The sequence below is a fragment of the Emydura macquarii genome, unplaced genomic scaffold (assembly GCF_026122565.2).
Source record: "Emydura macquarii macquarii isolate MOO-44397 ecotype Brisbane River unplaced genomic scaffold, CSIRO-AGI_Emac_v2 contig_2897, whole genome shotgun sequence".
Lineage (NCBI taxonomy): Eukaryota > Metazoa > Chordata > Testudines > Chelidae > Emydura > Emydura macquarii.
The window spans coordinates 51,916,100-52,204,457 of NW_027133034.1; the positions used below are offsets into that span (position 1 = coordinate 51,916,100).

At 42.4% G+C, this 288,358-nt stretch overlaps 5 protein-coding genes and 1 long non-coding RNA gene across 7 annotated transcripts; 1 reads left to right on the top strand and 5 right to left on the bottom strand.

Moving 5' to 3' along the window:
• Positions 1 to 27,433: 27,433 nt before the first annotated feature.
• CDK7 (cyclin dependent kinase 7) lies at positions 27,434 to 60,722 on the bottom strand. Of its 2 annotated transcripts, XM_067569180.1 has the most exons (12): positions 60,575 to 60,713; positions 55,201 to 55,260; positions 53,904 to 53,937; positions 46,404 to 46,471; positions 45,648 to 45,716; positions 43,480 to 43,590; positions 42,242 to 42,360; positions 40,678 to 40,777; positions 39,032 to 39,118; positions 37,451 to 37,600; positions 29,849 to 29,996; positions 27,434 to 27,673 (listed from the first exon to the last, which is right to left on the bottom strand). In XM_067569180.1, exons 1-12 carry the CDS (start codon positions 60,632 to 60,634, stop codon positions 27,648 to 27,650), a joined length of 1,032 nt encoding a protein of 343 aa, XP_067425281.1. In that variant the 5' UTR covers positions 60,635 to 60,713; the 3' UTR covers positions 27,434 to 27,647. The 2 variants fall into 2 exon arrangements, with proteins under 2 accessions (XP_067425281.1, XP_067425282.1); XM_067569181.1 differs by lacking the exon at positions 27,434 to 27,673 and having other exon boundaries at positions 29,888 to 30,019; positions 60,575 to 60,722.
• A 376-nt stretch (positions 60,723 to 61,098) lies between these two features.
• LOC137167167 (uncharacterized) lies at positions 61,099 to 70,794 on the top strand. The gene is made up of 3 exons (XR_010924033.1): positions 61,099 to 61,238; positions 65,283 to 65,353; positions 69,984 to 70,794. It is a non-coding gene; the product is annotated as an uncharacterized lncRNA (long non-coding RNA).
• Positions 63,621 to 71,287, bottom strand: KGD4 (alpha-ketoglutarate dehydrogenase subunit 4). The gene is made up of 4 exons (XM_067569183.1): positions 71,202 to 71,287; positions 69,368 to 69,431; positions 64,880 to 65,082; positions 63,621 to 63,774 (listed from the first exon to the last, which is right to left on the bottom strand). The coding sequence occupies exons 1-4, from the start codon at positions 71,238 to 71,240 to the stop codon at positions 63,757 to 63,759; spliced, it is 324 nt and encodes a 107-aa protein (XP_067425284.1). The 5' UTR covers positions 71,241 to 71,287; the 3' UTR covers positions 63,621 to 63,756.
• A 1,065-nt stretch (positions 71,288 to 72,352) lies between these two features.
• Positions 72,353 to 90,673, bottom strand: CENPH (centromere protein H). Its single transcript, XM_067569182.1, has 9 exons — positions 90,357 to 90,673; positions 88,939 to 88,994; positions 88,343 to 88,391; positions 86,153 to 86,227; positions 85,030 to 85,086; positions 84,377 to 84,440; positions 82,261 to 82,312; positions 81,467 to 81,630; positions 72,353 to 73,201 (listed from the first exon to the last, which is right to left on the bottom strand). The coding sequence occupies exons 1-9, from the start codon at positions 90,506 to 90,508 to the stop codon at positions 73,106 to 73,108; spliced, it is 765 nt and encodes a 254-aa protein (XP_067425283.1). The 5' UTR covers positions 90,509 to 90,673; the 3' UTR covers positions 72,353 to 73,105.
• A 2,253-nt stretch (positions 90,674 to 92,926) lies between these two features.
• Positions 92,927 to 98,611, bottom strand: CCNB1 (cyclin B1). Its single transcript, XM_067568458.1, has 9 exons — positions 98,419 to 98,611; positions 97,856 to 98,011; positions 97,634 to 97,747; positions 96,141 to 96,323; positions 95,318 to 95,476; positions 94,529 to 94,765; positions 93,962 to 94,102; positions 93,523 to 93,633; positions 92,927 to 93,170 (listed from the first exon to the last, which is right to left on the bottom strand). Exons 1-9 carry the CDS (start codon positions 98,437 to 98,439, stop codon positions 93,060 to 93,062), a joined length of 1,233 nt encoding a protein of 410 aa, XP_067424559.1. The 5' UTR covers positions 98,440 to 98,611; the 3' UTR covers positions 92,927 to 93,059.
• A 4,636-nt stretch (positions 98,612 to 103,247) lies between these two features.
• SLC30A5 (solute carrier family 30 member 5) lies at positions 103,248 to 133,623 on the bottom strand. The gene is made up of 16 exons (XM_067568624.1): positions 133,284 to 133,623; positions 132,849 to 132,971; positions 131,138 to 131,204; positions 129,238 to 129,323; positions 127,866 to 127,953; positions 126,328 to 126,415; positions 123,238 to 123,314; positions 121,993 to 122,163; positions 121,002 to 121,290; positions 119,645 to 119,853; positions 115,582 to 115,739; positions 114,593 to 114,722; positions 111,970 to 112,207; positions 109,723 to 109,949; positions 107,963 to 108,091; positions 103,248 to 104,210 (listed from the first exon to the last, which is right to left on the bottom strand). Exons 1-16 carry the CDS (start codon positions 133,355 to 133,357, stop codon positions 104,040 to 104,042), a joined length of 2,325 nt encoding a protein of 774 aa, XP_067424725.1. The 5' UTR covers positions 133,358 to 133,623; the 3' UTR covers positions 103,248 to 104,039.
• Positions 133,624 to 288,358: the final 154,735 nt, after the last annotated feature.

The following is a 288,358-nucleotide window of genomic DNA, read 5'->3' on the forward strand; positions in this document are numbered from 1 at the left end:
CATTTACAGATAGGCAAAAGTAAGAAAAATGCTTCTTGATTAAGGATATTTACTTTGCATGCTGTATTTTGATATATGATACTGACGATTTGTATTTTAACGGTTATAAAGTTTGTATTTTTTTGAATCTCAACATCTACTGTCATTAAATAGTTATTGGCAGACCCTCCCTTTTGTCTGCCACCCCCATCTCTCTCTCTCTCTCACACACACACACAATTTCCTGCAAAATTTAAATTTCTGTGAAAATTTAAATGGATACAATTAGAAAAAAAATATTTAAAATAAATATGGATATTATCTGTCAAAATTATTTTAAAAATAAAAATCAAATTCTGCCAAGCCTAACTATATTTCCACAATAGGTGGCATGTACGTGATTTGCATAAAGTCTCATAGTGTTGATAGCTTTTCACACCCTTCTGAAGAAAATATGGCATGCTTCATGAAAACACAGGCACCTTTTAAACAATCCAAATAAAGAAAATAATAAACACGTAAATTGAGGTCAGAGTGGGCCAGAGCTCATGCTACTCACATCAGTAGCAATCACGTGAGGCTGAAGGTAACTTCTTGTGTGAGGAAGGACTGATCGTCTGAACAAGTTTTGCAGTAATCAAGCCAGTGTGAGCAATACCTGGGGCAACATGTTAAAGATAACTTGTCTTGGGGCAGAGCCAGAGAGTCACTGAGCAGTGTAAGGCTTGAACTTGTTTTCAGCTAACAAGTTGTGGGTCGAAACTCATGCAGATGGCTAACGAGCATGCCTAATCCTCAAGGACAATGGCTAGTGCAAATAACTGATAACTTGGAAGGCCAGATGCCCAATTAGTGATCTGCCTCACAATGAGAACAGCATATTCCTTACACACACATACACAAACCCTGTGATGTACCCTCCTATCTGTAAGGAGTATACCACTCCACCCATTGCCCCTCCCCCCATTACCCCTCCCCTCCCCCGCCCAGTGTAGTCAAAGATCGTTTGATGTAATTAAAGTGTCTCTGCATGTATGCTAAGTGATTAAAAAAAAAATGTTACTTACCAGTAACTGCTGTTCTTCAAGATGTGTAGCTCATGTCCATTACAATATAGGTGAGTGCACGCCACCGTGCATGGTTCCTGGAACTTTTTTCCCCTTAGCAGACCCTGTAGGGCCAGCTGTGGTGCCCCTTGGAGTCCCACACGCATGCCGTGGTATATGAGGCACTGCCCGCCCTACGCCCCCTCAGTCCCTTCTTTCTGCTAACTCTGACAGCAGGGACGGAGAGTGGGTTGGACATGAGCAACACATCTCGAAGAACAACAGTTACTGGTAAGTAACCTTGTTTTCTCCTTCGAGTGTTTGCTCATGTCCATTCCAATATAGGGATTAAAAAGCAATACCTCGGAGGTGGGTAGGAGTTACCGGTGAGCTGCCCCCAGCACGGCTTTGACGAAACCCGCGTCCTCTCTCATCTGCTGAACGATGGCGTAGTGGGACGTGAAGGTGTGCACCTACAACCAGGTAGCGGCTTTGCAGACATCCTGCTGGGGCACTCCCTCCAGGAAGGCCACAGAGGAGGCCTCAGCTCTGGTTGAGTGTGCTGTGATGACACCCGAAAGCAGCACACTTGCCTGCTCATAGCAGCACTTGATGCAGGATGTAATCCATTCGGAGATGCGCTGGGTGGAGACAGGTGATCCTTTCATCCGGTCCGCCACTGCGACGAAGAGCTGAATAGATTTCTGGAGCGGCTTTGTACACTCGATGTAGATGGCCAGGGCTTGTCTCATGTCCAGCAAATGCCATCACCTCTCCTCTTACAAACCATGTGGTTTGGGAAAAACACGGGGAGAAAATTATCTTGGTTACAATGAAATTGGGTAGGGTTCCTATGGGTAGGGGACTTGGAGCTAGGATTAGGGTTCCTGTGGGTAGGAGACTTGGAGCTAGGGTTAGGGTTCCTGTGGGTAGGGGTCCCCGCCCTAGGGTTAGGGTTCCTGTGGGTAGGAGACTTGGAGCTAGGGTTAGGGTTCCTGTGGGTAGGGGTCCCCGCCCTAGGGTTAGGGTTCCTGTGGGTAGGGGACTTGGGGCTATGGGTTACCCTTCCTGTGGGTCCAAGGGATTTATCCATAGGAGTTAGGGTTCCTATGGGTGGGGGACTTGGAACTATGGGAACCCTAACGCTAGCTCCAAGCCCCCTACCTATAGGAACCTTAAGCCTAGGGCGGCGACCCCTACCCATAGGGAACCTAACCCTAGCTCCAAGTCCCGTAGCCAGAGACTCACCCGAAATACAGGTGCATCAAATATGTCCATAACTTCCATTACAGATATAACACAGGAACATAAGTATTGTCATCTGACTTAGCACGTTCTAACCTCTCTAACTGTACCTGATATGGCATATTTTCTTGAATTATTATGATTTTGACACACTGATGTTAACCAATATGACAAATGTCCTATCCCCCCTCTCCCCCCAATCTAACCGGTGTGACACCGCCAACGCAAGACTGGTGTAGAAGGGAGCAATCGGAGCTCCTGAATACACCTCAAGGGCCCCCCTCATTCAAACAGCATGACAGTAAGAAGTGTCAATTTAACCTCTTATAGAAAGCACAGACAATGTAGAACATATTTTGGCAGGCAGTGATTTGGGGATTCTGTCATAGATTTGGGGGAAGGGAATCAATAAGGTAGTGTAGAGGTCATTCTACAAATATTTAGGATTTGGGTCAAATCATGGTCCCATTGAAGTTCTCCCCATAAAAATCTGCAATACCACCCGAGCCACTAGACCTGTGGTGGTGTGCACAGCCTCAGTCCTGGGTGCTGTCTGGTGCTGGGGACCGTCCTCTCGACGCCTCCGACCTGGAGGTGGACGAGGACCACCTCCGTCGCCGTGAACGGTGCTGGCGAGTAGGTCTCGGCACCGATGACTTGCAGTGTCGCTTACCCTTTGGTGATCGAGACTGGTGCCACTCCGAACTCTGCCGTGCCGAGCCTGACTCTGGTGACCTGGTTCTGCGTCGGGAACTGCGTGGTGTGGGGTCTTTATATGGCGACCGGGTTCTGCGCTGCCTCGGTTCAGGCAAACTCCTCAGTGCCAGGAATCTGGAACAGGTGTCTGAGCGCCAACCAGCGGACCTCAACCAGTGCCGCCTCTTGGCTGCGCTGCCTCCGGTGCCAGGGACCGACGTCAGTGCCGAGATGGAGACTCCGCATCCTGATTCGAAGCAGGTCGGCTCAACGCCGCCGACCTGGAGCGACTGCTGGGGGAGCGTCCTCGCTCTACCCCCGGTGGCCGTCTGGCAGGAGATCTTCCTCCCCATACCGGGGATCTCCCCCGCCCTTTGGGAGGACCCAATGCAGGCTTGCTCTGGGACACCGGCCCCTTTTCCCTTGGTGGAGGTGGCGTAGGCAAGGCCAACAAGGCTCTTGCTGCCTGAAAAGCCTCCGGTGTCGACAGCGTCGGCAGGGACGCTCTCCCACTTCCAGGAGTCGGGGGAGGCTTCCTGCTCGGAGATGCAGGCACCGGAGAACACTCAACGGGCCGTGGCTGGTGCATCTCCGCACTCTACCCTGCCCGTACCAACGGCGCAGGGGAGTGTCCGCGCTCCGTGTGCTGTTGTTTCTTCTTCAGCACCAGGGATGTTGCTCGCTGCTGAGTCGAGCCCGGTGCTGGCGGTGCACTCTGCACCAAGGTGACCCTCGGTGCTGAGGTGGAGCAGGACGGCTCAGACGCCGGGCGGAGCGCTGCCTCCATACGCAGGGCTTTTAACCGGATCTCTCGGTCCTTCTGAGTCCGCAGTTCCAGGTGGCCGGGGCATGGCTCAGCCGCTCTAAGTCCTTCAAGGACTCCTTATCTAACTACACGTAACACTACTGAACAACTACTTAAAACTAACTAAGCTACTTAGAATAACAACAGTTCAAACAAGGGGAATAGTACTTGCAGAGAGCAAGGCTAGTTCCAGCAACTGGCACGGGCAGAAAGAAGGAACTGAGTAGGGCCGGCAGTGCCTCATATACCGCGGCATGTGCACAGGACTCCAGGGGGCACCAGGGCCGGCCCTATGGGATCTGCTAAGGGGAAAATGGTTCCGGGAACCATGCACAGTGGCATGCACTCACCTATATTGGAATGGACATGAGCAATCACTTGAAGGAGAACCGTATATAAGTAACCTTTGCAACACCATGAATTTGAAGCTGATTTATCAGACTTCCCAGTATCGCGAATAAACCCTTCAGTATTGTCTGTGCTGCCTGATTCTTGGAGAAAGAATCCTTTGTGCTTTACAGCAGTAAGCTAAGAGGTAGCTGAAAGCACTTTGAACTCAGATTAACTTTTCAGAAGGGTACTTAAGGCTGAAAAACTTGCCTAAGTGCCTGATGGCAATGCCTGCCTGGAGCAGGGAAGAGACGCCAATAATAGATGCTTTTATACAGTTTTCTGGTGGTGGTATCTAAGACCTGGTTTCCACACAGTTTTTGTACCAATTCATTGTGATTAGGGGAGCAGTTCTCCAGAAAATTGACTAGTGTCAGGCTATACTGGTCTAAGGCTTTAGACTGTTATAACTGAGTCATACTAGGGGTTGTACTCATGTAACTATTTCAAGATAAAAATCACACCCCTAATCTAAATAGTTAAATCCATACAAAAACTGTGCATAGACACCCCCAAAACTTACAACGGATTGTCTAACAAGCCTACACTGCATGTCAGTCAGTCATGCACAGCTATTATCCTTCACGAGGGGTAAAAGTGAAAGGTCACATGTTTTTGCATGTTATACATCATATTAGTTCCTCTTTTAAAAATAATTTAATATTTGTTAAGTTAGCAAGGGGGCAAGGACAAGTCAGTGCTGAAGGGTTAAAGCTGTTTCATCCAGCATGAAATGCATGAAACTCTCAGGTGTTCTTTCATCCAGGGCTTTTTTGTTTAAGTTCAGTTTGTTCTCTCATCTGATTCTTCTCCCCTCTCCCAGTTCAACTGTGGGTTTCCCTCCTTCACTGAAGAGATCGTAAGATCCATGGGCTGGGGAAGCTATGGTTCTTTCCCATTCTGCACTCCACCAGATCCTTCCCTCCCGAGGAGACAATTGTGAGGAAATTCAGTGATGTTCAATTTGCCCTGGGTGCACCTACCATAGGAGAGGAGAATCTAGCCTAGCTGATTGTATTTTATGTTCAGCTATGACACTAAGAGATTGCCCCTGCCTTACTAACACTTCCTAAACTCCCAGTAGAATCAATTTAGAATCATGTTCTCAATGTCTTATGATATAATGATGTTTCAATAACCAGGGGAGGGTGTTTCTGTTTTGGACAAACTGCCTGTCACCCTTTGTGGAGTGGCTCATGAGCGAGAATACCAATCTCAGGGCAGACTGGTAGCAGCACAGCACAATCCCCAAACTGGTTGTGAGTTCTATACTTAGATTTCACCAACCAAGTAACATGGGTAAACTCCTCAGGCACTATGAAACCTTAACATGGAGTCAGTCAGTCCCTTTGGGCATTCTGGTCTATCTTGCCCACCAGGCAAGCTTAACTCAGTGATAGATGGTCACTTTACACCAAAGATCACAAAATAGTCAGGTTACTCCCCGTCCAAAAGACAAGTCACTTACCCTAGAACAATTTGCATCTCGGATCTCACACCAAAGACAATGTTTGTAGCCGATTCTGTAACAAACTAAGTAAAGGTTTATTAACTAGGAAAAATAGTTATTTGCAAGGTTAAAACAGATAAACATGCACACACAAATGAGTTACAGTCTTGGGTTTCAGATTGTGATAGAGTTGCTGAAAAACAAGGTTACTTACCAGTAACTGATGTTCTTCGAGATGTGTTGCTCATGGGTTGATGGGATTTAAAAAAAAAATGAAAACTGACACTCTCACCAAATATCTCAGATTCTTGCATGTATTTGGTTGCTAATTATGCAAATTACCTTCTAGCCTGTCGGGGGAGCAGCTATCACAGATCAGAGAACAAACAAATGGATGAAGTGGGCATCCCAAACAACACAAGGGCTCCCGAGCAAGCAAGAAGCAGCCAGTGATTATTGTACTTAACAATTATATTATATTGCTTAACAACCCAGAGCTAGCTGTTATTGACTCTGCCTGCTGTTCGTTTACATTGGATCTTTACCAGCCACGAAAAGCAGAAATGTAACATTTGAAAAATAAAAGCTTAGCACCTGCAGAACATAGTGCATTCACTGCATGCACTTCTGTTGTTCCTTTTTGGCCCAGTCTGCCTTAGAAAAGATTAAATATGTTATGAGCAGGATTATAGGACACTGTTAATACTGACAGCTCAACTACAGTAGAGCTCCCTGTGTTGTTAACAGCAGGTTACAAACAACTGTGAGCAATAGTGAATGTTTCTAGAAAATGCCCCTATTGTAGCTAGAGCCTACATCTGCTTGGCTGAAACTCCTGAGGTCTTGCTTTATTAATAAGTGAAAAGATATCAAGCCATTTGCTATGGAAAAATATATGAAGTTCTTAATTAGGCACAGAGGAAAAAAGATACAATTGGAAGTGTCCACAGACAAATGAGGAAGGCAAACCTAATTAGAGAGTCTGAACTAGAACATTCAGGTGGTTTCGGAAGATTAAATATAAACAAATCTGGTAATGTAGTTTGACTCTTTTCAGAGTGTGGAACAAAATGGAGGAGAGTAGGCAAAAATATTAACCAGAGAGTGTCCTCATGTGATCTGACAGGGTTACAGAAAATGATCCAGAGTGGTTATGGAGCAATGGAAGTTGCAGCTCTCTGCACCAGCAAAGTGCCTTCCCACCCCACAGGGACTGTTGAGAAAAGACCAATGGTATTTTTGCCATCACACTGCCTTGGGTTTTCTGCCAGTGACTGGAGGGGAGGGTTTAATTCTCAGGGGCTCTACTGTGGGAAGCAGTGAATCAGGGAATCCCCTGGTAGTGCCTGGTACTCCAGTCTGTACCAAAGCAATCTGCTCTTTTTACAGACTTTCTACTGTCAGTTAAACCCTGTACTAAATCCACTGTTTTAACCTCTAAAGCCAGCTCTTCAAGCCTTTCCTTGTTCCTTTTTATCAGAGTGAGTCAGGAATAACAAGCTACTTCAGTGAGGGAGATGATACAGAGGCAAATGAAATACAAAGTTGAAGCAAGAGGATTCAAATAAATCACATCAGTCACTTTGTTCTTTGCTTAAAGGGTGTGTGCCTTTGGGTGTGGTGTTTTTGTTCCTGGTGTTTTCCATTTCATTCTCTGTAATGGAAACCTGCAATTGACTGGGAGGAAAAAGATGTACTTATTATGCAAGAGATAATAATGCATATAAATGACTCAAATTCAAGTGGTGATAAGAATCAATTATCTCAAGCTGGAGCCATTAAGTTTGCAAAGAAAGGGGTGTTGGCCTCCAAGCAGAGAGGCAAAACTGCTTTCAAATGTAATTTATCTACACAAGCTACACAAAACAAAGGGAGGAATCCACTCTATTAAACTGATACTGGATCTCACATAAAATAATCATTTCTTCTACATGATAATTGTTGTCCATCAAAGTCCTGGTTTATGACAAGTTCTTTCTCTTCAGAGCCCCACTATAATTAATGTGGACTAAAGCTCACAAAATAACCGGGTCAAAGATTCTAAGGCCAGAAGGGACCACTGTGATCATCTAGTCTGACCCCTTATATAGCACAGGCTACAGAACCTCCCAAAAATAATTCCTAGAGCATATCTGACATCTGGCATTTTTATAGGTTTTAGATGGATGACCACATTTAATGACAGGTTAAGCTACAACCCCTCAAAGGCATGGGTATTCCTTTCACAGTATAAAAACAGCAGCCATGAGTCAGACATCCAGCCACTCCCAAAATCATGAGATTTTTTTTTCCAAGATTCAGTTGTGCTTTTGGTCCTGTCTTCTGATGTTACTGCCTCTGCCCTTCCCTGGTGTATGTGTGTAAGAGAGAGAGAGGGAGAGAGAATTTGTGCTGTTGCCAGCTCATCCAGATTTGTTATAAGGCAATTTTGGCCCAGGCTGCTGCAGGCAATCTTACTAGAGGATCCACCTGAGATCAGGGCTCCCCTGTGTCAAGCACTATAAGAAACACAGAATAAGGGTTGGTTTACACTAGAGAGTTTTGTTGACAAAACAGAGAAGGTGTACACCTCCTCCCACTGATGTAACTCCCCTGTTATGCAGACATAATTAAACCATCTCAATAAGGCCTGGTCTACACTTACATAGAAACTCGGCGGCAGTCGATGGGAGTTACGCAAGTTACACAGAGAAGCTTGTGTAACTCCCATCGACTTTGTAACTCCTCTTCTACGCGGCGTCTTCACTGTGCTGGGCCGACGGGAAATGCACTCCCATCGACGCAGCGCTATGCCACTTGGGGTGGTTTTAACGCGTCGACTTTCGGATCGATTGAGCAGGTCTTCACTGACTGCTCAATCAATCCAGATAGATCAATTTGACGGTGGCGAATTTGCCGCCATCAGTGAAGATGTACCCTTAGAGATGTAAGTTAGGGCTCATGTCAGCTTAGTTAGGGAGATTTACATTGCCTGTGGGGCTGTCATTCTTGTCAATTTCACCGCTAAAGCCTCCCTGAGAGCTGAGCAGCTGAACCCCACTCCTGGCTGCAAGCGGGGCGAGAAGCCTAGGCACTTCTCCACTCACTTCCTGCAGGGAGCCGGGGCAGCTGTGCAACACAAAGTCAAGCCAACAATTAGTTCAAAGTCCTTTCATTCACTTTTATGCTCAGCTGTATATACTTGCACTCCCACATGGATCAGCAGCAGGGTTTGAACCATTCACATCTATAGCTTTCGCACTAGCTACTGGAGTAATTGGTAGTGGGAAAAGCAGGTTATGTGGACAAGGCCACACAGAGAAACAACACACTCATTGCCAGTGGATTAGACAAGTACCTGTGGGACAGCAGCAGAATGCTAGGTCTCAGTTCTTGTTTTCCTGCCGCCATGGATAGATTTCAGAATCACCAAAGGTAAGTCCTTCCTCTTGAGATCTGAACCTGAGACCTCTGGCTGTAAAAGTGCAATTCCGTACCCTTTAGCTAAAATTCCAAATCTCTAAACACAGCAATAGTAGTGCTCAGACGTCTCTATAGGTTGAGATGCTATAGGGTGACACCAGCCACTCTGTGTTAGCATAGGTTAGAGAAGCACAATATTTGAAATATTCCTTCTGAAAGACACTGGCAAAGTAGATGGATCACTTGATGATTACCTGTTCCATTCATCCCTTCTGAAGCATTTGACATTGGCCACTGCTTCAGAGGGAATGAATAGAACAGGTAATCCAGTAAGACTGTTCTTATGTAGATGAGACTTGGCTCTATTATATTAATGATTTTGTTTCTGTTCCTAGTTCTATTTGAAGTAACATTGTGCAAGCTCTGTTAGCTTCTCTGTGAAAGTGGTGAATCATAGTTGCCTCCAAGGTATGAAACCTTAGCTTATTATAAGGGTTTTAAAAGGAGCAAAAATATCATCAGAGAAGAGGAGCTAGGACTACAACTCATATTTTCTAGGCTTGCAGTTCAGAACACTTTCCACTATGCTACCATATATGTGTATGGAAGCTCGTGTTTCTCCACACCCCTTTTTCAATATCATATGCATGGTGCAGGTTTTCTATGAAGCCTTGTCTACACTACAGAGTTTTGTCGACACAAGTTTCACTGAATCAAAAAGCGCCATCATTACATCACTTTTGCATGTTCACACAACAATCCTGCTGTTGGCAGAGTGCATCCACAGTTGGTACTCTAGCAGCAACAGTGAGAGCAGTGCATTGTGGCTAGCTATCCCATTGTGTAACTCACCATCTTCTGCAGCTAGGAGTTGTGGGAAGGCCGAGTGGATCCCAGTGCATAATGGGTGCAAGCTCAATGACCATGATGCAGTTTTTTCCGACCCAGCATTCCATGTTTCCAACTGCATTTCGTGGCATTTTTGAACAGCCCTGTTTACTGTGTGCTCACGATCTCTGTCTGAAAGGATGGATGCTGCATTGCTTTCCACTGTTGTGGTCACTGTTATGAACACATCGTAGATGGTCATGCAGTACATCATGTGCTCCCAATCTGTACAGGAATCAGAGGTGCCTGACCTGCTGTATGCCATGAAAAGAACCACCACCAGATTACTTTTGGTATTCACGGAGCAACTGCACACAGTGGACTGTCGCTTTTGGGCACAGGGAAACAAGCCCTGAGTGGTAGGATAGCATCGTTATGCAGGTCTCAAATGATGAGCTACAGAACTTTCAGATGCGGAAAGCGACCTTTCTGGAACTGTGTGTGGAGCTCACCCAAGCACTGCAGCGCAAAGACACCAAATGAGAGCTGGCCCTTTGGTGGTGAAGTGCATGGCGATCACTGTGTAGAAGCTGGCAACTCCAGACTGCCAGCAGTTAGTCATAAATCAGTTTGTCGGGAAGTTCACCGTTGGGGCTGTGTTCACAAAAGTGTGCAGGGCCATTAATTGCATTCTGCTACCAAGGATTGTGACTCTTGGAAATGTGTGTGAAATAGTGGATGGCTTTGCGGCAATGGGATTCCCTGACTATGATGGGGTGATAGATGGCATGCATATACCAGTTTTGGACCTGGACCATCTTGCAACGCAGTACATCAATAGAAAGGGGTACTTCTCTATGGTATAGCAGGCACTTGTGGATCACTTGTAGGCGTTTCACTGACATTAATGCGAGGTGGTCAGGCAAGGTGCATGACGCATATGTCTTCAGGAACACTGGCCTGTACAGGAAGCTGCAAGCAGGGACTTTCTTTCCAGACCCGAAGATTCCAATAAGGGATATTGAAATGCTCATAGTGATCCTGGAAGACCTAGCCTACCCCTTAATCTCATAGCCATGAAGCCTTATAAGGGAACCTGGACAGCAGAAGAAGTGCTTCAACAACAGGCTGAGCAGGTGCAGAATTACCTTAGAAAAGGGGTTTTCAAACTTTTTTTTCTAGGACCCCCTTTGAAAATATTTCAGGCTGTGACAATCCCTCCCATGCCATGCCACCCTTATTTCTGCGCTGCTGCTGCTGGGGGAGGTGCTGCTGCCTTCAGAGCACCCAGCCAGCAGTTGCTGCTCTCCAGTCCCACAGCTCTGAAGGGCTCTGGCTGTCAGCCATGCATGGGGGCTGACAGCTCACAAACCCCCCAAAATAACCTCGCAACCCCTTGAGGGGTCCCAACCCCCAGTTTGAGAACCCCTGCCATAGAACGTGCATTTGGCAGAGTAAAAGCACACTGGCGCTATATTTATGGCAGGTTAGACCTAAATGAGGAACATATTCTCACGGTCATAGAAGCCTGCTCTGCACTCCATAAGATTGGGGCGGAGTGCAGAGGTGGATCACATGGTGATTTTGAGCAGCCAGATACCAGGGCTATTAGAGGGGCACAATGGAGGGCTAGTCAAATCAGGGATTCGAGGCACCATTTTGATAATGAGCACCAGTAATGTGTCTTTCTATACAGTACTCTATCATGCTCTATAACTTGCTACCTTGCATGAAAATTTTTATTCCTGACCATGATTTATAGTCTGCAAATGATCCAATTGCCACTATGTATTAATTTGAGCAGCAACCACCATGTGTAGGAGACAAATAAAGATTGATGATCTTTCAGAGAGTATGTTTTTATTAAATACCAATTAACACCACACAGAAAACACTTGGTGGGAAGGGGAACAACAGTAAAGGGTAGGGCAGGCTTTCATAGCTATCATTTTGGAAGCTGTCCGAAGGGTGAAGTGAATGGGGTACCAAGACGTGTTGGGAGATTGCAAGGAATATGTGGGAAGAGTTTGAGGAAGGCATGGCAAGCAGTTCTATATCAGCTGCAGGGGGGGCCGAGCATGCATGGATTCTGCCTTCAACATCTCCATTTGGTCCTCCACCACTTTTACCATCCACTCCTGGCCCATTAAAATTCACTCCTGGCTCTCATTTTTGTTGTGCCTGTCTATTTTATAATTTTCATTTAAAGTCTCTCTCCATGCCCTGCATTCTTGTTCTAGGCGGTATTTTAAGGGGATCATTGCTGGTGACTAGGGACAAATTTGTAAATTCTGCCACCATTTTCCACTGGCAGAGGTCGTTGTAGCCGACATCTCACTCCTGAGGGGATGCAAGGGTGCACCTCCTGCATGCGTGCAGCTTCAGAGGGGGTCTCTATGCTGCTCACCTGTGTGCTGCTTTGGTTCCTGCATAAGTGATTGCCGATTGACACAGGAAAGTTTCCTACAACAGGGGAAGGAACAAAGCAGCTCTGCCAAGGAACCTTCAGCAGAGGATTGGTGAGTGTCTCCAGGAAAGTTTCCTAGAGATCCCTCTGGAGGATTCCCGTGGAATCTCAGTGTGCATTAACAGTGCTCTGTCACAGTGCTTAGCTGCACTGCGGAATGTGAAGTACATGCAAACACAGCTAGCCTTCTGCATTTCTATCCCTTCTCCCACTTCTAGCCTATAACAAAGCAGAGAGAGCTCTGCCTCATATAAGCAAGCAAAATCAACTAAAAAAAGATTACTGACTAGAGCTCCCCTCTCCTGCATCACGCACACCAGAGACAGTACTGGGACTGGCTCAAACGCTCTGGGGTAGAGAAGAGGTCCTAGCTCTCCTGTCCCATCTCATCCTCCAACTCAAACCTCCTCATCCCTGACTTCATCTTTGGGGTTGAGTGTATTGTCTGCTGTCTCCAGCCCCACCAAAGTATCCATGGGGCTCTTGGTGGCAGAGGTGGGGATGCCCTCAAGGATGGTGTCCAGCTCCATATAGAAGCAGCAGGTCCTCAGCACAACTCCAGAGTAACAGTTGGACTCCCTTGCCTTCTGGAACGCCTGCCTCGGCTCCCTTATTTTTGCATGGCACTGATGTGTGTCCCCTTCCTAGCCCTTCTCCAACATACCATGAGAAATCTGACCATAGGTATCAAAGTTCCTATGGCTAGAGCAGACTAGGACTGCACAGCCTCCTCTCCCCATATACTCAGCACATCCAGCAGCTCCGGTGTGCGTCAAACAGGGGAGTGTTTGCTGCGTGGAGGTGCCCTGATCAGTTGGGAAGATGTGATGTGAGCTCTCCACACTGAGCAAACAGGAAGCAGAATTTCAAAAAATTCTCAGGCCTTTTAAAGGGGGAGGCGCAGATGCCTGTGTAGCTGGGTGCAGAGCAGCAGAGTTTGAACTGCTGACCAGAGCAGTCATGATGGGCATCGTGGGACACCTCCTGGAAGCCATTTACAGCGACATAACCACGTGCAGTGTCTACACCGACACTTTGTTGATAAAACTTTGCTTAAAAAAAAAGCTCTATGCCTCTCATCAAGGCGGTTTTACTTTGTCAGCCAAGCAGGAGAGTTTTGTCAATGGAAGGAGCAGTGTAGTATATACACCTCCACTGTTTCATTGACAAAAGCTGACTTTTGTCAACAAAACTCTATAGCGTAGACAAAGCCTGAGACACTTCACAGGCTGGGCCAAAATCACAGTATGTGCATGAATTAATAACACTGTCTCATTTCAATATCTCACATCAGCAATAGGATACCTTTTTTCCAGTGGAATACCTCTAAATGGCAAGAAAGAGACCCAATGTAAGTGAGAGAGGTGCAAGTATAGGAATGAATATCTTTTTAGGAATACCTGTTGAGATTTTTCAGAATTTCACACCAATTTTTATTAGGCAGCAGAATCACGGACTTTGTTCAGCCATAACAAGAAACTGAGACACAAGTCACGATACTAGTCTTCAAAACAGACAGGCTCAAAGTCATAGCAATGCAGCAACCACGCGCACACACCCACACACACACACAGATTTTCAAACTTTAGCACCTTGCAGAGCAGCTCCATTCACTGAATTTTATGGGATCTGCAGAGTCACTCAACTTAAATAAATAAATAAATAAATAAATCAGGCTCTGTGTGGGAACAAGTACAAAGAGGACGAAAAGGGAGGTAACTATGTTATTTATGATAATTTGATGCCTACCACTGCAACAGAGAAGTCAGTTTATTCATCAATTATTTACTGAGTGTTTCCATGAAGTTATTTTGTATTGCAGTACAGGTTTAAATAGTCATGCTCTCATTCATTCAAACCTTCCATTTCAAATTACCTTATTTAGAAACACTGTTTTATTGCCATGCATTTAATCCTTCTCTCTGCATCTGTTCAATTACTTTGTCTTCCCATTTCCACCAAGCTGGCACTTTGAGGGATCTCATTTCCCTAACCCATAAGCTGACGCTCCTAATGATGAGGGCAAACTTCCAGAGTGGGAACTGAACCTTCAGGCTGTCTGGTGGTAAGCCTACACTCTAGGGGCTTGGACACAATGTGAGAGATCAGTCTGCCTCTACAGGATGAATGGTGATACTGCATTCTGCACTCAGGTAGATTTCAGCTCTGAACTACTAAAACCAGCAGCTGTTATTTGGATCCTTGCACAGTGGAGTCGAGGATGTTCCAGCATGAATGGGAAATGTCCTTCTGAACATGAAGGATTTGTCTGCTCTAGAACCTTGTCCACACTAGAAAAAAACTTTTGTAATGAGTTTTAAAATCTTACAGTAGACTGTGCAGGTGGTCAGGTGCAACCCAGCAAGGAACTTAGGATTCTCCTCAACCAGTTAAATTGTTATAGCTACACAAGGCCACAACAGAGTTCCCAACCTTGCCTTTTAGTTTTTACTGACACAAAGATCTGGATTTTTTTTTTTTTTTTTTAAACTGACACGGTAAACTTTTTACTGATATCACTAAAAATATCAAACAATACAATAATGCCACAAAAGTGTGTACTCACTCACGATACACTGTCCACAGGAATTTGGAATTATGCAATTGTTTTAGCTGCAGTTAATTGATCAATCGGGTTCTTTTGGTGTGTGCAATAATAGAAAACAGGAAATTGATAAAGTCATGATCAGTGTAGTTTTATGATACAAGAAGTGAGTCTGAATGACGACAATCTATGTCAAAATACAATATGTTTTATTTCTACCCAATTTTACAGACATTTTCATTTATTTACAGATTTACAGACAGTGTCAAAATTGTACATTTTTTGACTGTAAATTTACGGACAGTTGGCAACCCCCACATCAGCACTATGGTTAAACATGTTAGCCATGTGAAGATATACTCAAAGGAGAAAGAGAAGTGATGGAGATCCTATTCCACTCATCTACAAACTCAGGGAACCTCCCATGGTGACAGCTCATAAGCCCCTCTGACACTCCTGTCAAAGCAGGCATTGCCTATCCCAGCAGAAGGAATAGAAGACTCCTCCAAGTGCCCTTACCCAGGAATCCCACTACCCTGATTTATGTTCAAAGATTCTTTCTAGCAGGCAGTTACCCTTCTTGCCAAACTTCCTAGGGAATGAAAAGGTTCATGCTCCCCCCAAAAAACCTGGAGAAGATGCTGCATATGCCAGCATTACTCTTCTCCCACTGCTACATGCACACTGACTCAAACTCACTGGTGCCCATGTGAAACCCCAACATGCTTTAGCTAAGTAAGGTTGTTACCAACATTCTGCACCTTAATAACTGACAGGGCCCCATTTAATCAATCCTTTTCCAAACAATGAGTGTTGAGAGTGTCTTTCACCAGAGAATGTTTCCTCTTGGGAAACTGACATGGCAATGTCTTCTGGCTCATGTGCACCTGCAGCAATTCCTCCTAGTTTCCCCTCATCATGCAGTGCAAAATAATCTGGCAGTGGAATCTGTATAACGCTTAGCACTTCTAGTGCTCTACAAACAGTATTTACTACACCCAAGAGCTAGGTATTATCCTTATTTTGCAGCCTACTTGAGGCTAGAGGTTTAAATTTGAGAACAGTATGTGGGCTCTGAAATCCAGCAGGGAGCAGTAACTACCCCAAGGACACGGAATCCAAAATGATTTTATAATGAGTTCCACTATATATGGAAAACAGGGTTACTTACCAGTAACTGTTGTTCTTCGAGATGTGTTGCTCACATCCATTCCAATATAGGTGAGTGTGTGCCACCATACATTGGTTCCCGGAACATTTTTCCCCCTAGCAAGCCCCGCAGGGCCAGCCCAGGCGCCCCCTGGAGTGCTGCGCCCATGCCGCGGTATATGAGGCACCGCCGGCCCCACGGGCCCTCAGTCCCTTCTTTCTGCCGACTCCAACAGCGGGGACGGAGGGTGGGTGTGGAATGGATATGAGCAACACATCTCGAAAAACAACAGTTACTGGTAAGTAACCCTGTTTTCCACTTCGAGTGATTGCTCATATCCATTCCAATATAGGTGATTAAATAGCCATACCTTGGAGGTGGGTAGGAATCATCGGCAAGCTGCTCTCATCAGTATGGCCCTGCCGAAGCCCGCGTCCTCTCTCACCTGCTGCACGATGGCGTAGTGGGACGTGAAGGTGTGGACCGACGACCAGGTCGCTGCCTTGAAGATGTCCTGCAGGGGCACTCTTTCCAGGAAGGCCGCCGATGAGGTCTGGGCTCTGGTTGAGTGCGCTGTCACAGCTCCTGGAAGTGGCACCTTCGCCTGCTCGTAGCAGGTCCTGATACAGGCGGTGATCCAGGCGGAAATGCGCTGGGTGGAGACAGGTGAGCCCTTTATCCAGTCCACCACCGCCATGAACAGCTGCGTCGACTTCCGGAACGGCCACGTCCGCTCGATGTAGTAGGCCAGGGCTCGTCTCACATCCAGCAAGTGCCATCTGCGCTCCTCCTCTGAACCGTGTGGTTTAGGAAAGAACATGGGGAGGAAGCTATCCTGGTTATAATGAAACTTCCTTAGGCAGGAAGGCCGGGTAGAGTCTCAGCCATACCTTGTCCTTATAAAAGACGGTGCAGGGAGGCTCCGAGGTGAAAGCTCTTATCTTGGAGACCTTCCTAGCCGATGTAATGGCCACCAGGAAGGCTACCTTCCATGACAGAACGAGCAGCGGGCATGTAGCCATGGGCTCGAAGGGGGGTCCCATCAGTGTGGCGAGGACCAGGTTCAAGTCCCAGGGAGGCCCCGGGTCACAGACCTGCAGGTATAGCCTCTCCACCCCTTTAAGGAACCTGACTGACATGGGGTGGGAAAATAATGATCTCCCTTCCATCGACTGGTGGAAGGCCGAGATGGCCGCCAGGTGCACCTTCAGGGAGGCCAGCGCTAAACCCTGGAGCTTCAGATGGAGCAGGTACTCCAAAATCACCTGTATGGGCGAGCAGGTCGGTGGGATACCTCAGGATTCAGTCCAACAGGTAAATCGCTTCCACTTGGCCCGGTACACCACCTGAGTGGAAGGTTTTCTGCTGCCCAGCAGAACCTGTTAGACCTGTGCCAAGCAGGCTCTCTCCTCCTCTGTCAGCCATAGAGTCTCCATGCCGTCAGGTGGAGAGAGTCCAGGTTCGGGTGCAGCAGGCGACCCTGGTCCTGGGAGAGCAGGTTGTAACGCCTCGGGAGTGGCAACGGCGGGGCGGACAGGTCCAGCATCATGCTGAACCAGTGCTGTCTCGGCCATGCTGGGGCGATCAATATGATGTCCGCTTTGTCCCTCTTGATCTTCAAGAGGACTTTGGGCAGCAGCGGAATGGGGGGAAACGCATACATCAGGGTCCACGTCCATTCTATAAGGAACGCGTAGGACATGGAGCCCGGCTCGTGACCCTGGAGCAAGCAGAACCTCGGGCACTTCCTGTTCCAGGACGACGCGAACAGGTCCAGTTGGGGAACACCCCCACTTGCGGAAGATAAAACTTATCACCTCCGGGTGTAGCAACCAGTCGTATCGGGGTAGAACGACTTGCTGAGGTGGACCGCCTCATCGTTCCTGACCCCAGGGAGGTGAGAGGAAGATATATGGAAGTTGTGCCTCACCGTGAAGTCCCAAAATCGAATAGCCTCCTGGCAAAGGGCCAAGAAGTGTGCTCCCCCCTGCCTGTTCATATAGAACATGGCCGCTATGTTGTCTGTGAGGACCTGCACCACCCTGCCCCTCAGGAATCTGAGGAACACCCCGCAGGCCAGGTGGACTGCCCTGAGCTCCCGGACGTTGATGTGGAGACTCCTTTCGTCTGCCGACCAGAGCCCCTGGGTGCTCAGGTCACTGCTGATATGGGCCCCCCCATCCCACATCCAAGGCGTCCGTGATGATGGGACCGATGGGGCCAAGTCTCGGAATGGGACTCCCCTCAGAACTTCCCCGGGAGTCCTCCACCAGTTCAGGGAGGTCAGGACCTGTGCAGGAACCGTGACCACCCTGTTCAAGGAGTGCCTGGCTGGAGCGTATACTGAAGCTAGCCACGCCTAGACAGGCCTGAGTTTGAGGCGAGCCAGCCTCACCACGTATGTACAGGTCACCATATGTCTCAACAGCTGCAGGCAGTGCCTGGCTGTCGTTGTGGGGGACCTGTGGAGCTGGTCGATAATGGCGGCCATCGTCTCGAAGCGAGGCTGTGGGAGGAAGGCTCTGGCCTGGGTGGCATCCAGGGTGGCCCCGATAAAGTCTATGCGCTGCACCAGGGTGAGAGTGGACTTCTGCTTGTTGATGAGCAGCCCCAGTCTGGTGCATGTCATACAGGTGAGAGCCAGGCTGTTCCTCACATGGGCCCTGGACCTGCCCCAGATCAGCAAATCGTCCAGGTAGGGAAAGATCTGGACCCCTCTGCGGCGGAGGTGGGGTGGAGGTGCCACCACTGACATACACTTTGTGAAAACCCTGGGGGCAGATGAGAGGCCAAAGGGTAGGGCTGAAAACTGGTAGTGGCAGCCAGCTACCATAAATCGGAGGAAGCGTCTGTGTCTGGGAAGGATGAAAATGTGAAAATACGCATCCTTTAGGTTGAGGGCAGTGTGCCAGTCCCCTGGATCCGGTGCGGGAATGATGGAGGCTAGGGAAACCATATGGAAGCTGAGACGTCTGATGAATTTGTTCAGACAGCAGAGATCTAATATGGGTCTCAGGCCCCCCTTTGCCTTGGGAATAAGAAAATACCTTGAGTAGAAACCCCTCCCTATTTCCTGCGGAGGGACTGTTTCCACAGCTCCGAGGAGGAGGAGGGAATTCACCTCCTGCAGCAGGAGTTGCTTGTGAGAGTCCCTGAAGAGGGACGGGGTAGGGGGGGAATTCTGGGTGGGAAGCTGTAAGTTGAAGGGCGTAGCCCTTGAGAACTACACCGAGGACCCAATGGTCTGAAGTGATCTTTCGCCACTCGGTGTAGTATGGCCTGAGCCTCTCTGAAAATGGCAGGGGTGGATCCAGGTGAACGGCATGGGTGCCACCCTCAGGCGCACCATCAAAATTGTCTTTTGCTGTTGTTGGGCCCCTTCACTGGGCCCTGTTGAGAGGCTGCAGATGACCCCGATCAGTCACGGCGGTTCAAGCCCCTGTATCTATCACAGCCCCTCCTGGGTTGAGCGGGCCTGGCCGGCGGCCGAGGGGCCAGCTGAGTCTGGTGCTGGGGTTGAGGCCGAGACTGATGCCTCGAGGCCTGCGGTGTGTATAGCCCCAGGGATTTGAGGGTGGCCCTAGAATCCTTCAGGGCGTGCAGTTTTTCATCCGTTTTATCCGAAAATAAACCTGTCCCATCAAAGAGCAGGTCCTGGATAGACTGTTGGGCCTCCTGCGTTAACCCTGAGGACTGCAGCCATGAACACCTCCGCATGGCAATAGCCGAGGCCATGGCTCTGCTGGTTGTGTCCACAGCATCGCTGGCAGTTTGTAGGGCCGCCCCTGCAACAGCGGCGCCCTCTTCTAGGACCGTTGCAAAGTCTGCTGCCTGGTCCGGGGACAGCCCCTCTGCAAATCTCCACATGGGGGTCGAGAGGTTTAAGTTGTAGCGGCCGAGGAGTGCCTGGTGGTTGGCGATCCTTAGCTGCAGGGCCACTGTCGAATAGACCTTGCAACCGAATAGGTCCAGTTTTTTATTATCCTTATTTTTGGGCGTATTGCCCTGGTCGCCCTGCCTGTCCCATTGGTTGGCCGCATCAACCACAAGGGTCCCAGGAGCAGGGTGGGTATAAAGAAACTCGAACCCCTCCGAGGGTACATAGTACTTTTTCTCAGCGCCCTTGGATGTGGGGGCAACCAAGGAAAGGGTTTGCCAGAGAGCCTTGGCCAGCTTCAAGACTCTCTCATGGACCAGCAAGGCCACTCTGGATGGCCCTGCTGACCCAGCAACCCCAAAGAAGGGGTCCTCCTCCTCAGAGAGTTCCTTGAACTCCAGGTTAAGGTTACTGGTCACCCTCTTGAGGAGCTCCTGGTGGGCCTCAAAGTCTGGCAGGGGTGCCCTATGGTCCCTGGCGGCTGCGTCATCAGGGGAGGATTGCGGGAGGGGCCCCGTGGAGGGACTCTCCTCAGGGTCCGATTCCTCCTCCAAGGAATGGCCCTTGTCTGGTTGGCTCAGTGCGAGGGTGCCAGTTGGGCCACTGATGACTGTACCGAGACAGTGCCCTGGCCCATCTGCGCCCCCCATGACCCCCAGTATGGCCACTGCCACGGTCCCTGTGGCCATGCTGGTGCCAGCATCGATGCTGACTGCGGCTCTTCCTGGCAATGGGTGCGAGACCCCAAGCCGCTGGAGCAGTGTCGGCAGTGCTTGTGGCTCCTGCCTTCGTCAATTATCTGCTCCGCGAAGACGTTGACGAAGACAAGGAGCGCCGGGGCCGTCACATGCAGTGCCGGCGGGGAGGTGAGTGGTTGGAGGAGCTGGAATATGACCTCCGTCTTGGTGCCGAGGTCTTACGTCGGCACTTCCCCCTTAGGGACCAGGAGCGGTGCTGGCCGTGCCTCCTCAGTGCCGATTCCGACCCCGATGAACGAGAGCAGTGGCGTGGTGCCAAAGATCTATGGTCCGGGGATTGGGACCGGTGCCGTGCCTGATTCCGTGTCATCTCCTCCGGCACCGGGATCCACGCTGGGCTGTGTGCCGGGGATCGAGACCGGTGTCACGTTGATGGACTTGGTGCCAGGGTGCAGGAGCTGCCCCCCTTGCACGAGGCGGAACTGTACTGACGTCGCCTCGAGTGCAAACCTCTGGCCTGCCCGCGGTGCGGAGGAGCTCTACAACCCGGAGTCGGAGCTATGAGGGGAGCCCACACTCTCTACCCTCTGTGACCGTCTGAGGGGAGACTTAGACTGCTGCCTCGACCACCCACCAGGGCCACCCTGTGTGGGTTTACCCCAAGACACCGGTCCCTGCACCCTCGGCCGAGGGGGGGACGGAGACGTGGGCATGGCCACGAGGGTGCATGCTGCAGCGAACGCCTCCGGCGTCGACGGCCCTTGCAAGGGTGCTCCCCCACCGCCAGGAGTCGGGGGAGGCTCCCTGTGAGGAGATGCAGGTGCCGGAGTAATCTCGATGGCCCGCGGCTGGTGCATCTCCTGACTCCCCCCAGGCTGGGCAGGTGGTGTGGGGGAGTCCTGGCGCTCGGTGCCTTGGTGCTTGTTCCTCTTCGGCACTGGGGCCTGGCGATGGGTCGACACCGGTGCCGGTGGAGCGCTCTGCACCGAGGAGACACTCGGTGCCGCAGGGGAACACGCCGGTTCAGAGTCCGGCCAGAGCGCGGACTCCATCAGGATAGCCCTCAAGCATGCATCTATTTCTTTCTGCGTACGCAGCCTGAAGGCCTTGCAGATCCTGCATTTGTCTTTTCCATGCTGCTCTCCCAGGCAGTGGAGGCAGCGGTCGTGAGGGTCACTCACGGGGAAGGCTTTGCCGCAAGCGGCACAGGATTTAAATCCGGTTGTGCCAGGCATAGCCCAACCTTAAGCCCCTGAGGGCTGTCTTATCTTAATCTAACTAATTACTATACTTAACACTAACACCTAAGCTTAACTTAACAACTATGCTTTAACAGCTACTTAGCTAACAACAACTAGAGAAAGTTCAATGGGGAGGCTACTTGCTAGAGTAGCAAGAGGCAGACGTTCCAGCAACCGTCATGGGCGGAAAGAAGGAATTGAGGGCCCGCGGGGCTGGTGGCGCCTCATATACTGCGGCATAGGCGCACCACTCCAGGGGGCACCTGGGCCGGCCCTGCGGGGCTTGCTGGGGGGAAAAAAGTTCCGGGAACCAGTGCACGGGATGCGCGCTCACCTATATTGGAATGGATATGAGCAATCACTCGAAGTAGAACCTCCCTTCCCATACAATGTGTGATCTCAGATAAGTGCATTTTTGAGTTTCTGCCTGCCATAAGTGAGGGTGCACACCCATTTGTTCCATCAGAGTGCTGAACCTGTAACTGTTTAGTTATTACATGTGTATGAGTTCTGTCCACTAAAGTAACTTCTGAACAATTTGTTAATCTCAAACCAAATGTTATTAAATATGGTTTCTGTCTACATATGGAGTTCATTAAGTCTTGATTTAAAGCTAATTTTAGATTACTAGTGATTATTACACAGTAATACAGGAAATACAATGATTATTCCCACTAGTGTTTTCTTGGGATGACTAAATACTGTACTCAGTTACATAACCATTATATTGTCCAAATAGGAGTCATACGCAGCCATCATATAAAGGTCTGCCATGTTATTCTTCAGACATCCCTCCATTCCTTTTAAAAAACAAGGTTACTTACCAGTAACTGCTGTTCTTCGAGATGTGATGCTCATGTCCATTCCATTATAGGTGTGTGCACGCCTCCATGCACGGTTATCCGGAACTTTTTTCCCCTTAGCAGATCCCGTAGGGCCAGCTCCGGCACCCCCTGGAGCCCCGCGCACATGCCGTGGTATATGAGGCGCTGCCAGCCTTATGTCCCCTCAGACCCGTCTTTCTGCCAACTCCAGTGGTGGGGACGGGAACTGGATTGTGGAATGGACATGAGCAACAGATCTCGAAGAGCATCAGTTACTGATAAGTAACCTTGTTTTCTTGTTCGAGTGCTTGCTCATGTCCATTCCACTATAGATGACTAACAAGCAATAGCTTGAAGGTGGGTCAGAGTTACTGATGAGCTGCCCTCAGCACCACTCTGCCAAATACCACGTCCTCTCTCGCCTGCTGGACGATGGCGTAGTGGGACGTGAAGGTATGCACCGATGACCAGGTGGCGGCTTTGCAGATGTCCTGCACGGGCACTATCTCCAGGAAGGCTGTAGATGAGGCTTGAGCTCTGGTTGAGTGTGCTGTGATGATTCTTGGGAGCGCCACCCTCGCCTGCTCGTAGCAGAACTTGATGCATGATGTAATCTACGAGGAGATGCGCTGTGTGGAGACAGGTGAGCCTTTCATCCGATTGGCCACTGCGACGAAGAGCTGCGTCGATTTCCGGAATGGCTTTGTACGCTCAATGTAGAAGGCCAGGGTCCATCTCACATCGAGCAAGTGCCACGTCCTCTCCTCCTCCGAACCGTGCGGTTTGGGAAAAAATACAGGGAGAAAAATATTTTGATTACAATGAAATTGGGAAACCACTTTGGGCAGAAAGGCCGGATGCTGCCTCAACTGAACCTTGTCTTTATAGAACACTATATAAGGGGGCTCCGAGGTCAGGGACCTAAACTCGGAGACCCTCTTAGCTGAGGTAACGGCCACCAGGAAGGCTACCCTCCATGAAAGCATGAGCAGAGGGCATGAAGCCATGGGTTTGAAAGGGGGCCCCATGAGTCTCCAGAGGACCAGGTTGAGATCCCAGGGAGGCACCAGGTCATGGACCTGCGGATAAAGCCTCTCCACCCCCTTGAGGAACCTGACTGACACGGGATGGGAGAACAGTGATCTCCTCTCTAGCGGCTGATGGAAGGCCGAAATAGCCGCTAGGTGAACCTTCAGCGAGGCCAGAACCAGATCCTGGAGCTTTAGCTGGAGCAGGCACTCCAGGATCGCCTGTATAGGCAAGAGGCTGGGCGGGATACCCCAGGACTCCACCCAACAGGTAAACTGTCTCCACTTAGACAGATACATGACCTGCATAGAAGGCTTCCTGCTGCCAAGCAGGATTTGCTGGACCTCCACCGAGCAGGCTCTCTTGCCTTCTGTGAGCCACAGAGCTTCCACGCCATGAGGTGCAGGGAGTCTAGGTCCGGGTGCAACAGGTGACCATGCACCTGGGACAGAAGGTCGTGCTGTCTCAGGAGCTCCAGGGGTGGGGCGCTCAAAAGATCCATCAACATGCTGAACCAGTGTAGGTGCCTCTCCTCTCTCGAACAGATCCCGCGAATGCCTAGGTTGGCACTGATGTGGGTCCCCCATCCTATGTCCGAAGCATTAGAAATTAGTGTGACCGATGGGACCAGTTCCTCGCACGGAGCGCCCTTCAGCACTGCCTGGGGAAGTCCTCCACCAGTCTAGGGAGGCTAGGACGGGTGGGGGAACTGTGACCACCTGGTCCAGTGGGTGTCTCCTTGGGACATATATCGAGGCTAGCCACGCCTGAAGCGGTCTGAGTTTCAGACAAGTGAGTCTTACCATATAAGTGCAAGTTGCCATGTGACCTAACAGCTGCAGGCAGTGCCTGGCTGTTGTCGTAGGGCATCGGTGCAGCTGGGAGATGATGGAGACCATCGCCTCGAAGCGCGGCTGGGGGAGGAAGGCTCTAGCCTGGGAAGCACCCAGGGTAGCCCCAATGAACTCTATGTGTTGCACTGGGGTTAAGGTGGACTTCTGTTCGTTTATGACTAGACCCAGCCTGTGGCACATAGAGCAAGTGAAGGACATGCTGTTCTGCACGTGGGACCTGGACCTGCCTCTGATAAGCTAATAGTCCAGGTAGGGAAAAATTTGCCCACTTTTTTGTCTCAGGTGGGCAGCCACTATCGCCATGCACTTGGTAAACACCCTTGGAGCCAAAGATAGCTCTGCCCTTTGGCCTGTGAACTGGTAGTGGGAGCCAGTCACCATGAAGCAAAGGAAGCGCCTGTGGCTGGGGAGGATAAATATATGAAAATATGCATCCTTGAGATCAAGGGCAGCATACCAGTCTCCTGGATCCAGGAAAGGGATTACGGAAACTAGGGAGACCATGCAAAAATTGAGTCTTTTGATCTATTTGTTTAAATGATGTGGGTTTAATATGGCTCTTAGACCCCCCTTCGCCTTGGGGATGAGGAAGTACCTCGAAGAGAACCCTTTCCCCTTTCTGCCCTGAGGGACCGTTTACACCGCTCCCAGGCTGAGGAGAATGTCCACCTCCTGTAAGAGGAGTTGCTCGTGAAAGCGGCCTTTGACATCAGAGCGACCGAGGAAGGGGTTTGCCACAGGGCCTTTACAATTTTAAGGACCCCCTTCATGGACTGGGAGGGCCACTCGATCTGGGGCAGCCACCGCCAGCACATTAAAGAGGCTATCTGTGGCCTCTTTTAGTTCCTCTACCTCCAGGCCCAAGTTGGAGGCAACCCTCTTGAGCAGCTCTTGGTGCGCCCTGAAGTCATCCAGGGGTGCAGAGTGGTCCTGGGAGACTGCTTTGTCAGGTGAAGAGGCGAAGAATTGCAGGGGTGCAGCCTGCAGGTATGCCCCCTCCTGGTGAAAAGTGGTGCCCGCTGAGGTTCCCTCATGCGGGTCTGACTCCTCATCCGAGGAGTGACGCTGATGGGCCTTCTCTGGTACGGGAAGCACGGACTGCACCCCCAAAGATTTGATTGATTGGGGTCCCGGTCCCACCTGGAGACCCCATGGGGCCCAATAAAGCCATTGGGGTGGCCACTGTCCTTAGGGCCATCTGGGGGCTAACTGTGCCGGGGGCTCTGGCACCTTATGGGAACGTTGGGTTGCCCAATGACTACCTCTGCTGGAAGATCCCGAAGCAGCATCAGAGTCCGAGGCTCTGTCCTTGCGGTGCCATGCTGGGGGGAGCAGTGTGCCAGGTCACGGGTGCTCCATCTTACTGGGGAGTGCCCCCTTGATGCCGCCAACCTGGAGGATGACGAGAAATGCCTTCAGTGCCGTGATCGGTGCCGATGAGCAGGGCTGTGTTCTGAAGAGCTTGAGGTATCAAAACGACGTCTCAGTACCAACGACTTCCTGAGCTGCTTGCCCCGCGGCTCCATGGTGGCTTTCGGTGACCTGGGTGCGGGCGAACCCTCTGGCACCGAGCCAGACTGACGACTGGGTTCTGCACCACCTCTGTGTGGGAGAACTCTTTGGTGCTGGTGAGCAGAAACGGGAGCTGTCCAAGGAGCGTTGCCCAGAGGGGGACCTTCACCCATGCCGTCCCGACTTGGGTTGCTCCCAGTGCTGGGGATCGACCTCAGTGCTGGGAGGGAGACTCCACGTCCCGTGTCGATGCAAGTCGGCTCGACGATGCTGACCTGGAGTGACTACTAGGGGAGCAGCTCTGCTCTACCCTTGGAGACTGTCCGGCGGGAGATCTTCCTCCCCATACCGGGGATTTCCACTGCCATTCAATGCGGGTTTTCCCCGTGACACCGGCCCCTTCTCCCTTGGCAGAGGGCCGGGCGGAGGCAAGGCCAACAAGCTCTTACCACCTGAAAAGCCTCCGGCGTCGACAGCATCAGCGGGGACAAAGGGGCTCTCCCACTCCCAGGAGTTGGGGCAGGCTCCCTAACTGGAGATGCAGGTACCAGAGAAAGGGTCTCTATGGGCCAAGCTCTGTGCATCTCGGTATTCAACCCCACCCGTACTGACGGCGCACGGGAGTGTCTGCGTTCCACACATTGCTGCTTCTTCCTCTTTGGTACCGGTGAAGCTGCACGGTGCCGAGTCGTGGACAGTGCTGACGGCGCACTCTGTACCAACTGCACGCTCGGTACCGAGACGGAGTGGGTTGGCTCAGAAGCCGGGCGAAGCACTGCCTCCATAAGCAAGGCTTTCAAACCGATTTCTCTGTCCTTTTGAGTCCTCGGTTTGAAAGCTCTGCAGATCTTACATTTGTCCTTGGGGTGGGCTTCCCCCAAACACTTAAGGCAGCTGTCGTGGGAAGGCCTTCCCACAGGAGACGCACAGCTTGAAGCCCAGTGACCAGGGCATGCCCCAGTCGCTTTAAGTCCCAGCCAGGACTACCTTATCTCTAACTACACTATTTAACAAATTGAGTGTATCTCCTTGTATTTCACAACTCGGCATGGACACACCTTGAAGACTTTTCAAGTACATGTCTGCTACTAGAACATGTGCTCACCCATTTGTTATTGCATTGGCAGATTTAACTGGAATAAAGTTAAAGCACTTTGGCCTCCCCTTATGTCTAGTACAGGTGGCTGGAAAAAAATGTACATGGGCTGGCATTCATTCATGTGCACACAGGATCCTCACCTGGGACTTTCCCCTACAGTAGGGTTTGCACCAACATAGCACTTCATTCAGCAAAACCTGCATTTCAAATTACACTGTGGTGATGGAGACTTCCTATAATTATTAGACAAGCACATTCCAAAGTAATTATACAGCAATCCATTTAAAAGAATCCTGCTCTTTTTAAAAATACACTTTTATTCAAAAAGGAATAGGTTTAATAAAACACTCCACATGGTTTCAGCATTGAAATATTAAGTTTCACGTTTTACACATGTAAATATATTACAAATTCACTTTTAATCAAAGTTCAGTTAATGTTGCAGCATTTTCCCATTGTCTTGGTCTTTCAGGCCATTTAATGATCATCATCATCCACAGTCCATGGAAATCAAAAAATCAACTTTTTTGGTAGTCCTGAAAAGTGTAAATTAATGTTAGTGCAAGTAATTTAATTTGTATCAGTACTGATAAATGAGATAAGGTTCCAATCCCCCACTCAAGGTTTTACTAGCTATCTAGAGGACATCTGCATAGCCAGAACTGTGAACAGGATAGCTTATCAGAGCTAGCTTGAGTCCAGCTAGTACAGGTAACAGTAGCAGTGATGACACTGCAGTGCAGTCATCAGTGTGGACTCAAACTGAGTATGCACTTGTGATGCTGTCTGGACTAGGAGTGACCATTTATAATATTATTGATATCAATATTGCAAAACTACAATAATTCATACAAGATATGCCATGTCAGGTACCATTGGAAAGGTTATAATTCACTAAGATTAATAAACATGTTTTTATATATATATATATATATATATATATATATATATATATATATATATATGTCAATTTTGTATTACAAGTTCTAAATATGTATGGTATATTTGCATTTCAACTTGTGCGGTTTCTGCCAGACAGGATGGCAGCAGCACTAAGCTTAATGGCCCATCAAGGGAACTCAAAAGGTACTACGCATCCAGTGAAAGAATAACTTATGAGTCATCAGTACATGTAAGAACAGGAACAAGAAGACTCTCGGGTTCTTCCATGCCATGTACTGTGTGGCTGTGTTTGGGGCAAGCCACATGGCAAAGGGACATAAAAGGCAACGGCATCATTCCCATCTTGTCTTCATTCCTGCTTCCTACCTCTGGATCAACTCATCTACAACTGAAGGTGTGAAACAAAAGGACTGAGACCCATCAAGGTACTGGATGTACACCAGATGAACTATACACAAGCCTGCAAACTCCACAATTCTGCTAAGAATCTGATATATATGAACTTTGAAGTCATTTTGTATATATGATTGCTGTGACCATTTAACACCTCTTTTCTCATTTGTTTCTATCCTTTATAATAAACCTTTAGTTTTAGCTACTAAAGGATTGGCTGGCAGCATGGTATTTTGGGTAAAATCCAAACTTATGAGATTTGGTAATGTGGCTGACCCTTTGGGGATAAGGATAACATTTTTGGTAAAGAGAACAGAGTTTTAATAACTTATCTCTTTACTGGACCTAGTGCTAATTGGGGGCCAGAGACTGAAATGCAATAAAGGGGGCAGTGTTGCTCCTTGATAACCAGTGTCAGGGATCAGAAGCACTATTTGTAACTGATTGGTGAATCTAACTGTAGTGTTAGCCACCAGTTTGGGAGACTCTACTCTCCTTTTGCAGCCTGCCCTGACCTTGGCATTTTCAGGGGAGCTACCTTAGGCACAGATGGGTCACAGTACCCAGCATCTTTACCCAGCTCATGAGCCCACAATTATGCTTGTGCTGCACTGTCTTCACTCCCCCCCAGACCCCAAATGTTCTAGACACACGGACAAGATCCACAGGCTCTCAGCCAGGAAAAGGAAGGAAATGGCATGCAGGAGGCCACATCACTCTTTAGGGTCTGGCTCCAAACATCTGGTACCATAAGGCATGGCTTGTGCAGCCCCAGAGGACACTGCTATCCAGAAGGTTCTCAAAGCTCAGGTACATTCTACACATGAAAATATGTAAATATATAGGGGCCACAAAGAACAACTTAGTAGTGGGATGAAAATTACTGGGAACAAAGTTTAGCTATAAAATTAAGAATGTGTAGACCAGAGAAGTAAATATTTAATGTACATCACAAAGTCTTAAAACGCTCAGAATTTCCAATGAATTAAATCAAATGTCTCACGAGCTAAAATATAAGTCATTCCCTTTATGTAAGGCTCCAAAACAACTTCTCAATCAGGTAATAGTTATAGGATAAAATGTTTTAAATAATGTAATATAGTTTTGGATATTGACAAAACTTCTGATACACAAGTTTTTCTACACCTTAGAATCTACATGGAACACAAGATATTCCTTTTAACAGTGAACATCTCTTGCAAAAGGAACACTACAAAAACAAGTCACCAAGGGGTTTAGGTTGGTGTTATAGACTCAGATTTGGCCCGTTTAGAGAGCAATATTTTGTTTGATAATATAAGGTCTATATATAGTTCTCTATTTCCTTAAACACTGGGACAGGATCTTATACTTACCATGCATCTTCAGTTTAAAATTAAAAATATAAAAATGTAAAGATTTAGAAGAAAAATTACCTTGATCTATTCCTTCTGTTCTCTTCCTTTTTAAACTTAAAAATGAATTTTGTTGTTCCTTTAAGGCTTCTGCAGGACAATTTGGTCTTGGCAATTGACTTCCTGGAGTTGGTCCTGGTCGATTACTAAAATACTTCTGTTTCAAAGCCTTAAAGGTAAGAAGAGAGAAAGCTAGTCAGGTTATTAGTGTGCACAAAACTGATTTGAAGCTATATTCTTTCCTTTGCTTAACCACCTAGCTTATAACTTGTAATGACATCTATAATATTTTTTTAAGACTAGTTGTAGCTACGAAATCCAAGGTTTCAGATTCTCTCAGTGACTTCCATGTAATTTTCTCAGTGTACAAGTCCAGATAATTTGTCTATCATCATCATCTGTATTACTGTAGTGCCTAGAGTCCCCAACCAAGATCCAGATCCCATTGTGGCAGATGCTGTACATGCACACGGTATGACAGTTCCAGCTCTGAAGAGCTTACAATCTAAATACCAAGATAGAAAACAAAACAGGGGCACAGAGATTAAGTGACTTTTCCAAGGTCCCCAGTGAAACCCTCTGGCAGAGCCAGGAATTGAACCACGTTTCTCAAACACCATCCTTTTGTTGATTTACAAATATGTTGGATTCTGTTCTACTCTACCCTAATTGCTCTGGGTTTCTGCAATGCGGAAAGAAAGTGTGTTAGTGAGTATGCAGAAGACCAGAACATACAGGAAGTGGATACAATTTGATACAAAGTGTCAATTTTACATAAGTTAAATTATACCCACCCCACTTTAAAACAGATTTCTGTTCCACAGCTTCTATAAATCATCGTTCAGAAAAAAGCAGCTGGAACTGCCAAGAAATGCTCTTGTTTATGCTAATGATAGTGTTCAGTCTCTGATGTAAGTCAAGCCACATCTGGAAGAACTCAAGTGTTTAGAAATTGCAATTTTTCTGCTTTAAAATGTGTTATAAATGGTCCTCCTGCTACAGCATTTTATTTTATATTTTGCAGCTTGGTCCTTGAATATCAGCCTAAGAAAAAGATCTTCATAAATAGGCTGTAGTATAGCATTCTATTTTGCTAGAAACTGTCTGAAAGCATACTGATTGGACACAGCTGTTCCTTGCATGTCAGAGGAACACTGCTGCAACAGTGGGAGAGGGAGAAGAAATACATATACAAACAATAAACCAAAAACATAGTGAATTGCTGTCACCCTAAAAAATACTCAGACCTGAAGCCGACTGACAAATAGAAAGAGTTTTCTTGCGAAAGTATCAAAAAAGTATGAGGAAATTTGTCTCACTTATCTGGACATTTTCACTGTGGATAAGGGGATAGGTCCATAAATTCAGTAGTGATGTGTTCTTCAGTCTCCATAGTATAGGAGACAGAATCAGATGTTTTAACTGGCTGGGATGACCCTCCAGGTAACTCCACCCACTGTAGCACCCCTCCAGTGAGTTGCTTCCAAAGCTATCACATCTGAATAAAATACATATTAACAATCGCAGAAAATCTGCCCAACAACTAAGAACAACTGTCCAACCTGGGGAGGGGGGAGGGCAAAAAAAAAAAAAAAAAAAAAAAAAAACCAACGGGGATAACCCTGAGTTATCTAGTTAATTTATTAACTCCATCAGCTCTTCCCTACAAAGGGATCAAGCAACACAACTGAGCAAGGAGGAGATAAAGTACAGGGTGGGATGAATTTATGGACCCATCTCCCCCTTTCCAGAATGAAAATTTCCAGATAAGTGAGACAAATTCTCTCTCTCTCCTTTCAGGAGATGGATCCATTAATTTAGTAGTGCTGGGATTTTTATAGCAGTAGCCCTGCCCTCCTATCAATTGTTGGGTGGGCTAAGGGTGAGCTACAGCTTGCAGAATTCTTCTGTCAAAGTCTGCTTCACCTGACTAAAGTCTATCAGTCTTCCAGAAATTATTAAACATGTGCAGGGACCCATGGGTCCATAAGGCTGCCTTATCTGCTTTAATCTTGAATGGGGGAGATTACCTCTTAGCTTTACGTGCCTTGGAAAAATCTTCCCCCATCACTTTCAAAATTATATATAGATTATAGATAGATAGATTAGATAGATAGATTAGATATTGATAGCTGAGGAGGATCTGGAAGCTTTTTATCTCCTGTGGTGTATTAGAATGAACAAAGCAGAGGTTTTATTGAGAGAGTTTGTTCTCTTAAATAGATGCTGATCCTGCTGTGCTTCTCAACATGCACCAGGAATCAAATCTTCTCTGTATTACTGTATGCCAAGAATCAGTTGAAAACTCTCTGGACTTCAGTAGGATTGAAAACACATCACTGGAATATACAAGTTTGGCGGAAGGGAGAGGATTTTTAAGTGACCTCTCAATAGGCTGCCAGATTCAGAGATGCTGCACTGTGGTGGAGTAGATGTTCCTATAGTAGATCCTGGGTGGATTGTAACATTGGTGGAGGGATCACAGACATCTCCATAATGTCTGAAAACCAGGGATGTTTGGGCCGGTGCAGTGCAATCAGAATTACTGTATCTCTGTATCTGTTAGATGGTGCATGTTATGGGAAAAAAAGAGGGAATGCATACAGCAGAGCTCTTTGCCATACCTGGGAGAACCCATCGATTCCCCTGGCCCGACGATATCACCTCCAGGCATACGAGTTGTTCTTCTTGGCACTGGAGCTTGATGCATAGAGCTTCCATGTTAGTTTCCCAAAGGTCTGGGCTATGGGGTCAAACACCTCTGGTGGAAACACCATTCCCCATGCTCCATGCTTTTGTAGCTGAGCAAATCTGTCGTGGCATTCAGCTCCCCTTTGATATGCACAGCTCGAACTGACAATATTTCTCTTAGCCCACCCAAAGAAGGCTGTGGCTTCTGCTTGTAAGAAGCTCAACCACATGCCCCCATGTGTTTACATATAGTATGGCAGTCATGCTGACTATGAATACAAATATGTGTTCAGAGTTTAAGGTGGGGAAGAATGCCTGAAGGTCTAGGTGAATCACCCACAATTCCAAACAGTTTATGGTGTAGTGATATTTCATCAGTGACCCTGACTCTGTACCATGTGTTGATGGTCAGCTCCCTATCCTTCCAAGCTGGCATCCATTGTTATGGTGTCTCTGTGGTTCTGCCAAGCGGATAGTCTGTGAATCTTGTTGGATGTAACCACCATCTGAGGGAAGTTTTACAGTGCGAGTTGAAACTGTGAACATGAGCAGTGAAGCTCAGTAAGTAGAACTGCAGGCACCTGAGATGGAATTTTGCCCATGACAATAGATATATGCACAAAATGGACATGCCTAGAAGATCTTCAAGCAGTAGTGTGGACCGTGAAGGATCTTGTATGTTTGCTCCAGAATCTGTGCTTGCCTGTTTCTAGGGAGAAAAGTCCTGTGAAGTATGATGTTCAGCTAAACTCCCAGGTGTTCCATTGTCTGGGTAGGGGCAAGCTAGCTTTTCACCAGACTGATTATAAATCCATGTTGTTGCAGGGTGTGTACTGGTCATTTGGGCGTCCTTGACCGACTTCTATAGAAGGAGGCTCTTATTAGAATGCCATCAAGAAAAAGATGTATACCCAGAGATGCCACTAGTATCCGTGACTATCCTGGGGGCAGTGGCAGTGTCAAAAATGGGCTTTGTACCACATGTGCAGAGTACTGTATGCTAACCTCAGTTACCATCTGTGTAAGGATGGAAATGTAAAGATCTGTCTCCTTGAGGTCAATAAAGATTAGGAAATCCCCACTGTGGTAGCTTCCATGATAGAGCTGAGCCATGTCCATTTTGAACTTGTAGAAGTGGATCAGCTTGTTGAATCTTTAAATGCAGGACAGCCCTGTCCTCCATGATTTCTTCACAACCAGGAATAGTATGGATTATAAGCCCCAATCTGTCTAGGACAGGCTCAATCACCCCAGTATGGTGAAAGTTGTTGATTTGCCCGAGCATAGCCTTCCTCTTGGATGTGGGGAGAAAGTGGGGGGAGGTAGGGGTGGGTGGGGTGGTGTTTCTTTTAGAATTCTGTGGCATAACACTTGGAAATGATATGTCTCAATCATTTGTCCATGGTGGGGGTGGCAGTAAACCAGAGAGGAACAAAAAAACCCATAGTCTTCTCTCCCCAACCCCAAACAAGGAATATTGGAGGGAGGAAGGTAGTCACTGATTGCTCTTAGAGACAGAAACATTCCTGGAGAATGAGTCACCTCTGCATTTAATGGGCCTGATATTCTTCCTTCTATTCTTAGAGAATCTGCCATCACTCCTACCATTATTTATATGAAGTTCCACAACCCAAAAAAGGGCTGCAGAGAGTGGAAAAATGGTTAAAATTTCTATTGAGTTTATCATTAACAGAAAGATTTTGTTTGTTTGTTTGTTTGTTTTTGTCCTGTGCTTTGGATGTGCCTTTTTATATTGGTTCCCCCCAAACATTTCTCTCCCAAGTATTGGTTTGCTACGAAAAACTTGTCTTGAGGAAATATCCATCTTCCAAGCCTACAGTCATAGAAGCCTTCTTGCCACCACGCTGGAGTCCTCTACCTGGTGGACGACCTGAAAGCATTGGGTTAGGTATTTGAAAGTAGAGCAGATGTTAGGGATATTTTCTTTAAGGATGATTCCAACACACTAGCCCTTTTCACCTTTTTGGGAATGTCAGAGGGTGGACTCGGAATAACTAAGTACTGATCTGGCATCTCCATGGTTTGCTGAGAATTCTTTGTAGTCTCCTTAGAGAGCAGATTCCACCATTTCTGTCAGTCAAAACTTGGGGGAGGATTTTTCTTCCCCCCTTCCCATCAGATGCTTTGTCTTCACTAGATTTACCATTCCATCTTCAGCAGGGTGGCTGGGATGGGGTTGCAAGGAGTAGCTTTAGAGCCTGTTGGAAAATATTTTCAGATATTTACAGTCTTTAACTGCCTCCTCATCCCTGGCCCCTTTTTAATCCTCCTTGACTGAATGCTCAAGGGAGACATCCAATAACAGCAGCAGCCATATTCAGAATAGACTTGAAAAACAGTGCAGGGAATAATAATTCCTCGGGATCCTCTAGGATTGCTTTGCTTTATTTCTGCATTTGTGATCCTTACTCTTCTTAGAGGGAGAAAGGGCCAACGACTCAGAGTCATAAGAGCATGGAGATGAAAGCTTATGCTTTTCTGCTGACAAGACTAAGATAACTGCTGAAAAGGTAGGCCAAGGAGCCTATTCTCAAACAGCTGCCTGTGGCACATAAGCTCCTGACTCTAAAATGGCTACCATGATCTGCTATGAAGAGAAGAGCCAGCAATGACAGGAAACTGGTTTCTCCTTGCTGCATTGGTTCTCAGGACCTATGAGGAAGGGAGGGGTTGTTTGGACTGCAGCACGCCCACTGATGGGGAGGGAGAGGGATGAGGGGGTGGAGGGAGGAAGATGACTGGGGCCCCATGTTTTAACATGCACCTGTTCTGCTGACTGGTGCTCTTTGGGCCTCTGCAGTTCGCCTTCCTGGCATAGGACACCTGGCCACGGAGGGTGGTCCATGTCAATGGCTACAGATTGGGTCCCGGTATCCTAGGCACTTTCTTCAGTACCTTGCCCCTCATTTGCCTGTGGCCCCTGCTGCTCCTGGTGAAAGGAGTTATCAAAACATCCAACTCTGCCTCCTGTAGCACGGAGGCTGAAGAACCCATCAGTACTGAATATATGGATCCATTCCCCAAAGTGACAAAGAAAAATGGTCACATATAGGCTTTCAGCAACAGATTTCATACGAAAATTCTGGGACAAGGCTCCCACTGTAAAAACCAAGGAGGGTCAAGAGTTAATAAGAAACAGAGAAGAAAGAAATATTCATATGAATTTATGATTTAAACATTTATAAAATAAGGGATGAAAGGTCCTGTATTAAGACATGCAAAGCTCAAAGTTCACCAGATAGGCTGAGGAATCAGTACACTGTTCAGCAATCATGCGGAACAGTACTGTTTCATGGTTTCCTTGTACTCCCTCATCTGTCTGTATGTAGGCTCAAAAAAGATTGCTGGAATCCAAAAGGCAAAGGCATTAGGGGCCTTTGTCTGTAACATCCTAAGATACCTTGTTTGTTAAATCATGTTTGAAACATCCTGCTTGTAACACCTCAGAGATTTCGCTTATTGAGCCCTGTTTATACTCGGTTTACATTTATTTGGAAACATCCTGAGAGGCCTTTTGTTGAATGTAAATTGCCTAGTTAAGATCAAAAAGTGTTTGTTGTTAGTACACTGTGATAATTGAGGTAAGTGGAATCCATATTGATGTGAAACTCCATCATAGTATTCTCTTTTTCCTTTAAGAATGAATTTTCTTTTTGAATTGTGTTTCAAGTTTGTATAACCTTTTTTTCCCCTTTGAAGTAAAAGTTAGTTGAAGAATGAATGTGGTATGTATGTGTGATAAAGGAGTGAAAAGGTGGTAGCCCTAAATTTTTACTGCAACAAAAGAAAGTAAAAATACTTTGTTTTAACGACGTTTTACAGCCCATATGGCAGAAGAATACAAATAAGGATAACTACAAAGAATGGGGGGGGGGGGGGAGGGAATTAACTCCAAAGGACAGGAACTAGACGGAGTCTGAAACAGGAACAAGACAAAGTGTAAAAGATAACATGGAAGCAGTCATGCTTGCAACACAATGGGTGATTAACAACCACACCAGGTGTGAAAGCAGCATGACAGCAGAATCCGTAGATCCAAATGGGGACTGACCACTATAAAGATGGGGTGAAAAGATGAGGACTTTGGATTCATTCTGCAAACATCTATGAGCATTGGATTGCGACTGACAGAGGCCTGGCTCCTCTCTCGTGTTCAATATACCTAGCCAGTAAAGTGATGCGAGCAACACATAGGCTGGTAATTATATTCCGCCTTCAGAATATTTGTGTGAGTGAGTGAGTGAGTGAGTGAGTGACAGACAGACAGAGTGTGTGTATAGGCAATTGCTTTTTGAAAATTCTGCATTCACAATAAACGTGGCGTGTTGCCTTGTCCTCCTGAATAAAATCCTGCTCGTCTTTTTTTTAAGAAGTATAACATGTATCCATCTATTGTCTCATCTTATATTGTGCATTTGGGGCAGGGGCCATCTTTTTGTTCTATGTACAGTGTCTAGCACAATGGGGTCTTAGCCCATGACTAGGGGTCCTAGGAGCTATGGTAGTGGTAACACAAATAGTGTTGCAAATGTATTTAAAGGATGTAATTAAAGTGTCAAAAAAGCCTATGAGCCACATATCTTTCATCCTCATAACTTCAACCTAGATCGCATGGGGAGATTTTCAAAGACAAGTGGCAGATAAACATCTAACTTCTAACAGCCATTCATGCCTTGGAAAGTCTCCTCTGTAGTATGAGAATGTTTACAGTAGTTACATATTCAGAGCAAGATGGGGTTCTGGTTCATGGCAGGGGCTCCTATGTGTTACAATACAAATAATAAATAAGATGACATTTAATCTCAAACCTGAACTATCACTCCTTATATCCAAGAGACATTTAACTGATGTTAACAGGAGATGTTAGTATTTGCACAACCTAGAACATAAAATAAAAACAGTCTACCATACCTGTGTAGCTGTGACCCTAGTACAAGGATTAAAGATGAATAGACCTTGGAGAAGATCTAGCAAGTCATCACCAGCTGCACTGAAGATATGTTGAAGTGGCAATCCAGGGAAACTTTTAAATGTTACATAATCTGGAAGACTAGACATGCCCTATGAAAACAAAATTGGAAACAGATTTTAAATTAACAAATAAAGAAAAGCTTAGATCCAACTCAAGGAATTCCCAAAGTGCAGCCTATGGATCAGAAGCAACAGTCAACTTTAAAAGCACACTGTCAATTTGAAATTGCATTAGTTTAATAAAACCAATTTCATTAGTTTCAGATAAACTTCTCAATTTTGTGGTTTTAAAATCATGCTTCCCTTTCTAAAGGATTTTTACTACTACTACAGTGTAAAGACCTCCACAAACCAAGAGGGAAAGTAAATGACTATGAAAGAGAAACAGCAAAAATGACCATCTCCTAAGATGGGCAAATGCACAAACAAAACTGAAAAGAGATTTTTCCTTCTAGTCTTTCATTATTGTAATCCTAGGCGTTATTTGCAGTAAAAGCACATATAAGATTTTCAGACAAAAGCAATTTTTAAGTTGGCCTCTCTTAACATGGAGGTCATTGGCATCAACAACGGGGTAGAGTATGTTCTGCATAAGCAATACTCTGCAACTTTTTCTGGAATGGGAAACTGAAGAACTTTTGAAAAAGAATTGAGCCAACCGGCCAAACAGATTAACACCTGTTCAAGTTGCATTATTGCATATCTTACAAATACATAGCTTTCATCCAGTTGCAAGCCACCTCTCTTCTTCCCCCAATATTATATCATATGTTACATTGATAAACTTAAAATAGCCAAATAAATGATGCTAAACATTTCAAGCATCATTTATACTGAATTAAATTTTAACCAAGCACATTACAGCATGATAAAGAGGCAGTAAACATGATGAGTAAATTAATTACATCTCTCCTGTATAGTCTACAGGAAGTGGGGGAATTAAGATTCTTAACTGTGAAGATCTACAAGATTTGTGAATCAATTTCAGAATACATTCTCTGTTTTGGCCAAGTATCCTACAAACCAGAATTTCTCCAAGGCTATAATTTTCATTAAGCACCAAGAACATAAGATATTGCAAGAATCTTTAAACACTTCCTTTTGAACTGAAGTATGACAAGCATAACTGTTTTTAATCAGAATGCTTTTGCAAATGTGTTTGCAAATGCATTCTACAGGCTACCTGGCTATATCAAATGAGATGAAATGAAAAAGCATTAAATTATCACGATGCCATATTATCCCGTGGCTTTCAACATATGATGAAAACCTATAAGGAGAAATTCTAGTTTCACTCTTAAATTGCCACATACTATTATATTAGCAGGTATCTGATCCAAATAGCAGCTTTGGAAACCCTGATATTCTATCTGTCATCTGCACTTTATTTTGTAAATTCAGCTAATAGTCTTTATGAAGTGTTTTCAAATATTCTGGTAAAACTTTAAATTTAATCCAAACAGTTGACAGTAATATAAAAACAGAATGTTGAAATAGAGACTTGTTAACTAAAGAACTTACAGGCCACTGTTCTTCTGTTGGAGTTCCCAGTGTTTCAAATATTTTTGTCAGCTGATCAAGATCAGAGTCTCCCGGCAAAAAAGGAACCTATAAGAAGGCAAATGCAACAGCCATTCTGATTTAATGACTTAATCAACTTTTGAATTTGGACTCCCAGGGAATAACTTTGATAATCCCTTGGTGAAAGTATTCTTCTACTATAGCAACATGGCTTTGGATACCAACTGTCTGTAGATGGGCACTGATGCAATGCTTGGGCTTCACAGTAATGTCTAAATAGGTTTTTAATGCCATTTACACTAAGCCATGACATTGTTAACCTCATCACTAGATTTTCCATTATGAAGCTAAACAGTCATTATGTAAATGAGATAGGATGGAAAGAGGCATACCTTTCTACTACTAGGGATTTTAAACATACCATGTTAAGTAACCTAAGTCTGTATTGTTGCATATTTTAAATTCATCCTCAATCCCTTTACGATCCTTCTAGTGTCCACAACTAGTGAAGAAAGAGGAAGACTGATACTGGAGACCAACTAGGTTTTGTATTCAGAACATTAGAATGCATTCTGTGATGACAATATTATGAGTTAGATGGTTTCCACTTATGCAAAAATAATGAGGTACTGACTCACTGGGTTAGAAATTGCCTAAACATTGTCTTGTCAAGCTTAAACTACATTGGAAGTAGAGAGGAGGAAATTTGCCTAATTCAATCTGCCATGTACTTACAATGCATAAAGGCAGAAGATAGAGTTCTGGAACAGAAGTTGAAGAATAAGGCAACTATTAATGTGCTAAACATAAAGAACTAGAAACAATATTAACAGAAAACAGTGAGGGTAACTAATCAAAACTGAAAACAAGTATAACTAAGACATTCATAAAAAATCAAGGCAAAGGGGACACTCAATGTTTTTGTGAAACTTAACATTGAAAGAAAATATAAACTATCTATCTGTCTGTCTAAGAGAGACAAAGGCATTTGGGATAAAAGTTTCTTAAAATTATCTAAAATTAGACAAAGTAATAGCAAGTGTGCTATAGTGCAGTATCTTGCATTGTGAGATTGGAGGAGATTATCCAATAGGACTCTATCATCTCTGTGTATTCTACCATTTCCCTCATTAACCCTCTTCACTATTAACATCATTTTCATCAAGCTTCTCTTCCTTGTTGCAAGCGTCCCACTTAAATGAGTTAGCCACTAGTAAAAATAAGTGCAAGAAAGACCTACGTCACCCACAAGTGATCCATGCACAAAATCTGAGACCCACCACATTAAAGCCTAGACAAATATTGACATTAAACCTTTTTCTAATGGTTCATGGTTAGTAGGGCAAGGACAACAACAAATGGAAAGTTAGTACATAGTTTTCACATTCTAACATTGCTAGATATTGTTCTTCAGTGCATATGGAATGAATATCACTACTGATATACTGTATGATTTTGGTAATAAAAAGTGATGTGACATGAGATGAGATGTCAGATTTCTGTTATTATGATTAATTAAAACAGATAGTATGAGCTTATAAATGTAAATGTAAAAATATAAAAGTAAGATGGAAGTACAAAAGAACGTATGAATAGGAGCTACCGTGTATTATAGATTAACAGAAATATTTTTGTTCAAAGCTTACCCTAAGAAGCAGTTCTGCTAATATACAGCCAACAGCCCACATATCAACACCTACACCATACATTCTAGCACCAAACAGTAGCTCAGGTGCCCGATACCATCTGAAAAGCAAGCAGGAACACTTTCAAGCAAGGATAATTTAATTATTTGCATTGCTGTGTTTTCTAAAGTACTTTTAATGAGCAGAAGTGCTACAGAATGTGTATTGCTCACTCCTTGTATATTGGTCATCAATTTAATGTCTGAAAAGATCGGTGCTCTTTTCAAGGAAGATGCATTTTTTCCTTTAAGGATGTGATCAACATCCTGATACTGTACATCCCTCCCCAAAAAGAAGTCTAATCCAAGTGAAATTGCAGGTCATATTTGCACTTCTGCCTTTCAAATTTGCGATCCAGTTGATTGCGAAGATATAACTGGCAGTTCTGAGTAAACTAAAAACCATCAAAGGTTATTTGTCAGGAAACAAAAAATAAGTAGGCATCAGAATTCCTTCCAACATTCACCCAAAAGTGACAGTGAAAGCCACTAAAGACTTAGGTGCTGAGATTCTTGGGTAGAATGAATCCTAGCAGTTACTACTAATGCAAAGTAGCTAGTATCACTGCCTAAAAACAATTCAGTTTATCTTACACATGAAGATATGACACCTTAATTAGATTCCACTTGCAGTGATGAATACACTAGCATTTCAGAACAGCTGAATAGATGGCATAATAGCCGAACTTTGGAACCATCATCTCATTTCTTCCATTAATCAAACTTTTATAAAAAAAATCCCAATTCATTTCTTCCATTAGAAAAAAAAAGACATTTAAAATAAATCCCAACTATTCATATTAGTATAGACAAATGAAAAAAATATTTTGGCAGTTCAGTTGTGCCTTGCATCCCCACTCTGTTTGAGAAGGGTGTACTGAATATTTTAAAAGATACCAGTTCTATCTGATGTCAATTAAGACCATTTAGTTACCCAAAGAGACATAAGTGAGTGGTTAGAAATACTACATTCAGGGCAAATAATTTGGTTAATATATTAGAAATAGAGAACCTAAGCCTCATTGTTTCAGAAATTAACTACAACCAGACTTCCTTGTGCTTCAGGAGAAAAGACCACACCTAAAGTTACAGTAGATCTTGCATAGACATGTATTCTACAATCCTTTTTACAGAAACAGTGGGTGAGATAATATCATTTATTGGGCCAAATTCTGTTGGAGAGAGCAAGACAAGCTTTCAAACTTACATAGGTGACCTGAAGATGAGCTCTGTGTAAGATTGAAACTTGTTTCTGTCACCAAGAAAATTTAGTCCAATTAAAGATCACCCACCTTGTCTCTCTAATAATCCTGGGACTGACACAGCTACAACAATCCTTTCTACAGGTAGTTTTCAAAAATATTTAGATAACCTTGCAAAGCACAGAGGTCAGCTTTTGCAGCAGTTATTCAGGTTCCTATTTCCACATTCATATCAAGTTAGCTCTTGGGCTTGTGCCTAGAGCTGATTTTACAAGATACTGTACCCATCTATCTAACAGTCAAGCAGAGTGCTTTATTTCTTACCTTGTTACTACCTGGTGTGTATACACTCTATTTGGGCTTCCGAAAGATTTTGCCAAGCCAAAGTCAGCCAATTTTAGAACTCCATTTTCATCTAGTAATAAATTGTTTGGTTTGAGATCCTATCAAGAATGGGACAAAAAGACAGTAAAATTGACTATCAATAAAAATCTGACAAATAACAAGCTCCCCAGCACTTCTGTATTAAAATTATTCTAGGAGACAGACTTCTATCTTTATAGAAAGCCCCTATTGCAAAAATAAACTATATCATAGAATCATAGAGTTGGAAGGGACCTCAGGAGGTCATTTAGTCCAACCCCCTGCTCAAAGCAGGACTAACCTCAGCTAAATAATCCCAGCGAGGGTTTTGTCAAGCTGCAGCTTAAAAACCTCTAAAGATGGAGACTCCACCACCTCTCTAGGTAACCCTAAGTGTCACACTTAGTGTGATACCCTAATCACACCTAAGTGTCATTGGCTGTAGAATTTTTGCTACTTGAGCTGCAGATTTTCCAAACATTTTAAAAAAACTGATTTAAGTGTGGCCATATCTTTGCTGCCAAAGAGCAGCAGTTGAGTTTTGTGGTATTACTCTGACAGCCAAAACAGAAGTCTTAGAGATGCATTTGCTCCCTGAAGTTCAGTACACTAGTTATAATTAAACCGATTTAAAAAACCCCAACATTAACTACAGAGTGTTATGCAATTTAGGAGCCTTCTACTAAACACTTGTATAAATTTAAGGACATTAGCTCTGGCTCTAGGAAACCAGCCCTTTTTAATAAACTCCATTTGATAATTTATTTCATCACAATAAGCTGGTACTTCCCAGTTCAGAACAGCCAAGATAAGAGTTACAAGCTAAAGATTTAAAGTACCATTGTATAGATTAATATTATTCCACGGTACTCTATTGCAATATGGAAATGGAAGGCTTTCATAAGTAAATAGGAACATGGTCTTACCTTACAGTGGATTTGGCATTTTAGGGTTGATCAGCTGTGGGGATGCAGGCATTGGAATTGTGTCTCCATAATAAAAAACACTGAAGACTTTTCCTTCTCCACTCAGTCCCCTCTCTTTTATAAAACTATGATACATGAACTTTAGAGATAGATGAACTTTTGGACCTACTAAGCTACACCAAAGTGTCATCATTTTCTTACAGGGTGTAGAGTTTCCTTCACCCACTCTTTTACTGAAAGGGACTTTGTTCCTTTTAGAGTATTCTTACGTACCCTGTGTAGAATCCAGTGTTGATGTAAATATTCCAACCCTTGAAGTGTCATCAGCATATATGCTTTGATGTGAGACGGAGTCAGCACAAGACTACTATCCTTTATTATAACCTGTGAAACAGCATGTTAGTTAGATTTTTTTGGTAAACAGTTTCATATGTTAAATTCTCTGTGCTCAACGTTATTTTCCTTTAAGCAATGTTGAACATTATATGATGCAATTGCTAATAAGATTCAATGCCACTGTCTTGTGTAAAAAGTAGTAAAAATTCTTAATTTCTCCAGAAAAAATTATAGCTATTTACACTGGAGAATGGAAATTGAAATGGAGACAGCACAGATATTCCAATTACCGTATTTGTGTTAAGTTTATACTGACTCCTTGTTTTCTCTACCTGTATGACCACATAAACTTGTTGTTTTGTTTCAACTTTTCCCAGATAGTTATTTCAAGAGCTAAAGGGCCTCTCTTGGGCAAGAGGAATATGCTTATCTACAACTTTACCACCTCAACAAAACATACCATATATGTTATTGCGGCAAGCCTATCTCCACAGATATCCTCATTTATACTTCCGTGTGCTCTTGTCTGAACTATTTTACCTTCTTTCAATATAGCCTCCATGATATTAACCTTTGCAGAATAGCCCTCCAGACACACATGGAGGTATGACTTCTTTATTGCCATTTTGACAAATCACTTGTTTCAGAATCCAAGTAAAAATTACCTCCACTTTTTTTGTATAGCTCTTTCATGAACTTGTTCCATTCTATATTTTTTAACATTACCTCTGCCTCTACACACTGCTCCCTCCACTCTTTCCAGCTAATAATGCTTTGCATTCCTACAGTAGCTTCCATCTCCCAACACACTTAAAAATTCAAGTTGAGATTTGTGAAGTATTAGCTATTTTAGATTGCATTAAGTTATTTCTATATATTGTACAATGTTAATCTCTACAGATCCTGACCCCAGCTGGGGCTTCTGCATGATATCACAATACAAATGAATGCTTTGCCTTGTCCTAGTTTTTCATGGCATCCTAGGTGACAAAAATAATAGATCTTTTTATTGTTCTGAATTGCATAGATATAAATAAAGTTAACGTTTTAGGAAAATACATAGTCAAGACTAAAGTTGATACTTTACAGGTCTCAAACAACTTGATGGTGCACTCCTAATACTCTTAAGAATTCATCATCAAGGAGAGGGTAAACAGTTGCTATCAGCAAAAAACTCACTTGGTTTAGTAATCTATTAACTTTGTTTTGATCTTGTGTGCCTCTAGTTTAAGCACCTCTTCCTTTATGATAAACATTACATAAATTATTTATATGCAGTGTTAATGTTCGTATATGCTATTATGGCTGCTCAGTGCATTATATACTTACAGATAGTACTGCCATTAATTAAACTTTTTCCTTACAAAGCATCGATAGTCTTTGCACATGTGGAACCATCATTGACCTGATATGCACTCTTGTCTACAACAGTCTTTATTGTGAAGAATGCACCAAATGCACCAAAATATGTGATATCAAGCCCCTTTGAAGATTTACTCATTTTAGATCCCAGCAGGGATGAAACTTAAGCAAAACAGAAAGCTACCAGTGGCTAATGTGTCATCTATATTTCTTGGAATGCACTCAATTCACAGAACTGATTCAAACAGGATTGCATGCCTATTACTACTGATCACAAAATATAATAAGTGTTAGTACATTATCTAGCACAATGAAGTCTTGGTCTATGATTGAGATCTCAAAATGCTACTACTACACAAATATGAGATTAATAAACTATTTCTTGACAAAAGCATGCTGACACTTCAGCAGTAGCATTAAAAAGTAAAAACATTATATCCTAATTAAGAATGCATGAATGTTAATATACTATAAAACAAATTTTAAAGATATAACGTCAGTTCAGATAATATTTGTATAATTCATGTTACAGAGTCTCATCTCTTAGAAACAAATCATTGTTATTTCTCTTGATAAACATTTTCAGAATGCATTTACTTTGAGATACCATCTGGATATCAATATATTCTTTTGTTTCATATTATTGCACTCTCCAGTATTTCTGTGATTTTGTATGTAATATTGAACAATTAAAAACAACCAAGTACTGACTCAAAAGAAGGCAACAGCAAAAGCAGTCTTACCTCTAGATCTGTTTCCATAAAATCAAAGACCAGACTAATATTGGATTTGTGTCCAAATGCGTCGAGAAGCTGGAAAACCAAAATACAACATGGAAAGTATATTTGACTGCACAGTACTTTTAATTTTATCATTTGAATGCTGTCAATTCAGTATGTGTTCTGAGGGTTTTCTGGATGGGGGAGCAGGGCTGCATATACTGGGAAGAGAACATATTCTAGTGATTACAGGACAGTATGGGGAAATCAGACTTCAGAATTTCAACCTGGCTCTGCCTCTTTCTTGCTATGTGCCCACAGGAAAATGACAACCCATGCCTCAGTTTCCCCACCTGTAAAGTAGGAATGAACATTATGTGTCAGTTTCACTTTGCTATTATTTGGGGAAAGCTGAGCAGCAGCAGAGGCCACAGCACATGTCAAAAATAAAAAAAATTATGAAAAAAAAAGCCACACTGCGTTGATTCACAATCCATTTTATTTTTAAAATTTTCAGAATTAGAGGACACTTTTCCCCCATTTAACCAGAAAAAGTTTCCAACTAACCCTTGGCAAAAGTGCAAGTGGATTTTGAGACCTGTCTTTTAATTAAAAAGTCAATATTTTATCACTGTTCGCCAACTTGCAAGATGGTCTTTATAAAAATTAAGATAAAAATTTCCATGATCACAGAGGCAATTTTTGGTGGCAGGCTACATCTACAGTATTCAGGGACTGGCATTCAGCAGATTCCGTAACGAGTATTCATTTCATACTTACACCAATAATATTTGGATGGCTTAGCTCCTGTAACAATTTTATCTCTCTGAGGGCTGTTCTGTTGATTCCTGGATTGAAAGAAATATCATATTAAAGGCAAGAGCAGCAAATCAAAACTTCAATTTAGCTACCTATAAGAATTTCTAATTCAGCTTGTTTTGGATATGTATATATACACCTCCTATGTGATTTCTATTCCTTACATCTGACAAAGTAGGTTACAGCCACGAAAGCTTATGCCTGCAGAAATTAAATTTGTTAGCCTTTAAACTGCTACAGGACCCCCTTTGTTTTTGCTTGTTTTGTATGTTACTGGCCATTTAAGATTGAGAAGTTAAGAACTAGACTATAAAGTGAGAAAAATACATTCAGTTTGCAGAATGGCAATTAAGTACATCACCATAAATCGAAGTTGGGGACATGCCATTGTCACAGCAGACAACAATAAATTCTTCACAACTGTAATTTGGTGGAAATTCTCACACCATAGGATGTGATTGTTTCTATAGTAGTGTATGCCCCCTTTTGGCAAAATAGAGACGTTCCAGCATAGACTTAGAAGAGTACATCAAATCTTTACCCGTCAAACCATTTTAAGGCTTTTTAAAAAATGGTTACTTACCCAGCAGTAACAGTGGATCTCATTGTAGTTGGACATTTGCATCATCCACAAGAGAGGAGATTCTTCTGAATAGTAATGTCCATCAGGGCAGCACACACACCCTGTGCCTCCTTGTGCTCCCATGTGAGGGACAGATGAAGGATGGACTGTGGGATCCACACTGACAAGATCTCAAAGAACCAGAGTTATTGTAGTGTACATACGGTTCTTCCTTCAAGTACTTGTTGGTGTAGATCCCACTGTAGGTGATGGTCAAGCAGTATTTTCTTCAGGATGGTGGGAATAGGTCACAGCTATATCAGTTGAACAGTGATTGAAATACTGCTTTCCCAAACATGGCAGATAACCTAGTAGCTAAGTCCAAGGCATAGTGTTTGACAAAGGTCAGCAGGTTACTCCATTGCTGCCTTACAGATTTCTAGTGTTGACACATTCCTGAAGCACGTGGAGGATGTTGCTTGTGCTCTGGAAGAGCAAGCCATGATGTTTGATAGGAGATACACACCAGCCAACAAGTAACACAACAAGATACATTGTGTTATCCATTTCAATATTCTTTGTGAAGGTTGACCTTTAGACCTAGAAAAATGTGGCAACAGTGAGGTCCTGTCAATACAGTAAAGCCAAGTCCTGGATGCATGCAGTGTGTGAAGTTTCTTTTCTCCCAGTGCTGAGTGTGTCTTTAGGAATAAGTAGATAAAATTCTGAGACACTCCTAGGAATGAACTTCAGGTGAAGTTGCAACACCACTTTATCCCTATGGAATGTGGTACAGGGAGCTTTGGACACAAGTGCCTGAAGCTCACTCAACATCCTGGCTGAATCACTAGAAAGAGCATCTTCAGAATAAGGTAGTGTAAGGGGCATTCTGAGAGAGATTGGAGTGAGGCTTCCATGAGCCTCAAGAGGACCAAACTGAGGTCTCAGGCAGGATTCTGTTCTCTGAACAGTGAGTAAGTGTGCAGCAACCTTTTGAAAAACTTAGAAACTGAGAAAAGACTGCATCACTGAATAGGTGGATGGCACAATGAGATTGTTGTGAGGTGAACCCTATCAGATTGATGAAATGCCAGCTTGTTTTAAATGCAAAAAGTAATAGAGAATCTTCAGTATTGAGGCCTGGACCAGGTACAGACCATGCTGAGCTGCTCATATTGAGAACCTCTTCCAATTAGATGAATATTGTCTAGTAAATGTTTTCCTGGTATGTAGCAGGATTTCCTGGATCTGTAGAAAGCATTTTCTATCTATGGTACTTAGCTAGCCAACAGCCACACAATATATGCAGGGACTTCAGGTCTGGATGGAGTATCTTGCCATGGTGTTGAGAGATCAGGTCTGGGTGCCCTAAGAGCAGGATGGGCAGTTGTAGCAGGTCTGTCAACAAAAACTACTTCAGCCAGCATGTAGCTATAAGAATAATTGTGGTTTGTCCTTTTTTGATTCTGGAAGTCACATTGAGGGTCAGGGAGATTGATGGAAAGGCATAAAAGAGACCTTGGGACCACTGCAGAAGGAAGGCATCTGGTGGCAACCCCAATCTCATGCCTGCTCTGGAACAAAAGTTCCAGTACTTGGCATACTGGTAACTGATTGTCTGCTTAGGAAGTCTGATAGGTTGATACCAACACCATGGAGGTGAAGAGGCTTTGGTGTTATCCTGTATTGGGGGCACCATGTCCAGAGCTTGATAGCTTCCACACAGAGATGAGAGGAGTGTATGTATCTCCCTGTTTATGTAGCATATTTCAGGTGTGTTGTCTAACAGGAAATGCACTGTGGAATTGTGAACAGGTAGAAAGTTCTTACAAGCTAGCCTGATGGCTTGGCATGGAGCCCCATGTCTTCTGAGGACAAAATCTTGTGAATTTTTAGATGGTCCAGGTGGGCTTCCCAATCTGTACTTGACACATCCATGATTAAAGTCTTTGTCCTGGAGGGGGCAGAGTACAGTACCAATCCATGAATGTTTCTGGGCTCCTTCCACCAACTCAGCTCTGCAACAGGAGGTGGCACCACAATTGTCTTGATATCTGGTGTGGGAGGACAGTCCCCAGTAAGACTAACATGACCAAAGTGGGACATTGCATGGGTATTGGCCTTGTTGGCTAACCCAGTGTTATTTCTATGCCATTTGGTGCAGTGTTCAGCGCTCTGAATGGGGGCTTCCTTATGCTCTCTTTAGGATCATTCTCCACCGGCAAAGGCAAAGGATCTCTGCTCAATGACGACAAGAAAGAAAATATATATAGGCAATGGCGAGGTGTGCATATCCCCCTTGAAGGGCACTGCCAAGGTGCCAGAGTCCAGGTCCAGTCCACCTCTTCAGTACCAGGAAGATTTGCAGACAGCATATGGGTGCCTCTAAAGAAAGTGTTCTGTCCTTGCAAAGCCCCAACACAGGTAACTGTAATAGGATCAGTATCAGGTCTCTTGCTCTGCACAACTGCTCAGGGACTTTGTTCTTGGAGGACTGACATTTCATGTGCTTCATCAGGGACTTCTCTTTGGTCTCAGGGCAACGCTCATGCTCAGTACAAATGTGTGACTTGGAGTCCCATTTACGAGCAGACATAGGTGCTATTTTATTGTCTGAGGCATCAAGGTAGCTTGCACAAGAACCAAAGTCATCAGTGCCAGCTCTGTCAGTGCTGAGGTCTCATACACTGGGAACTTCACCAATGCTAACAAGGTCACCATCATCAGTATCAACATTGCTTTCTTCACCTTCTTTCCACTGCCTGACTCCAGGATGTGAGGAGTGCTCAAGGGAGTGCTGACCAATGTCGCTTTATCCAGCCTGACCAATAGTTGTAATCATCATCTCAGACTGAAGTAACCTGTATGGACTGGTCAGGCAGATGCAGCTTGAGCCAAGAGTCCTTGTACTGGCTCTGGCACAGAAAGACTTGCACAGAGAGCACCTTTCTGGGATGTGGCTGCTCCTTAGGTAGAAGAGGCATCATCTGTGTCTGTTGCAGGATGGCCAGAGTTTAAACCTTGAGTATTTGGATTCTATCATCAAAGTGTGGTTGACACAAAGTGTACAATGGGGTCAGGTAATTTCATCTCACTTTTTGGGAACATCCTTTGAATGAAAGTGTGAAGATAAATTTCTTCCCAAAAATTTGAAAAAACCTGTTTAGGGTCTTTGAAGAGAGTAGTGGATTGGACACTTCCTGGGTTCCATTTTGCTACCACAGATAATAAGAGTGATCTTCAGGAGGGTTGTGACGGTCCTATCCTTTATGCCCTCGCAGGAGTGCACAAGGTGGCATAGGGTGCATGATAGGCCCTGCTGAACACAAACTACTCAAAAAAATCTGATCTTGCGTGCATGAGGCACATATGCACCTATAGTGAAACTCACACTGACACATACTTGAAGAATAATTCTTCCTACAATCATCTTCTTTCTGCTAACTATGATTGAGATTCTTGAATGGTACTAAATGGGGAGACATTAGGGACACCAGTGTGAAAAGAAATAAAAAAGGACTAGCTTCTTACTGATCTAGTGTGCCATGCACATCCCCAGCACTATGATAAAACATACAACAGAAATGTGAGCAGAAAATCAAAGGAAAAAAGTTAAAGACACAATAAACTCAATATTGTAAACAAATGTAACTATGTGACTAGCCAAAGAGAATTTAAAAACTTTTCAGTTATTAATCAAATGTATTTATAACTATTTATATTTCATTTACATCTACTTCTCATCTTAGATAATGAAAATCAATTGATTTGACATTCTAGGGGTATGTCTTCACTGACAGCGGCAAATTCGTTGCCGTCAGATCAATCTAACTGGATCGATTGAGCAGCCAGTGAAGACCCTGGGTCAATCGATCCTGGATTACGCTTAGAAGCAAGAACAATAAGGGTGATATCGTGGTGGGTGTCTGTTACAGACCACCAGACCAGGAGGACAAGGTGGATGAGGCTTTCTTCAGTCAACTAGGGAAAGTTTCCAGTTCACAGGACCTGATGCTCATGGGAGACTTCAATCACCCTGACATCTGCTGGAAGAGCAATACAGTAGAGCAAATCAATCCAGGAAGTTTTTGGATAGTATTGCAGACAACTTCCTGGTGCAAGTGCTGGAGCAACCAACTAGGGGCTGTGCTTCTCTTGACCTGCTGCTCACAAACAGGGAAGATTTGGTAGGGGAAGTAGAAGTGGGTAGCAACCTAGGCAGCAGTGACCATGAGATGGTCGAGTTCAGGATCCTGACAAAAGGAAGAAAGGAGAACAGCAGGATATGGACCATGGACTTCAGAAAAGCAGACTGACTCCCTTAAGGAGCTGATGGGCAGGATCCCCTGGGAGGCTAATATGAGGGGGAAAGGAATCCAAGAGAGCTAGCTGTATTTTAAAGAAACCTTATTGAGGGCGAGAACAAACCAAGTGCAGAAAGAATAGCAAATATGGTAGGCGAACTTAACAAAGAAGTCTTTGGTGAACTTAAACACAAAAAAGAAGCTTACAAGAAGTGGAAGTTTGGTCAGATGACTAGGGAGGAGTATAAAAATGCTGCTCGAACATGCAGGAATGAAATCAGGAAGGCCAAAGCACAACTGGAGTTGCAGCTAGCAAGGGACGTGAAGAGGAACAAGAAGGTTTCTACAGGTATGTTACCAACAAGAGGAAGATTAGGGAAAGTGTAGGCCCCTTACAGAATGGGTGAGGCAACCTAGTGACAGAGAATGTGGAGAAAGCGGAGGTACTCAATGCCTTTTTTGCTTCTGTCTTCACAGAGAAGGTCAGCTCCCAGACTACTGCACTGAGTAGCACAGAATGGGAAGGAGGTGAACATCCCGCAGTGCTGAAGGAACAGGTCCAAGACTATTTAGAAAGACTGGACACACACAAGTCCATGGGGCCAGATGCAATGCACCCAAGGGTGCTGAGGGAGTTGGCTGATGTGATTTCAGAGCCATTGGCTATTATCTTTGAAAGCTCATGGCAACTGGGGGAGGTCCCTGATGACTGGAAAAAAGCAAATATAGTGCCCATCTTCAAGAAAGTGAGGAAAGAGGATCCAGGGAACTACAGACCAGTCAGCCTCACTTCAGTCCCTGGAAAAACCATGGAGCAGGTCCTCAAGGATTCCATTTTAAGGCACTTGGAAGAGAGGAAGGTGATCAGGAACAGTCAACATGGATTCACCAAGGGAAAGTCATGCCTGACCAACCTGATTGCTTTCTATGAAGAGGTGACTGCATCTGTGGGGAAAGCGGTGAACATGATATACCTTGACTTTAGCAAAGCTTTTGATATGGTCTCTCACAGTATTCTTATTAGCAAGTTGAAGAAGCATGGGTTGGATGAATGGACTATAAAATGGAGAGAGAACTGGCTAGAGCATCGGGCTCATCGGGCTAGATCAATGGCTCCATGTCTAGCTGGCAGCCGGTCACAAGCGGAGTGCCCCAGGGGTCGGTGCTGGGGCCGATTTTGTTCAACATCTTCATTAATGATCTAGAGGATGGGGTAGATTGAACCCTCAGCAAGTTTGCAGATGACACTAAGCTAGGGGGAGTGGTAGATACCCTGGAAGGTAGGGATAGAATACAGAAGGACCTAAACAAATTGGAGGATTGGGTCAAAAGAAATCTGAGGAGGTTCAACAAGGACAAGTGCAGAATCCTGCACTTAGGACGGAAGAATCCCACGCACAGCTACAGACTGGGGACCGACGAGCTAGGCAGCAGTTCTGTAGAAAAGGACCTGGGGGTTACAGTGGATAAGAAGATGGATATGAGTCATCAGTGTGTCCTGGTTGCCAAGAAGGCTAATAGCATATTGCGCTGCATTAGTAGGAGCATTGCCAGCAGATCGTGGGAAGTGATTATTCCCCTCTATTCGGCATTGGTGAGGCCGCATTTGGAGTATTGTGTCCAGTTTTGGGCCCCCCACTACAAAAAGGATGTGGAGAAGTTGGAGAGAGTCCAGCGACAAAAATGGGCAACAAAAATGATTAGGGGGCTGGAGCACAAGACTTATGAGGAGAGGCTGAGGGAACTAGGCTTGTTTAGTCTGCAGAAGAGAAGAATGAGGGGAGATTTGATAGCAGCCTTTAACTACCTGAAAGGGGGTTCTAGGGATGATGGAGCTAGGCTGTTCTCCGTGGTGGCAGATGACAGAACAAGAAGCAACGGTCTCAAATTGCAGTGGGGGAGATGGACATCAGGAAAAAGTTTTTCACTAGGAGGGTGGTGAAGCACTGGAATGTGTTACCTAGAGAGGTGGTGGAATCTCCATCTTTAGAGGTTTTTAAGATGCAGCTTGACAAAGCCCTGGCTGGGATTATTTAGCTGAAGTTAGTCCTGCTTTGAGCATGGGGTTAGACTAGATGACCTCCTGAGGTCCCTTCCAACTCTATGATTCTATGATCCGGAAGTCGACGCATTAAAACAACCCCCTCACGTGGAGTAGTGCTGCGTCGACAGGAACTCATTTCCCAGTGGCGCAGTGCAGTGAAGACGCTGCGTAGAAGAGGAGTTACGCAAGCTAAACAGAGTAGCAGTTGACTTTGTAACTCCCCTTAACTGCTGCCGAATTTCAAGGTAAGTGTAGACCTGGCCTAGGATTTTTATCTCATGTTCAGCAGTGCAAAGTATATGAAGTTTTCTATTTGTTTCTCTTTCCATTCCCAGCAGCAAGAAAATGCATGTGGTCTAGGGGTATTGTTATTGTAGGAAAACAATATCAAAGAAGAGGGATTAAGTTAACCAATATAGCTATCAACTTTTCCAGATAGGATAAGTGAAATAACTAATTCACTGCTCTACAGCAACAGTAGGAAGTTCAGTTACATACTAAAGGCAAGACGACAGAACAAGTTATGGGGTATAAATGTTTTAAGTACTTACCATCTTTAGCTTCTGATCTATGTCCAAGTTTAATCTAAAGAAAGAATAAGTGCTGTATTATCTGTAATTAGAACCACATTCCTCAACACCTGAAGATGACCTGAATAAGTTTCTCAAAGATAAATTGAGTTTTCCTGCTAACAGAATCTTAAATAGCTAAGTAGTTTATATTTAGAAGTGAATTTGTTGCTTTGGTATTTAAGAAAGCAACACGTGTTCATGTTTCTCTAAGCCAGACATAATGCAATCTTAGCAAAGAATTTTGTAAAAGCAACCCCAATCTGGACTTGCAAAGCCATATCACACCAGTAATGGGCTTCTCCCAATAGGGAGAATCATGCCAAGTACTAATTTTTGTTATTAAGACTGGCATTCACATGTTGATTACAAGCCACCACAAATTTAAGGCTATTCTGATTTTACCACATTGATCCCAGATCAAATGTTTTTCTCTCCTAAAGTTATTTTTAAACCAACAAACCCTCATGTGATTACAACAATTATTCAGTGCAAATGAGTTTGTCCTCCATGGCAATTTTAAGCAGTGACAACCTTATGGGAACAGTTGTAAGTAGTACGATATGAATACTGAACATCTTGGCCGCATTATTGAAATTGGTCAACTTTGCTTATTAAGCAAAGCTGAGGGGTACTTGCATCTTTATTATGGTAATTCCATTGTAGTAAGATTCCCTCAAAAAATATCTAAAACACATATATTCAATATTACAATTTACTGTAACCTCATCAGGTTATCATGTGTTATTTCAAGTCAGAAGAGAGCAATCACAGTAAATAATTTTATTCCAAAGGCTAAATTACAGAAATTTAATATTGTCAAAAGCAAGATTTCCCCAACACCACCAGCACCAATGGCCAGGCCATATAAAAGTGTTATCTGGAAATAACTTTCTCTAAGGGGGACTAAAGCATTTGACACTCAACATCTTTTGAAGAAGACACTCAAGCGTGTGGAAGACCCAAAGTTTAACACATACTAACATTATGTTTGGAAAGAGTTTTTTAATACATTTAAAAAAAAACCTAGCAGTCCTCCAAAATATTGGCTGCAATATTTAGAATTCCAGCTTGTGAGCTGGGTGACAAATTATAAATGCAGAAATTTAATGGTGTTGAAGCCACTGATTTATATTATGAAAGAAACACTAGAACTTTTGAGGTGGCTGATTTGGAATCACAGCCTCCCTTTAAATTGATATAGCCATTGAATAGTTTCAAGAGCAACTAGATACCTGATTTTGGAGTATGTACATAAAACAGCACACAGATCACTCACCTTTTTAATAGCAACAATTTGATTGGTGTTCTTATCCCTTGCTTTATAAACAGTGGCAAACTAAGACAAGAAAAAAACAATAATCCTGATTTATAGTAATATTAATAACCATGTAAAAGATACGGCAATAGTTGAGTGTTCTTCAGACACAGAAATTGCCATATTGGATCAAACCTATAGTTCATATAGTCCAGTATCCCATCTTCAGCAGTAGCCAACACAAAAAAACCCCTAGCCCTCATGACTATGCTCTAACTGCTGTTAGAGATCGGCTTATGCACAGAAGCATGACATTTTATATCCCTTTGAAAACTCTTTAGCAGTAGTTATAACCATTTTTCATATTATCTAATCCGGGATATCCAATATATGGCCAGCTTTTACCTAGAGATGCGTCTTGTGTGGCAATTTCTTGCTAGTTCTAATCCAAGCAGTATATTCAAGTTTCCTGAGGCATAACAAAGGGGAACACATTATTCCAGATGAGAGGAAATCACTGATTAATACAAACAATGTTACAAGGATATTTTATAATTCTCCATCCCATTCCTCATGCATCGTAACATTGTTTACTTCTTTGGCCACAAGTACACACTGAGCAGAGGTATTCACCGACCTGCTCATAGAGACCATTCCTCCCCAGAGTTCTGCATCCAGTTCTGGATCCAGGTGCTGATCCTTATCTTTAGAGTCCGCAGTGAGTTAGACCTTTTCCACCTCAAACTACTTCTGCCTCGGTGCCCTGCCATGATAGTTATCACCACCTAGGATGTAGTGCTGAATAGTCTCCCACGTGAAGCTTGAAGATGGGGGGGGGGGGTGTATTCTGGGTGAAGGGCCCTTAGCTCTGGAAAATCCAATGAGTATCAGAATGGATCTTGCCATACTTGAGACAAACATGGCATAGCTCTTTCCTCTGCAGAAACCCTTCTCCCAATAATGGAGTAAAAGCAGGAACCAATGTTCTGATAGAGACCAGCTACAATAAATGGATGGTTGGGCAATTCCAATGTGACTCTCTATACAGCGATGCCACAGATATCAGTGGGTTGCCTCAAGGTGCTATTTAATATATTTGTTAGTGAACTGAAAAAGGAGGTGAACAGTATAGTGACAAAGTTTACCCATGACAAGCTTATTTAGGTTAGTCAAGACTAGAGAACACTGGAGAACAACAAACCTAACAAACTAACAGACCTAAGTGAATAGGCATCATAAGAATGAATGGAATTCACTGCTGAGGAAGGCAAGGCTAGTCACATTGGAAAGAGTAACATTCACAAAGCTGAGTTCTAAATTAACTGTAATTGCTCAAGAAAAGTCACAGGTGTCATTGTAGCCAGGTCAATGCGCAGCAGTGGTCAGAAAACAAAATGGTAGGGGTCTAAAGAATAGGATAGAATATCCCAAAAATATTTTAATATGTTATTACACAAACCAACGGAATGCCTTCTCTTGTAACACTGTTCTGTTCAAGCCGCCTGATATTAAGAAATCTATGAGAAGGGGTTCAGAAATGGGCAATGAAAGTGATTAGATGCCTGGAGAGACTCCCACAAATTAGAGAGAACACCAATAAGAACAGGTTTAACAAGATACTGGATGGGATCAAGAAGGGAAGTCAGGGGTTCCAATTTATGCTCATGATACAAAAGGGGACATTCAATAAAACTGAAAGACAACATATTTAAATCATTTTTTAAAAGGTTCCTTTCATCAGTGTGTAATTAATATGTAGAACTCAGTGACATAAGAGATTTCAGGCCAAACACTGAACAGGATTAAAAACAGAATTAATATATTTACATGGATAATGGAAACATCAAAAGATATTTATCCTGATATAAAAGGGATAAGAACTCTTAAAGTTTAGTGCAAAATCCGCTATCTGATGCGAGACAAAAGCTTTCCCTATTGGCTGGTTATTCTGTATTTGTCCACTACAGAGTTTCTTGTACCTTCCTTTGAAGCATCTGATATTGGCCTATGTCAAACTGGATAATGGACTAGATGGACAAGGGCATGCCAGTGCTTATATTCCTAGATGAACACACCAGAAATTAGAAAAGAGCCTCCAAACCAGAGGAAAAGGATAAAACTCCAAGTATGATATTCATGCCCTGTCTCAAGCTATCCAAAAGAAATGCCACTCCACTCTTAGGGCACACACTGACCCCATACTCCAGCTACAGCTACCAACAGAAGTGATGGTAGCCCCTCAATTCAATTAAACTTATTGGCATGCCAAGTGTTACCAAGATGGGAGAAAATACATACTTCAGGTCTCTCTCACAGGTCCACATGAGCCACCTAGGATAGGATTACACGCTGAGAAGGCGATCTAATCCCCTCTGTCTATTTGTCATTACTTCCCTTCCTGATCTAGTGGCAGGGTATTACATAGTGCAATGCTATCTCTTATCAGCATCCTGCTCCTCAATTCCATTCTGGGACAGGAGCTAACCAGAATATAGACCTTAAGCTGCCACCATCCCCACTCTACCACCCAGTGCCTCCCTGTTGCATAGGCTAGTCCAGGGTTCCACCCCCTGTATTGTATATTGCCCTGTATTAGAGGGGTGGCCTGGGCAACATGGTTTAATTTGGATGACAGTTTTGTCATGAGGCGGCCACAGGGGATCTGAGGACAGCACGGGGGGGTTAATAGTCTCTTTTGAAACCAAATCAAAATAATTAAAGTGACTTGCTAGGACACTACAATGGGGAATACAGAGGTACAGGGTATCTGCTGTACATCTCGGGTATTTTAAATATGCACAGTCTTCCCTAGATGACCATGAGCGATATCAGTCTCCTGAAGGTAACGCACAAGGAAAGGGAAGATTTGCTGCATGCAGCGGGGTACTGGCCTGGCCCTTATGCCTCTATGCTGTGTTCCGCCATGATGCCGGCTCCCATGATTGCAGCGTGGCATAGCAAAGTATCCTACTGGGGAGGAAGGAAGAAGGCTGCCCTCCCGCGAAATCTTGTGCAAAGGATAACAGATTACCTACATGAAAGTTTCCTTGAGATATCAACTGATGATTCTCAGAGCATATCTCTGCACACAAATAATCTGTTCCGGGGGTAACCCCCCAGTAAAGTCCACTAAACGCCTGAAATCCCCTTCCTGTCCCTCCCCTCCATTTAAAAGGACAGAACTGCTAAGAAGAAAAAAACCTCACCAGATGTGCCTTCCCCGGGATCATTATTGCTGTTCTGTGTGCTGCTGGACTGCTCTGGGGTCAGGAATAGGTCCTGACTGTCTGGGAGAAGGGACACCCCACTCTCCTGTATCCTGCTCTCCTTAGCCTCCTCCTCCTCATCCACAGAGTCCTCATCATTGTCCATGGACTGTGATCTAGCGGAGGTATCGATGCTGTGGGGCGGCACCATGGTGGGGTCACCGCCGAGAACTGCATGCAGCTCCTCGTAGAAGTGGCATGTTTTGGCGAGGAGCCAGAACGGCTGTTAGCTTCCCTGGCTTTCTGATATGACTGCCGCAGCTCCTTGATCGTCACGCCGCACTGCTGCGCGTCCCTGTTGTGTCCCTTCTCCAGCGTGCCCTGGGATATCTTCCTGTAAATGTTCAAATTCCTTTTGGTGGCTCTGAGCTGAGCCATAATGGACTCCTCGCCCCACAGACCAATGAGATCTAAGACCTCTGGTCAACTCCATGCTGGAGCATGTTTGGGCCTTGCAGTAGCCATGAAGAGTCCAGTGACAAAGCTCTCTCCACGCTGGCTGTACAGGAAATGAAAATTCAAATTTTCCCCAGGGCATGAGAGGAGGGGCCATTTCCAGGTAGCGTGACCACATAACACCAGAGCGCGAATGTCCAAAGCAGTCACAAAGGGGCATTGTGGGATACCTCCCGGAGGCCATTAATGTCTAATTACGTTATGCTCTGTCTACACAGATGCAAAATCAACCCAATAAAATCTAATTAGGCGCTATGCCACCTGTGGTTTTATTACGTCGACTTTTGCCACGGTTTAAGTCAATGGAACTGCCGTGCCAGTGTAGACGCAGGCTTTTGGAGATTGACATAAGTGATGTTACATCGACTTCCGTCACCAGTGTAGACCGGCCTGAAAGATGTTCAAAATACTAGTCCAACACCTCAAACACATCAATGAAGGACAAACAAACAGCAATAAAAGTGGACAGCTGTAAAATGATCCCTGCATGGAACTTCCCACTTGCAGATCATTTTACTACAATGAAATGTGCACACCCAAGGCAGATTCTCCTCAAATCAGTGACCACAAACTAGAAGTGCAAAGGCACTCTAAACCCAAAAAGAATCAACTTTGCATTCAACATGACAGAGGAGAAACTGAATCAGAGAAATAATTTCCCACTGAAATCTCTGGTACTAAGCAGTGAGATGAAGATGTTTCCTCAAGTCATTAAGAACAATAAAAGAGAATACATCAAACAGCCAAATTGCCCCTGACCCTGAGAAAAAGGAGGAGAAAGAGCAGAAATGATATTGTGCTATATAGCAACTTTCCATCACAGTCAGAAAGGAGAGTATCTAACAAATGAATGCAGGAGAATGAACCCCTAAGAGCATATCCCAGGGGGTTCAGACCTTCCCCTCAGATTTTACTGATTTTTCCTTAAACCATTTGAAACACTAGCCCAGCATATGAGACACACAAAGCAGGTGAGAGAATATCTTCTATTAAGACCAACTTGTGTTAGTGGAAGAAAGAGTCAAGCTTACACAAAGCTCTTCTTCAGGTGACCAAGGGGGACATTCAATATAACTGAAAGGCAACATATTTAAATCTGATAAAAGGATTTTTTTTTAAAAACAATGTGTAATTAATAGGTGCAACAGGTGATCTGGTCTTAGCCACCTTCTTGCTCTCATATCCTGGCAGCAACAAGGCAACACTCACTGCAACCTACATGATATGTCAATAGCCTCATTCAACCTAATCAATTAAAGAAAGCAAACCCAGGGCCTGTCTGCTCCTACTCACTCACTCTCAACTCCCTGGCCTCTCATTTTAGCTATGCTGGTCCTCAGCTAAGATGCTCCCCGCCCCGCCCCGCATATAGCGCATCCCGGCATAGCCGCCTGGCCCAGCCTCTCTTTCCCCAGCCGAGACCCCCCTCTGACCACACAGCACAGGCCGGCCCAGCCCCCCGACCCCCAGTACAGATTCCCCCCCGCAACCAATACTCTCCCCGCCCTCACCTCACAGTACATGCCAGCCCAGCCCGCAACCAACCCCCCCCCCACACACACACACACACAGCACAGGCCGGCCCGGCTTGGCCCCACTGCCCCCAGCGCGACCCCGCCGAGACCCCTCACCCCACAGCACAGGCCGGCCCAGCCCCACACTGCACATCTCACCTGCCCCTCGCCCAGGAAGTCGAGCTTCTCGTAGCGCTTAGCTCGCGACCGCGCGTCCATCACCAGCCGGGGAAAGGAGGCGGCGCCGGGCCGGGGGGATTTTAAAACCGTCACCTCACTGCGCGGCGCCTGCCCACCGCTTCCAGCCCCGGCCGGCGCACACGGAACCCCGCCCCTCTGCGCGTGCGCGTCCTGAGCCTCCCCACGACAGCGCCGCCCAGCTACTCTCGCGGCAGTCACCGCGCGGCCTACAGTCGCGTCTCGCGCCCCTGCTGCCCCGCAGCAGCACGGGAGGCCCCGCGAGGAGCACGGCTCCGGGTTCCTAGGGGCGCTAGAGCGGGGTCGGCTTTGCTACGGGGGAGCGCAGGGGATGGGTACATAGTCTGACCACAGCAGGCAGGCAGCAAGGGACTGGGCCCGTATCCCTGACTGAGAGGCAGGGAGGGACACCAAAGTTTGGGACGCTGTGAGCAAGCCTGAATGAGAGAGACAGCACCTTAAACTCCCCCTGCAACCCAACCGACACCAGCTCACACAGAACTGCTGCCAGGTTACACTGAGACACGGCTGCAGTCCGCTGCACCACTTTAATATCGAGAGAGGCGTGAGCCCCTTGAAAAGTGCATTGCAGCTGGAGGGGACTGGTATGGATCCCAGTAACAAGGTCTGCATCTGAAACAGTGACAATCTCTTGCTCAAGCCTGGATGGAGATGATAAGCATTCCTGAACAGCATTGGTAGGAGTATCCAACAGCCGTGGAGGATAGAGGGATAAAATCAACTTTGAATATTCAAAGTGATTTTTGGTTTTTGCTTTTATTTTCAGAACTTTGGAGGAAGATGGTGTTTTGGAAGATTGTCCACCTATTTTTTTTTTTTTTAATAGTCACTTCATTGTGTGCTTCTAGGCTCTCATTGTCTGTAAGAACAGAACCTGGTGGTTAATATTTCAGCTCTCAAGTGGCATTTTTAGGAAAATTTGGACAGATTATATAGTATATTCCTTAGACTCAGACCTACTTACATCTACACGTCACATTATAGACATGACTTCCCACCGGTGCTAGGACTAGTGGAGTGAGAATACTGTGCAACTGATTTAACAAGTCAGTTTATTAGACCCATAACATTCAAAGCTATCTTTTGTCAGAAAATGCCCTTTTTGTTGCCTCCTCCCTCTGCATTTTAACATGGTATCCTTTCTATGCAACATATTCCATTGATATCAAATTATTCTTTGGTGCCACTTGCTCAATTATACTGGAAATTACAGCTAGCCTGCAGTTAGAACAACTGTTCATACTGAAATTAAATAACTAAGGGCTTGTCTACACTTGAAAATTATTTCAGATTAAAGAATGAATTTAAATGATAGCAGCTAATCCAAAATAGCTCAATGTGTGGACACACTTATTCTGGAGCAACTGTTGATGTGGGGAAGCTATTCAAGTTAATTCCCCAGGTAGACAAGCCTTAAGAATTGAATTAAGCTCTCTTTGTCCATGTGCATGTAATACATAATAATATGAACAAACTTCTCTCATCTTTGTCTACTGTTCTCTATGTTCTGGCACCTCCATTTTGTAATTTGGGAAAAGGAGGATGGTCTGTGACCAAAGCTCATGACTAGAAATCAGGAGATCTGGCTTCTATATTCTTTGTTCTAATACAAGATTCACATGACCTTGAGCAAATCAGTCAACCTTTGTGTGCCTCAACTCCCCCCTTCTATATGTCACAGCAATATTACCATATCACTGTGACTGAAAAATATTGTACAGTGTATGCAATTCACCAATACATTTAAAATTCTCTGAGATACTTGGAGAGATGGTTCTCTAGGAGGACTTGAAGTTGCATTAAGGCCTGGCTGTAACTGAATATTTTATTTCCTGAACAATGTTGTCAGTGACAGTATAAGTAATAAGACACACTAGTAGTGTTTTGGCGGGTTTTTTTGCTAGCCAAAGGGAACCGATACAGCATTGTCCATCCCTATCTCTAGATATGGAATATTATTTTAAAATGGGTCTTATCAGCAACTACACTTCAAGGCTTTAGTGTTTAAATTTATTGTGAATCATACAGAACCAGTTAATCTGATAGAGCACTCACTGCTCTAGTTGGCAACTGAAGCTGAAAACTATAGTCAGATACAATCTTAACAAGATAGGAGGAAAGATCTTTCCCCAGTATGAGCCTACAACTTTGGAACTCTGCTGCTCACAGCCTTTTATATCCTCTAAGAAAGAACTGAAGTTCATTTTTAATCAGGTTAAAAGGTATAATGCAAAAGCCTGATTTCTGCACTAGCAGGCATCAAGTGACAGACAGGAAGTTCTCCACATTACTTGGCTAGCAGTGTAGTTTCATCTATTAAAATTGGTCAAGGCACAAGGAGTACTTAACAGATGTGGTATTCAATTTTTTTAAGTCTCTCCTTTATCTAGATTATGGTTAATTTGTTGAGCAAACCTGAACAGAAATAAAAGCTACCTGTAATCCTCTTTTTGAGGCCAAACCCATCAGCTCCATGATGTATCTGACCTCTAAAGCTTGGAAAAGCAAGAATCAGTTCTGCATGAAGGTTTTCTCTAAAACAAATGAGTTTAAGATCTGTTCCAAACACAGTTTTAATTAATATAGTTAGTCCAAAAACAAGCTGATCACCTCTATCTTAATGCTGTTCGCACCCAGGAAGTGTTTACTGTCATGGAAAGCAGCCACTATGCAGCTGGATGCCAGAATCAAAGCTTGTTTTTATATAATATCTGTCTGGCAGTTAAAGTAAGAACAGTAAGATTGTAAAGTTCTAATAATAATAATAGCAATGCTCATCTTATGGGCCTGAGAGATTTTGTACTAGATCTGGATGGACCTTTGTGGATCAACAACAGCTACAAAAACAGTTATTCTTGACAATTTTATTGCTTAAATTACATTTGAATAGTGTAGGTTTATAAAGTAGATTCACACAATTGCCTTAATTAGCCTTTAACAGAAAAGTTGGCCAGAAACATAAATTAGAAGACAAGTGTCTGAACTGTCAAGTTTCTCACCACTTTATAAAGGCTCTTTATTAAAGTTATTACCAAGTTGTTTATAACATTCATAGAGTGAGGAAGGCCTTAATTGTGAATACAATAATTCATTCAATGGTGGTGAACAAGTATCTTCTGTACTTATTCTGGACCTCCACGCTGTAAAAGAAAAGCAGACAATTACATGTCTTCTACTAAAGGAAAGGAAAGGGAAGCTGACATGTTTTGCAATTTGTTACTGAGTAGAGAAGTACTATTTTCAATACAGGATTATTATATATTTAATAAATTCTACCTTTTATTTATTACTTTGATGAAGGGACACAAAATTTGTACTTGTCTTAGCTTTTGTAAAAAATCCTCAATCTGAGTAACGTTTCTGTAACTTTTATAGCTTAATACCTCTCATTGCTGGGAAACCTTTAGGCTGAACGTCAGAAAATTTTACACCTTCTTTAATTCCATTACTCCTAGTTATATCCTCTTTCCACCTTATATAAAAATTCCTCTCCTTCACTGGCGTTCACATCCTTCGAATACTTGTGGACTTAATTATCACCTAACCAACCTATGCAGATTTACTTCTTTTAGTCTTGCCTCAAACCCATCCCTCCAGCTCTTGAATATTTTTTATATTCTTCTCTAACCTCCCAATTGGTCATCATCTGGAGATGAAGTGCTTAAAACAATATTACAGGCACAGTGCCATTTTATAGTCAATTAAATTTTCTGTCTCTCATGCACTTACATAATGCTGCAATATTAGGTTGCAAACACTATAGGGGAGCATTTAAACTCAATTTGTTTTCATGGAAATAATGAGTATTTTTTCTGTAATTTTTTATTCTTAAACACAACCTGTATTCTGGGCATAAACTACCTGTTTAGCCTCTTCAGTCTACGAATAAACTCAATCAAAAGGATCACCACTTTGTACATTGTGTTTCTATTAAAATTAGTATATTAATATTTATTACACATTCTACAATTGTGAATACAATAGGCAATGACACTGAAACAACATGGTTTAATGGATTACAGGTGGACTAGGACTTCAAAACAAATTCTAATCCTGATTTTGTCACTGGCGTTTTGTGTGATCTTGGGCAAGTCACAGCCTCTCTGTGCATCAGGATCCCAAACTGCCAAATAGGGATACCTTATCTACCCAACTTGTATGTTATCTAGAAGTTGTTTTGCAAAGTTTTCAAGATAATGAATAACTACAGAGGACATATGTGGTAACAAATATAACAAAACTTACTTGAATGTATTCCATCTCCTCATCTGATATCAGTTTTCTCCTGTACTTTTGAGGTAATGTTTTTACTAGTTCTGTCGTGTCCGGTATGCCTTGTACTCTACTTATGGATGAAATGTTTTGAAGAGCTGGTGATCTGTCTCCTACAGACAGCTGTGCTGCTGAACCATGGAGTGGTGGTACCCTTGCTTGTAGAGATTCCTGCACTGAAACCCAGATTTCAAAACCATGTATAGAAAGTACAGAAAATATTTTAATACCTTTATGGGCTTGAGTATAGTTATTCAACAGTGCAGTCAGTAAAAGTTAGCAGTTACTGGTCGTTTCAGTTGAATTTTTCATTATAAAGTTACTGGCATGAATTAAGATCCCTTCCTTCTGACCATGTACTTTCATTTTATTTTAGGAACTAATACAGCAATGAGAACACTGATACAATCAAATACTGAGAGTAGGAGAAAGCACAGCTTGAAGGAGGTAGGTACTGATGTTGCAATGGTAACTAAATTTTCAAATACTTACATTAGGAAGCTGTACTTGCAGATTAAGGACATACAATACCTCACAGTGTATTTGTATTTACACAATGCTATAGGTGTGTAAGATTCTTTAAGAATTGGTCATTGTATTTGTATTCAAGTAGTTTACAATCCACATACAGTAGTTGTCTATAGACAAAGGGACAGGTCTATAGGAGGATGAAGATTGCAATTGTGAAATATTACAAGATTTGGTTTGTGTTATACCTACTTTTAATGCTTTGTATTTTTCATTAATTAATATACTATAGTTTGTGGGTACAATCCAAAATGAAGGCCATAGGATGGAGGTCAGTTGCTGAATACTGAGCAAAATTGATGAGTTTTGAGGAATTTGAGATGCACAGGATCAAGAAAGATGTTCCAGGCACAGGAGAGAGAAAGCTTGAAATAACTTGCAGAAAAGGACAAAAGCAGCTTCAGATCTGAGTAAGAGCTTGGATCATGAGCTGGGGAGCAGGAAACTAGATGTCAGAAGAGCCTTGAAGCTGCAAGGATGGAAGATTTTGAATGTGATAAGTCAGCATTGGAAGGCAATGCAGGGACTTGATGATGGGGGTTGTATGGTCAAAACAGCCAATAATGAATTATTCTGTAGACAATGTGTTTATATTTATAAAGCATTCATTCCTTTGGACAAAAAATTGAACTATACACATATATGATTTAGATTTGACAATAGAGTAGACTACACAATTATAATATCCTGTGGCAGTAAAGATTCCTAATTGAAATCCCAAGTCCCATGGGAGCAACATTTCCCATCCAAGTATCCCCTTCCCCCCCCAACCTCACTTTGTAGAGTAGAGTGAATGTAATACAAGAGTTAAAGAAGCCAGAGATAAGGCACCCCAGGTGAGAAATTATCAAACTTAAGACCAAAATTTAAGCAGCAGGGATAAGACAGTTACAAAACAAGTAACAACAGGGTTTAGCAATCCTGAATGAGTCAAAGCAGAGTACAAGGAGTCAAATGTGATGCTATGGTTGCCAACCCAAGTGAACAGATGGATGATGAAGTTGCTGATAAAGTCAGAAAAAGAAGCAGACAAAGATGAGTTTTTCAATTTTAGCCATGTGGAGTTTCATCTGATGCAAGAATATTGAGGAAGAGATTCGAATGGTTCCAGAAATGGGAATGAACAGTGTGGGTGACTCCAGGGGTGCCTAAGCCGATCCTACGGGGCTTGCTAAGGGAAAAAAGTTCCGGGAATCTGTGCACGGGGCATGCACACACCTATATTGGAATGGATATGAGCAATCACTCGAACAGAGAAGTATAGAACCAACCACAAAAGCATCAAGGAGTGAGTGATGGACTAGGTTAAAAGTAGCATATGGAAAATGAAGAAAGACAAGGCAGTTCCACAGCCTTCTGATAAGGCACAGTTAATTTATAAGATTGGTACTATTAGTTATTGGAATGTTAGATATTTGTGCTTTTCTCCCAGAGAAAATATTTTAGCTTTTCTCTTGGATTCTCATATGGATTCTCCTACCCATTGCCATTTGCTCCTTGTTTTTAAAGATGGAGCAACAATTTCTTACATATGAGTTTATTTTTTTGTTTTATGTATTACAAATAAATGCTTAGAGCTTTGTATGAGGTGCTGCTTTATTGTGCACTTTAATATATCTCAAATCCAATTTAACCGAACCACCAACTTCTCTTTTAAGCAAATGGGTCTCTAGTTCCTGGTGGCCTCACTGCAGTAGTATGACACAGGGACATGGTTTCATTTAGGCAGGTCCCAAGCCATTTACAGCTTTACAGGTGAAAAAACATACCTTAAACTCCACCTGGAAATCAACAGGTAACTAATACAGATCATAGGGCACCAATATGATATCATGGTAAAATACAGGCTGCCTGCCATATTCTACATTACTACAAAATGAATGGATTGAAAGTGCACAGAGCAGTTTTGAAGTGACAAAGGCATGGATCAAGGTAGGAAAGTCAATATATATATATATATATATATCTGAAACAAACAATCACAACTAAAGCTAGTCCAAAATTTTCCAAAGAAGCTGAAGAGTCGAGCTGGACCAGAGACCCTTTATGTCCCAGCAGGGGCTCAATGAAACACATTCGGTGAATAGCATTCTGATTAGCTTCACATATTCCGTTCCACAAACACCATGTTTCCAAAAATGAAATTCTGGATTTGTTGAGAGATTTTAGCAAATTTGGTTTTGTTATGATGAGAACAAATCCAACTTCTGAAAAGCCGAAATTTCTCATGAACCAAAAATTGCAAGTTTCAGCCAGCTCTAATCAAAACTTGCACATCAGATTTAGAAGAACAAGAGAGAAGATATAAGTTGTTTATTTGGTCACTGAAAAAGATATTCAATAGAGTGGAGGGTGTTGGAACTGGAGACAAATTAGACAGTGTGGGTAACATTGACCAAGACACTGCACACAATATTGTCAAAACACTTCATTTTTAACAAAAATATTCAAATGGGAATTCAAACTCAGGTCAAAACCACCTATCAAGCCAAATTGTAGATAATTAGTGGCATTAACAGGAAAACTAAACTCACTATTTTCACCTGTAATTTAACTGGAATTTGAATGCAAGAGAAAGGCTAGCTTATTAGCAAATACGTAGTACAATTACTCAAGTAAAAAATGCAAATCAGATCAAAATCATAAGGGTGACAAAAATGCAACTGCATAATTAAAGTGGCTTCCAACATTAGTTTGCAGGAAGGTCATCAATTGAAGATAAATCTCTCATACAGTCACCAGGTTTTTTATAAAAAGATTTTTATAGACTGCTTCCAACACCTGGGTTGAATGCATTAAATTCCAGAAATTAAAGTTCTCAAATTTGATAACACTATAATGTTCACTTTATCTCCCCCTACTATCACCAGTGAAAAACTTTAAAATGAGCAGGTGAACTCTGGGGACATCTACCTGAAGAGAACCTTTAATTTTAGGTGTGCTGAACAGGCTTGATTCCAATATTTAAGAAGGTCTCACAGGTACTGAATTAAAAGACGAATGAACCAGGAATTATCACAGCCTCCAAATAAAAAGTGAAGTATTATGCCAGAATTTCATAAAAACATCTATTTTTGTTTCAAATACTTTATTGAGTCAAGAGACATGTTAGTCATAATGATACAAAACTCTCATTTTAATGGAACAACATGACAACTTTAGATGGTGACTGGAATCCTATAAACCTGTATGTAGCAAAACCATGTTCTCTGAAGTGTCCCTAGTCACTTTTTGCCAGAAGCTGGGGATGGGTGACAGGAGATGGATAACTTGATGATTACCTGTTCTGTTCATTCCCTCTGAAGCACCTGGCATTAGCCATTGTCAGAAGACAGGATACTGGGTTAGATGGACCATTGATCTGACCCAATATGGCCGTGCTTATGTTCTAGTACTATACAGATATACAGGTAGTGTCACAAATTGAGTAGTGGTTTTTTAAAAGTAACAGAACTTTTTTTCCCCCTTATGCATTGTGGGAGTAAACTGCCCTCTCAGATATTGTCAGGATTTTAAATACTGTAGACATAGTGGTTTTACCCAGGGGAGGAAAGCGAGGGAAAAAAACTACTGTCTTTTTACTGCAAACTTCATTGAATACCCGTGCTGCTTAAAAGTGAGTTTGGCATAGCCTCTCTTAAATGGAGATCAGTGTTTGCAAAATGAGACTTCATGGTATAAGACTAAAGTCAGAGGATAAAAATGGAGATCCACAGAATTATGCTTGCGCCATGGAGTTAATAAAATAATCTGGGTTTTACGCATTAAGTATGGTCAGTGCAAACTCAGGCAGTGGCCTCCAAACTAGGTCATTGATCACAAATAACTGAGTCATATAAGCCAAAAAGAAACAATGTGTCATGGTCCCTATGTAAACATTAAGGCAAATAAGTATGATATGGTATAAGTTTTATTTACAAATAAGATACTTACTTTTAGGTTTGGGACTATTTTTTCTGTCCGGGAACTTGATTAAGGGTGTATGTGGCTTGACTACCTAAAACAAGACAGGGCAGTGGAAGGAGGCAGGGAAAGGGGAAAAAAACATAAACCCAGGTAAATAAAATGTAAAACTTCAAGAGATTTTCATGGCAAGTATGCTACACACTAGGCAATTATTTCTGCACTGTTGCTTGTGCACTTTCATTAACACAAGATTTGGAAGGTTTATAATAATTTCAATTTTATTTTTAAACAAGGTTTAGAGACTGTCAAAGTGACATTTCAGATTCAAAGTTGTACTAGACTGTAGAGCAGAGGCAGTGCTTTATTATAGTTTATAAAGGAGTGACTATAACAGCAATATAAATGTGACTCTAGTCTAAGGTATTCATTCTATGATCATGGGACCCTTTGGTTCCTTTCTGCCTTTTCATGTTAGCTCAGCTGGAGAGAGAGAGTTAACTATTCCTAGAAGTAAACAATTATATTAGTAGGTGTGAAGTTTAATCCCTCCATCTGCATTAAGATATTTTCTTCACTGACTTTAAAAAAAAAAAAAAGTATTTAAAAAAAAAAACAACTAACAGTTTTCCCTCATTCCCAACAGCAGCAATTTATGGGTGGCAAATACGCATCTCTGGGAAGGTGTCATTTTGAGGATAGATAATCTCCTTCCCATGAGGGCTACTGCAAGATGTGCTGTTTGCTGGCATCCATATACCAATAGGGACACCACAAGAGAACCTGGACACTGAGACCAACCAACCAGCTGACTGGAAGAAAGGAATGTGAGGACATCAAGGCATTTGGAGAGCCCCAACTTGCTTGGTCCAAGAAGCAGAAAAGCAACATTCACTACACACACAATGCTGTCAAAGGCACAAAGGAAAGAAGACCAAAAAAAAAAAATCTCAAATCCTTTTCATGTATCTTAACGTTACTTGTACCAATAGCAGGTACGTGTGATTTGACAGCTGGTGTCCCAGGTTAAGCGGAAACTGAAGACAATCGGAGCAGGCTGCTGCGGCTAGAGCAGCATGTAAAGAACTGGAACAGAGGCTCTCGAAGAAAGATCAGCGAAGATTTCGTCCCTTCCTCGGTTCTGAGCCGCTCTCTTTTGGAAGCGCTCCCAGGTTGGTCAGCGCCGCCAGCATCCATGTAGCGCACGGGTACGGGGCGAGCCCCAGCGCGAGCTCTCCGGGGGCTGCCATCTGAGCACGGCGTGCTCCCGTGCACTGCCCGCGCACCAACACCGAGGACTAAACGGCTCGTGCGAACGCAGAGCCAAGCATGGGGACAGGACAAGACCGGCCCGGCACGACGTGCGGGGCGGCGGCAGCAACTCCGAGGGGGCGTGGCCGCATCCACTGCACATGTCAAAGTGGGTGTCGCCGACTCGCCCGCGGACTCCAGGAGGAGCCCGAGACGGCCCGCGGACGCTGGGCTGTCCTCCTCCCTTCCCCTCTCGCCGCCGCGCGGTAGCGTCCCACGGGCAGGTGGGGCCCCCGTTGCTGTCACTGACGCCCAGCCTGGGCCCCGCCTCACTCGTGCGCTCGGCGCAGTGCGCCCCCCGCAATCCCGCCCGTAGCGCGGACTCGCTCGCCCCTTCTCTGAACTCGGGCCCGAAAACACCCCGTTGCCCAGAGGCCGCATCAGCGCCCCGGCTCCCTAGCGGCACCTCCGGGTTAAGGGCATCAGCCCCGGCCGCTCTCGTTCTGCGGCAGCTACGGCGTTTCCAGCCGCCGGCTCAGGCGGGCAGAGCCCACTAGCCTCCCCTGGGCGGCAGAGCGCCAGGCCCGCCTCGCGGGGAAACAACTCTCGTTACCTGAACGACCCTGCTGGCGGCCGCCATCTTGCTGCCCATGTTGGTGACGTCTGTGACCCCCGCCCCCAGCAGCGTAGTGCTGCCGCGAGGGGAGGGGACACGGCAGGGGGGCGGAGCTCTCTGCTTGCAGCCACGGGGGCCGGAAAGGGGAGGCGGGGCTTTTTAGCGGAATCCCGCCAATTTCTTTACTAAACAGCTGACCGACCACATGTAGTCTATGGCTCTTTGAATCTTTAAAATGATCTCATTTGGCACTAGGGTTAAGATGTGGCTTATTTGTAATAAGTGTTATTGGGAAGGAAAAATAATTTACCTTGTCTTTTAGCTCAAAGCCATAGCCTTTGCTAAAGGATGTGTATACATTTCTGGAGGGGTGATTTTTTTTTAAATTAATCCTGTTTTTGTTGGTGGACGGTACAAGCTTTCGAGCTATATGAACTCTTCAGCTCTGGTCCCTTTCACCAGAAGATAGTGGTTCACTAAACGATATTTCCTTACTTACCTTGTCTCTCATATCCTGGGTCCAACACAGCTATAACAATGGAAGATATTGAATTTTCGTACAAACTAACATTCCTACCTGAATCAGCAGAAGCAAGGAGACAGAAGGAAGTCAGTAAGCTCTAAATTAGCATCCTGTCACCCATATATATTACTTCACATTTGAACATTCAAAAATACCACCAATTATGAAGAACTATAAGATTCAGAAGACAAAAGGAAGCAGTCAGCATGACATTTTATTGAGGTTATTACTAAGAAATAGATTGAAAGCTACAGAATAGAGTTTTAATCTATTTGTGCATTTTGAAGCTTTACAAAAACAGAAGTAACATTTTCATTTTAAGAGTTTTGTCACCAAATTCAGACCACCTCTCTGAATTCACCTGCATTTTTAATTAACTAAATGCATTTCCTTGTCCAAAATATTATATTTTACTTCAAGTGTGGAATGAAGTACAAATACAAATCTCAAACTGTAAAGAATGAAGTTACTCTATTAGTTCTAAGTTCAATTGTACAGCAATTCAGGCATTGGCATATATAAAAATTCTACATGTCTTCTCTACAACCCCCATTTTCTCTATGTTGATTCTTGTGATAAGGACAGAATTTTTATTGAAGCTGGTGTAAAAGAGCTACAGTAGCAGACTAACTGATTTTGAAAATCATTTGGCGTCATTTTGAAGTCATACAAAATAAAATGAACACAACTTTTAAAAAAGTTTAAAATCATACACAACACTTTTGGCCAAAATGCTACGTTGGTTATCAATGATAGCATTTACAAATGCTGACTACACAAGCTTTGTATGATTAGTATTTTCACAATGTTCAGAATGGGGACATGTCCTTAGGAAAACATTCATGGGAATAAGGGGCGTGAGATGCCCCATTATAGTCCTGCACAGGCTATTCTATAGTAAGAGACACTTCACGGAGGAACAGCACCAGGGCAACTGCTACTCCCAGGCAGGAAGTGGGGGAAGAGTAGAGTCTGGGTTCCAGTCATCAGTGTACCAACCAGTAGCAGATCACTCTGCTCCTTGGAGTGGGGGTATGGAAGGGACAGACAGGACTGAGACAGCTGCAGTTCTCTCCCTGGGGTTGAGCAGCTGCGAACTGCCCCTTAGTCAGGTCAAACTCTAATGTTACAATCTAGGTCATTAAAATAACGATTCTGTTTTGCACCAAGAATTAAACGCCCCCCTTAAAGAACTGTGTAATTGCACATCTGAATCACCAAAGCATAGGAAAAAGCACTGGTAGAAAGGTCCTGTTTTCAAAGTCTCTTGCATTGTCTTGCTTTTGTTACTGTTACTTGTGTCAGTCTAGTTGAACTCCGGTTTACTGGTGCACATTATATAAAAACTATAGCTTTTTTTAAAAAAAAGTCTGGTGTCTTATTCAGATACAGTTACATTTTTCTCAAGCTGTAGAACAATTGCCTTTAAAACTGGATCCTCTGCCCAGTTGACTTTACTTCCAATAATGATGCTCTGTAATGAGACAGTTATAATTAGTTTAAATTCCATAGGAAAACCAGATTAAAAAGAAACCTAAAATGTTAAAGCACTATTTTAATTGTCACTTATTAAAAAGATGTCAAGTTGACTTTTTTTTTTTAAGTTTGAGTCAGAGTATATAAAGTACATGAACTGATAAATCTCAAGTTTTAATAACTCAAAACACAATTCCCCCTACCCCCCCAGCATCACTGATGTACTGAGGGGCAAGGCTATACTGTGGGCTGAGCTCCCTCACCACCTCAGTTCTTTCCACCACAAAGCCAGACACACAGAACAAAAATAGGACTCTGACAGAGAGGGTAAGGTGGGTGGGAAGTTTGAACATGCATAGCCATCTCAAACTCTGGTTACAAGTAAAAAATGGTTACTAACCTTTCCGTCACTTGTTCTTCAAGAGGGGTTCATATGTCTATTCCACTGTAGGTGTTTGTGCGCTCCAATGCACACTTGTAGAGTTTTTACCCTTAGCAGTACCAGATGGAGAGGTCTGAGCACCCTCTGCTATCTCACGCATGCTGTGCAGGCATAAAGGGCTGAGCTACCCCAACCCCAGTCAGATCCTTCTGACCAAAACAGCTCCAATAGACGGGAAGGAGGGTGTCGTGGGATGGACAGGTGCAACACAGCTCAAAGAACAAATTACAGAAAGGTTAGTAACAGTTTTTTCTTCTTCAAGTGATTGCCCATGTCCATTCCACTGGGTGACTCACAAGCAGTCCCAAGAAGGGGCAGGATCTCTAACAGAGGGATACAAGTTTCATAAATCTTTTAACCAAACAATGAACAAACAATCTACCATCAACTAGAGTGTAATACATGGAGATAGCTGCCAAATTAACTTTTTATGATGAGTTAGATAACCTGATTTTTTCAGTAAAACTGTCCTATGGTAGAAAAAGAACCCCCTTCCATGAAGTCCAATATAGCACCTATAAAGGGAATTCTTTGTAAAAGGCAGAGGACTGACTTTGGGCAACTGAGAAAGAGCCTAAGGTCTGAAAAGAGATTGGTCATGAAGATGATAGGATTTACAGATCCTCGCGCACAGAGAACTTCAGTAGCCACTCATCTCAACAGAGTAAACAAAAGTACCTTCACTCCTCAGACGAGCTGCCACCATAGAGAGACATTTTGTAAAAACTCAGGGGGCTGTAAAAAAACCAAATGGGAGCACCTTGTACTGGAAGTACACCACAATTGGCCACCACAAATCAAAGATACTGGCAATGATTCTGACAAACTGAAGTATGAAAATATGCATCCTTTAGATTGAGAATTGTGAACCAATCCATGACCAACTGCAAAGGGACTATGGTGGCCAGAGTCAACATATAGAACCAAAACTTCTGAATGTACATGTTCAAGTTCTGTCAATCTTGTACCAGTCAAAACCTTCCATCCTCCTCCTGCGCCAGAAAATAGTGGGAATGAAAACCCTGACCTCTCAGGTATTTGGAGCAGTCAGGGATGTTCCCTATCAGAAGGAATTTTTCCACTTCTGCAATAAGAATCACCTTGTGAGAGGGATTCCTGACGAGGGAAGGGTAGGGGAAATTGAGGGGAGGCAACCTTTGGATTGTTTGGCATAGCCCCTTTCAATAATCTCTAGAATCTATTGGTCCGAGGTAATTTGCCTCCATATGTTGATGAAGTAGGCTAGTCTATTTCCAAATTAAAGGGTAGGTCGGTCTTGGTTGACTGGTTCTTGACTCTTTTATGCCTTGTCAAAACTGGGGCTTGAGGCTTTGTGACAAGAATGCTGCTGATACAATGGATTGTTGAGGTTTAAATCTTGGTTTGAAAGGCCTTTTCTTGTACTGACTCTGAGAAATTGCCTGCTGCTGTTATTGCTGATGTCTCCAATCTGTTAAAAAAATAGGACGATGAAGACTATGGGCAGGATTGCCTCTGGTACCAGAAAGAGGGAGTGGAGGATTTCCTTTTAGCCGAGTGAATTAGATCCAGACAATGAGCCATCAATCTCGTGTCCTTCAGTTTTTACAATAATTCATCTGTCTTTTCACTAACAGACCTTCCCCTTCAAAGGGGAAGTTCTCTAATTTAAGTCTATTGCCCAAAATTAAGGATGAGAAATGGAGCCATGCATGCCTCCTAAAGGTCACAGAAGATGCCAGTGTGCTTGCAGCAGTCTAAAGCATCAAAGGCAGGTCAAAGGAAATGTTTAACTACATTTTGATCCTCTACTAAGAGGATATAGGCGCGTCGCCCAACCCAGCAGGGGGGGTTGCAGCTGTTCCTCGGGCCCAGGCTCTGCGGAAGGCCATAGCACCTTGCTACAGAGGGCATTAGCCAACCTTCTGTCATCCGGAGGTCTTGTAAAATTAAAGTCTTTTTTTCCCCATAAATGCAATTGATAAAAAATGGTTACTTATCTTCCCACTTCTACCGTGTGCAACACCCATCTGTCTGATGTTATTCGGGCCCAGGCACGGTAGAAATGGGATAATCTGTCACGGGAGAGGGGGGGCAGGATCCGTAACTGTCCTGGAGTGTCACCCTCCGGTGCACCCTCAAAAGTTTTGTTTTGGCTCTGGTGGCTGCTCCCCTGTACCTTTGCCAGGGTTGGGCGGCTGGGGCATCCTGCGCCTATTGCTCCTGCCTTCTGGAGAAGTCCTGTCAAGGATGTGGAGGATAAAACCTTTGCCCAGACTGGGGCTTAAAGTGCTTCCTCTGTGTGGATGGCTTATGTAGTCCCAATGATTTCAGGGTTGCCCTAGAGTCCTTGAGGCTGTGGAGCTTGGAGTCCGTTTGCTCTGAAAATAGCCCCGCTCCTTCAAAGGGAAGGTCTTGGATGGTGGACCAGACCTCAGGAGGGAGGCCTGACACCTGCAGCCAAGAACTTCTTCTCATGGTCAGTCCTGAAGTCAGTCCTTGGCTCCAGAGTCAGCAGCATCTAGCGCAGTTTGTAATGATGTCCTGGCTATGGCTTTTCCCTCCTCCACCATGGCTCCAAACTCCATTTTGGACTCGGCCAGAAGGTGGTCTTTAAACTTCGCCATCGTGTCCCACGAGTTGAGGTTATATCTGCTGAGGATCGCCTGCTGGTTGGCAATTCTCAGCTGCAGGCTCCCAGTGGAGTAGACCTTCCTCCTGAACAGGTCAAGTCTTTTAGGCTCCTTTGCCTTTGGTGTTGGGCCCTGCCGCCCCTGCCACTCCTTTTCATTCACCGCAGACACAACGAGCGAACCAGGCTGAGGGTGCGTGAAGAGATACTCATATCCCTTGGAAGGGGCAAAATATTTCCTTTCTATCTCTTTTGCTGTAGGTAGGATAGAGGCCGGCATCTGCCACAGTGTCTTCATCGTGTACTGCACGTTTTTTAATCAGTGGCAGGGCTACTCTCGAGAGCCTTCCGGAGTCAAAATGTCCACCATAAGGTTTATGGAGTCTCGAACCTCCTCCACCTGTAGACCCAGGTTTTGGGCCACCCTTTTAAAGAGCTCCTGGTGAGCTCTATTGTCCATGGGAAGCACGGTGGTTGATGTCTCTGTGACCGCTTTGTCAGGAGAGGAAGACAACAAGGCCCTGGGTCCTCCTTCTGCCTCAGGAATGTCCTGACCCAATGAGTCTTCCATACCCAGGACTTCCCTACCGGCATCGGGTTCCACCTCGGTACCAGGATCCACCTCCTCTACGGCACCGCGTGCCGCACAAACTGTCCTCGACAGCACCGCCTCCCTACACCAACTGGCTTCACTGCTACACAGCATAGAGCTGCATTTTGGGGTACCAGCTGCATGGCTCTCTTAGGCGATCAAATAAGGTCCCTTGGGCTTGGTGGTACACCCACGGGGTCCAAAAGGGCCATTGCTGAGGCTCCTGCCACTGCATAGGCCAAGATCCAGCGGGAGGTGCTTGCTGTCTGCCCACCTTATAATATTGTCCCTTCGATCTGTGTCTCTTCGAGGCACCAGAGTCCACCTCTGAGTCCGATGACCTGGACTCTGATCACGGGGACCACAGTGGTGCTGAAGGAACTGCAGCCTTTGAGTGGTGCCGCAGTGCCAGCGATCAGGGCTGAGAGGGCGATCAGTGCCTAGATGCAGCTGACCGGCGCAGGAAGGCTAATCGGTGCCACGGAAGAGATAAATGGAGACGCGGGGCTGACCGGCGCCGGAGATCGGTGCCTAGGGGATGGTGACTGATGCCTGGGCAAAGGCGACCTGCACTGCATCTTGGGAGGTTTGTCTCTATACAGCGCCTTTGATCTGGCACCTTCGCTCCGGAGAGGAGAGACTGCTGTTCTGTCCTGGCAATCAGGTCCCACGATGCTTCAAACGTATCCGGCGTGGAGGGGAGGTCCAAGCTCTTCCACCTCGCTCTCCTTCACCGGGGAGCCCACGCTCACTGGGCTCAGAGGCCCTCGCTACAGAGCCACCGTCAACAGTCCCGGGGACCCTTGCACCGAAGACTCCTGTGGGGCACAATGTCCCAGGGCCGCACTGAAGGCGAGTACCCCTTGTCCACCCTGTGCTTTTTATTGGGCACCGGTGAATGGGATTGGTGCCGCACAGTCTTTGCCACCAGCGAGTGTCAGTGCTGTGGCTCCCTCTGCGCCAAGGACTTCTTCAGTGCCAGGCCTCTTACTGACGCCAGGGCACTGTGCACCAGTGCACCCGGTGCCGGGTCCAGGGGTTGCAGTCGAAGAGCTGCCTCCATGAGGATCTGCTTTAGGTGTGCACTCCTCCCCTTACAGCTCCTCGGGCGAAACCCTTTACAGATCTTGCAACAATTGTTTGATTCAACTCTCCCAAACACTTCATGCAAGAGTCGTGCAAGTCGCCTTTCGGCATAGACTTGTGGCAGGATCCGAAGAGTCTGAAGCGTTGGGTCCGAGGCATACCCCGGGGCCCCGGGTAGAGGAGTCCCAGAAACAATGTTAAGTCACTTAACACTTATCTATGGCTACAACAACAGACTAACTTTCTAGCTATTTACAGGAACCGGTAAGGACAACGGGGAGAACTTGCAGAAGCAAGAAGACCGAAGCTCCAACGACTGTCACGGGAAGTAAGAATGAACTGGAGAGGCGGCTGGCACCTATATACAGCTCCATGGAGGCACTACTCCAGAGGGCGGCTGCACCAACCCGATGGGTACCGCTGGGGGAAAGACCTTCCGATGACTGTGCACACAGCACATGCACACCTACTTGGAATCGACATGAGCAAGCACTCGAAAAAAAACAGGCCATGATTGCCTGATAATTTGCCACCCTAATACCAAGAGACAAGGAAGAAAACACCTTTCTCCCCAACGGGTTGATCTTTTTGCCCTCTTTATCAGCTGATATGCAGTGTGTGTCTGCCCAGTTCTTGTTCTATTGCTGGCAGCAGCCACCGTAGATAAGTATTAAGTGACTTAACACCATTTCTGGGACTCCTCTACCGGGGCCCCAGGGTATGCCTCAGGCCCAAGGCTTCATAGGGTATCTGGTACAATTTATCTGGCTTTGTGGAGAGAGGTTGACAATGCAGCAGTGGACCAGAAGGATCTGGCTGGCTGTAGCAGTCCATCCATGATGGGCAGGGATATCCTACTCTTAGCTGTAGCATCCTGGATATTGAATACCACGCAGGAAGTCTCTTCCAAAGGTATTACAGGTAGATTCAAGGTGGATCATGGAACTGCATAGCATCCTCAGATGGAGAGGAAGCTAAAGCCATCCCCAAATGTTCGTCGGGTGATAGATCTGGTTCATAATCCATGTCCATTTGCTTCTGCTAAAAGAGGGGAGCTACCTCCTCCTCCTCCTCTTCTTCTCCTCCCTTAGACAAAACTTCAGGAATCACTGCCTGTAACATCAGTGGATCCAGAAGAGTTGGATCAGAGTATCTCTGGGCTGTCGAATCCTTAGCAGATGAGATTTTACCTCTCCATCCATGTAGAGAATTGCTGAGAAATTCCTGAGGTGGCTCCCAGTACAACCATAGGCCAGGGCTGCCAGTCTCCCCAGCAACTAGAGTGTGGGAATATGCCAGCCAGGGGAGGACGAAACACAGGTCTGAATCGCACTGTCTCCCTCTCTCTCTCTCAGTAAAAATCTGGGTCTGGATCAGAGACAGAGTGAACTAGGGACAACAACAGAGCCAGCAGGAGATATGGGGAATTGGCTCTTTGTTAAGACACTGTAGTGGTCCTTGGAAGAGGGAGAATAGGAGAATCTGTGAAATGGTTCCCTCCCATGCCTTCTATTATCTTCTTCCTGATGGGGAATGTGGAAGAGGATCTCAAAGTTGGGGAAATGGGACTCCTCTTAGAACGTAAGCCCCTTGCATTTATGCTGGGATCTGACATGCACAGTGGTGTCAAAAGGTGAACCTGGGCTCCCACAGTGATAGAATTTTCTGGAACTGACACAGGAACAGACTGCAGATCCAAAGATTGACCATATCAGATCTGGTGCTATACCCAAGTCCATCTCTCATGCTACTGACCATGAGGGCATAACCCGTTTGCATTTTGGGGCTGTAGCACTCCTGTATGAATCGGACAGATCCAATAGCTCTGATGCATGAACCAGTACTGCTAACAGTAGTCACTTTGTCCTTAGTCCTCCTTTTTTTCAGTGCCACAATGGTCAGCACTAAAGGTGCTGAGGATCCTTGGTTCTGATGCATCAATGAAGTCTGTCTTCCTAGATCTGGAAGTGGATGTCAAAGTTGATCCTGGTCCTGTAGTTGCAGGAGTTCTGCCAGGATTGGAAAGCTGTAAGGTATGGCACTCATGAGGGTGGCCTAACTGTCTCTTGACCTCTGCTCTGGAACCAGGGCAGTAAAGTTCAGCCATGTGGCCCTCTGTTCAGCCATGTGTAGCCTCAGAGGCTTAACTGAGGGAGTCACAGGGAACAGATCCAGTCCTGACTGGGGATGCAACCTCTTAGAACCCTTCGGTCCTTTTGCTGCTGTGGGAGCCACAGGGGCCAAAACTGGCCTTTTTTGAGGCCTGTTGGATCAGTGGACTGTTTGGATCCAGAGGGTCTGACCTCAAGGCATTCCTTCAGAAGGAGCTGAATGCGAGTCTCCCTATCCTTACAGCCTCTGGGAGTAAAGGTCCGGCAGATTAAACATCCAGACGACCAATGACCTAGGCAGTTCAGACATGGTTGTTGGATGCTGGAAAGATGGCTGGGCAGGAAGAGCACCCCTTAAATCCCAGCTTCTTCTCTTTCTTTAATTCTGCCATAGTATGGAACCAAAAAAGAATCACTGACTAAACTAACAGCTCACTCTAACTATTAAGAAAAGAAGTTCCGGAGGTTCACATCAGTTTGTGGCACGTGGTTGGAAAGAACTGAGGTGGGGAGGGTGTTGTACCTCTATATAGCCTCACCCTCAGTACATAAGTGATGCTGAGAGGTGGGACAAGAAACACAAGAATGCTCTGACACTGCTAGTAGATACTACTGCAAGGCCTCACAAGGTGACAGCATCCCAAGTGGGAATACACAGAGCCATTCAAAGAAGAACAGAAAATAGGTATTTAGGGCCTGATCCAAAGCCTACTGAAGACAATGGCAATCTCTCTGTTGACTTCAGTGGGTTCTAGATCAGGCCCTTAGAATGGAAATACCTTCTGACACTTAACTATGGAGTTACTAATGCAATACTAACATCCAAACCAACCTCTGGTAAACAATAAGATCACTCAACATAGAAATGTATGGGGCTCCCTTTGAAATTTTCCCCAATGCCACTCATCTTTACAGAAGGTCATGATACTGCCATCAGCCTCTCTCCTCTTAATAACCAAACCCTTCAAAACATGCTCCCCTGCTTCTTCCATTTTAGGCCTTTAATCCCATGTTCATTCCTAACTGGGATTTAATAGACATTCAACTGGAAGACCCATCGTATCATTTAAGTACCTTACAAGGCACACCAAATGGATACAAATCTGGTAAACACCATTTCTACAATTAAATAATAGCTATTTCAAAGTATAATTTAAGACAGTTTCAGATTCTCAGTCTTTGAAGTACCAAAATCATGATATTTATATGCAGGCTAGTTTTCAGTTATTAATTTTAAATTTTAAAAGAGTAAATTAATTAGACATTTTTAGAGATTCTAGAGTGTATTTCTCTCAAGTAAATATCCATTGTCAAAGAATCCTCAAATGCCTACTAAAAGTTCATAAGTTCTGTTTGGTTGAGATACAAGCAACATGAGACTTACAAATTTGTCCTATTTTCAAAGCAACGTATTAAGTTACCTGGAAGATATTTTGAATTAATGTAGTCATCTGTGTTTCTTTTTGCAAGTTTCTACATATCCTCTTTAACATTTCACCCACTTTCATGCCCTCCAGTTCTTCTTTTTGTTTTTTCTTCAGGGTGTGTATCTGTAGCAGTTTGTGTTCTCCAGCATGCTTTAGTGCTATTCAATTAACAAAAAATGAAAGATAAGAACTAGACTGGATAAAATCCTAGAAAACATATTGTAGGAACAATTCCTGGATTGGCAGAATGAAGTCCCATCTTACCCAATATATTTCCCTCTGTCTCTAATTTAAAACCAAACCTCTGACGTAAGCATGTTACAACCTTCCCTTGCCCCCACTCAAAAAAAAAAAAAAAACCCCTACCAACCCCTATTATTCTTTATAAAACTCTTTGTAAATCAGACTTTTTCTATTCTGCCAAAACATTACTCAAAGGTATAGTATGATAAAATGGTATGTGAAGAGGTACTAAAGCACTCTAAATGAGGTTTAAAAAGCAATAATGGAAATAGGTTGCATACTTTCAAAGTTGTCCAGTCTCCTTGTTCTAACACCATAGTACCTGTCTTATTTGCATGTAGACATTCAACATACCAGCTCATTTTCACTTACACATCAGACTTAATTTTTAGCAAGTTTTACATATAGACCCAGTTTCACAGTTATACACGATTTTACACGTAGTTATCAGTAGACACTTTTTAAAGCCTCTCACAAAAGTTTGAGTTTACAATCTGAAAGATACAGAAGGTAGCAAGACAATATATGCAGTCATATACACTTACAGAATCTTTTCTTTTTAATCTCATTTAGTTTTTCTTCCAACTCACGTGCTTGCTGTGTTAAAGAAAAAAAGTTTGACATATTGATATTAATATATTGTCAATCTGTAGTAATATGTTTAATAGGCACTAATCTTATATTACCTATTACACATAGCAGGAATAGGAATTAAGTAGAACAGAATGAGGTAAAGTGCAAATGTATGTAAAAAGGGACTTTATGGAGCAGACTTTTTGTGTATTCAGTCAAGTCTGTATTTTAGTGAAAAAATATTTTTTATATTACTTTACTACTGTCAATGCAAACTAGGTTCTTTTTTGGTTTATGTATCATTAAGTTCCAAATGCAGGACAGCTTGTGCATTCCCATTGTTTTCAAATTCTGTCCTTAGTTACACCTGTACAACATCATTGAGAACAACAGAGCTGTACAGTTGTAACAGAGGGCATAATTTGGCTTGCAGAATATTTGTTAAAGGTGATGATGCATGAACCAGGAAAAATCCAGCTTGACTTTCAGATCTCAGTATCAGTTCTGCATTTGACTTACAATACTCTGATTTAAAAATATAGCAAAGTACAAAGTCAGTAAGGCACATATTAGATAGACTAAAGGTGGACGGATCTCAAAAATGTAATTCTTGATGATTCTCCATTCACGAGTGGTTCCTAGTGAGGTTCTGGAGGTTTCTTGGCCCAATGCTCTTCAGTATTTGAGTAATGATCGGGAAGAATATATAAGATCACTGCTTTGCAGATGACCCAAAGATTGGTGGAGTGATGAATAATGTAAAGGACAGATGATTTACAGAGAGCAATCTGGATCACTTGATAGGCTGGGTGCAGTCAAACAATGTGCATTTTAATACAGCCAATTGCAAAGTTATATATTTAGAAACAAGGAATGCTTGTCACTGTTGCAGAACAAAGAATTATGCTGGAAAGCAGCAACTATGAAAAAGAATAAAGGGTCATGATAGAAAGTCAATTGAACTCCCAAGGTAAATCTGTAGGTAGAAGGGCTAGCCTGATTCTTGGCTGTATAACCATGGAAATGTCAAGTAAAAGTAGGCATGCAGCATTAGCTCTACAAAGGGCACTGATGAAGCCACTACTGGAATATAGCATCCAGCTTTGGTGTCCACACACTAAGAAAGATGTTTTAAAATTTGAGGGTTCAGAAAAGAGCTCCATGAATGACCTGTCTGGAAAACATGCCTTACAATGAGAAATTCAGCTCAATCTATTTATCTGATCCCAAGAGAAAGTTAAGAGATAACTTGATCATAGTCTTTAAGTATTTGCACAGGAAGAAGATATTTGATTCTAGAGGGTTCTTTATTCTAGCAAAAGTATAATAAAATTGAATGTCTAGAAGCTGAAGCTAGACAGATTCAAACTGGAAATAAGAATTTTTAATAGTCAAGGAAGCTAACCACTGGAGCATCTCATTAGAGGATGTGATGGATTCTTCATCGCTTGCGGTCATTAAATCATGACTGAATGTCTTTCTAAATGACATGCCCTAGTTCAATCACAAGTTATTGGGGCTAATGCAGGAATTACTGGGAATCTATGGAAGTCTATGATCTGCATTATGCAGGTTAGACTAGATAGAGCAGAGTTATCCACTCTGGCCTTAAAAGTCTATGAATCTAGAACTAGCAGTCTGAAAAACATCTTTTTAATTGTAGACTAAATTTGATATACTCTACATCAAAACAGTAAATGTGGAACACGCAATGCCTCGAAAATCAACAACAAATTCCCTTTCTAGGGTAGATTTTAATGCATCATGTTTCAGGCTCCTTCCAGTAGTTATATCCCACTGGTTAATGTCCCTTCCACTCTACAGCTCAGGTTGCCAATCCCCACTTGAATTGTAGATTAATTTCCAGCAGACTGGCAGTCCCAAACACAAATCTTCAGCTATTATCCCCACCATAATAGGTTCATGATCTCAAATCTAAGATGTCTACAGTCTAGACATGTTCGGGTTTTCTCCTAAAAGAATCAAGCCATCTTTCAGAACCATGCTTGTTGTTTAAAAAAAAGTTATTTTGGCAACCTACTAAAGTCTGAAAATGATTTAATAATTAGCAATACTGAGGATACTTGCCTGCTGAGATTCAAGTATTGCAGTACTAAGCATTATTATGTGTTTTATAGTTTCCAAGATCAACCTAATGAGGGAACAGATAATTAATTATCAAACCATAAACAAAAACTATGAACATTTTAACCATAATGACTTGAATTAGGGAAAGACTGTTCCTTTAGCATCATTAAAAGCATAGTGTGCTTTTAACACTTTTTATTCCCTAGGTATATGATGCTAAATAAAGTTCAATAAATCAATTCAATATTCTCTTTGCACCCCACATCAGATTATAATGAGTTAATGTTCAACACTTCTAGCACTGTGCAAAGAAGGTACACAACTTTCTAGGCATCAAGGTGACAGTGGCAGCACCATGCAAGAAAATCTAGGTTAAGAAATGACCTAGAACTCTTGCCTTCAGGCTAGCAGTGAAGGCATCATGGAGGTGGAGCATTTTTATTTCCTAGAATGGGAAGGAAAGGTGTCCAAGTCAACTGTGTCCCTTAGTACCACTTTCTAGCTTCCCAAAAGAACTGTGCTATACTGTAGCCACAAAAACAAAGGAAAAAGCTTATTAAAAGTGATTGATGTAGTTTGGCAGTCTTCCCTACTCTGGAGTGGCAGATTTCCCCCCCCCCCACCACACACACACACACACAAAAGCACCTTACTTTGAGTCACCATCATTTTGTCTCAGTTTGGTTCTGAGGGCATCCATAAGCTGGATCCTACATATGGAAAAATTCTGGTTAATGAGAAAGCTAAAGAAAAAACAAAACCTTAGACTAAACTGAAAGAAAAGCTGAGTTCTGAGCACCTGTTCCGCCTCTCATATATTTGATGCATATGTAAAATACATGATGTTATCCAAAAGGTATTGTATGAGGATTCTCTCATAAATTATTAAAAAATTTAAAAAAAACCAAAACCCAACAACTTAATATGCTCCCTCCAGGTTCTGAGAGTGTTAAATTATTTCAATTACCTGAGTAATCCTTAATCCAAGACACTGAAGGGGATGCATGTGGGCAGGGACATACATCTCTATGAGGAATCAAACAGTAATGCAGGAGAGCCACCACTCATTTATCAATGACACTTTTGCTGCATTTTAAAATGAAGCAGTGCACAGTTGTTAATTATTTGTATTATGGTAGCACCTAGGGACCTCAACTAATAGGGGTCCCATTGTGTGAGACCCTCTACATAGAATAATGGTCTCTAACCCAGAAGAGTTTACAGTCTAAATAGGCAAGATAGACAAAGGTTTTGGGGGAAGAATCTAAGATACAAGCAGAGTGAACAATTTGACAGTGTGTGATGGCATGACCCCAATGCATCCCTTTAGTCAGGCATGGCACCACAGGTGAGCCCTGCCTCACTTCCATTCCCCAGGCTATAAACAAGAGTGTCCCTCCGCCCACCTTCAAGGGTCTCATTTATTAATGACAGCCATAACAGGTAGTATCTCACTCAGATACACCCAACTTCAGCCCATCTAACAGTTTCTGGCTCCTTCCTTTTGGAGACTTTTCTTTTCTGTGCCTAAAAACCATCTGTGGGCCAGGAATGCTTCCTGATTCCTTTGAGGGTTACCTCTTTTCAGTACTTCCTTAAGCAGGAAACCCCAGCTCTTCTCTTTGGGAACTGGGCTGTATTAATTAGTTCCACACTTTCTCCTTACTCAGGAGAAAATTCCCTGGAGCTTTTAATTCAAAATAAACAGAACCCAGATCCAGGTTCTGTTACATAAATAGTTATTATTTCAGAATAAAATTTTAGAAAGAGATTTACCTTTGTAACGCCAGTGTTTTGTTTTGAAAGGAGACTTTCACTTGTTCCATTTCTCTTTCCTGATCTTCTGTGGAACTAAAAAACAAATGCAACAGCAAAAAACTTAAGAATTCTACTGACAACAAGCAAAAACTACACACATTAACTAAAACATGGTTACGCTGCCTTATTTTGGAGTAAGACACTCTTCCAGTATACTATTGAGGAACTTTCACTTAAAAAGCAGAGGGTGACTGATTATGGTAGCATTGATAGTACTACTACTATCACAATGCGTGTGTTTTGCTATGCTTTGATATCAGCTTGGTTTCCAGCACCATGGCAGAAGGAATATTTGTATAACGATTTGGAAGAACAAAGTTAAAAAGAACCACTAAAACCCATCCCAACTCACTAACCATAGGGGAGCTGGTAGCAACCCCTTCTTGCCTAACTCTCTATTATGCAGCACTTTTCTGTGATCTTTTCTTTAAAAACCATCATCACCTCCGTTGTCTGCAGCAGACCTTTAATATTAATCAGGAAGAAATATTCGTCTATAGAAGTGCCTTTTTCTTTGTCCTATGAAATTCCATTCAGATTCAACTGCATTGTAAAGTGTAAAACAATCACCATTTCCCTCCTCTTCTTTGGGCTTCTCAGGAAGATGTTGGTAGCCTGCCAAACTCAATGAACATTCTAAAGAGCCTAGTCCTGTCACCACCAAAACAGTACCAGCAGCCTATCTACTAGGAATGCCTAGAATTTGTAGCAGAGCAAGGGGGAGAGGAGGGAGAAAGAACTACTCTCCTGACACTAGCAATTTGCCAAAGCTCCTCATCCCTACTCTGGGTGCATCAGATGGGACAGAAGCTCCCTCAACTCCCAAGGTGGTGAAGAGAATGAGCCTGACCAAGGTCCCCTCACCCACCTCCTGGATCTAGCACATGGTGTCAGCCCCTCACTATCAGAGAGTTAGTCCTAGAGCTCAAGCTGTAGAAGTTGGTGCTCCATTACTGAAAGATTAGGGTTCAAATTCAAATCCTCCTGATGAGACAGCTGTACCAAACCACCATTGTGTAATAGTTTTGTCCAGGAAATTACACATGAAAAAAAAATCCAGACCAAAAAATCCAGTTAAAAAAATTTTAGTCTGCAAAAATCAAACACTTGAACGTTAGATGTGCCAGATTTATAGTCGTCCATGCAATCCCCAGGAGTATATGCATTATGATCTTTAATTACATGATCATAATCTGTATTTTCCATAGGATCTGTCTTATTCCATGCACAAGTTGGATGCACGAAGGGGCTGAATTAAGATTGCATGGACAACCAGGAATCTGGCAATTCCTAACTTTAAGTGCTCAGCCTAAATAATAATATTCTGACTTTTTCCTATGTAATATTTACATTGCAGAACTAATTAGCACTATCAAATGAATGTATTAACTTTTTTCCTCTAGGCCATAATACTAGTGGCTCTTGATGTCCCACAAGTAATGTAAAGCAGCACTCAGAACTAGTGCCAAAAGCTGCTATCATGGTGCTCCTCTGATTATGGTTGCTTCTAAAATATCTAACAACAAAAATCCTATTATGAGCAGATTTGGGGGATGAAGAAAAATAGGAAGGGGAATGCTTCACTTTTCTATTCATAATTATATTTTAAAGACCAGAAAGAAAAGTGAGAACACATTAGAGAATTCTGTATTTCCCACCATTTGAATCATTAAGAATATTTGTTTGAAAACAGCAGCTGTATTTGAGTTTCTGTTCCTGTTGCTTATCTGAACTCCACTACATCCAGTTACAAGAGTTCATTCCCTTTTTAAAAGCATCTTCATTATAAAAGCATAATTAATAAAAGAGGAACCAGTAACCTGAAAGTCCAACATAGTTTTGGATGCTAAATGCAACTTGCTATCTGAAATTAGCTTAACTACAAATATCCAAGTGCTACAGTGCTAAATCCCAGCCAACACTCTGAAGACTGTGGGTATGAGAGAATAGAGTCCACATCATATGAAAAAATATTTGGGGTGTGAAGTAAAATTTCTCTCCTTCCCCCTGCACACTCCACAAGTAAAATTAAAGCTCTGATAATTAATCCAACATTCTTATTAAAAAGAGACCAGTAAGAATGAAACCAATGACAGCTTTCTTCTCACCCCTATTTTAAAAGTTAAAAATAGTTATCAGAAGACATACGCCTCTATTAGCTTTTCTTCTACGGCTTGGTCAGGAATGCTTTCTTCACCTGCAAATCAATAGTATTTTTAAGTTAACGAGACTGAAAAAAAATCTGTTTACACAGAATAAGTGAGATGTCAGTTGAACAGATTTCTGAAAGCCTTTATTATAGTTTTAATTTTGTGATATTGAAAAGAGTCTAATTTGAAATTCCAAAACTGCACCATTTTCACAGGATTATAACTTTGCACCCAAAAATATTGGATGTTCAGTGCGAGAACAAGGTATTTTATAAAAATCTGAACAAGAACCTTGCTTGTAAAATAAAAAAAACTTTAAAACATTTACATGTATTATTGGTTTTTCATCTTTTATTACTTTACTACTGCAATATCAGTCAAATTAAGATAGAATATGCGAGTGTATTATTTTCTGTAATGACGTACACACATTTGCATTGAATAGACACTGTGAAGAATGACAGAGAACAAAAAAGTTTAATGACAAATGAAGCCGTGAAAGTGATAAAAAACAACATGATGGAAGACTTCATTTGGCTCTATCATTGCTGCAGAGCTAATGGACGGGAACCAAAGAAAGACAAAGATACTTACCTGCATGAAGTATTGTATTATATTCCATGAGCTGTTGTTTTATTTGTTCTCTTAGTCTACAAGAGGAAAGAAGAGACAAATAAAATAAAAAGTGTTTATCATTTTATTTATTTAGATTTAAAACAATAAAAAGACACCTCTCCAAGGCCCTAGACGCCCTACTATCATAAATACAACAAACAAATTCCCAGCCACTTCAAAAGGAAGTCAGACACCTAAAGAAACTCCTTTCCATCCATTTGTTGTTGTGGGAAACATACTCTCTGCCCCGCTCCAAAAACTTATCAAAAGTGTCTTCTGAAGCATGCCAGACAAAATATTTTCAAGTTCTGGGGGTTTCTTTGGTTTGTTTTTTTAATGGCATCTATTATTTTTAAGTTCCAGAGGGGTAGCCGTGTTAGTCTGCATACAGCAAAAACGAGAGTCCTGTAGCACCTTAAAGACTAATAAATTTCTGCGGGCATAAGCTTTCGTGGGCTGCAACCCACTTCGTCAGATGCATCTGAAGTGGGTTGCAGCCCACGAAAGCTTATGCCCACAGAAATTTATTAGTCTTAAAGGTGCTACAGGACTCTCATTGTTTTATTATTTTAAAGGCATCCCAAAACCAGTAGTGAATTACAATGGCACATTCACTGTGATGATAAAGACCTTTATGGACTCAGGCTACATCTTCACTGGGGGGGAAAAAAAGTGTGCATGTTTTCATCATTCAGCATAGATACCGTAATGTAAAATCCTAGTGGTGAATTAGCCCAGATAATTTTCATCTTGATGTAAGTGGTAGTGTCAACTACTTATGCAGAGGTAAGAACTACAGTGCCTGGCCTCCCCTAGGATCTCTCTGTGTAAAAAACACACTTTTTTCTTCCATGCAGACATAACCTCAGTTACACAGACCTTCATATTATAATGTCATGGTGAAGTTTTACTGAGCAAAGAAATGAAGGACTCTGGGCTTAGCCCTTCGTCTTTCGGAAGGGGACCAGAGAGGGTTACTTTCTCCTACCGGAGCCATCGGCGATCCGGAGCGGTTTAGACCTGGACGGGTTGTATGCATCCCCCTACGTCACGCAGGGGCATGGGATCGGGGCTAGGCACGCTTGCGGCTCCCTTCCCGTACACCCCACAGCAGCGGGGTCCGGGCCGGGCCGGAGAGACCCAGGGCAGCGGGGTCCGGGCCGGGCCGGCTCCAGGAAGCCAGGTGTCACGGGAAGAGCAGGGCTAAGCCCGGCCCAGGGCTCGTTTCAATCCAGGCGACACCGGCCGACCCAGCGGGTTCGGCTCCGAGCGAGAGGCCCAGGGGTCGGGGCCGGGGCCAAGGCCGCAGGCCGCGCCCCGCGGGGAGACTCCGGAGTCCGACTCCCCCAGCACAGGCGCGGCCACCTCCTGCCCCGGGGCCGGGCCGCGGCACTGACCGGAGCAGCGGCACCAGGTCCAGCTTCTCGCCAGCCGCAGCCCCCAGCCCCGGCTCCGAGTCCGCCCCGGCCTCCACGGATTCGCCAGCGCTGGAAGCCGCCAGCTTCCCCAGGGCTTTGGCCGCATCCCTCAATCGCTGCAGCGGCTCCATCCGGGCGGCAGAACCAGCAGCGCCCGACACACGCAGCTCAACCGCCGGCCCGCGCCTTCAAACCGCCCGCCGCCAGCGCAGCCAGCCAGCGACCAGCGCACGTCACGAACGCCATCGATGAGCGCGGCCAGCGGCTACTCTTGGCTGGGCAGCCGAAATCCCCCAGGCCGCTACCTCCGCTCATAGTGCGGCACTCGCCTCTCAGGCCTGATGAGAGGATCGTCCCTGTGGGAAGGAGGAGCGAGAGGGGGCAGCCGGGTGGAGATTGGATGAGACGCTGGGTGGGCGGGGCTCCAGCACATAGCGGCAGTGACTGACAGAGGAGGGAAGGGAACAGGCACTAGGGTATGATGGGTTCAGTCCACACAACCGGGGGAAGTTGCCCGCTAGCATGGAGTTGTCGGACAACGCTACTCCCCAGGACTAGGCAGCTCTCTGGGGGTGTGCTCTGGAGACCACAGTCCGGTCCCACCCCACTCCACCGCTAATCCGAACAATGCAACCTGTGCTTTACCTGCCAGTGGTTTTGCTATCAGCCCAAACTGGCACGGACCAGCTGTGTGGCCTGGCCCACTTCCACGCTCCCATGTCCTGTATCAACTTTCATAGCCAGCTCATTTCACAGTTCAGCCCTGTCCTGACATTTTACTGTACTAGCCCAGCAAATTCTATCATAAATACTCCTTGGCCTGCATTTTCCTACTACTAAAGTTTAGCAAGGCTTCATGCTTGTGCCTGGTGTTTAGGTGCATTTACAATATCACAGCTAAATGTAGTGCTGTGGAAGATACCATGCACACACAATCCCCTTCTCTTGGAATCTTGTGCAAGACCAGCCTGATGTCTAAGAGTGATGCTTTTACATGTGCAGATCTTTAAGGCAGCAATACATGTAAGTAATTCTCCTCCTGCCTACTTTTTAAGATCTCATTGAACAGATTTTTATTAAACATCTTTAAAATAATTTATATATATATAAATAATTTCAACATTACCACCTCATACAGGTCCAATTTACACCCAGTTTATTAGCCTTTAGGGCACACAGTAAAAAGCTTCTTTTAAAGCAAGCCTTATGGAAGGGTTGGATTCCCTGGGGAATTTGAGGTGGGGAGAGTTTGATTTGGGCCCTAATCCTGCAGACTCATGCATACAGGTAGTTTCATAAAAATTATAGCATGTATTCACACACATCTCCCTTTAGCATAAGGTCTTACATCTCTCTCAATCTGCTTATAAATTTGGGTGTGCAAACATGACAGGACAGTTGAGAACTAGAGGATTGTGAAGGAATATACCCTATAGTAACTGGAGTTTGGGAGGGAGCCATAGAATAGGAAGAGCAGCATTGAAAGTGCATATATTAAATAGTGAACACTTACCCCATATCTTGTACAACAAATTGACATTACATGTCCTTCAGATAAAGTAGTTTACTAGTAAATGATCTGTCACAGGTATGTCCATGTAATCATGAGACCACTTAATATTCCAAGATTGGAGTAGCAGGTACCATGTCATCTCTTTGAAAGTAGCACTAGTTAGATTGAGACAGGTACCTGCCAATACTGTATCTTCTGTGGAAAGATTAAACATTTATACTGCATTGCATCTCCCAACTGGCATTGGGGGAATATCTATGGTTGGTTCACCTACCCAGCTCATTTCTACGGCTGAGGCTACCCCACTGCACTTTAGTCATTAAGAGTTAGTTATGGGTATTTTTTTTAGTAAAAGTCATGGACTGTTCACAGGCAATAAACAAAAATTTACAAGCTGTGACCTGTCCATGACTTACCCCTTAAATACCCCTGACTAAATCTTAGCTGCTCCCAAGGCACCATTGCTCTGGGGGGGTGACTGCCCCCAGCCACATGCTGATCCAAAGCCCCTGGGGACCACTCTGGCTGCTTCTAGGGTTGTCCTGAGGTCAGTTGCAACTCAGGCTCAAGTCTCACTATCTGTAACTAACTTGCAGTTTTAGTCATTATTTCCACTCTAACCTAGAGTAGCTGGACTCTTGTAGCAAGATGCCCTGCTAAATTATACTCTGCCAGTGGTCCTATAGATGAACCTAGAGCTGGAGGTTAGGATGATGGTGCAGCTTTGACAATGGAATGTAGCATTGCTGCAGCTTTGATGGGAGAGCTGCCTGTGCTCTGGCATATACAGTTGGTAGATTTTTGTAGTGGTATGTGGGGGTATGATCTGTTTTGCTGTTAAAACTTCCTCTAGTATTGATCCTTTATTCTAGGAATAAAGAGCAGAATCATTCTTTTAGATGAGAAAGCATCCCTGTCCCTGTGACCACCTAAGATAAGTTCTTGGGTATCTTGTAGCTCTTCTATAAGAAAGTAGTTTAACATTTGTCATGACAAAGTGTAAGCATAACTACTTTTCAATGATAGGAAACAGGAATAGAGTAAGAAGCATAAAATGCTTTATTAAACATGTTAGGACAAGGACAAGATAATATTCATTATATACACACACAAAATGGCACATAGTGCCAATTTTAGTCTAATTCTGTTAGAGTTTATACATAAAAAAGTTATAACACTTTTGATATAGGCTTAGCCAGATCCTGTATGACTGCAGAGTTTAGCTGTGGAAGAGTGCTAATCTTAGCATTTTTGCTGCTGGCATATTTGTTCTTGACTGTCTGAAATGAGAAGAAAATGAGGTTAAGTATTGCATATTGTAATTCTAGGTGTTTTCTGGAGGAATGTCAGTCTCAAAACTAGAGCGGAATCTGCTCAGCTTGTGCCATGACAGGCCTATGAAAGCTAATAGGCAAAACCCACATTTAAGGAAGCTTTTCTGTGAGCTCATATCAGTGACTGTCTACACTAGGCAAGTAGACCAGAGGATCTTGTATTTATCCATTAACTTGGCTGCCAATAACATTTTAACAGTGAGCAGTTTATTGGGTTAAGAGTTGTGCTGCACTAAGAGTTCAGCATTACTTTGTTCACTCTGCCACCACCACACCCTTCCTATAGAAAATTCCTTACCATGTGCTTTGTAAGGCCCTGGTTCACTAGGATCACATTCTTTGCCATATGTTGCATGACCGGTTGAAGAGAACTCTCAGGGTAACACATGTAGTGTTGTAAAGTTAGTGTCTAAGACAAGGAAACCAGAGTTATTCAGTAGTTTATAGGATTGATTTAATATAGAAACCAAGTAGGATTTACAGCAGTGTTCCCCTTTCCAAAGTGGGAAAGAGATCATGCTTTCCCCAACCCCTTCCCATTTGGGATGAGCTTGCTTGGTACTACCCACACCCCAGTTCCCATTTTGGGAAAACAGAACCATGCACCCTAGCCACTAATGTAGGCTGGGTTTAGTGTACTTAATTTGCTGCAGAATTCAGTTGCATACTCCTTGTATATCAACTGTACTCACTTGATTACAGTTTAGTCTCAAACTAAAGCACCAAGCTTGACTTACCCACTCTCCACCATCAAGAACCTTTAGAGCCAAGCAAAAAGCAGCTGCAGCAATCTGGGATGGAGGGTAGTGTACCATTTCATAATCCACCAAGGACAATTCCATCAGATATTTAGCTAGAGTGTGCTGTTCTAAGTCCACCTAGAATGAGAATCAAACAGTTGACTACATTCTATTGCTATCAGGGCTTACTGAGGACATCTCCTCCTATTTCAGAGGGTGTAGAAAAGGATGGTCCCCAACCCCACATTTATCTTGTTGCATAACTTGTGTAAGTCTTGTCCCATTATTGGTGCACCTGTTTCTACTGTTTGTGGGTTCTCTAGCCTGTACTAGCAGTGGCTTAGTAAGGTCTGAGCAACTCCATTCTCCTGAATATCAGCTGGTGTTTGGGCATAGCTCAAAGATAGCAGCCAGCTACTAGTCAAGATGAGATTTGTATTTTAAAGAATGCTAGCACAAATGGAATGTTGTCCATTTATGACTACCTTTAGGTCTCCTTGCAGAAATGCTATACTGATGAAGCCTCTAATAAAAAAGGCATCTTAAGTGCCTCATGAATTTTACCTCTCCAATCTTTGATGCCCTCCTTAGGAAGTGCAGTGGCAGAGGGCGGCCCAGGGCAAAGTCTAGAGCTTTTAAAATCTTCATTTCCATTTGCTTGATCTGGTACTTTGTGTAAGTGTGATCTGTTACAAAGGCAAAGTCCCCAATTTCAGGAGGATACATTTCCTCATACTTGCTGGCAATAAACATGGCTGTGACACCGACCAGCTGCAACATCTTCTTGGGCACATTGTTGTCCTATAGGAGGAAACAGTATTTAAGACTTGCTTATTAGTTTGTGTAATTCCTATTTGTCACACAACAGCTGGCTACCATGCTGATTAAGTCAGGTTTAACACAACTCTTTGTTTATGCTACATTTTGTATACTACTAGTCACTGTCACGACCACACTGAAGTTCCTGGCCAGGTAGAAGGCTGTGTTAAGTTTTATTGCTCTACAGTTAGACAGCAAGTTGTGAAGGGGTTACAGGAAGACCATTAAGACACTTCTAGATTAAAAGAAAGAATCATGGCTTTCATGTGAAGTACAAAGTTAGGTCCAGAAATATCATGCTCAAGACATACTTGTACTCTGTAGTCCAGTTAGTAATGTTTAATGGAGTCCTAAAGTCTGAATTTTAATTTTTTAAAGATTATGAAAAGCCATTAGCCTTTGCTATAGTAACTGCACAGCGACATTAAGTAATTTTTAGTTTGTGCTGGGTTCAAATCTGTCACTCTTATTTGCTGTATGCTAGACAGCAATGTTCTTTTGCCATGATTCCAAGGTGCCATGTCAAGCCCTTACCTGCAGAAAACGATCAATGATGGCAGCAGTCATGTACATAGTCTCTTGAAGTAGTCTGAATTTCATCTGAACCTGCACAAGCCAGTCAATTAGTATAGCCCGCATGTTTCCAGTAACTTCCTGGCCTGCCAGATATTTTGGTCTAATAGCTTGTTGTTTCTGCATGGAAGAAGGAGTATGTTACTACAGAAGTTTCTGCATGTGAGAAGCATTGGCACTACCACAGACCCTTTAGGAGACTGGAAGCGGTAATATGCTAGTCTTGACCAGTAGCAATGCAGCATCTGGTCTCTTTGGCCAAGAGATATTTGAAGGCAACAGTACATGGCAATTGTCAGCTATGTTACTTTAGTAGCTTAATGCCAGTGCTGGTACTAGTTTTTAGCAGGCTAGTTCTGAAATTGCTAATTAGAGTCTGTTAGAACCACCCCCCACACACACACACACACACACTAGTTGTAGCCATGTTGGTCATAGGATATTAGAGAGATAAATGGGTGAGGTAATCTTTCATTGGACCAACTTCTGTTGGAGAGAGTCAAGTTTTGAGAGACTGCGTGGGTCAAATGCTGTCTCTCACCAACAGAAGTTGGTCGAATGAAAGGTATTCCTCATCCACCTTGTCTCTCTAGAACTTTGTTAGATTAAGAGAAATGCTTGCCTCAAGGTGTTGAGACTTCTGCACCTTAGAAGTACTAGAAGGCAAGCCTAGGAATAAATGTCTAGTTTCCCAGATAGCCACTACACCAAAGATAGGGAGACATACTAGAATCAGGGTAAAGTAGAATGGCAGCAGATATGGTTCTTTGTTGTTCATACCAACCTCAAGGTCCCTCAGATAGCTGTAGATGTCCTTTACATATTCACTGCAGAGGTTTGGGTCAGCACCATCATCTGCATCTACATCTTTCACTTCAAGCAAGACATCAGAAAAAGCCTGGCACAGCACCTCCTCTGCTGGCACACATCCAGAGGTCTCCATTGGGCTTGGGGATGGAGACATCAACTGGGAAGAAAGTTTAAGATTGAGAACCTGTAGCTTCTACTGAAGACAACTCTTTAAGAGACCTCACTTTTCTGCAGTTAGACCATTAGTGTTTGCAGACCAGGTCTATAGCAATATTAGTTGTGAGAATACTACATGTAGTGCCAACATTAGGGAAGCCATCACAAGGCACATCCTACCTCCAGAAACAGGCTTACCCCATCACAGTGATACAAGTGTGAAATTGTATAACAGTACAGAAACTTAGTAAGTTGTTCATTAAGTCTGTAAGCTAGTTATCTCTAGCCTGTGATAGAGTGGTAGGGGTTCATGCCACTGGGCTGTCACAGGTGGGCAAGGGTCGCCGGGCTTAGACATCCCCAGTGGCTGCACCAACCCCAGCTCAGACCCGCTGGGCGGCCTGGGAGCATCTGTCCTTGTCACTCTTACTCCCTGCCATACCCACCAGGGAGCGAGTGTGTGTGTGTGTGTGTGTGTGTGTGTGAGAGAGAGAGAGAACAGGCCCACCCCACAGGGCATTGTCGCCACTGCAGAGGGAATACAAATACAAGTATTGACTCCTGGGCACTGGAGACCCTCGGTGCACTACTGAGGTGGATTGCCTACACCAATGGGAGAACCCTTCACATAGATAGTGTCTACACCAGGGATGTCAAACACCCAGCCCATGGGCCGTATACAGCCCGCCAACAGTTTAGGTTCAGCCCCTGGCGGCAGCACGCACTGCCAAGACATCTGTACTCTCCGGTGGCAGCATACGCCGCAAGATGTCATGGCAGCACGTGCTGCCCCGAGATCTGTGTACTCTGGCAGCAGTGCATGGAGTGCTGTGTGCACAAGACAGCACTCCAAAAGCTCCTAGTATTTCGATTTATGGTATGTATGGCCCACTTGGAAGTGCATTTAATTCAAATCTGGCCCGCCATAGCAGATGAGTTTGACACCCCTGGTCTACACTGAAGGATAGCATTTCAAGTGTAGACAAGCCCTCAGATACTGCACTAATGAGGGCTGCATAAATAGCTTAGATATATACACTACTGTTGGGTTGGCTAAATAATCCACTCACACATTGCTCTTGAATTCACCACTGCTTTTACCCTTTCCCAGGGAAGGAAACAGAGCTTGTAGGTGACCAGAGAAGCAGGCTCAACAGGGTGAGGCTCCAAGCCATGCAGGGGTCAGGGAGGTCATGGTAGGTTTGGAACCTGAAGCAGCATGTTCCGCCTCCAAGCTCACCACCAGCCCTGCCGGTTGGGGCTAGCTCAGAGCATGGGCTGGGTGCCCAAGAGTTGGCACCACACCGATACCTTGGCAGGCTCAGGGATTGGCTTCTGCTCCTTAGCCGGCTCGATCACTTTCTCTGCGGCTCTGGTGGCTTTCCTGGCGAGCGGCTTCACCACAGCAGTGGGGGGCTTCGCATCCTAAGGTAGAGAAGAGGGGGCCGTCAGCGGGCCACGCTCGGGTTGCGCCGGGCTCTGGCGGGGAGGCCGGGGGGGGAGGGGGGGGGGAGAAGCCGCTCGGGGCCTTACCTTTTTGGGAGGCACTTTGGGCTGCTGATCGCCCACTTTGTTGCCGATGTCGCCCAGGGCGGCTCTCGGCCTGAGGCCGGGCTTGGCAGCAGCCGCTCCCCGCTTGGCGGCGGCCACATTGCTCTTCACTTGGTTCTCAGCGTTCACTCTAGTGTTCTGCGGAAAGAAGGAGGCGGTCAGCGCAACGACAGCCATGCTCGGGGAGGGGGCTCGGCAGCGGCGCCTGCCCTGCTAGGGCACAGCGCAGCACGGCCCCCCGTCTTCCATGGGCATGGCTCGGCTCGGCCCAGGGCGGGCGCCCGTGCGCCATGACAGCCGAGCTTACCCGAGCCTGCTTTAGCGACCCGCAGCCAGGCGAGCAAACCGGGGGAGGGGGGTCCCTCTACCAGGCCAGGGGAGGAGGAGGAGAAGGAGGAGCAGCAGCCGCACTCCTAGCGGACGCGCACGGGTCCCAGATAATACAACTCCCCCCCGCCGCCCCACAGAGAAGGAAGCCGTCGCACCCCCAACCCCCATGGGGAAGCCCGGCAGGACCCATAGGATGACTCGCTCCCCCCACCTACCCTGCTGATCCGCAGCGCCATGGCCCCCCACCCGCGCCACAAAGCCCCGAACCCCGGCTCCTCCGCTGCGGCTTGGGCTGCCCGGCCTGGTGCAAGACGAGCAGCGGATCCCAGACCCAGACGGCTCCGTCCAGACAACCGATCACCACTATGCCTTCGCCACTAGCCAGCGAGTGCAACTACGTGGCGTGCGCAATCCCAAGACCAACTAGCTTGCCACCAGCGCCGCAGGTTTAAACCACGCACCGAGCTCCGCTCATTGGTTGCCCTCTCGTCTTCCCTCGCTCGTCATTGGCTGATCCTCGTTCCACCCCGAATGCGTTTCCGTGGAGACTGGGCGCTGATTCCTCTAGACGTTCGAAAAGGGGGCGGGGCGATTGTGGGGACGGAGAGGCTGTTTGTACCACGTGAAGTCTTGCTGCATTTAGGATTTCACTTCCCCTCTGCTAGCGCTTGGCTGGGGCTGGGGCTGGGGCTGGGGCTGGGTGAATGGGTAGTTACTAGGAGCCTGGGGCTAGCAGGAAGAGAGGAGCTTGGCTTGTACTACAGTCTTTCAATGGTTGTGTACTGTGTCCATTCTCATTCACTAACCTGGGCATTCCTGAAAGCAAGCTTTGCCTTGGGGAAGCATTAATTTAATATTCTGCATGGTGCCTGTAGAACTGTTTCTTTCTTGTGCTGACTCTGAGCTTTAGTCACTATTATTGGAAATTCAAACACAATCTGTTCTTAGGGTGACCAGCTATCAAGTGAAAAATCAGGACAGGGAGTGGTGTGTGTGTGGGGTGGGGGAAGAGGGTAATAGGCACCTATATAAGACAAAGCGTCAAATATCAGGACTGTCTGTCCCTATAAAATCTGGACATCTGGTCACCCTATCTGTACTTTGGGTTCAGAAGGCACTGTTAGTCTAAATAAGGAATTAAAAAGTACAATATTTACCTCTTTGTTCCTGAACTAATTTTTTTAAAAGATGGAACTCACTATTATTGAGATGCTGGGTGAAGCAGATAAACTGGAGAAAAGGTGTATGGAGGAGAGTCTTGGGCATGTCTCCTGGAGCAGAAATCCAGGATTGATGGGTGCAAGGATTATGTGGAGTGAAAGTAGGGGGGAGAGTGTGACATTCCTACGTTCACCCATTTAGTAGGACTATGATAAATCTTGTACAAAGTATGCCTTGTGAAGTATCGTTTGAAAACTCATAACTTGCTGATTATTACTGTCCTGGTAAAATATGTGTGGCAAAACTGTATGTAAAGTTATAAGAGTCACTTGTATGATGTTACTAAGACATATTCCAAATCTGGGGAGCAGTCACAAACTGGTTTTCCAGAGACAAAAGCAGGGTTTAAATTTAGCTAGAGCCATCTAGAGCAGAGCTCTGGTAAATATTTTTAAGCCCACAGGAGTCCCAGCACCTGCCACAGGTCAAAAGCCCAGAGCCTTGATGGGGCTGAAACCCTGTGCCCTGGCCACCACCCTGCAGGTGGGCCGTATATCATTTGGTCTGGCCCTGGCGGCGGGGGGAATTTGGCGGCGGGGGGGATTTCGGCGGCAGCCCGGTTTCACGGCGGCAGCGGGGTTCCGTGGGGGGGGGGGGGGGTGGGCAGTGCCCGCCACTGAAACCCTGCCGCTGTTTGCCCCTTTTCGGCGGCGGAGGGACTTCAGCGGCGGGCACTCCCCCCTCCTTTCCCCCCCCCCAGAACCCCGCCGCCGCTGTGAAACCGCGCCGCCGCCAAATTCTCCCCCGCTGCCAGGGCCACCATCAGGCCCTTGACAGAAAAAAGGTTCCCCACCCCTGATTTAGGGCGTTGAGAACACTTGAAGAACAAAGGAAGAATCATTGGACTAGGGGGAGATCCTGCTGAAAGAGATTCATCCTGTAAGGCCTTGTCTACACTAGTACTTATGCCTGCAAAATATTGTCACTGAGGGGTGTGAAAAAACACCCCCCTGAGCGACATAAGTTTTGCCAGCATAAGCACTTATGTGGACAGTGCTGTGTTGCAGGAGACACTCTCCTGCCGACATAGCTACCGCTGCTTGTTTAGATGGTTTTGTTATGTTGGCAGGAGAGCTCTCTCCCATAGATGTAATGAAACTACACAAGGTAGGGTACTTCCGTTGGTTGGAGCAAGGCTGTAGTGTAGACACTGACATGATTAGGTTGACGTAGACAGCAAAGCAGTGTAAAAGGCACCCTGGTTGGAAAATAGAGGGGATGGCGGTTCATCAGTCCAGATTACATCCTAGTTAATGTCACAGGGAGTTGCAGCACCAGGTGGAGTCAATGTAATGTGTGTGAGCTGTAGGGCGAGGGGAGGGAACATGGAGGGTGGCCCAAGGGAAGGTCAAAGGAAACTGCAGTTAGGAAATTGAGGGTGGGTTGGGTGGAGAAGGAAGCATGGGTAAACTGGAGCAGCTCTGGAAGTTTAATTGGACTTGAGGGAGTCAGGTGGAGCATGAGCCTTGGAGTAAGAGTGAAGCAGCAGCACAGGAGAGGTGAGCCAGATGAGAGAGAGATGAAATGCCACCAGGCTGCAGATAGATACCTGAGGGTCAGAATTGGTATAAGTGCTGGAAAGCAAACTGAGTGGTAGACCCCGGGTGAAGTCTAAGAAATGGCAGTGGGTTGGGTGGGCCACCAAGAAAGCAGTTGCCTAGAACAGTGGTTCACAACCTTTTTGGGCTCAGGACTTATATGTAAATGTTTATGGCCTGTTGCAACTCAGTAAATAGTTGGAAGTGGAGGATCTGAGACAGAGCTGTAACTAAACATTTTAATGCCCAGGGTGAGCAAGCATATTTGCGGCCCCTACCACAAGTGATGCAAGGTGGTAGGGCATATGGGGTCATGTGTGCACCCCCCGCTCAGATATTTTGGTTGTGCCCTCCAACCCAGACAGGCTGGGTGGCCCACTGAGGTAAGTCAGGGGGTGAAGGTGGTGCTCCCTCCTTGAGCTCTACCACACGGCTGGCCCCATCAAGGGGCTGGCCTCACTAAGTCCTGCTGTGCGGGGCTGGCCCAAGACACCTGGTGTCACCAGCCCAAGCTGCACTTGAGGCTTTGCACCCTGGGTGGTTGCCCTACTCGTCCCACCCTGGTTACAGCCCTACCCTGGGGTGGTTTTGGTCAGAGCCTGGCCCCTGGAAGGGTTGGGTCCTGCGCTGCACTCTCTTCACACCGTGGTGGCTCCTGTGCGGTGGGGTTGTCTGGGCTTGGTTCTCCACTCCAACTGTTGCAATCTCTAGGGTTTCAGTGCTGCTCAGGTTTGGCCCTGCCTCCCGTGACTGGACCAAATTTGTGAGAGTGAAGTTCTGGCCTGGCTCATGGGTTGCAGAGCACTCAAAAATGGACTCCTGTCATCATGACTGTGCCAAACCTAAGTGGCACTGGGATCCCACTACAGTGCCTAGAGCACGAAGGCGAGCCCAGCCAGCCATGTGAGACAGGAGCTGCCATGCGACCCTTTGAAACATGTTGGTGTCCCAGTTTTGAGTCCCAACACACAGGTTGAAAAGCACCAGCCTAGAGGACCCTTGAATCCCTTGCTCTCATCAGCCCAGTAGCTGTAGCAATTATTCTAATTCAGCACTACTGGAAGAGAAGGGAATGGTATGGAACTTCCTTGTTTTAACACACACATACTGGAAATTAATACAGAAAGCAAGAAAAATGTAATGATACAGTAGTTCCTATTTCATTGTATGCTAGCTCAAGTCTTTCATAATTAAGATGAACATGTAAGAATTCAGGTACTTTACCCAAACTGTATGAACAGGACAAGCTTTGTGCCACAATAAAAATACTGAACATGAGCAAATACGTGGACTAAATGATGAAAACTACTCAGTTACATTAAGCTAACCATTAAATTAAGTGATTGATGATTTTGAAGAACACATTTAAGTATTTTAATAAAGAAAGCAGCAAAGTATGAGTGTGGCACAGGGAATAAATTAATAGGTTTAAGGAAGTCTGTCTCCAACAACACATTAAGAAATAGGTGCCCACTTAGCTACTGTAGATTATTTTATTACCAGGCGCCTGCTAACAGAATAGGGATGTAGCTTTTCTTCTGCTATGTATATATGTACTTAAATTGATATTTTTCACCTAAATTTACACATTGCTTTAGTATCTTGCAAAGCCCCAGAATGTTAACATGGATTACAGGGACATCTTTCTTAGTACTGTACTGTACAATGGTATAGTGTATGTAAGTAAATTTATTATTACAAGAGACATATCAGACTGAATTTAAACACTTAGGCTTTGTCTACTCAACCACCTGCAGTCATGTAGACAAGGCCTAAGTTTTTTTTAACTAGATGACCGATTTAATTTTAGGATAGGCACCATTATCTAGCCACAATAGAAAACCCTTGTTTTTCATCTACACGTGGTACTTTTTAAGTTGATGGAAAGATGCTGTTCAGCTACTCCTGAACAACATTGTGAGCTTCTTCACACCTAATCCAAAGAGTGATAAACATGGAAGTGAAGAATTCTCTATCAGCTCATTCAGATGCTTCTCCCAAGCATGAATTATCCTCCCTTCTTATGAATTAACTTCACTTGACTATGAAATAGCTCTTGGCACAATACTGAGGTGTTCCACAACTTTCTGTTCAATGCCACAGAAATTTACATATATCAAATGCTTGAAATTCCACAATCAGTTACCCTGTCAAGGAGGAAATCTAATCATCTACAATAACTGGATTATACTGTTGTAAGAGAAAAAGCATGGTTAGAGGAGAGAGAGTTCTGGATGTGCAGTGATGAAGTACTTCAAACAATAATATTTCACTTGCAATTATCATGAAGTATAAAATGTTTATTTTAAATAGTGGTTCAATTTGATTTTCAGCCTCCCCAGTAAACAAGAACACAAAATAGTGCAAGGGCAAAACTTGTAATTCTGTTCTTCCCTGCATCCACACAGCTAGCATGAGTACCGGTTGATTTTTTCTTACAAAAAATTAGTTTTGATATAAATTTTAAACGGTAGCATCTATTTGCCTTGATGTAGTAAAATTATGTTTAGAAATCAGTTTTATATACAGAGTGAATAAATATAAAACTTTACATTCCTATTTGTATCTAACAAACTCTGCAAAAAACCTTGACTTCATATGCAGTTAAAGTTGTACTCTTCATAATAAATGTGTAAATACACACACAGACAGATTCTTCAAAATCATTTTACGGAAAGAAAAGTCTTTTTGGAGGCAATTTTGTTTCTACTGCAAAGCGATTTCCTTTCCCCTTAGTTTTGACATGAACATGATTCTTGATTTGATGTTCTATACTTTAGGGAAGCTATAGAATACATTTGTGCTCATCCACACACACGTAGCAAGATTTCTATTTAATAAACACCAATTACAGTATTTCAGATTTACATTATTTCCACATATACAGCAAATGTTCTAGTCCATCTTATTTCCTTTATAAAAGCACCCTGGATTCAGTCTCAACATACTAAGCTTTTTAAAAAAATTCAAATATATAGTATATTTGTTTCTGTACATTTATGTGCAAGTTTTCCTGACAAAATAATACAAATATTGAATACTACATCTTATATCCCATTGGTGAATGTCACTTCTCATCACATGATGTAAGTGCCATCTTTGTAGTATTTCATGGATTCCATTTGTTGTGTCATAGCCATGACTTCATGGAATCCTGTGCTGAGGCCAGACATATGTTGAAAATAGGCTTCTTTCTCCACCTGAACAGTTAAATTGTTCACTCCAGCATCTTTCAGAATGGCTGTTACCTGAACATAAAGGAAATTCAATATTAAATGTCTTGTAATTATAACTGGTGATTATACTTAGACACTAGAACAATAGTTACAGACAAGAACAAGAAGTCACATCAATTTCTAGACTATTTTTAATAGAGTATACCATAAATGGCCTTGGAAATTTTCTGGCTAGTGAGTCAGGCTTAGGTTCAGATGACATGGCCTTGTGCTATCAGAATAAAGCATATTTCAGCATATCATTGGTAGTTCTCAAGGTGCTTTACTTAAGTGAGTGAGCATTATGCCCACATTATAGATGGGGAATCATGTGTAGAGGTGAAGTGACTTGCCTAAGATCACACAGCAAACCAGTGGCAAAGCCAGGACTAGAACACCCAGGTTTCCTTTTTTCCAATCTAGTGCTCTACTTGCAGTGGTATGCTTTCTGCTTACTGTTTCTCTTCTCTCAGGGCATGTCACAACATTTATTATGGCTCTGAGAAAGGCCAGTCAGAAAACTAAACTGATTCAATTTTTAGCTAGAATTTCTGGAAAAAAGTCCAACACTCAAAAGTTAGGAAATGCACAGGCAACCTTAATACTTAATTGAGGGGGCTGAATTATTATATCGTCTAATACAACTACATATTTATTCCCTCAGGAATTCTGCCTCATTTAGTGTAAGGATGGACAGTGTTCACTGAATGAGTAGCTATTCAATTTTGTTTTATCCTCGATCCATCTGTGACTCCAAGCCTTATTTACTGCACACTATTCAAACTCTGCTCTGAATATGAATTATTCATTTCCTCATAGGCTTTTCTATGGTAGTCATCACTGTAGTATCTGAGTGCTTCACAAACAATCTTTACAACACCCCTATTTTACAGATGGGGATCAAAGGCACAGAGATTAAGGTAAAAAGTATCCTCTAATTTCAGGTGCCCAGTTTAAGATGTTTAGGATCTGATTTTTTTTCACAGCACTTAGCATTGTATAGACAGGACTTCATATGTTCAAAGCACAACTCCCATTGACTTCAGCTGCACTTGTGAATGCTCAGCACTTCTGCGAATCAGACTCCAGGGTCTCAAGGCGAGTGGTACCCAGAAAATGAGGAACACACAATTAATAGTGAGTGACTATGAAAATTTGGTTTAAGTCAGTGGTTTTTCAACCTTTTTTCATTTGCGGACCCATAAAAAATTTCAATTGGAGATGCAGACCTCTTTGGAAATTTTAGGAAGTCTGCAGACCACAGGTTGAAAACCACTGTTCTATGGTAATGACAACTTTTCACAGACCCCTTACACAGTCTGTGGTCCCCAGGGATCTTTGGATCACAGGTTGAGAACTATTGGTCTAAGTGAATTGCTTATCACCCCAGAAACACTGCAGCAGAGATAAGGATAGAATCCATTTCTCCACGGAATCATGAGACCATCTTTTCTCTTCCTGCAATACCCTGCTTCATTCACTACATACCTTCTAACTAGTGCAACAAATGAAGCGGGGTGCTACAGACAACAGCCTCCTTTCTCTACAGAACACTGATTCATCTCCAGAGCATGGTTCATCCTGTGCACTGAATGAAGCAGAGGTCACTTGGAAAAAATATGTGATCAGATAATTAAAGCTTGTAACATAATACCAAAGCACAGAGGGCTTTAAAGTTGCACGGACAGCCTTAATTCTGACATTTCCTAAATTCTGAGTGCTTGACTTTGCAACTTTTATTATTCTTATGTAGACTTTTTAAAATATAATTTCCTAAGTTTTTAAAAAAAGCAAATTGAAAAGACAAATTCCATTACATGGCATCACACTGACACCCACATGGGCCATTAGCAGGATTAGAGCCATTAGATTCACCAGACAGACTTCTGCCACTTGAGCTAATGGAATAATACCTAGAAGTAGTAAGTTGTCATCCTCTACGCACAGCAGTCACTAGAGGGGGATGAGACATTGCCAGTAGGTTTCTCAGGTATTTGCTGACAGCAAAAAGAATGTTGAAACTCAGGAATCTTGGGTTCTATTCCAACTTTTGATGGAAGTATTCTCTAGTGTGCACAGACCCTTCTGTCCCTGGCCCCTCCAACTCATTCCTATCCAGTCTCGTTCTATCTTCCTCCCCCCAATTCCTGGCTCCTTATCCCAGTCTCCCACTCCAAGCTTCTCTTTCAAGTTCTAGTCTTCCTCCTACCCAGCTTGAAGTCCCATTTTTCAAACCCAAATCTCCTTGCCTCAGCTTCGGTTGCCCTCCCAGTTCCTGCTCAATTTCAGTCTTGCTCCCAGGTCCTCCCCACCCCAATTTTCTTCCTGGCTGCCAGGCTCCTTGCACAGTCTTTCTCCCTGTCCCCCACTCTACTCCTAGTCCTAATCTACTCTTTCTATCACCCTCACTGCCCTTCCAGGTCCAGCTCTTGTCCCTCCTGAATTAGGCTGCTCCCCTCTCCATGCTACCTGTGTGCCAGAAAGAAACGCCTGCTCTCAGTTCCTAAACCTAGTGAAACAGCAATGCCTGGCAGCTAGCAATTGCAGGGAAAGTACAGGGAAGATGATGGAGCATGTACAGTACAGACAGAATCTTTGGAGAATTTACTTGCCAAATTAACAAGTCTACTTAGCATGTGTGAACTAGATTTTATTTCCCAAAAGCTTACAAATTGGGTATTTTTTCACAGCAATAATAAAAAGCACATTCATGGTACAAAGGCCACATCCCTGCCAAAACTAAAGCCTTTGCTTTAAACTTGGCATGCTAGAACTTCTCAATAAAACAGAGGTACAATTTTTTTTAAAACAAGGTCAAACCATGTTGAACCATTTTTGCTGAAACTTAAAAAAAATTAAGTCTGAGGAAAACATCCAGCATGGAAAGTTTCAGCCCAAATCCAAACCAAACTGAACTTTAAAGTTTGGTAAAGTTATAAGTGATTAAAAACGGGGTCTTTATAATGAAAAGTGTTTAACAACCTCAATTACAGGCAGAGCTGGTAGCAATGACTATCACATAAACAAGATGGGACAGTAAAGATTTTTTTTTTTTTTAAACATTATGAATTCAGGTCTCATCTAACTTGGGACTGTTTACAATAAGAAGGAAACCGATGAAATTGTATTTACAAGAGTAAAACTGAGCTATTAAAGTGGTAAGGGATTTTTATTCAGACCGTTTAAAACTTTAAAAATAAGTACCATCTTTAAGATAGTATCTATTTAACTGCACCGGTTAATGAACATTTTGGAGAAAGAATGTTGTAAAAACTCATCTCTCTTGCTCCTTCATTTAAGGTAAGAGCTCCTAAAACAAATCTCAGACCCCTAGGAAATCCTTCAGCAAAATAAAGGAAAAATAGGCCTAACATTTCTGATATTTCTAAGATTAAAAACAAGCAGAAAATAGCCCCACCACCCATTTTTTTGAGGAATTCTTTCAGGCTTTTGTTACATCATGGAAAAAATGGTACAAAACCAATTCCCCCTCCTATCCCCCAAATCCTTTTACAGGTCACCTTTAAAGCAAGATAAAAGAAACTGGCTGATCAGTTTTCAAATGTCAAAAGCTTACCACCAAACAAACTTTTTATCAGACAACAGCAGGAGAAGGAACAGAACAATATTGACATGCTCCATCCTGGAACTTCAGCTAGTAGCTATAGAAATAATTGCAACAACAGCTTCACACTTAAGCCTATGATTGAAATATTCAGGGTTAATCAATAGAGGGTAAAATATGAAGAGCCAACAGATGATTTCTGAAAGTGTTATATGGTTACCTGCTGTATAATTCTCTGTTCCATCACATCTGACATCACCTGTACATGGATAGTACCTGCCACAACATTAGCAGAATGACACCAGAAATGAGGATCTCTGTAGGATATTAAACCATCTATTTTCTGGATCTGTAAAAAAATTGCATTAACAGTAAGAATTACTTTTGCAATATTCTACTTTATGCCTTTTCCTGCACATTTAGATAGCTACTGGTGGCAATTATTTCATGCAGTAGACAAAATACTATTATACAGTAAAATAAACTGCCACCATTTTAAGTTATATGCAGAAATTTTGTTATATAAAGAAATTTGTTGAATTGGGACAGTGTTCCATCACTGATCAAAATAGAAGGCAAAATAAAAAATGAGTGGATAGTGGTTAAGGGACAAAGACACTGAAGTGGAGTCCCCAACTGATGGCCAGACTACAGTAGCATCAATGAAGAGACTAGCAGAGAGGCCAGATTTCGGCATCTAAGCATATCTAAGGCACCTGTCCCCATGATATCCAAGATAAACAGGTACTTTGATATCCTAGTTGGACTTAATATGTGCACATCTCCTCTCTCTCCTTGTCCGCTTGAGGTTTTTTAAAAAAAAATTAATAAAATTATTAGGTTATTTATTGTAATATTTACTAAGTTTCATACTGGTTAATTTTTTCTCCTCACCCTCAGCATTTTGATTATTTTCTGGTTTTGTTCCTTATTTTCTCTTATCCCACCCCAAGGTCACTCACACTTCAATTCCCTCTTCTGCATCTCCCAGTCTCCTTTCACTAAATCACATACATCAACAATCCTCATCTTCCTCTTCATGGGTCTCTTTCACCCAATTTAATTCCATCATCTCATTCCCTGGTGATTAGAATCCATTATCCCCATTCCCTGGTGACAGGCACTGCTGAATATCCCTTGCTGGACCTCCCTCCTACTGTTGTTGATAGAATCCTGGAAGTTCCCACACCAGTTTCCTGATTTAGAAGTATCTGGTAAGCACTCCATGTACTTTGGGGCTATGCCCATGAGGGTTCTGGACAGAGCATTCAGAACAGCTAACGCTGGGAGCAACAATTAGTGGATAAGAGTTAACAATGGGAGTGGAGTGTTACCACAGACTGCAGGCCCTGACTGATTTAGTAGGAGCAGAACACAGTCTGGACTGAAGGGGAAGGAAAAAACAGCAACAGAGGAGAGGAGAGGAGAGAACTTCAGTTTTGCAGCCCCATTCACTGCAAGCCAACCTGTCCAGCAGTAGACTGGAAAACTGGCCAAACTGCAACTGTATGTCCAGAAAAAAAATACTGGAGTCAAATGAAATCTTGTCATGCTAGAGTAAAAAAAATGGCTTGTTCAGCTTTTGTGAAAATTTACAATTAAGTATTAAATAGTACTCCCTCATTCTATCGGATAGCAGAGTTACCAAGTTAGTCTAGAGTTATGAGCTGTCTATAAAACCAAAAGCAACATATGGCTGCCATTGTTATTTAAACAGTGTATTTTGCAAAACCATGGATTTTTTTAAAATTGCAAATGTTGAACTAATAAAACAAAAAATTCTCATGTACCTCTATAAAACTGATGCACTCAGACAAGCAATTTGGGATGCCCAAGAATCTCAGACAAAGATAACTGGCACAATGAAGGATGACTGCATGTAAGAGTTAATAAATGCAGTTCTCAGAAATTCATTATAAATCTAGATTGTTTATATACAAACAAATTAAAGGAAAACAAAATACAAGTTAATGTTCTTACCTTTTCTAGTGCAATGTGCAGATCTTTCTCATATTCCAGTGGTAGCCTCAGCAAAAGTACCTGACAGGCATCTTTTATCAGTGGAATAACACTGAGAAAAATTAATGTAGCAATAAAAAGAGAGCACAGGGGATCCGCTATCAGCCATCCAAACTGCTGAATAAATATCGTGGATACGATCACACCAACACTACCAAGGGTGTCTGCCAACACATGTAAAAACACACCTGAAACAAAATAAGACTTTGAGTGACTGAGTACCTGCATTAGTTGCCATCAGCACATGGACTGTATAGCATAAGTATTAAAATAAAATCTCTCAGTACAGGGATTAAAAAAATCTCTCTTGGATGAAAGGTCTTGGTTTTATGGTAGAAAAGTTTACTGATATCTAAACTGTTTTAAAAGCTGGCAAGTATTAAGATAGACCATTATCATTTTGTGTTTTTACTCCAACTCTGCTCTAATTTTAGATCTCTCAAACTGCTGCTAGGATTAATGTTTATATCATTTGAACTCTAATACTCTCAGCATAAATTCAGAGGGTACAAAATATTAATCTCTAACATTAATAGTTTGAGAGATTAATTCTGGTACTTCAGCTCCCACTAAAGAATATGGAAGTCGTGAGAAACTGAGCTGATATCAAAAAAATTCAAATGTATAGAATAATCAATTAAACTATTTGTTTGCATTCAACTTCTCAATTAAACTAATTTATCATTGTGATAGTTAAATGCTCAAGACAACGCATTTTATATACTAAAACTTCTTCTAATAGCCTTAATATGACAAATATTTGGTAGATATGCTATATATTGTAATTTTTCCACACTATCAGGAAGATTCCAGCAAGTAACCACACTACTATATATATTTATTACATAATGCTGCCAGCTTCATGTTTTGAATTAGTCTGTTCTTTAGAAGAACTGATGAGGAAAAAGTATCATCATCACCATCTTGATGAAAGTTTAATTTTATATTATGAATCAGTGACAAACACGGTTTACAAAGTTTTATAGAAACTGTTACATGCTGGCTTGCAAAGGGAAATTATGAACAACTATGTCAGCCTCAATGTCCCATTGGTCTACTTCACTCACAGTCATCTCAATGGCTTTGTTCAGGCTATTACCAACACACACAATGCTTCCCAGTTCCGGCCCACCCAGCTACTACCCTCATTCCCTCAAATGCTTTCAAAATTCACTTCTTCCTCAATGGCCATAAGTAGCAAGTTAATTATTTTAAAAAGGCGAACACTTTAACTGAACCAGAAATCCAGACCTCTAGATCAGTGGCTCTCTACCAGGGCTACGTGCACCCCTGGGGATATGCAGAGGTCTTCCAGGAGGTAGATCAATTTATCTAGATATTTGGGCTAGTTTTACAACAGGCTACATAAAAAGCACTAGTGAAGCCAGTACAAACTAAAATTTTATACGATGACTTGTTTATACCGCTTTATATACTATACACCGAAATGTAAGTACAATACTCATATTCCAATCCATTTATTTTATATTTATATGGTAAAAATGAGAAAATAAGCAATTTTTCAGTAATAGTGTGCTGTGCACTTCTGTATTTTTACTTCTGATTTTGTAACCAAGTAGATTTTCAGTGAGGTGAACTTGGGGTATGCAGGACAAATCAGACTCCTGAAAGGGGGATAGTAGTCTGGAAAAATTGAGAACTACTGCTCTAGATACTATCCTCATACAAATAATTAAACTAGGTGAATGTAGCTAAGTAGAATAACAGTTTAAATGTATTGCTGTTAACCTTGGTTTTTCCACTACCCATCTCTTTCCTAGTTATTTTAATTGACCAGCTGTCATATGCCATCTAAATTTAGATTGCAAGCTCTTTGTAGCAGGGACCTTGGGAGTTTTACTTGATCTGTAAGACATGTAGTAAAATTTTGAGTACTGTAAAAAAAAGTTATGGATCAAATAATAATGAAAAGAAAGCAACATTAAGTGCATTTAGGACCCATACCATCACCAATCTGAGAACATTAAATGTAAGGTAAGAAGGTGGCAGAATATCCCAAATTATGCTTATTCTTTAAAATGTTTTAGCTTGAAGAAGTGTTTCCAAAACGTTCTCTGTTCTATATAAAAAGACTGCCAGAAAACAAGTTAGAGAGAGATTAAGAAAAGTAGATTAAGAATAATTTCTTTCATTTGAAGTTTTTTCGAAGGCTAGATTTACTTTTAAAATTAAATAATTTGTACTTACCTCTCATGTTGGCATTCATGCCTCCTCCTGAAAACCCATGAGAGTGTCCATGACTGTGATTGTGCCCATGCTCACTGTGGGAATGGGCATGACTGTGTCCATGTCCATGTCCATGACCATGGTGTGAATGGCTGTGCTCGTGTGAATGGCAGCCTCCTCGAGAAGCCCCATGGGAATGGGCATGACTGAAGGCACAGATACCAACAAGGTTTACTATCAGCCCTCCAACTGAGACTGGCTATAAGAGGGAGAAAAGAAAAAAACCTTTAAATCCAATGTTTCTTCCTAAACACGCAGATTAACTTGTGTGCTAGAAAACAGCTATATAGTTTTTCTGTTAACAGCGTCTAACATACTTCCATGGCACATCCAATTAGCTGCAGTTAATGACAAAGGCAGGAGGATTCCCCTGCTGCTGAATGATCACAAGTCAAACTTCTCTTCATAAGGACTTCTCTTTTCCTCTTAAAAATTTAGTATCAGCAAGTACAGACAGACACAACTCTGCTTTCAACAAAGTGAGATTGAGTTTGTCTACTTCTCCCACAAGAAACAAAGCTCTGAGGATAGACTGAAAGCTTCTTCTTAACTCCCCAGAATCACTTGTCAAGTAGAACATACAGGAGTAGTTAATAAGGACCTACACACTTAATCTTAAATTGTAAACGCTTTGGGGTAGGGACCATGTCTCCTTATGGGTTTGAGCAGTACCTTGTAGGTGCTACCAGAATACAAATAATAATTCTCCACCACTCTTGCATGAGGAGACTGGAAAACTAAGGGGAAAATGCCAGCTAGAAAGGAGACAGAAAGAATCCCCACCTCCTAGCAGAGGGTTCAGCAATAGGAAGCTCTCTTTTGGAGAATATGGCCAGAGCTCATCCTGAAAGCAGTAGAAGAGATATGATAGCAATGTTTTTAAAATAGGCCTTCATTCCAGCTGAGTGTCACTTTTATATTACTGTACTTAAATTTAATATTTAAGTGTCTATCTAGGAATTGAAGTTCAATGCCTTGAATGAGAGGAAAGAAGTTACTTCACACTTGTTTGAAAAACAGAAAATTTTATTTTTGTTCAAGTGAAGGCTTAGACACAGCAGAAAAAAGCAAAAATTGTGAAGAGACAGGGTCTGCAGTTTTGATCCTATCATCAGCTTGACCCATACATACATCAAGGATTGTTTTAAAGACAATCTGCAGTAATCAGCACCTGTTTGAGCAGTAAGCTAATGTGAAATCTGACCTGTGCCCCTTCACATCTCTGCTGAAGCCTTGAAATTTGTTCCATCTATTCCCCCCATTTGAGCCTTGCTTTTCTTAGGCTACGACTACACTGACGGCGGCAAACTCACTGCCGTCAGATCGACTGCTCTGGATCGACTGAGCGGTCAGTGAAAACCCGCTCAGTCGATCCAGAAATCAACGTACTAAGACCACCTTCCCGTCGGCACAGTGCAGTGAAGATGGCGCACAGAAGAGGAGCCCAGAAGTCGACGGGAGTTATGCAAGTTTTTTGCATAGCTTGCGTAACTCCCGTTGACTGCTGCCGAATCCCAGAAGTTAAGTGTAGACAGGATCTTACAGGAAAGGCACAAGGACAAAAAGAGTCCCATTGAAGTAATCAGTGTTATTCTTTCTGCCCAAAGGTACTTTTCTCTCCAGGAACCAAACTAATATTTCTATATCATCCCAGATATTGGAGAGCAAGAAGCTGGAACCTGAAATTGTGAGTTAATTCAATTTCAGTGAAGGGTAGTTAAAGCTACTGGGCTAATTCTAAAACACAGACATTTCAGAAACAGTAAATTACACTAACACAATTATATGATTTGATGTTTTTTGCAAATGAATATGAAGGGTACTAATTACCATTTCTCCAGCATTCAAAACCGTTATCTTGTTCTCAAAAATTTTGGTATCCCACAGTATAATAATATATTCCATAGAGTAATAAAATAGAGCAATGGTAAGATAGGTTATTATAGCTATACAACAACACACTACAGTTACCAAGCATGATATGCTCAAATGCTATTGACAACTCCAATGACTTACTTTGACTGACTTAAAATGCATATGGAACTACTTATAGCTCTATCATGGTTTTAACTACAGAGAGACACCTACCATACCTCTAAAGTCAGCTAAGATACTCAGTAGTCTATTTCATAGATAAATGGCAACTTCCTTCCATGTATGTAATAGAAGGATCAAATAATTAAAGCCTAGTTCACAAAGCTAATCACTCTCTATTCCCTTTCCAACCCACAAATGCCATTCATTATAAAACAAAGATTGTAATATAAAGAATTACTTCTGTAATTTACCTACTTTTGAATAGGTTTTGAGAGGTTTTTTTTGTTTTTTTGTTTTTTTTTAAAACAGGAGGAGGTAAACGTATATAGAAGCAGGCAATATAATAAAGTTTTTATCTTTAGATATATGGACTTTTATTTCGGTTAGTCACTATATAACAGAAAGCAAAGAAACATTTTGAAGTCACACTGAAAACCAATTTGAGTCTCCACTATTCAGATGAGTGGATCTTAATTTTAGTTAAGGAATAAATATTTATCAGGAGTAAATAAAACTGGTTTCAACAGAAGAAAATGACAAAACTTACAGTTAACATATTTGTATCTATGTCTGGAGGATCTACCAGTCTGGCCACAGACTCCATGAACACGAAGAAAGCTATTACCATTAGAAAAAGGCCATTAATAAATCCAGAGAGAATTTCTACACGGCCATACCTGAAAGTGAGCAAGTGTAATGTACATTTAAGTAAGACTGAGGAATAGCTTGATTTAACATAGTTGAAAAATATCTGGCTTGTTCATGCATTTAATATAGTATTTTCTTTTAAAGCCAGTTTGTGAAAATCAATGTTAGAACACAATACCATAACAGATATGTTACACAATTATTTTCTGCTCTGCCCTGTGGTAGCACTCACAACATGGTAGGCACTTTCCCAACATAGTACAACCTCTACCCCAAAAAGCTTACAATCAAAGACAAAATAAAGAGATGGTAGGTAGACAAAAGGGATAAAAGATGACAATGTGGTAAAAAATTGCATAATTTTTTGCATAATAATACAAAGTTTTAGTGATACAATTAAAAAAAGTTAACTATACAACACACATTACGGTTGATAATTAACAAGATGGCTAGGGAATTTAGCCACACAATTCTGCTAATTTCACTAGGAGTTGCATGGCTAAGCTAAATCCCCTGGTTAATTCTGAATATCTCAACATATATTTATAAATTATGTATGTGGGGTGTGTACAGACACACTCCAAATCCCTCTCTGCAATCATGCTGATATAACTGCTTGTATTTTTCACATTGATGTAATATTTCATTTTCTTTTTAAAAAACTGACTGATCTAGATTAGCACAACGGATTCATAACATTGGAGAACTTTTGTTTTGGTGGGGAAAGAGGAGGTATAATAAAGTATTGAAATATTAAGTGACACAAAAACATTTTATGTTAGAAACATACCCCTAAGTCCCTTGTGCTTAACAAAACAAAACAGAGAGGACCTACAAATAGCTAACGACATATCTTCAAAATAATCATCTAAAAGTCAGTCTACATACCCATATGAAAATATGCGGGTTGCTTTCCATCTAGTCATTAGAGCTGCGAAAAGTCCCATTACTAAAGCAGAACAGTCAAAAAGCATATGAAATCCATCTGAGATAAGACCAAGGCTATTGGTCCACGCTCCATAGAAGAGTTCCACAAAAGTGAAAGCCTAAAATGAAAGAAAAAACTTGATTTTTTTCTTGTAACATTTTCTAAAATGAATTGTGCTTTTTATTTTGTATATGCAGGTGGCATGAAGCTCTCCCAAATATTTCTGCACCAATTTTGTTCTATCCTCCTACAAAACAAAGGATCATACATATTAAATGCTACCCTTACATCTGCGCTGCTGCTGGTGGTGGTGGCAGCACTGCTTTCAGAGCTGGGCGGCTGGAGAATGGCTGCTACTGGCCTGGACCCCAGCTCTGAAGCGGGGAGGTTCCTGAAGGTGGGTGTGACCCGGTCCAGAAGTGACCGGTGCAGGGGAAGAGGAAGTGCTGTTCCTCCCCAGCTGAGGCAGGCCTAGCAGCTAGAGCCCAGTGCATGATAGGAGCTCCCAGTCTTGCCCTACCCAGCCACTCCCTGGTTCCAGGTACAGCACTTGGGGATTAAATGGGACTTGGCTGTGTGTGTGGGGGGGGGAGGGGGGTGACCATGACTCCCTCCCTTTGCCCTCAGCACCCCCTCCAACCACTGTACCCTGAGCAGTTGCCCATCTGTAACACCAGTTCTCCCTCCCAAAGAAGTGACAACCCCCCCCATACCATGCCACCCTCACTTCTGCGCTGCTGTTGGCAATGGCGCTGCCTTTGGAGCTGGGTGCCTAGCCAGCAGCCATTGCTCTCTGGCCACCCAGCTCTGAAGACAGCGCAGAAGTACGGGTGGCAATACTGCGACCCCCCTACAACAGTCAGATTTCATGGGGAAGACCAGATTTCATGGTCCGTAACATATTTTTCACAGCTGTGAATTTGGTAGGGCCTAATTATGATAGTAGTTATGTGGACATCTGGAAGCCAGGCAGTTTACCAACTCATTTTGCCAAGGCAATGGTGAATAGATGAAAAATTTTGGTCAATTCCCTAGAGATGAAAGATTCTGTAGCCAATTTATTTACGGGTGTGTGTGTGTGTGGTTTTTTGTTTTTAAAAAATCATGACTTGTCCACCCTGGAAGATTATGAATATCTAAAAACTGGACAGCTAGGGTTCATAAGTGATTGTATCAAAGCTAGAGCACTCCCTAAGTGATTAGTGAGTACGTCAGATAGCAGATATCACCAGCAAGCACAAACTGGCTATATTAAACACCTGCAGAAGAAAATACGATCAATAATTCTTTACACAGGCACCGTTAAGCAGTAACATGACTACCCCCAACATGATTTTGAATTCCTCCAAAGCAAGCATTATTTGTAACAAATCAAAAGTCTGTCTACCCAAAGTCTGTCAGCTAATGTATGGTTTCTTATCCACTGAGCAGGTTTCAAAAGGCTATTGTATTAAGATGCAGTTTAGTAGAAGTGTTTTTAGTCACTACAAATTATTTATGGAGTTTGCTTCTGTGATGCTGTAAGAAAGAATGATAACCAAGTATTTACTGTTATAATCACTAATGTATCACTAGTGTTGTACAATTGTAATAAATCTGGAAGTATGTAATGTAAGAGATCAATAGAAAAGTTATGATTTGTAAAATATGATAACTTGTTTATATGCATGTATCATCTTATCTGAAGTTGTGAATATTGGCTATGTATTTGTAGCTCAGACGTGTTGTGTTTCTGGGCAACACCCTCCAGATGGATTTACATCAGGGCTAGCCAGTTATATGTTGATGTCCAATTAAGGACACAACTCTCATAATGGGCCATTGAAGAGAATTACCATGCCCAGTAAGACTTTCCTGAGAACACCTCAGACAGTGTGGAGCCAATGGCTACCCCTGAGAGTCAGCAAAGCATGTAAGGACATGTGATCCAAGACTCCTTGGGCTAGTAACTTTCCATACACCTAGGATGAAAGTATAAAAATGGAGTCTGACATCACTTCTTTGTCTTCATTTCTCCTTATCTCTGGACTGTGATCTCTAACAAAGCTTGGAACAAAGAACTGAATGAGCCCCAACCTGCTTGGGTAAAACCAGAGAGACTTTTAACAAGCCAGCAGATATATCACTGCTACGATCCTGATCTATGAACACTGAAAAATCACTTGTATGTATATGATTCCTTAACAAATCTAGAACTCTCTTTTTTTATTAATAAAATCTTTAGTTTACTAAGGATTGGCTGACAGCGTGATATTTGGGCAAGATCTGAGATACATACTGATCTGGGGGTGTCTGATTCTTTGGGATTGGTAGAACCTCTTGCATGGTGAACTGGGTTTTCAGTAAGCTCTCATCGTAAAATCCAGGTGTCTGTGTGGTAAGAAAGGCTGGATTGCCTAAAAGGGACGGTGTTTTTCTCTGCTTATTGACCAGTGTGGTGACACAAAAGCTTGCTTTTGTTACTGGTTTGGTGAATCTAATTATAGAAATAGTCATCAGTCTTGGGGTGTATCTGCCCTATTTCATCAGTCTGTCCTGGATTTTGCACTCTCAGTTGTGACCTACTTTTGGCACGGTGACAGCTTTATAGAAATCACTTTCTATTTTCTTTGCTAACTAATGGTTTTAAGAAGTTTAGGAATTAGTCTTGAAAGGAACGGAGGGTGGTACCTACCTCAGCTATCTCCTGTATGACACATCGCTATCTATAAATCAGTCTCTATAAAACCCAGCTTTCTTCCTAATCCTTCTCCGGTTCCTTCTTTCTCCATTCATCTCCCCATCCTCTACATTCATATCTTCCAAATCATCTTTGGGTATATCTACCATGCAATTATAAACCTGTGACTGGCCCGTGCCAGCTGACTTGGGCTTGCAGGGCATGGGCTGTTGCGCCGTTTAATTGCAATATATAGAGTTCCAGGCTCTGGCCCGAGCTCTGGGACCCTCCCATCTCGCAGGTCCTAGAGCCCAGCTCCAGCCCAAGCCCAGAAGTTTACAGTGCTATTAAACAGCCTCTCAGTCAGAGCCCTGCAAGCCGGAGCCAGCTGGCATGGGCTAGCCTGGGCTGTCTAACTGCAGTGTAGGCATAACCTTTGACACTTTACTCCCCTCAAATCCATACTCTCTCACTCCCGGAAAATTATTAGAATCTTGGTTACTAACATTTTGCCCATTCTTTGATCTTGCACCTTGATTACTATAATCTTAGTGCATCCATGCAATTTCCCCATTTCTCACCTCTAATCCTCCTGTCTATTCCAAAACATTCTAAACTTCCTCTACTGCTGTTGTCATCCCCCTCTTTGAATGCCTTCAACTAACTTCCCATCTTCTATCTTATCTGCAGGCACTCAAGCTCCTTGCCTTCTAGGTTTTATGCGATCTCCCCATCTCCCCCACTACATCTTTGATTTTTGTCTTCTACTGCCAATTACTCATTTTGTTTCTCAGTCATCTTTCATCTCTGCTTCACACCATCATCCTGTCCCACACATTTGGAACTGTTTTCCAATTCTTGTTCATCAACCACCCTCTCCTCTTCAAGTCCATTTATACCAGAAATCCTTCATACCTTGATCTCTGTTTTTCAACACTCTTTCCTGAATTACTGTTGAGTGTCTTGTGTGTACTGGATTTTAAAGTCTTCAAGGCAGGAAACAGGTGTCAGTCTTTGTAAATGTATTCAGTGCTTTGTCAGGGTATATTTATATTGCAGTAGGGCCCAGAAGAGTCAATCATGAGTGAGGCCCCATTGTGCTAGTCGCTATACAAATACATACAAAATTAGGATTCTCGCCTCAAGGTGCCATGGATTATTCATATTAACCTGACAAGTACAATTGTAAGTCAAACTATCCTGTCTTTTACAGCAGACTCAAAATAAATGTATTTGATCTTAAGATTTCATTAAATTAACGATGCCAAAACTAAGTTAAAGCTCATATTAAAAGTTGTCAGTACATTTTTAAAAAATTGACCCTTTTTCTACTATATGTCATTAGGGTTAAAAAGTGCACTTACCAGATTTAGGCACAAGAAGTAGAAAATCTGTCTAGAGTCATACTCATCAAGGATTTGTTTCAGTGATTCTTTAATAAACCGGGGTAACGACTGTGAACTATGCTGCAAAGCATCACCCATAAAATTATACAGAGGAATGCCTTCAGGAGAATAGCCAATAAGAGTGCCTTTCTGTCCTTTCCTGGAGGGGGAGGACAGAATATTGGCAGCTGCAAAGAGAGGTAGAAGATTTTGTTGTTGTTTCTAACCTTTATGGCTGATTGATAGTGCAAGTGATAGTTTTATCAGTGATCAAAATTTCCACAAGCATATCAAGGTTGTGAAAGTTACCAGCTTCATTTTCAAGGCTACTGCTGCATTTTACTGTTATACTAGATTGGATCATCATTTCCACAAGCAGACAGATTTACTGGATCCTTTTTTGTAGACAATGAATCATGAATTCAACAAGGACAAGTGCAGAGTCCTGCACTTAGGACAAATAATCCCGTGCACTGCTACAGACTGGGAACAATTGACTAAGCAGCAGTTCTGTAGAAAAGGACCTGGGGGGTACAGTGGACAAGAAGCTGGATATGAGTCAACAGTGTGCTCTTGGGCCAACAAGGTTAATGGCATACTGAGCTACATTAGTAGGAGCACTGCCAACAGATCAAGGGAAGTGATTATTCCCCTCTATTCGGCACTGGTGTGACCTCATTTGGAGTTGTGTGTCCAGTTTTGGGCCCCCCACTACAGAAAGGATGTGGACAAATTGGAGAGAGTCCAACAGAGGGCAACAAAAATGATTAGGGGGCTGGGGCACATGACTTTTGAGGACAGACTAAGGGAACTGGACTTAGTCTGCAGAAGAGTGTGGGGGGATTTGATAGCAGCCTTCCACCAGCTGAACAGGAGGGAACTAGGCTGTTCTCAATGGTAGCAGATAACAGAACAAGGAGCAATGGTCTCAAGTTGCAATGGGGGAGGTCTAGGTTGGATATTACAAAGAACGTTTTCACATTGACTGTGGTGAAGCGCTGGAATGGGCTACGTAGGGAGGTGGTGGAGTCTCCGTCCTTAGAGGTTTTTAAGGCCTCTCTTGACAAACCCTGGCTAGGATGATTTAGTTGGGGTTGGTCCTGCTTTGAAGCAGAGGGTTGGACTGGATGGCCCTCCTAACCCTAATCTTCTATGATGATTCTATGAGTGTAGCAGTGGGTCCACAATATTGTGCTGTTCTACCTCACCCTATGGAATCCACAGACGCAACTGTGGTGGAATTCTACAAGGAATAATTTTTGGTGACCTTCAAGTAATTTGGAATTAATATTTTTTATCTGGTTTATCATTTAAGGGTGAAAAAAGGAATACGTACATAAAATGAAGAAAATGGCACTCACTACCACTCCTCCAGAGAGAACGTGCTCTGTGATTTCATGGTGTGCTGGCTTGTTCATAGCTCGAAGCTGATCTGTTATCGGATGTGTCCAGAAGCTGCCAAAGAGCAGCGCACTAATAAAAATGAGCAGCGATCCATAACGGGCACACTTTGAGGTTTCCATCTTGACAGAACATATGGACTCCACATAAAAATCCAAGATCACAACGAAAAAGATAACTGTTATGAAAGGCATGATGAGAGAGGACCAGGATTCTACTTTACTCTGTGATAAAGAGAATACATTCTTCTCAGCATTGGTCACAAGTTGGCAGAAGTGTCACCCACATATAGTACCAGATTGTATATGTAATATTTAGTCTAATGCACTTTTGCTATACTTTAGACACTTTCTTTAAACAGTTATTCATAGATTTAAGGCCACAAGGGACCATCCTGATCATCTAGTCTGACCTCCTGTATAACACAGCCATAGGACTTCTCTGAATTAATTACTGCTTCAAGTCCAATAGCTGGGGTTGAACAAGACCAACTCTTCTAGAAAAACGAAGTTTATTTGCTATAAAAATGTTTTCAATTGATTTAATTCTCTCTACATAGAAAGATAGTGGTGAAAAAACCTCAGAGTTAGAACAAACATGTATTCCCCAAGAGAAACAATATCTATATATTCATCATCATTCCCTCGGTAAGGGTAGTAGAGAAAACAAACCACTGCACACAGTCCAATATATTCTCTTCTTATGAGTCTTGAAAGAACCAACCCAAGAAAAATAATTCACACAAATTACATATCAGAAATACTATGCATTTAAAAAAACTATTTTTCAAGCAAAAATCTCAAAAAAAGTAAAGTTTCAATAATTTAAAAGAAATTCTTGTAAAGAGAAGGTATATGTTGCAGTTTACAAATGTAGTTGTTAGAATATCTGTCACTTTTGCTGATGAATATTTGCTATGCTGTTACCTCAGTTGTCAGAGATAGGACGATGACCCACGGGCACAACAGGAGGACGGAAACAAGATGAGATAAAGCTTGAAGACGCTTGGCTCCACCTACATCTACAGAGAGCTTTCGGGAAGCCATATGAAAACCAACCTTGCAACACAATGCCAACACCAGCAACAGAACTCCACCCTGGAACACAGATAGATCCTATTAGCAGTATTTACGAGTCACCTACCTCAATATAAATAGTATTTACATGACAGAATATTAATATTCTTTTCATTATTTCCTCCTTTTACTTATTAACTTAAGACATGGATACGATCTTCCCCCTTCCTCTCCAAAGATAAGCATTATTTGCTAACAATAATGTTCTCTTATGACTTTTAGTTTGCAGCTCCCAATATTTCTAACAGAAACTCCATCTTTAATTTCTCTGGCCATTCTCCCTTCTTCCACCCACAAAGTAGCACATTGGAAATGTCTGAAAATAACTGGAATAATCAAAATATAAAAGTTACTCTGATCTTCATCTGATGTCTTCCCCATCCTTTGTATGTATTTATTTTCACTCAAGTCCTGTGTCGTTTCTCCCCAACCTTTTCTTTTGAAATTGTTCCCATATCTTTACAAAATACATTTGCATATACAACATTAGCTTCTCATATGTCTTCGGTCTAATCTACCCTGTGCTCGGCTAACCAATTTCACTTAACTCATGTCTGATTTATTTTTAAATAAGGCCAATATCTTCTAGTTGCGTCAGAAATTCAGCATTTTTTTTTTTGGCCAGTACAGGAGTTCTAGCAACAAGACTAACTCTAGATGGAGCATGACAGGCAGATCCAATTAAATATAGCAATAAGCCTCAAACAGCACAATTCTGATATTTTACTTAGTAAGCAGCCCCACTAATTAAAATAGGGCTACAGAGAAAATTAGGTACTACCCAACTTAAATGAGGGTATAAGAATCTGGCTCTTAGACTCCACGTAGAGTGGGGAAGAGATGGACTCACATGAGGATGATTAATAACTCTTGGGAACAGAGGGCTTGACTATCAAAGGTCATGCATATTTAAGGCACCATTAAAATAAAACTATTAAGTAAAAAAGGAACAAGTTTAATAGATACTTTCAGATTATGTATTATAGCAAAATGCTACCAAGTAAATAGTTGAATGAATGCAGCTCTCTTCACAGACTTTTTATGAACACATCATTCAATAATTCATCATATAGATTACAGGAGAAAGCAATTTACCTTGTGATCTGCAACTCCTAGGAAAGCAATGATTGTGTGAAGAACATGGGTAAGAGCACTGTCATGGTGTCCTTCAGCTAAAAAAATTAAGTTAAGAAAGTTTCTCTAAATGAACCCCCTTCCTACTGCCCAATCACATCTCAATAGATGTAATAACATCTCATCCTCATAAGGGTCACTAGTGATTTACTGATGTTCTTTAAAAAATAATAAAAACACAGCTACAGGTATATCAGAGGACCAGAAATTGTAATACCATAGGAGATCAGCAGAGGAATCAATGTATATTTAAAGAAAGTAAAATATGAATCAAATTAAGCTTTGAAGTTTGGATAATTCTAGAATTTTATAGTATAGAAGTCCATAAGTCTATTGCTTCCCTGGGGAAAACATTCAAAATGGTGTTACCCAATGACAGAACATTAACTATTTCACACAAGCTATAATGTGGCAATTATCTGGACTTAAAAGGATGAATTGGATACCCAAAATAAACTTAAATGAATGGAAGTATTACAGTATTTATCAGTGAAATGTCTAAAATATGAAAAATTATACTAATAGACAGATCTTAAAGAATAGTTCCAGAGGGTTAGCCGTGTTAGTCTGTATACAGCAAAAACGAGAGTTCTGTGGCACTTTAAAGACTAACAAATCTCTCGAAAGCTTATGCCTGCAAATCTTAAAGAGTTTCTGACCAAAAATTTAAAATTAAGGAAACTGACAAATAAAAAGACAGGTACAATCAAGATAACATGTTTTAAGAAATTATTCCTTTTGAACTGGCAAAATTTGTGTTTTAAATTAGACTAATTTCACTTGCTTCTAATAGAAAAATAAAGGAGGATGACTGGTTAAGATTGGGTGTGGATGAGAGACCATGTAGTAGAATAAATAAGAAATTAAATTAAATTTGGTTAGGAAAATATAAGTGTTGTAAAGAAAGACCCTGACCATCAAGTAGAAGGCAGGCCTTGAAAATGATGAGTTATAAGGCCAGAAGAAAAGTAGTAGGGAGGATGTTTGGTTAAAAAAAATAATTAATGAGATAAGGGAAAGTTTCTAAAAAGAAGGTCTTTGATCGATAGGAGTGACTGCAGATGGTTTTAAACAAGACAAAAAGAATCTGTCTTAAAAGAAGCCAGCATGGCCCTTCCCACCCCACATCCCATTATCTTAAAAGCAAAGCCTATGTGAACCCAGGTGCAACGAAAAAGCTGTTGGTCAGCAGGAAGTAGGGGAAGAAATAAGGAGGAAAGACTTTGGGGAGAAAAGAGGTTGTAAATCTTATCTGGATGAAAACTGGAAATGATGGTGAACTGTCTCAGATTAGTTGTTACCTAAACTGGTAATTGGCTATGTCATAATTTGTTTGTTGAAGGGTTTAAAGAGAGTTGTGAATTTGAGGATTCTTGGTCTACCTGATTGTGTTGGAGCACATTAGGATGAAATAGTTTTCCTTAGGTCTGGCCTATTTGTAAGTATACGGATCACACGCTTATGACAACTTTGTTATTGTATTGAGTATAGTGACTGCTTTTAGACTGTTAAGCATGTTTAGAGTAATTGCATAAAATACCATTCAGCCTTGGGACTTAAAGGAATTTATGGATGAATTAGTGTCTGGTGGTCTCCCATATTAATACTTTACAATATTATTAATAATTCCAACAGAAGTTCAATGCAGATAAAACTGAAGTGATGAAGGTTTGGGGCAAGTCATGGCAAAGAAACAGTGGCAGTGATATTTATCCACTTTGATACTTTGGTTCATTTTTCTATGTTTCTGTCACCTTTATCATCCGACAATGAATGCAATCTGCTCCAAACCGGGTTATATTTGAAGACTCTTAGGAAACTAGTTTATGCAGCATGTCCCACTAAGAGATGTTTCACACAGGAAGTATATTATATCCACTTCCAACTGAAATTCAAAATGCTTATCTTAACCTATCAAGCCCTTTACAGTTGGTTTCTTGAGCATCTTAGAGGCATCACTCTTCAAATTTTACCTTGGGAGTTGGGATCACCTGAAACATTTAAGCAAACTCACTTCCTTCTTTCACATCTGAAAGGCCCAAGACGGTTGATGATCTGAGCATGCTGTAAGACCCAACTAGACATTCAGGCCAAAATTTTTAATCGAGTGCACCTAAAATTAGGCATTCCTACATACAGACACCAAAGCAGAGTTAGCCAGGGCTCTTACCTTGATTTTAGCCTTAACCTCATTGTTCATATAGAAAAACCTTTGACTCAGGTTTGGACGTGCTTTAAGCATGGTCTAGCTTACCTAGCTGGGAGTGAAGGTTAGAACCTAGGCTCCTCTTTAATTCTAGCTGAAACTTGCCAACTGCAGTGAGAAAGCATGCTAAATCACTTGAGTGCCAATAGTCCTCTATTGCCCTTCCCACAATTCCTCCCAAAGGACAGAAAAGCTCTCCTGCATCTAACACAATTGACAGAAAAAGAATCTTAGAGCACGTTGGTACAAAGAACCATGGGATGTGCCCCAAATACACTGGCAAGTGGAGAAATAGTGAGGACACAATAATGTGAGTAAGGCTTTTCAGTGGGGACATTCAAACCAGGCTAGGTTAACCCAGGTGCCAATCCACACAGATTAACTCTACTGTATAGACATAATACTAGGTGCTTAGCATCCACAACTCCTGGGATGTAAGCTGTAAGCTTTCTCTGAGAGGGAAACTGAACAGGGAGGCTTCTAGTTAGTTGAAGGGGTTTGATAATTTAGCTGGAATTTTTCTGTCACTATGTTCATTTAGTTTTATAGCAAACTTATAACTGATGCTGTTATCACTAAAATAACTAATGGCATGCATCTGATTGGATTAGCTGTTCTGAATGACTTTGTATATACGTTAAAAAACATTATTGAACAAAATCCTTATTTACAAGAGAGTGTTCCCATCGAAAATAAAATTATACTTAACTCAGTAGTAAATTCAACCTAACAGACTATTTCTCTCTTTTCTTTCCAGTCATGAGTACAATGATCTGGATAGGAAAATGCAGTTGAAACAAGGCTAACTTACACTTTTACTCCCAACACATGGTAAGAAAGGATACGATGTTCTGCAATTTTAGCCATGAGATCATCATTATCAAAAAGCAATAAGCATATCACAGCAATGATGAAAAAGGCAGCACCTCTCGTCTGGAAACATAACAAAAGGGCATCAATATAAAATGGCTTAATTTGGTGACAAATATTAAAGTTGCAAAAAAACCATGCAAAGGGGGGTGTGTGTGTGTAAATGTAAACAAGAGAAAAACAAAAGGTCAAAACAAAATCCTTAAAGTAGAAATTACATTCGGAGAAACTGATCTTAGTTAAAAAAAAACAAACAAACCCCTATCTTTTATCAGATAGCTTTTATCAGAATTGTTAGATGACTTTGGGCAAGTGACAGCATCTCTGTGCCTCACTGTCCACCATCTGTAACATAGGATAAATCATATTTGCTTTCTTTGTAAAGCACATTGAGCTCTATAAATAAAAGGTATTATAAGAATTATTTGTCTTGAGAACATGGCTATGGTAGCTGTATGTGCAGGCCCGCTGACAGGAATTTCTGGGCCCCAGGGCAGAACAGTCCCATCCCGTCTCTTCTGCCTGCATCCCCACCCACAGTCCCACCCCACCTGCTCGCCGCCATGTACATCCCTCCCCATCGCTTGGTCCCCCTCCTCTCTTCTGCACTCCCCCTTCCCCCAAGCAGTGAGCAACAGATGGGAGAAGAGGGACTGACTGGGTAGGCGGGAAGAAGGGATGCAGTGGCAGGAGGGCAAAGGGGAGCGGGGGGGGGAAGAGGGGAGGAGAGGACGGACACATGTGGCCAGCTACAGTGGGGAGGAGGGACATGGCAAGTGGAGGAGGCGAGGGAAGGGCTGAGAGGGGAAGCAGTTGTGGGGAGGCCAAGCTGGGAAAGAGGTGTGGATGAGAGGAGGGGAGCCAAGCGGAGAGGTAGGCTGGTGGAAAGAAAGACAGCAGCGAGCGGGGCAGGGCCTGAGGTGAAGCGGGAGTGGACTGTGGGCAGGAGCCATGGGTGGAAGAGGCGGGACAGGAAGTCAGCCTCCACAAGGGGAAGCTTTCACCCTGCCACCCATGGCCCAGGCCCCTTTTAAAAATCACCATGTCTCTGGGCAATTGCCCCCTTTGCCCCTCCCTCCCCAGGTGGTGGGCCTGTATACATGATCTTGGGAATGTCACCTAATATCTCTGTACTTCAGTTGAAACGTCTATAAGATGGGCATAATATTTCCTTGTCTCTCTGCTCACAGAGATATGAAGCTTAATTTATTAATGTTTGTAAATCACTTTGAAGTCCTTGGATGGAAAGTGCTATAGAAGTTCAAAATGCTATATTTTAAGTTTCTTCTGCATGCAAATGATGATATCTTCATCATCATGAATATCAAATACCTTTTCATGTTGTTACAGATTGTAGTTTCATCTACATTTAAACTTAAAATATACATAATTTACCTACACCTGTTATGAATTTGAGTCTGAAACAGCTAGGTTTACCTCTACTGTATTCCTGAATACCTGTTACATTTAGAATATACTATAATTTTATTTTCAACAAAAAATATTGAAATACCTTTGCTGGTCCTCCTCCTGAACTTGTGAACAATACACTAAGCAGTGACACAACAACAATATCACTGTGCTCGAACAGCAACAATGTCCTACAAAACAAGAGACACACCAATTTTTTATCCTGTCCACTTCAATATGATACATTAGCTCAATGTATTTGGTTTCAGCTAAAATTAATGGAAGAGAGGTCAAGGATTTATCTTATGGCTTCAATAAAAACATCATGCAATTCAAAAGAATGGTAGGGTACCCAAAGTCTAGTTCAGCAATCCAGCTGTTGGTAGACTGTACCATGATGATAAATCACATAAAACACCTGTTTCTTAGCTCAAACAATAGATAATGTAAAATAATTGAGTAGCAGTAATTATCTAAACACTTTTTAAACAGTAGTGTGCTTTATTAGAGCATCAAGAAATCAAACTGCTCAAGATGAAATTAATATTCATATTACAATAATGTCTGATACAGCTGAAGTTCCCAGTTCTCTGGGTGGGAAAAGGACCTTTTCTTTCCCTGTTAACTTCTGGTTACTGAGGAGCTGGTCTCCACTACTCTACCTTCTCATACAGCCTCCTCAATGTTGACAATATATAGTTCTCACGTTTGGATCCTCATCCTCCATTCAAAACTCCAAGTGACTTTCTCTACTGCTGGCAGCTTTCCCAACCAGCAGAAGTTTGAAAGTGACGATTTGTCAGTTTTACAGATGTCTAGTTTTCTTAAAAGCAGTAGCAAAACTGACTACAAGACATATTTTCACTACTTCTGCTTGGAAAAGCTTTTAGCATTCAAAAAGGCACTAGAACTTTCAGCTGACCTGAGAACACAGCAGTAAATTGATTCACATTTGGAATGTCATCTTCGTTTGCATAAGAGCTAAAAACCTTTTTTTAAAGGAACAAAAGCTTAACCTTTGCAGACCTTGATAGCTTTAGAGGCCCTATCTCCACACATTAACTACTGAGAAAGAGGCTTTTCCAAACTCTTCACCTCTGGAAATCCCATGCTGTCATCCTTTTATCCGATCCATTCCGAATCAGTCAAGGTTGCCACTTAATGCACTAAGAGGATCACAACTGAGTGATGCAGAGCACTTTTTCCTCTAAACAGAGCTAAGTGTACTACCACCACTATAGTACACTCAGCTCCTCTACACTAAGAGTAAACTACAGTGTCCTGCAGCAAATCAGGAACAGAATAATAGCTGCTCTTCTGAGGATTTATTTTTATAAACAAACAGAAGTACATTACTCTCATACACACGCCATTTAAAAAGAAATTAAGTGTACAGAATTGCCATTTCAAATAACTATAAAACAAATTAAGTTAGTTTATACAAATAAAAGTAGAGTTTCAGGCATATACATTACCTGAGGGGTCCACAAAGAGTGAGGCCAAAAAACCACAAAAGTGAAATGATACAGCCAACAACAGCATGTTTAACTATTTTGATCCACTATAAAAGAAAAACGTTTTATTAATATTTTCAAACAAACATCTCATCTTTAATTCACATACCAACCACTACATTAAAGGAACATTAAAGAAGAAAATGTATGCTGTAGAGCATCTTCAGAATTTAAAATGATGAGACTCCTCTCGACTACTTCACAATGCCCCATTACATTTACATTTGGAAGGACATTTTATGGCTGAAATTCTTTACTGTTATTTTCTATCATAGCAGTAGCATCTTTTGATGTAGTTTAGTGCCTTTTAAAAAAATTATCCATGGGTTACTGCTAAAAGTTAGGCTGAAGTCAAATCTACTTAGTAATCCATAAATGCTAACACACAGTCCTTGTCTATACTAGCACTCATGCTGGAAAACTTTTGTTGTTCAGGGGTGTGAAAAAAACACCCTCCTGAGCAACGTAAATTATGCTGGCACTCTCCCACTGATGAAGCTATCGCCGCTCATTTGGATGGTTTATTATGTCAGCCCATTGATATAACGCAGCTGCACAAAGGCTTATGCTGCCAAACTTCTGTCACTCAGAGTTTTTTGGTTTTTTTCACACCCATGAGTGACAGAAGTTTTGACAGCATAAGTGCTAGTGTAGACAAGGCCACAGTGTATTACACAATAAAATACATCTAATAAACATTCACAGTGCTAGATAAAGTTGTTCAAAATTACAAGAACTAAGGCCTTGACCCTACAAATATTCATATATGTGCTTAATTTTATCTCACTGAGTAGTTCTATTGAAATCAACTGACTACTTATGTGTTTTCAATTAAGCATGCACCAAAGATTTGAAGGGCTATGATTTTAGAAGCGTTTATTAGGAGACGAAGGTCATTTTTATTAAATAAAACTATTTAGATGTAATTTAGAGAGACAAGGTGTGTAAGGTAATATCTTTTATTGGACCAACTACTTTTATTAGACCAACTTCTGTTGGTCCAATAAGAGATATTACCTCATTCACCGTGTCTGTCTAATATCCTGGGACCAACACAGCTACAATAACACTGCAAACAACAGATGTATTTTGTTATTTTAAACAAGACAAGCAACTAGATAAAATTAGATGTGATTTTTATTTTTTAAATAATCCATACAAGTTATTTCTTATGCCAAAAACCTTAAAAATCCAAAATTTGAGTTAAGACCAAATTAAAACATGCAGCAGACAGACGATTTTTCCTGACTCATAATAAAACCAAGAAATTTGTTCCCCCTCTCACTGTCTTTTAAATTCTGTCATGAGCTCTCTGAAACCAAAATTAGCTTTAGAATATTTCCTGACAAAATGATTCAGATCCTCTATACTAAATACATTCCAAATTACTGACAGATATTTCTATGTAGTGGCACAATCAATTCTTTTCTATTTCAGGCTCCATTCTGACAACTGTTCTGACTCCGCTGCACTGAGAGGGACTGTACACATAGGGACTGAAAAGCTCATGGCCCAGACCCTCCCCACGATACAATCCTCTGTACCATCTCCTTTTCTCTTGGTTTCTGGAACGGGAGGCATTCCTCACGGTGCAGCTCTAAGCTGATCCCTTCATACTTACAGCTATTTGTATATTAGTTGTCAAAGCACAGATTGCTCATGCAAGGTGTAATTTTTCATGGGGCTTATGCTCCTAAGTCTCCTAGGTCATTTTGAAAATCCCAGCCACATTTTCCAAATGAAGCCAGGAACATCCCTTCCCCTTCCAGAGAGCAACTAAATGTTTTATTAGAGCCATTACTCATACTCTCCTAGTGTATCTAAAAGCAAGTGTTCCAGCATTAAGCATAAGTCAACTCACCTGGTGCTTGGTCACTGTTTTTCCAGAAGAAAATGGCTTTTGAAACAGAACCATAAAAAATGCAGACCTATTAGGGGAAATATTCTCCATTAGTGTACTAGTTCAAGTGCACTTTCAGTCAAAGTTCAAATATAGCTATTTTACTATTCAAAGACTAGTTCTAGGCAATTGTTTCTCCCCCTATACAAGTACCTACTCTACAGCTTTAATTGTATTTTAAATGAATGCTACCTGGCCTTTTACCTGAGAAAAAAATAATAGTGACTCAATCTGTTTCTGTCCCCCATAGACCATTTCAGCTTTTAAAGTAATCATAGGCTTCAGTAAGCTATTTGTAGCAAACAAATTTTAGTTCTGGACTGCTTTGCTATACAAGTCTGGCAAAGCACAATCAACAGGTTGTTAATTCATACTTATCACGGATCAGAAAAACTAAATGTGCACAGAACCCAGAACCTAATAGCTATAGAAAAGAACAATGTTTTGAAGGGGAGCATGATTATGTAATGCTACTATTACATTTTCATTTCTAAGGTACCTACCTGAAAGTTTCTGAGTGCATAAAACTAAATAAAGTCACTCACCAACACACCCTTACTAGAACTGATCTGAAAGAGTAAATCCAATATCTTATCTTCCCAATAATGATAAAAAATAAACTAAAAGAAAAAACATTATGTTGTTTGGGAACAGCCAAGTAAAAAACCCAAAAGTGGAAATAAAATGGGAACATAAGCCAGCTGATATTAGTCAATATTGTCAAGTTAGTGATAGCACAGTTTTCGCAACTCATTATGAGCTAAGCTTAAATTAGTATTGGTCCAACTACCAGCAAAACTATCATGACAACAGATGTCTGAAGTAAGATTCTAGAGTGGAGGGCAGCTTAGTTTCCTTCCAGAGGAAAGGGTGACACAATGAGAGACCACTGATCTTATTTGTAATTTTTACTTAATGAAATACCCTAGATACAGATTTACTCTCTACTCAGTATTTGTCATTCCATTATCTGTCTAAAAGTAGCAACTGCAAGCACTTTAATGAATGACTCTTAAAAAAATTCCCCTCCTTCTTTATATTTTCTGAAACTAAAGTGGGTATGCTTAAAAGTTTAGGGTTTCAGATATTATTGATTGCAATGAGATCTTCCTCTTAAGTACAGGGACTAATATTACTAGAACCTGAATGATCATTTTAAAATGCATCTACCATTGTATTTCTATCATCAATTAAATAGTTTTATAGCTTCATACAGCAATGCTTCTCTGTGCATCACAGCTCAAATCCTTTTACCATCCACAGCAAAAGCATGCTTAGAATTCTGTCCTTTATCTAAGAGGAGAGTCAAAGCACAGCATCTATATTTTAGACACTGCTACACCAGTATCTGCAAATTCTGCACTAAAAGTGAATATCTTATGAGGGATAAAGGAAAAGCACATCCAGCTACATAGGACAACAAAGCATCTCAACTTTTTTCTTACACAACTGTCTGTCAGGAGCTGTTAATGGTCTGTGAAAATGTATGTCCCATAACCTTCATGCAGCACAGAAAAAGCAGAAACTCCCTTGACTTATGAATTAAACTCTTTTTCTTTCAGAATCTTTTACAAAACCAGTTGGAAGAAACCCGGGCATTCATTGCCATAAAACTATTCTCAAAAGAAAGAAGCTACAGTACCGTTATAAAAGGCTTAAACAACACACTTACCCGAGCTTTACTATAAAGATGAACTGGACAAGGTGGACCACTTTCAGGAGATCATAGGATTCAAAAAGTCCTAAAGCCTTTAAAAACTTAGTGACACACAGCAGCACGATGTAACTAGTCAGCCTGCAAAAGAACAAATGATCACAGACATTTCCTAAGAAGGGGACAACAGGGACCGAGACCCACTCGTGGACGCAGGCTGGCTCAGGGGCATTCAGCCCGCCAGGGCGCTGGGTGCAATGCAGCCTGACCAGGCAGCAGAGGGCCCAGGCGATTCCCGCTGCGAGGGCGCCCCGCAGCGCAGCGCTGTGCCCTCACTCCCCACCCTGGGCGCCCTTGTGCCCGCTCCGGTCGGGGCGCCCGGAGGGGGGGCAGCGCTCCGGTTCCCCCCAGCCCCGCTCTCAGACCCTTCCTCGCGCTCGGAGCGGCAGTTACCGGGCGCTGGGCACATCCACGGGCCCCAGCCCCCCGCCTCCGGCCAGGGCCTCCCCGCTGTAGGCCTCCTCCATGCCGAGTCTCAGGAGCCGCGGAGGCCGCCTCTCCCTCCGCGGGGCCTCCTCATCCTCCGCGCGCTGCGAGCTGGAGCCGGGCGCGCTCACACAGCGGGCTCGGGAGGGGGAGAGAGGCGAGGCCCGCAGGCCCACGGCCCGCAGCGGAACGGAACTTGCGGAAGAGAAGCCGGGCCAGCCACGTCCTCAGCGGCCGGGCCCGGAACCGTCACTCTACAGCGCGGACGGGGGAGCGTCCCCTCCCCGGCCCAAGATGGACCCGCCCGGCTCGTGGCAGCGCCACCTGTTGGCCTGGGGCGGGCACGGGACGCAGCGACCCCCCCGCGCTGAGCCAGCGTGGGCAAAGAAGAGCAGGGAACCGTGCCCTGCCCACTGCTACTACGTCACGTCACGTGCGGCGCCGGCAGCGGCACTAGTCCGACTCTAGTCCGCTCTCAGGCGCCAGCGGCTTCGACCCCCGCTGACCCTTCCGCGTGCCGCCTGAGACCCCACTCGCCGACCCTGTGCCTCTCCTTGCCTTGGCTCTTCCCCTCCCATGGAGCTTGGACCCTCCGCCCTGTGCCTCCTCTTCCCTCATGCAGCCTGGACCTCCCCGTCCTGTACCCCCCTCCCTCCCTCCATTGAAGCCTGGACCTCCCCCTGCCCTGTGTGTCTCTTCCCCATCCGTGCCCCCTCCTTTCATGTAGCCTGGACCTCCCTTTGCTCTGTGCCCCCTTTCCTGTCCCCCCTCCTACGCCCTGGACTTCCCCCTGTCCTGAGCCCACCTCTGCCCTGTGCCTCATTCCTCTGTGCAGCCTGGACCTCCCCCTGCCCTGTGCCCCTCCCCCTAGCCTGGGCCTTGTCCTCCTGCTGTGAGTAGCTCATGACCCTGAGTGCTAACTTCAGGGCAGAGACCCCAAACTGACTGTATGGTCTATAATTAGATTTCACCAATCCAGTAAGAAGTGTGAACTCCTAAAGCACTATAACAGTCTTACCTTGGGGATCCCAATCTATTTGTGATAGATGATAGATGGGCTTTGTGAGAGATGGTTGCTATACTCCAAAAATCACAATGTATTCAGGTTGTTCCCAGTCACTTACTCCAGGTCAATTTGTACTTCAGTTCTCACACCAAAGATAGTTTACTATAGGGTTTGTTACAAATCTGAACTAAGGGTTTATTAACTAGGAAAAAGAAAGACAAGAGTCATTTACAGATTAAAGCAGGCAATATGTATACACAAATAGATTACAGTCTATAGTTCTAAAAGGTGACCAAGTTGTCAGCTCTGAATATCTTATAGGACTAACCTGGGGATTTCTGCTTTTGTTTCCAAGCTCCTGTGACAGTCCAAACATCAAAAAGAGATGAAGAATTTTCATATCAGCTATATTTTCTTTCAGAATTCAAGCTGATGACATTCCTTGCATGTAGTATCTTCACAGGTGTGAGAGGGCCTTAGTCCAGTCATGTTCCACAACGGCCCATTTAAGTTTGATAGTCCTTCTCGATGGGTGGGGGAACCCTCCTCCTGCCTGGGTTCACAAGTTCAGAGCAGGCATGTTTACAGTTATAAAGCAAAACTTACATAGTACCTTATAATATGGTGTACAGACTTTACAAGAAAGAGTAATTCATGCAGCAACTTACAAGCATTTTATAGAGTCCAAACACATCCTTGCAAGTTTAACACCTTTCTGGAACAATACTAACATATAGGTGACCTGGCCAGGTTTCCAGCTATGAATTTGCCAGTGCTCAGCTGATGCCTACGGCCTTGGCAAGAGCTGGCACAAGTTCTACAAGCATCATAGGCCTCCCCTGCACTGAGCCCCCATCTGTAAACTGGGCCTTCCTCTGTACTGTGCCCCTACCATGCAGCCTGCGGCTTCCCTTGACCCTGTGCCTGCCCCCCCCACCCCCATGCAGCCTGACCCTTTCCTTGCTGCCATGCCCCCCTGCGCAGCCTGGTTCTCCCCCTGCCCCTGTGCCCCCTCTCTCCCATGAGCCTGGGCCTGCCCCACCCTGTGCCCCCTCTCCCTCATGCAAGCTGGGCCTCCCCCTGCCTCTATGTAGCCAAAAGCCTGGGCTTCCTACTTCCCTAACAGTAGCCTGGCCTCCTGGTGCCATGTGACCCGCCCCCAATATCAGCCTCCCTCTGTCTGCCCTCCATGGCAGCCTGGCCTCCCCCTCATCTCTGCCTCCCAACAGCAACCTGGGCTGCCCATCTGTCCTGGGGATCACCCAGGGGTGTGCACAAGGGGGGGGGGGGCAAGTAAGGGTGCTGCCCCTCCCCCAGTAATTGGCAGGGGGCACAGAGCTCCTGCACTCCTTTGGGGTCCTGGCGGGGAGGTTGCACGATCCTCCCCTCTGTGGCCCGGTTGGAAAGCGTTGGAATTTAAATTCCTGTGCATGCTCCTACACCATCAGTCAGTCCTCTTTCAGCTTTTCCTGGCAGCCTCTACCCCCCCTCTATTCCCCTGTGGGTCTGGCCTTCCTGGCATGGCTGTCACAGAGGGATCATGTGTAATTCACAGCCATATGGTGCCCAGACCAAGGCACTGGCAGGCTCTCCTACACATGTGGGCCAGGTGTGCTCACAGGGCACATTGTGTTACATTATGCAACATTACCACCCTCAGACAACTGTGGAAGTTTGAGTGAGCGGACACAATGCTGACCATGTCCGACATGTCAATGTAGGCCAGGGCAAAGGCTGTGCAGCATGATATCAACTACTTCTGATTAAACCCTGGTCCCAGGGAATTCAGACATGTTGGGAGAGGGATGTGTGTGTGGGACAAAGGTGCACTGAGCAGCTGGTGGGCTGATATACGATTATGTCTTGGCCTTACACATGCTATGGAGCATTTGCTGGAGCAAGGGTGACTACTCTTCTAATTGTGTTTTGATTTAGGACTTGATTCTGTGAGGTGATTAATTCTAATGCTAGTTCAAATGTCTTTGTAGTTTGGTATTACATTACATCACAAATCAAGGAAATCAGCATATCATTTTCTCACTGAGGGATGATACTTCAGTGGCAGAGCATTTAAAATCATAGTCCATGAGCATGAAATTCTTCTCTGTCTTTATGTACACGGTTTCAGTTTTCGAAAATTAATAGCAAGGAAAAGTTGTTGGGTCAAAAACTTCATTAATCTTTTTTCAATTCAGATGCAAAAAGATCTAAGTACACAGTGACTTATATTTGGTTAGTCTGCTAGCACAGAAAAATCTCGTTATGCAGTATCCAGAAGGCCCTGCTCCCTTTTCAGATAGGTGTTTGTTCTTTACTTCCACTTACTACTTACTATATAGATCTATTTCTGTTGACTTTTATCTGTGCAGGTGCTTATTTCTCAAGGCTGCCCATTGATGCTCTGTATCATTGTGTTTGCTGACATTTCAAGCCTGCAGTTAGACCCACAATCCAGAGACTTGAAATTAACTGCCATGTGTATGGCAACATCCATTTGTTTGTGGGCAAAGGAAGTGTACTGGTACATTTTACCAGCCTATTAATTAATGCCACCTTGAGTCTGTGCTAGTGGCACTCATTGCCATGTTCTGCAAAAATCACTTTCATTTACATGCCTGCATGCTGTTATATAGAGCCCTGCACAGATACAAAATTTGGATCTGCATCTGATCCGCAATCTGCAAACAAGGAGAACAATACATCCGCATCTGTGGATATCCACGGATATAAAGTGGATAGCCACAGATTTGCAGGACTCTACTGATGTACAGTGGTCCTGTGTCCTACTGTCTCAGACTAGTATGAGAGATGTCCTGCACTGACTGATTCTTTCTCTTTCAACCAGTAAGCATAGTACTAGCCAGAATAGTGCGTTCACTCAAGATGTCCTGACTGGTGTCATCCAGCTTCTTGTGAGCTTGGCAACTGCTGTAAATGAACAGCCTTTCCAATGGTTTTGATACCACTATTCCTATTTAGTTAAACCACTAACCATGCTTACTGCAGCCTATGCACATGGGGTAGGGGTGTAATTTGATCAATGGTACAGTGCAGCAAGAGCAACCTTCTTGTAGTGCAATTTGTGCATATCTTTTCCCCTGCATTTTTCACGGAGCTCTCTTATTTTTATTTTATTTAAAGGGAATGATCTGGTCCTGTGTTTGTCTCTGTCCTCTTGTCTCCTGCAATGAATAGAAATTGACAAGAATCACATAAATAAGGCACTAGAAGATAGCACTTCAGAGAAATTGATTTTAGTAATTTTCCATTGCTGCAGCCACTTCAACACACCGAATGCTACACAGCAGCAATCAGCCTGTATGAGGAACAGGCTGGAAGAAAAAAATCAGTTGAGATATCAGGGCTTTTGTATTTTCTAGAAGGATATAACAAGGGGAAAAACTTCTAAGAAGCACTTCTGAAGTTTAACAGCAGTTGACTTGAAAAATGTGTAGATAGGTGGAACTAAGGGATTTACCATGCATCTGATTACAAATTCTCCTTTCCTTTGTCCACAAGATTATTTGAAGTAAATGTTTTGCTAATTAGGACAGCTTCATAATTAGGGTTTGAAGAATTTGATTTTTAAAAATAATTTTGACATACAATATTGATGTTTATTTTAAAGCATTTTAAAAGACTTATACCTTTACATTTTTACAGTTGCACAAAATTATGGTGATTAAGTATTTTTTATTTTTCTCAATTTAAATGTTCATAGTTGCAGGAAATTATGTGGTGGGAGGTCAGTCAATTATTTAATGACAGTAGACACTGAGATTTAAAAAGTTAAAGCTTTATAACTGTTAAAAGACAAATTGTCAATATCAGATGTCATGATATACAGAGAAAATAGCCTTAAATCAAGAAATCATATTTGTTTTTACTGTTCATTTGTAACAAGCCTAATTCAAAAGTCAAAATCACTGGATTTTGACTCTAATAAGTTCTCAGGCAGCATTTTTCTTTCTTTGCCTATCTGTAAATTTTGATGATTATTGTTGGAAGTATTTTTTCATTTGTTTGTGTGTATATGGTGAAATCAACATTTAGTGACACTGAGTGATAAAAATTGAACCCTTCCAAGCATACTCATAATATACACATTTAATTTTCATGAGGATCCCAAAGGAGTGGTAGAAATACAGTCTGTTGCCAGCATTACAGTACAAATAATATCAGGCAGGACACCCAGTTTAAAATAGCAGACAATATTGAATTGTCACATTTGCAATAATTCATAATGCAAATCTTAGAGCAGTAAAAGGATTAGACTGCAAGTTCTTTGTAACAGGACTGTCTGTTAATTGTTTTTGTATATAGTGCCTACCCCTGGATTGGGGCTTCCTAAGTGCTATTGCAATGCTAATTAAGAACAACAATAATTAATAATGCATTTTTGCAGCAATATATTATCTTGTTTGGCTCATGACAAATTGTACCATAGTGCCAGCTAAGGGACACTTAGAGAAATTGCAACTTACAAGTCAAAAACCATCAATCCTTGACTCTTGACTTCAAACTTTAGAAAACCTGCTTGAGATTTAACACCGCAACTTGTTTGGTGTTAAGGTTTCCTGTTGTACTGTTTTCTAATATGGGACTTTTCCATTCAGTGAATTGCACTTTAAAACTTTTTATTGTTCATGGTGCTTTATATACAGCATCATTCAGCAGAGGATTTAAGTCACAAGCTGTTCTTTTAGCATAACAGACTAAAACTGAAACTGTGATTCACTATATTTAAAAAATGGTAAAAATATGCAGCATTTATAACATTTTTTTCAGAATATTCTTATGCTTTCACTGATCCTTAATTAGATCTTCTGCTCCTGCTTTTGAGGATAAGCTTATTTGTCTTTAAACTTGGACATGATACATATTCAACATTCCTTCTCAAGTTTTAATGCATTATGTAGTGTGGTCTAAGTTACAAGTCTCCCAGTGCTCAACTGGCTTTAGAATTTTTGATGTACTAAACAAGACTAAACTTTAGTGCACTATAGGAGACTCGAGGGATTTTCTGTTTGTTTCTGTGGTGAATCTGGTGCTTGTGTCTGATTCTAACACACATATCTCCTTCAAACAGTACCCAGCCCCCAGGTTTGCATTCAGCCTCCAGTCAACTCCCTCCAGCCACACAGCTCAAATTACTTGCATGTGACTTGTGATTTGAGTGGTGGCATCTATTGTTTCAACTATCTTATTCCTTAAAGGATCTTACTTGTTATTTACATTTATCCTGAATGAAGGACAGCTGTTAGGCCCACCAGCTTCAACAAGGTATTACTCCCAGCATAACAATACAATCTGTGCACAGGGAGTACTTCATCCACTAAAAAGTAGCTACATCTTGAATAAGAAACAAAAGTATTTATTAGTTTATATCAAACACTATAGAAGAGTTTAGGAGGAGAAGTGAAGGTTACAATAACCAAATGAAACTTCAGGGGGAATTTAGTCAGTAGAATGTAATTACCTAAACTAGATTTGGGCTAACACACTGCAATTAACAATGCTAACTCTTGCAAAAAGTGATGTGCAATTTTTAACGATCATAAGATGTCAGGATCTTGATTTTAGCTTATCCATATGGCATCTCCAGCAGCATGGGACCATTTTGAGTCATTGGATCAGGGAAGAGCATCCAGGTTTAAATTTAAGATGAACTGGGGGAGAGGCAATCATAGGGACATTGATTAAATATTTCTCAGGGCCCTTCAACAGGCGAGGAGTAGGAAAGGTCAGAAAAAGAGATTCCAGTCTGTAGTTGTTTATCTTACCACCCTTAAATCTATTCCTGTGAGTAACACCTACTGAATCACACTCAGCAGTGTCCAATTGTTTCTTGGAGGTCTTCTACGCAAATAGCAACCCAGCACAACGTTTAGCTTATGAGGTATGATGAAGGTATCAGAGCACATAGCAGTATGGCTATTGGAAAATGAAAACATTTGGGTTTCACTTTACAAAAATAATACCCAGGAAACCTGATCATCTTGTTGCATTCATAAACAACGATATTATTAAAATATTTATTTACTTATGCAAGGTTCAGTTAACATGTCATGAGTCCTATGTCCAAAAGGGGGAGATGTTGCCAAATGGCACAAAGTTTTAGGTAGAGAACTGTAAACTAGATGGTTAGAAGATGGCAACTGGAGAGTTAAAAAAGTTAGTGAATGACTAGGGAGTTGAAGAGAGACAGATAGTGGTTGTGGAAAGGTGGAGGGAATGGGAGAAAGGAAGAACAAACATGCTTCAAGGAAGTGAAAATAGGGAAAGGAAATTGAAAGGAAGTAGATAGGTACAGGGAGAATTTTAAAAGGACCAAAAATAGGAGAAAAATCCACATCTGCAAATAAAATTATAAAGACAGGACATTCACAACATTCCATAAGGATTATTAAATGGCTATGTATTCCAAGTATAAATTGTTCAATAAATGTATTCATTAAGTATTTTGTTCAGAAAATACCTTTATAGTTTTGTGTTTATTGAGTAATGGCAATGTGGACATCCATTCCAAGAAAACTTGCTGGGATTTACTAAATAACCAGAGTGGCAGGGGGTGTCTCTCTCTCTTCCCTCTGACTCAGTATGAGGGGACACAGAATTTGCTATGACTTCACTTCTTATTTTTTCTAATTCAACCATTCTAATGCAACCAACCCACACTTGCCTTTTTCTGGTATGAAAGCACAATTTAGCAGAATAAGACACTGCAGAGAAGCATGCAGAGGGCTATGGTTCAGTTCTTAATGCCTGCATTCAGTAATGAAATCTACAGCAAGTGGTGGAGAATTCCAGGATTGACACGTGCTTTGGGGAAAAAATAAAAATAAAAAGAGGGATGCTGTCTCTGAAAAGGGATTATAATGACTTGGATTACTGTTTTTCCAAACATTAATCAATCAATTAAGCCCACAACAAGCCTGTGAGGAATGTAAGGGATATATTGAGATCCCTCTGTGATGGAATGTGGCAGCTGTTTAATAGTAAATAGCAACACTTCACAATTGCGTACACTGAAACTGCCAAGCAGATTATAATCTCCAGAATTGGATCCTGGGAAGGACATCACTGCTCTTTCATAAAGTGCCATGGGATCTTTAAACCACAGGTGGTCAGAACTTGGGTTACATCTCATTTAAAAAGTGCACCTCCTGCAGCCATGCACCCCCTAATACCATTTTGGGACATTGGTTTGGTTCTGACTCAGAAGGGAAAGTGATCCATATGAATTTACAAGCACCACTTTCTCCAGCATCTCAGTGTTCCTTGGAGGTCTCCCATCTCATTGCTGAGGCCAGCCATACTTAGCTTGCGAGGTTTAATGAGATCAAAATAGGATGGAATGGAAAGCTTGCTTAAGAAAATAGGGAGGGTGGGGGAATTATTGAGGGAGAAATGGGAATAAGGAAGTATAGGGGTTGTTAGGAGAAGGAAATATAGGGAACTGAGGCTGTGGTTGAAGAAGGAAGTAATGAAAATGAGGGAAGAGATGCTGAAACATGGAAGGAAACAAGAGGAGAGAAGAAATTGTTAAGGAAGACATGAATGTATTGTGCTAAACTCCTTCTCCTTTACCTCTTTTTCCTTCAAAGCCTTGTGTGCATCTTGATCTCATTTTCTCTTACTCCTAACTTACTCTATATGCTCCCATTTCCTCAACAGCACTGTGTTCCAGAGGTAGGGCCTTCAGAATCTATGCCACAGACAGTGGCTGGGATTGAGGCTTTCATTACATTTTGGCTTGACAGGCTATATTTTCCACCTCAATTCAAATAACTTTTCCTTTTGCCACCAAGGATCCTTCCTGACAGGTGATAGCCTCTGTCTATTAGACCGATGTTGCAGCAGTATCCTCCAGCCAATGAGCCAGACTTTTTAGAAAGCATAGCTTCTTACTCAAATTTGCTAATAGGAACCAGTCTGGTAATGGTCAGAAAAAAGCCCTAAGTTAACGTGTGTGTGTGTGTGTGTGTGTGTGTGTGTGTGTGTGTGTGTGTGTGTGTGTGTGTGTGTGTGTGTGTGTGTGTGTGTGTGTGTGTGTTCATTTTGCATAATTATCTAAGGTTTTATTTTTGTTACATGCTGTAAAAACAAGATAGGACATAGCCAGCAAGATGGTCCACCAGATAATTGTACAAATATGTTAAATCCTATGTTCTTGTGAAACTTTGTTTCTTTATGTTAATGGTCAGGAAATTTATCATAACTACTCTAAATTATTTCAGCATGCCAGGATGCAAATGTGGTGAACATCTCACCTTGAAGCACCCTTTCTTGTAGTAGATGAATTAAAAAAAAAAAGATTTAGTCAAGAAGCAGGTACACTACTACGTAGATAGTTACTTTTTACAGAATTCATGTCCAATGAGACAATTGCAGGCTAGATGCCACCTGTGTTTGTTTTTAAGAGCACTAACAATGGAGGGCAGAATTCACCACTGACAGAAGCATGTGCAACTCCAATGAAGCTTTTAGATAGGGTTTACCTGCTTATGCCAGGGCTGAATTTGACTCAAAGTGTTAAGAAAGATGGGATGGGAGAGAAGGAAATGGATAGAATTTAGAAAAAGCCTGGAAGCTGCATAGAAAGTATTTTAAAATGCCATAATTGAGGTTTAAACTAAATGTATACCCCAAATAAAAATAATAATAAAAAAAACAGTCAGAGTATCAAAAAATGGCATGATGACTAAACAACAGAGTAAAAGAAGCTGTTAGAGGCAAAAAGGCATCCTTTCAAAATTGGAACTCGAATCTTACTGAGGCAAATAGAAAGGCACATAAACTCTGGCAAGTCATGTATACAAGTATAACTAGGCAGGCCAAAAAATAAAATAAAATAAAATAAAATTGAAGAGCAAGTAGCAAAAGACACAAAAACTAACAGCAAAAAAAATTTTAAGCACATCAAAAGCAGAAAACCTGCCAAACAGTCAGTGGGGCCACTGGATGATCGAGGTGCTAAAAGAGCACTCAAGGAAGACAAGCCGGTTGCAGAGAATCTAAATGAAACCTTTGCATCAGTCTTCACTGAAGAGAATGTGAGGGAGATTCCCACACCTGAGCCATTATTTTTAGGTGACAAATCTGAGGAACTGTCCCACAATGAGATGTCAATAAAAGAGGTTTTCAAACAAATCGATAAATTAAATAATAAGAAGTTATCAGGATCGAATGCTATTCACTCAAGAGTTCTGAAGGAACTGAAATATTAAATTGCAGAACTACTAACTGTGGTATGTAACCTATCATTTAAGTCAGCCTCTATACCAGATGATTGGAGGATAGCTAATGTAATACCATTTTTTTAAAAAGGCTCCAGAGGTGATTCTGGCAATTACAGGCCAATAAGCCTAACTTCAGTACAAAGCAAATTGGTTGAAACTATAGTAAAGAAGAGAATTATCAGACACATAAGTGAATGCAGTATGTTGGGGAAGAGCCAACAAGGCTTTTGTAAAGGGAAATCATGCCTCAGCAATCAATTAGAATTCTTTGCGGGTATCGGCAAGCATTTGGACAAGGGTGATCCAGTGGATATGGTGTACTTGGACTTTCAGAAAGCCTTTGACAAGGTCCCATACCAAAGGCTCTTAAGGAAAGTAAGCAGTCATGGGATAAGAGGGAAGATCCTCTCATGGATTAGTAACTGGTTAAAAGATAGGAAACAAAGGATAGGAATAAAGGGTCAGTTTTCACAGTGGAAAGGGATCTATGCCAGAACCAGTACTGTTCAACATATTCATAAATGAGCTGGAAAAAGGGGTAAACAATGAGGTGGCAAAATTCTGTAGATGCTACAAAATTACTTAAGATAGTTGCATTGCGGAGAGCGGACTGTGTAAAGTTATAAAAGGATCTCACTAAACAAGGTGACTGGGCAACAAAATGGCAGATGAAATTCAGTGTTGATAAGTACAAAGTAATGTACATTGGAAAAACATTTCCCAACTGTACATACAAAATGATGGGGTCTAAATTAGCTGTTATCATTCAAGAAAGATCTTGGAGTCATTGTGGATAGTTCATGTTTGAACTAGTTGATGTTTGAAAACATCTTCTCAATGTGCAGCAGCATTCAAAAAAGCGAACAGAATAATAGGAACCATTAAGAAAGGGATAAATACTAAAACAGAAAAAAAGCACACCGACACCTTGAATACTGCATGCAGTTCTGGTCACACCATCTCAAAAAAATATATGTTAAAATTGGAAAAAGTACAGGGAAGGGCAACAAAAATGATTAGGGGTATGGAACAGTGTCCGTATGAGGAGAGATTTAAAAGACTTGGGCTGTTCATTTTAGAAAAGAGATGACTAAAGGAGGATATGATAGAGATCTATAAAATCACAAATAGCGTGTAGAAAATGCACATGGAAGTGTTATTTACCCCTTCATATAATCCAAGAACCAGGGTCATCCAATTAAATTAATAGGCAGGAATTTAAAACAAGCCTAAGGAAGTACTTATTCACACAACACAGAGCCAACCTATGGAACTCTTTGCTAGAGGATGTTGTGAAGACTGAAGGTATAACTGGGTTAAAAAATAATTAGATAAGTTCAGGGAGGACAGGTCCATCAATGGCTATTAGCCAAGATGGTCCAGGACACAACCCAATGTTTTTATGTTCTTAAATTAATTGAGAATGAAACTAGCCATTCCAAACCTCAGCTATTCAAGTTGTTCCCTGACTCCTGAGACAGTTATAAACAATCACTCTTATATAAGAGTGTTATTTATGGAGAGATGTGTTGTGTCTCATAGATCCTCAGGCCAGAAAGGACCATTGCTGATCATGTAGTCTGACCTCCTGTATAACACAGGCCATAGGACTTCTCCAATATAATACCTAGAGCAGATCTTTTAGAAAAGCATCCAATCTTGATTTAGAAATTGTCAGTGATGGAGAATCCACCACAACTCTTGGTAAATTGTTCTAATGGTTAATTACTGTCACTGTTAAAAAATTATGCCTTATTTCCAGTCTTAATTTGTCTAGCTTCAACTTCCAGCCATTGGATCATGTTATATCTTTGTCTGCTAGATTGAAGAGCCCATTATTAAATATTTGTTCCCTATGTAGTTACTTGATTATAGCCTATAAGTCAATCCATAATCTTTTTTGTGTTAAGCTAAATAGATAGACACAAAAAGATCAATCTCTATAATTTAATGACACATTTTCTATTTTTTTAATCATTCTTATGACTCTTTTCTGAACCCTCTCCACTTTATCAAGACCCTTCTTGAATTGTGAGTACCAGAACTGGACAAAGTATTCCAGCAGCCATTGTACCAGTACCAAATATAGAGATATAATAACCTCTCTACTCCTACTTGAGATTTTCCTGGTTATGCATCCCAGGATTGCATTAGGGCTTTTGGCCACAGTGTCACAAATTTTGAGACTAATCAGTTAGCCATCTTTTAATCCGTTTAGTCTCAGTAGTTCTGTTTGAGTTTATCATGAAGCTTATTTCCTCACATCCCTAACTCTTGGATACAAACCCGCAACCACTTGACATCTACAAAGCCACATCTTAACATGACATAAAAAGTTTGATTCTCAGGTCCACTATGTCTGCTTTGTGCCACCCCCTGTGTAAAGCAGACAAACTTGATACGCCCAACCCCCTGAGCATTCTTCTGGCATAGAGGAATCTTTGGGTGGTCTAGTCCTACATCTCCCCCGTCTACATGGGATTGGGAGGCATAGCCAAGGCATTCCTGTGCTCCACTGATCCCTGAATGCTGGAAGAGCTCCTGGGAACTCTGACAGCCAGGCACAAAGCAGAGCTGTAGAGTAATAGATTAAGTTAAGTTAGACAGTGAAACATTCAAAGTCTGCATAATTGGCTGTACTGTAGAGATGGGGAACATTTCAACTATGAAGGCAATTACAGTGCCCTAGGAAACCTCCATGATGATGGATGTGTTATGGTGCAGGGAGGAGATGGAGAGGCTTGTGTGCTTATAATAAAGAGTACTCTGGGCTGCATTCTGCCACTCTTTACCAAGTTGCACCTTACTAGGTGAATAGCCTCCTTGAAATTGAGGGGGTTTTGTTCTTCTCATTCACATCCCAAAAGCTACCCCATTACATGTTGCCCCAGTACTTGCCACTGCATCCTATACTCATGGATAAGCCCTTTAGCTGGATGTTTCTACTAAAAGGATCAGAAATGAAATACTTTACAATGCTGACATTTAAATTGTCATAGTTGGGCTTCAGAGTTAAACTCCCAGGGCTATATTTGAAGCAGTTCAGACCTCTCTTACAACTATCATTAGAAGCTGTTTGCAGAAACAGGAAGACATCAGTGCCCAGGTTTGCACAGAATTCCTGTTGGAAGGTTAACGCTGCAACAACATTGACGAGAAACCATTTTTTTTTTAAATGAAAAAGCATAGATTCTGGAGCATAATTCTGCGGCAAGTGGAAGATTCTGCAGCCATGGAACCACTGAATACACAGGGCCTGGATATTGGTTTTTGGCAACCACTGTTCTAAAACATCGGGTCAGAGTCTCTATTCTGATCTGGCCCCTTTAGCATAGACAGCACAAATGGGTGGATTCTGGCTGTAAAAAGCAAGCAGAAAATATCCCTGGCAAAGGGAATTCCCTATTGGCATAAAGCCAGCAGAACCAACACTTATGCCTGCTGTCCCATCTCCCTTTAGGTAAAGGGGATATGGGTGGGTTTTGGGAATGGAGAGAGGGCGTCATAGTTGAGCTCAGCTCTGCTAATCCTCCACTGGCATAACTCCAAGCAGCCCCACAACTACTTCATGCTGCTACTAAGCCACTGCAGAATGAATCTATATAATCAGCTCCATGAGAATCATCCTCTCCTGTGTGTGCTGAGCAGAGGTCAGAGATGTTCCAAAGGTGAAGGAAGTATTGCTTTTTAAAAAGTCATCACCCCAGACTTGGCATCATCCTATTGACAGGCTTCATCCTTCAGGGACTCTCCTATAAAACACAGTTCACTGAAGGGCACTATCGCATTTACCTGTGTTGACACTGTTATGTAGTATCATTTTTTATTTACACTATTCAGAGTTTTATTGTGTTACGGAGACTAAGCTTTCAGGGCATAGGAAAGGGATATGAGCTAGAAAAACAAGCAGTATCACAATGCAAGTCACGTTTCTTTACTGTAAACAGATGAAATTCTTTGCTCACAACACAATCTGGTAAAAGCAAACTTTGATAAAACCAGGACTCAGGGATGGCTGATCCACTGCAGATAAAATAAAAAGCTATGCTGAATTTTCAAACCAAACTCAAACCAAACAAAGTCCAAAACTTTCTTGGCTGTACTGCAGGGATCAGATATAATTGGGCTTCATGGTAGCAAAGTATAAAGTTTTGGTTATCATTTTTTGTTTTTGTTTTCATTTTTGCATCCCTCTGCATTTCCTGATTTCAGCCATTACCAAAGTAGAATAAAAATTCTATGAGAAAAGACTGTTATTGTGGTATTTCCAGCATAGCTGGAACGAGGAAGTGTTGGAAAACTCCTGAGAAAATCTGATCATTCAAGGTTCTCAGTCTCATTTCTAAACCAAAGAGGTTTGGATAAGTTCAACTATGTTTTAAATTGTTTCCCAGGTTAATGGCAGCTCAATGAATCCAAGAACTGAATCTTCTGGACTAGACTATTGGGTTAACAGTTTTATTGAATGCATCTACATTACATGGGTATCTAAACAGTGGTGACTAAAATCCTATGGCCAGCTTCTCATTTACACTAAGGCCTCTTTACACTGCCAGAGTGGTGTAAACAAGTTCTTAAAGTGGGAGTAAATTACATTTATATAAGGGCTAAATACTATTGCATACAGATCACTGTGGTAAATGCATATTTCTGTTTTAAAAATGATAATCAATATATACATTTTTAATTTCTTAGTGAAGTCAATGGAAGTTTTGGGTGTGCAAAGAATGCAGGATCAGGTCCTGTACATCCTTCTTTTGTGATATTTATATTGTAAATTCAGGTTTAGCTGATATCTAAGGGCCAAATTCTGATTACATGGAAGTCAGTGGTAGTTTTGTCATTGACTTCAACGCAGCAAGGATTTGGCCCTAAATCTCAATTTACACTGTCTCTTTAATGGGTTTTTTTCTTGCATACATTTAAATTGCCAGAGATCATAAGACAAGCATGGGGTAAAAAAGAATAATAGGAATGGTTTAATTTATTTCTGGGTCTACCAAACATTTGTGTTGATAGTATTTTTATGTTCTTAGTTTTCATTATAAAATAAACAATAACACTGTGATGGGAGATCTCCTAATTTCCTGATAATAGAGTTTAAATTGAAATGCATTTTTCAATGGGAATGCTGCCCATTTAAATTATAGATGGCAATTTTGTTGCATTATTTTTAAAGCTCTTTTCATCTGGCTGGAGATCCTTGAGTCATAAGGCATTTATAGCTTCTGTAACAATATAAAGTGGCAATTGGACTGCCACTTTTGCATCATATTGTATATATGTATAAAGACGTTAGCAGTATATTGTGGTTATAACAAAATAATTCTATGGCAGTGCAGAATAGGCAGTGCAACACACTTCATGGAGAGCTGTGTCTACAAGGCAAAACACAACTGCGTCGGGGAAAACCTGGTTTTGTTGAAGTCAATGGCAAAACTCCCATTGACTTCAACAGAACCAGGAAATCCCCCAGGGTGAAAAAGACAAGAAGAAGGAGCTGGTTAGAAAGGAGAAAGCCTGATGACCAATGTCCAAGAAAAGTACATCATAGCTTAATGAGGGTTTAGTTTAACACATTTTATTCTGTTCAGGTTTGCTGTAGTGTGGCAGTGATTTTTCAACCCCGAATGTATTTGCTTGAATTGGTTTTGTGTCACTGTCATCATTTTATTGATTTTTTTTTTTAAACAGTAGTACCATTAAAGGCCTCCAAAGAACAAAAATATAGAAAGTAAACTTTTAAGTATTCCTTTTACTTGGTGAGTCAAGCACCTATGTTTCAGTCCATGCTGTGGTACTTCAAGGAGTGCTATAAGGCTTGCTGCAATTTAATAAATGTTCAGTACACCATGGGTGACTTTAAATGAGATAATCTGGATATTCCTGTATTGGTTCATTTTTGGTATAAAGAATCCCTCAGATTTCAGATTACTGATACATTATAATTATTGATAATGTGTCCTAATTGCTCATATGGAGGTGGATATACAGTAAATTATCAAATTTGTTAGGGTGCCATTAATCAACAAATCATTGACAAGGTAAATCCTAATGTCTCCTCTTGTGCCTTTGAATGTGAAGGAAAGATGATGATTGTTACAGAACTGTTATAGGGAAAATAAACAAGTATTGCTGACTTCCTGGGGAGTTTCTATATTCTAGTTGTGAATTAGGGTGTCCAGATCACAACAGTAAAATATCAGGACACATGGGGAAGGCTTGTGATATACCATATCATACATAAACTGGTAAAAAAGTCATTGGTATTAATAGTAAAAATGTATATGCATAATCTCAATAATTACAATATAACATCGCTAACACAATATACTATAGACATAAGCTGATAATTAACCCATTCTATTAATTAAAACTGGTTTGATCTTATTGTTATCTCATTTTATTTGATAACTCACCAAGGCATAATTACACATTAAACCTCCACTAAAATGGTAATTAATGCTGAGTAGTTATAATTCATATTTAAACATACAGATTTGTTTGTATACTAAATAAACAACACGGATAGAGGGCGGTTTTTTTCCAGTCAATAAATCACCTTCACAATTTGCATACTTGTCAGTCAGTCAGTCTCATAATTCTTTGACGACTTTGCCATAGTCATGACTTGCTTCTGGGCAAGCACAAAACTGTAGAAGTCCTTGCAACTCATCCAGAAATTCATTTTGACAAAGATTTCACACCATACCAAGTCTATGCTGCTTTGATTCCAGATATCGGTCCATGTACCTTTCATGATTGAAAATACACGCTCTGTGTATGCGTTACTGACTGGTATACTGAGCACATATGACACCAGCTTTGTCATGTTCAGGAATTCAGTGCTACCATACCATCCTTGTTTCTCAGCATTTGAGAGACCAGAGTTCCCCAACTGAGTATTTGCCAGGCTCCAACTTGGAGTTGGTGTCTTTGATGATATAGTACTCAGCATAGAGCTGATCAAGATCCGCTGTTTTCTGTAGGTTTACAGAACTCACGGCCGCAGACAGATCCCTATATTCAAATTCCCTATTAACTTTGATATTCAAGCACTGGTTATTGAACAAGTAGCCAGGTGTCAAAAAATCAGACCATTTCTCCAGATATTAGACCAACACATCATAAAATTTCATGAAGTCTTTCCAGAGACATTCAGCAGTGACAGGCAACATCTCAGTTATTGCATTTTCAACTTTGGAGCCAAAGAATTTTTCATGCTTCTGTTGCCGAAGTTTAATTCTCAGATTATTCATTACGGCATACACTTCACATGCCGTCACACTCTTTGCTTTCCAAACAGAGCACAGTATTGTTGAAGACTTTCAGGACTTTCTGGAGGAAAAACAGATGAACCTCAACTTTGCTAGATCCCTCACCTTGTTCACCATTTTCCATGTTAGAGAACAGCATCCATAGAGATTTTGGACACTTGTGGCTGCCCAGAGAAACAAAGTAGCTCTTGACAGCCTGCCATGTGTTTACAAGCCTGTTTACAGCTGGGAAAAGACTCAACTAGAGTATGGGAATGTGGCACAGTAAAGTGGCATACTCCATATCCACAAAGTCAAACACTTCCTTCAGGGCTGCTACTCTCTTAGCAGAACTACTGAAATGATTGAACTTCTTATTCACCAGAGTCTCGATGTCAACTTGCGGAGTGTTGCTAGCATGCTTCATGTTGTTGTGCACAACATGGGCCAGGCAGTTTTCAGGCAAGATTTTTGGTTTTTTTTAAATTCTGGTACACTGATGGTCACTTTCCATAATTCACATTTGCATTATCAGTGCAGTAGGAAGACACTTTGTTCAGGTCTAGTTTGTGTGTTGCAAGTTTTTCAAGTGATGTGTTGCTTATTGCCTCTGCAGTCTCTTCTTTGCTCACAGAAATCTAACAGTTTATCTTGGACCCCGTGCTTGGGTGCCCAATATCTCAGTGATAAGGGGTAAATTTTCACATTGCCCTTGTTAGATGTGTCTGTAGCAAATGAGCAATAGGGACCCTCTGGCTTGCTGAGGTCTTTTGAAAATTTTGTCGAGAGTGGCGACAGCACATTTTTGATTAACGCCTCTGCTTTTGTCCGGACACAGCTGAGGTGCTTTGCAATCCTTGAATCTGGATACAAGGTAGGCACCAGTTTAAGTTCACAGTCACATGAGTGATAGGAGTGTTGCTGGACTACTGTGTGGTACACTTGAGTTAGCTCATCAGCAGTAACCTGGCTATTGAAGAATTCATTTGGCTTGCTGAAATAATTCAAGACCAGGGTATAGCTCTTGTGAGTCTTGGTGTTTTGTTCATGATTTTTTGAATCAGAATAATGCTTAACATTGGACTCACTGCCATGGGAAAAACTAAATTCCTTCCTTCCTGCTTTACAAAAGGCTCTTGAATCACACTCATAGGATTTCCGAATCCAGGTGTAAGTGTTTTTCCATGCTGTACTGTATCTGCACTGTCTTTTTTGTTTTTTGCTAGTTGGCTCCTCTGCACTTGCTGTTGCCATTTTGGGGTTTTTGGCTGAAGATAGTTAGCTAGCAACTGAAAAGAACCACAATCTCTGTATGCTGTGGCAAGGAACTCCCTTAGTCTTGCTGGGTTAGGGCTCCCTTCTCCAGTGGAATGGGCCTATGGTCAATCTGCCCCACCCTGGATGAGTCTTTTCAGCTTCTTCCCTCGGCACCTCAACCTGGGCCTTGGTTCAGGCCCGAGGAGTGCCCCTTCGAAACACTGGAAGGAGGGTTAAGTCTATAAAACCCAGGCCCAGGGGGAATACCTTTCCCTAGCCTCCTAGGTGGGGCTGCAGTCGTGGTGGTGCATCTCCAGGGGTGTAAGTCCTTCCCCTAAGCTGGTACCTAGTTTTTGTTGTTACCTCTGTGGGGAGGAGCACAGTTTCCTGTGCTAGAGAAGTTTATCTCCCTGCTGGCACAAGCCTTGCAACAGCTTGTCTCTCTCTCCCGAAGGTGGGGTTTTAACTGGTCTCAAGTAGCCCTTGATTGGGCTCAGGTGTCTCTAATTGGCCTGTAATAACCCCCTCCCAGATTGTAAGAAAAAGGGCTTTTAACATTCAGGCCTGACATATCTGACTCCCAGTTCTCTGTTGTAGCCATCCAGGCTACCTTTGTCAGAATGCATACATGTGTTCTTATGTGCCACTGTAGTTTGTGCTATGCTACGCTATGTATCGCACTGTGGTTCAGAACTGCAATGTAAACTACATATCCCTACTGTAAATTATGTTATACCAGAAAATTACCTAAAAAACCAAAATTCCCAGCAGACAACAGAGCACAACTGGGTTTAACAAATAGGACAGCCCAAATCGACTAATTTTCTATTCTTCTTCGAGTGCTTGCTCATGTCCATTCCACAACCCACCCCCCTTCCCCGCTGCCGGAATTGGCAGAAAGAAGGAACTGAGAGGGCATAGGGCCGGCAGCGCCTCATATACCACGGCATGTGCGTGGGGCTCCAGGGGGCTCTGGAGCTGGCCCTACGGGATCTGCTAAGGGGAAAAAAGTTCCAGGTAACCGTGCATGAAGGCGTGCACACACCTATAGTGGAATGGACATGAACAACCCATCTCGAAGAACATCAGTTACTAGCAAGTAACCTTGTTTTTCACTACCAAGTTTCAAATTGTACCTGAATATCAGTACAAATGGCATCAATCGGGATGCGGGACAAAGGATTAAATATTGGGACAGTCCCAGTTTTATCAGGACGTCTGGTCGCCCTATTTGTGATGTTGCCACATTTTCTTTAGTACATTTGCCCATGAAATTGAATAGGCATGTATCAGAGAACGTTTTGCTGGCTGTATACCAATTGCCAAAGCAATTCACAGGATGCATATTCTAGATTTTACAGAAGAAAAATTGTTGGGGACAATCTAGGTGGATCCTGGGTTTGGAGTGCAAATGGAATCCCAAGCTTGCTTGGAGAGTAGAATTAAAGGCTCAGTCTTCTCTCCTAGGACAAGAGTAGCAGCTATGCTGCACATTTGACTGTTGAGGCTGTCAAGGGTTAACACATCTCCCGTTCTCAAGGCAGAAATTGGGAGTAAGAGAAACCTATTTTATCATTTTAGGGATATGGTTCTTTATAATCCAATATGCTTGTAATTTGGCATTAAAATACAGTATGCACTGAAGTGTTGGCTGTTTTAGTGATTTTCTTAGTTACGTTTTCAAGCTCAGTTCCATCTTCCTTTCCGATACTTGTAGTTAGCCTTTTGTTAGGCTTAGACCTTTACAGAAATGTTCTCTTTCTATACATTTTCTCTTACTTTGTGAGACTGCTTTATTTGAGCGAATAGAAGTAATAAACCAAAAATGGGTTGGAGCAGGAGAGAAAAATGAATCTAACAATCACATATGAAGCATGTTACTCAATATTATAAAGTGATGCACTGAAATGTACTTAAGCCTTGGTAAATTTAAACACTAAGGGCCAAAGCCTTAGCTGCGATATATTAGTTCAGCTCCATGTACTTCAAGTTTACGCTACTAGAAAATTTTACCTTAAAAATCTGCTCATTCCTGGTGAACTTCAAGCAATCACCTGGTCAGCACATCCCAAATCCTTTTGTCTCTATTATTCTACACCACTGCTAGTGCCACTCATATTCTGTATCCAGTCCTTCACACCTGCATATAGTGCAATACTTCTTTGAATAATCGGGTCAATCAGGGGCTGATAATCTTTTCAAGTAATGGAACCCAGAGAACTAACAAACAGCATTTCCAAAAGGAAATATGGTCATAAGAATACATAGTACTTATTTTCAAAATATATATTCCCAACCTTCTATATGCAGATACATTAAATGATACACACACTCTTTAGCAATTGTATATATAATATTACATTTTTTATCTACTTTATAAAGCACGTAAAGCTAGTTGTCATTCTTCAGGGCAGGGATTGTTGCATTGTTATGTGCATGTATAGTGCTCAGCACAATGGGACTGTGGCTTCTGGGTGCTACTGTAATACTGTTGTGTCTTTTGCTCTTTACACACACATGGGCACAAATGAGTCCCTAATAACTGTGTTTATTAAATATATACATACATGCAAGGCCTAGATAAGAACATAAGAATGGCCATACTGGCTCAATACAATAATCCATCTAGCCTAGTATCCCGTCTTCTGACAGAGGCCAGTGTCAGAGGCTTCAGAGGGAAAGAACAGAACAGGGTAATTATTGAGTGATCCATCCCCTGTCATCCAATCCCAGCTTCTGGCAGTCTGAGGTTTAGGGACACCAAGAGCATGGGTTTGCATCCCTCCTATCTTGGCGGATAGCCATTGATTGGCCTATCCTCTATGAACTTATCCAGTTCTACATACCTGATCCTGCTCCGGTTGATTTCTGGTGGCTTCTAAAACAGAATATGCTGAGGATCACTAGAGGGTTCACAAACTATTTAAAGGGATACTACCCTATTCCTATAAACTACAAATACTAGTACTTAATAAGAATAATGAAGGTTGTGAAGGTGATAGTGAGAATCAGATGGTAATTAAGCTAAAACTATGGTTGAACCTTGCTAATTTACACAGTACCTGGGAGACTCCATTGTAAATAACTGAATTTTGAAAATAAGTCAGTAAGCAAACTAAGATGATGAGGACTTGAATCAGTGTTGCTGCTGTGTCCTGTAAGGGGCTGAGCTCCCTCCTCGGTCACTGACTTTAGCAGGAGCTGAAGGTATTCAATAGCTCATAGGAGGCACTAAGCTCTTGACCCTACTGCTACTCATGCACGTGCTCTACCTTTAAAGGTATGACTAGTCCCATTGTTATTAGTGATTATACAAGGGCTTAAAAAGGTAAGCAAATGCATAAGTGTTTGAAAGACTGGGGCCTAAAAACTTCACAATATTGGACCTTAAATGAAGAAGGAAAATGCACTGGAAGCAGTCTTTTATTCTTTTGACAAATGTATTTTAGTTTTAATTATTTATAACATTTCAGAGAATATTAGTACACGTTTCATGATGTATTTGATAATAGTAATGGGCTCTGAGTAATACGAGACTTCATTACATCACTTGACTAGCAAATCTTGCTAAGAAGCAGAGAGAGCACAGTTCTTGTGAGTGCGATGGACAAAGTATGACATAGCAAGTTTATGCTGGATTGCCAAAGTTTTCAAAATTCATAGTTAGGTTTCTAAATCCATATTATGAATTTAAACAAGGTCTGCTCTTCAGAAGTGTTAAGTACCCAGCAGTTCCCATTGACTTAACTGGAGTTACTCCCAGTTAACACCTAATTATAAAACATTTTTGATGTTTAAAATGGTCTGGCAGACTTCCTGAACAGCACCCGATCTCTCCACCAGCCCATGAACATTTGTATTACCCAAAGTAAAAACTGTTCAGTTACATTTCTATTCTGGGAATACTAAGTAACAGATTTCTCCCAATTACTAATGGATCACATACAGTAGAGCCTCAGAGTTACGAACACCAGTGTTATGAACTGACCAGTCAACCACACAACTCATTTGGAACCAGAAGTACACAATGAGGCAGCCACAAAGAAAAAAAAAGACAAAAAGCAAATTCAATACAGTACTGTGTTAAACGTAAACTACTAAAAACAAACTAAAAAAAAATAAAGGAAAAGCAGCATTTTTCTTTGGCATAGTAGAGTTTCGAAGCTGCATTGTATTTCAAATCTGTAAGTTAATGTTCAGTTGTAAACTTTTGAAAGGACAACCAGAACATTTTGTTCAGAGTTATGAACATTTCAGAGTTATGAACAACCTCCATTCCCATGGTGTTCATAATTCTGAGGTTCTACTGTAGTAGCAAAGAGAGACCATAACAAGTCCCTGGAGCTTGAGACATTTGCAATAGTGATTTCACTAAACTTCCAGCATGGCCATGTGAATTATGGTGGATGGGGATGTGTAAATATAGCAGAGGCCAGACTTGTGGAAGAGGAGAAGACAGACATATATCAAGCCCTACTTGGTAGGGAGCAGTGCATCAGACTGCCAGGCCCTTCAGTGGTATGGCATGATATGGTCATCAAGCAATCTCTCATGAAAGACTATGGGAAGCATCAACATCTTTGCACAAAAGATAAGGCTCTGACTGCACATATTAAGGCAGCTGCAACAGCTATGACAAAACAAAAAAGTGTGGAATGCTGCCTTCAGCAACAGATCTCCACAAAGAAGTTACCGCAAAGTGCATAGCTGCAGATAAAACTTCTGTCCAAGGTATGATAAAAGTTGTAACTGAAAGAATAGCAAACCCTTTTAGCATCGAACCTAGAACAAGCCCCCTACCTGAAGTTGCAGAAAGTTTGTGCACGATAAGTGAGTATGGGATACAACAATTTGCCACCAGCAGACTAGGGGGGAGAAAGGGTGGGAGGAAAGACCTCACGGATCCCATAAAAAAAAGCATAATCTTAAATCATTTGGTAACCTCAATAAAACAATTGAACAAAAGAAGACGACAATACCAGTAACAAACTATTGATCATCAGATATTCAAGAAGCTGACAGTTACTGCCCAGTCCAGAGATGCTGATATTCAGGGTTTGATGAAGTATGAGCTGGCAGCTGTCCTACTTTCCCTCTTCAACTTGGATGACTCTCTAAGAAAGACCCAAAGAGCAACACACTGTCTTGAAATTTTAGCAGTAGCAGTCGGGTGAAAAAGAGGAGGAATGTAATCAGGAGCTGTTTGTACAAAGGAATCACAAACTGCTTCTAATGTTGTGAGTCAAATGGGTTATTTAAAAAAGAGTCAAAAGGGCAAAGATTCTGTGGAAAGTTAAAATAATAGTGCAAGCAAAAGTTCCACAGGACCAGCCTTGAAAAGAAATAATCAAACTTCAGTGGTGTAAGAATCTTTTTGATATAATCAAAAGTTAAATCAAGCACAGGGCTAACTTAATTTTTCTCTCCCCAGTTCAGAACTGCCATCTGTGAGTTTATAAACTCTGGGACGTGGTAAAGGAAAGTTCAGTTAAGTCCTTATTTAACATGACAATTAAAATGGCTAATGCTTTTTGAATGTCCAGTATATCTTTACATGGCTGAAGAGGTCTTTTGTTACTAGGCTTTTTGATTGACATCAGATTACTATTACTGTGGACCTCTATAGCACCTTCTATCTAGGGATAAAAAAGTTCTTTGCAAACATGAATTAAGTAGAGCTGGTCAGAAATTTTCCATTGAAATGTTTTTTCTTTGGAAAATGCTGATTAGTTGAAAGTGAGAGGTTTCACCAAAATGTGTCGCTTTAGATGAAAATTTGTTTCAAAACAAAAATTGATAAATGTTTCATTACTACCTTTTTGGAATGGAACATTTTAATTTTCTGGTTCAAAATGACGTTTTTGTTTCAATTTATATTAAAATGTGATATAAATGAAAAAAGATGAAATTGGAATGAAACATTTTGAAATGTTTTGTTTTCACAAAATGAATCTAAAATGCATTTTTCCCCCTGGAATTTCAATTTGTGGGAAATTTAGACATTTTTTGGTTTCCTTCTGTTCCAGGATGGAAGAAATTTTGAAATTGTGAAATTCCCCAAAACAAAAAAAATCTAGTTCTTCCACAGCTCTAGAATTAAGTCTCATATCATCCTTATGTAGTAAATATAGTCTCCATTTTACAGATGGAGAAATTGAGGCATGGCAAGGCCTACATTTTCAGTATCCATTAACTATGGGTGCCTAACTGGAGACACGTTGGGCCTGAATTTCAGAGGGGCTCAGCACCCACAATTCCTATTCAAGTAAGAAGGAGCTATGGGTTTTCAACACGTCTTAAAATTGGGCTCTGTGTGTCTTAGGCTGTGTAATTTTAGAACTAAATTACTTATGCACATCACCCAGGAACTCTATGGAAGACTTCAGAGTAGAACCCAGGCCTCCTAATAGCCAGTGTCTGGGCTGTAACCACAAAACTGCATGTTCCATGACCCTCACTGACCTTCCATTTGTACTGACCATGTTCCTCCATTTTCACAGACCATAAATTCCAGATAGGACACCTATGCAGCCCCTTTAGCTTAGAAAAAGATTTTTGGAGTGAGATGCCACTGAAAGCTCCAGTCTCATTTTGTCTGTTGGCTAGTGCTAATAATACTGTGTTCTTCACAGCATCTATTACTGAGCATCGCCTCATACCCCTGCCTTAGAAGAAAGGCAAATATCATTTCCCCATTTGGGTAACTGAGAGGTTGCACAAGGTCACTTCTGAAGAAGTGTCTATTGCATCCCCCTTTAGTGGTTGGTCCACAGAGGATGACAGCCTATTACTTTTAAAAGTTAATTTAGCTCAAATGGAAGAAGACACAAAAGTCCTTGGTTTATACCCCGGTTATGACCCTTGCAGGGGGTAGCAATATGGTTCCATATGATAGAATTTCTGTTTTCTTTTTCAAAAAAATGAGGAAATTACATAAAACAAGAAAAAGCTATGTTAAAAGAATTTTAAAGTTGCAAAATCAAGCACTCAAAAGCTAAGAAATCCCAGGATTTACCGTGACTGAGTAGAGGGTTATAGGATGAGAAAGGATGTTCTCTCCTGGCTAAGGGACTAGACTAGGACTCAGGGGAGTTGGATTTTAGTCATGGCTCACACACATACTTCTTATCTAATGGATAAAATTATAGCAAAGTGCATTTTACAAGGGCGGCAAATGAAGGTTGCAAGGGCAATCTTAATTTTGACATTTCCTAACTTTTCAGTGCTCGATATTGCAAGCTTAATATTATCTTAACACTTGTTTTAAATATAATAATATATATTGGTAAAAGAAGTGCATGGGGCTAGATATGTTCCCCTAGTCTGGTCTCTTTGTTTGTGGCCCTGTTTTAACCCAAGTTAACTGAGCGCCAATTAACCCAAGTTAACTAACATGATTATAAATGTTAGTCTGGACATTCCACTGAAGTTTGTTGCAGAACCCAATCGTTCGTTGTTTACTTTTAGCAGTTTGCTGGGTGCCAGAGTCTATGAAATTCCACTTTATGTGGCCAGCGTGATAAAAGCTGTGATAGAAAGGCTTTAGCATCATCAAAGAAACAAAAAGGTTTTTAAAAAAGGCTATTATCCCTGATAGGTTTTTTCCTACCTGGTCATCTGAATACCAACATGAAGGGAGAAGGTAATGTGGCTAGGCAGCTCTGAACTTTGACAGTCACTCATACATTTATATGCACAATCTGGAACTGCTGTAGCAATTAGAGCACATGTCACCTCCCAGTCTTGCCTATTTTGTAATGCTATTTTCATCTCCTGTTTAATATTCTGATAGAGAAATCACCAACATGTACAAATTATAAACAGATCAATATACCATAAAAAATGATCATTAGGAAGATAAGATCTCCCTAGCTTGTTGGCAATTTTTTATGATATTTCTGATTAATGGTTTCATTTTAGCCATTACAGTGTTCAGCAGTCTTCATTTGTTAGTGTTGATTATGGGACTTCATGCCTTGCCTGAATCTGAGTAATTTTGACCAACAAATGTGAATTAAAATCAATAGGAATGTCATTAGCATCCCAGTATCATGAAAGATAATACAACCATTTCTCATGCATTCAATTTATTAAAATTTGCTAAAGTGTGAAATATGTATGACAAGTAATGATGTTTTAATCTTTCACCAAGGTAACCATTTAAAGCTGATTGATTCCATTCAGTAATTATAAAATCAAAATGATGGAAGATTGTAATCAAGAAGGATTCTGTCTCACACATTGTCACGCCTCCATGCAAGACAAAATTCTCATTTGCATCATTTCTTTTATCTGAAAAGAAATCAAACTCCTATTTGCTCCAGTTTAAATCTCATGAATGGCTAGATAATAGCCTTTTTTTTTTTTTTTAAACTCAAGTGAGAGAAGAAAACCAGCCTATGCCCATTGACTGAAAGATTGTGTCCCCCCGTGTGCTAGAGTTTCTTAAAAACAGCTCATCTCTATTTTGACTAAGTACAGGATTCCACTTCCTCTCCTACAGAAAAGATTGGCAGGGTTTCTTAAGTGCTAGACTGTACCTACCCCTAATGCATCCTTGCCTTGGAATAAGGGCTGCCCACACTGTGTGGCTAGGTTAGGGCTACCTAGAGTGCAGCTCTGGGTGCAGGAGTGAGCTCAAAGGCTGTGCTGCTCCTCTAGTTCTTCCCTACTCCTACAGCAAGTGGTGGGGAATGGGTTGAGCCATGACTCTGCCCCACCCCTTCCATGTGTCAGCCAATGGAGCTAGCCAGGAGAAAAGTGAAGGAATAAATTGCACCCTGAGAAGGGATGAAGTAACGTACTCCATCCCAGAGCAGGAGGAATTGTAACTCTGAGTCACAGCTCCTGGGCAGCAAAGCTAAATCCAGTCCGAAAGGAAAAGGCAGTGGTTACTTTTAGGTGAAAATCAACAATTCCTCAGAGAATAATTTCAATAGCGGTGGGGTTGTCTGACTGCTATGTTGTAATACCTGCTTATAGAATCACAGAGTTTTATTAGGATACTTCAAGGACCAATTCCAGTACACACAGGCAGATCTGAACTTCTAGCTACCCTCACCTCCCCCACAATGTCAGAACAACAACAACATAACAACTTAACACTAAGATAAGATATAACACTATCTATTGATGGAGGTGCAGTCTACACTAATTGTTGCAGCTTTCCTCGCCTCTAGTTAAAGAAGAATGTAAAGAGTAACTCCTAGGAATCCAGGCAATCTGCCATTCATGCACATTTCTGTGTTTGTCTGCTGATTCAAGTCTTATATTCAACCATGGACGCATCGCTCATAGTCGGATCTAGATTATCAGCGAGTGTAAAGTACAGATCCTCTAGATCAGGCCTATCTGTTGTGGACAGACTTCTGTTGAAGATGGTCTTGGGTTGAGGCCCTGAGAACGTCCTGGCAATTCCTTCTCCACAACCGCTGTCCCGTTACAAGCCGAAAGGGTACCTCCAAATCCTTGTCTGCATCCCTCTGGGACACTTGTTAAGCATCCTCAGTTTGCGCCCTCCCCTTTCTTTAAGTGAATCCTTCTCTCACTACACTACAAAGGGATGGGCTCTTGTCCATACTGATACAAAAAACAAGTTGTTTGGCTTCTTAATCACATAGCAAGATCTCCTCCAGAAAAGGAGAAAGTTTGTGATTTTTTTCCAAGATGCTTTTACCATTTGCATAGCCACACCTTCTCTCTTGCCTGGATGGGCATATAATTTTCCATTTTCCTGGCCTATTGTGCTTGGCAGGCTCACTTCTGGATCATCTATTTCTCTATCTTCTGGAATGCTGTCATCCGCCATGTTTCCCACCTGTGTAGGTGCAGGGGGCCTTGCCAGTTCTTGCTGCCTGAGCATCAAGACACAGGGAAGCACGGGTTTGCAGAGAGTCAGAATAATCTCATAAGGAAAGTAATGGATAGTTGTGTTCTGGCTGATGTTATAGACAAAGACAAAAAAAGGTGACTTTGCATCTCAGTCTCATTAGTCTTCACTGACTAAGATTCAAACCATAGAACCAGTGGTGCATTTTACTTTCTCCATTCCCACTCAAAGGTGGGCAACACTGGCCCTCACGTTGGTTTTCTGGAGAGGCTGTCAGACTTTGGGTAAAAACTGTGATTCAAATTCCTTCCCCTGATCACTGCAGATGCAGCCTGGTGTACTGAACAGCAACACTACAAGTTTCATCAACATACCCATAACTGTCTCAGTCCTTTTATCCTTCAATGGTTGCAACCCCACATATTTTGAGAAGGCGCCATATACTAGCAGCAAACACCAATTTCCAGCTGGTGTTTCTGGTAGTGGGCCTTTTAAGTCAATCAGCATGAACTCCTGGTGCTTACTAGGTTGGAGAATTTCTCCAAAAGGAGTTCTGCCTCTTCTTGCTGGTGCTTTCCTTTCTTGGTGGGGAAGACATTATGGATTGGGTACTTTCCTATCTGCAGTTATGCCCAAACAAAAAAAAAATCTGTCAGATACTTGACTCAGTATCTTTTTATACCTCAGGTGGCCGGCTGCTTTGTTATCATGAAGACAATCTAGTAACATTCTCTGTAAGCTTGCTGGTGAGACAATCCTGTTACCTTCATACACCAGCAAGTTGGCAGCCAGATCAATGCATAATCGTTCCTCAGCTGCATTGAGTCTCCCCAGTCCGGCTGTCCTTCAGTAGATTTGTTGGCTCACTAAACACAACTCAGGCTCCTAAGACTGTTTTTGCCAGACGTCCTCACACAAGACCAGGCTGAGACTATTCTCACTGCCCTGTCCTGACTGAGAGTATCTGCCCCCACATTTTGATTTCCAGCTTCTGGTGCACTGTGAATGGATACTCAGTTTGTGAACTCCTCCCGACAGGTGTCCTTCTGGGTTGTGCTCCATAAGCGGCCAGTGTGGGAAGCTGTGGTCTGCATACACTGTGAATTCCATACCCACTAAACAGGAATAATAGGCTGTAACAGGCACCTGCTAACCCCTGCTTGACAGCACCTCCTTGTGTCTCATCTGGGGAATAAACTTTTTACTGTCCACATATCATCCTGTAGTCATTCAGCCTGTTGCCTCCGTCACACACCCTGTGGCCGCCCTCTCACTAGTCAGGAACTTCAGTGCCTCTCCTTTGTGACTTAGCCCCCTGGCCAATTCACCATTGTCCTCCCCTTCTGGGGTATTATCAGTCTTGTTCCTCAAAGTCTCAGGCAGTCTCCATCTCCACTGTGCTGATCGCACCACTTCTGCAGTCACTGGTAGGGGAACCCAGGCCTGCCCTCTACACCAGGTTCCAATCTAAGGACCCTTGACTGAGAAATTAAGGTCTATTTCTCTCCGGCCTCACTGCTCCCTCCGTGAGGCTTCTTCCTACCCTGCCTTTTTCAGGCTCCTTATCTTCCCCTTGTATCAGGGAGCATGACTGCAGGCTTAGCTCCCTCAGCTCCTGTCCATTCTCAGCTCTTAGACTTTATAGAAGCCCTGCCAGATCCTGCCCAGGTGAGCTTCATTCTCAATCAGTCTCATTGTCCTTTACCTCCCAAGCACATGCAGTGTAAGGCTAATTGGCCTCTCTAGTCACTTCAACCCCATCCATGCTGGTGTGGGGGTGAATGCCCCATAACATAGGCCTTGTGGGCCTCCGCAATAGCCAGACACTCCAGTTCTGTAGTTGAATACTTGGTTTCGCTTTCATTTAACTTGTGACCTCCAAAAGACACTTGTCTGCACCTGCCAAACTCATCTATTTGTTCAAGTACAAATCTGACAGTAATCTTTGAGGCATCAGAGGTTACTGTGAATGGATGGGTTGAATCGGGGAATTTAAGCCCAGCATGGTTTAGAAGTTCTTCCTTCAGTGACTCACACAGTGCTTTTTGGTGTTCCTCCATCCAAAGTTGCTCTTAGAGAGCTGGTATAATGTTGCTGCCCACTCCACGAAAGCTTTTACAAATCTGTAGAATCTGCAGAAGCTTACAAATCACTGTACCTCGTCCATAGGAAACTTCCTTGCCTTTATTACATTCAGTTTCTGGGGTCGGGGCTCCAAACCATTCTCACGGTCTATATGTCCGAGGAAGATGATGCGACTCCCTTGCAAAATGACATTTGTTTCCTGCAAGTTTAAATGCTGACTACTTAACAACTTTAGAATCCTTTCCTCTTCTTCCAGACATTCATCCCATGTTGTATGGAAAGAAATTAAGTACACGAGGATGTCTTCATTTCTCAAAACTTGGGTTAGATCATTTACTGCCCTCTGAAACATCCCTGGCGCTTTTATGAATCTGAAAGGCATTCTGCAGAACTGAAACAGTGCATAAGATGTCACAAAGGCAGTTTTTTTCTTGATCCTCAGGGTCACTTTAATCTGATGGTGTCCAGATACCAAATCCAAATATTTTGCTCCTGATGTTTTATCCAGTGTGTCTGTTGTCTTGGGAAGTGGGTAGCCATCTTGAACTGTCTGTGAATTATGTCTCCTATAATCAATGCATATCCTCAGGTCTCCATTAGGCTTTTTCACAATTACAGTTGGGGATGTCCAAGGTGATGTAAATTGATCTATCGGGCCAACCTCCAGCATATGATTTAGCTTCTGCTTCACTGCAAACTGACAAACCAGGGGAATCCAACCTCCAACCTGGGGCTCTCTCACGGGACCACTCCTGGGCTTAACCACAGTCTGATATTGCACCTGATCATATCTCTCAAGCTGTTCATTATTTCTGGAGAACACATTAGCATATCACAAGAGCAGCTGTTCTAATTGCTTCCTTTCACTACATTCTACAGCTGCTTCTGTCAAGTCAACCCCTAACTCTTTTACTGACTGGGTTGCTTCACAGCTCCTGTTTTCTGTCCCTGTGAGAGTCTTTGAGACACCAGCTACCCCGGACACTGTCCCCTGATCTGATTTTTCACTAGGTGCACTTGCTGGTCAGTGACATTAATTGCTCTTCCCCAGGTGGAAACAGAGTTCTGCTAAACTGCATTAAGTTAGCTGCAAACACTCCTACAGGTTCACTACAGCAGTGTTTGATCCTTAGTGGTGTTATTGCATGATGACCTGGCTTCACCACAACTTTATTTTGAGTCACCACAGGGAGCAGTTTCTCTCTATTACCCTGTAGGCATGGCAGAGGCACCTCTAAGGCCCCCGAAGTTGCTCCCCTGTGCCCACACTTCCTCCTACCACATTCAGCAGGGGTATATGAATATTGTGCAGGGACACGTGTGTTCTATTGACACTCCAGGAGTTCTTGTGAAGCCCTTGGCTGAAAGCCACTCCCAATACGAGAGCATTAGAAATACTGGTCACCACAACAAAAGTCTATTTAGTACACAGAGATCCCCAAGTTCAGAGGAAGCTAGATTTCTTCTTTGTCTGCAATAGCTCACGATTAATAGACACCAACTGAACTTCTGCAGTACAAATGTTCTTCTTTGTCATCACTGCGTGTTTGCCATGGATCAGACTTATTTCAGATCCTGAGTTCTCAGCATTGTGGTTTTCTGGCCACCGATATCTCCAGACACACACTAATAGGTATCTGGGCAGCCCTTCACATGGGCCATTCGAATACTTACTGATAGTCACCTTGCTGCATCAGCAACTTCAGGTTTTCCCTGGCATGGCTTCCCTCCGCTTGAGTAATTCCATCTCCATTAGCCTTTTTCTCTACATCGCCTGCAAATGTCATCTGGCCTGGGACCCACTTGGGAAACAGTCTCTCCCTTCTGACCTCTGGTATGCCTGTAAATAGTTTGCAGTTGGGCTGCCTTCAATTTTTTTGCCAATTTAACTAACAATCATTTCTTGAAGTGCTGTATAAAGGAGCCTTCAATTTTTTTGCCAATTTAACTAACAATCATTTCTTGAAGTGCTGTATAAAGGAGTCAACTTGAGGCTGGCAATTCACAGCCGATACCTTTTAGGAACCACCAGTTTCTTCCTCCACATTTTTAACTCTGCATCTAATCTGGTCCATAGGTTTATCCAGTAAGTTATCCTCCTTCACCAGCAGGTTATGAAGTTTCCCTGTTAAGCCATTTATAAAACTGACTTTTCACATAGGACTCTCTTATGGCTTGTGACTGGGCACATGCCCCTTCCTGCCTTGCCAGTTCCAGATTTGGTGCAGCAGCTTCCGCTTTGCTAGGGCCATCTCCCAAAGAGGGTTGTACAGGGAAAGCCCTAGTGAACTGTCTCTTCAATGCAAACAAACAACGACATCGGGGTTCCCTTCCTGCCGAAACCTGGCTTGCCATTCCTTCTGGTATTTCAAAAGGGACAATCCTTCCTCATAACGGTCATAGAAGTGTTTGCCTAACTGTCTATAAGAATCATGATCCACACTGGGCAGCTGCTGGTAAAATATTTTGGAATTGCCATCCAAAAACACTGCTAAGTACTGTGCTGCTCTCTTATCAGTCTGCTCATTCAAAGACAGCAACAGCCCAAAGTTTATCAAGTAGTCACAGGTTCCAGACTCATCTGCATGACCAGTACATTTCTTCTCAGGCAAAAGTGCTTTTGCCATCTTGAAGCTGCTGCCATCAGCTGTAGTGCTCGCTTATAGAATTACAGAGCTTTGTAGGACACTGCAAGTAGCAAGCAAGCACACACAGGCAGGACTGAACTTCCTGCTCACTCCCCAGGTCAGCTCAACACCACACTACCGTACCAGACAACAGCTTACCACTGAGCTAAAGCTATAGCACCAGTGGAGTTGCTGTCTACACTAATGATTGCAATATTATGGTGTGGTGAATACTTAGAGGGGTAGAGTGGTCTAATGGATAGCACATGGGACTGGTGGCCAGCGGATCTGGGATTTTTTCCAGACTTTACAAATTGACATGTTTCATGATCTTGGGCCAGTTACTTAACCTCTCTATACCTCTGTTTCCACATACGGAAAATAAAGCTAATGACACTTAGCAGAGCTAAGTGAATATTGCAATTTCCCACAAGTATTAATTTGAATTTTAAACTTGGACCACATTTATTTTCTGTGAACAAGTCCTCTCTCTCTTATCCTGGCGTAACTCCAGGCCCTCAGTAGAGTTATTCTTTGTTTATATTGGTCATTGAAAGGCAAATTAGGCATGTTGCCTTTGAAATCGCTTGCTAGGTCACTGTTCAATAGGCAATGAAAGGCTCGATTCTACCAGATGCTGAGCCCCCTCATCATCCATTGAAGTCACAGGGGAATTGAGGATGCTCAGCATCCTGTAGGCTTGAGCCCTACATGAATCAAACAAGGATCTGCACACTTCACAGCTAGGACAATTATTTTGGTTGAATGTGTTGAGACAAATTAAAGCCTCAGACAGTATACCATGCACTAGCATGGCCCAGTGATTAGTCTGGTACTCAGGACACCTAGGCTCTGTTCCTGGCTCTGCCATTAACCTGTATGTGATCTCGGGCAAGTCTCTTGGCCTCTTTGTGCCTCTGTTTCCCCACACACCCTAATGAAACTAAGCTCTGCAGGGTAGTGATTGTCTCTTACCACAGTGGCTAGTGCAATGGAACTCTGATCTTGGTTGAGGTTTCTAGGTGCTGCTACTATTGTATACGTGTAACCCTTCTGCCAGACAGAGTCGGCAGCAGCAAGGGCCGGGTTCTATATCTAGGGGCCCCTGTCAATGATACAACACCGAACTGGCTCGAGCCCCCACCCAGTCACCTGGGAAATCACACACTATCCCCTGGGCGCCCCAAAGGGCAATGCTTCCTCTCTCGCAAGCACAGAGTCTGAGTGTAGAAAGTAAACCTTTTAATAACAGAAGGGAAGTAACACAGCACTGGTTTGGGAAACACTGCAAACAGAATTCATGAACTCAATGAGCCAAACGCATCCTAGAATACAGGGCATGTCCTTCACTTCTCCCTTCTTGCTTTCCCCTGTACTGACCATCATAGTTGTAATGTCCACCTCTCGGTTGGGGCTCAGCCAGTCCCCTTCTGCAGGCTCCTGCCGGACGCAGGCTTGACCAGGCCTCCTCCGCTGCTGCCTCCTGCCACCTCCGGGCCTCACTGAGTCCCCGCTGCTGGCTCTCACCGTCTGCTGGCACCAACCGCTCCTGGCTCCCGCCGTCTGCTGGTGCCGACTGATCCCACCATCTGCTGTCATTGACCGCTGTTGCTCCTGTCATCTACTGCCGCTGACCAATCCCACCGTCTGCAGGTGCTGCCCACTGCTGGCACCTCTCTAGTGGTTGTCAGAAGAGGTTTCCCAGTCTCTCTAGTGATTCAGCTCTTAGTGAATTTCAGCTCAGAGGAAAACCTTCTGTTGACACAGAAGCAATGTCTCTGCTTTTAACAAACAAAAGACTCCTTGAGGAACCATTAATTCTACCATTTAATAGTGGGAGGAGATCATCAATCCATGCATGAGAGTAGCCATTTGCCATGGCTAGTGTAATCTCAACAGGAGACTTCTCACCCCTCCCTCTCCCTTGCAATGCTGAAACATCCGTCCGCCACCGTTTTTGGGCTCTGTTTGGGTGAGAGTGAATTTTTTTTTTATCAGAACAGGCTAAACACAGATCTGATGCCATTTATTCATACAATGGAAGGACAACATTTCATTACCCCTGCAGTTAACACAAAAGTGACCATTTCCCATTATGCTCAACACCTAGTGTGCTTATGCAATATGCTGAGTGCTTAATTGTACTCATGAAAATACAAAGCCCATGCAAATAACATGCCCCCCTTTCAGCTGCTGAGCAGGGAGAGTGCCACTCAGACCTTGCTTACATATGTAATCCTTCTGCCAATGGTGTTGGCAGCAACAAGGGCCAGGTGCTTATTTTAGGAGGTTCTCTGTAATTTCTTAATTTTTGTCTTAAAACCCGATCTAGTAATCTGGGAATCCGTAACCACTCTGGGTGCCTTTGCCAGGCAAATCTGTACCCAGCTCACAAGCACAGAGGTGTAAACAAACAAACAAACAAACTTTATTGGGAAGGGTCAGGGGAGGAGGGAAAGACTAGGTTGAACTGGGACCAATATTTACAATTTAAACACTTTCTACCACCATTTATCTCAGGGTGAATAAGTCACAGTCCCAAACAATTTGACCGTGAATGGCTGATGCAGTTTATTCTGCCTCCCATTCTGTTTGTGGGCCTCCAACTTCCTCACTCACAATTTATGGTTCCAAGAGTCTAGAAAATCAGGACCCTGTTTTGCAGGCAGCTCTGGAGCTCTACTGTCCTGCCATATTGATTTCAGCAGCTAGAACAGGCAGGCCTCACTAGAGTCACTAGGTTGACATAACTGTTACTATGAATGTCTCTGCTCCCATGGTAGTGCATGCAACTGATCTTACTCTGCTGCTGTCCTGTTGGAAGCTGTAGCCTGGGCATGAATCCAACAGCTGCTTTGCTCTCCCTGCTATATGTGGCCCCAACTGCTGCCTTGCTCTGCCTGCTGCTCAGGTGACCAGAACTGCTGCTGGGTTCTGACCTTTGCTTGCCACTGTCTAGATAACTAGAACCTCTGGAAAGCTCTACTCACCTAATACATTTATAGCTCTTAACTCAGCTCTTTTATATACAAGGAGATCTGTGGTCTTACCCATCAGAGCCTCTACCACCCAGAACACTATTCCCAAGACCAGGCCAAGAATGTACATTTTCTCTCTGGCTCGCTCCATAGCCTCTTACCCCACCTTGGCAAACAGCAGTTTCCATCAGGGTAACCCCCTACCAGGGGCACCATTTCAGATTTTAGGGGGAAGTAGGGGGTGGGGGAGAAACTTTAACCATGATTCCAAGGGCTACTTAGGCACCTGAAAACTCTGGGTTGTTTGCAGGTAATAACTTAGAAATTAACTGACAAGAGCACTGTACCTAATTCCTATATAAAACAAATTTAACACACACCAATTAAAGCCATATTTTAAGTTTATTTGTAAATTTAGAACAATCAGGAGATAATACAGCAAAATATTGCCAATTCCAAATTTGACTAGGTGGATGACAACCTGATGGAGGCCGCTATAGATAAAAGAATTTAAAAAATGTAATGTAGTTGGTAACTACTTATGTGCTTTACTTTCTGCATTTCTTTAAGTGTAGACAATGAAAAAAAAATCAGTTCTACTACTTTTAATTCATTTCACTTTCAGTGTCCTAGTGAGTGCTCCAATGTCTGGATTTTAAACACTGTACAAGAATCTTGTCTAAGAACTATTTTCAGTCAGATATGTAGTCTTTTAAAAAAGGCTTTGGAATCTATTTTGTAGCCTATGGTTTTATAATTTTGTTTAAAAAAAAAAAGTCAGAGGTGCTGGAACTAAGGTGCTGGGGGTGCAGCATCCCTCTGGCTTGAAGTGGTTTCCATCATATACAGGGCCAGTACAGTGGCTGCATGATCTCTGGATTATTCTTGGGCATGGTATTTTTGGAGATCTTTCTAATCCATCATGAAATAAATTTTCAAATTATGTGTTGGAACTTGATCTTTCACCACTAACATAAATGAGCTGATGCTAAACTACAGGGGTTAAGATGAACATTTAAAAGTTTGTCAAGGGGGAAAGTACTATTAGAGAGAAAATACATGCATTAATTAACAAATGAAGGAGGGGATGAAATTAATGATGGCTCATAAGTAGTTGAAATACCAAACTTAAAAAAAAAAAAAAAACCCTCCTAAAAAGTCATTATCTAAAGTGTAATTAAATATGGATGTTAGCAGCATGGATCTATAATGAACAAATTTTAGCAGCCAAATCTTACAAATTGTTCAGATTGGCTTGGGTTTATGTGCACTGAAGGTTTCCAGTGTGTTCTGCAAAGATTTGAGAGAGTAAACATCACTTCAGTTCAATTCATTGAGGTATTCAAGTTTGTGAGACTCTGCTCCCCTGAGAAATATTAAAGAGTAAGTACAAAAGGAGCTAAGATTACTTACCAGTTGGAAGAGAAGGACATACAGCACAGCAGACACATAGTTATAAAATGGCTGCTTGACAGCAGCAGTTGCTTGTATTTGCACATATAAGGACCAGCAGCTCCTCAAAAGGTCTTCTGGGAAAAAGGTTCTAGTAAAGTGCAACCCTGGGGAGATTTAGTAAGATCAAGGCATTCACAGCATTTGTGTGTAACAGCCCATATATACCTACCTGGTAACCTGACCCAAAGCCCAATGTAGGCAAAGGAAAGATTCTCACAAACAAATGGGATTAAATGGTAGAATAAATGGCCACACTGGGGCATTGCCATTTCACTAAAAATTAGAGTATTAGAAAAAAATAGCAAGTTTTAAGTGTAATGTAAATGTATTTGTGGTGTGACAGCACTTGCTTATTTCTTCACAGCAGGGAAAGATTCCAGGCGGTCATTCTTCAATGCTGCTCTTGCACCTGAAACTTCCAAAGCTGGGCTGTCTGTGAGGATAATTATCCCCTGAATGTGCCTGGGGCAGCAGCAGCAGCAGCAGCCCCCTCCCCCACTTGAGCAGCCCTGTGTCTACTGGTGTCACAAGGAGATTGCTCCTGTCTTTTTAACACATCCATATGTGATGGCGAGAGGCAGATCATGATGAAATCTGCAGCATCTTCAGACATAAGCACAGAGCCTGAGAGCTTCCTTCCTCCCACCAGCTGAGCACGTTTGGTTCAGGAATGAAAAAGTGCAGCAGAGGTTCCCAGCCCTGCTATTGGCTCTGCCAGCTACACATCTGCATTCTTATTGGCTGAGTAAAGACTAGACCAGTGAGGGGAAGTTGGAGAGGAGCAAGTGAGGTCATTGGTCTTGGCTGGGGAGGGGAAGAGAAGCAAGCAGCCTCACTTTCAGCAGTTATGAAAATTGGGGGGAGGCTTCTGCCCCCTTCCCACCACTGCTCTCCCTAAATGGCGCCCCTGCCTCCTACCCAGTCCTTGTCCAGGATTTGCCCAGGTGGATTCTCAACAGGGTAATCCAAAAATATAGGCCACAAGTACAAAACGTAGTCAAATTATACCCCACTATCCCCAAACGACTGACAGTTAATATGTAAATGAGGTATTGCCTTGCTTGCCAGTAGATGACAGCAGAGAACACAGTTGGTATTCAGTCAACTCCCCTTGTTTTCCAGCAGATGCCATCAGAGAGCTCACTCAATTACATCCTTTCTCTTGTAGTCCTCAAGCCACAGGGCTTACAAATAGATAACAATAATAATGATGATGCAATAGCCTAATTTTTCTGTCAATGATGTCTTGGTAAGATCTTTGTTTCCTAGAAAGGGAAAGATTTCCAATTTTCTAAAATCCCCTAATTCTACTTATCTGCTCACTGTTGCTGACAGCTTATTAATTTTGCTCATCAGGAAACCGAAACAACACCATGTGACAAATCCCAATCCATCAATGCAACTACAATATTTGCAGTGAACTGTTTGAAATCAATGCATGGAGTTAAAGAAGTGGATTAGTTAAACTGCATTAACCCCATATGTATACATGACATTCAGAATTATAATGTATTCATTCAGTTTACCTTAATTTACTTTAGCTATGGCCTGCTCTACACGAGGAATTTACATTGGTATAGCTATGTCTCTCAGGGGCTTGAAAAACCTACACCTAGAGACATAGCTATATTGACCTAATCCCTGGTGTATACAGAGCTAGGTCGGTGGAAGAATTTTTCCATTGACCTAGCTATTGCCTTTTGTGGAGGTGGATTACCTACACTGATGGGAGAATCCCTCCTGTCAGTGTAGGTGGTGCCTACACTTAAGCGCTACAGTGGCACAGCTGTTGTGGCGCAGCTGTAGTGTTTTGCAGGTGTAGTGCTTCAGTGCAGACCCTCAGAGTGAGGGGAGGGGTTTTCTGTCACTGTAGTTAATCCACCTCCCTGAGAGGTGGTCGCTAGGTTGATGGAAGAATTCTTCTGTTGACTTATTGCTGCCTCCACCCGTGATTAGATCAACTTAACTACGTCTCTCAAGGGTGTGGATTTTTCACATCTCTGAGAGACATAGCTATGCTGATGTAAATTTCCAGTGTAGATCAGCCTTTTCAAAGTGGCCAAATTAAGGCCACTTTAAAGCCTTGTCTACATTACAGAATTTTGTCGACAAAACAATGGAGGTGTACAGACTACAATACTCCTGCAAACACAACTCTCCTGCTTTGCCAACAAAATAAAACCACCTCGATGAGAAGCATAGAGCTTTTTGCGGCAAAGTTATATTGACAAAGTGTCAGTGTAGACACTGTATTTGGCTATGTCGCCTTAAATGGCCTCCAGGAGGTCTCCCCATCCTGACCGCTCTGGTCAGCAGTTCAAACTCTGCTGCCCTGTACCTAGGTACACAGGCATCTGCCCCCTCCCTTTAAAGGCCTGGGAATTTTTGAAATTCCACTTCCTGGTTGCTCAGCTTGGAGAGCTCACATCACATCTTCCCAGTTGACCATGGTGGCTCCATGCAGCAAACGCTCTCCTGCTTGGAGCACACCAGAGCTATCAGATGTGCTGAGTATATGGGGAAAGGAGGCTGTGCAGTCCCAGCTCTGCTCCAGCCACAGGAAGTTTGATACCTACTGTCAGATTTCTTGTGGCATAGTGGAAAGGGTTAAGAACAGGATATGTATCAGTGCCATGAGAAGACACAGGAACTGAGGCAGGTGTACCAGAAGGCAAGGGAGTCAAATTGTTGCTCTGGTGCTGTGCTGAAGACCTACTGCTTCTATAAGAAGCTGGACACCATCCTTAGCAGCAACCTCATCTCCACCACCAAGAGCCCTGTGAATACTATGGCGGGGCTGGAGACAGCAGACAGCAGACAGCTGAAAGTGGAATCAACTCCATGGATGAAGTTATGGATGAGGAGGTCGAATTGGAGGACGAGATGGGATAGGCGACAAGGTTGTCCAGTACTGTGGGGAGCCAGGACCTCTTTTTGACCCTGGAGGGTTCGAGCCAGTCCCAGTGGTTTGTCTCTGACAAGCATGATACAGGAGAGGGGAGCTCTGGTAAGTAACCTTTTTCAATTGATGCTGTTCAGTTATATAAGGTAGAGCTGTCCTTTTCTTTGTTATATTCTAGAAGTGGGAGAAGGGATAGAAATGGAGAAGGCTAGCTGTGTTTGCATGTACTTCACATTCCGCAGTGCAGCTAAGCAGTGCGGCAGAACACTGTGTTAATGCACACAGAGATTTCACGGGAATCCTCCAGAGAGATCTCTAGGAAATTTTCCTGGAGACACTTACCAATCCTCTGCTGAAGGTTCCTTGGCAGAGCTGCTTTGTTGCTTCCCCTGTTATAGGAATCTTTCTTGTGCCAATCGGCAATCACTTGTTCAGGGACCAAAGCGACACACAGGTGAGATGCATAGGGACCTGGTCTGAAGCTGCATGCATGCAGGAGATGCACCCTGGCATCCTTGCCTATGCTCATGAATATCGGCTACAATGACCCCCACCTATGGAAAATGGTGGCAGAATTTATAATTTTGTCCCTAGTCACCTGTGGTGATCTACTTAAAAAACCATCTATACCCTTTGCCTCATCTTGAGGCCTCCCTTCCCTCTGGGGTTGAACTCACCATGTTTAGGGCTTTCATGGAGCTGTGTGCTTGCTAAGGGATAGTGAGAAACTGATTCATATTTAAAAAGAGGTGTATTTTGCTACAATGATTCGATGCAGTGAGTGCACTAACAATCATCCTTCTGTTTATTGTTTCTTGTGCTTCTGCAGATGTGGCCTTCAGGGAAACCTCCTGTGACCCATCCTTGCCTAGAGTAGACCACCTGAAAATGCCAAGGTCATGGCAGGTGCAAAAGGAAAGCAGATTCTCCCAGAATTGGTGGGTAACACAGAAGTTAGACTCCCCAACCAGCCACAAACCATGCTCCTGATTCCCCACACTGGTTATCAAGAAGCTAAAACAAAAAATTCACAGCCCCATTTACTGCATTTCAGTCTCTGGCTTCCAATCAGCCACTAGATCCAGTAAAGATAAATTATTAAAACTCTATGCTCTTTACCAAAAAGGTTCTCCTGATCCCCAAAGGGTCAGCCACATTACTAGACCAATATAAGTTTGGATCTTATTCAAAATATCATGCTGCCAGCCAATCCTTTAGTAACTAAAACTAAAGGCTTATTATAAAAGGAAGGAAACAAACAAGGTGAGAGGTGTTATATGATTAAAGCAATCAGAAACATACAAATGATTTAAAAGTCCATATATATCAGGTTTTCAGTAGAATTCTGGAGTTTGCAGGTTTGTATAGTTCCTCTGGTGTGCATCCAGTACCCGGGTGGGTCTCAGTCCTTTGTTTCACAGCTTCAGTTGCAGATGAGTTGGTCCAGAGGTAGGAAGCAGGAATGAAGACCAAAGTGTCATGCTGTCAGGATAGGGGGGGCCCCTGAGGTGTATTCAGGAGCTCCGATTACTCCTTTCTACACCAGTCTCGCGTTGGGGAAGTCATGCGGGCTGACTTGAGTGGGGAGGCATTTAGTATATTGTGTGACATCAGTATGGCAGAATCATAATAATCCATGTGGGATATGCTATATCAGGTACTGTCTGGAAGGTTATACTATGCTAAGTAAGATAATAATACTTATGTTCATGTGCCTGGGCAACATCCCAGACAGAACAATGGCCTGCATAATGGCCCATTAAAACAATTCCCAGGTGCAAGGGGCCCAGGGGGAGAAGCCAGCATCACCAATGAGTCACCAGAACCTGCTTACGTGACTCGACTTCATCTTAGCTCCTGTAAGTTTCACAGGCCACATGGTCAAAAGACAGAGGGTATATAAGATCAAGCTAGAGAAACCATTTTGTCTATGTTCCTGTACAGCTGCAGAAATACACCTACCTCTGGATCTATTCATCTTGCAACTGAACCGAAGGACTTAGACCCATCCAGGTACTGGATGTGTACCAGAGGGAACTATACAAGCCTGCAACTCCACGTTTCTTCCAGAAACCTGATGTATATGGACTCTTAATCATTTGTATGTGTGTGATTTGCTTTAACCCTTTAACATCTCTCTCCTGGTTTATCTCTTTCTTTTTACAATAAACCTTTAGTTTTAGTTACTAAAGGATTGGCTGGGTGCTATTTTGGGTAAGATCCAAACTTATATTGAACTGGTACTGTGGCTGACCCCGTGGGGTCAGAGGGAACCTTTTTAGTAAAGAGCATAGAGTTTAAATAACTGATCTCTTTACTGGACCTAGTGCTGATTTGGGAGCCAGGAACTGGAATGCAGTAAAGGGGGCTGTGGGCATTTGTGGACTGGCTTCTTGATAACCAGTGTGGGGAAATCAGAAGCAGTTCATGGCTGGTTGGGAAGCCGGGCTTCAGTGTCACCTACCAGTGCTGGGAGAATCTGCTCTCCTTTTGCAGCCAGCCTGGACCTTGGCATTCACAGGTGGCTACCCTGGGCATGGGCGTATCACACAAAGAACAGTAAAGACTGAAGACAGAAGATAATATAGATGTGGTGCAGCTGCCTTTTATAGTGGATTGACATGTGGCTTGTTCCAAACACAAACCCTCAGCCCATGGCATGGAAAAACCTCAGAGAGAGTCCCCTATCCATAGGGCATGTTCTTACATGTCCTGGTGACTCATAATAAGGTGTAGCCTTGGCTTTTCTCCCTGGGCTCATTGTACTTTCCAGTTCCCATAATGGGCCATTAAGCAGGCTTGGTGCTGCTGCCATCCTGTCGGGGTGTCGCCTAGAAACACAGCCCATGTTGAAATACAGATATATTAAACATATCCATAACTTCCAGTACAAATATGACACATACACATAAACAATATAATCATACTTAGCAAATTATAACCTTTCTAATGGTACCTGACATGGCATACTCCTGATTGTAATTTTGCAATATCGATGTTAAATAATATTATAAAATGGTCCCCCTAATCCACACAGCATCACACCCTGTACGCACTAGTGGAGCACCTCTGCTAGATAAGGAAGCGACTGAGGAGGAGCAAGGAGGACATGTTTCAAGAGGTGCTCCAGTCCTCAGAGGCCAAAAAACAAGAATGCAGGGCATGGAAAGAGACTGTAAATGAAAATTATAAAATAGACAGGCAGGACAGGATTTAGCCTTATATTTCTTGGAAAAGGGACATTTTAAATTAACATCAACTGCAGCCACTCAGTGCAACATCTTTCATAATAAAGATTTGTGCCTGTCTGTAGGCAGAGAAATTTTTTCTACTTCAGTTTGTTTAACAAGATTCTTGGTATTCTATTGATTAGAAGCAGGTATTTACCTTATCTGTATTCCTGAATGAATGTATCTTATCAATCTACTATAGTTTTATTTTTACATGACCTTCCTTCCTTTTCAGTTGATAGTTTATGGATTTCTTTTTCACTGTGTATGTTAAATGATGTCTCCAGATGTGTTTTTACCTTAAACTTTGATGGAAGTTTTTGTGTTTTAAGCAAATACACCCTATACTCCAATATATTTGATGGAAATTTTTGTGTTTTAAGCAAATACACCCTATACTCCAATATATTTTTTTTGGTCAAAAGAGATCACAGGTGTTGATCTCATTGCATGTGCCAGTGAAATCTATTTGACCAAGCAGCTGGCATATCTGATTTAGTCAACAGTAGAGAAAGCACTTTAAAAAAACCAAAGAAAATGCAAGAGTAAACTGAGAGGAGCCAAGAACTCCATTTTCCTGCTGTGGTGTGATGGCAGAATAAGCTCTGAGGGCATACAAACTCAGCTTGGTACTATGGGCCTTTCCCCCTCATCTGATTATTCAGTGGTAAATCTGCTTTTCACGAGCTCAGACAGACCATGTCCTCCTCAATGGTATACTTATTTATTAGAAACATTATTTGTAAAATGCTAACTTCCTTGCCCGCTGTTATGATGTTATCTCTATGTGCTCTTGTGAAAATGTAAAGAATGTCAGGAGGAAAAATTATGTGGGCCCATAAAATGGGATTGACAAAATGTAATAAATCCTGGGCTGAAGAGCAGAGCTGCATGTGTAATGAAGTATTTTAGCATTACATCACCGTTTATGTAACATCTGGCAGTGCCTTGTACTTCAGTGCTGCTTTGAATCAAGATACTTCTTTCTGTACGAAGAAGAGAAAAACAAACCATTACATTTTGCATGCAGAAAATGCGGGGAAAAAAAAAAGATTAATCTCTTAAAATACCTGTGAAGTGTTTCAAAAAGAGTTCTCCCTTCCCCATCTCTCTGTAAACAAGATGAGATCAGAGAGGCTTGCCAAAGAATGTTCATCCAAACATTATTTCTGCAGTCATATAAAAAATATCTTATTTTGCCAAAACAACACACCTGCAATGTGAATGCGATCCTGTGGGGATTACACAGGCAGAGTTCCAAGAGAAGAGCATTGGGACCCTTTTTATTTTCTCCATTACAAGGCATGTTTGCTACTGGCAAAGCAAGATATGAGTCATGATGCTCCTGAATATTTTCCACAAAGATTTTTTTTTGTGAGGGAGGACCACCTCTCTTCCACTGCAAAGCCTACCCAACTCCGCCCAACTGCGTTTCACATGCTCCAGAATCCACCCAACTTTGTCTGACTTCCTCCAATGCCTTCATCATATCTTCAGTGCTCTCCTGGGTGACTGTATCCATGAATGGGTCCTAAACTCATGATGAGAGGCCATCATCAGGCAGACAGAGAGAACAAGTTCATATGAAGAACCAGATGATGGTAGTTAATTACGTCTCCACATTAGAACTGATGCCTCGTTCACGGCCTGTTCCCACCTCCCACAAAGTAAATAGAAAGACTCATTGGGTATGTTTAAGCTGTAATTAAAAACCTGCAGCTGGCCTGTGCCAGCTCACTTGGGCTCCGGCTAATGGGCTGTTTAATTGTGGTGTAGATGTTCAGGCTCGGGCTGGAGCCCGGGCTCTAGAACCTTGCAACACGGGAGTGTCCCAGAGCTCTGACTGCAGCCCAAGCCCTAATATCTACACCACAATTAAACGGCCCCTTAACCCAAGCCCCACCAGCCTGAGTCAACTGGTGTCTAACTGTAATGTAGACATACCCTTATTGACTTCAATGGGCTTTAGTTCATGCCCTCAATGCATGGGTTGGATGGTGTGCAGATTACAGCTTTGGGATCCACTCACTAAACAGGGAGGAGAAAACTAAATATTGAGCAGCTGCCTTTTTCACCACACACTGTCCATCCTGTGCACCGCATGAGGCTCAGGTCCTGAGGCAATAATAATGTGTGATCATGGAATGAAAGACGGTATAATAATGCATACGTGCAAGGAGTCAGAGATAAGACTGCATACATGAGCAGGTGCTCAGCACTTTCTGAAAATCAGGCCTGTTTAAAGGGTCTCATGCCAGGCACCCAGAATTGCTAGACACTTGTGAAAATCTTGGCCCTTCCGTGCACTTTTTTGTAAATCTACCCTTTCACACAAGGTGGGTGGTGAGCTACAAGAAAGAGGAAGAGTTCCCATGCTGAATTTCTTTTATAGAGTAGCTACATGTGGAAGGAACTATAGACACCAGCTTACTGGGAGTATGGGGTGTTTCTTACATGATGTGCTATTACGTGAACATTAATTAAAGTATGCTTTATTTGCTGCTGTTGTGAATCTATTCAGAAATGGAAGGCACCTGCTAATAAAGTTTCTGGCTGAAATCCTAGCCTCATTGAAGTCAATGGAAGTTTTGCTATTGATTTCAGTGAGGCCAGGATTTCACTCTCTTGCCTTGACAGCAGTATTTAACTTGCTAACATTCTCTATTGTACAGTTCTAACAGAATCTGAGTTTGAGGCATTTAATGGAGGGAGGCCCCTGGATATGTAGCACCAAGTCTGTTGGGGTGCCTGAGCTCCCAAAGAGGGATGGAAGTGATCACACAGATGACTCTTTCAGTCTGCAAGGTTTCTACAGGTGGCAGTTGATAGCAATATATGAACAGGTAGCTGGAAAATAGTTGCTGTATCTAAAAATAGGGTTTTTGCTTTCTTTTTTTGATGCCCTATCTTGCAATGAGGCAATAGCCCAGGTTGCCAAAGAGAAATCACTATTTGTTTAGCTTCATTTTTGTTAATCAAATGTCATGTAGATAAGCCTGTCTTAGCATAATCACTCTTCTCCCAGGGATTTTCATTTGGTATATTTATACAGTAATATGGGTCTGTCTGGTACATAAACAGAGTTAGTTATTATAGCTATTATACTCCCCTTCCCATTTCTTACAGGCAGGTACAGAATGTTAGACCTTGATATGCTCTCAGGAAAAGCGTGATCTAAGAGTTCAGTCTGTAAGAAAGGAAGTGATAACGGAAAGTAGTGTGGGACTGATAAAACAGTTAATGTTCTAGACACCTGCCTTAGTTTGTGTCGGTGTTCTGAACACCATTGCCCTTTCTAAGAGAATTTTACAGCTAGTGAAAGGTTTGTGTATTTTGTATTTTTAACCTGTGCTAGTTTGTTTTGATTTTTGTTTTTGAAGAGAACAGTGCTATACAATGTGAATGTTGCTGTGGGCTGGGAGGAATCAAGTTGACAAATGCAGAGGAGGGAGGCAATGATCTTGTGATTAAAGAACAGTATTAGGAGTCAGGAGATCTGGGTTCTTAGTCCTAGCTCTGACACTCCCTAGTCCCTTCCTGTGTGACCTTGGAAAAAATCATGGTTAGGGCCAAGTTCTGATCTCCTCCAGCACTGTAGTGACTGTCAGCACCATCAGGGGCAGAAGTGGGAGGGTGAGAACTGTGCACCCCTCTGCCTCCAGCCCCTGTGAAACTAGTATCTTGAGGGGTCCTAGGCCACAGTATCCTCCCTCCCCCCAGGAGCACCATGTTAGCTGGAGTTCCTCCATGGAATTCCTCAGTGGGAGAGGGAAAGACTGTGCAGCCTCAGAAGTCCAGATGGTATTTTTAGTTCTGGACACTGTGGGGTGCTGTGTAGGGCTGGGAGACAGACGATTGCATGGGGGAGACCTGGGTATGGGAGGAGAACTGAGAAAGTTAGGTAATGGGTAGAGAATAAGCATAGCTGGGGGAAGAGTGATGGAGCTGTGCGTAGGAGTCCAGAGACTAAGCCTGTGTTGATGGAGCAGTCACTAGGTAGCCTCTGTTATGGGAGTGTTATATAAGGGCGGTATCTGTAGATAGATGGTTACTATAAAGGGAGCTCTTTACAGGCACAGAAGAATATGTAACACTGTTCGTTAGTTAGAAGGGTCAATAAAGTTATTGTTGTGCAATGCAAATGGCTTCCTGAGGCCAGCTCCAGGAAGAGTCCAAGAGGAGCACAACATGCCTCTTGGCACAGCAACATGGGCCTATAATTTCACGGTGTATCTGGCCCAAGGGAGGATCCTTACAGCTATCTTTTCATAGTTCCTTTTCCTGCTGCTCCCTCTTCTGTCCCCTTGGCATGTAAGATACACTTGTTTCGCACAGCCATGGAATGCCACATTTATGCACATTACACTACATCCATCATCTTGGATAACGCACCAGCGGTAGAAGCAGGGACATTCAGATCTAAAAGCATGAGCTGCTTCAGGATGAACTAAAAAGCGTATTCTTTTGGTTTGGGGCTGTAATAGACTCAGACCCCTGGGAGATCAGTCATCAAGGGGAATCTGTAACACATCCTCATCAGTGGGTTACACCCAGTGTGTAACTCATCCCTCATTTATGTCACAGTGGAATTTTAACCAAGACATTATGAGGCTCCACTCATCAACATTTGTAAAAATTTTTCAGTTCTTTGGATAGAATCAAACACATATTAGCTGATATTGTAAATGTGGGTGGGGAATGGATTGGTGAGCATTGACTGGGTGGAGGAAAGGGAGAGGAAGGAAAGAGGGATTTTTCATTTAATAAAATACTGCTCTGATTACAGATGAGATTTCTTTATTTTCTCATTATTTCACTTGCCAGAGTAGTGGGCTCCCATATGGAGATTATGTGGATGCCCTAGAACCACTAGGCTGACTTAGTCTCAGGTTTGAGGATGTTTTCAAGAGGGATTTGAACACTTTCAGCTTTGTCACTGCAAGTTGGGAAGATGCAAATAGCCAATAGGTTACACTGTCAGGGAGTCAGAGGCTGAAGCGAGGTGGTTGAGGCAGAGGAGCGCAAACTAGAAAGTGCAGCAGGTCTCAAGTGCTAGGATTGTGCCAGCTACATCTTCTGGCACTGCACCTTATGCCTGCATAATTTGTGCAAGAACCGTTGCTCAAGAATTGGACTGTTTAACCATTGGCAATGCAGCACCTCCACGCACAGTAACTGAACTGTTTTGGTGTTTCCACCATCATCTTTTGAAACAGATGGTGGCCATCCTACTCTATTTGACAGTAATCAATAGGAAGTCGGCTATTGATCAGCCAGTGAGTGAAGCTTTAAATAACACTAACTAATGCATTTCTGTGGATCTCACTGGTTTCACCAAAAGTATATGACAGCTGTTTAGCATTATATGGCCGGCTGTATTGGTAATTTTTGCTCATCATTTTTGGTGCAAGAAGCTACAGTTATTTCAAAGATCTATTCAGTTTAGCCGAGGAGCATTTAATTGCACGATTAAAAAGAAGTTTGGTGACAAATATTAAAATGAATAGCTATTAATGTCATTTACCAGACTAAAGCCAGTGACTGAAGCACATATTCATTGAACATACTCTTGCCTTAACTTGGAGTATGTAATCTCTCTCTAATGCCAGATCTGTGCTAAATACTCTAACAGTTTTTTTAAAAGAGTTTTTGGTAACTAATATTTCCATATTCTTTTTCTCTCTATTGGTTATTGATTGTGATCCTTACTAAAGTTATTGGGCCTGATTCTGATTCCTCTGACACTGATTTTACACTGACGTGACTCAGCTGATACCAACTGAGTTAGTTCTGATTTACACCAGTGAGAGATCAGAATCAGGTCCATTATTTTAAAAAGATAATCCTAGGAAAATATGGTTTTGATGTTTATGGTCCTTTGCTATCTTCTGCTGGAGGGTTCTCTTTTAGTGTTCTTCCTTGCTGAATTCCAGTAAAGTTTCTGGTCTGACAAAAGCACAAGGATACATTTCTGATATGGACATTTTCTTCCTTGAAAAAAGATCTCCTTTTGGGAAAACTGACAGTTCTATCTGTGCCTATTTCTTATTTGCATTTGCTTGAAGGAGTTTAGAACCCAGAGACAAGATTTACGTCAAACAATTCCTCTCCCTCTTATCCAATTTAATTGTTTTAAACTAATACAATCATTTTCTAAATCAAGCTGATGGAGTGGTTCCTAAAGGCATTACATAAACTGTATGTCTGGAATCATATTCACCTCCTTTTATTGCATTAGCACCATATTTGAACTTCTAAAATTTGCATTGTGTGTTGCAGAAGTTTTCAGGATATTTGAAACCATTTACAGTTGGTAAATTGACTGTGGTAAATTGGATGAATTCTATGACAAGGCTTGCATGGAGATGAGTTTTTAGTAACGTGGAACAAGAAGAAGCCAAAATAATGAAGGAAGAAGAGATAGTATAATCTTTCTTTCACTATCCAAGGCCCAAACCTGCAAGGTATTGTCTGCTTTTTGTGAGGCGTTAAGTGTTCACAAGACCCATTGCTTTCAGTGAGAGTCAGAGGTGCTCAGTGCTCACACAAGAGCTGCTCAGCACATTGAGGGGACAGGCCAATGACAAGGAGATGATGTGGTCTGACTAATATGAAGATGAAAACTCCTACTTTCTAGGCACACAAAAAGTTAATGGAGTGATAGGGACCTACAAATGCTATTAAATACCTACTCAATACAATATGTTTTGCAAAATTGAGAAGTTTGTTGCCTTTTAAAGATGGATGATATGAAGGAGCAGATTCCAGCTGACAATGCACTAAATCTAGCTAAACTGAATGCTGAAACATGCCAGTCAAAGATATTAATTGTTATTAAGAATCTTTAGAACAGCCTTTCTGTAGATGCCATTGACTGCTCACATGAGCAATTTTACTTACAGTCCAATCTTTCTTTTACTATCGATTATAGTAGGAAAGAGATGAAAAATATGAAACCAGTGTTGCGGAGAATAGATCAGTTTATTAATGTTCCCTCTTCAAATTGGCTATTATAAAATGCAATAGAAGAACATAAAAAGCTGGTCTAAGAAAAAAGCTTTGGTACAGTAAGTTCCAAAGGTAGCTTTCCTCTGCTTTTTATTACCACACTTTCCATGGAGCCCATGACGCTGGAGCATGCTTGACCTCTTGCCAGATGATTACTAATATAATTTTACCTTACAGAATCACTCTTTTACTCATATTTTCCATTGAAACAAGTTGCAGTTACTTCCTACATACATTTCCACTTACTTGCCATGTATCTTATTATGACTAGCATTTATCTATGTGCTAACAAGCAGCTTTTAGATCAATACCTTAACACACTATCCTCTGTGTTAATGTAACTTACAAGTGTAAGTACTATAAGCGCCAGCCTAGCCACCAACTTGAGGAATCCCTTCCTGTTCATCAAAAGCCTAACAAATGTACACTGCATTGCTCAGTTCTATGTGGCAAAAATAGCAAGGAGCATGAGACTCCAAAACCATTAACACTGACCATGATGTCAACAATGGCTTCATTTGTATCACAGAATCATAGCAGATAGGAGAAAAGACTTACTAAGTCATCTAGGCCACTCCTCTCCAATACCAGATTATCATCTGCTGCATCTACTTGTAAATGTCCCAAATGAATGGGCTTCCGTCACTTCTCTTGGGAAAAGGCTTAATTTTGTATGGTACTTAGATATCAAGGTGGTAGGTGCCTTAGACATACCTAGAGCAGACAGGTCTGCAGCTTAATAGATCTCATTTGCTGGAAGATTTCCCTGATATTTGACCTATTTTTCCTCCTTTCTTTATTGCACCTCATTTTATTACCTTAAATAATTCCTCTTCCTGTTTGATGTCTGTACCCTTGAAATATTTGTAGTCTTTATTCTGCCCCTAACCTTTCCCTCAGGCATCATTTAGCCCAGATAAATAATTATTATGATTGTTATAGGAACGCCTAGGAGCCCAGTCAAGGATCAAAGCCCCATTGTGCTAAGGCTATCGCTGTATGTAACAAAGACTTCAGTCCCTACCCCCGAGAGCTCAAGATCTACATAACAGACAGATGGGTGGGTGAAACAGATAAAGGGGCTGTGGGTGGGTTGGATTGATGAGGTAACAATACATGTTTCCCTCGGAATTTTTTCCCTGTAGAAAGCCAGTCCCTCCACCTCCCTAATAATGTTCTCTGAACTCCCACCGATTTATTAGTATATTTTTGGTAATAAGGTACCCAGAACTGAATACAGCATGCCATGTGCCGTTGCAACACAGCTGTAAAGAAAAGGGATTGCTATCTTACTGCTCTGACATGATTCCTCTCCATATACAGCCCACAGCTGCACTGACCATTTTTGATGCCATACAACATTGCAAAATTGTGTCTTATTTGCTGGCTGCTATTCCTTACGTTTTTTTTTTCTAGGTGTTAGATTATTCCCCCCATGCTGATTTGCATGTATAAAGGTTTTCTATGATACTACTGTATTAATGTTACTGTATCAGTAACTCCACCCTAATGCTGTTAGAGTTTTGAAATGGACAGATAGGTAACATAAAATTAATGTACAGTTCTTGTAAATGAGTCATTATAGCACAGATCCTGGGCCAGATTCATGCCTTGTATAACTCCATTCCACTGTTTAGAGAGCACACTTAATGGCACTAATTAAATATGGAATGGGCCAGGACTTGATTTTTTTTATATATTCCTTTTCTCTCTGTTTTCCAAGTTGTAGTGTATATAAGGATTTTACCTGCAGTTCTTCCATTTCAGGGGCTTAATTTCACACAATAGGCCATATACTGTGCCGATTCACACCAAGTGCATTTCCACTGACTTCAGCTCACCACTGATGGCAGTGAGATTGCCTGGGGTGTCAGTTAGCACAGAATCTGGTCTCGTATATCAGCAGTTGAACTGCCTTAATGTGATTTCCCTATCTGGGTCACTTACCAACACTTTACCTTCTGGACATCCTTGTTCCTTTAATGCGGTTATGAAACAAAGCCATGTTGTATGATCTTCTCGATTTGCTGACAGTGTAGAAAAGAATCCCAAACACAAGCTGAAGTTTGTCATTTCTTGCCTAATCAGAAATTAGTTCACCAGCAGGGGGCCTTCATTTTTTCTTCACAAGGTTATTAAAAGGTTTAAAGATATGATCCACGTGTATGATGTTGTCCGTATTTCCCAGTGTTTAGTGTGTAGACAGGATTTTAGGCTGAATATATGGGGTTCTGCTCTGGCATCATATAGATGGCAAATGGAGGGGGAAGGAAACCCTGCACACACTCCATTTTATGAGCCATGTCCAGTCCTGAGATGCACAATGTGTGGTGAGTGATAACCAATAACAGCTGTTTTCTTTCTAACCGTTTATGTAGGAATATTAATTCATTGTGTCAAGGCAGTAATGCTTGGAGACTAGATAGCTCACATTATATGAACTGAGGTGTATGGTGGGATTATCAAAAGCACTCACTAAAAATGTGGATTCAGATCAATGGCCTAGGATCTGTGTGTTGGTTCTCAAAAGTGCCTAAGGGAGTTAGAAGCACAAGTCCCATTTGAAGTCAACTAAGCATGACTGAAAACTGCTACCATCTGACAGCTACTCAGCTGCTTAAGTGAAATGAGAGAGACAAGGTGGATGAGGTAATATCTTTTATGGGACCAATTTCTGTTGGTGAGAGAGATGCTCGAAAGCTAGTTTCCCTCAGCAACAGAAGTTGGTCCAATAAAAGATATTACTTCACCCAGCTTGTTTCCCTAATATCCCGGGACCCACATGGCTACATCACCACTGAATATGAGTGAAACTGGACTCTATCCAGTTTCCAATAGACAAATGTCCATGTCACAAAAACTACCACCACAATTGAGACTAGTGAGCAACTTTGTTGACAGCATCAGGACAGAGACCCAGGCCAGAATGCGTATTGAGTAGCCCAGCCCAGCAGGCATTCTTTCACTCTTTTGGGAATGGACCATCCAGGACAAAGGGGAGGGGGTGAAGAGCAATGTAAAGAAATGTGTGCTGCTGTACCTATTGTGGAGATTATCAGAGATATACTGGAAATCCTCACCTGGTGTAAATTGGTGTGGTTCCATATTGGCTACATACATATATGTACATTGTGGAGCTAGACCAATTTACACTAGCTGAGTATCTGATCCAGTATCTCTGATTATCCTTGGAAAGAATGATTGACCTCTATGGAGCTCTGTTGATTTACACCAGCTGAGCATTTGATCTTCATGGCCCAGGAACCGATCCTCAGTTTTCTTCAGCTTTCAAAAGCACTCAGTTCACCCCAAATTTACACCTCTTCCCCCCCCCCGCTTGTGTAAGACAAGTAGGAGAATTCCATCACCACATGGACTCTGTGAGCTCATGAATTCTAGCAACTTGCATGCTGGTAGACCACTGGACTTTGCAACTGTTTGCTGTCCTTAGTGGGCTGTTCTTATAAGTGTTTACTGTGGTAAGATTCACCCTTGTGCCATGGGCCAGCACAGAGTCTAAGCAACATTTCAGACCTAGTTAAACTCTATTCTGAGGGGTTAAGTGTATGTTAGGTGCTGCATAGATCTGGTGCTGGCCCTCTGAACTTCTTCCAGGGTGACTCTGGTTTTATAGTCTACTCCTTTGTATGGAATTTAGTACACTGTACTCTGTTAGTCACTATTAACAAATTGTAATAGATGGGCTAAACTGTTACAAACTTTTATTTTTGATTGAGTTACGTATTTATCATTGTTGTTTCTCTGCTGATTGGGCGGGCATGCTTTTTTTCTTGCCTTCTCCCCTTTCTGATTATTATTCATTTCCTGAGTTATATTTTTACCTCATCTTGTCTGCATAAAGTATGGCAAATTATTATGCTGTAATGCAACTCTCTGTAAAAATCCAATGATGTAGTGATCACTGAGAGTCATATTGTGACCCAATGGCTGCCTTAAGGATTTTGATTTTCTAATAACATTTATGCTGATAATAAATAAATGGACACGATTCTGACTCACTAGTGGGGTGTGTTTGAAAATAATCCATATGAGCTTCCTATACAAACAGGAAATCTTCTATTTTATGTCTCACCAAATATAGTAACTTTTTCATGGCATAAGGTGTGTGATTTGTTACTGTAAATTAGTTATTTAAAAGGACAGTGTAGAAATAAAATTAAGGAAAAAGTAAATTTTCAGTGGCTTTGTGTGTATTACCCAGTTATTTCATAATTTTCACACTTACATGATAAAGAATCTTACTGTTCTATTTCTTTTTTAATTCTCTTTGTGCATGAAAAAACACATTTTGAGTGGAACAGAATTATAGGAATTTAGAATACCATTTAAACTAGTTGGTTTAGAGGAAAAAGTGTTCTTTATGTGTATTTAAGAAATGGGGAAGATAATAAAATCTGGTCCATTAGTTTTAAAGTTCAACTTGCTAAATGTACGGCAGATTTTTGTTTTACAATCTTGACTCTACAATTATGTGTAAAAAGTCCTCTCAGTAAGTAAGTAGGCCTAGTATTCTAGACTTTCAGGTGTAGTTGTCAGTCACTGGCATAATGATAAGCAAACACAACAGGACCTGAGCACCACGTAATCATTAATGCATTTTACCCTTTCAATACATCTGTGAGATAGGCAGGTATTAGCTCTGCTTTTATAGATGGAGAATTGAATTAGAGGCTAGATAAAGTGACTTGCCTATGGCCAAAGAAGTAGTTTTTTGTGTGAGCTAGGAATTGAATCTAGAACTGCTGAATTCCCAAACACTGTCCTATCTAGTAGACCACTCTTCCTGCTACCAAACAGCACTTATTAAAATATTAAATCCCAATAACACAGATCATAACCCCAACTTCACATTGCTGCTTGTGGCACTGCATTGCAATGAGCATTATGACCTATTTACAGTCCTATCACCTTAAAATTCCTCTGCCCCTAAATGGCATTTCCTGTCCTAGTGAGTGAATTCTGTAGAATAAACACTGAGTTCCTGTGATAAAGGCACTTCCTTCCTGCAAGGCATGAGGAATTTTAAGGTGATAGTGCTGTGCAAACACATTCCTGCCACCTTAGAACAGACCCAACTGATTCCCATTTGTCAGGGAGAAACTGTCTTATTTTGGGTCAAGTTGGTTTTTTTTGATGCCCTCCTCTGTTACCTAAAAAAGCTGAATTGGTGCATAAGATTTGCATCCCTCTGTAGAGGGGTGAATTACACCCATTGTGAGCAAGTTACCGAAAGCAAACATTATACAACGTGAACAGCTGACACAGCCAGGCAGCCAATCTTATCCTGTTGCTGTGTGGAAACCCACTAACAATGAGATCAGAAGGTTTATGGAAAAGTAAGCAAGGTTAAATTAAAAGCACTTGGGCCAAATTCATCCTTAGTGGAACTCCAATGAAAGCAGCACTGTTCCACCAGGGTTACATTTAGCGCTTTCCATTGAATGGTTTACAATGCACTTGAGTTTTTAAAAACACACTATAATTCATCTTATTAAAATCAATGGTGACCCATTAGTCACATTTAGCTTATGTCCCTCAATGCTTTCATTGCATGAAAAATTCCTCATCTTATCAGATCCTCAGTTACATTTAATGCCCTATTTAATTTGGGTAACTAACAAATGTACAGTGAAACCTATCCTTGGTACTTGGTTGCCTGTTCTATTTCAAGATATTTCACTTCCTCTGCTATCTCTTTAAAATTAAAAGGGGATTTTTAATGGAGAGCACAGAGCTGATTATCTAAATGGTGGAGCATAATTAAATGTAGACAAATCTAAGTGATGCATGGAGAGAAAAGTGCATAATATGCTAAAATATAATCAATTTCATTTCTCTTAGTTTTTTGTTTAGAAAATCTCACTTCTGTTCTCCAAACTCCCCTTTTAATGGGCCTGAACCAAAATGTTGGATCTGAACATTACTTACTCACTGTCTTGGTTACATGAACATCCCCACATTTTTGAAGGATAAAGATCTGAAATTTGTGACTGGTGTCTCTACACATAATGGACCTGTGACAGAGTGTATGGATCCCACCCACAGGCTAGCAGAGAATGCGTTAACCCTTACCTTTGTGGGATCAGTGGTCTGCCTTGAGTTCAGGGAGTTTGTGGGGAACTGTTTTTCCTTAGCACCCTGTCAAAGTGAAGTGTGGTGCGGAGTTGGGAGCTCAGTTAGAAGTGAGGGTTAGAAGGGAAAGACCCATGGAAGACAGGTCAAGAATGAGAAGGTAACCAGAGGTTTCTCTCTTCCTGTCCTCTGCCTGAGGCAAATCACAGTTTTTAATGCTGATTCTGTGACTTTGGCAGAGGAAAGCCTGGTTCTACTGATGTTTAACTCTTAAAGGATCAGATATTATCAGTGCCTAAAGTTAGACAAAATACCAGATCTCAAGAGTGAAGGGTAAAAGCCAACAAGCTGAGAGGAAAGAATTGGGGTGTGTGAAGAGATACAGACCCCTGTACTATCCAGAGCTTTTTCTTTGGTCTTATACATATACTGCTTTGCAGCCTCTCTGGAAAATTGTGTCTATTCTCACTGGTTCCTAGCTTCAAGGATTATTTGTCTGAAATCCTTTCAGCATGAAAACAGTTGATGTACATGAACAGCATGGAATACACAGCTGTATTTAAACAAATATCCTTTTCTTAATGACCCTTCCTTCAGAAATTGTACTGCAGGTTACACCCATTCCCATGCCATTTTAAATCTCAGTTTCATCATCTATTTACACACTTACATATAGTAAGCCAGAGTCTGAAAGAACTCTCCCTTTTCTTCTAGTGATGAACTGGGGGACGCAACCTTAGGAGTAAGATCATATTGACATAGACACACCTACTCTACCTATCTCAGCAGAGCTATTTTCCCAAAGTGAGACATTTTGGCTGTTTTGCATTAAAATTCACTTTAATATTGCATGCAGAGGGTAATGAAATGTTATTCTTATTGTATGAGTAAAGGGCAGCAGAACATGCCCTGACTGAGAGGGTCACTCTAACTGTAACCTTTCTTGGTAAGCAGTGTGTAGTGATGCCAAATGAAGACTGGGGATAAGTGTTTCTACCTGGTGTTGTGGACCTGATTGAAGGATCCTAGAAGACATTTCCCCCTCCCTCAGTGTTTAAAAACAGAGCTGACTAGACTCAACTGAGAGACTGGGTTCTCAGTGATCAGTAGCGCTGAAATCACTGATAAGGGGATATAAGGGCTGAGTTTTAGAGCTGGTATGAGGACAGTGTTATGCTGAAAGAATGCAGAGACTGCAACAGCAGTGAGGTTCTCCACTACCCAGTGAAATCTCTAAAAGCAGAAATCACTAAGAACTTGGCCTAGAGGTAGAATCTCAGAATGTGGCATTGCAGAGGCGGTAGCAGCAAAGAGATGGAAGCAATAGCAGCATTGTTCAATACGCCAAACCCACCTGAATGCACCCCCTTCCCAAGACTGGAATTTTGCTGACTTTGGACAACTGACTATGAGTGGAGTGCAGTGGAAGAAAAAGGGAGTGGCACGTTAAAGGGACATTCATCCATCGAACTTTCACACCAGAAAGGGTGAAGCAAAGAATGTACTGTGGGATGGGTATTTACTTATGGTTTACATGCTTTTGAATCATTATCATGGTGTTTTACCAACTCAATGGTGAGTTTTCCCTCCCTTTTAATAAACAGAAAGTTATTTTGTTATATAAAGAGTCAGTGCTTGCAAGTGGGGGAAGTGTTGCCTCTGAAAGGTGGTGTTTAGTTTTTCCAGATTACGGGGTTCCCAGATTATTTGAGAGAGTTCTCTTTTGTAATGTTAAGAGGAACCCCTAGATATTGAACCTGTCTTTGTTGCTACCAGTATCACTTAGCAGAGAGGTTACAATCATAGTGTATATTCATTCATACTAAACGTCACACTTCTGTCTATAACAAACACTAATGCTTAGCTCTACTAGGGCAAATCAGTAAGGCATAAAATCAACTGGACATAGTTCATGAGTGACTTGGCATATTATTAACCTACTAGAGCACACACAAGAAGGATACAACAGCGGGAGAGAATAAAATAGCATAAGACATTTAGAATGATGTGGGATTCATGTCTTTAGCAACCTAAGAGCTAAATTTAATCATTATTAAATTCATATTATCTATACCCTCCATTTCATGATTCAATCTGTGGGATCCTCAGCTGCACTAAGTGAGTGTGGCTACATTTAAGTCAATGCAATATGCTGATTTAAATTATACCAACTGAGGATTTGATGCAACATGTCTGATATCAATATAAAGAGAAAGGAGCTGGGTTTGTGTGGAAATGACTCACTCAGTTCTAAGAATAAGGGACAGTTGCCAGGTTGGGAACTAGTCCAGCTTTTGTCTTCTTCTCAACTTTGGTCTTGGAGATGTCAAACATGGAACATGGAATCTCCTAAAACAAAATGTAGACTCAATCCATGTAAGCAGATACAGTTAACATTGTTGATATGAACGCAGCTTAGATGTCACTTTAGCCTCCCTGGGGCACATCTACTGCATATCATATAATGGATTTATAAACCATTGCACATTGACACGTGTACCATCACAAACAGAAAAACAACAAGTCTACCTGAGCAACGCCAATATTAACCAAATTGTAACAAATGGACAGAAAGTTGAAATATACAGATTGTTAGTATAGAAGCCATTGATTAAAAGTCACTTAAGAACATAGTTCTGTAGAAACTCAGAACGTCTCAGTAGCTATCATTGTAGCCACAGCCCCATTTTAGCAAGTTTTTTTCTGGTGAAATATGGATGCTTTGGATTTTTCAGTTACTATTGGCATTGTTGCTGCATTTACTATTGTCTTAAAGGAAAATTCCAGTGATTTTTCAATTTTAGTCTATCAAAACCAGTGGAATTGACTTCAGCAAAATGAACACTATATTTATAAAGCCAAAAGCCAACAAAGAAACCTACCCAAAACAAAAAACAAGACACGCGAGCAAATACAACTAAAAAACCCAGTTAAACTCACTCGTTTCTGCAGGCAGCAAGTCTGATGAATTGATATGCAAAGTCTTCCACATTGATTTCAATGGGAAAAAGTCATTCGAACACTTTCAATATGTAATTTACTTTTTTGTCCAAGAGGAAGAATGTCATTTTGTTTTTCTTGTCATTCCTATTCGCTGTAATGTCCCTTGTTTGGTTAAGTCCCCTGCATCAAACTCTAAATTGACTACTAAATGTCAATATGGCGAAGACTGATACAAAACTCAGACTTTCATCAATCAGTTGCTTAAAGGATCAGGACATAATACCACATTTATTAACTCAAATATCTCTCTCTCTCACACACAGAGCTGACTATCCTAGAGAAGGGAGAGAGTGTAAATACTCTAATGTACATTTTAGACATTAGTATAGTCTATTAATTGAAAATATTCTAGCAAATCTACATTTGCATTGTATTGCCTGAAAGGAGAGCACTAGTACTTCATATCAAGGTCATAGGCCCAAATCTGAGACCTTGTTTCAATTCTAGGGAAAATTACCTCTTGAATAACTCATTCTGTATACTATATAAACACCCACTCCTAGAAGTTTAGTAGAGAGTCATATCTAACTGCTCATTCAGAAAGCTCAGCTGTTATACAAAGGAATTTTATTATCAGGATCGATTTGGGGCAACAATCTTATTCTTGAATCTGAATGTTCACTGCATCTAGAGATCAATGGAACTGTGACCTTCCCAAATTAGACATGTATAGTAGCAAAATATACATCTAAAAAAGAGAGCAAAAAACCAAGGGTGGCTTCTCTAAAAGTCTCTGAACTATCTAGACTGCCAAAGTATACAAAAACTTGGATTTGTGCATGTACACATAGAGATTAATGAATTTACGTCTACTCAGTTTATGCACTCAAATCTCAGTTTTTGCATGAGCAAAAATACAGAAAAAGGGCCAATTAGAAAAAATGAATTTAAGTTGTAAAAAAGAAGCCCAGGGTTCATGTGTAATCAAACAACTACACTCTTGCAACTATGCAAGCAAAATGGTTAACTATAAGCTCAAAAGGCTAATTTGGCATGTGCAAATGTAAGAATTGACTTCAGTGGAGTTATCCTGAACAAGAGCTACAGGATCAGGTCCTATATTATCTGATTCATACAAGTGCAGGTTTTAATTTCCCCCAAAATGCCCAACCTTCTTAAATTGTTAAATGTATTTGTCTCAAAGATTACTTTGAGGAGAGACTGATAATGATAATTAAAAGCTAATAATTTATACTGTCCATGTGTGGACATTAAAACTCTCAGTCACAAATATAAACTAGGAAAAGATCAGAAAGTCAGTCTAGAAAGATGTCTTTATGCAGAAAATTATGGCCCTTATTCTCATTTACATTAAGGCCCCTTTTCACCAGAGCCAGTGGATGAAGACCCTTAAAAGGAGCAGTAAATTATATTTAAGCCCATTTTAAAGTCCCATCATAATTCCAGAAAAGCAGAAAGAGGCCTTAATGTGACTAAGAATTAGGTCATATTTGTTTACAATGGTCAGCTTTTGGCCAGAGAAATAATGGAAGAATAAAGAGAACCACAATTTTGGCTCCTTTTAGTGTTCCTGTGGGGAGATGATAGTCCTGACATGAATATGAGTTCTGGGGAGTTGACCTCAATGTCCTTGGATACCATGCTGAGGGGCACCCTAGAAATACTTCACGTAGAACAAGACATTCCCTCCATTCAAAGAAAACTTCCAGTGAATTATTTCAAAGAGAACATTCCAGGGGAAATTGGCAAGACTGGTGAGTATATTTTTGGTGTTCTTTATTACTTTGTAAATGTGTTTCCTCTATCAGAAAACTAAAGAAAAAACCCAGCCCTATCTGAATTACATCTGTTTTCCAAGAGAATGGCAATCATTCTCTTTATTCTGTGTGCTGAGTAGAACTAGTTGGGAATTTTGGATAACCTTTTTTTGTCAGAGAATGCCACTTCATCAAAACTGCAGCTTTTCAGGGAAACATATTGGCTTTGACAAAACACCAAATGGAAAGGATTCTCAGGTCCAGGCTGTAATTTCTGAAGGAGATGGACACCCAGAAGGATGGATGGATTGAAAGGAACACACTCTCTCTCTGGTGGTTAGGGCATTCACCTAGGATGTGGGAGACAGACATAGGTTTGAGTCACTACTCTCAATCAGGCCTATCTCCCACATCCCAGTTGAGTGTCCTAACTACTGGGTTATTGGCTATTGTGTGGTGGGTCTCTTCTTTTTGTGAAAAATTTCAAAAAGTCTACTTTTTTTTTTTCTGCATTGGAACAAAAACAAATGTAAAAAACTCAAAATTTTTTTTTCGCAAAATGGAATGCTTGTTTTCCAGCCAACCCCAGTGCTGGGTCCTATTCAGACTCCACAGTTAAATCAGTTTCTTTCTGGGTCCTACAGTTCTTTTGTTTTCATTACCCTTTACATTTAAAAAAAAATCTTATATGTTCTAGGGCTGTTTTTGTCCATTTCCCTTAGCTCATCCTTCTTTCACGAGCTCCTTTCACAAGGCCCTTTTAGGATTTCATGACCCTTTGCTACTTTTTATCCCGGTTCAGTTCTTTGTTCATCTGATTTCTCTCTCCTCCAATTCCAGACTCTCTCATTCTTGAGTTTCTTTACCTTTAGATACCACAAGCTGCCACAAGGTATCATTGTTCAAGAACATTACTCTTTTCACCACCCATGAACAAGCAGCTATTTATACACTTTTGCTGTCAATATTACATTGTATTAAGGTCAGTGATAAGGGCATAATAATATTATGCTCTAAAGGTTAGTACTACCTCAGCTGCAAGGGGATGGCTGTATACAGCAATGTTATTACTAGGGATCAGAATAACCTGCTTCAGATGAAATACGAATGACCTAACCTTTGCCCAGAGCTTGAATCATATCCAAACCAAAACTTCATAGAGTTTGAGTTGAGTTTGGATAATCCTCTGCCCTATTAATTTTAATTTTTGCACTCATTTGAACTTCCTGATTCTGGATGGAATGGCCAGACTCCTAAAGATGCAGAGAGACGCCTAACAGGATTTTTAAGAGCAGCTAAGCAGATTAGGTGTCCCCCAAGGCATCTGTCTGCCTTTAAAAAATCTGGCCCACAGCGTCTTCCATATTATGGGACGTTGTTGTGGCATTCCCATCCCAATCAGAGCCAGGAAGTGTGGGAAATCTTCTGAGAGCCTGTTTTAGATCCAAGAGACTGGATAAAGTTTAGGCAGGTGTCTGGACTTCTAAGCGCTGAATCCAATTCGAAACCTTCTAAGATTGTTTGATCACAGTTTATTATGTAAGTTTAGTTCTGCCACCGATAGCTACCCATATGTCCTGGGCTTCAGAGAGTTTTCTTCGGTTTATGCATGGTTTGGCACAAACACCTTTTTGATTTGGCTCTAGCTTTTCATAGCAGAGTGGAGTTCTGGTACAACCTTTTGAATCGATTGACTATGGGTTGTTGTTCTGGTGGATAATGGATGGCGCTGGTATGTCTGTAACTGTCCTCTCATGGTTCAAATTTACATAGAAAAAGAGGAGTTGGTCATAGAAATGGGCAAATGTGTTGTTACCCATGAAGGATGTGAAATATAGTGTTCCTCATGGTCTAGCCTATCTCCCATATTATTCAGTGATTTTATGGAGTCTTTCCTATCTAAGGTACTTACATGGCTCCCTGTCTCTGTAGTATCTGAGCACCTAAGAATAAATACACCGAAGATTGTGAGAATACCACTGTGAGGTAGGAAAATTCTGCTATCCTCATTTAGCAGATGGGGAACTGTGGGAGAGAGAAGCTAAGTGACTTGCTCAAGGTCACAGAGGACATGGTAGAGCAGAGACCTGAACCCAGTTATCCCAAGTCTTAGGTTAGCATCCTAACCACCGGATCATCCTTTCTCCAAGAGAGAATTTTAAGAGATGATTTCCAGGCAAAGTGATTGTATCACCACTAGACTGATAATACACAAGTATATTTGCCTCATGGATCCTGCAGCGTTTGATGTCTAATTTGGTGGAATGCTTGAGCAGTGTTGCCAGCTGGATGTGTTAGAGCTCTCTTGTTCTCAAGGAACAGAACCAGTCTGTACAAGGAGGCTTGTACCTCCTTCATGTTCCTGTTTATTGAGGAAACTTGTTCAAAAGGAATGAGTCAGGGTAAGAATCTTGGTGTTCTTTGGACCAAGCTCTTTCCATTGTGCAATATGAAAAACTTTTTATAGCTGCATAATATGCATTAGCTGTGCTTTTATTTGTGTTGTGATGACTTTGCAACTACAACACATGGCCTTGGGAGCACCAGGCTCGGCTGTTCACCCTCTTCATCACAGGGCTTTTGAGTGGGCTACTCCATCTCTTGCAGCTTTTTCACAATGCAGTGGTGCAATTGTATTATTTCCAGAAGATTAGAAGAGTGCTAAGTTGTATCAATATTCAAAAAGGGCAAGTGAGATGACCCAGGTAACTATAGGAAGGTTAGCTTGCCATCAGTCCCAGGCAAAATAATAGAAATGCTGATATGGAATTCAGTTAATAAAGTAGTAAAGAATAAGAATATAATTAATGCCAGTCAACATGGTTTTATGGAAAATAGAACTAGTCAAATCAAACAAACCTGATTTCATTCTTTGATAAGATTACAAGTTTGGTTGATAAAAGTAATTGCACAGATGTAATATACTTAGGCATTTGATTTAGTACTGCATGATGTGCTGATTATAAATTAGCACTACACAATATCAATAAAGCACACGTTAACTGGATTAAGAACCGGGTAAGAGACAGATCTCAAAAAAGCAGTTGTCAACTGGGAATTTGTACTAGGCCCAGTACACGTCAACATTTTCGTCAATTATCTGGAAGTAAATATAAAAGGACTCCTGATAAGTTTTGCAGATGATACAAAGATTGTGCAAAGGTAAATAATGATGAATACAGAGGAGTCAGACAGTAATCTGGATCTCTTGGTCAGTCCATTCAAACAAAATATGTTTTGATAGCGCTAAATGCAAAGTTACACATCTATGAACAAAGACTGCAAGCCATATCTACAGAAGGGGGCACTGAATCCTGGAAAGCAGTGACTCTGAAAAGCATTTGGGGTCATAGTGGACAAGCAACTGATGATGAGCTCTCAGTGAGATGCTGTGCCGAAGGGGCTAAAGCGATCCGTGGATGTATTGGGGAATAATGGCATAGGAGGAGGAAGGTAATTTTACCTCTGTATCTAGCATTGGTAAGACTGATATTGGAATATTGTGTACAGTTCTTGTGTCCATGTTTTAAAAAAGGATGTGGAAAAACTGGAGAGAGTTCAGAAAAGAGACACAAAAGTGATTTGAGGGCTGAAGAAAATGCCTTACAGTGAGAAAGTTAAAGAGCTCAATATGTTTAACGTATCAAGAAGAAGATTGAAGGTACTTACACAGTGTAATCAAGTCACCTCTTACAAGCAGAAAATACTGAGTACTGAAGAGCTCTTTAATTTAGGGTATGTCTTTACTCACAGCGGCACATTCGGCACCTCAGGATCGATTCTTCGGGATCGATTGAGTGGCAGTGGAGACCCGCTCAATCGATCAGTAAATTGACTCAATTAATCCACCCCCGCAAAAAGATTAACGCTGTGTTGACGGGAAGGCATTTCCCGTTGGCGCAGCATGGTGGGGATGCTGCGCTAATTAGAATTTAGAAAGTTGACAGGAGATACGCAAGCTACTCTATGTAGCTTGTGTATCTCCTATCGACTGCTGCTGAATTTTGTGATGAGTGTAGACCACGCTTTAGAAGAGAAAGGCGTAATTAGAACCAATGGCTGTAAGCTGAAACCAGGAAGGTTTAAATTAGGCAAAAATTTTTAACGGTGAGGGTGATTAACCACTGGAACAAACTACCAAGGGAAGTGGTGGATTCTCCATCTCTTAATATCTTCATATCAAGACTGGATGCCTTTCTGGAAGATATGCTTTAGTCAAACAAGTTATTGGGCTCAGTACAAGGGTAACTGGTGGGAAATGTAATGGCCTGTGATATATAGAGACTAAATGATCTAATGGTCACTTTGGGCCTTAAACTTTATGAATCAGACCTGCCCAGTCTGTTTTAAAGAGGAAACTTAAGAAGTGATGGGTTGACTTGAAATTGACACTACTGCTTTTTGAAAATGTTGTTGGCTCTGGCTACATGCCATATCTGTTCCTTTAGCTTGTGGTGAGGGCACGTATATTATTTAAAGATCTCACCACTATATGTGAAGTCAGCAGGTGACTGTGTCTTTGCTAGGGTGGGCTCTCTGAGGTGAAACTTGCCCTCCCATAGTAAGTTTCATTTTGTTCCTCCCTGCTTTTTAGAAGCATCTGGGAGCTTCCCCCTCCTAAAGAGTTTTTAGGGCCACTCTTGACCCTATATTGTCACCTTAGCTTCAAATCTCTTAATTTTCATTTTTTTAAAATGGACCATATTTATGTTTATGCTTTTGAATTGTTAGGAGGCTGGCACTGCATTTTATTGTATTGCTTTTGTTTTCACTGTGTTGTACACAGTGCTTTGGAGGACAACCCCTATATAAATAAAATGACTCTTTATTAATGACCCCTCTTGTGCCTCTGATTTTAATGTAGCTCCTCCGTCTTGAGGGCAGACCAGATTAGGGCATTTGCCCTTTTATCTACAAGAAACACTTCCACAGGGTAAAAAAATAAGTGTATTAATTGTTACAAAAGACTAAAAAACATGGCCTTTACAAGAAACACAAAAGCTTCATCAGAAGGGCAATGCACGGAAAATGTACACTAAGAATAAATAACTAATCACAGAGAAACTGTTGTAAATCCTCTATCACTTACATAGAGAGACCAGTGAAATGTAATGAGCGTGTGCCAGAGAACATTATATTGACTAGTTGACAATAAAACTCACAGCCATTCTAAAAGTTTTCTTAGAAGAGAATACTCGTTTGGAAGCATTGATAGGTCCTTTGGTCAGAGTGGAAGTAAAGATATAGGATTGTGTAGCATGTGAACTACAGGACTGAATATGTGGAGTTTAAAAGGCTCATTTGTGCCTCCAAAAGAGAGAATAGTAGTTCAAGCCGTGAGAGTGACTGCTGGAGCTAATGTGGGGGAAAGGATCTCCATTGGAGGGTCCACTGTTGTGACAGGGATTGGAGATAAGAAAAACCTCTTGCCCAATATAATTTTAGTTTGACATTTACTGAAGTAATTTACTTTTAGTAATTGTTCACAGTAGTGCTATTCTTTCAAGCCAGCCTGGGAGAGAGAGGCTTTAATGTAGAGCAGCATCCGGTGCTGGAATAATCTTTGAATCTAATCTCCATGCATTAATGCACAGCAGCCTTTAATGCAGGACACACTGAGTCCCTGGAACCTGAGGAAAGTAATATTTTCTGAAGCCTCCAAATGAGACTCTTAGTTGTAGGCCATCCTGGAGGGCTTTGAAGGGCTCAGACGGGACTGAGATTTCAATTTCACTATTTTTAAAAAACACAATGCGTCTTATAATGTAAAAACCAACTGAATCCACTAGAATTGACAGAACGAGTGGAGAGACATACTGGTGATATGTTCAGCACTGACGGGTTCATTCAGTTACTATTATGAATGGGATTTCATGGAAGAGATTTTCTAGGGTGCAGGATTCAATGCCATGTAGCTTTTCCATGAGAGCACAGTGCCCTCAGGGCAAGTGAGAATGGTTTCACTTGCTGATTTGTATAGGATTTGATCTGCATGCTATATGGAGGTTATTGTTCTATTGGAGGATCTTCCTATTTGAAATCCCCCCTCCCTTTTTTTTTTAACAGAAGTTTCTTGCATATTATTTATTAACCTGGTCCTTTCCCAGTGGCTTTTATGGTGTTTGATATAGTCAGTTTTTCCAGACCGTTTTGCCAGTTCTGAACCAATACTTGAATTTGTGTTGATGCAACAGAATACATTTCCACCTTCTGTTCGTCTTGCAGTCCAAACCCTATATTGTCCTCACCTTGAACACCATACTGCCCTGCCACTGGCTGATTACTATCTGTTAAATATTTTCCCTCACCTGTTCCACCATTTGGTGCAGATGGACTTTTAAGAAGTCTCTCCCATTCTCCAGGGTGTATGAAACTGGCTCAGAGGGTTTCTTTATTCTTCCATGATGTGAGAATATAGGGGTTTGCAGAGGCTATGCTTGTCTTTAGTCTCAGAGCAGGAATCCAGTCAATGTGGTATTTTTAGAGAAGGGATAATTATAATTAGAGCTGGAAATGGGGAGGGTAACAATTTTCAGTGACTGGTTTCCCTGGTCTTGCCCCATCATAGAGATTTTTGGAGCATGTATTATGATTATTACATGTCAGATGTGGGGAGCTCTGTTTCCCACTCATGGAGGACTGGAATGGAATGCTCTAGGGGCACCGAGACACTGGCATTTGGTTCAGCAGGGTACAGTACATCCGAGGTTTTCATCCTTAGCTGTGTTCTTTACAGAGTCTTCCAATCTCTAAGAAGTGAGGCCTTGGACAGGGGCAGGGGGGAGGTTCCATATCTGGTCTTAAATTGCTTTAGAATGCTGCCAAATCTAAGGATGAGAGTCTCACCCCCATTGTGGTCCCGTCATGCCAGGTGATAGGGCTGGAGCGGCATAAAGCAGCCCTAGAAGGCTTGGTTCTGGGTGGAGAAAGGATTTCATGCTTTACACTCCCTTGTAAGCCCAAGACTCCCTTGTCTCCCTTGTAGACTCCCTTTTAAGCCCTAGTGTAGTGGGCGTGAAAGGATAAGGGGAGTGCCAGGGCTGGAGCTGGGCTGCAGTGTACCGTAACTTGGGTAGGTCCCCAGGGTTGTCAAAGTTAAGCCAGGATCTCTCTAGGCCCTGGAGTAGCCCAGGATTGAGAGGGCACAAAGCTGCTTAAAGCTGCCTTAGCCCCCCTTTTCCCTCTGATTTGGGAATTCTGTGCTGAGCCTTTTAGACATGAGTACAGAATCATACCCTAAACATTTCCTTTGAAATAAAGCTGATCAATCATTTTCTGATGACCTTTTCCCATCTGCATAAAGCAAGGAGTGATATTTACTCTTGCTGATGCCTTTAATTTTTATATAGACTAGAACGAAGTTTGATTTTATATAGATCCTTTCACACTTACCTGGGCCAAAGCACTTTACAAAGCCATTACTTTAGAATAAAATCCTGGTAAAACAGTGATGGCAGGCAACTGTACGGTGAACTACACGACATATCAATACAGCCACAGTCCTTTGATTCAATGCGCACTGCACTTGATTTTTTAATAGCTCTTCCCCATCTGACCTTGCTTCTCACACTGAGTGAATCTGTATGATTAAATCTGTACCCTTTTTTAAAAAATCTTTTTTTTGTAGTGAATTTAGTGCTGATGAAAGTTGCCAGATTAAGATAGGTTTGTAGGATTCCCATCTATAAGATTTTTCTAAGAATAACATGGGGAGCATCTGAAGCTTCAAAAGGCTTGGATAAGCTTCCAATCAGCACCCAAGCTTTTCTGAAGTCCATCCATTAGTACGGCTTTTCTGGGAAAGCCAGCTTGATTGCTCTGACTTTTTTTGTAAAAGGCATTATTTCGGGACACAGAGAAATTGGCTTTTTCCTCACACAGTATAACTTGGTAAAATAAATGATAAACATTTCCTCCCAGACTGCTTTATTTATCTGTAAAATAGAAAGATTCCTGCCTGTCACAGAGCCTTCTAGGTACATCTTATTCTGTTGTGCTGTTTGTGCTTTTGAAAGGCTCTGGAATGACCTGCAATGAACACTGAATCACCTCTATTTTTCCTCAGACCCAGCAGTTCCTCCAGGGTAATGTTGACACTGACAGCACAGTGACACTGACAGCACAGACAGCTGGATGCATCATGCCCATCCTGCAGATACATACATTTCAGTGTCACCCAAATTTGTAACCCTTTCATTGCTGCAGATGAATAGGAAGCGTTTTAAAATTGTCACCCACACACAAGCCTGGGCTGCAGCAGTGAATTTTATATAGCTTTACGAGGCATATTAAGTTGGTTTTTAATAGAAAAAGCATAAACTTATGAGAATGTGAATAGCCAAAAACTAATATCTTGGGCTACAGTATGTTCCATACTGTATCTTGACCTGTGTTGAGTTATTTTTAGTGGCAGTGTTATTACTTTTAGAGATGAGCAATAAATAATTACTTCTACATCCAAGACTTTTTCACCTTATCCTTTAATATTGCTTCACTGCAAGAAAATTGTTTCTTTTGCTTTCAAAGAAGTTTTTCACAGATTTAGACATAATTGGCCAACTACCACTCATTTACACTAAGACATCTTTACTGATATCAACTGAGAAGATGCACCCTCATTGAAGTGTCAATAAAACAGTATTTTACCCAGTGCATACACCCAGAGTTCACCCTCTCATTGCCAGGCATGATGTAGTGGCTCTCTCATTTCTCTTCTGCCCCTGCCCAGGGTTGCTCTGGCACTGTGGTAGTAACTCAACCCTCTGGACAGGTCTCCATCTTAAGTCCACCACTACCAGGGTCACTGTTGTCCAGACTTAAGAGTCCCAAAATGTCTTTAACAAAATCCTTCCACCCTCTCTGGGGTTATTCCTCAGCCTTTCTTTCCTGAAAACCCCTTGCTGGGCTCAGTAACCCTTGCAATGGGCTTGTACTCCCCATTCCTTGGTGCTGGGAGGGGAACCCAGTCCCACTGTCTACTCTGGGTTCCAGCCCAGAGCCCTGTACTGAACAGCTAGGTATGCTTCTTCCCCTGGACTATGGATGTCCCTTGGCTACTTCCAGCCCAGTTTCTTATGTTCTCCTCTGGGTCTCTCTAGCTCTTTCCTGTTTAGTTAGGGTTTCTCTAAGACTTTTCTGCCTGGAGAACCAAACAACTGCTCACCCGGGTCTTTTATCACCAGTTAAGCCTGACTCTCCCTCTGAACTGAAACCTCTTCTGCTCTTTATGGGGAATTGCCAGATTTCCCTCAGGTGAGATTCATTCCATAATCAGATTACCTTAGCCCCAAGCTCTCTAACCCATGTGACAAGCTACTCCGACCTGTTACTAGATCTATATAGACACATAGAAATGTATATGTACATATATACCTACAGCTGACAGGGAAAAAATGGGGCTGCTATAATTCTGGAAGCACTTCGTAGTCTACTGTAAAAGACTACACGTTAAATTATGCTCTCAGTGAAACCATGCAAATTGGAGTAGCTCCACTGATTTTAATGGAGCTACTCTGGAGTTATACTGGTGTAATCAGGAGCTCAGTTTGGCCCATGATTTGGCATTCATCATTATAGTTCCAAAGCCCATTAAAGCCAATGGGAATCTTTTGTTGAGTTCAATGGGCTTTGGATCAGGCCCTATATGTTTAACGTGTATCATAATTAATCCTATTAAGTATTTGAATGTCTCTGAAAATACAAGATTGCTAAGTGGTGCCTGTTGGGGTGCTGGTCTTGTGATGGGGACACTGTGGCCTAGGAGTAGAGTGAAACCACTAGCTCATTGCACTGAGCCCACTTAACAGCAATCAGGTGATAACAACTTGGGCCACATTCCTACACTGACCTACATGTTACAGGCTCCATATCACATTACCAGTTATCTATTGACCCTCTTCTTCACTTCTCCATTCAAGTGTTGACAATTAATAATAATATTGATGTTGTAGTATTGCAATCCTGGCAATTTCAGGCCACCAAGCCTAACTTCAGTACCAGGCAAATTGGTTGCAACTGTAGTAAAGAAGAGGATTATCAGACACTTAGATGAATATGATATGTTGGGGAAGAGTCAACACAGCTTTTATAAAGGAAAATTATGCCTCACCAATCTATTAGAATTATTTGAAGGAGTCAATAAACATGTCGACAAGGGTGATCCAGTTGATATAATGTACTTGGACTTTCAGTAAGCTTTTGACAAAGGCTTTTAAGGAAAGTAAGTGGTCATGGGATAAGAGAAAAGGTCCTCTCATGGACCAGTAACTGATTAAAAGAAAAGAAACAAAGAATAGGAATAAATTATTAGTTTTCACACTGGAGAGAGATAAATAGCAGGGCCCAGCAATCATCTGTACTGGGACCTGTGCTGAGTCAACGTATTAATTAATGATCTGGAAAAAGGGGTAAACAGTGGAATGACAACGTTTGCAATACAAAATTACTCAAAATAGTGAAGTCCAAAGCTGACTGTGAAGTGTTACAAAGGGACCTCACAAAACTGGGTGACTGGACAACAAAATGGCACTTGAAATTCAATATTGATAAGTGCAAAGTAATGCACATTGGAAAACATAATCCTAACTATACATACAAAATGATGGGATCTAAATTAGCTGTTAACATGCAAAAAAGAGATCTTGGGTTCATTGTGGATAATTCTCTGACAACATCTTCCCAACCGGCGGCAACAATCAAAAAAGTTATCAGAATGTTGGGATCCATTAGAAAACAGATAAATAATAAGACAGAAAATATAATGCTACTATATAAATCTGAGGTACACGCACACTTGGAATACTGCATGCAATTCTGGTCACCCCATCTCAAAAGAAGATACAGTAGAATGGGAAAAATACAGAGAAGGGCAACAAAAATGATATGGGGTATAGAACAACTTTCATATGAGGAGAGATTTAAAAGATTGGGGCTGTTCAGCTTAGAAAAGAGAAGACTCAGAAGGGATATGATAGAAGTGTATGAAATCATGAATGGTGTGGAGAAGGTGTATAAGGAAGTGTTATTTACCCCTTCATGTAACAAAAGAACCAGGGGTCACATAATGAAATTAATAGTCAGAAGATTTAAAACAAACAAAAGGAAGTACTTCTTCACACAAAGCACAGTCAACTTGTGGAATGTGTTGCCATGGGATGGTGTGATGGCCAGAAGTATAACTGGGTTAAAAAAAGAATTAGATAAATTCAGGGAGGATAGGTCCATCAATTGCTAATAGTCAAGATGGTCAGGGACGCAGCCCCATGCTCTGCATGTTTATAAACCTCTGCCAGAAGCTGGGATTGGATGACAGGGGATGGATCACTCGATAATTGCCCTGTTCTGTTCATTCCCTCTGAAGTATCTGGCACCAGCCACCGTCAGAAGAAAGGATACCGGGCCAGATGGACTATTGGTCTGATTCAGTATGGTCATTGTTATGTTCTTATTAGTGTTCTGTGACTTTTACAAGTTTTTTTAATTTTTTCTATACTACAGAAATAGCATTGTCTTATTATATCTTTACTTGCACATCACAGTCACATAGTTACGGATGCTCTATACATGAAGGGGGAGCAATCTATTGGAGTTGAGTGGCTGATTCTGATCTCATTTACACTGCTTTTACACCAGTAGAACTCAGCTGAGTTAAAGGAAGTTACTTCTGATTTGTACTGATATCAGATCAGTATGGAGGCCAAGCTCTGTCATAGTCATATGGATCTGCTAGAATAATTTTGCTGCTATTGAGGATTAGAGAGGATTATAATTGACCAATATTTAATTTGGCTCTTTTACTCCAGATGATGATGATGATGAGTTTATGACTGGACAGATTAAAATAAGAGAACAAATTTCTGCTCTCAGTTCACCACTGATTCCAGAGTAGTTCCACTGGTATAAAGGACAGCAACATTTAGCCCAATATATTCAGCACGAAGACAAGGTGAAAGGCGACCGATACAGAAATCCCTCCTCTAAATTTCTCTTGCTACAGGAAATGCCTGTGTCAGTGTCTGCATTGATGACAAGAAAACAATGTCAACTGATATAAAGAGAAGAAATCTTTCTTCTAATCTTCAAGTTAAAAACAAGCAGATCAGGGGAAAGGATGCTTTTGTATCAATATCATATAAAGGATAATGAAATTGGAAATAGGTTAATGATTTATTGTCCCTCCAGTGATACATGGGAAAATTGGCTTTCAGTATATACAGCAGCTGCTTACATAGCATGATTAAAGAAAGACCCTATGAATATGAAAGGTCCCAGATGAATGAGGCCTGAGATAGAAAACCTCCATTCTTACAGCACATTCGATTGTATGGCACGAATGTCATTGCCTGTTATTTGCCAACATTTACATCAGATCTTTGGCTAGCAGGAGCACTGATTTAGTAGGCCATAAAGATCCTTTTTCTACCTGCCATCTGAACCTATACAAGTTATTATAGTCCAGTGGTCTCTCTCTGTCTAGATGTCATGCTGGAAGGCCATTATCCAGGGAGTGCAGAGACACTGTAGTGTGAGCCCAATATGAGGTTCCACATCACTTCCTACATCTGAGATGAAAAGCAGAAGCAACTATAATGCATGTCTTTTAGCTGCAAGAGAATGATTTAATTATAGTGAAGCAGAGCGTGTTCTAATCATATATATATATATATATATATATATAAATGAATGGGAGAGTATTTGATTATTGCAATTGTAAACATAGCTAATTTATAGAGAGGTAGGCCCTGTTTTCAACACACAGGCTAAGTAACTGGGCTTGCACTGGGCAGAATGATAGTGACTGTAGGGAAGGAATCTTCCTCCCCAGGTCATGGAGTCCTAGCAGAGCTGTTCTGTGGCCACTATAGGTTGCAGTAGCCCCCAAGATTGATATGCTTCCCCTTAGTCATGGGATCTCTGTAGTAACAGATTCACTGACCTATTTCCCTGTGGCCTTCATAGCTCCACCTCAACCCTCAGAGTGGTAGTGTTCAGGGTGCTCTCTGGAGCACAGAACCATGGTGTGCAGGGGGTGCAGGGGCTTGGAAATTCAGGGAATGCTTGGAATCCTACCCACATATAGAGAAGAACTTTGCACCAATTTCTTTGCTCTCTCCACCTGTCTGTGTGTGATGGAGGAACAAGATTTAGCTCACATATTTTTTTGCACCGCCTAAGCTTTTAACAAGGTCTGCAGTTTGATTCCTTTTTCATATCAAAATTCCCTGGGCAGGCCCTGGAACTCTGTCTATTTCTTAGATCTTTACAGTTAATGAAATGGCCAAGTGCAACAGTCTGGCAGTAGAATTGTTCTTCAGCAAAACAAACAAAAAAGAGCCTAATTTACATTTGGGCCAATATCATTAATGTAAATTAGTTATTAGCCATTTATGCTAAAAAGCAATAATACAAAACATAAAAGTAGTTTTATTAACTACATTTTGCCCTCTGAAATCCATGCTAGAAGGCACAGTTTGCAATCAGTGATTTTTTTTCCCCAGGCGGTATGGCATTTGCTCCACCTAATTAACATATTTATAAACAAATTACTACCCCCTTTTCTGCACTTTGCATTTTATAACACATCACCACTATGAAGTTAATGGGACACCTGTGTGCAATGCTTTTGTAATTCAATTGCAATGTTGTATCATATTTTTGCTCCTATTACTCTCATGTATATGTAGAAAAGGGTAATTAAAGAAAAAATGGCATTTAGAAGCAATTATAATGCAGAAATAACACATTTCGCAGGACGAAAATGGGTTTCAATCATTGCTTTTTAATAGTGATTTGGGAAGGGTAGGGGAGTGGGGATTGTGGTGGGGGGAGAAGAGTCACTCAAATAGTCTGCCTTCTTGCTCTGGTTACCTGCTCATGAATCTGGGAAATGTTTCTGATGACAAGATGGATCTGATTTTCCATTAGATGGTCCGTATTCGCTCTCACAGGTACAAGGGTGTGAAGTTTGCACCTCCCCTACACTTCACCCGTGCAGTGTCAACAGGATTCGCTGCACTGGCATTTTCATCTTGAGGAGGCAGATTTAAAATCTAGTGGGGCTTCAGTGGAGCCCTATTGGCTGGTGTTGTCCCAGAGAGGCACTGAATCAGGGCACTTTCTGTCCCTGCCCTCCTGGGCTGGCTATGCCCACTTTTGGAACTGTGACAGCCAGCTCTGGGTCACTTGGCTGAGCAGGGGCTGCGGGTGATTTGACACTGCACCACTGCCACAGGCAGACCTATCACCTCCAGGGAGCAAAAAGGCAAGCAGTGACTCCAGATCCTTTAACTCGGCATTGAATGTCAGTAATGGAGAGAGCTCAGGGTGACCACCACTTTCAAAAGGGAAAACTCAGCTGTATTGATTTCTAAGTCCCTAAACACCCAATCTTTGAGATTTCACTGTGTTTACCTCTGCATGTGTCTTTTATATTTCCCAACCCAGTCCTTTTGCTGCATTTTTCACTTTGATCCTCTCTTCTGTTTTATCCTTTGCCTCTCTCTGACCAGCCACCTCTTGTGCTTTCTGCTCTTTGGGAATGTCTGGTTTATAGCTTTCCTCTTTAGTCTGGTATTTATTTGTCAATTTGCTCTCCAATCCTCAATCTTCTCTTTCTTTCTTTTTTTTTTTTTTTTCAGCCTGGCACTTGCTTGGACTGAAGTTTTGAAAACCGAGGCTTTGTCTACACTAGGCTTTCTATAAAATGTAGTATCACTGATAAGACCAGTGCAGATCCTCCAGTATTAGCAACATCCATAGTGCAAGCGTAGATGTGGCACTGGCAGCTACAGTTTAAGATTGTCACTTAAACAATCTTATAGAACTGCTTCCAGGTGTTGCAATCAAGCACTACATAAAAGTGACTGGGATAGTTGTTGTTTGGGGAGCCTCGGCATTTTATAAGGGCAGCAAATCCAAGGCACGCCAACTGGTAGGTTCACTCATTGTTAGGTCCTGCTTCTACTCCACAGATAGCAACAATTGGCACCTTTGAAAAGGAGTGAAACTTCATGGTGACTGAACTCCCAGGACTCTATGAGGTTAAAAATCAGACTGGGGCACATAGGCAAAGTGTGAGGAAGTGGTCTGATAGCAATTGCTATGAGTTTAGGTGCTAAACCCACAAAGAGAGTGAGCTCTACAATGGAACTTCTCACTCACTGCAGCAAACACCTGGCTACTGCTCAGAGTAGCACCGACATGTTTGTAGTCTTTTGTCTAGACCGGGAGCATTGACACGACATGGAGCCTTTGGGGATGGTGGCTGGAAATAAAGTAGGCAAAATTGGGGGGGAGGTACCCAGGAAAATCCCTAAAAAGAATGAACACCAGTAATAGGGAAAAAATACATTGCCAACTTTTCTCAGCTCTATTGCAGTGCAAATATCAAAGTGCCAGACCTGGCATCAGTGCAGTACCTGATGTGCATTTTGCCCCACATACAGTCATCAGCAAGTGGTTAAGGACTCTGCTATGGGCAACGGAGATTGGGAGCAGTGGAGGCCAGGATTTGATTGTGGGTCTTTGATATTGAGGGCCAGGTTGGACCTTAGAGTAGTTTGGAGTAGTTAAGAAGCCTCAGGGCTTCTTAAAATTACACCCTAGCTGCAATGGCCTCCAAGAGACCATCTGCCAGGCAGGGGTTGCCAGAATGTAGCATGATCCTGCCACACCCTTTCCCATGCACAACACTCCCCTAAAACATTACCTATATTGAGGAATAATATAGGGCCAACTGCTCCAACCTTATTCCCCTACACTAAGGAAATTCTAGCTGGCAGTTTTCAGCCAGCTCTATGGCCTCTTTTTGCTGACATAGCAGAACTCAAGATCAAGCCCTATGAGTGTCCAGGGAGAAAGGCAGGAACAAGGAAGAGGTATGGTTCTATTATAAATTAAGAGTTTTTAATTCAAATACTTTAATATCACTAATAGCAATTGTGAATTTGGAGGTCATTTATACTATTTCCAATTTCTGTAAAGAACACAGCTTTCTGCTGAAGAATGAAAATCACTCCATTGTAATGAATTCACATAGTCATGAGGAATCTCAATCTTTCATTTTGGTATTAGAGGTTAGTGTTAATTATAGTGTCATCTACCCCAGTTATGTCTGATCTCTAACAGGCTGAGGTTAGTTATTTTAAGGCAAATTAGCTAGTTTGGAATGAAGAGAGGCAAATATATTTTCTAAGCAAAGAGATTTATAAAGTTCTGGCTTAATATTAGTTTGAAACTATCTATTGTATATAGGGAATATTTTAACCCATAGAACACTGGAATTTTCCACCTTGTCAGCTAAGGGAATGTATAGGATAGTGTGTGTGTGCGTGTGTGTGTGTGCATGTATTCCATGTAAAGAGCTATGTTGATGCAAAGCTAAATTTTCCTAATCTATCTCTCAGGTGAAGAAATTAGAAAAGTAAAAATGCAAATGCAACCTAAGCTTTGCCCCAATGGGCATGTACATTAAGATGCAATCTTTAATTATGTGATCACATAATATTTCACAAATAAGTGTACAGTACAGTACAGTGATAGCCAGAAACCATCTCTAAATCCTTTGTAGGTATTCCTTCAGAACTTGAGTGCCTTGGTGTGGATCCATGGAAAACGGCATATCCTGGCAAAGGACCAGAAAACAGAGGGTCTGTTGGTATTCTTGGCCTTAAAAGAGCCTCACAAAATCCTGCTCTCTTGGGATGAGTATGCAGCTTTCCCGAGTAAACAGGCCCTCTATTACTGCAGAATCTAAGCTTTCATTTAAAAGAGAAAAAAATAGTTTTTAGCCCTTTGGTGAAAGAGAAAATCTTAAAAACGTGCCCCAAGTGTAATTAAAGCTGCAGTTGTTGAGCCGTGTGAGAGCAGCTCCTGCTGTTACTCTGTTGAGCCTATAGAGGGTGCTCCAGTCATTCGGCCTCACTTCAGCAGCAGACTGAATCCAGAAGCTGCAACTGACGCTTCTGAGTCCTCCAGGCACGTTAGCACGTGAGCACGGGGACGTTAGCTCATTACAAGTACTGAGACAAATACAGAACAGAGGAGAAAATAGTTGAGTGAGAGGAGTTACAGTAGAGGGAACCAAAAGTTCTGGCCAGAGGTCTGCTATGGTGCCCAACTGAGGAGAAACAGCACACCAATTCTATATTAGTGCTGGAGGGTAGAGAATTTCAGTTTCTTTATATATATATGCTGCTCAAATAATCCTATAAGAAGTTAGTAATTGGTTCTGTGCTGTGGCAAAACGTGACAATGCTGAGCAGATGACCTGGGCTGTAGGAATAACCCCAGAACTCTGCTGACCCCTGGGCTGATAGAGATAGTGTATATTAGAAATTTGAGGGCAGTTGGTTTTTGGGACTTGGTATTGTAGTGTATAGGAAACTGGTTAAAATTGATAAACTATCACTAAGTGTGAGGGATTTCCTGGTCCTGCTTGCAGTCTATGGGGCTCTGAGGGAAGCCAAGTGATCTGGGTCATCTGAGACAGTCAGGAGACAGCTAGACCAGAGAGAGCTAGCTTAAAGCAAGATGGGGTGAGTTGTGACGAGCTGCCTTAGGGAGCAGCCTGTTTTCTTACTCTCTGTTTTTGGGCTCTTGTGTGTTTTGGTTCTTGTGTGTTATTGTTCTGAATTATCAGAAATAAAGCAGTGTTACATTGCAACCTTCCCACAAGAGTATTTGTAATTTTATCTAACTTCTCTGTGTTTATCCTGTGAACATAACAGGTACAATCCCCCTACACTCACTTACTGACTCATGCTTGGGGAGCTATTTGTTGGTAGCCTCAGAGGGAGTGCCATGCTTTCACCCTACAAGTTGAATGGGAATCATAATATTGGCGAGTAGATCATGAAAAACAAGTTAATAATTGACCTGCGCCCTTTGTTTTTCATACTCACTGATACATATATCGAAATGATAACATCTGTTTTTAAAAACTTTTTACAATAAATAGTGTGACTTTTACATCTTGTGTTCAAAACAACCACAAACTTGTATATCAGGGAATGGTGATTTACCATCTATTTTTAATGGGCATTCGCTAAAGGAGGCAATGTCAGATATTATCAGACAAGATCTTGCAGCATTCAGAAAACTTTGTGAATCACCCACAATAGGGTGAGTCTTCCATTGTTTTGTACAACTTCCCAAGTTCACCACAAAGGTTAAATGGCTACCAAGATGAAAAGTAGTTTGGTCTGTGTTTGTGCTGCAGCTTTTTCTATTACTAAAAATGAGTATTGTGATGAATCATGGCTTCAGTTGATCAAACACAAGTGTGGAGTCTTCATTGAATATTATATATAAATATGAATATAAATAGAGAGTAGGATATTGGGTAGGAAGGAGGAGAATAACATCAAGGCACAAGCCAGCTATTTATCTGTTCTGTTGGCCTTAGTGTGACCCCAGTCTCTGGTTTATGCTGTTCAACAGATCAGTAACTAATGAAGTCACCCCCAGCTCCGCTGTAACCATGGATGAGTCCTTCAATTCTATTCTGAGATCTGACTGTCCTTGTGTTGATGTAGCTGTCTCTAGCAGGGTACTCCATTTTTCTCATTAGACCTACGGTGCAGGAAGTGTTATGGTTTCAAAGGTAGATTTGTTGGCGCGTGTCTATCTAGCATGCCATGCGGGTGGTGTAGTGTAGAGCATTCCTGACTGAGCTCTTGTCTGGCCGCCTCATTTTGAAATCATCCAGGCTGATTGTTTTTTGTGACTTCTTTGTCCATACTTGAATCTTGTGTGTGGGCTTAGGATCTCCTGGCCTTTACAGTAACCATATTCAGTGGTTTCCAGCTCTACAAATGCTCTGGATATGGAGCTAGATCTTCAGCTGCATCACCTACCTTGCTCTTTCCTGTTCCTGGAATTGGCTGTGAATTGAACTGGCCCGGATGTAATTTAGAGCAGACCTAGGGCAGCTCTAAATTATGCTTCACTGGACGAGCCCCTAAAGGGTCATTCAACAGCTGAGGATGTAGCATTCTGGCCACAATGTCCCCCTGCACTCTCACTTATGCTCGCTCAGTGCCACTGGTGATTCCCCTATTTTAGGAGAATCCTCCACCAGCTGTTTAAGTTGGCAGGCAGAAAGCAGGGTGGGAGTAGTATTTTGGTTCATCTTTGGTTTGGGGATGGATATAGGGAGTGTGTGGTAATTAAGCCTTTGTAACATGCAGACAACCATCTCCTGCAGCCAGAGGTCAGGAAACTGTAGAGCGAGAAGGGAACTCAAGAGACCATCTAGTCCACCCCCCTACATTGAGACAGGATAAAGTATATCTAGCCCATTCCTGACGGGTGTTTGTCTAACCTGTTCTTAAAAACCTCCAAGGACAGAGATTCTACAACCTCTCTTAGAAGCCTATTCCAGTGCTTAATTACCCTAATAGTTAGAAAGGTTTTCTTAATATCCAATGTAAATCTACCTTGTTGCAAACTCAGCTGATTACTTTTTGTCCTACCTTTGGTGGACATGGAGAACAATTGATCACTGTCCTCTTTATAACAGCCCTTAACATATCTGAAGATTGTTACTATGTGCCCCCTCACTCTTCTCTTCCCTAAAAGAAACATGCCCACTTCCTTCAATCTTGCCACATGTTTTCTAAACCTCATCATTTTTGTTGCTTTTTTTGGGCTTCTCTCTAATTTGTTCAAATCTCTCTTGAAGTGTGGTGCCCAGAAGTGGACACAGTATTCCAGCTGATGCCTTACCAGTGCTGAGTGGAGCAGAATAATTACCTTCTGTTTTTTACCTCTGACATTCCTGTTAATACATCTTAGAATGAGTTTTGCCTTTTTTGTGACAGAATCACACTGTCAACTCATTCAATTTGTGATCCACTATAATCTCCAGACCCTTTTCTGCAGCACTGCTTCCTAACCAGTTTTTTCCCCATTTTGTATTTGTGCATTTGGTTTTTCCTCCTTAAGCTCAGTACTTTTTACATGTCTCTATTGAATATCATCTTGTTGATTTCAGATCAATTCTCTAATTTGTCATTTTGAATTCTAGTTCTGTCCTCCAAAGTGCAAGCAACTCCTTCCAGCTTGGTGTCATCTGCAGATTTTATAGGAATCCTCTCCACTCCGTTATCCAAGTATAGGTGAAAATACTGAATAGTACAGGACCAGGACTGATTCATGTGGAACCCCCCTACATTCTTCCCCCCAGTTTGACAGTGAACTGTTGACAACTACTCTTTGGGCACAAACTGTCAACCAGGTGTGCTGTTATGAACTTCTCATTCTCAACAGATTTATAATTAGGAAAAGTATCATAATTCAAAAGCAAAATAGGACCCTGGAGGCTGCTGGTTTGTCTCCCCAGGCTAGGAAAGACCCAGTGCCACATCCAAATCCATTTCAGTCTCTTGTTCCCAGGTCTTCATTTACTGGAGGCACTGACAATCTTCAACAACCCCCCCAAATAAACAGTTCAACACAGATCCAACAGCTAAACCAGGTCCTTTCCCCTGACCCAGAGGCTGTGTGTAGCAAGGTGCTGTCACCTTCCTCGGAGCCTGGGCCCGAGGAAGGGTCATGACGCCTCTGCTGGGCAGAACAGGGGCCTACAGGCCAAACTGCCCGGTAACAGAGGGGCGGAGCCAAGACAGGAAAGGGAATTATAAAAGGCCAGCCTAGCAGCTCAGCAAGGAGGAAGCTGCTGCAGACAGATGTGGCTTCCTGGAGGTGGTGGCTTAGGTCTGATCCAGACCCAGTGGCTGTCTGGAGCAACCGCCCCACTGAGTGGAGCATCCAAACCCTGCCTGGATTGCTGGGTCCTAGTGACTAGAGAGGGCCTCCGAGCCCTAGTGACTGGAGAGGGCCACTGGGGACTCCTGGGTGGGAAATACTTCTGGAGGCTGGCCCTGACCTGGAGGAGCTGCCTGATGCTGGGTACCCCCTGGAGCTGACAGAACCTAGTGGACTGGAGGAACCCCTGGGACCCTGTGATCTGGAGGAACTGCCCTCTGCTGATTCAGAGGAGTTTCCGGACCTGCCACTGGTCAACGGTGAGGGACTTGTGGGATAAGCCTATACACAAATGCAAGAAGCCTGGGAAACAAGCAGGAGGAATTGGAAGTCCTGGCACAGTCAAGAAACTATGACATGATTGGAATAATTGAGACTTGGTGGAGTAACTTGCACGACTGGAGCACTGTCATGGATGGGTATAAACTGTTCAGGAAGGATAGGCAGGGGCGAAAAGGTGGAGGAGTTGCACTGTATGTAAGAGAGCACTATGATTGCTCTGAGCTCCAGTATGAAACTGGAGATAAGCCAGTTGAGAGTCTCTGGGTTAAGCTTAGAAGCAAGAACAATAAGGGTGATGTTGTGGTGGGTGTCTGTTATAGACCAGGAGGACGAGGTAGATGAAGCTTTCTTCAGTCAACTAGGGAAAGTTTCCAGTTCACAGGACCTGGTTCTCATGGGGGACTTCAATCACCCTGACATCTGCTGGAAAAGCAATACAGCAGAGCACAAACAATCCAGGAAGTTTTTGGATAGTGTTGCAGACAACTTCCTGGTGCAAGTGCTGGAGCAACCAACTAGGGGCCGTGCTTCTCTTGACCTGCTGCTCACAAACAGGGAAGATTTGGTAGGGGAAGTAGAAGTGGGTGGCAACCTAGGTAGCAGTGACCATGAGATGGTCGAGTTCAGGATCCTGACAAAAGGAAAAAAGGAGAACAACAGGATACGGACCATGGACTTCAGAAAAGCAGACTTTGACTCCCTCAGGGAGCTGATGGGTAGGATCCCCTGAGAGGCTAATATGAGGGGGAAAGGAATCCAAGAGAGCTGGCTGTATTTTAAAGAAACCTTATTGAAGGCGCAGGAACAAACCATCCTGATGTGCAGAAAGAATAGCAAATATGGTAGGCGTCCAGCTTGGCTTAACAAAGAAGTCTTTGGTGAACTTAAACACAAAAAAGAAGCTTACAAGAAGTGGAAGTTTGGTCAGATGACTAGGGAGGAGTATAAAAATACTGCTCGAACGTGCAGGAATGAAATCAGGAAGACCAAAGCACAATTAGAGTTGCAGCTAGCAAGGGACGTGAAGAGGAACAAGAAGGGTTTCTACAGGTATGTTACCAACAAGAGGAAGATTAGGGAAAGTGTGGGTCCCTTACAAAATGTGGGAGGCAACCTAGTGACAGAGGATGTGGAGAAAGCTGAGGTACTCAATGCCTTTTTTGCCTCTGTCTTCACAGACAAGGTCAGCTCCCAAACTACTGCACTGGGTGGCACAGAATGGGAAGGAGGTGAACATCCCGCAGTGCTGAAGGAACAGGTCTAAGACTATTTAGAAAGATTGGACATACACAAGTCCATGGGACTAGATGCAATGCACCTGAGGGTACTGAGGGAGTTGGCTGATGTGATTTCAGAGCCATTGGCTATTATCTTTGAAAGCTCGTGGCAATTGGGGGAGGTCCGTGATGACTGGAAAAAAGCAAATATAGTGCCCATCTTCAAGAAAGTGAGGAAAGAGGATCAAGGGAACTACAGACCGGTCAGCCTCACCTCAATTCCTGGAAAAACCATGGAGCAGGTCCTCAAGGAATCCATTTTAAGGCACTTGGAAGAGAGGAAGGTGATCAGGAAAAGTCAACGTGGATTCACCAAGGGAAAGTCATGCCTGACCAATCTCTTTGTTTTCTATGAAGAAGTGACTGGCTTTGTGGATGTGGGGAAAGCAGTGGACGTGATATACCTTGACTTTAGCAAAGCTTTTGATATGGTCTCTCACAGTATTCTTATCAGCAAGTTAAAGAAGTATGGGTTGGATGAATGGACTATAAAATGGATAGAGAACTGGCTACAGCATAGGACTCAACAAGTAGTGATCAATGGCTCCATGTCTAGCTGGCAGCCAGTCACAAGCGGAGTGCCCCAGGGTCGGTGCTGGGGCCGGTTTTGTTCAACATCTTCATTAATGATCTGGAGGATGTGGTAGATTGCACCCTCAGCAAGTTTGCAGATGACACTAAGCTAGGGGGAGTGGTAGATACCCTGGAAGGTAGGGATAGGGTACAGAGTGACCTAGACAAATTGGAGGATTGGGCCAAAAGAAATCTGATGAGGTTCAACAAGGACAAGTGAAGAGTCCTGCACTTAGGACGGAAGAATCCCATGCACAGCTACAGACTGGGGACCGATGAGCTAGGCAGCAGTTCTGCAGAAAAGGACCTGGGAGTTACAGTGGATAAGAAGCTGGATATGAGTCAGCAGTGTGCCCTGGTTGCCAAGAAGGCTAATAGCATATTGTGCTGCATTAATAGGAGCATTGCGAGCAGATCGAGGGAAGTGATTATTCCCCTCTATTCGGCATTGGTGAGGCCACATTTGGAGTATTGTGTCCAGTTTTGGGCCCCCCACTATAAAAAGGATGTGGAGAAGTTGGAGAGAGTCCAGCGGAGGGCAACAAAAATGATTAGGTGGCTGGAGCACAAGACTTATGAGGAGAGGCTGAGGGAACTAGGCTTGTTTAGTCTGTAGAAGAGAAGAATGAGGGGGGATTTGATAGCAGCCTTTAACTACCTGAAAGGGAGTTCCAGGGAGGATGGAGGTAGGCTGTTCTCAGTGGTGGCAGATGACAGAACAAGGAGCAACGGTCTCAAGTTGCAGTGGGGGAGGTCTAGGCTGGACATTAGGAAAAAAATTTTCACTAGGAGGGTAGTGAAGCACTGGAATAGGTTACCTAGGGAGGTGGTGGAATCTCCATCTTTAGAGGTTTTTAAGCTGTGGCTTGACAAAGCCCTGGCTGGGATTATTTAGCTGAGGTTAGTCCTGGTTAGTCCTGCTTTGAGCAGGGGGTTGGACTAGATGACCTCCTGAGGTCTCTTCCAACTCTATGATTCTATGACTGCTGCTCGCTGTCTACCCCAGCGACCCAGAGGGAGACTGCTACCTGCAGGTACCTGGGGACAGGGTGGGAGGAAGTGGCCCAGAGTCAGCCGACTAGCAAGTGGCTGAATCAGGGGCTAAACTCCATCAGGGTGTTACGGTTGGATCCCCACTGACTCAGTGGCAAACGGCTTTGCCACTGAGAGGGTCCTGGGCTGGTATGCAGTGGAGTCGGGTGGGCCTGTGTCCCCCTCCCCTCTTTCCTAATCACCCTGGGAGTGCCTGATGTTCTCGGAGCTTGCATTACTGAGGATATTGAGCACTGTCTGGCCCACCTACCTGCAAGGCCGGGGGCTATCAACTGCCTGCCCAGCGCTGCCCAGTTTGCGTGCCAGGGACTGTAAAATGTTTGCCTGCTCTGCCTGCCTGTGGGAGGGCTGGGGGCTATAGACTGCTTGCTAGCCCCACCTGTGGGAAGGCCAGGGGCAACAAACTGCTTGACTGCCCCGCCTGTTGGAAGGCCGGGGCTACAGACCCTGTATCAGCCCTGCTCTACGAGAGGGCCGGAGGGCTACAGACTGGGAGAGAAGCCCACTCCACTGGGGGCCAGGGCTAAAGACTTGTAACCGGCACTGTTTATTCTCCTAGAGGAAGGCACTGTGTCCTTCCTTGGAGCCTGGGCCTGAGGAAGGGCCGCAACACCCTGGCCGGACCAATGCACCGGTTTACACTGAACTATAGACTAAGTCCTGTTGGAAGCGCTGAGATACCACAATTCCTGTACACTGTAGATGCAGCCTTTGGTTTCCTGTGTCACACCTCCTGCTGGGGCAGAGACAAAGCAGCCTAGGATAGGTAGGTCACAGGCTGCACCTACACAGAACTATAGGAAGTTGGTTAGCTCATTGCTGTGCATAGTGCTCTTCATGATAAAGGATTTCTCTTGGCACTGGTCTGTTTGTCCATTAGATATTACTGGGGCTTTCTTACAAGGGTCTGCATGCTCCTGGCAGCCATTTCCCAGTCCTCCTACAGCCCATCTGCCTGGAAATCCCCTTGCTCCAGGATCTGCCACAGGAGCCAACTTCCTTCCTGTAGCTCTCCTCCTCAGCTGAGCTCTTTCAGCCTTTATAGGAGTCAGGCTCCCATCAGCCAGTCACCTGATCCTTTGCAAACTACCCTCAGAACTACTTGCCACTGGCCTCCTGGCCCTTAAAGGGCAGACCCCACTGTTACAGGTCACTTCAGTTCATTCATTTAAAGATGAAAAAGGGCCATTTAAAAAAAAGACTAAGGGGTATTACTAACAGCACCCGAGCTAGATCTGCTCCACATACACATGCCTTCAGTGAGTAGAATAGCCCTTAGCCACTCTTAATCCTGAATCATCATCACCACTGCACCAGATGTCCAGAGGTGGCAAATTTCTATACTAGCTATATTATATCCTATCATCAATGCTATTCAGATATCTGGATAGTGAATTAATATTGATGGATTCTCATTCCTTCTTGACAGTCCTGATGCCCTCCAGTGGAGTCCTACTGGCCTTCTCCTTGACCTTCCACTCCATAACATTCCCAAAATGGGCTTTCCCTTAATTTTTTAAGGTGTTCTGGTGGGATCTAGCACCTCTGGCAGCCTCTCTGCTGGGCCCATGAACTGAAATCCCATGAATTTTCTGCCACCCTGGAACGTGTGGTTTCTGAAAGCTGACCACTGGGTCTTACTTGAAAATGAGCATCTAGAGGGAAATAGAAGTGTCTTGGACCTCCCATCACAATGAGATGGTGGTAGGGACTTGAGGTCTGCCTATGAAGATTAGTTCCAGCCTGGGGGTGGGGTATAGGGAGTTGACCTCGAGCATCTCATTGATATTACAGGAGTTATGAGGGCATTTCCTGGAAGGCACCTGGAGTCTGAATAGAGGAGGGCAGGGTGTAACTAGAGGGACAGAGTTAGATGCTATACGGGGATTATGGGGAAAGAGTGAGAATTATGGGATGCAGGAGAGTAGTTGCTGGGATTTCAAAGTGTATGTGTGTTTTAGAGACTTGGTGGGTGTGGTGAGGTGATAACTGTTGGTGAACAACAACACTGTATAGTTTAGATAAATTAAAGACAAGCATCCAAATCCTGGGATGTATATCTGAGATAAAGCTTGTGTAGTTTGCCCTTCTCTTTTGTCCTACTTTAGAAATGATGTGTTCTGCTATTAGTATCACAGGTGACCTGAATATGTCTGTTGTGTTAGCATCCATCAAAGATAAACATATGCAAAAGAAATGTCCACAAAATGTAGAGAGTGTAGAATTCCTCTTATAACGGTTCTTGGTCAATGCTTGGAATATGAAAACTTGCATCAATGTGATCTTCTGTCACTTTCAGAAAGGCAGCTGAATATGATCTCCCAATAAGCTCCCCACTCTGGCCTGATCCAGTTGGTAGCACATGTAGTAACATGTCAAGAGATAGGAAGACTGTGACAATAGACTGGAAGCTCTTTGGGAAAGGACTGTTTTTTCATTAGATGTGTGAGAATGCCTAGTACAGTGGCGACTCAGTCAGGACCTTTAGGCACTGATCTAATAGAAACAGATAAATAATACCAGCTGCGGACATTCTTAGTGTTACTGTCCAATTAGCATGTCACATGGCATAGAAAACATTTGAACACATTGCTGCTAACCAAACTGTATTTCTTCATTTAACTTTACCAAGAATAAGGTGGCAGAGTCAGGAAATTCAGTTATAATTTCAAAAGGAAATGTCACTCAGATTCATTTGCATGTATGGTATCATCTATTCCTGCATATGGTGCTAAATTTAATGGCTTTATCCAGAGTGATAAGAAAGCAATAATGTAACAAGGGGTGGGTTAACTGAAAAAATAATACACCTTGAGAACCTTCAAGCAGGGCTGGGCCAAAGTCTGAGTTTTTTCAGCACTCATGAAGTGACATTATTACAGCAATTCTTTATTTTAATCTTTGAGTTTAAATGTTCCATTGCTATCTAACTGAAATTGCTTACATTACCATTAAGAGCTAATTGCTTCTTTCTATAGTGAGGAAACTAGGAAGTGAACATCAGGTAATTCCCTTGGGAACTGTGGCATATTCCCACCTGCTCACTGGTTCAATCTCAGTTTGCACACTGTATTTAATCTTTGGGAAAGTTCTTGGAATAGAAGGTAAATTTTATTGCACACAGTACGTAATCTTTGAAGTCACTTTGTGTGGCAAATGGCCTTGTGCCTAGTTTGTGGGTTTTTATTTTAGTTTGTTTATCTTCCTGGAAACAAATGATAGGCAAACTGCAATACATTTGAGGTACAGCGTCTATTCTTACAAGTATCCAAATGTCTGAAGGTGAAATCCTGGCCCCGCTGAAGTCAATGGCAAAACTTGCATTGATTTCAAGAGAGCCAAAATTTCACATGGAATAGTTATTTAAGGCTTATCTGAAGTTTATCCAGATTAACAGGCTGAGATTTTCAAAAGGGTCTAAACTACATATCCAAATATGCCATCAGAAAAGAACAATAAAATAAGATTTACATTTTATCTCAATATTGGTAATGTTTTATATGTTTGTTTATTTATCATCATGTCTACTTACTTACTGGCATTTTCCATCTCTTGACATCACTATTCTTTTTTCCAAAAATCTTTCACACTGCTGTTAAACAAAGAATTTTATTTAAAAGACCAAAGATGAAATATATATACTGTTCTTGTCCCTAAGTCCTTGTATTTGACCTTGGTTGATATGGCTAAGATTCATGAGCCAATTAATATTATACAAAATACTTGACACATACACTGTTTCATTTTACTGTGTAAAGTGTTACCAGTAACACTATATTGCTCTTTATATCCTTAAATTAGTTCAAAACATTATTAATCAGAATTCAGTGCAAGTTTGAGCTGTTACATATTAAAGTAACATATTCTCAAACCAGCAAAAAATAAATGGGTTTGTCTGTCATGTGTGTAATAATCTCCTCTCTAGGCACTTTTTCTATGTGGCGCATGCACACACGCACACACACACATATGCTTTTTTTAACGATGTGTTAAAATTGAGATTTTAATCTAAAAAAATCAGTTAGTTTCCATAGGAACTGTAACTCAGTCTCTTTTGCATGGGTAGTGCTAAATGTGCCAACTTAAGGCATAACCATATGTTAATTTATTACTCAGACTCATAGACTTTAAGGTCAGACAGGACTATTCTGATGATCTAGTCTGACCTCCTACACAACACAGCCCACAGAACCTCACCCACTCACTCCTGTAATAGACCCCTAACCTCTGACTGAGTTATTGAAGAGCTCAAATAATGGTTTAAAGACTTCAAGGTACAGAGAATCATCCAGCAAGTGACCCGTGCCCCATGCTGCAGAGGAAGGGAAAAAATCTCCAGCACAGAAGGGTCTAGACGGTTCTAGAGTTACAGTTATTGGGGAAATCCTGGCAAACAGACTCTCATATTGCAAAAAAAAGTGTTAATATGCAGTTATGCTCTGGCCAGCAGCAGAACAAAACATAGTCCCCTCCTGATGATGTTCAAACATATGAAATAATATATTTATTTATTACAAATCCCCTAGCAATGAAATGAATTCTCTCCTCTTAGTCCACTAGTGCATCTCATCACTTCAGTGCCTCTTTCAGGCCTTGCTCCCACAATGTGATATGTGGAGGGGGAGCTCCGTGCAAGCACAGAGGTCCACAGCACATGGCAGGACTGAGCATTTGGTTATAAACCCTTTCGGGCATAGCTCCCCTTATATTTGTATCATGCTTAATTATTTGTAGGTGTGCATGTCAATTTTACAGACAGATAAAAGTGACAGGTCCCTTTCCCAAGAAGTTTACAATCTAAGATAGATATAATTTAAACAATAAACAAAAGTTTGGGAGATGGGGTCTGTGGAGAGACATATCATCAGACAGGCTTATTGTTACATTGACATCTTATTATAGATACATTAGAGGTTTTGTGTGTGGTTTAATATATTAAAATTTGAGGACAGGAAAGAACGGAATGGAAATCAACACATGAGAGTTATCAAAAAGAAGTACATTTACCCCACGTTTTATTTTTCTCTAATGCACCAGGCACACTTATGGTATCACATAAATCATAATCCAGAGGGGTAGCCTTGTTAGTCTGTTTTCAGCAAAACAATGAGAGTTCTGTTGCACTTTAAAGACTAACAAATGTATTTGGGCATAAGCTTTCATGGGCAGAAACCCACTTTGTCAGATGCAATGGAACTTCATGCATCTGATGAAGTGGGTTTCTGCCCACGAAAGCTTATGCCCAAATAAATTTGTTAGTCTTTAAGGTGTCACAGAACTCTCATTTTTTTGATAAATCAATAATCATTAACCCATCTTTTAATACCTGTGACCTTCTGATTGTTGCTTGAGAGTTATAAGGAATCCTGCTGGATTTGGATTTAACAACTGATTCACTGCTTGCGCTGAGCAGTTTATATGGAGAAAGCAGACATTTGGTGGCGGTGTAAACCAATTAAAAATTACTCTTTCTAGAGTCTGCACCACAAATGCTCAGTGTCATTTAGAAGGAGCCATGCAAGCATTGAGCAGGTCCATGCATGCACAGCTTGTAAAGCAAGATGAATCCAGGAATACTCCAGTACATAAAGCTAGGCTGCTCTTTCCAGCACCTGACCACTGGGTCTTCAAGAGGCTTTTTCTATTCCTGCTAGGTTCTAGTAATACCCCTGGCACTATCTTGACTTGAGTTTTCTCCATTAGCTTGAATATTTTGTAATCCCTGCACCTCTGAGAAGTTGAACAGAAAGAGAGGTTATTGTCTAAGCATGAAGATGCTGAGCAGGGCACAGCCTGACTAAAAGTTCCAAGCTTTTCAGAGTGCACCACGTGTGATTGTTGAATGCTATGTAGAAACATGGCCGGTTTTAATCTCCCCATGCGTACAGAAATATTCGGAGTATAACATATTGAGATCAATAGGAAAAGTAAGAGGCCAGATTCCCTTGCTCGTTCCTGCTCCTTTGTGTTGCTCTGGCAGTGTATGGTGTCAGGAGCTTGCAGGATCTGCTCACCTGACAATTCCCCCAATGCATGGGAGTCTCTAGCTGGTTACGAGCCAGTGAAGCTAACTCCTATACCACCCGTCCTGCAGCCCTGGGTGCAGGAGGCATGTTGGGGATAATGGGAGTGTAGCAAGAGTGCTGCTGTGTTCCAGGCAGCCTTTCGTAGACAGCAATCAGTGCACATGCTTTAGAGCAGCATGTAGGTTGTTCTAAATTATGCTGGAGCTGGGTATAGTGTAAAATCAGTCTCAGAGTGAAGAAGCTGCAACTCTCTTCTCTGCAGTCCTGTCCCCTTACTCTGTGCCCAGTGCACACTGGGGGCAATAAAGGAAATGGCCCAAAGCTTATATGCTTGTCATATAAGAAGCAAGTAAAGCAAAATATGGTTTTGGTGGGAGTCACTACATAGTGCTGTTACCCCTAGCCTTATGGGTTCTTTTTCTTAGCATGCGAGCTGTGTCCAGTCTTTGAAGGCATGCTGTATTGTTGTTAGTTTTGCAATACAAACCCTTTTTGGGGAAGCTGTTGCCCTCTATTCAGGATTCTTTATACAAACAGTTCTCCTCCTATGCTGATTGTCCAGAAGTAGTTTAGTAAAGGAGTAGAGGATGAAAGAATAGGTAGAGGAGGAAGAGTGAGGAGAAATGGTAGACTAGCCTGTGCATCTTCTGGCCAGATTTTCTTCTTTCAAATTAAAGAAAAGGAGGGGGAGGGGAGGAAGAAAAGCATAAACCTATGTTTCTTCATTCTCTCTGCAGGAGGGGGCACTCCAGGTCTCTCTGCCACATTATGCCCATGTCCTTTCAGGATCTAGGAAGGCAGCACACTCCTCTTCCCTTTCTTCAGTTGTTTTCATGTTTTCTCCCTTTGGTGGATCCAGCAGCATACTCGTTTTCCCTGTCTCAAATCACAGTTTGGGATATGTTCATAGAATCATAGAAAAATGAGGGTTGGAAGGGACCTCAGGAGGTCATCTAGTTTGACCCCCTGCTCAAAGCAGGGCTAACCTCAGCTAAATCATCCCAGCCAGGGCTTTGTGAAGACGCAGCTTAAAAACCTCCCAAGATGGAGATTCCACCACCTCCCTAGGTAACCCATTCCAGTGCTTCACCACCCTCCTAGTGAAAAACATTTTCCTAATATCCAACCTAGACCTCCCCCACCACAACTTGAGACCATTGCTCCTTGTTCTGTCATCTACTACCGTAGAGAACAGCCTAGCTCCATCCTCCCTGGAACCCCCTTTCAGGTAGTTAAACGCTGTTATCAAATCCCCCTCATTCGTCTCTTCTGCGGACTAAACAAGCCTAATTCCCTCAGCTTCTCCTCATAAGTTTTGTGCTCCAGGCCCTTAATCATTTTTGTTGCCCTCCGCTGGACTCTCTCCAACTTCTCCACATCCTTTTTGTAGTGAGGGGCCCAAACTGGACACAATACTCCAAATGTGGCCTCACCAATGCCGAATAGAGGGGAATAATCACTTCCCGTGATCTGCTGGCAATGCTCCTATTAATGCAGCCCAATATGCTATTAGCCTTCTTGGAAACCAGGGCACACTGCTGACTCATATCCATCTTCTTATCCACTGTAACCCCCAGGTCCTTTTCTGCAGAACTGCTGCCTAGCTCATCGGTCCCCAGTCTGTAGCTGTGCATGGGATTCTTCCGTCCTAAGTGCAGGACTCTGCACTTATCCTTGTTGAACCTCATCAGATTTCTTTTGGCCCAATCCTCCAGTTTGGTAAGGCCCTTCTGTATCCTATCCCTACCTTCCAAGGTATCTACCACTCCCCCTAGCTTAGTGTCATCTGCAAACTTGCTGAGGGTGCAATCTACCCCATCCTCCAAATCATTAATGAAGATGTTGAACAAAACCGGCCCCAGGACCGACCCCTGGGGCACTCCACTTGTGACTGGTTGCCAGCTAGACATGGAGCCATTGATTGCTATCTGTTGAGTCCTATGCTGTAGCCAGTTCTCTATCCATTTTATAGTCCATTCATCCAACCCATACTTCTTTAACTTGCTGATAAGAATACTGTGAGAGACCGTATCAAAAGCTGTATCAAAAAGCATGTGCTGGATTGGGGCCTAATAGTTTTTACATTTCACACAGCTCAGATAATTTCAGATTAACATTTGTATGCATCAAGATGAGAATACACCTTGTAGTTTCTTTAATTCCAAGGGGACTGCTTATAGCAAAATGGTCACATCTGTCTATTTACTACCACCCCCATGACAACTTAATGAAAATTACGAGATACACATTTTCTGTGCCAGAATCACCACTGGCATTTATTAACAACGGATCTAAAAACCAACCATAAATGAAAATAATGAAAACATGAATTCAGCTTGACTTGATACTCTCTCTAGTTAATGGTCTCATTAGTGATGCCACTGTTTGAAATGATGGCAGAATGATTCAGTATGAGCATTCACGTAAGACATTGATAGAATATTAATTATCATTATACAGGGCCAAATACATTCCTTGTGGAATTCAGTGAAGTCAAATCATGCCAGAGATGAAATTGGCTCTCACTATTTTAGACATGATTGTAATGACTATTAACTGAAAATCCTGCAATGGACCATAATATCCTAACTGATATTACATGGCCTCAGAAAAACAAATGAAATGAACAGTAAAATTTTCTCAACACCCTAGTCTCTATAAGTCACTGCAAACGATGGTGTAGTGCCCCTGACAATCATTCAGGGACAGTATGTTTTTTTTTATTTGATATATTCATTAGTTTAGTTGTTACTCAGATATACTAAGCTAAAACTAAAAGCAGTTTTGCAAGCATCACCCAAAGTATAATGTTGTTGTTATGATGCTAATGTGCTCTGATCCCAGTCATAGGTTTGACCTGTACTCTAACATGTACTTAGGAGGATATGTGCTGGAGCCAGGGGAGGGTATGGCGAATAGGGGCATGCCTGAAAGACCTCTCGAACTATTGTAGATGACTTCATTGATGAAATCTAGCCTATAAAAATAAACCATATCCAGCTGAAGAAGAAGATGCAAGTCTGATTTTATCAGAATTCCATAGTTGGAATAAGTTCATTTTCTTGCTATCCATCAAGGGACTACTATTGGGAGCTTTAATGATATCTCTGCATGAATCAATGTTTTACACAGGATTGCTTTGACTTTCACAAATATATAGAGAGTGCCTAACTGATTGTCAGACTCCTTAAGTAGCATTGATTCTACCACTGCAATATTCAGATGATGAGGTAATGGCCTCTTATCAGCTTATTGAAACAGTCTTGTTAAAGTAGCCAGTGGTCATGGACTCCTTTAGCTTCTTCATTTCTTTTTTGTTTGGTTGCCTTTTGCTTTGCTATGTCTGTTTTGTGAGATGTGTTGTAGGCCATTAAAAAAGCAGACAATTTGCCAATAGGTATCACAAGGTTACCTCATTTTTTCCCTCTTCTCGGTATAAGAGAACATAATTTGGTAACTGTTGACACATGCCGACTTTTTAATGGAGACCACTGTACCAAGCAGAGATGGGCTGAGCCGAAGATTCCTCAGTGGCTGAGGATCTGGAGGCCCATGTGGTGGTGGTTACATTCCCTACATGAGATATCTATGCCAATGCCCTTATAAAACTAGTGGGAATTCTGTGAATGACACTGCAGTGTCAGAACATGATTGCCTGGTACCGTGAAACAATGCAGTCTTCTGGAGGTGGTGCTGACAGGAATGCTCTGAAACATGTAATTTGCCCTAACTGCTTCTGGATGCTCACAGGCATTTCATGGTATCCTGAGTCCTGTGTGCAGTCAGCAAGAACCTTGCTTTAATCTGAACAATGCTGTGTCTTCTCGAGAACCTGTGCTAGCCCTCTGCATTTCTGAATTGCTTTGGCAACCACCAATCGATCATCAGCTGCCAGAAGCTTTAATCTGATTAGAGGCAGTAAAACTGGTTTCTATCTCTGGCGCCTGACTCAGGTTTCAGTGCAAGGGAAAAAGTATGACATCACCCCTGCTCGCATCTGTGTTGGGTAGCTAATGAAATTACACGATGGGTTTGAAGACCATTACAGTCAATGTTGATCCTTATTATTATTAAGAGCACTTTCAAATTTACTGCACCACAGGGCAGGCTTGAAAGCATCATTTTTCAAAGGTGTGCGCGTTGCACTGGATTGCAGTGAAGGGCTCTGCTAGATAGAGAGCATGCCGGCAGGACACAGAATGAATTCTGAAATTCATTGAGTACAAGTACATGTAGTCCTTGTACTCTAGAGATGCATGCATCCTATCATTTTGTGATAATTGGGCATGAATGAAGATGACCTTGGAATAAAAGCTTCCTAAGTGTGGTGGGCTCCTAGTTAAGGCAGACAAATTACAATGTATACATACAAGTATGTGGTTTGTGCTGGATTTCCCAAAGCAGCCTGTTTGGTGGTGTGGCAGCAGTGCTAGTCTAGTGCATTCTCATCTTCAGTGCTGGCACATTCTATCCTGCGCATGAGTTGGAGGACCCATTGCCTGTCCCCTGTGGGTGAGTCTTGCCCATCATGGAGAGTTCTCTCTGTTGTGAGGTTTGGGATTTTTTTTTCCTCAGAGCTGTCATTGTTCTTTTAGGAAAGAATCTGGGATCCTTTTCTTTACTCTCAGTGAAAGTCCATACAAACCTGTTATACCTACTCAGATCGAAATCCCAGACTGTCTGAGCTGTGGTAACTACTGCACTACAGGCTGGACTATGTCCATGGGGAATTCCCAAGAGATTATGGTTTTGATTGTTTATAGAGGCCTTTCAGTATTTGTCTTATTTTTCTGTCAGGTGCTGAACTGGAAAAAATAGGAAGGTCACTGACACCTGCTATAAACATCTGCAAAGCCACTTCATTGTTGCCCTTCAAATCAGTTCTTAAAACTCTCCTTTGCCATGATGCCCTCAAAAGACTTGACAATGGTTAGGCTGCTGGTGTGCTGAGACCGCAATTTATCATATTAACCAATATCATCTCATGGTTTCCTTGTACTCTCCCTGTCTGTCTGTCTATCCATCTGCTGTCTTTTGTCTTATACTAAGATTGTGTAAGCTCTTCGGGGCAGGTACCATGGTTGTGTTCTGTGTTTGTACAACACCTAGCACAGTGGGGTCCTGGTCCATGACTGGACTTCTAGGTGCTACAATAATACAAACAGACAATCCTCAATTTTGATATCCGCTAGAAAGAGTATGGGTAAAATGGCTTTGCCCCATGTGATTCTAACCTCAGATTGTTGGTCAGATTTCTGTTACTCTGGGTGATGCATAGCTCTGGGGACACATGCCCTCGAAGGTGCTGCTAACATCACTCCACAGAGACATCGTGCTCCACACACTCTGCCTACCTGCGCTTCCACAGCAGGAGTGTGAGAGCACCAACCCGAGTCTTGAACCCTGATTTCTCTGATAAATAGCAGTACTGTCAGACATCAGGACACTTTATAGCTGTAAACTCTCTTTTGCAAAACTGTTAAAAACCAAAATAAAAAAAGGTACAGCCTAATCCCTTAGGTATCTGTGTATCCGAATGTGCTTCTCTTGTACAAATTTAAAGTAATATCACTAGTAAATAAATGTGGAAACAGGAACTTCTTATGTTGTTGGCAGTAGCAGCAGAAGCACAAAGCTCAAGTCTCGCAGGCTTGGCTAGGAGGTTCAGATATCAGTATTTCTGTATGGACTATTGACAAAATTTTATCACAAAATTTAAAACCAGTTGCGTGACACCCATGCTTTAAAATCAGCCCCACAAAGGGGACTCAAGACTGTCTTTAGGCAACACCTGAGGATTCCCTTAGTCTAGATAAATCATCAGCTGGCATAGGGCTGCTCCTGGCCTCCCTCCCCAGTGTAGCGGTTGTTCCAGAGTGGACTGGTGGTGGGTCTGGTGTGCGCTAGTGATCCTAGCTCTTGGAACTTAGGGAATTGCTATCTGCCAATGCACAACAGAGCAGCCCAGAGGATGCTCTAACTTGTGCGAGTAGACAGTTTGGCCTCTAGCTGCCCCCAGGATCAGGGGGTGGAAAGATGGCAGAAAGCCTCCTATGCCACTACCCACGCGTGCAACATGAGCTTCGCTGGAGCACCTGGGAATCTGGCTTACAGTATATAACCTGAAACACAGAAACTTTAAACTGCTCTAGAAGTCTGGATCTATCTGACTAGAACGGGTGGTCTTTCTTCTGAGGATTATATTCCCAAATAATTCTCTCATGCACAGTAACCACTAAGCTTGTCTGGCTCTCAGATTGGCCTACTGAGACATGTTCAGGAATGACTATCTCACAGTCACCCACTCATGGGCATGTATTCATGAATGTGTGGCACTTATAGTTGAAACTCTATATTTGGCAAACCTTACTGCTCATTGGGGGAGCTGAAACTCCTACACTTGGAATTCCTCATTCTGCCTCTGTAACACATTCCTAAGGATTTTTTCAAATTAACAGCTTGACCACCCTGCACGAATCTTCTTGTTTTAGTCTGTGCCAGCAGCCATATTTATTTCTGCATTCTGGTGTTATTCTGCACTTCCACAGAAGAAGATATACAACTAAAACAATGGCTAATATATAAGAAACAGTTGATGGCACAGTATATTTCATAGTGTGTGTAACATCACTCAGTTTTCCAAAGAGGATATTTACAACAGCAAAAACAACATGATCAGAATGGAAGTGTGTTATTCTAATCCATTTTAAATTTTCTGTGTATCAAATCTTAAATTTGTTTCAAAGACATACAGGTCAGCCTCAACCTGGCAGAGAAACATTAATTAATACCATGGATATATAGAATTATTTAAGGCAACAATGAAGACAGAGAACACATTAAATGAAAACACTAAGTTTTCAATCAACAAGAGATTCTTGGTAGTTACCAACAATTCCATCTCTCACAATGTAAAGTGCCTTTTCTGAAGACATCTTAAATCATCTTACAATCGTTGAAGTCAAACAAAAGGAAAAATATAGAGAGAACATAGAAATAAGACATATCGCCTCTCAAGATTTTTTGTTATACAAGTTCTACAGATACTTTAAAAATATTGGGACTGAGTGTGTGCTTGTTTACTTTAAATTTTCTCATCAGTTATTTGACACCTCAGAGCCTGGGAGCTCAGCTCAATCCCTGACACAGCTAGACACAGGTCCTAAAATAGTCAGACAGGTCAAAATTAGTGAACCATGCGTTCCTGGCTATGAGCCATAGATTTTTGTTTAATGCTGGAATTCCACTATAGGGACATTAAACACTATGACGGCAGTAATATTAGAACCAATGTCCTGAAAATGAGAAATTCCAGTGAAATGATGTACTATACAACATATTTTCCAGCCTCTGCACCAGCACTGAAGCTTTGTATATATTTTGCTCCTTCATTTTCATATAGATTATAGTGCCCATCAGCGTGCTGCAGCATGTTGTAGAGCAGTGAGATCTGGTGACACAGTACTTTGCTATGGAGATCAATCCACGAACAGTTTCTCTAGCAGTTATCAATTACTAGTGGCTTTGAAACACCGCAGAAGTAACAATAACTACTTTACTATTTTTACCCACAAGGTAAAATCTGCTATCATTTTCAGTAGCAGTGAAACAGGACATGTAATTCCTAGAACGGGTTGAGAGGGTTGGGGGTTGGGATGAAGAAATTGGTCCTAAACCACTGAAAGTAATAAGGTGGTCACTTGGGGAGAGTTTTTAAGCTGTCTGATTACAAATGCATGAAACAGGAACATTAAAAGAAGGCAATTCCAAAGACAGACACAAGGTTAAAGCATAATCAAGTGGTAGCAAGTTTTTTAGATTTTCAGATGTATTTCTTAACAGAGTCATTTAATAGGGCTTTGTCATTAATATTAAATCAATTTTGATTTAAGTATACAGAAAATGGTCCTGATTCTTATCTCACTTACACTCATGTAAATCAGGAGTAATTCCCACTGGAGTCACAATGTTACCCTAGTTCAAAACTGCTCTGAGGTCAGCCCTAGGTCCAAAAAGTTAATGTATTTTTTTAACAGTACATCTCTTAATGTGCTGATGCTGTTTGTTGTTTTAACTAGATTAAAAAGGCTTCACTGTATTTCTGTATACAGGATATTTTGGTTTGGTTCACAAACAAGTCTATTTTTAGGAGCCCTATTCCTTTAATAGAGATTTGTGTGTGAAGGCAAAGTTCAGTGATTCCTGGATGGCTGAACAATGCGTAGTGGGCAATTCTAGACAGTGTAATTTAGAGCAGCATTAAAGCCATGTCTTACAGCCACCTTTCTCTATGCATCCTACGTCCTACACCAAGAGAACTAGATGAAGAGGTCTGGCCCTACAAATGCCCAATTTTCAGATAACAGGCTTAATTATACCACTACTGGGCTAATGAGAAACTATTAGGGCTAAATCTTGTGGGTTAGAGATTACTTTTGATTATAGAAGAGAAAATGGTAGAGAAATGAATAACTGTGTAAAAGAAAATTGGAAGTATCTAGAGAGAAGCCTGCCTGAAGGCTGCTCTAATTTACATGAGCTTTCCATGGCTTTCAGGAGTTGCTAAGACATAAGGACACCACAGCCTGTCCCATGTGCTGGGAGCTGTTAAATTGGCTGTATGCCACCTGGAAATCTCTTCTGATTCAGAGAATCCCCAGGTAGCTGGTTAAGCCAGCATTCTTGCTGCTTTGTGCTGAAGGAGCAGCAGAAAGCAGCCAGAGTGGGGGGTCCAAATGTCTATCTCAGATACTCACTTTCCAGAATTGAAGAAGTTTCTCCTCCCCCCTCTCCCCACACATATGTTTTGCTCCATTTGTTCACAAAAAGTTCACAAAAGTAAAGACATCAGGCAAGCAGGTGAACTCACAAAACTGCATCGGTGAGCTGAAAAAATACAATAGGTGTTATAGTGACATTGTTTGCATGACAATGCTGGGGAGTGAGATTCACTACATTTCATGTTCATTGGTCCTGCAGCCTAGAGAAACACACTACTCAGGTTTGTCAGAAGATGCACCAAACAGCTAAACCACAATCATTTTCATTAACCTTACACATTTCAATATTTCCTTCACAATCATTAACTTCCTAGTATTGGATGTTCTATCTATACAATACCATATTGCAACCTGTTAACTGAGGGGGAAGGAGGTGCGGGAGAGAGAAAGCACTCTAATTTCTCATCAGGGTAACAAAGGATAAGAAAAAATATTAAGACAGAGGATAATAAGCTTCTGAACTGAGGAGGTGTGAGTCTGTAATATGAAAGGCTTGGGTCTTGATTCAGTTGAAAGATCAGAACTGGGACCTAGGTTCTGGAATGATTATTTGTTTAAACAAGAGGTTTATGTGGGACCAGATTCTGCTTTCATTTCCAGGAGAATGAATCTGGAGTAACAATCAAAGTCAGTGGTGTTACTCTAGATTTATACCAGAGTAACTGAGATCAGAATATGGCCCATGGCTCTACAATTTGTAGTTAGCTTTCATGGTTTAAAATGTTTGGGGGAAAATAAATTTAAAATAAAGGTTACCTACCATTCCAAATTTGCTTACATTAAACTCTTGTAGGCTTAGACTACTCTGATTTCTGCTAGACTCTAGAATGTGATCACAAAGAGATAAACATATCTGGAGACTGCTCAAGAAACCAGATGAGCAAAACAAGGATTCCTAGCAAGTATCACGTATGCCAGACATCATAGGAAGGCAAAATGTAGTACCGAGACCATTAACTACCAGGACTGATTAGATCAAATGTAAGTGTGCTGGGCCTAGGTCTCCTCTCATTTCCCTCAGTTTTATATAGACATAATGCCATTGATTTCAGCAGGGTTACTGCTGATTCAAATCAGTGAAAAAAGAATGAGGCCCATCATTTTAAAAAGGTGATTATAGACACTGCAACAAGGCTCCTAACCATCAGAAGAGTGAAGTTTTGGAACAGCCTTCCCAGGGGAGCAGTGGGGGCAAAAAAACCTAACTGGCTTCAAGACTGAGCTTGATAAGTTTATGGAAGGGATGGTCTGATGGGACTGCCTACAATGGCGTGTGGCCCATCGGCGACTGCCAGTAGCAAAAATCCCCAATGGCTAGAGACAGGACACTAGATGGGGAGGGCTCTGAGTTACTACAGAGAATTATTTTCCATGTGTCTGCATGGTGGGTCTTGCCCACATGCTCAGGGTCTAACTGATCGCCATACATGGGGTTGGGAAGCAATTTTCCCCCAGAGTCAGATTGGCAGAGACCCTGTGGGTTTTTTGCCTTTTTTGCAGCATGGGGGTTCACTTGCAGGTTTAAATTAGTGTAAATGCTGAATTGTCTGTGAGTTGAAGTCATTAAACCTTGATTTGAGGACATCAGTAACTCATCCAGAGGTTAGGGGTCTATTACAGGAGGGGGTGGCTGAGGTTCTGTGACCTGCAATGTTCAGGAGGTCAGAGTAGATGGTCACAATGGTCCTTTCTGATCTTAAATCTATGAGTCTATGAGACAAGGATAGATATGGTCAGTTTATTATGAAAGATCATTGTTTGAAGTGAGTGTGCATGAAATGGCAGTGGCATTGCTATCTTTGTTTCATGGTGTGGCAGAGCGGACGGTGGTAACCCACTCAGTTGCCTCTGTTGCCCCTAACCCAGGGGGCTGGGCTGATGAAGTGCAGGCTAGTGGAACCAGGAATTATTAGAGGAGCCGGTAGCTGTCTGCACTGATTAGGCTGAGCCAGATCCCTGACTAAAGAGTCAAAGAGGGAACAGCTGGTGACCTGGTGAGGGAAGGTGTATAGGCCAGTGCAGGAAACCAGGAGGCATGGCTAAGCAGGGCAGGGCATGACTGTGAGCCAGCCAGCCGGCTAAACAACTCTGAGTCCCTAGAGTGCCTGGGACAGGAACTGGGAACTGACTCTATGCACTGTAAATAAATAAGCATGGGTGACTGCAAGTGAGAAGGTTGTGAGTCCTTTGTATCTGGGGAGTGGAACCTTAAGGGAAACAGGGGGCCTGGTGACATGTGAACTGTTACACATTGTTTTGTTTTCATATATGATGTGATTTTCAGAAGGCCTTGAACACCCTCAAACTCCAGTGGGAATAGTGAGTGTTCAGCACCTTTGAAAATCAGGTCAACAGAGGCTACTGTAGTGGAACTCCATTGTCTGAGTGTGATGCAGACCAGCTTGTGCTGTGTGTGCAGAAGACAAATACCTTGATAACAGTCTGTGCCTGCAGTGCCAAGTTCATTAAGAGAAATTCTTCCATCAGAGAAATCAAATTTCCTGGATGAAACATTTATGTTGAAGAGAAACACACTGGAAAACAATCGCTCTGCTATTAATTTATATGGTGCCCAGAGGGTACCTCTGTTTGTGTTATGGAGTGGTTCATAAAGAGTTCTGGTTCAGGATGCAGGACTCAAAACAGTGCTGCTTTCCCAGGTGAATGAGACACCTTATAAAACAAACATCGAAGTAACCTCAGGGCAGCAGGCAGGGTTATTATAAAATACTGAAATGTGGAATGAGAAAAAATGAGAAACATGACAAATAACAAAATACTGCTTATTTTAATAACCTTTGCTATAGTTTATATCTCTGGATGTAACTTTAAAATGGAACAGTCCTGCAGTTACAGTGGAACAAGCCATTAGTTTCCCCGGCATGAAACATCCTCTGCCTTCAGTTGTGGGGATAGGAATATGTAGCCAGTCCAGATATGTGATTATCCTTCAGCACTTTATTATAAAGGAATCAGGCAAAGAGCAGTATCTGCCCTCGACAGCCATCTTCTCCATTACAAGAAAGGATTTCCAAGCAGCGTAGGTTGTAATTATGATTAGACAAGGGCTGCAGTGAAGATTCTGAATTGTAGGTCTTTTCCATTGCTGACTTCTTGGAGACTCTTAGGTCCCCTGCTCCATCCCTCACCAGGGCTGGATTGTTCCATTAATATATTGCATCTGGTTGCAGGAGATTCAATGGAAAACTTGTTACAAGAGAGATTTTTCACAATACAGAGAACCCTCTGCAGGGCTGGCAATCAGGATTGGGACTGGAGCAACAAAGGAAGGGCCAAGGGTGGTCTCTGTGTGAGAGAGGGATCCACATAATTCTTTTCAAACCCCAATAGATATGATGGTGGGAAATTAAGGCAGCATCATGCTGCATTAACTGGTCTGTAGCTCTCTCTGTACTGAAGAAATCCCCTTGAAAGTACCTGGGGGCAGCTGCTTCTGGGGAGGAAAGGCAGGGGAGAAGCTCAAGGGAATTTCCTCAGCACCCAAGAAATTGTGAGGGGGAGGTGCAGGGATGGCTTATGCATTCAGGGTTTCTCTTTAAACAGGGAGGATCCTCAATTGGCTACGTAGGCCAATTTCAGGTCCACTCTACCCAGATGGAGCAATGCAAAGCAGCATTAGTGGCTCTGAGAGTGAGCTTCGAATTCATACCCCTTCTAACTTGTTTACACCACACAAGGGAGCACTGGACTGGCACTACCACAGTGTGAATAATAAATAATATTATGGTTTGTGGCTGGGGAACAAATAGGAGCAGAGGGGAAATGAAAGACTAATTGTGGACATGATGGAACGAATGTGGTGGAGGGGACAGCTGAATGAGAGAACTAAAAAGGGGAAGAGGAAAGAGGAGAAGACTGAAGTTGTGCAAGGGACAATTGTGTGGTTTGGGGGGGAATGCTGGGTCTCAGCTGCTGGAGGTTTTCATGTGCATTCTGCTGAGTTTTAGTAGTTATATAGCACTTTGAAAACATTAACTCTTTAACTGCTGCAACCTCTCGGTGAGATATTTCACAGCTGTGCTAACTGAGGCACAAATCAATTAAGACCAACATGTTCAAATATTGGGGTATAAATGTAAGTTCCTAAGACCACACCTCCATAGGTAGGTGCCTCCACTGAGGGTGTTAGAGCTGGGTTTAGTCACCTGATCTGAGTCCCTTGCTTAGTCTAGTAGACCATGCTGCCCTTCTTAACATGAAAGTTGAGTCACCTCCGATACCCCGTCTTACTATGCTTTGCTGTGTGAACTCCCACACCTGGGCAGCTCACGCACAGCCACCAGCACCAGCAAGCAAGTTGCTCCAACTCAGTGAGTGAGTGCCTCTAACCAGCCACTCATGGGATTATGCAATGGTATGACCCCAGTTAATACCCTCAGTCCCAGATGCAACCCTAGGAACTGCCATTTTACAATGTTCTTGCTGCCTACTGAACACTGCAAGCTCATATGTTCATAATTTATCAAATAAATTGATATGCCCCAGTCTCATCACTTCAAATGGAGTCCCTAACACACGTTACTGCCCCAGGGATTGGTGCTGGGTTCAACATCTTCATTAATGATTTGGAGGATGGGGTGGATTGTACCCTCAGCAAGTTTGCAGATGACATTAAGATGGAGGGAGTGGTAGATATTGTGACCCGTCCGTGCCTAGGGTAGTTACCTGAAAATCCCAAGGTCAGGGCAGGCTGTAAAAGGAGACCAGTCAGATATATACAAATTATTTGAAAGTCAATATATATTAGGTTTTTAGAAGAATTGTGGAGTTTGCAGGCTTGTATAGTCCCTCTGGTATACATCTAGTACCTGGATGGGTTTCAGTCCTATTTTTTACAGCTTCAGTTTAGTTGTAGATGAGTTGATCCAGAGGTAAACGGTAGACTAAAAACAGACTAAAGACTGGTGATGACTGAAAACAAAATGGATGTTGTGCAGTTGCCTTTTATGTCCTTTGGTCTTTGCCATGCTGCTTGTGGAATTTTACAGGAACAAGATGGAATCCAGAGTCACATGAGTAAGTCCTGGTGACTCATCAGGTATATCCCTGGCTTCTCCCCCTGATCCCTTGTACCTGTGAATCTCTTAATGGGCCATTAAGCAGGCTATTACTGCAGCCATCCTGTCTAGAGTGTCACCCAGGCACAGCACAATTTGAAATACAGCTATATCAACCATACCCATAATTTCCATTATACATATAACACGTGAACATAGACATTATCATCTTACTTAGCACATTATAGCCTTTCTAACAGTACCTGACAGCATATCTCATATGAATTATTATGATTTTGACATACTGATGTTAAATAATATAATAAATGCTCCCCCAATCTAACCAGCATGACACCCCCAACGTGAGATTGATGTAGAAGGGAGTAATCAGAGCTCCTGAATACACCTCAAGGGCCCCCCTAATCCAGCCAGCATCACAGATATGCTGGAGGGTAGGGATAGGATACAGAGTGACCTAGAGGATTGGGCCAAAAAAAAATCTGATGAGATTCAATAAGGACAAGTGCAGAGTCCTGCATTTAGGATGAAAGAATCCCACGCACTGCTACAGACTGGGGACTGACTGGCAAGGCAGCAGTTCTGCAGAAAAGGACCTGGGGGTTATAGTGGACAAGAAGCTGGATATGAGTCAACAGTGTGCTCTGATTGCCAAGAAGGATAATGGCATATTAGGCTGCATTAGTCGGATCATTGCCACCAGATCAAGGGAAGAGATTATTCCCCTCCATTCAGCACTGGTGAGTCCACATCTGGAGTATTGTGTTCAGTTTTAGGGCCCTCACTACAGGAAGGATGTGAACAAATTGAGAGAGTTCAGAGGAGGGCAACAAAAATTATTAGGGGGCTGGAGCACATGACTTACGAGGAGAGGCTGAGGGAATTAGGCTTGTTTAGTCTTCAAAAGAGAAGAATGAGGGGGGATTTGATAGTAGCCTTTAACTACCTGAAAGGGGGTTCCAGGAAGGATGAAGCTAGGCTGTTCTCAATGGTAGTAGATGACAGAACTAGGTGCAATGGTCTCAAGTTGCAGTGGGGGAGGTCTAGGTTGGATATTAGGAAAAAACTTTTTCACTAGGAGGGTGGTGAGGCACTGGAATGGTTTACTTAGGGAGGTGGTGGAATCTCCATCCTTAGAGGTTTTTAAGCTGCAACTTGACAAAGCCCTGGTTGGGATGATTTAGTTGGGGTTGGTCCTGCTTTGAGTAGGGGGTTGGACTAGATGACCTCCTGAGGTCCCTTCCAACCCTAATCTATGATTTATGCCAAATGCACGGCTTTAGAGAATACAAACAAACAAATGTATTAAGTACAGAAAAATTTTAAGGATTATAAACCAGAGGAAAACAAGTTAGATTTGATGAAGATAAGCAAAAGCCAAATGCATTCTAAACTAAGCTTAACACTTTCAGCAACCTTACATATTCAGATGATTCTCACCGCAGGCTGGCTGATCTGCCTCCAGCCAGGCCCTCCCTCTGTGATCAGCAGGTCAGTTGCTTGGTGGTGTTTGCAGATGGGGGTGGGAGAGAGAAAGAGATCGCAAAATGTCTCTCCCTTTTAAAATGTTCCTATTCCCCCTCTGGGGTTTCGCCTCCTCTCCTCTCAGGGCTAGGTGACAAACAGTGTCCAGGCATAGTTTCCTCTATGCCCTGAGTCACTGGGTCCTTTGTGGATGTGTTTGTTGATGTCTGGGCCAGTCCTATGTTCCTGGAATGCTGAAGTGGGTTGTTCTATACAAGTTCTAATGAGGTGCAAATTGCTCTTCAGCTCTGTAGAGTTTTGCTTAGATCTGTCTCAAGCCATGAGACACATATTTGGGAGTATTACATAGCAAAGCCTCAAAACCATACACACGGCACTGCAACAAACAGACTACTATAACAATAATGTTCAGTGTGCCATGAGCATTTTGAAAACATCTTACATGACATACTTTGCATTAAACAATACGCCATTACACTATAAGGGTGAACATGAATGATACAAAATCACAGCATGGGGCTGCAATGTGTCAGCCAAATTAGGGATGTCCAGAGCTGTAGGCTTTGTGGGATGGCAAAGGCTAGCTCTGTGTGCCTGCGGGCATTGTGATTGCTGAGAGTGGTTGGAGCCTCTCCTATGCTAAGGTAGGTTTTCTTAAGGACACCATTCTACCCCATTGTAGCCAGATCAGGCAGCAGCAAGCTATTTCTGATTACTAGCTTAGCAGAAATGAGGTCATGAAAATGACTGACTTATACACCACACACCACTGCTCACATGTTTGTTTCTTCAGAACACTTGTCACACAGCTTGTGGTTATGTTGGCTCAGTCTTCGAATAAGCATATGACAGGTGTAAAAAGTCTAGACAGAAAAGTATCCTTGTTCTCTCAGGAGCATGTTTCTTCTTCTTTTTTAAAGAGTTCTTGCCCTCCCCTCCAAAATACTCTTCTTACAGCATTAGGCAGTTCTTTGTTTTGCAGCCGTTTGAAATCCCTGGCACTTCTCTTTGAATTCAAAGAACCTTGTCTGAAGCGTAAAATCTTTGGTTAGCTAAGCCAATTATTTAGTGAAAGAGGATTATTTTCCTTTTGATTATGGGAATGACCTTATGTAGAATGTTTGAAAGGTTAACTTTTTGCCTGCCTTCAACCACACTCTCGAAATGCAATCAGGGTTTATCTGGTGAGACACAAGTTGTAATGTTTTTTTTACTTGCTAGCTAAGAAAATGCACAGGAAAGGTTTTTAGGGCTTTGTTCTCTTTTGGTCTTGTATGAAAGTGTTCCATGGAAATTTGGTGGCTTGTACTGGAATATCCTTTTTGATTAGGATGGACAGGTAGGAAATATGAATGGCATGGAGCCACTATGCCAGAAAGAAAGGGTAAGTGATGTCATTATGTGCTGCAATGTCTTGTGTGGACACTGAACTAGTTTCTTATCTCACTTACTCCAAACTTACATCAGTATAACTCCACTGATTTCTGTGAATGTATACCAGTGTAAATGAGATTCTGGCCTACTGTCTGCAGTGTGTTTTTCTTCCTAACCCAAATGGCCAGTGGGTAAAACTGAGGGAGTTGGCAATGTAGAATTGATTTGTTGAGACTGTCACAGTGAAAGATGACAAAGTAGGAACAAGCCTGGATCAGGTGAACCCCTGCAAAGAAGGAAGAGTAGAAGGGAGGGAATGACAAATAGTCGCAGCCAGACTGTCCCCTCTTTGCTAGCCAATGATTTTATGCTTCAGACAAGGTTCTTTGAATTCAAAGAGGGGAAGTGCCTGGGATTTCAAACTGCTGAAAAACAAAGCTGTGGGAAGGAGCTTGTGGGGAAGAAAGCTGCATAGATATTCCCTTTCGGAGATCCTCTCCTGTTTCTCCATGGGGGCACTATGTGTCCCAAACCTTGCAGCTCCCTCCAGCCAGGGTCATCTCTGAAGAGGTCCATTGTCCATGCACTGGATCCGTTCCCTGGCAATCCTTCCTGCTTCCCTGGCAGTATGGCTCCATGAGAGCTATGCTATGAGCTGAGAGGCCATCAGGACAGCTGGAGTGAGGAGCTAGAGGAGGAGTTGAGCTCAGCTTCCAGCTGGAGCTAGAGGAGGCTATGCAGAAGTTTGGGACTGTGTTGCCTTTTCTGGTTAAGTTCTCTGGGGCCAGGGAGAGGACCGATTGCATCTTCCCTACTCATCACCTGCCCTGCCTTCTCCCAGCATGGGACCCAATACTGCGCCAGTGAAGTTAATGAGAACAACTTAATGGGAGCAGGAACAGGCCAATGGATTCTAGATAAGTGGAGAGGGCTCAGCAGGGAAGGCAGGTAGTGCTACAAAAATGGCAGAGCCCCCACTTTCACATGGAAGTGTGTATGCATGTCTGTGGGTGGGTGGGGGGGGGGGGCAGGGCTTTAATCTGGCCCTCAGTAAGGAGACAGGTAATTTTCATAATGAAACAGACCAATGATCCATCTACATTATCAACCATCACATCTCTGAAAGGACCAAAAAAGGTTACAGAAAATTAAATTTATTGGTAGATTTAAAAGTTGTAACTGCTTCCCTCTGAAATATCCTTTCAGACAAATCTAACCACAGTGAACAAAGCATGGTGTTTGTTACAATGATCTGTCAGCCACAGGCACATACAAATTGTCATCAGTAGGTTTCAGAGTTAAACCTTCACTGGGATGAATGTGGCAGTCCCCAGCTCTCAGAGCTGATGTTTCCATGGACTGCCTCAGGAAAACAGCAGTGCATCCATTCCCATTTGACAGATTGCCTTTGCAGCTATGTGGCAAGGGATACCAACAGCATTTTGTAAAATTAAATCTTAAATTCTGCAGAAACGCCTGTAAATACCAATATTAATTGACAGACCCTAAATCTACCCTAGTCTGACCAGTACCCTTATCCATACCCCAGCACACATTTCAAGTGCCCTAGGTATAGCTGACCCTGTCATGACTACTGAATCTTGCACTACCAGTATCAAACTGTGAAAAGCTCTTTGATACCTTGAGCATAACAGATGCTATAAAAATCTAATTGTATTATATAGCTGATGTTAATATAATATTCTCTCAGCTAATGGAGGACTTCATGGTGCACATTTAATTTCTTTAATGTTAACTTTGTAGGCAAGTTTAGATATGGTACAAGGATTTTTATGGTAGAGGATTTTTCCTTTTAATTTCTTTTCTGTTCTCGCTTTGCCCATGAAGTTCTGTGATGTTGTGTTGCACTTTGTTCTAACTGGGCTTTGGTTTGCATTGACAAACGTGTAAGGAAACTAGAACTGCAGTATGAGCTGGGGGCTACAGAGTGCCATTTAAAATGGGGGACTCTGTAGGAGGGCTTTTGGGTCTTTCCCCCAGGATGTGTGTAGTACAGGGCAGGAGAGTGTGGTCCTGCCCCCCAGATAGTAGGAAGTCTGGGGTGAGGGTTGGAGAGTGTGTCTGTCCCACAATCATCCCAAAGTGTCTCCTGTCACACAGGGCTGGCTTGGTTCCCTGCTCCAGCCCATTGGCTCTGGCCACAGTGTGCGGGTGGGGCTCTCCCCCATGATGCCCTGCCCCCTTCCTGGGCCTGGTGTTGCCAGATTGCCTGCCTTGAGTTGGGCTGTGGAGGGCCAAAATTGGGCTATGGCCCAGGTGGCCGCCCAGCTTTGTGGCTTATGGGACTCCCTCCCACTTTGTTCCCCCCAAAACCACTTTTTATAAGTCCTGGAGCGTCCACAACTTTCATAGATCTGTAGATTTTAAGGCTGGAAGGGACCATTCGATCATCTGATATGACTTCCAACTTAATTGTGGTTTTAGAGAAAAAGCAACTCTCTTCCTGAATAGCCCAATGTCAAGCAGAAATTCAGAAGCTCTTTACAGCTTAATATTTGAAATGCGTTTAGCTAGGTGTTAAACCCTTCTTTAATATTTGTTTGAGTAGTTAACCAAGAAGAGTTTGATTACTCTGTCTTGGCCTTTTGAGGGCAGTGTCACCTAATACTTGGTGGATGTGTTATACTTGGCCAGCAAAACAGTATTTACATTTCCTCATTCTGTAAGAGCCTGATCCAAAGACCATTGAAAGGGAGTCTTTTCACAGACTTCAACAGCTTTTGGATTTGACTCAGAGCTGCTCTCCAAGAGCCAGATCTGCAGGTAGTGTACGTCAGTGTAACTCTATTGAATTAGATGTTTTGACATTTTTCCTGAGAGATTCATAGATTTTAGCTAGATAGGACCATTAGGGTCGTCTAGTCGGACTTCCTACATACACAGATCATATATTTTCACCAAGTAATTTCTGCATCAAGCCCATAACTCCTATCTGAGTTATAACCTATCATTTAGAAAGATATCCAATCTTAATGTAAAGATAGTAAGTGACACAGAATCCACCATATACCTAGGTAAGTTGTTTCAAAGGTTAATCACCCTCACTGTTAAAAATGTGCACCTTATTTCTAGCCTGTGTTTGTCTAATTTCAACTGTCAGAGGATTTTCAGCTAATATTCAGATGGATTTTTAATTTTGCTCAATTTCATTTTAGTTATTACTCCTAGTTATGTGCCTTGGAGCATCCTAAACAATTCTTCCTTCTTGCTGGTGTTTATATCCCTATTATACCTGTAGACCTACATCTGCTCCTAGAAACTGGTTGCCCAAATATTATGCCCTTTAATTCTATTTCATAAAACTACTTCTTCAGCCCCTCAGTCATTTTTGTCACGTTTGTCAAATAACAATGAACCAGTCCTGGCAGTAGCCAGGTACAGGTTTCAGTTCTCACTTCCCAGAATGACTCCAGATAAAGCAGATCCTATGCTGTTTATCTAAGCACAAGTGTGCAGGTTTCTTTGTTAGAGGGCACAGAGGAAATTGTGGTTTCAGGGTTATTTGGATGGAATGGATGGGAGACCATAGGAAAAACAGGGATCAGCAGGAAAATAAATATCAAAGATTTGGGCTTCTAGAATGGAGAGGTTTGTCTGGATTTCCTTGACTTGACAACTAAGGGTTGTTGAATGGGTCGCTTACACTATACAGTTATGGAAAAGGTAGGATGCTAATGGAGCTATGCTGATTTATATATTGCCCCTTTTTGTGGTGATGGTAATTATGGTCAACTAAATACTGTTGTGCTTCAAACATATGTCTATGTGCCTGAGACAATATAAAAGATACATTTATATCAACTGAAAAATAAACATACATCAAATGCAAGCCTTGCTATTTTGTCTTGAGTAGGCAGGAGAACACCATTCAGTTAGCACCAGTTCCTCTTGTTGAAATTGTAATGGAAACTATTATGCTGTTATTTCTCCTGGTGGGAAAACTACTGAAGAGAGTCAATATGTTGATTATGAAGAGACGCAGAGGTTAAGAAACACGTAGCAATCAGTGTTCCATCTCTAGTGACAAACAGTATTATGCAGCTGAGGCCTAGGAAGATCAATGCAGTACCATCAAGAGAGGAAAAAAAGGCATCTTGAAGGACGGTGGTAAGGAAACACATAGGCTATGACAGTGGTTTTCAACCTTTTTTCATTTTTCATTTCATTTAAAAATTTTGATGGAGGTGTGGATACCTCTGGAAATCTTAGGCATAGTCTGACGACCCCAGGTTGAACACCACTGTTCCATGGTAACGACAACCTTTTGCAGACCCCTTAGCCATAGTCTGCAGACCCTGAGGGGTCCATGGACCACAGGTTGAAAGCCACTGGGCCAGTGCTTAATTTGTAATGAAAGAGGTGCCAGGACTCAAACAATTAGGTGCTGGGGCTCAAGCAATTTTTGTACTTTCATAACTCATGCAGCAAGTTAGAGGTGCCAGGGCTATGAATTGTCAAACCTAGAGGTGCTGGGGCTCAGCCCTGGCAAGACCTGGCACAAATTAAAGCACTTCATTGTGCTATGATGATCCTGCACAGTAACGGCCAGCATGCTAAAATTGATCAGTCTGATCCTTTTATCAACTTAAAAGATGAAACCCAAGGGATTTATTTTTCATATTTTTCAGATGACTAGTGCTTAGAAGGCAGTGGATCTTGACAGAATGGGGAGAGTGGTAAATTTGGAAGTGCAACTACATTTAGATACCCTCCCTCCTGAATTCCCATTGAATTAAAAAGTATGTATTAGAGATTGCTTAGGCCCCAGCCCTGTAAACAGGTACTGGCACTACTGCTTTTTTTAAATTAAAAGGATTGTGGGAATAGAAGAATTTAACAGTGGATCTCAAGTCTAGTTGATGGGAAGTAGTTCCAGTTCTCTCTCTCTCTTTCTCTTTCTCAAACATTTTTAAAAACTGATACAATCTGGAAGCATTTTTAGTACCTAAACAAAGTAACTTGAGTGATGTGAAGCTTGATGATTCTGGTGGATAACCTATTCTTGGGATCTATGCTACATCCCCATCCTCTTTGAACTCTCTGCTGCTTTCTGCACAGTTGGTCAGTTCCTTTTCCTTGGTATCTTGTCCTCCCTTGGCTTTTGTGGTACTGTTCACTCTTCCCACATAGCTCCTGGGAAGAGGGTGTAGGCATCTCCTGTTCTAATGGGCTTCCTTTGCTCACCTCTTTCTTTTCCTGAGTGACCTCATTATATACAAGCTCAGCATGGTTGCCTGCAGTCTCCAATCCTGTGTATATAGTTCAATACTTCCTCTTCTCCTGCAGACTTGTACGAGTTCCTATCTCTGACAGCCTTCTCCAGCCTCGCTTAAATCCTCATCAAAATGTCTATTCCTTGCTGTGTCATGGTGTATCTTTCTCTATCCCTCTCTCCTGCTCGTCTTTTATCACCTTTTGTTGGGGTGTGGTATTCTGTTTGGAGAGTGATTACAGGGCATCCGCAAGATCCTCAAGGCAGCCAATGGGACACTACTGCGTGATTTTATTAACCTGCACTTCATGACTTAGCCATGATTCTGACTCAGCTAAGCTTGGAACATCTAGAGGAACCCCTGGGAGCCCCAATTGCTTTTGACAACACTCTTTGAAAGCTCATTCCCAATACTACACCCCAAGCCCACCTGTATGGGGCATTGGGGACCTAGAGAGCTCAGGGCACTTGTCTATGACCAAAACCAATCCTTCAAAATCCCATGTATGCCCAACTCCAAATTGTCTGCAAATGATTTCCCAGTTGGCTGCTTGTGCCTGCTTTTGAAAACGTTGGTAGAAACCAGGGACTGTGAGGTATCACTTAAAATGTGTGTGGGGGCCATTGTGCCCTGCCCCACTGTGCCTCCTCCTCCCCCAAACCTGACCCTTCTTTTCCCCTCTCAGATGCCCCCCAGCATCCTGACTCCCAGTCCATGGAGCCCCTACACCTCCACCCTTCCAGGAGCCTCAGCCCTCAAAGGAGTCCAACTACTGTCTTCTCCCAGGATCCCTTGCCTCCCCCCCATTCCTTTCCTTCCCCCTGCCTGCCAGTGAGCCTCACCCTCAGGTCCATCCCACTTCCTGGCTGGTTCTCAGAGCTGAGAGGAGCAGATGTGGTCTCGGCAGCTGCCAGATTAGGGCCTCACAAGCCACATGTCCCACATGTGGCGCAGGACCCAGGAGCTGGCCGTGGTGTGCTCCCAGACATGGTGTGCATGGCTGCCAAATACAAGATGGCTGCACACATGGCCACAAATGTGCACAGCAAAAAGATTACATTTCTTGATGGGCAACTGGGAAGAGCATAGAATAAGTGGTCAGACCATGACTTGGGTGGCCTCCCTGGCTCCGCAGCCTTTGGCATAAAAAATTGAGTAGGCCTTCACCTCTGACCTAGGCTTTGTCTACACTGATGGTGGCAAATTCGCTACCATCAGATCGATTTATCCAGGTCGATTGAGCAGCAGTGGAGACATGCTCAATCAATCCGGAAGTCAATCTATTAAAACCACCTCCAGAAAAAGCGTACCGCTGCGTCAACAGGTACGCATTTCCTGTTGGCGCAGTGTAGTGGAGATGGTGCGTAGAACAGAATTTAGGTTGTCGACATAAGTTTCACAAACTATTCTATGTAGCTTGTGTAACTCCCATCAACTGCCGCTGAATTTCCCGATAAGTGTATACCAGACCCTAGCCTCCTATTATAGCTCTCCTTCCTTTCCCCCAGCATAGTAGTTTGTCACAGATCTACATATCACTTTCTGCCCTCTCTGTCCTTCCACCTCCCCCCCTGCCATCCCCTCCTTTTTTTTTCCAAACCTTTTTTCCCCTATCTTATCTGCTGGGTTTTCCCACTACAGTAGAACTGCAGTTAACATTTGGCTTAATCCCTGGAAGATATCATGCTCTGAGTTTTTTCTCCACAGAAGAGGAGTTGGCTCAGAAAACTGAAGAGATTTTAACCTCATTACCTCAAGTAATGATCCACATCAGTCATAAAAATGAGGAGGCTGAACCAAACCTGAAGTGATGCCACCCCCACTGCAGAATTACACACACACAAAATTAATAATCAAATGTTTTTCTGAAGGACAAGTTGATCCTTTATAGACTGTGTTGTCCACCTATATGGAGTAAACATGCTGTTTGTTGGGTGAACCAGTGGGTGATTGTGATACTTGAGACTGCATTTTTGATTTACTCTACATTTTTAAATGCCCTCTATTGGCTGGAAGAGATACAGAAAAAAATGGGAGGAAAGTAATAGACAGATGTAATTGGCATGAGAAATAGCAGCCTCTGAGCTGGCCATAAAGTGGGACAGAAATACTGCTCATAGTTCTGTCAGTTACAGAGACTTTGAAACACAAAACTGCCAATGGCATAAAACAGCTAGTCATGGTTATGGAAATGAGTTGTTTCCTCCAGGCTACATGGAGCAAGCTGGTTAACCATATTCTGTCTTAATTACTTAATTAACAGCTATTATTGGCAGCTTTACCTGAATCCTGGAAATGGAGTTGTTGGGGGTGGAGCTGAGGACTGCTTTTGTTGCTAAAACAGAGGGCCACAAGGATAATGGGATTTAGCTCTGGTCTACACTACCGAGTTAGGTTGATGTAAGGCAGCTTATGCCAACATAACTCTGTAACCGTCTATGCTAAAAATGTAGCTCCTGGCAATGTTACTTGCCCACTACACCAACTTAATAACGCCACCTCAATGAGGTGTGTGGCACTTAGGTCTATGGAGTTAGGTCAATGCAGTGTCAGTGTAGACACTGAATTGCTTACATCGACTCTTGCTGCCTTTCAGAAGCCATTCCACAATGCCCCACACTGACCGTTAAATCGGTTCAAATGCTACTAGTGAGGATGCACACCGCTGACACAAGCAGCGTAGTGTGGATAAGCAAAAGCAATTTAATTACGACGGTGGCTATACATTGATGCAACTTAGATGGACTTAATTTTGTAGTGTAGACTTGCCCATCATGTTAATACTGTTAAAGGAGATTGTTAATGCTTAAGAGGAAAACCTTTGGCTTGGCTAGTGCCAAGAATAAATGTTAAATACAGCAAAAATCATCTTGCTGATACTGTAAATCTATCGCTGCTTTTCAATATTTCTTTTACCTTTGTTTTTACTGCAGATTACAGAAGTGCTAATTCTCCAAATGTACCTGTAGTGACAGCATCCCACTGAGTCTTAGTTGCTTGTGTGGCTGATAGAGCTAGCTAGTAAGCTAAGCATTTAGCACACAGAGCCACTGTTGAGACCGGAGGATATAGATAAAACACCCCAAACGATAATTCTATCTACCTGTTTTACTTTTCTGTATCTAGCACCTATCTGTGATATCTAAGCTCTGGTTCAATTGTCAGCTCCTTTTTTTGGCTGACAGGTGCATTTAACTATTCAGCTCCCTGATGGTCAAGTCATTAGAGAGACTTGTATGATTTTTTTCTTTAAATCAGTGTTCTCATAAAGGTTGCACATTCTTCCTTTAGTAAATTATTGAGAAAGCAAGGAAAGAAACTGAAGGAGTAAACTTACTTTATGTTAGAAAAAGATTTTTTAACATCTTTTTCTGTCTATGTAACGTCGTTCTTTTCACCGTTTCTTACTCTTATTGCTGATGTGTGATCTGATTTTCCTGGGCACAATTCTGATTTTTATTGCTTCTGGGACAGATGGGAACAGCTTCTCTCTGCAGCATAGAAGTCAGGATTCATTTGCTGCCCAGCTTACCAACGTTGAGCCACCTAAGCTAGTTGTGTCACTACTACATACTTATTAAAAATACTTGTGATAACCTCTCTCTTGCTCACCCATTGTCTGCCTTGTTTCTCTATTCTCTATTTAGACAGCAAGCTCCGAGGCAGGGACTGTGTCTTCCTCTATGTTCTGTGCAGCTTCAAGCATGCTGAACTAATCCAGTCTAGTTGTTGCAGATTGAGCTGAATCTCATGGTAAATCAGTGCCTGTGGGAATGTGACAATGATGGTTGTCCTATCACTATCAACTCTTCAGGACAACCGTCTCTTGTTTAGGGATGTGATCGTTTGTGGTGGCCTTACTGGGCTGAAGAAGAGTAGTGTGCAAAAGGATGAGAACATCGAGAGAGAAAATATTTGCCTCCAGCCAGCTTCACATTCCATCAGATGTCTCGTACTAGGCAGATGAAGTGCCACTGGCTAGCATTTCTGGGCTGCCTTTATAATTGTTGATGGATCTAGTATATCCTGGCTTCTCAGGCAGGGGATGGTTACCTTTAGCAGAACTGCAGGGATCATGTTCACTCCAAGAAGCCTTGTAAAAAGAATTCTGAGAGCTTCTAACTAGAAAGGTCTTTGGCACACAAACCTGTCAGAATATTAGTGCCAGCTTGACTTGGAACATGACACCATGCATGTCTTTGATACATCATCACTGAGACATGAATAAGCCTTGGTTTTTGGCACTAATGGCATTTCGTGCGACTCCTCACCTTCTGGATGAGTCAGAGGATTGGAATCTCCATACTTGGTTGGGAACAATTTTGAATGAGATCCGGTTCCTAGGAAGCTTGTGTGTGCTATAAAGAAATGTACGAGTATGCTGAGGTGATAGGGCTGTTCTGCATTCTGTGGTGGTTAGGATATCCACTCTGATCTAAATATATATAGCTTGGGTGTTCTGCACTGAACATTTATTACAACATAGTGCGCTATCAGAGAAATCTCTATATGTTGGGGACCTATATACTCCAATAGACTAAGCGCAATTACCACTAACTGCTTAGGGTATGTCTACACTGCAATAAAACACCTGTGGCCGACCTGTCTCAGCGTCACAGGGCTCGGGCTGTGGGGCTACAACATTGCAGTGTAGAGGTCTGGGCTTGGGTTGGAGCACAGGCTCTGCGACCCCGCAAAGAGGGGGTGATCCCAGAGCCTGGGCTCCCGCCTAAGCGTGGATGTCTGCACTGTAGTTTTATAGTCCCACAACCCAAGAGCCATGAGCCTGAGTCAGTTGACATGGACCAACCGCATGTGTAGACATACCGTTAGAGGCAATCCATGCAATTTTATCATCATATATTGTTTCTCAGACTTGTGTTAAGTTGTTGTGGTTAAAGCAGCTCTCTTATCCCAGTGAAATTGTATGTTTCAAAGGTGCTCTCACGCTGTACATTTCTTGCACTGATGAAGTCAAAGGAACCTCTTGATGTACAGACATCACTCTAGGGTGACCAGATAGCAAATGTGAAAAATCGGGACAAGGGTGGGAGGTAATAGGCACCTATATAAGAAAAAGCCCCAAATATCGGGACTGTCCCTATAAAATCAAGACATCTGGTCACCCTACATCATTCTGTGCTAAAGGAATAATGATGGGTTTGAGTGAAATGTGCTTTATCATGCCATGCTACTTTCCTTTCAGCATTTTTTGATACAGCTGTCTCTCAAGGTTTCTGTAGCATAGACTGAGAAAAGCCTTCAGGGCCTTGACTCATCCCAAACTGTGTTTAATAAATGGAGAGTGCAGTATAGGCCCTTCATATATAGACTGTAAGTATGTCCCCATTGAAAGGTGTTTTGTTACTCAATCTTAAATAGAATTAATAAGCTGTATTAAGTTCATCCAGCTGAGTTTTCTTTTTTAAACAGCATCACATCAAGTTTAACCTGATTGTTTAAGATTTATATAGAAATAATTATAAAATCTTACTACTTCTGATGTTCTTGCTGACAGTTTAGAGTCCATTTCTTAGTTCTAGTTATAGATATCAGGGCAGAAAGCTGGCTGAGGCTGGTTTTATATAAGTATATTATGAGATGCTCTTCTTACCACTGGTATGCTTCCTTTTGGCTGCCTCTGGGGATGAGCTCTGACAGTCCAATGCCCCTTCTTGTGGTTGCTCACTCCATTGCTATTTCTCTGTCTCACTCTCTCGGGACTCAATTGCTCCCACTTTGTGGCATGGCCCTCCGGCAAGGTCACTGTAGTTCTTCCTTTCCAGGGGGATGGATGAATCTAAGTCTCTTGGGACCCACTGTCCCAGGTGGTCTTCTCTTTCTCTGCCCCTTAATGGTGCCACTTCCCCAGTGAGAACCCAGGCTCACTCTCTACACTGGGTTCCAGCCCAGAGACTCTCTAGTCTTGGGGCACTTCTGTGCCAAAAAATTAAAAGATCTGTGTACCATATTTAAAAATTCTGCATATTTTATTTGTTAAAATAACACAATATAAATATTGGCATAATCCTGCCAGTTTCGATTATTTTGGTAATTTATTTCAAAATACCTGTCAGCAAGTATGTCTGTAACAATACAGACAACAAAAAAGATTCAGGAAATGACACCCTTACTTCTGTGCTGCTGGGTGGTGGTGCCGCCTTCAGAGCTGGGCAGCTGGAGAGCAGCAGTTGCTGGCCAGGAGCTCAGCTCTGAAGGCAGCAGGTGGCAACATCAGCAGTGCAGAAGTAAGGGTGGCAGTACCATACCAGGCCACCCCTATTTCTGTGCTGCTGCTGGTGGTGGTGCTGCCTGCAGAGCTGGGTGCCTGGCCAGCAGTCACTGCTTTCTGCTCTGCCTTCAGAACTGGGTGGCTGGAGACCAGATTTCATGGTCTGTGATGCAATTTTCACAGTAGCGAATTTAATAGATCCCTAAATACAAGAGGGAAGGTGGTGCCACTAGGGTCAGACACAGAAAAACTGGAAACAGGAAGCATTTTGGCAGAAATAATAAATTTTGCATGGAAAAAAAAGTTCTGCAGAAAACATTAATTTTGTGCAAATTCTTCATTTTGCAGTGGCGCAGAATCCCAGCAGGAGTACCAGAGACCCTACAACAAGCAGTCAAGGCCTGCACAATCCTAAGCCTGACTGCTGTATCTCTAGGCTACTTCCTACTTTTCCTTCTTGCACCCTGAGAGTGACTGCAGCCTTTTTCTCTGCTGCCCCATTCTGCTCTCAGCTACTGGGCTTTATACAGCCCCTCCCGTTCCTGTCCAGCTCAGCTTCATCTTGAATTAGTCCTCCTTGCTCCCTGGCTCCTCTTCCAGATAGGGACTAGGCAGTTAATTGATACATGTAGCTATCTTAACCCCTTCAGGCCTTCTGTGGGGGTGGAAACCCCATCACACAGTACAACAGATAGTAGGTAATTTTTTGGCACCATAACTCATTTTCAGGTGATTCACAAAAGAAGTTGTCAGAAAAATCCATTTTCTAGACTTACCATTTGGTATGAAGCAAATCAGCAGACTCTCTCTTTTTTGGTAAAATGGTCTTTTAGTTCATGATTTCTAATTTTCTGCACTCATTAGAATTTTAGCATTTCTATTTCTTCTGAAATATCTTCTTATTGCAAACCTTGAGTCATATTACATTTATACCCCAGTTCTGCAAAGGTTTAGCACATGCTTAATTTTCCCCTCTGTGAGGAATCCCATGTAAATCAATGGAATTACTCCAGTGTGTGAAGTTAAACACATGCTTAGCTTTTTCAAGATTGAGGCCTTAGGAATCATAGTGGTTATTTCAGGTAGGAATGTATTCTGTTTTATTTATTTAATACCACAGACCCTTTCAGATATCAGTATCATATAAATATGCTTTGCAGAACAAATGATAAGGTATTTTTCATATTTCATGTTAGCCTAATGAACAAAGAACAAAAAAATATTAGGAAGTTGTAAGCAATATTTTTAATTGAGTTAATTACTTAAATCAAACTGAATAACAATATTTACTTAGAGTAACCTTTGGACAATAGACTATTGTTCAATAATGTCTACAGAAAATCCTATAAACTAAAGGACAAAGAGTAAATGGAGTTTACATACCATATCTGTCACAGAAGTGTTGTGAGGATTAAACAGTTAATGTCTGTAAAATACTTTGAAAAGTGCTAAGCAAGTACTAAATATTTATTACTAGTAGTAACAATACAGGCCTTGTAATTCTAAAAATTATGCTCTCTTCATTGGACCCTGGGGAAAATAAGGAAGAACAATAAATACATTGGAAGGGAAGCTAACACAGAGCTCATAATTAAATTAATATTTACAGTAGATCAAAGGGGAACTGTGGAAAGAAAAAGGTACAGGATGTGAACTGGAGTTCTTTTCTTCAATGGACCCTATTCAACAGATGGAGAAGCTTTGCTTCTGGAAGTGAGGCTTGGTAAACAATGAGGCAGGAAATCTAACAGAGAATGAATCTCTCAGACTAACTTTTTTCTGGATTTTACTGCCTAAGTTTTTGGTTGGATTTTGAAGTAAGTAGAACAGCTCTCTACACTCTGAATTCCAAAAATACTTTGGCTCAGAGGATCATTTTAAACATTAAAGATTTTATTCGCCTTCCAATTTTAAGTCAAGTGTCAGACAGACAATACAGATAGTAATATAGGATTTGACATACTGGATCTGACCATTGGTTCATATAGTCCAACATCTTACATATGAAACCAGCCAATATCTAATGATGCAGAGATGTGGAATGCAAACTTGGGGGGCAAAACTCCTTCCATTTTAATCCCTGAATCAATCCACTTAAGATCTGAAGCAAGACATTTGATAACCAGAATCATAGATGTTAGCTACTTAGCTGGAAAGTTAATTGAGGAATCAGCCCAAGGTAAATAATTAAATAAGCAGCGCTGATTGTTCTTTTTGGTTTTTCACAGTATTGTCACCTTCAATTTCACAGCAAATGGTGACACTGTTGATACAGTAAACCGTTCTGGCTGGATTACACTAACTAGAGGCTCCATCAAGCACAAAACGAAAAATGAAAGGTAAGGATAAATTCAAAGGAAAAGAATACAGAAGAAAAGCTACTTAGTAAATGTTTGCAGGCAGGGCAGTTCGTGCATGTTGATTATTAGTAAAAGTATGTTAGAAAATCAATGTCATCCTTGGGATATCTTCTTTTGTAGTCAAACATATGAGAAATTCATTCTTTGCTCAGCACATCCTGAAGTAAATATCTCAGAATCGGTGACAATAGAGTTTAAAAGGTACGAGGTAGTGTCTGACAAGTACGCAATAGTGATGTTGTGGTGAAATAAAGAAGCAATACAAGGCTGATATTAAAAATCAACATTGTTAATTGGAATCAAGTCACAGCATTTTCGGTCTTGGAAAACAGATGGTTAAGTTGCCTTTCAACTTTTGGCCAAAGAACTGAGTGTATAAAAGCAAAAACCATTTGAGACTGGTACAAACCAACATGGCACCAAGTGAGATAAATGCTCATCTCCCAATCATGAACTCCTGGCATAGTTACAGTCTTGCACTGCAATTAAAGTCAGGAGATGGAGAGGAATTATATTAGCCAAAAAAGAATTCTAAGGAACAAATGAGGCAAGTATTGTTGCAGCTGTACTTGGCTGTGGCTGCTCTAATTCTTGTACTAAAGTAGGCTCTCAAACAGGTGGGCCATGTAAAACACAGCAGCCTAGAGTACTTTAATACATCTTCAATAACTATAATAAACAGTAGTCAGGTAATTTAGAACCATGATAGAATAAATACAGTAGGTGCCCTTAAAGAGCTTCCTTTTGCCTCTTCTACTCTAGGTAAGAGCCATTTTTCATCATACGTAGAATGAGGAACGATACTAATATTATTAATAATTTACTGAATTTTACGAAGTTAAAAGGAAATGTTTTAAGGGCATGCACTGTATGTTATCATTGTATTGTAAAAGAGAATTTGAACATTTAAAGACCACATTCTCAAAGGAGTGTGCAGTGGGTGCACTCCCAAATTCCTGCATTTGCACATACAAAATGGCTAACATAGGTACATAGCATTGAGCATGTACGATTTCCGATTTTGAGTATCTCAGTGCCAGTCTGTGTTTGCACATTCACTGCACCCTCTTGGGCATTTGGCCTAATACACACAAACAAGCCTTTGCCATTTCACTCTGGCCTTCTTCAGGGATTCAAAGTGCAAATTAAGATTATCCTGCTGGCAGGTTAGCAGTTAGTTAAGTGCATTGTTTATTAATTATTCCCAGGCTGCCATCATGCCCAATCCATCCTAATCATTAAACAATAACCACCCCCAATTAACACTTAGCTGGATAAATAAATAGCAAAGAATCTCACATGCACTAATATGACAGAACTATAAATACTCTTTTAAATTCTTTTCTTCTCTTTATACTGAAGAGAGCAGTGAGTAACTAGAATCCATTTAGCAAAGTCAACAAACTCAGATCTGATTAATTTGTAAGGACATATCTACACTACAAAAATTATGTTGACCTAAGTTACGTCGACATACAGCCACTGCAGTAATTAAATGGCTTCTGCACGTCCACACTGTGCTCCTTGTATCGACGGTGCGCGCCCTCACTAGGAGCGCATGCACCAATTGAACTGTCAGTGTGGGGCATTGTGGGACAGCTTTTGAAAGACAGCAACAGTGGATACAAGCAATGCAGTGCCTACACTGACACTGCATCGATCTAACTATGTTGACTTAAGCGCTACGCTTCTTGCGGAGGTGGAGCTATTAAGTCGGCGTAGTGGGCAAGTTACATCAGCAAAATCAACATTTTAGTGTAGATGCTTACGGAGTTAGATCAATGTAAGCTGCCTTGCATTGACTTAACTCTGTAGTGTAGACCAGACCTTAGTCTCCCTGGTGAATAGTGTGAACTACATCATCTGAATTAGCTAGGGAACTTGGCCTGTTCATCGCTTGAATTAATTCAACATGCCACTTGTCACAGTCATTACTAAATCACCAGCTAGAGTTCTAGGTTTATTCCTAATAGATGTTAGATACTTCTCTGAGATCAGTGATCTTGAACTGGATGGTCCTTTCTCACCTTCACCACTGAAGACCCTAAGAATATCAACAACAACAGAAGTTGACATTCAAGCAAGGAAGATTGATTGGCTTCTCTAGCTAGTCTCCAATGTCCCGATCTTGCAACCTGCATCTCAGCAAGAGGATCCCCTTAGCTCATGCAGAGACTTATTTATTTCCATGGAAGTCCACTCACATGGGTGCAGTTGCTGAACTGGGGTCCAAATATGCACTGTCCACATCCTACAAACCCCACTGATATACTGGGAACGGTAAATAACAACTAACTGTAACAGAATACACTACAAACATTCACCTCTGAATTTAAAAAATATCGCCAGAGAATATAGCTGTATGGGTCTCAGGCATTGTTACCCACGTGGCTAAATCCAGCTGCAGTGCTTTGAAAATGTTGAAATTAAAATTAATTTCTTGTACAGCTTAACCATTGCCACTATGCTACACACAATAGCCCTTCCGAATCTGATGAAGACAATAGGGTTAGAACTCAACTATGCCTGCTCTAAAGTACAGACCCCTAGCTCTTGAGCTACAGGAGAGTCTCAATTAGCTAGTAGCAGAATGAGGCCTAATAATGAGACACAGTTGAACAGTCCTTATAAAGTGCCTTTTATTCTAGAGGTCATTAAAGGTCCTACCCCTTTGGGTCACAAGTAGAGAATTCCATAGCTAGGAGGCAGGAGATTCCTGTAATTTCCCCAGAGAATCTAACATATACATAATACCCAAATATGTAACTACATTGGAGAGAATACAGGTAAGTGGGAAATGTTATCTGAAGAATTAGCCCAGAAAGTATATGTCAGCATCCTAGGTGTTACAGCTGCAGTCTAATTAATGAAACATTAGAAAGGTCAACAAAAAAGAAGTATCAATGAATTAGGTCAAAGCCCAGTATGTCTGCATCACTGTGATTAAGCCAGCAGTTATACCCCCAAGCGGAATGTCTGTGGGATAGAATTTACCTCCTGAAATGATTGAGCTCTTATCAACAAGTCATTGACATAAGGGTAAACCTCGGTCCCTCACCATCATAAATGAACTCCACTGCAGGCAATTGGGGTCAGATTTTAAAAAAACCTGAGCACCCACCAGCTTCCAGTTAGACACCTAAATGAAGTAATCAGTTTTTCAAAACTGAGACCAGCACTCAGCAGCTCCCATTTTAATAATGATTACTTACCTTTTTAGATCCTTTGTGACAGTTATCACCAATGACCCAGATGTGGGCAAGTGAAAAAATAACGAAATTCCCGAGGAGACATCTGGTAGAGCTGGTTAGCACTTTTTGATGCCAGTGGACTAGACACTGGTGTCACTCTGAGGTCCTAGGCTGGTTCCACTAGACGTTCTTTTATAGAGTCATAGATTATAAGGCCAGAAGAAAGCATTGTGATTATCTAGTCTGACCTCCTGTATAACGCAGGCCATGGGATTTCCATGAATTCCTGTTTGAACTAGAGCATATCCTGTAGAAAAACATCAAATATTGATTTAAAAATTGCCAGTGATGAAGAACCCATCACAACCTTTCGCAAATTATTCCAATGGTTAATTATCCTCACTGTTAAAATTTACTCTTTATTTCCAGTCAGAATTTGTTTAGTTTATGGAGTATCCATTCTCCTTCTATTCTAAGATGCCAACATATCAAATAGCTAGTGAAATTTCTTCTGTACAGAGGAGAATTCTGCATACTAAGTCTCAGTTATTAGTGAGAAGGTTATAAAAATTCTTAAAATCACCAAGGAAATGGTTCAAAGGAGATTCCATTAATTCTTCAGGTGATGAAGGGAGAGAAACAGGATCCAAGAGACGGTATGGATCAGTACAGGTAATCTGCTGAAAGAACCAGTTACAGGGTAAGTAAGCTTTATTTTTCCATATTACAGTAGGCTTTCCAACAATCAAATCAAGCTTTTATGTTGTGTCAAGATTTTTCCTATGGATATGAAATACACAGAGGCCCCATTGCATGTGGGATGAGACTGAGAATAGTCTTTGCTTCTAAAAGTCTGTCTTTTACACTTCTCTCAGATAAGAGGTCGTGACTGGTTATGTGCACTTTACACCATAGGAGAGGTCTGAGGCTAGGGCCATGTCTATTGTGACAGCGGCAAATTCGCCGCCACCAGATCGATCTTTCTGTGCGGTCAGTGTAGACCAGCTCAATCGATCAGGAAGTCGGTGCTGGTAAACCACCCCCTCAAGTAACGTAGCGCTGCGTCGACAGGAATGCTGTTCCCGTTGGCACAGCGCAGTGTAGACAGCACGCAGAAGGGAAGCAGAGCAGTCAATGTGAGTTACGCAAGCTACTCTGCGTAGTTTGCGTAACTCCCATTGACTGCCGCTGAATCTCCAGGTAAGTGTAGACCAGGGCTTTGTGTGTTGGCCAAATTTCTGTTTGGTAACTGCATTCTGCCTTCCTAAATCCTCCCTTAGTTTCACTTCCTCTCCAAACTTCACAGCTCAGGCCAATCTGTACAGCAAATCAGCCTCTATGAGTTGCTCCAAGGAACTGCTTTGTACAGTCTAGGAGCCGGTCTTTTACGTAACCTTAAATATTTCTCTGAAAAAAAGGACTTTCATAAAAAATCTGCAGCTGCTCTGAGCAAATGAAAGAGAGAAGGTTAAGAGGACTGGGTGAGGAGCAGGGTTAGCTACATTACCAGATGCAAGCTGAGCTGAGGGAGACTGGAAGCAGCACTTGAATATGAAAGTGTTTTTATTTGCTATTAAGCAGAAAGGATCAGGAGGAAGGTGTTTTTTTAAAAATCTTTTCTCATGAATTTACAACAGGATTCACTCAGCCCACTGGCCGTTTTAAGAAGCATCTTCCTTGGCATTCCTGGTACCTGCATTCATCCCATAGTGTCAATGCTGAGAACAGGGGATATCAAGCAGAAGTCCTGATGCCAGAGGCAAGGGTTAAAATCACAGTGACTGTATGTCATTAACTATGTTCATGTTCCAGTGAGTAACTGTTGTCATTGTTAAGGTCCTGTTTAAATGTGGCTTAATCAAACCTTTAGAAAAGGACTAAATCTAAATCAAAGTCCTTGCCTACTTTGCTGTCAATTCCCGATTACCATGTACATCAGCAATGCCTGCACCATGGCATTGCTTACTACAACGAGCCCTTTATGTTAACAATCAGCAGGAATTTGGTGGGTATTCGCTCCAGGGAGCCTTTTTTAGCTGACTGTAAGCCCCTGCTTAACGCCTCCTTATCAACCCAACTTGACAAACATCCAGGAGCCACTTTTAATGAGTTCTTAAAACCTTTGCATTAATCATCTTCATGTGTCCATGGCTTGGCAATGGCCGGCCCTAACTTTATTTTCTGTGTGAATTTAGCGCTTATACAAGGTGCTTGGCTGACAGCTCTGGAGTCTGAAGAGCTCTATCTATAGCCTTAAGGAGTGCAAGTTTACACGTGCCACTCTGCTGTGCACAGCACCACCAGGGGTGCCAGGGTAGTTTAGTTCATATACAAGCCTAGGACATATAGTCTCCTTAGGACAGATGGTTTCTCTGCTGAGACTGTCAAGGTGCCAGTTTCCATACAGAATTTCAGGCGGTAACTGAAGCAGCATCGGCTCCCATGGAACGGCCACTTTCTGGTTGCTGTAGAGCAGCTGCTTGGTGGGTCAGTCAGTGGTAGAACAGCTCCTGCTGGAGTCCCCAGGCTCCATACACCATGAGGGGAGCTGAAAAACTCCCTGGCTCCCTCCTGTTGGTTCTCTGGTGAAGAAGGGTGATTGTTTGGTCCCCAGATCTTCTGAAGTGTACATGTGTACAAATGTCACGGGCCATTATTGTGGCACTTACCACAGGGTGAGTTCACATGAAACCTCAACAACTGTGAGCACAAATGACCAGTTAGTTGTCTAGCTAGTCATCTGTGTATGCACTTACCACAGGGTGTTTGCATGCACAAATTATACATGTACAAATGTGCCAGTCATCACACACAAACAGTTCTCAAAAATTATGCCCTAGAGCACCTGGCAGCAAAGGGATTAAGCATAATACAGTTTTCAGACATGCAGAGACCAGAGCCAGATGCACAGACATTATGAGCTGGGTCAGTTAACAGCAAAGGTATCTCAAGCTACCTCACACCTAGAGCTATGAGATATCTGATAAGCTATCTTGAGTTACTCCGTTTGAACTCCACCCTCTAGTTGGCTGTCTCATCCATACTGCCTGACAGATGAGGATAGCAGTGTCCTGCTGGTAATCATAGACATAAACATGGATGAAGCTGACTTCTTTGACTCTTGACTTTAATCAAAATCACAGGGAGCTCTGCAGAACAGGGTTAAAGAAAGGCAACTTTTCAGTTACAAGAGAACAATTCCTATGGAAGAAAACTAGTACATTAATGATAAACCATGGCATTTTTGCAGAGAATTGAAAAAACTATTTTTTAAAAAGCAAGCACTTTCCAAGAACCTTTTTGCAAATGCTTTAGCAAAAATATAAAGAAAAATCCAGAGACTGGAGTCTCTGCTGCAGTCTGCTCTTTCCATGCACATTTTAAAATGATTTCCCCCTCTCTTTCAACACACATTTCGACTCTCCTTCACTCCTTCCTCCTAGTGCGCCCTAAAACTAATTTTATACATGTGCAGATAAGTTTAGTGTTTCTCATAGTTACTATATCACAAAGACACAGAACAATAAGGAGTGATCATCTAACTTGTGGAGGGGTTCTTATATCTGCAGCTGAATAAATGGTGCTAAATACTACGTAGCCTTTACGATATGAATCTTCCCTTGGCAAGTTTTAATGACCTGATGAAAGTTATTACTCCTAAGGCCAAACTTTTAAATCAGTTCCCTGATTTAAAATAGTTTTGATACTTTAGAGCTGGAGACATTAATAAGAAGGTGGATTCCCAAACTTGCCATGGAACACAGAAAAGTTGTAGGGAAACTTACTGGTAGCGCTGCTGTGGTTGATAGAGATGTATTGGCTTACTGAATCAATACCCAAAATCTGGACAGGGAAGAAGTGTATCTACTCGCTAGATCAATACTTAGATTATTCACAGGATAGAAATGCATATGGTCACTGAATCAATACCCAAAATAAGAGGAGGTGAAGCAATTCTTTATGAGAAAATGCTTTTATATCCTTTAAAAAAAAAAATTCCCTGGAGCAGATCCTCAGCTTTTGTAGATTGTCAAAGGTCCATTAGCTTCAAAGGCAACTTGACAGTTTACACCAGCTGAGGATCTGACCTCATGTGTTCATGTTTAGAGGGGTTGGGATTTATCTATTTATTCAACTGCACAAAGTTCAGCAGAATAACTGTTCTCACTAATTGCTAATGGGTGAAATTGCTGGTGCTTACATAGAGACATTCTGGTAACAGATAATTAAGCATCTAAGTAGTTGAAAATGTCAGGAGAGAAAAATGATCTCTTCACCTCACTGAGTTCATTTTTAAAACTGTGTCAGTTCAGCTCATGTTGCTCCCCACACAGCTGGCTTCTCGGTCCTGTCAATGAGCTGTAATAAAGTCACTGAGCAGAATGAAACTAAAGATAAAAGGAAAATGTGAGTAAAAGGATTCCCTTCCCCCTCTTTCTTCTCTTCCTTTCTATCTTCACTGCTACTGGATGAGGGCCAGAAAGGATGTCCTTCACAACCGCCAACACCAGGTCTCCCCGGCAGGTATGGCTTTACAGTTTGCAGGATCATAAGCAATAAAGCCACATCAGTCCACCTCCGAGTGGCATACTGTCTGCTGTGGCTTTGCCGACAATGGGGGAAATTCAGCCTCACCGCCACTCCTGCAACTAGATGGGAAGTTTAACCTGACAAATGAATTGCCAACACAGGACACCCTAAAATGGGAGTTGCTTGTGTTGATCATTAGAGCCAGGGCCTGGGCCCTAGTTAAGGGTGGCAAAGGTTCTTGGAAATCATGCTCAGACTCACAAGCCAAGTCTCTGTGCTGCTGGTCTGTGCAGGCTTTGTATCTGCTTGGGGGAGGTGGTGTGGACCTGATGTCTCTTCGGCTTGTGCTGATTGGGTGCATCAGGACAAGGCCATTGACCAGCGAGAAGTGGGAAAGGGAGGAGGAGCTGGGAGCAGAAGAGAGGATAAATTAGATTTTGGGAGTTGCTGATCAGAGACAGAAGAGGCTCCAGACAATGGACAAGAAGATTTCCTGTGATACACTGGCTGCCTGCCTGGATTAATAATTTGGCTTGGAGTAATATGAGTCTGAATATGATAGTGCGGTATAATTGTTTCCATACAATTCAGAGACTGCCACCCCTCTGCCTCCCAAATATGAGCCTATTCCTCTTCAGAGCCATTCACTGTGTAAAAGTACAACCCTATACAATTCACTGTAGTTCAGGAGAGGATGAGTGAAGAGCATTTACTCACTGCTCAGGATGTGTTTTGCTACTGACTTTGCATGGCTTTCTCTACTATATATCAGTATATTTCTGATGAAATGCAATGCATTGCATAGATCTTGGATCATCAGGGCTAATGATGTGTCCCTTCTTCTGTCACATGACATTTCTTCCTGCCCTCTTACGCGTGCTGGTGCAATGTGGAGCACATGTCAGTTTGCAAATCACCATTACCTGGAAATATAATATAGCTGTATAGTTATGGAAATATTAGCACATTCTTCTTCAAACTCTCATGTTGCCCTGAGCAAAAAAAAAAAAAGTACTATTCCAGCACCTCATCTCATAGTCTGAGATCATGGATTTAAATTTCAATCTGAGCTGATACTATTTGGGTTCTGGGACATGGGTGGGCCCAGCCTAAGGAAAGGAACTACTGAGCCCAGGACTTAACTGATTACTGGGGACAACAAATGAAAAAACAGGAACAGGTGTGAAGGTAAAAGGGCTAAATGGAGGGAACCTGAGGGGGACACAGAGCAGAGAGCACTGGACAGTGCCCACTGCTCCTCAAAAGTAGCTAAGGAGTCAGCGGACGCAGCCCAGAGGAACTCTGCCCCACAGTCACAGAGCCCCACTGTCACAAAGCACCCACAGTCACAGAGCACCTCCTCAGCCAACATCCTCTCCCCGGTGTTGTAGATGGCCACTTTGGTCAAGGCGAGGAGGAGGTTGATGAGGAGGTCCTGTGACTTTGTGGGGCCACGGGTGGGGTGTACATATATCAAGAGGTGTGGGGAGAAGTGCAACCAGAAACTCAGGAGGAGGTTCTGGAGGAGCCGGAATAGGGACTGCAACCTGGCTTACTTCAGATATATGTGTGCCAGGGTCTCACTCACACCGCAAAAGGAACAGCTATCGGGATGAGGGGTGAACCAAGCCAGGTAGACTCCTGTGCTAACTGCTCCATGAAGGAGCCGCCAGCTAATATCCCCAGCAGGCTGTGGAACCAAGGTGGAATACAGACTGGCCCACTGGGGTTCCTCACCCTCGACAGGTGGTAAAAGATCCTTCCACTTGGTATCAGGGCAGGACACGAGAGTGAGGAAGTGGAGAGTGTGGAGCATGAGCGTGACAGATGTAGCCAGGGCGCATTTGGAAGTGCATCGCCTGCAGATCCTGCAGCTGGCTTGGGGTGTGCGGAAGGGGTGGCTGGGGGTGGGGGAGGTGTTCAGAGGCAGGGGCCCAATGAAAAGATCTGGAGGGCCCAGCGTGAGGGGTGGGCGGGGAGCACCCTCCTGCACTCAAGGTAGGCCTGAGCAATGGGTAGTAAGGCTGCCCTCTCCTCCTGGAGTAGTTGCTGGGGGCTTCGAAGGATGGAGAGCTCCATGTGCCAACCCAGTCCCCTGGGTCATAGTCCAGGAGGTCTCCGATCTTGGTGACTCCTGCCAGGTCCAGCCGCTGGCGCACTGGGGGGGACTCCGCCACCTGCACACCAAGATGGGGATTGCGTAGCAGGGGATCTGTCACTCAGGGCTAATGCTCCCATATCAGGATCCCTGGGAGTGACAAGACTACAAAATGATCAACAGATACAACTAATTACAAGTGCTCTTTTTTTCTTTTGCTCACGTATAATCAGTTCAAAAGCATCTTTGATTGAAAATCAAGAAATCTGGCAGGTGATCATGCCATTAAAGTTGAATTATTGTGTTTAAAAAAAAAAAGACCATGAAAATCTCCTGTCCTCAGTAAAGCCTCATTAAAGCAGCTGAGAGCCTGCTATTCAACAAAGTCATGGTCCAAAGCCCACTGAAATCAATGGAAGAATTCCTATTGTCTATGATAATTTTGGATCAGGCCCAAATTGGCTAATGTTGACATATGAGCACAGGACAGTATTTTTCTATAAATGGTCATCAGTGACTTTACAAAGCTTGGACAATAGGTAATAATGACACAGTGGGCTGGATTTATTTTGTAAATAGCATTCTTTTAAAATAAATTAATGAGCAAATATTGAAGCCCATAAACCAGAGCAACTTCAAAGAAGGCACTCAGCTTGAACGGGGGCAAAACACACATTTAAAAAAATTGTCTCAATACAGATTTGCCCAATAGACCAACACGGCTCTGCAATTAGAGAAGATTCTACCCAATTACCTACAAAACTGGAAGGGTTATTAATGAGCAAAAATGTTGGTTTCTCAGGCTCCTAGATGGTGGCTGAGGTATAGAATGGAGGTGAGGCTGAATGCAGAAGCTTACAGCAGCTCCCCAGTGTGAGGCTGTGCAGCAGAAAGGGATTTCAGTCTCCTGGACTGCCAGTCTGGCACCTTTCATGAATGCTAAGGTCACACACATACCACAAGAGTCTTGATTTACAACTATATTACTCCAGTTTTACCTCAGTGTAAGTGTGGCTGCCACCATCTTGACAAGCTGGAGATTGAACTGGGGACCTCTAGAATTAAAGTTATCAGCTGCTATGCCTTGAACTAAAACTCTCTCTCTCTGGAGCGGTAATAGACTCATATCCTCTGTGGATCAGGCACAGAGCAGGACTTGTAACATACCTTCTGCCTAAGTCAGTGGTTTTCAACCAGGGGTACACATACCCCTGAGGATATGCAGAGGTCTTCCAGGGGGCCCATCAACTCATCTAGATATTTGCCTAGTTTTACAACAGGCTACATAAAAAACACTAGCAAAGTCAGGACACAAAATTTCATACAGACAATGACTTGTTTATACTGCTCAATATACGATGCACTGAAATATAAGTACAATAATTATATTCCAATTGATTTATTTCTTAACTATATGGTAAAAATGAGGAAGTAAGCAAATTTTCAGTACTAGTGCGCTGTGACACTCTTGTATTTTTATGTTTGATTTTGTAAACAAGTAGTTTTAAAGTGAGGTGAAACTTGGGGTACACAAGACAAATCAGTTTCCTGAAAGGGATACAGTAGTTGGAAAGGATGAGAGCCACTGGACTAAGTCAATGGAGAAAGAAATCAAGGGCATTACACTCATAAAACCAGAACAACCCAGTGGTGAATCAAGCCTAGGGTTTATAATTTCACATTCTTAAAAAAAGTTAATTTTAAATCAATGAAAGACAAAAAAAAAAAATCCTTGTTTAAATAACGTGTGAAGTGTCTGAATGTAAATGACAAAAGTCAAATGATAATTTACAGTTGGCCCTGAGTTTTTAACTGATGCTGATGTGACTCTGTAGCACAGGGTTTTGGCACCATTGTGACCCTCCTGCGGCTGAGGAGGATTATTTAGAGAGAGAATGTTCCCAGTAAGCAGGTGCGGTATGGAATTGAGACCTTCTCTCTGTGAGAGATTGCTATAGAAAGTGCACAAAGGCTCAGGCTGTTTATTGGAAAGACCTCATAACTAGTACCTATTATCCACAATGTTTAAAAGACCAAAGAGAAGTTAAAAGTCATGAATTAGGCTTTCATGCACTTTACACATGGAATTGCATGTTTAAAAGGCATGTGTAATTTGATACCTACTTTAAGAAGGCCAAGGTACCTGCTAGAGAAAAGGTTGAAGGAGGGTTTGACACCTGGGAGATGGATCAGGACTGGGGGATCATGGTCAAACATATTTGCCCGAGCAGGGTGATAGTTGGAGAGTTCAGCACTTTCAAGGGAATTTGTATTGGGGCATTTGCTGGGAGTGGAAGTAGGAGGGCAAAGCAGTGGGAAGGGGGCCAGAACAGGTTCCAGTAGTGAGGATAGTGTACTCTTCTTCAGCAGTGGTCTTGTGTTTTATGGCTGAAAGGAAAAAAAAATATTGCCCCTGGAGCTGGCAGTAGCCAGTTGGAATTATCTGCATGCACTCCCAGTGTGTAAGGTGTTCTGACACTAATTGGGGAGACAGTAGGTGAGCCTGCTTGGTACAAATGTGTTTGTGATAGTTATGGATTACTTTGAGATGTGTGCCAAAGCTGTGATTGTGATATGAGGAAATTTATGTTTTTCTCCCTCCTGGGTGTATGAGCAAAGGGAAGAGTTACAGGTGTATCTTCAGGATCCAGTATGGATCATTTCAGTGCAGAGTTGTGTATGTTAGATAATTAACAGGACAAAGATATTTATTACACAGGATATTGTCAGTAGTGAGCTGGGATATAATAGCAGTCTAAGCATTTATTATTGGCACGCACACCAGATAAAGCGAGTATGGTCAGTGTCAGGTGCAGCAGTACTAAGTGATGGATGTAGCAGTTAACTCTGCTTGCTAGAGACCCAGATCATTTCCATGTATCTGAACCATCAGAAAGTCCATTAGATTACAATCTCTTCAGTTATCAGTTAGATGCTGTAGAGTGGGCAAAACATGATGCCTGTGAAGGGCCACAGGCCACTTCTTTCTATCCAAATCAGCCTGTAGTCAGCAATCCCCATGGCATGCTGCACTCCATGTTCTCCTGAAAACTTCTGCAACCATGTGATCCAGGAATGGCCCAGAATCCACATGTTGGCAACCTTAGACAGTTTCCCTCAGCAATCAAGTTACAAACAGTTGCCAGAATCCACATGTTGGCAACCATATTTTAATTTCCATCAGTGGTCAAGTTACCTGCACCATCAAGTTATATTTATTTTCCCTCAGCTATAAGTTACCTGCACTGTCAAGTTGCCACAATCCACATGTTGGCAACCATATTTATTTTCCCTCAGCGGTCAAGTTGCCTACATTGTTAGTTCCAAACCACCGTGCTATGTGTTTTTGGAAATACCACATTAATCTGCCCTGAGGTCAGAAAGTAGCCACTTGCTCTCCCTGTTCTCAAGCAACCAATCCAACATGTCAATTTTAGAGGACTTAGAAAGGTTGACCTTTTAACAGAAGTCATGACACAACCTTAATTATAATGGTGCTGCCCACTGAATGACATGCACCAAATTCTTATTTCATTTAAACCAGCATAAATCTGGAGGTGCTTCAGCATTAGTCACTGGAGTTAATCCAGATTTATGCTGTTCTGACTAAGAGCAGAGTTTGGCCTTTTGCATGCCACCACAACAGCAGTTTTACTAGTCTTAAGGGTTGAGGGTTAATGTATAAGGGTATATTTGTTCTGAATTTTCAGTGCATTTTACTGTGATACCTTAACTAAAATACCTTTAAAAAGTGGTGTTCTAATATAAATATATTCTCCCTTAGGGTTGCCAGGTGTCTGGTTTTCGACAGGAAAGTCCGGTCGAAAAGAGAACCTGGCAGTGTTCAGTCAGATGTACTGACCGGACACTCAAAGTCCAGTTACCATGGAGCAGGGTGGGGCAAAGCACCAGGTCATTAACCCATATCAGTCCCTGCTCAGCCGGGGCCCTCTTCTACTGTCAGGTAGACACCTTGTTGGGCTGCAGCAGCTCCCGTCCCAGCCCCAGAGCAGAGGGAGCCCAGTTGGGGGAGGAAGGAGGTGGAGACTGTTCAGCCAGCTACGGGGAAGTTGGGGAGGAAGGGAGAGGAGCGAGTGATGGGAGCGGGGCTTTGTGGGGGAAGAGGCTCTATCAGCTACCATCATACTATATACAGTATTATTCCTTGACTGTTTGGAAAGCTCAGTTGTTAATTATTCTCAGTATGTACGTTTCTGTGCTCTTTCTACAATAGGGTGGTTATTCATAGGTTTATACTGATATACATGCCTTTAATTTGGATGAAGTATTAGAGCTTTTCATAACATTTCTGTCAAAGCAAAATATTTCCTGTGAAAATGTTTGTGAATGTTTTTTGTGTGTGTTTGCTGACCAGATCTGTTGCTATATATGTTGGACTTCTCATTAGATCTTAAAATGCTACTAAAAGGCAGACTAACGAGGAGTTACCCACAAACCCTGGCAGCACTATAAAGCACAGCATGAACTAAGAAAATGGCTTTCCTTGTGTATCCCAAAGGGATTATGCTGTTAAGCATTAAAAGTAGCTTAGCCCCAAATCATAAAACTTCTGCTGCCTGGGAGAGTGAGACTTATTACAGCCAAGAAGTGACCTTACCAATGGAGTGGTAGTGGAGAAGGTCAAATAAGTGTGAATGTTTTGCTCGGCTCTCTAAAGCTTTACTATTCAGACTGTGATTTGAAAGGAAGTGGCTCAAATCATAAAGGGAAAGCTTCAAGTCAAAATAGGAAAGAGATTCCTGGCAAGTATACATGATGTTCCTCCCTTCTTCCGTTCTGATTACTAAGGTGTCTATTGCTTTCTAATGTAAACAGTTGCCACTCCCAACCTTTCTAGAAAAGCAATATGACTATAACAGAGATCCTTAAAGTACTAAATGTGACAAATCAGTGAAACACAAAATCTCAGTAAAAACTAGAGCAGAGAGGTGAAAAAGCCCTCCAATGAATAGCATTAGTCAGTTTATAATAAGAGGGGGACTTGTAATTTAGTCATGGTTGAATGTATTCCATTTCCTTTTAGTATTCACAGCCTCGTTTTATAATTACGCTTTTGTGAAAAGAGAGGTATTGGGATTCTCTGGGGTTTTGGGAATATCCTTGCTTTATCCTGAAAGCACCTGCCTATTCCCTCCATGGCACAGTTTCTAATCCTGCTCTGGATGTAGTGAGACAAAATGGGCTTCTAATTTCATGGTTGAAATGAGAAGAGATAATATCTGCTCAGCTCCTTGCATAAAAATTGCTGTCTAGTATAAACCTTTCAGAATTTTGCCTTTGTGCCCTCAAAAGAATCAGGATGTATATATATGATCTCTATAAACCTCTGAAAATGAAATGTAAGGATTGCTCGATTCTACATTAATAATTTTAGAAACAGGCAGGTCACACACAATTTCCCATTGCATTCCCCCTTTTCATTTTAACATATGTTCTATACATTTCTGAGTACCATATGCTGTCAGTATATGTAAGTGCAATTTGACTCATGTCGACATCTTGTAAAGACCTGTGTGGTGTAATACTGGCAGCTGCAACAGTACCTCTAGGGTCCTGGGAAGAAATGCTATAAATATGGACCCTTTAATGTGAATTTTTAAAGATTACCACATTTGTTCAGTGTTCAAAGACTTTAAAACCAAGCTCCAATAAGAAGCTGAGTCAGGAGAGGGTTAAAGAAATCAATGGTGCCTGATGTTAACTTCTTTGCTCTTTTTCAACTTTGTAAAAGATAAATGTTTCAGATTTCAATCTGTGGTTCCCAGCAGTACTTTGGGAACACTGCAGTAGGCCCACAAAAATCGCTAATGCTGATCCAACCCTAGATAATGCGTCTCAGCAGGAATGACATAATGCCCTAAAAGAAGACTATGATGTAATGCATATCTCCAAAAGTCAGAGCCAATTTCCGTTACAAAGCCTTGAAGTCTAGCTGAAGGTAATGAACTAGCATTAACAGTGCAACATGCAAAACTTTGGGCGTTTATGATCTTTTTTAAAAAGAGAAATGATTTCTTGAGGTTTAATGGGCTCATACAGAATGTATCAATTTCTAAAAAAAGCTTCTTTCTCTCTCAACACTTTCTTGTAAGCCTAGTGCCTGCTGAAGGTCATTAAGCATTTTGCCTTGGTCTGGATGCTCACAATACATTAATATGAATGCTGTAATTTATATTGTTAATATGGTTGTTTATGCAGGTGAGGTATAAAGTGTATATAATATATTACAGTAAACCCTGCTTCATTAATATGTTGGGGAAGGATTTATTAAAGTCACTAATGTCTCATGGAAAATTAAAAAAAAAAAATTGTTCTAAATTGAGACCTAGTGTTGTGCCCAATGACAACAGGTCTGATTTTTGCCTCATTCTGTTTAGAAACAATTCTATTTTCTGTGTTTTTGTTTTCTCTTGTTTTATTGCGAAATACTTTGGCAGAAAAATGGAGCCCGTTTGAGAGTTCGTCAGCTCCAAATGTTTATTCCTCATTTAGGGCTTGATCTGGGGAGGTGCTGAGCCCCCTGACCTTGCACTGACTGCAATGGACGTTCATCACTTCACTGCTCTGTGACTCTGTTTACCCTAGATTGTAAGCTCTACGTATTTGTAACATGCTTTGCACAATGGACCTTAATTTCAATGGGGGCCCTGAGGTGCAACTGTAATACAAATAATTATTAATATGGTGCTGAGCATCTCTCAGGATCAGGCACTTAATGTCATAGGGCCAGTCTTGCAGTTGTGATGTAAGTTTCACTGCTGTCAGAGGAGTTTTGCCTGCATGAAGATTACAGGGTCAGGCTGTAATTGGTGAAAAGTCACAGGAACTCTCTTCTACACTCAAATTCAAAATAGTTAGCTTCTTTCTGTATAACCTGGTTCTTGCTCCAACAGTGCTAGTTAGAACTGTGCAAATACTAAGAAAAATGATTTGCAAACATTTTGGCAGCTTCTAAACAGAATGTAGATCCATCTCTGTTCTCAGCCCTGAGTAGTAATTTTTTGTGAACATTCATTTTGCTGTTAGGAATGTTTACAGAGCAAAGTCTGGGCCCAAGGCTGAGATACTTTTAATCACCAAAAAATTAGACTAAATTTGTACTGGGTGGAAGCAAAGTAGTTTACAAATGTTAGGTCACCCAACCAGAGACTAGAAATAATACCATGTGACTCAGATGACCAAACATACAGCTCAAATATCAAATTGAGTACTTGAAGGAATACTTTCAGTGAACCATTTGCAATTCAGCCACAGGCTGAAATTTATTACACAAAACATTTGTCAAACAATTTCAAATAGTGAACACATTTGTACAAATTCGAGTCTGTTCAAGGGCAATTAACAAACAGGAGAAGGGGCTAAACTTGAAAGATAGATTGCTCATTGTGAATTGTTCACCTGATTCAATGTTAACACCAGCCTTTAGTAGTCATTGAGTAGATCACAAATCAGAAGATTTATCCTATTCCCTCCTCATGTGCTTGGAGTTTGGGACAGGGAGACAATTTAAACCACCAGTCTTCTTGTATTACAGTATTTATAAACTATATTTTTCCTGCTGTGCTTTTAAAGGTTCTTATTCCCCCAGAATTAATCCTGATCCTATTCTAGTATCAGTCCAGGAAGAAAATTCAGGGCAAATTGTATGGCAACCTCTGATATTAGTTGGCAGCTAGGGTCTCAAGAATGTATTTTATAAATCAGAACATTTCAAGGATGGTCTCATCTGAAACCTAAAACTTTTTGTAATCTCTGTGGAGATATTTCTTTTGTGCCATGGAGTCCCATTCAGTTCATTTCAACCCTCTTCTCAAAGAGTCAGTTCTTCACAGTGTGATGTTTAGTGCGAGGAACTCATCTGCTGCCTTGTGGTTCTAACTAGCTTTAATCAAGCCAAGAAGCACCGGGAGTGCCAGAAACTGAAGTCTTGTATTTATTTACCTACCAGATATGGTGCAGCTAACTTAGGGCTTGTCTACACTTAAAAAATGCAACACCGCTGTAGTGCTTCAGTGTAGACACTCCCATTGGTGTAGGTAATTGACCTCTCTGAGAGGTGGTAGCTAGGTTGACAGAAGAATTCTTCCGTCAACCTAGCGCAGACTGCATAGGGACTTAGGCAAGCTTAACTATATTGTTCAGGTGTGTGAATTTTTCACATCCTGACTGACATAGTTAAACTCACCTAATTTTCTAGTGTAGATCAGGCCTTAGTTTCTGCAGACAAGTAAACCAGTGACCTTGCTTATTCAATTAATAAACCACTGTGATGACTGCAAACAGAGAAGGAAGCTCACATCTATTTGTATTAGCTCAAGTCTGGACCTGTTCTTAGTTCAGACTGCAATCGGAGGCTAACTATGTTTTGTGTTACAGACCTATTTCTAAAAGAGACTGATCTAAGATTCATGGCATCATTACATTTAGAACAATGCTGGACAGGCTCTATGGCCACACATGTGAAAGGTCAGCAGCTGCTTCAAATTGTTTAAAAAAACTCATGGTAGTTAATAAATACCAAGCTGCGCTAAGTGTGCTGTTTGAGTAAAAGAGGATAGGCAGAAGGAAAGCTTAATTACCTTGCTATAGTAAAAAGGTATAAGGGCATGAGGAAAACATAATTATAAAGGCAACAAAAGCTAATGGGCTGATCTTGACACTGAGAGACAGGAAGGCAGGCTTTCTAGTCCTGGCTTTGCTACTGACTTATTTGATTTTGGACAAGTCACTTAACCTTATATGTAAAATGGGGAGTGTAATTCTTAACAGACTGATTTAACAGGGATATTGTGAGGATGAATGTTTGTATGGAGCTTTCAATATGTAAAGCGAGTTAAGTGCTAAGAATTATTATAAGACCTTCTTTATTATGTCTGGTCCTTGGCTGACCAAGTGGCATTGTTTTAGTTTCCACCATTGCTGAAGGAAGATGGAGGTGTTTCTACTGGTCTTATCACTATGTTCTCTGAGTGTTTACCACTTCTGTGGCACTTTTTAGTTGTACCTCTCAAAACACTTCACAAATGCAAGTGGGTACTTTTATTATTCCCATTATACAGCTGGGGAAAGTAAGGCACAGAGGGTATTTCTACACAGTCCGTGACAATTAGCCTGCCCGCCTGGGTTGACAGACTTGACCTTGCAGGGCTCGTGATAGTTCTCTAAACATAGATCCGTGTAAACATCACTTTGAAGTTGTGGCTTGGGCTGGAACGCGGGCTTGAGGAAGTGGGCTGGGCTGTCAACCCAGGCTTGCAGCCTCAGTGTCAGAAGCTGCATAGACATACCCAAAGAGTGCAAGAGATTAATACAGCAAGTCAGCGAAAAAGCCAGGAACAGAGTCCGATTCCTGGGCTGGAGCCATTTTCACTGAACCAAGTTGCTTGACCCTGGTGGCTTCTGTCAGAAACATACAATCTGTTTTTTGACAAACTTTTGGCAGAGTTCAATTTACAGCACACTTTAAACTACTGCAGAGGTTTATGCTTTGGGGACAAATTGAGCCTTCAAGTACTCAGGTGCGAAGCTATTGAAATCAGTAGCTTTGCACCAGGTTTGAATGTTAGCCCATTATGTCTAACAAATGTGCACACTCCTCTAGCCTACTCTCTAGGTAGGTTCACTTCACCTTAGATATACAGCAGAAAATAGAAGGGGCCCAGGGAAGAGCAGCTGTGCTGGATAGAAATATTTTATAGAATGAGAAACTGCAGACACCTAGGATCATTTAACCTAAAAAGGAGCAGAGTTAGAAAGGACTTGACTGAAATATTCAAAATTCTGAAGGGCACAGTGACAGCTGATTAGCCCCTCCTGCCTGCATCCCATCATACGAGAACAACAGGGCTCTATAAAATGAAAGACAATACATTTAAAATGATTTAAAAGAAATATTACTTGACTCATGGTGCAGACAGCCTGTGGATTTCACTGCTGCGGAAGGTGAATGTCAAGTACGTGTAGCTGGATTTTTAGAACCTGCTGGATAATTTCATCTTCACTAACAATGTGTGCAGCTAAGCTATTCAAGGTTCAGCTTTCACTCCTCAGGATGGAAACTGGTTACCTGGGGCTGGTCAGGAAGGAGCTTCCTTCCTTGTTCAGAACTGCACAGATGACTAGGTGCATTACAGGTTTTTCTCCTTCTGAAACATTAATCTAAATATTAGCTGACAGAGGATGCTGGATTAGACATATTAATATATGGTCAGGTATGTCAAATACTACATTCAATGGGCTAAATCCTCAGCTGTGTCAAGCTCATTCCCAGCATGGCTGGGAAAGTAGCTTCAAGCCATCTTTCTGGTTCCCTAATTCTGGGGCAAGCTATAGATCAAAACATCCTCTGGCATAATTTAGAGCATCTTAGTGGCTATTCTAAGTCACACCATGTGCAATGGGCCAATAGACACCATGCTGCTGGCTGAGGATCATCCAAAGCGCTGTGCACTCTGGTTTGTCTCCACCTCTCCCCACCACCGACATGTGGAGGCACAGATGTTGTAGAGATGACTGAGTTAGCTTTACGCCACCTGAGGATTTCTGTACATCACAGGACTCCTCAGATGCCCATTGACATATTCTCAGGCTGCTGTTCACTGCTTGAGAAGGGCAAAGTGCCAGAAGAGTGACTACTGATCTCCCCAAAGTGTTGTCTCCCAGCACAGCTATGTAAAGGACCTGGCCCAGCATGTCAAGAGATTCACAACTTTACCATTTTCTAGTTATAAAGGGGATATTTGTACTTCTCTCTTTTTGCTATCTTGCTCCCATAGATTACTGTTGTCCCTTGGTTCTTGAAGGAATGAGAGTCTGAATACTTTGTAGAGTCTAGGATGTCAAAAACTTTTAAAAAGATGCTGTATTTTAACTAGTTGCCTATTCCACTGCATCCTCACAGTTAGCAATGCTGTAAATATTTAAAAGTAGGAGAGCTTCACTGAAATCAATGGAGACACGCCCGATTTCCCTTGGTGTACCCAAGAGTAGCATCTGGCCTCTTTCCCTTCTTACACTAGATGTGTACAGTGACTTGCCCACCCTTGGTGCTGTAGAAATAATAAATCACAGTAAGAACTACAGAGCACAAAGCTAAGGGCAGCACTGTTAGTGATCAATCCAGAACAGAGCCAAAGGAAAACAATCGTAGTATGGAGTGAGGCCTGGCACCTGGCGTGGGAAGAGATGCCTTTCAGGTCCACTTTAATTTAGCAAAACAAATCCCGTTTTAAGTCCTACAGTGCCATTTTAACGAGCTAAAGTTCCATTTTTATTTTTTGTTTTGGTGCGTAACTTTTTCAGCCCCTAGGATGCAGCAAAATAAACAGCTGCAGTTAAAATATCAGACACTTCAGTACAGGCTTTCAATATCTAAAAGAGAGCTGCATCAGGAGCTGCTGCTTCTGAGAGGCTTTGGCACAGACTTAAGCTTCCAGCCATATGCTTGCTCATAATTAAGGCTAGGATTTAGTCACGGGTATTTTTAGTAAAAGTCATAGGCAATAAACAAAAATTCATGGCCCATGACCTGTCCATAACTTTTACTATAAATACTCTGACTAAATCTTAGCTGCTCCCAGGAGCATTACTGGGGACAGACATTTGGCCCTGGCTCCAGCGGTGGAGACTGACTACTCCCTGCTGCCCGCTGCTCCAAGGCACCTGGGGACCGCTCTCTGATGGCCTCCGAGTTGCACCTGGGGCTGCTGCTCTGTCTGCTGCTCAGGTTGCTCCCAGGACCGATGTTTGGGTAGTCTTTGGGGCCAGCCTCACCAGCCACTTCTGGAGAGGCCAGTGCGGCTGGCCCCAGGGTTATTCCAGTAGCGGTCAATGTGGCCCTGAGGTCAGCCACTGCAGCTGCGGAAGTCATGGAGGTTCCGGAAAGTCACAGAATCCCTGACTTATGCGATGTCCATGACAGATTCAAAGCCTTACTCATAATGAATTAATGGTTTGGTTCTCCACAGCACAGAAACTTCACTGAAGAAAAGTGTGACATTTGGATGTGCAGTTGCTGATGGTTTCCTCTCAGACTCATGGGCTGAAATGAATGATTTATAATTATACTCAGAGTTGGTAGCACTACCTATTATTAAGGCTGCCTGACACACCCATTATAAGATCCTGTTTCCATTTGCCTATAACTTTGCCAGCCTTTAACCATTTGGGCTGAAATCTTCCATACTGGGTGATGGTATGTTCACAGAATACAGACAGAAGAATTAAATAAAAAACATAAAAATACTCTTGCTAGAAGATTGCAACAGAACAATTCTTGATTTCTTAGAATTCAGAATGATCACACACAATATCTCAAAACCAGACACACACAAAACAGGCTGCTCCCTAAAACAGTGAGACACAACGTAACAGTGAGACACACCTTATTGTGGGCTGTCTGGCTGCTGCAAACTGACTCTGAACACATGCTTTATTACAGAGCTCCCTAGCCTGCAAGCAGGAGAATCAGGAAACCCTTTAGGCTTTAAAGTGACCAATTGTAATTTTTACACAGTTTTCAATACCTGCCTCAGGTTAAGTGTTGTTGGAAAATTTCAAACAGTTCAGCTATTTCCAAGAGCAAGGTTTAGGGAATAGCCTTGTTTTGCCCATGTTAAAAAAATTCCACTTACATTTTCCTTGAGAAGCTCTAGTCCCCTCCTCCCCCCGGCTCTGGAGCAGGGACTTGAATTTTGACTAGGGCATGTGTACCAGGGATATGCCTTTTGTTTTCCCTGTGAAAATGCACCAAAATTTGTCTAAGTTATAAATTTTTGGAAAAACACAGTTCACACATACTCAGTAGAGACGTGCTAGAACTTCACAGATACCTTCCCCAAAGATTTTGAGCAGGACTACCCCTGCAATTACAGTTCTGGGCTGCTGGGGGGAGGGCAAAATTTCCTGTGCTCTCAATGCCCCCTCCTCTGTGTTGAACCTAGACAGCGTGGAAGCAGCAGCTACCTGATTTGAATGCAGAAGGGACAAGAGTTGGAGCTGGGAATGAGGGATGGGAAGTAGACTGGGATAGAAGGAAAGTGGGACACTGGGGATATGTGTGTGAAAGAATGGCACTGCCTGGGGAGGAGACTGGGAATAGTGGGGTCGGGGAAAGAGGATCTAAAGAGGAGCTGCTATGTTAGGGAAAAACAAGGGGGTAAAATTAAGGTTGCACATACAACCTTACTTCTGGCATTTCCTAACTTTTGAGTGCTTGACTTCACAGCCTTGATAATATTCTTTTAAGGTAGGTTTTTTTTTCGGTGTGTAATTTAGTATTTATTTTACAGTGTGGAAGCCCTGGCAATCCACATACCCTGCTGTGGTGCACTGAACAGACCCACCACTAACTGTGGCTCTCATGGGAACGGACATCTCTTTTTGCAGGGTCTCTGATGCTTTTCCCCCTTTGCCCAGAAGATATAGAGGGCCATATTCTGGGCTGTGGCTGAGTCGTACTCAGGGGATTGCAAAAGATGGCTCTTTTTTTCATAAGATGGCTCAGCCATAGAGCCATTCTAGTCCAGCCCCTGGCATAAATTTAGAGCATCTTTTTAGTTGTTTTAGTATGTTCCAGTGGTCAGTGACTCTCACCCCACTGTTGTGGCAGTGGGAATCCCACTCATGTCCTCTTTTCTCCATCTATGAACCTTTCCCCAACAGTTGGGGTGATTGTGTAGGAACTACCATGGCTCTGTGCCACCTGACTATCTGTCCAGACCCCACAGTCCAGACCTTTTAAAGTCACAAGGAAGCTCAGGGTTGGTATATGTAACTCACAGAACTCTCTCAAGTGCTGTCTCATTTCAGTCCAACATTTCATACTGACCCATGCAAGAGGTTATGCTTCATGCAATATACGTCAATGTTTGCATTTCTCACTAAAAATGTCACATGATAAATCCAGCATTACAACTGACAAATGCAACTGCTTACAAGTTAAATAGCTATTGCTTTTTTTTTTAAAGGGATGAGTTGCATTGGAAGATTAACTGAATAGAGCAGAAGTAAGTGATGTATATGAGAATGCTAAAGGTTGAAAGAAGGCATGTGTCAGAGAAGAGAGGAAGGAGGAGAAAAGAAGATGGCTACCATATTTTTGAATAAAGGATCCAGTTTAATCCTACCTGTTTACTTCAGTGAAAAGAAACAAAATCCATCAACAGTTTATTTTGCCTTCAAACTGACTGTATTCTGTGTATGTTTTCTTCCTGTTCCCTAGAAACTTATCGTAACACATTGCTGAATATAATGTTAGCCTAGTGCATAAAATATTAACCACAGAAAATTGTGAAAATGCTCATACAGTCAAGGACACAAATCACTTCATTTTAATACAAATAATTTAGTTTCATACTATATTTTTCCTCTCCAAGGCACCAGAACTGATTGAATGTACATACAGTTAGCACCACTGGACTGTACAACCAGACAGCACACTGCACAATAGTGGATGTTACCCTAAACTTTGGGACCCACAAAATCTTATAATGGCTTGAGTATACTAATTAACCAATTCAAGCCTTACTTGTATAAGTGGGTAACCAAAAGTGGTCCACCCTAGGGGATTTACAAAGCATTACCAGGAATTTCCATTTAAATTGTTGAGAGCTCCCTAGATCTGCCTGCCTCGGTTTACCCTTGAGAGGATACAGCCTTCTGCTCAAAGGATTGACACACAGTAATATCTTTGAAAACAAAATATATAAAATGTATAAAGCCTTAATACAATATAACATACAATTTATTGTACATATGTATACAGTGACATTACAATAACATACTTAACAATACTGCTATAAACTAACATTCTATGAGAGTTGATCAGGCAATCAAATAATTGGTGGGGTTAGAGATCATTCAAACAGAAGCATCCAGCTTTATTTACAATCATACTCATACATTCCATATATTTAGAAGAGTCAGAATTACTCTCCTTCTTCGTTATATCCCTCTGTTTCATCTTGTGTCCTTCTGCTCTGTTTTCTTTTTGCTTGCTACCTTCTCCTCTTTTTCTTTGGTCATCTAATTGCTCACACTGAAGCCTGTTAGTTCTCCACCTTATATACAATTTTCTGATCCTTTCTGATTGGTTGCTTTCTAAGGTCAATCAACAGCATCTTTCCACCAAGGGGTGATATCATTTTTAACCAATTAGCTATCTGATATGCTAATTAGCTCTACTTGTTTACTTTAAACTTGGATGTCCTTTGGATCCCCCTTTTACCTACTGACTGCTCCCTGCAGGTATTAGAAGTGACCTTTATTTCACCCCAGTCTACCTTTGTGTTATTGGTCAGTTTCTTAATATCTCCATTTTGTTTCTCTTTCTCTCTCTCTCTCAGCAATGACATCATCGGCCACCATTTTAGATTTCTAGCTAAACTTGCTCTAAACTATCATTATTTACTATTTATTAAAAATCCTAAACTTAAAACTAACTATATTTATATTCATGCCTAGTTATAATGATTCTGTCACCATCTTTGTTATTTAAATCAGAACAGATAAAACCCACAATGTTTTTTCTCCCCCTCTGCCTGCTTTCCAGCTGTGTGGCTAAATGCTGTCTCTGGTGCTGATCTCCTCACATGGACTACAGCAGTTTAAAAAAATCTCTTGTATCAGTGAGGACTTCAGTTGTAAACTCTTTGAGACAGGGAACATCGCCTTGTTCTCTGTGTGTAGAATATCTAGCACAGTGGGGTCCTGTTCTTATGAAAAATGCATTGGGATCTCTAATGATTACACAGCACAGACATAATCTCTGTTTTTAAGGTCCCATCTGGAAGACACACATTCACACAAACAAACATCATGGAACTTAATTTATCTACTTCTAATGGCTGAAGCGCTGAGTCAAGACTTCTGGGATTTGAGCCCATGGTTCCAGGTTTAGTTATGCCTAACAGAACTTCATGCTTCAATAACACATGCTTTTTGGGACATAGATTACAATGCGAATGGAAACAGCACAACATAAATCTGCTCTCAGGATAAGGTTTATAGGTAGAAGAAAAAGCAGAGCATATACTTACTCTTTTCTTTTGCAAACTGAAGATTTTTTGCTGTCCTTTGCAGATTCCTTAAATGTAAAGTAGTTATTAGAGTTTTAGAAATCCATGTTATATTGTGGGTGTTTCATTGATCCATTCTATTCAGAAAATTATGAGAGGAAAACAAATCACACTCATTATGAGGTCACTGTCACATTTATTATTGCAGCAAGTGGACAGCACAGATTCAGCAGTCCTAAAAAATGCACAGCTCCCTTAATATAGGAAAGTGCTGATCCACCTTGATCATCCTTTGGGATTGAGAAAGAAAATATATAATCCACGCTGAGCACAGAGGAAAACAATGATACATGGGAACATTAATTGATATCAGTGGATTATGCTTTTTTTCTGTCCCCTGCAGTTCCACCTTCTGTGAACTCTAGAAATCCCCCTTTGGCCTAACTGATTGTGTCTGTTCATGTTATGTTTTCTTTTTGTGACTCAGCATTGGAAATGTGCAGGATTTTTGCAGGAGCAGTTCTTTGAATGGTGATGACTGAGCATTAAACCTGTGAATTATCCAATAGTGTTTGCATTGGGAAGCTTCTGTCAAATGCAGTGCCACATATCAGCAGTCCACTGTGTTTTACTATCAGATGCACCATACAGCAGGACAACTTCTGGGCAACCAAGAACTACGATTCTAAGCGTGTCGGGCCAAATTCAGTTATTTGAATGAAATTACAATAAGGATGAGTTTGGCCCAATGAGGTCAACCTTTTGTATAACTTGGGTCCTGATCTTATGGAATAGTTCAAAAGCAGTCTGTGGCAATTAGTTCACACTACACTGTAAATTCTTTGTGAGAGGGGCAATCTTTTTGTTCCATTTGTACAGTGCTTAGCATAATGTGGTCCTGGTCCATGACTAGAGCTCTTAGCCATTATGGTAATACAAATGATAATACAGAGCCTTTCCTCTCTGTCTCTGTCCCCTATGAATTGCTATGCCCAACACTAGCTATCACACACTGCTCGCTAAACATGGCACAGCATTTTAGTGAAACAAGGACTTTCTTCTGCTGATTTTTGGTTGTCTGACAAGGGATCAGCCCTCATCAGACAGGTTTGGAATTACCTTTAACATTTCAATTACAGTGTGATTACTCTGACCTCTTTGAGTTTCTTAAATGAGAATTTGGTAATTTTGCTGATTACAGTTGCCAGTCCATAGATTAAAATTTGTGAGTTTAAGTGGGGTTTGGATTACGTACTAAATTCAGCAGGACAGCAGAATTTCCCTGCTCATCATACTATCAAAATCCTTTCCATCAAGTTGTGATGGGGTGTTCACTCCACACCAGCCTTGAACAAGTTAATGAGGCTGGGGGAGGAGGGCGACAAATAACTTGGTAGGCTAACCTGTGGGGAATTAGGCTGCATAAGCAAGCCCTGATCGGGAGCAGAGCCCAGCTGAGAAGGAACAGGCAGGGCTATGATAAAATCAGGAAGTGGGTAGCAGAAAGGGGCTGCAGTGTGGAGGCCTGTAGTTATTCTCTAGCCTTAGAGAGGGAAGGGAGGAAACTGGGGGAGAATAGAAGTCCTGGCCTGAGGAAAGGGTATACCCAGATGAGGGTGGAGAAAGGGTCTGATTAAAACAAAATAGGAGCAGCCTAGGGAAATAGTAGCAAGGTTTAGGACAGACCTTGGCTGATGGTTGTAGGGTCCCTGGGCTAGAATTTGGAGTAGGGGTAGGCCCAGGTTCCCTTACCAGCTACTGGAGAGATGGCATAGACCAATCAGTGGAGAAGACTGCCTAAAAGTCATTTACTGGGACATTGGTCCCCTGTAAGGGGGAAACATACAGTGACTTGACCAGAGGCTAAGTCATGAAGAGAGAGCACCCTGATTTGCAGAGAGAGAGAGAAGTGGCAAGATGCATTAACAAGTGACAGAAAGGGGCATTGGATATGAGTGGAGCTAATCCCCAGGGCATCCAGGAGGAGATGCCCCTAGCAGTGAGTGGACCCTGTGACAAAGTGTTTTCCTAGAATGAAGTTGGGGGTTCATTTGTGACCAGCACTACTGTGCCATTAAGTACAGCCTGAGGGCAAGGGGCACCTTGATGTCTCCTAATGAGTTTCAGATGGCTTATCCTGTTCAAGTGTACCCTAATTCTTTAATGTTATGGAATGTATCTGTTAAGTATCATGCAAGGTATCAATGAGAAGCTCATAGCTCACAGATTTACATCAATTGCTTGCACCTACATTACACAAATGATGACAAGTTATGGACATAAATTGAAACGTATAATTCTTAAAATGTGTTTGCCAGCCAAGCAGGAATTACCATACCGAAGATAGAGTGTGGTTTTGTCACCTGGGAGTTACTTCCAAAATACATTGAAAGACAATAAGATACTTACATGTCATATAATAAACAGACCGATCAGCATAACAAGGTGTGGTGGTAAACCTCACACTATCACAGTGGGTGAAGAGAATCACAATCACATGTTTAATGGTAATTCAATTTTACAGGAGCGGACAGGAATTAAAAAATTTACATTTTGGCAGGCACAGCCCCAGTGGAGAAGCAGCAGCAGGACACTTCCCTCAGGATACTCTCCATGTTGCTTACCTCACAGCTGGGAATAGACTTTTGTCTGGAGGTATCCTTCAAAAGAATCCATTTAAAATATTCAATGGACTATAAAAGAGAGGGGTACAAATCCCAAGTTATCTGTGTTACACCTAAGAAGACAACGATACCAGGCCTTTGACTTTAGGGGAGAGATTTTGACCAGGAGTTTGGTCAGCCATCTTGGTGAAATCATGTGGTGAGGATTTTATCTTGAACCAAGTCTAGCTTGTTACGTTTTAATCATTAGAAAGTGTTTTACCTTTGTTTCTCTTGTAACCATTTCTGACTTGTTTTATTTATAATCTAAACTATTCTAGTGCTGTATTTGACCTGAACTGCTTGTTAACTCCAGTTACCAGAACACTGTTGGATATTGATTAATTAAGGAAGCAACAAACCTTAACATTCCTCTGTTTGTTCCAGGACAGAGCCAGACATTTCAGAAGACATGTTCTGGGGGAAATTTGGGGCTGAGGAAAGTTTGATGTCACCTTACCAGTTGTTAACCAAGGCTTGTGGCAACCAGTAGAAGTCTTTGGTATTTTATGCAGGTTCCTGGATCCAAACCATTGGGTCAGGGCTGATCGATATATAGACATAGGGTGCATGCTTGTTGCTAACTGTGAGCATCCCAGGCAGAGAGCTACAGTAGCAAAGATTTTAAGGCACTTAAGAATTATGGGGTAAGTAAGAGGTGACACAACTCTAAACCAATCTGGATTGCACCCCGGAACATGACAGCTGCCAAGACAGACTATGTATTTGCCCAGGGATACAATTTATTACAGGCAGCTAAATAACTAGATGCTGATTGTATCTGGTAAGGGTTCCCTCCGAAACTCTTCACAGGTTACACCCAAACCCCCCTCATGCTTCCTGCCAGCTCCCTTGTGCAGGCAAATCACCTCAGATCCCCTCCCCTGACTGGTAGCTGGTCTTAAGACTGTTGCTGAGTGATTCCTAAGGGCATAGCAGAAGAGGTCAGGGGACCCTGGTACAGGAGCTGGCCCTATGTAAGTGGTGAGGAGTAGTAGTGCTGGCTGCCCCACTACCTGCTCAGGTTTGGCCCAGCAGCCTTCCATCATGATGAGGGATGGGGAGGTAACGGCAGCATGATGGAGGGTCTGTAGAGCCATACCTGAGTGGGGAGTGGTGTAGCCAATGCTGCTTCTCCTCAACTTGGCACCCCTGCAATTGGTCATACAGCTGTGGGTGCCACTGGTGTACAAGGGGGAGCCTTGCTTCCCCTGCCCTCACTCCTGTGCAGGGACCAAGCATAGCTGCAGTGCCAGTGCTGTCTTGAGCTCTCCCTACTGATCTTCATGGGCACTAGTTTCCCAAAAGGGGAGGGGCATTAAAAAGTACACAGGGCCTTGGGGTGGCCAGCAGAAATGCCTGGGCACGGAGGGGAGCACAGTCCTTCCTGTGCACCCTGGCGAGCTTTGGGAGGCATACTGACTCTCAGGCACACTTTGTGGCACAGCCATTTGGGCTACCAAACAGCGATCGATGGTGAAATCTTTCAGCTACTACTTATGAACCAGTAGCCTAGACATAAACCCATTAGTGAGGTATCTATGGCTACATTTCTTCCAGCCTGACATTATCTTGTATATCTTTATGCAATAAAAAGAGAAATCACCATGGCTGGCAGTTGTTTGAAATTCCTTTTTAATTATTATTTGGTCAATCGTGCACAAAGAGCTCTGCTCCAGTGTTTCCTTGTTGGTGAGTTTCTAACTCCCTGGCTAACTGCCATGGAATCTTTTGGAGACAGAATGCATTCTCCTTTTGGTAAACTTTAGTCTGTCTTTCATTTAAATATTAATTTGGAATTGCACATTGTAACCTGCAATATCCCTGCTCTCTGTGAGGATTAGAATGATTGAGTCTCAGAACTTGTTTTAATCATGCATTTCAATACTGCTGAGACTTGCAGTCTGCCACGTTCCTTGCACCATCCAGAGTCTTTCGACATGCTAACAAAATTGAAATGAGTTCCTTCATCTTAGACAAGGATAATTAATCTTCAAACACTGTTTATCTCAGTCCAAAAATCCCCAGAATTCAGAACCAAATTAATTTAAAGTCTAAATCTGCTTTAACTAGTAATTGGTTAATCAATGGGCTTGATGTGCAATTATATTCTTTGTTCACACTCCTTACAGACTTGAATAGACCACATAATTCCTATGTTGCTTTCATTCCTATGATTAGACCATGTGACACATATATATATATATATATATATATATATATATATATATATATATATATATATGCTGTATGTAGTGTGAGGCAAATTCCTTCCTGGAGTAATTTCCCTGATGTTGTTGGGGTTGTACACAAGGGATGAACTTGGCCACTCTTTTCTTTTCTTTTTTTTTAAACTTCTAATAGTTAAAAAGCTAAATGATTTCTTGTGAATTTTTTTGTTGGTTTAGCTTTTTACAATTCATCTTAATGTGCTGTGAGTTTTCAGCTTTAGACCTTTGCTCACTCCCCATCAATGAAACAAACTAGAGTGAGATTTTATTTCCTTTACTTTGACTAGACACATATTTCACAATGAGGGGATCCTCTTTTTCCTGAATCCTTGCTGCCATTTAAGGGGGTGAGGGGACAAGGTAAATTCAAGACACTGAGATTCCTATTTGCTTCCACACAGAACATCGAGGAAAATTAGCCATGAAATATATACCCTTAGCTGGTATATATTATCATAGCTCCATTGAAATCAATAGGTCCATGCTGATTTACATCAGCTAAGGATCATGACCAATGTATTTATATGCCCTGGGCAGGGATCAGTGCTCATGGTCAATACTCTTCACCACTGGGACTGGACTTCACCACTGGGACTGGACTATGATTCTATGATTAAGAACAAGCCTTGTAGGAGGCTCAGCAAGGGTGGGTTCACCCAGTAAGAGTGCACTTACTTGGGATTATCAAGTAGCACCAGGGCTGGCTCAGAGTTCCTTTTTTCTGCTCTGAAATGGCTAACCCAGGGTCTTCCGTCATTCCTTTCTGCTGAACACCTTACCGCTGCTATTGGATGAGATTATGAATATCGGGCTGGCCCAGGCTAGATTACTGCAGTTAACCTTCCACACTAGATTACTGCCTCTCTGCCAGTGATTAGTCTGATTTAAAAGCCTGGCGGAACAAATATGTGTTGTCGTACCATGAAGAAAACCCGCAAAATTCTCATCCTGATGAACCATGAGAAAGAGAGAGATCTGCAAACAAGACCTTTAACTGATCTCAGCTGTCAGGGCATATAGGAAGGGCAGCTTTTCAAGAAGGTGGTCCAAGGCCATTCAGGCATTTGCAGAACGAAAGCATCATTTGAACTGCACTCAGTGCAAACAGATACCCAGTGCAGAGAGGTTTTATGCTCACAGGGACTTGCCGCAGTATTTGCACACACTGATACTTTCCCCTGGAGACCTACCCACAAGATTTGGCTGTTGCAAAGAAAGAGAGAGAGAGAGAAAAAAAAAAAAAAAGAAAGGAGAGAGAAAGGATAGGAAGGGGGTAAAGGGAGCCCTGGAGTCTCTCCAGACAGCCTGAAGTGACAGGGGAAAGTGGAACCCTTCCCCAGCCCTTCCTGGAAGCCCTGGCAGGGAATGGACCCTTCCTCCATGGTAGGCACCTATCTGTACCCAGAGTCCACTAGCATGAGTTGCATGTCCTGGCTGAGGGGAAGCCTGGTTTAGAAGCTTTCTCAGGATGTAGGGGAAGTGTCAATGAGGAGCACTTCAGATAGATTAAGAGGCTGTTAACAGCAGCAGAAGGGAGTAGATCCCACACCTTGGCTCCATGCAGCTGAGTGGATGAATCAGCAGGACTAGTTTTGGCATACTTTCAAATGCCGTTCAGCATCAAATTGAGAGAGAATTATATCTTAAATTGTAAGAGGCAATCTATGGATCATTTGTTCTCAGCATTTGCATTCTAGATGCGCTCCCCACAGGCTGGTAGGAGGCGCCTGCTGGGCAAGAACATACTTAAATGTTCTTCAGGAGAAGTACACGAACAAGTTTATCAAAACCACTGCCAACCAGAGTTCGTCCGTCCTTCCTTCCAGGAAGCATTATCTTTTAAGATCATTATCCTTAAAAGGTTTCCTAGGGTTAGGTTTCTAAGGGGAATGTCAGCGCAATCTACAAATATAGAAAGCAATTACTATGATTATTTTAATCCATACAGCTAAGGAGCTCTCCACCATACCTCCCCCTGTGAATCCTTTCCTGATCATTGCTGACATCTCAGTTTTCTTGTTAATGAATAGTTCTTCATATCCAGGTTCATAGAAATCCCTGTCTTCCACATTAAGCTCACTAGTTTGTAAATGCTGGCATGTCCTAAAATCCTAGTCTCCTCCAC

Coding starts and splice junctions, on each gene's coding strand:
- CDK7 (XM_067569180.1), bottom strand. CDS start 60,634: ATGGACGCGCGGTCGCGAGCTAAGCGCTACGAGAAGCTCGACTTCCTG. Junction 45,717..46,403: donor GCCATCCAAATATTATTGGT/GTAAGTATGAAA, acceptor TTGGTTTTCCAG/CTTCTCGACGCATTTGGACA. Junction 40,778..42,241: donor ACACACCAGGTAGTAACAAG/GTAAGAAATAAA, acceptor CTTGCTTTTCAG/ATGGTATCGGGCACCTGAGC.
- KGD4 (XM_067569183.1), bottom strand. CDS start 71,240: ATGGGCAGCAAGATGGCGGCCGCCAGCAGGGTCGTTCAG. Junction 69,432..71,201: donor CCGCCAGCAGGGTCGTTCAG/GTAACGAGAGTT, acceptor GTCTTGTTTTAG/GTAGTCAAGCCACATACACC. Junction 65,083..69,367: donor AAATAGTCCCAAACCTAAAA/GTAAGTATCTTA, acceptor TCTGGGTTTCAG/TGCAGGAATCTCTACAAGCA.
- CENPH (XM_067569182.1), bottom strand. CDS start 90,508: ATGGAGCCGCTGCAGCGATTGAGGGATGCGGCCAAAGCCCTGGGGAAG. Junction 88,995..90,356: donor GACCTGGTGCCGCTGCTCCG/GTCAGTGCCGCG, acceptor TTCCTCTTGTAG/ACTAAGAGAACAAATAAAAC. Junction 81,631..82,260: donor GATTAAAAAGAAAAGATTCT/GTAAGTGTATAT, acceptor TTAATTGAATAG/CACTAAAGCATGCTGGAGAA.
- CCNB1 (XM_067568458.1), bottom strand. CDS start 98,439: ATGGCGCTGCGGATCAGCAGG. Junction 94,103..94,528: donor GGGCATCAAAGATTGGAGAG/GTAAAATTCATG, acceptor TTCTCATTCTAG/GTGGACTTAGAACAGCACAC. Junction 93,171..93,522: donor AGGGCCTTACAAAGCACATG/GTAAGGAATTTT, acceptor TTCTCATTTCAG/ACAGTCAAGAACAAATATGC.
- SLC30A5 (XM_067568624.1), bottom strand. CDS start 133,357: ATGGAGGAGGCCTACAGCGGGGAGGCCCTGGCCGGAGGCGGGGGGCTG. Junction 131,205..132,848: donor ATCTTTATAGTAAAGCTCGG/GTAAGTGTGTTG, acceptor TTCCCCTAATAG/GTCTGCATTTTTTATGGTTC. Junction 115,740..119,644: donor ACTTCTTGTGCCTAAATCTG/GTAAGTGCACTT, acceptor CTTTCATTTTAG/GCTTTCACTTTTGTGGAACT.